At 55.7% G+C, this 267,768-nt stretch overlaps 83 protein-coding genes across 83 annotated transcripts in view; 42 read left to right on the forward strand and 41 right to left on the reverse strand.

Moving 5' to 3' along the window:
- Positions 1-5,511: 5,511 nt before the first annotated feature.
- E0L32_006798 (uncharacterized protein) lies at positions 5,512-10,238 on the reverse strand (the record flags this gene model as incomplete). Its single annotated transcript, XM_031141471.1, has 5 exons — positions 5,512-7,227; positions 7,285-8,161; positions 8,214-9,164; positions 9,220-9,387; positions 9,457-10,238. 5 exons carry the CDS (start codon positions 10,236-10,238, stop codon positions 5,512-5,514), a joined length of 4,494 nt encoding a protein of 1,497 aa, XP_030994097.1.
- A 987-nt stretch (positions 10,239-11,225) lies between these two features.
- E0L32_006799 (uncharacterized protein) lies at positions 11,226-12,927 on the reverse strand (the record flags this gene model as incomplete). Its single annotated transcript, XM_031141472.1, has 4 exons — positions 11,226-11,824; positions 11,880-12,430; positions 12,493-12,676; positions 12,735-12,927. 4 exons carry the CDS (start codon positions 12,925-12,927, stop codon positions 11,226-11,228), a joined length of 1,527 nt encoding a protein of 508 aa, XP_030994098.1.
- A 1,082-nt stretch (positions 12,928-14,009) lies between these two features.
- Positions 14,010-15,132, forward strand: E0L32_006800 (uncharacterized protein; the record flags this gene model as incomplete). Its single annotated transcript, XM_031141473.1, has 3 exons — positions 14,010-14,346; positions 14,408-14,485; positions 14,546-15,132. The coding sequence occupies 3 exons, from the start codon at positions 14,010-14,012 to the stop codon at positions 15,130-15,132; spliced, it is 1,002 nt and encodes a 333-aa protein (XP_030994099.1).
- A 196-nt stretch (positions 15,133-15,328) lies between these two features.
- Positions 15,329-16,012, reverse strand: E0L32_006801 (uncharacterized protein; the record flags this gene model as incomplete). The annotated part of the gene is made up of 1 exon (XM_031141474.1): positions 15,329-16,012. One exon carries the CDS (start codon positions 16,010-16,012, stop codon positions 15,329-15,331), a length of 684 nt encoding a protein of 227 aa, XP_030994100.1.
- Positions 16,013-16,482: 470 nt separating this feature from the next.
- E0L32_006802 (uncharacterized protein) lies at positions 16,483-18,394 on the reverse strand (the record flags this gene model as incomplete). The annotated part of the gene is made up of 2 exons (XM_031141475.1): positions 16,483-17,248; positions 17,301-18,394. 2 exons carry the CDS (start codon positions 18,392-18,394, stop codon positions 16,483-16,485), a joined length of 1,860 nt encoding a protein of 619 aa, XP_030994101.1.
- A 650-nt stretch (positions 18,395-19,044) lies between these two features.
- On the forward strand, positions 19,045-21,284 carry E0L32_006803 (uncharacterized protein; the record flags this gene model as incomplete). Its single annotated transcript, XM_031141476.1, has 4 exons — positions 19,045-19,234; positions 19,288-19,410; positions 19,476-19,825; positions 19,884-21,284. The coding sequence occupies 4 exons, from the start codon at positions 19,045-19,047 to the stop codon at positions 21,282-21,284; spliced, it is 2,064 nt and encodes a 687-aa protein (XP_030994102.1).
- A 544-nt stretch (positions 21,285-21,828) lies between these two features.
- On the forward strand, positions 21,829-22,320 carry E0L32_006804 (uncharacterized protein; the record flags this gene model as incomplete). The annotated part of the gene is made up of 1 exon (XM_031141477.1): positions 21,829-22,320. The coding sequence occupies one exon, from the start codon at positions 21,829-21,831 to the stop codon at positions 22,318-22,320; it is 492 nt and encodes a 163-aa protein (XP_030994103.1).
- Positions 22,321-23,251: 931 nt separating this feature from the next.
- Positions 23,252-24,142, forward strand: E0L32_006805 (uncharacterized protein; the record flags this gene model as incomplete). The annotated part of the gene is made up of 2 exons (XM_031141478.1): positions 23,252-23,580; positions 23,638-24,142. 2 exons carry the CDS (start codon positions 23,252-23,254, stop codon positions 24,140-24,142), a joined length of 834 nt encoding a protein of 277 aa, XP_030994104.1.
- A 1,260-nt stretch (positions 24,143-25,402) lies between these two features.
- Positions 25,403-26,548, reverse strand: E0L32_006806 (uncharacterized protein; the record flags this gene model as incomplete). The annotated part of the gene is made up of 2 exons (XM_031141480.1): positions 25,403-25,635; positions 25,729-26,548. 2 exons carry the CDS (start codon positions 26,546-26,548, stop codon positions 25,403-25,405), a joined length of 1,053 nt encoding a protein of 350 aa, XP_030994105.1.
- Positions 26,549-27,214: 666 nt separating this feature from the next.
- E0L32_006807 (uncharacterized protein) lies at positions 27,215-27,835 on the forward strand (the record flags this gene model as incomplete). Its single annotated transcript, XM_031141481.1, has 1 exon — positions 27,215-27,835. One exon carries the CDS (start codon positions 27,215-27,217, stop codon positions 27,833-27,835), a length of 621 nt encoding a protein of 206 aa, XP_030994106.1.
- Positions 27,836-28,358: 523 nt separating this feature from the next.
- On the reverse strand, positions 28,359-29,973 carry E0L32_006808 (uncharacterized protein; the record flags this gene model as incomplete). The annotated part of the gene is made up of 3 exons (XM_031141482.1): positions 28,359-28,583; positions 28,657-29,633; positions 29,700-29,973. The coding sequence occupies 3 exons, from the start codon at positions 29,971-29,973 to the stop codon at positions 28,359-28,361; spliced, it is 1,476 nt and encodes a 491-aa protein (XP_030994107.1).
- A 765-nt stretch (positions 29,974-30,738) lies between these two features.
- On the forward strand, positions 30,739-33,215 carry E0L32_006809 (uncharacterized protein; the record flags this gene model as incomplete). Its single annotated transcript, XM_031141483.1, has 2 exons — positions 30,739-30,825; positions 31,107-33,215. 2 exons carry the CDS (start codon positions 30,739-30,741, stop codon positions 33,213-33,215), a joined length of 2,196 nt encoding a protein of 731 aa, XP_030994108.1.
- A 224-nt stretch (positions 33,216-33,439) lies between these two features.
- E0L32_006810 (uncharacterized protein) lies at positions 33,440-34,509 on the reverse strand (the record flags this gene model as incomplete). Its single annotated transcript, XM_031141484.1, has 3 exons — positions 33,440-34,287; positions 34,355-34,436; positions 34,498-34,509. 3 exons carry the CDS (start codon positions 34,507-34,509, stop codon positions 33,440-33,442), a joined length of 942 nt encoding a protein of 313 aa, XP_030994109.1.
- A 1,228-nt stretch (positions 34,510-35,737) lies between these two features.
- Positions 35,738-36,292, forward strand: E0L32_006811 (uncharacterized protein; the record flags this gene model as incomplete). The annotated part of the gene is made up of 1 exon (XM_031141485.1): positions 35,738-36,292. One exon carries the CDS (start codon positions 35,738-35,740, stop codon positions 36,290-36,292), a length of 555 nt encoding a protein of 184 aa, XP_030994110.1.
- A 197-nt stretch (positions 36,293-36,489) lies between these two features.
- On the forward strand, positions 36,490-37,029 carry E0L32_006812 (uncharacterized protein; the record flags this gene model as incomplete). Its single annotated transcript, XM_031141486.1, has 1 exon — positions 36,490-37,029. One exon carries the CDS (start codon positions 36,490-36,492, stop codon positions 37,027-37,029), a length of 540 nt encoding a protein of 179 aa, XP_030994111.1.
- A 543-nt stretch (positions 37,030-37,572) lies between these two features.
- Positions 37,573-40,571, reverse strand: E0L32_006813 (uncharacterized protein; the record flags this gene model as incomplete). Its single annotated transcript, XM_031141487.1, has 2 exons — positions 37,573-38,133; positions 38,196-40,571. The coding sequence occupies 2 exons, from the start codon at positions 40,569-40,571 to the stop codon at positions 37,573-37,575; spliced, it is 2,937 nt and encodes a 978-aa protein (XP_030994112.1).
- A 1,580-nt stretch (positions 40,572-42,151) lies between these two features.
- On the reverse strand, positions 42,152-43,090 carry E0L32_006814 (uncharacterized protein; the record flags this gene model as incomplete). Its single annotated transcript, XM_031141488.1, has 1 exon — positions 42,152-43,090. One exon carries the CDS (start codon positions 43,088-43,090, stop codon positions 42,152-42,154), a length of 939 nt encoding a protein of 312 aa, XP_030994113.1.
- Positions 43,091-47,350: 4,260 nt separating this feature from the next.
- On the reverse strand, positions 47,351-47,887 carry E0L32_006815 (uncharacterized protein; the record flags this gene model as incomplete). The annotated part of the gene is made up of 1 exon (XM_031141489.1): positions 47,351-47,887. One exon carries the CDS (start codon positions 47,885-47,887, stop codon positions 47,351-47,353), a length of 537 nt encoding a protein of 178 aa, XP_030994114.1.
- An 855-nt stretch (positions 47,888-48,742) lies between these two features.
- E0L32_006816 (uncharacterized protein) lies at positions 48,743-49,546 on the reverse strand (the record flags this gene model as incomplete). Its single annotated transcript, XM_031141491.1, has 2 exons — positions 48,743-49,198; positions 49,364-49,546. 2 exons carry the CDS (start codon positions 49,544-49,546, stop codon positions 48,743-48,745), a joined length of 639 nt encoding a protein of 212 aa, XP_030994115.1.
- Positions 49,547-50,409: 863 nt separating this feature from the next.
- E0L32_006817 (uncharacterized protein) lies at positions 50,410-51,418 on the forward strand (the record flags this gene model as incomplete). The annotated part of the gene is made up of 2 exons (XM_031141492.1): positions 50,410-50,418; positions 50,474-51,418. The coding sequence occupies 2 exons, from the start codon at positions 50,410-50,412 to the stop codon at positions 51,416-51,418; spliced, it is 954 nt and encodes a 317-aa protein (XP_030994116.1).
- Positions 51,419-53,078: 1,660 nt separating this feature from the next.
- On the forward strand, positions 53,079-55,450 carry E0L32_006818 (uncharacterized protein; the record flags this gene model as incomplete). Its single annotated transcript, XM_031141493.1, has 5 exons — positions 53,079-53,248; positions 53,349-53,444; positions 53,504-53,571; positions 53,639-55,330; positions 55,392-55,450. The coding sequence occupies 5 exons, from the start codon at positions 53,079-53,081 to the stop codon at positions 55,448-55,450; spliced, it is 2,085 nt and encodes a 694-aa protein (XP_030994117.1).
- Positions 55,451-55,951: 501 nt separating this feature from the next.
- E0L32_006819 (uncharacterized protein) lies at positions 55,952-56,749 on the reverse strand (the record flags this gene model as incomplete). The annotated part of the gene is made up of 1 exon (XM_031141494.1): positions 55,952-56,749. One exon carries the CDS (start codon positions 56,747-56,749, stop codon positions 55,952-55,954), a length of 798 nt encoding a protein of 265 aa, XP_030994118.1.
- A 1,203-nt stretch (positions 56,750-57,952) lies between these two features.
- E0L32_006820 (uncharacterized protein) lies at positions 57,953-59,566 on the forward strand (the record flags this gene model as incomplete). Its single annotated transcript, XM_031141495.1, has 2 exons — positions 57,953-58,603; positions 58,967-59,566. The coding sequence occupies 2 exons, from the start codon at positions 57,953-57,955 to the stop codon at positions 59,564-59,566; spliced, it is 1,251 nt and encodes a 416-aa protein (XP_030994119.1).
- An 878-nt stretch (positions 59,567-60,444) lies between these two features.
- On the forward strand, positions 60,445-61,023 carry E0L32_006821 (uncharacterized protein; the record flags this gene model as incomplete). Its single annotated transcript, XM_031141496.1, has 1 exon — positions 60,445-61,023. One exon carries the CDS (start codon positions 60,445-60,447, stop codon positions 61,021-61,023), a length of 579 nt encoding a protein of 192 aa, XP_030994120.1.
- Positions 61,024-61,788: 765 nt separating this feature from the next.
- E0L32_006822 (uncharacterized protein) lies at positions 61,789-62,929 on the reverse strand (the record flags this gene model as incomplete). Its single annotated transcript, XM_031141497.1, has 5 exons — positions 61,789-62,079; positions 62,282-62,435; positions 62,486-62,529; positions 62,700-62,778; positions 62,892-62,929. 5 exons carry the CDS (start codon positions 62,927-62,929, stop codon positions 61,789-61,791), a joined length of 606 nt encoding a protein of 201 aa, XP_030994121.1.
- A 3,377-nt stretch (positions 62,930-66,306) lies between these two features.
- Positions 66,307-70,101, forward strand: E0L32_006823 (uncharacterized protein; the record flags this gene model as incomplete). The annotated part of the gene is made up of 2 exons (XM_031141498.1): positions 66,307-67,420; positions 67,514-70,101. 2 exons carry the CDS (start codon positions 66,307-66,309, stop codon positions 70,099-70,101), a joined length of 3,702 nt encoding a protein of 1,233 aa, XP_030994122.1.
- Positions 70,102-72,578: 2,477 nt separating this feature from the next.
- On the forward strand, positions 72,579-73,847 carry E0L32_006824 (uncharacterized protein; the record flags this gene model as incomplete). The annotated part of the gene is made up of 1 exon (XM_031141499.1): positions 72,579-73,847. One exon carries the CDS (start codon positions 72,579-72,581, stop codon positions 73,845-73,847), a length of 1,269 nt encoding a protein of 422 aa, XP_030994123.1.
- Positions 73,848-74,444: 597 nt separating this feature from the next.
- Positions 74,445-77,581, reverse strand: E0L32_006825 (uncharacterized protein; the record flags this gene model as incomplete). The annotated part of the gene is made up of 7 exons (XM_031141500.1): positions 74,445-74,715; positions 75,923-76,238; positions 76,298-76,564; positions 76,633-77,028; positions 77,081-77,137; positions 77,196-77,341; positions 77,427-77,581. 7 exons carry the CDS (start codon positions 77,579-77,581, stop codon positions 74,445-74,447), a joined length of 1,608 nt encoding a protein of 535 aa, XP_030994124.1.
- Positions 77,582-78,218: 637 nt separating this feature from the next.
- Positions 78,219-80,078, forward strand: E0L32_006826 (uncharacterized protein; the record flags this gene model as incomplete). The annotated part of the gene is made up of 1 exon (XM_031141502.1): positions 78,219-80,078. One exon carries the CDS (start codon positions 78,219-78,221, stop codon positions 80,076-80,078), a length of 1,860 nt encoding a protein of 619 aa, XP_030994125.1.
- A 458-nt stretch (positions 80,079-80,536) lies between these two features.
- Positions 80,537-80,885, forward strand: E0L32_006827 (uncharacterized protein; the record flags this gene model as incomplete). Its single annotated transcript, XM_031141503.1, has 2 exons — positions 80,537-80,736; positions 80,825-80,885. 2 exons carry the CDS (start codon positions 80,537-80,539, stop codon positions 80,883-80,885), a joined length of 261 nt encoding a protein of 86 aa, XP_030994126.1.
- A 1,806-nt stretch (positions 80,886-82,691) lies between these two features.
- E0L32_006828 (uncharacterized protein) lies at positions 82,692-83,276 on the reverse strand (the record flags this gene model as incomplete). The annotated part of the gene is made up of 1 exon (XM_031141504.1): positions 82,692-83,276. One exon carries the CDS (start codon positions 83,274-83,276, stop codon positions 82,692-82,694), a length of 585 nt encoding a protein of 194 aa, XP_030994127.1.
- Positions 83,277-84,641: 1,365 nt separating this feature from the next.
- E0L32_006829 (uncharacterized protein) lies at positions 84,642-86,327 on the forward strand (the record flags this gene model as incomplete). Its single annotated transcript, XM_031141505.1, has 2 exons — positions 84,642-85,300; positions 85,373-86,327. 2 exons carry the CDS (start codon positions 84,642-84,644, stop codon positions 86,325-86,327), a joined length of 1,614 nt encoding a protein of 537 aa, XP_030994128.1.
- A 300-nt stretch (positions 86,328-86,627) lies between these two features.
- E0L32_006830 (uncharacterized protein) lies at positions 86,628-88,289 on the reverse strand (the record flags this gene model as incomplete). The annotated part of the gene is made up of 1 exon (XM_031141506.1): positions 86,628-88,289. One exon carries the CDS (start codon positions 88,287-88,289, stop codon positions 86,628-86,630), a length of 1,662 nt encoding a protein of 553 aa, XP_030994129.1.
- A 654-nt stretch (positions 88,290-88,943) lies between these two features.
- E0L32_006831 (uncharacterized protein) lies at positions 88,944-91,846 on the forward strand (the record flags this gene model as incomplete). The annotated part of the gene is made up of 4 exons (XM_031141507.1): positions 88,944-88,946; positions 89,050-90,035; positions 90,879-91,358; positions 91,420-91,846. The coding sequence occupies 4 exons, from the start codon at positions 88,944-88,946 to the stop codon at positions 91,844-91,846; spliced, it is 1,896 nt and encodes a 631-aa protein (XP_030994130.1).
- Positions 91,847-93,266: 1,420 nt separating this feature from the next.
- E0L32_006832 (uncharacterized protein) lies at positions 93,267-94,722 on the reverse strand (the record flags this gene model as incomplete). Its single annotated transcript, XM_031141508.1, has 2 exons — positions 93,267-94,174; positions 94,242-94,722. 2 exons carry the CDS (start codon positions 94,720-94,722, stop codon positions 93,267-93,269), a joined length of 1,389 nt encoding a protein of 462 aa, XP_030994131.1.
- A 381-nt stretch (positions 94,723-95,103) lies between these two features.
- E0L32_006833 (uncharacterized protein) lies at positions 95,104-96,464 on the forward strand (the record flags this gene model as incomplete). The annotated part of the gene is made up of 4 exons (XM_031141509.1): positions 95,104-95,224; positions 95,280-95,331; positions 95,388-95,520; positions 95,580-96,464. 4 exons carry the CDS (start codon positions 95,104-95,106, stop codon positions 96,462-96,464), a joined length of 1,191 nt encoding a protein of 396 aa, XP_030994132.1.
- Positions 96,465-96,718: 254 nt separating this feature from the next.
- On the reverse strand, positions 96,719-97,368 carry E0L32_006834 (uncharacterized protein; the record flags this gene model as incomplete). The annotated part of the gene is made up of 2 exons (XM_031141510.1): positions 96,719-97,180; positions 97,288-97,368. 2 exons carry the CDS (start codon positions 97,366-97,368, stop codon positions 96,719-96,721), a joined length of 543 nt encoding a protein of 180 aa, XP_030994133.1.
- Positions 97,369-98,814: 1,446 nt separating this feature from the next.
- E0L32_006835 (uncharacterized protein) lies at positions 98,815-100,915 on the forward strand (the record flags this gene model as incomplete). Its single annotated transcript, XM_031141511.1, has 6 exons — positions 98,815-98,860; positions 98,926-99,026; positions 99,094-99,525; positions 99,598-100,528; positions 100,603-100,776; positions 100,830-100,915. The coding sequence occupies 6 exons, from the start codon at positions 98,815-98,817 to the stop codon at positions 100,913-100,915; spliced, it is 1,770 nt and encodes a 589-aa protein (XP_030994134.1).
- Positions 100,916-101,292: 377 nt separating this feature from the next.
- E0L32_006836 (uncharacterized protein) lies at positions 101,293-102,818 on the reverse strand (the record flags this gene model as incomplete). The annotated part of the gene is made up of 2 exons (XM_031141513.1): positions 101,293-102,122; positions 102,182-102,818. The coding sequence occupies 2 exons, from the start codon at positions 102,816-102,818 to the stop codon at positions 101,293-101,295; spliced, it is 1,467 nt and encodes a 488-aa protein (XP_030994135.1).
- Positions 102,819-104,022: 1,204 nt separating this feature from the next.
- On the reverse strand, positions 104,023-105,178 carry E0L32_006837 (uncharacterized protein; the record flags this gene model as incomplete). The annotated part of the gene is made up of 4 exons (XM_031141514.1): positions 104,023-104,662; positions 104,744-104,808; positions 104,871-105,064; positions 105,124-105,178. 4 exons carry the CDS (start codon positions 105,176-105,178, stop codon positions 104,023-104,025), a joined length of 954 nt encoding a protein of 317 aa, XP_030994136.1.
- Positions 105,179-105,991: 813 nt separating this feature from the next.
- Positions 105,992-107,637, forward strand: E0L32_006838 (uncharacterized protein; the record flags this gene model as incomplete). The annotated part of the gene is made up of 2 exons (XM_031141515.1): positions 105,992-106,356; positions 106,422-107,637. 2 exons carry the CDS (start codon positions 105,992-105,994, stop codon positions 107,635-107,637), a joined length of 1,581 nt encoding a protein of 526 aa, XP_030994137.1.
- Positions 107,638-107,970: 333 nt separating this feature from the next.
- Positions 107,971-108,887, reverse strand: E0L32_006839 (uncharacterized protein; the record flags this gene model as incomplete). The annotated part of the gene is made up of 3 exons (XM_031141516.1): positions 107,971-108,409; positions 108,493-108,751; positions 108,815-108,887. 3 exons carry the CDS (start codon positions 108,885-108,887, stop codon positions 107,971-107,973), a joined length of 771 nt encoding a protein of 256 aa, XP_030994138.1.
- A 620-nt stretch (positions 108,888-109,507) lies between these two features.
- On the forward strand, positions 109,508-111,944 carry E0L32_006840 (uncharacterized protein; the record flags this gene model as incomplete). Its single annotated transcript, XM_031141517.1, has 2 exons — positions 109,508-110,363; positions 110,428-111,944. The coding sequence occupies 2 exons, from the start codon at positions 109,508-109,510 to the stop codon at positions 111,942-111,944; spliced, it is 2,373 nt and encodes a 790-aa protein (XP_030994139.1).
- Positions 111,945-113,043: 1,099 nt separating this feature from the next.
- E0L32_006841 (uncharacterized protein) lies at positions 113,044-114,308 on the reverse strand (the record flags this gene model as incomplete). The annotated part of the gene is made up of 3 exons (XM_031141518.1): positions 113,044-113,742; positions 113,881-113,981; positions 114,290-114,308. The coding sequence occupies 3 exons, from the start codon at positions 114,306-114,308 to the stop codon at positions 113,044-113,046; spliced, it is 819 nt and encodes a 272-aa protein (XP_030994140.1).
- Positions 114,309-116,559: 2,251 nt separating this feature from the next.
- On the forward strand, positions 116,560-117,738 carry E0L32_006842 (uncharacterized protein; the record flags this gene model as incomplete). Its single annotated transcript, XM_031141519.1, has 2 exons — positions 116,560-116,927; positions 117,021-117,738. The coding sequence occupies 2 exons, from the start codon at positions 116,560-116,562 to the stop codon at positions 117,736-117,738; spliced, it is 1,086 nt and encodes a 361-aa protein (XP_030994141.1).
- A 3,996-nt stretch (positions 117,739-121,734) lies between these two features.
- E0L32_006843 (uncharacterized protein) lies at positions 121,735-123,927 on the forward strand (the record flags this gene model as incomplete). The annotated part of the gene is made up of 1 exon (XM_031141520.1): positions 121,735-123,927. The coding sequence occupies one exon, from the start codon at positions 121,735-121,737 to the stop codon at positions 123,925-123,927; it is 2,193 nt and encodes a 730-aa protein (XP_030994142.1).
- A 1,350-nt stretch (positions 123,928-125,277) lies between these two features.
- On the forward strand, positions 125,278-126,585 carry E0L32_006844 (uncharacterized protein; the record flags this gene model as incomplete). Its single annotated transcript, XM_031141521.1, has 1 exon — positions 125,278-126,585. One exon carries the CDS (start codon positions 125,278-125,280, stop codon positions 126,583-126,585), a length of 1,308 nt encoding a protein of 435 aa, XP_030994143.1.
- A 513-nt stretch (positions 126,586-127,098) lies between these two features.
- Positions 127,099-127,785, reverse strand: E0L32_006845 (uncharacterized protein; the record flags this gene model as incomplete). Its single annotated transcript, XM_031141522.1, has 1 exon — positions 127,099-127,785. The coding sequence occupies one exon, from the start codon at positions 127,783-127,785 to the stop codon at positions 127,099-127,101; it is 687 nt and encodes a 228-aa protein (XP_030994144.1).
- A 6,667-nt stretch (positions 127,786-134,452) lies between these two features.
- E0L32_006846 (uncharacterized protein) lies at positions 134,453-141,350 on the forward strand (the record flags this gene model as incomplete). Its single annotated transcript, XM_031141524.1, has 4 exons — positions 134,453-134,638; positions 134,897-140,048; positions 140,109-140,197; positions 140,256-141,350. 4 exons carry the CDS (start codon positions 134,453-134,455, stop codon positions 141,348-141,350), a joined length of 6,522 nt encoding a protein of 2,173 aa, XP_030994145.1.
- Positions 141,351-148,980: 7,630 nt separating this feature from the next.
- On the forward strand, positions 148,981-150,889 carry E0L32_006847 (uncharacterized protein; the record flags this gene model as incomplete). Its single annotated transcript, XM_031141525.1, has 3 exons — positions 148,981-149,277; positions 149,358-150,501; positions 150,576-150,889. 3 exons carry the CDS (start codon positions 148,981-148,983, stop codon positions 150,887-150,889), a joined length of 1,755 nt encoding a protein of 584 aa, XP_030994146.1.
- Positions 150,890-153,257: 2,368 nt separating this feature from the next.
- E0L32_006848 (uncharacterized protein) lies at positions 153,258-154,434 on the reverse strand (the record flags this gene model as incomplete). Its single annotated transcript, XM_031141526.1, has 2 exons — positions 153,258-153,866; positions 154,372-154,434. The coding sequence occupies 2 exons, from the start codon at positions 154,432-154,434 to the stop codon at positions 153,258-153,260; spliced, it is 672 nt and encodes a 223-aa protein (XP_030994147.1).
- Positions 154,435-155,492: 1,058 nt separating this feature from the next.
- On the forward strand, positions 155,493-156,942 carry E0L32_006849 (uncharacterized protein; the record flags this gene model as incomplete). Its single annotated transcript, XM_031141527.1, has 5 exons — positions 155,493-155,518; positions 155,761-155,879; positions 155,932-156,116; positions 156,173-156,243; positions 156,294-156,942. The coding sequence occupies 5 exons, from the start codon at positions 155,493-155,495 to the stop codon at positions 156,940-156,942; spliced, it is 1,050 nt and encodes a 349-aa protein (XP_030994148.1).
- Positions 156,943-158,000: 1,058 nt separating this feature from the next.
- On the reverse strand, positions 158,001-158,682 carry E0L32_006850 (uncharacterized protein; the record flags this gene model as incomplete). Its single annotated transcript, XM_031141528.1, has 2 exons — positions 158,001-158,583; positions 158,669-158,682. 2 exons carry the CDS (start codon positions 158,680-158,682, stop codon positions 158,001-158,003), a joined length of 597 nt encoding a protein of 198 aa, XP_030994149.1.
- Positions 158,683-159,325: 643 nt separating this feature from the next.
- Positions 159,326-159,631, forward strand: E0L32_006851 (uncharacterized protein; the record flags this gene model as incomplete). The annotated part of the gene is made up of 2 exons (XM_031141529.1): positions 159,326-159,433; positions 159,482-159,631. 2 exons carry the CDS (start codon positions 159,326-159,328, stop codon positions 159,629-159,631), a joined length of 258 nt encoding a protein of 85 aa, XP_030994150.1.
- A 234-nt stretch (positions 159,632-159,865) lies between these two features.
- Positions 159,866-161,289, reverse strand: E0L32_006852 (uncharacterized protein; the record flags this gene model as incomplete). Its single annotated transcript, XM_031141530.1, has 3 exons — positions 159,866-160,057; positions 160,122-161,154; positions 161,216-161,289. The coding sequence occupies 3 exons, from the start codon at positions 161,287-161,289 to the stop codon at positions 159,866-159,868; spliced, it is 1,299 nt and encodes a 432-aa protein (XP_030994151.1).
- A 1,477-nt stretch (positions 161,290-162,766) lies between these two features.
- E0L32_006853 (uncharacterized protein) lies at positions 162,767-164,483 on the forward strand (the record flags this gene model as incomplete). Its single annotated transcript, XM_031141531.1, has 3 exons — positions 162,767-163,011; positions 163,073-163,287; positions 163,357-164,483. The coding sequence occupies 3 exons, from the start codon at positions 162,767-162,769 to the stop codon at positions 164,481-164,483; spliced, it is 1,587 nt and encodes a 528-aa protein (XP_030994152.1).
- A 217-nt stretch (positions 164,484-164,700) lies between these two features.
- E0L32_006854 (uncharacterized protein) lies at positions 164,701-165,114 on the reverse strand (the record flags this gene model as incomplete). The annotated part of the gene is made up of 3 exons (XM_031141532.1): positions 164,701-164,897; positions 164,957-165,043; positions 165,096-165,114. The coding sequence occupies 3 exons, from the start codon at positions 165,112-165,114 to the stop codon at positions 164,701-164,703; spliced, it is 303 nt and encodes a 100-aa protein (XP_030994153.1).
- A 2,754-nt stretch (positions 165,115-167,868) lies between these two features.
- Positions 167,869-172,423, reverse strand: E0L32_006855 (uncharacterized protein; the record flags this gene model as incomplete). The annotated part of the gene is made up of 7 exons (XM_031141533.1): positions 167,869-169,327; positions 169,378-169,803; positions 169,864-170,029; positions 170,087-170,315; positions 170,786-171,856; positions 171,915-172,208; positions 172,280-172,423. The coding sequence occupies 7 exons, from the start codon at positions 172,421-172,423 to the stop codon at positions 167,869-167,871; spliced, it is 3,789 nt and encodes a 1,262-aa protein (XP_030994154.1).
- Positions 172,424-173,075: 652 nt separating this feature from the next.
- E0L32_006856 (uncharacterized protein) lies at positions 173,076-174,538 on the forward strand (the record flags this gene model as incomplete). The annotated part of the gene is made up of 2 exons (XM_031141535.1): positions 173,076-173,435; positions 173,495-174,538. The coding sequence occupies 2 exons, from the start codon at positions 173,076-173,078 to the stop codon at positions 174,536-174,538; spliced, it is 1,404 nt and encodes a 467-aa protein (XP_030994155.1).
- A 4,148-nt stretch (positions 174,539-178,686) lies between these two features.
- E0L32_006857 (uncharacterized protein) lies at positions 178,687-182,246 on the forward strand (the record flags this gene model as incomplete). Its single annotated transcript, XM_031141536.1, has 4 exons — positions 178,687-179,552; positions 179,764-179,841; positions 179,889-181,129; positions 181,186-182,246. The coding sequence occupies 4 exons, from the start codon at positions 178,687-178,689 to the stop codon at positions 182,244-182,246; spliced, it is 3,246 nt and encodes a 1,081-aa protein (XP_030994156.1).
- Positions 182,247-182,631: 385 nt separating this feature from the next.
- E0L32_006858 (uncharacterized protein) lies at positions 182,632-183,713 on the reverse strand (the record flags this gene model as incomplete). The annotated part of the gene is made up of 3 exons (XM_031141537.1): positions 182,632-182,790; positions 182,852-183,082; positions 183,141-183,713. The coding sequence occupies 3 exons, from the start codon at positions 183,711-183,713 to the stop codon at positions 182,632-182,634; spliced, it is 963 nt and encodes a 320-aa protein (XP_030994157.1).
- Positions 183,714-184,500: 787 nt separating this feature from the next.
- E0L32_006859 (uncharacterized protein) lies at positions 184,501-184,839 on the reverse strand (the record flags this gene model as incomplete). The annotated part of the gene is made up of 3 exons (XM_031141538.1): positions 184,501-184,595; positions 184,659-184,748; positions 184,818-184,839. 3 exons carry the CDS (start codon positions 184,837-184,839, stop codon positions 184,501-184,503), a joined length of 207 nt encoding a protein of 68 aa, XP_030994158.1.
- Positions 184,840-185,537: 698 nt separating this feature from the next.
- Positions 185,538-188,517, forward strand: E0L32_006860 (uncharacterized protein; the record flags this gene model as incomplete). Its single annotated transcript, XM_031141539.1, has 3 exons — positions 185,538-187,565; positions 187,620-187,988; positions 188,308-188,517. The coding sequence occupies 3 exons, from the start codon at positions 185,538-185,540 to the stop codon at positions 188,515-188,517; spliced, it is 2,607 nt and encodes an 868-aa protein (XP_030994159.1).
- Positions 188,518-199,646: 11,129 nt separating this feature from the next.
- Positions 199,647-201,298, forward strand: E0L32_006861 (uncharacterized protein; the record flags this gene model as incomplete). Its single annotated transcript, XM_031141540.1, has 2 exons — positions 199,647-200,340; positions 200,415-201,298. The coding sequence occupies 2 exons, from the start codon at positions 199,647-199,649 to the stop codon at positions 201,296-201,298; spliced, it is 1,578 nt and encodes a 525-aa protein (XP_030994160.1).
- Positions 201,299-209,565: 8,267 nt separating this feature from the next.
- E0L32_006862 (uncharacterized protein) lies at positions 209,566-211,644 on the reverse strand (the record flags this gene model as incomplete). The annotated part of the gene is made up of 1 exon (XM_031141541.1): positions 209,566-211,644. The coding sequence occupies one exon, from the start codon at positions 211,642-211,644 to the stop codon at positions 209,566-209,568; it is 2,079 nt and encodes a 692-aa protein (XP_030994161.1).
- A 2,188-nt stretch (positions 211,645-213,832) lies between these two features.
- On the reverse strand, positions 213,833-214,768 carry E0L32_006863 (uncharacterized protein; the record flags this gene model as incomplete). Its single annotated transcript, XM_031141542.1, has 2 exons — positions 213,833-214,610; positions 214,668-214,768. The coding sequence occupies 2 exons, from the start codon at positions 214,766-214,768 to the stop codon at positions 213,833-213,835; spliced, it is 879 nt and encodes a 292-aa protein (XP_030994162.1).
- Positions 214,769-215,490: 722 nt separating this feature from the next.
- E0L32_006864 (uncharacterized protein) lies at positions 215,491-216,431 on the forward strand (the record flags this gene model as incomplete). Its single annotated transcript, XM_031141543.1, has 2 exons — positions 215,491-215,838; positions 215,916-216,431. 2 exons carry the CDS (start codon positions 215,491-215,493, stop codon positions 216,429-216,431), a joined length of 864 nt encoding a protein of 287 aa, XP_030994163.1.
- A 324-nt stretch (positions 216,432-216,755) lies between these two features.
- On the reverse strand, positions 216,756-217,695 carry E0L32_006865 (uncharacterized protein; the record flags this gene model as incomplete). The annotated part of the gene is made up of 3 exons (XM_031141544.1): positions 216,756-217,204; positions 217,315-217,538; positions 217,589-217,695. 3 exons carry the CDS (start codon positions 217,693-217,695, stop codon positions 216,756-216,758), a joined length of 780 nt encoding a protein of 259 aa, XP_030994164.1.
- A 658-nt stretch (positions 217,696-218,353) lies between these two features.
- Positions 218,354-221,986, reverse strand: E0L32_006866 (uncharacterized protein; the record flags this gene model as incomplete). Its single annotated transcript, XM_031141546.1, has 4 exons — positions 218,354-220,688; positions 220,764-221,435; positions 221,500-221,699; positions 221,783-221,986. 4 exons carry the CDS (start codon positions 221,984-221,986, stop codon positions 218,354-218,356), a joined length of 3,411 nt encoding a protein of 1,136 aa, XP_030994165.1.
- Positions 221,987-224,988: 3,002 nt separating this feature from the next.
- On the forward strand, positions 224,989-226,403 carry E0L32_006867 (uncharacterized protein; the record flags this gene model as incomplete). The annotated part of the gene is made up of 2 exons (XM_031141547.1): positions 224,989-225,022; positions 225,295-226,403. The coding sequence occupies 2 exons, from the start codon at positions 224,989-224,991 to the stop codon at positions 226,401-226,403; spliced, it is 1,143 nt and encodes a 380-aa protein (XP_030994166.1).
- Positions 226,404-228,906: 2,503 nt separating this feature from the next.
- On the forward strand, positions 228,907-232,269 carry E0L32_006868 (uncharacterized protein; the record flags this gene model as incomplete). The annotated part of the gene is made up of 3 exons (XM_031141548.1): positions 228,907-229,029; positions 229,139-229,609; positions 229,738-232,269. The coding sequence occupies 3 exons, from the start codon at positions 228,907-228,909 to the stop codon at positions 232,267-232,269; spliced, it is 3,126 nt and encodes a 1,041-aa protein (XP_030994167.1).
- A 2,833-nt stretch (positions 232,270-235,102) lies between these two features.
- E0L32_006869 (uncharacterized protein) lies at positions 235,103-238,257 on the forward strand (the record flags this gene model as incomplete). The annotated part of the gene is made up of 4 exons (XM_031141549.1): positions 235,103-235,778; positions 235,832-235,924; positions 235,982-236,802; positions 236,881-238,257. 4 exons carry the CDS (start codon positions 235,103-235,105, stop codon positions 238,255-238,257), a joined length of 2,967 nt encoding a protein of 988 aa, XP_030994168.1.
- A 705-nt stretch (positions 238,258-238,962) lies between these two features.
- E0L32_006870 (uncharacterized protein) lies at positions 238,963-240,204 on the reverse strand (the record flags this gene model as incomplete). The annotated part of the gene is made up of 1 exon (XM_031141550.1): positions 238,963-240,204. The coding sequence occupies one exon, from the start codon at positions 240,202-240,204 to the stop codon at positions 238,963-238,965; it is 1,242 nt and encodes a 413-aa protein (XP_030994169.1).
- A 1,902-nt stretch (positions 240,205-242,106) lies between these two features.
- E0L32_006871 (uncharacterized protein) lies at positions 242,107-245,261 on the forward strand (the record flags this gene model as incomplete). The annotated part of the gene is made up of 3 exons (XM_031141551.1): positions 242,107-242,513; positions 242,562-243,895; positions 243,949-245,261. 3 exons carry the CDS (start codon positions 242,107-242,109, stop codon positions 245,259-245,261), a joined length of 3,054 nt encoding a protein of 1,017 aa, XP_030994170.1.
- A 989-nt stretch (positions 245,262-246,250) lies between these two features.
- E0L32_006872 (uncharacterized protein) lies at positions 246,251-247,958 on the reverse strand (the record flags this gene model as incomplete). The annotated part of the gene is made up of 3 exons (XM_031141552.1): positions 246,251-247,099; positions 247,192-247,523; positions 247,691-247,958. 3 exons carry the CDS (start codon positions 247,956-247,958, stop codon positions 246,251-246,253), a joined length of 1,449 nt encoding a protein of 482 aa, XP_030994171.1.
- A 1,990-nt stretch (positions 247,959-249,948) lies between these two features.
- On the reverse strand, positions 249,949-251,604 carry E0L32_006873 (uncharacterized protein; the record flags this gene model as incomplete). The annotated part of the gene is made up of 1 exon (XM_031141553.1): positions 249,949-251,604. One exon carries the CDS (start codon positions 251,602-251,604, stop codon positions 249,949-249,951), a length of 1,656 nt encoding a protein of 551 aa, XP_030994172.1.
- A 1,589-nt stretch (positions 251,605-253,193) lies between these two features.
- Positions 253,194-254,948, forward strand: E0L32_006874 (uncharacterized protein; the record flags this gene model as incomplete). Its single annotated transcript, XM_031141554.1, has 1 exon — positions 253,194-254,948. The coding sequence occupies one exon, from the start codon at positions 253,194-253,196 to the stop codon at positions 254,946-254,948; it is 1,755 nt and encodes a 584-aa protein (XP_030994173.1).
- A 174-nt stretch (positions 254,949-255,122) lies between these two features.
- E0L32_006875 (uncharacterized protein) lies at positions 255,123-255,800 on the reverse strand (the record flags this gene model as incomplete). The annotated part of the gene is made up of 1 exon (XM_031141555.1): positions 255,123-255,800. The coding sequence occupies one exon, from the start codon at positions 255,798-255,800 to the stop codon at positions 255,123-255,125; it is 678 nt and encodes a 225-aa protein (XP_030994174.1).
- Positions 255,801-256,559: 759 nt separating this feature from the next.
- On the reverse strand, positions 256,560-257,351 carry E0L32_006876 (uncharacterized protein; the record flags this gene model as incomplete). Its single annotated transcript, XM_031141557.1, has 1 exon — positions 256,560-257,351. The coding sequence occupies one exon, from the start codon at positions 257,349-257,351 to the stop codon at positions 256,560-256,562; it is 792 nt and encodes a 263-aa protein (XP_030994175.1).
- A 1,405-nt stretch (positions 257,352-258,756) lies between these two features.
- On the reverse strand, positions 258,757-259,854 carry E0L32_006877 (uncharacterized protein; the record flags this gene model as incomplete). The annotated part of the gene is made up of 1 exon (XM_031141558.1): positions 258,757-259,854. The coding sequence occupies one exon, from the start codon at positions 259,852-259,854 to the stop codon at positions 258,757-258,759; it is 1,098 nt and encodes a 365-aa protein (XP_030994176.1).
- A 1,121-nt stretch (positions 259,855-260,975) lies between these two features.
- On the forward strand, positions 260,976-264,348 carry E0L32_006878 (uncharacterized protein; the record flags this gene model as incomplete). Its single annotated transcript, XM_031141559.1, has 3 exons — positions 260,976-261,054; positions 261,160-261,651; positions 261,725-264,348. The coding sequence occupies 3 exons, from the start codon at positions 260,976-260,978 to the stop codon at positions 264,346-264,348; spliced, it is 3,195 nt and encodes a 1,064-aa protein (XP_030994177.1).
- An 805-nt stretch (positions 264,349-265,153) lies between these two features.
- Positions 265,154-267,005, forward strand: E0L32_006879 (uncharacterized protein; the record flags this gene model as incomplete). The annotated part of the gene is made up of 2 exons (XM_031141560.1): positions 265,154-265,531; positions 265,605-267,005. The coding sequence occupies 2 exons, from the start codon at positions 265,154-265,156 to the stop codon at positions 267,003-267,005; spliced, it is 1,779 nt and encodes a 592-aa protein (XP_030994178.1).
- Positions 267,006-267,599: 594 nt separating this feature from the next.
- The window catches only part of E0L32_006880 (uncharacterized protein), a gene marked incomplete at both ends in the record, with an annotated part of 1,194 nt that continues 1,025 nt past the window's right edge, over positions 267,600-267,768 (reverse strand). Inside the window, 2 exons of the mRNA XM_031141561.1 lie at positions 267,600-267,643; positions 267,714-267,768. The exon at positions 267,714-267,768 is cut by the window's right edge and continues 124 nt beyond it. Coding sequence (XP_030994179.1) covers positions 267,600-267,643; positions 267,714-267,768 — 99 coding nt within the window. The remainder of the gene's footprint in view (positions 267,644-267,713) is intronic.

The following is a 267,768-nucleotide window of genomic DNA, read 5'->3' on the forward strand; positions in this document are numbered from 1 at the left end:
ATCTTAGCTACGATCAAGTCAACCACCATTGCTCAGCAGCGCCCATCACTTACTGCTTACATAAACCCACACGCTTCCGATCCTACGAAGTAGTCTTGCCTCTTGGGATCAAGGATCGTCACATTAATAATATTTTAAGAGAAATAACTAATAATAATATATCTAGAGTTTAGGATAAGAAAGAACTTCTTTAATATAGAATTAAAGGAATAGAAGGTTTTAAATATAGTATATAAGAAGAAGAATAAAAAGCTAATTAAGATAAATAAGTTTATTTATTAAATAGTTAAGTAGTATATAGCTCTATTTAATAAGTTATTAAAAGAATAATAGTAAATAATTATATAGATCTCTAATAAAATAGAAGTAATTAGATAATTACTAAGAGTTAGATTAGTATAGATAAGGTTAATAATATTAAAGAAATATCTTAAACTATTAGGCTTTAAAGTAAGAGTATAAGCTTAAGCTTAATATTAATAAGCTAGATAACTACCTAAATCTACTAATCTATTAGCTTAGATTAAATAGTAGGAATAGGCTCTATAATATACTAAGAATATTAATATTAATAATATTTAAGATAATCAACTTATAAAGAACTTTCTTATTACTATTAATAGTATTAATAAAGTTAGTAGTATCTTTATTTAGATCTATATAAATACTCTTAACTAAAAAGAGTTGATTTTAAATAGCTATATACTTACTTACTAACTTTAATAATAGCTTATAATAATAATAATAATTAAGAGATTAACTAAGAGATTATTTAATATAATAATAAAGCTTACTTAAAGATTAATAAAGTAACTAATACTTTAAGATAAGGCTTCTAATAATAAGAGATCTACCTACTCTTATAGGATAAAGTATAATAAGAATTAGTATTAAATCCTCTATCTAGAGAAGAAGCCAGCCTATATACTACTCTTTATCTAAAGAAAGCTAGAAAGAGTGCTACAGAAGATTATAGAGATAGATTAGTTATAGAAGTAATATTAGAACTTAATTAGAATGATTAAAAAGTTGCTAGTAAAGCTACTACTAGCTAATTAGAGATCTAATAAGATTAGATAAATTAGAAGTGCCTATATCTAGATAATTTTAGTTAAGAAGGCCTCTTAGAGAGTCTTCTTAAATATTATAGTAAGCTTCTTTATTATTATAATATACTTATTAAAGAATAACTTTATCTATAATATTAATACTATCTATTATATTATTAACTTAAAGAAGAAGCTTATTAAGAATATATATTGACTAGTAACTAATATTATTAATATAGATAATATTATAATATTATACTATAGTATAGAAGAGATGATGATAGAGATTAATATCTCTATTAGTCTAGCCCTCTTTAAGCTAAAGAATATTATTATTACTAAAGGCTTCTATATTAATCTAGTCTTCTATAGAGTAATAAGAGAGGTAGAATACTAATAGAATAATAATAACTATAGTATTACTAAGAGCTCTATATTAAGACTAGTAGTCTTTTTAACTAAATAAATTAAGAGCTATATTATAATTAACTTCTATTAAAGTTAAGAATAGACTAATAAATAGTAATTAGATAAAGTTACTAATATAGCCTTATTATAAAAGCCTAGCCTAGAAAGTAAGATAAGATATAATACCTAGTATAGAAGAATAGAGCATCTTAATAATAAAGCTCTAAATTATTTATCTACTAATATTAAAGAAGTTATAATTACTAATAAGTCTAATCAGCCTTACTAAATATATATTAAAGCTAAGATAAAATAATAAGTCTTAAGAAGGCTAAGTAGTTGACTAGTAGAATATCTATTTAGTTAAATCTATCTAGACCTCTTTATAATACCAAACTGTCTTAATAGTTTAATAGTAGCTCTAATTATTAAAGATAAATTCTTAGACTTAAAAGTTATATACCCTCTATTAAATAAGAAGAAGTACACTCTTTTTAAAACTCTTTATAATTACTATAGCCTAATAGACTAGTAATAAGGTCTCTAGATTTAATAAGATTATAGTAATAATAAACCAGCTCTTAATACTAATACTATTAAGAAGTAGAAATAATATAAAGAAATTATATAGGAACTATTACTAATATATATATATTAATCTAATAGCTATACTAAGTAATCTAAGGAGGTGATATAGATAAAGACTAATATAATACTATTTAATACTAGTCTACTAATTAATCTAGCTAGTAAGGCCTATAAAGTAGTGACCTATCTTTATAATAGATCTTCTTATTAAGCTAATAGCTAGAAGTTACTAAAAGAGACTATTAAATAGTAGTGTTAGAAGAATAAGTACTAGATCTTAAATAGCTTAAACTAGCTAGATCTTAGCTATATTAAAGAGTATAGTTTAAAGGTATATTATCTTAAAGATAAATACTATAATACTATAATATTAACTAAGGTTAAATATCAATCCTATACTAAGATTAGATATCTTATTAGCTATAAAAACATAAATATTTAATAGATCTAGATCTCTAAGAAGAGAAAGGTTATTCTATTAAGAGATATAATCTTTAAAGAAGGGTTCTTCTTTAAAAAGAAGAATTATAATAGATCTAAAGAGAGATTAACTATATTTACACTACTAGTAAAGGTCTATAAGCTATTAAAATTAATAGAGAGAGAGCCTAAAGAGACTGATAATAAGATCACCAGCCTCTCTAGTCTAATAGATAGACTACTTAAAGCTACTAGGGAGGGAGATCAGTTTTAATAGGCTAAAGTAATTAAAAAGGCTGGTCTAGTATAAGAGAGGCTTAAAGAGATTATTATCACCTACCTAACTTCTTATTAAAGTAAAGAGCCAGTCTAAGAACTAGTTATAATAGGACTAATAGAGGGCTCTAAATCTACAACCCTTAGTCTAATAACTTTAGAAACTTTATTAAAGAGAGAGAATAGTATTCTAGAGGTATTAGAAAATTTTTAGAAAGATTTCTTAAGTTCTATACTAATTAGATGATTAGCTTAAAATTATAAGCTAATAAACTATATATAGTAGTTAAGAGAATAAGAGAAGCTCTTTAGAAGGTAATAGTAAGTAGTTAATAGAATAATTCTAGAGGACTATTATAGTATTAATATAGTCTATACTAGCTTTTAAGCTAAAGTAGTCCCTATTAAATAAGAGCCTTAATAGTCTCTTTAACTATATTAAAATAACCTATTATTAGAGCTAAGAAATATTAAGAAGGCTATTAATAGCCTCTATAGTTAATATTAGCTTAAGGCTATATAGAAGGAGGTTAAGAATATCTAAGATAATAAGATATTAAAGATAATAGATTATTATAAAGCTAAGAGCTAGATAGTTATATTATTAAAGTAGATATTTACCTATAAGTTTAATAGTAAAGAATATATTAAGAGATTTAAAACTAGGATCTATATTTAAGAAGACTAATAGCTACTAAATAATTAGAATATCTATATTACTATATTAGTAGGAAGATCTTTCTAAATTCTTATAGCTACTACTATAAGATTTAGGCTTAAGATAAAGTAATTAGATATAATTAATACCTTTATTAATACCTATCTTAATAAGAAGGTATTTATAGAACTCCTACTATACTTTAAATAGACTGGTAAGATTACTTATTTAATTAGAGTACTATATAGCCTATAGATATTACTACTATTATAATAGAAGCTTCTCTTAATAGTTCTTATTAAAATAGGATTTATCTAATTAATAGAAGAGCTATACCTCTTTTATAATAACTCTATTCTAATATTCTTCTATATTAATAATATTATCTACCTTTATTATAAGAAGGATAAAGCTAAAGAAGAGGCCTTTAAAGAGATCTTAACCTATTAATTTAAAATAAGAGATCTAGAGAATATTAAGTAGTTCTTAGAAATAAGAGTTATTTAAAGTGCTAATTAGAGCTAGATCTAAATCTTATAAGAAGATAAGATTACTAATCTTATTATTAGATATAAGCTTAATAATATAACTAAAGAGCTAGTCATCTCTATATTAGTTAAGAAGATTATAAAGTTAGATAAGTAAGTAATCTTATTAGAGATTTATATTTATTAATAAAAGATAGGATCTTTAATCTATCTTAATATTATTATAAGGCTAGATATTACTAAAGTAGTTATTATTCTTACCTATTTTCTTATAAACCCTCTATTTAAAGTAATAAAGAAGGTAGATAGAGTTATTTACTACCTCTTAAGAATAAAGAAGCTAGATATTCTATTTAATAGAAATAACTTAAATCTCTTACTTAAAGTCTATATTAATACTTTATTTAAAGATAATTTAAAGAACTAGAAGTCCTTTTAGGGATATCTTATAATATTATTTAAAAGTATTATTAATTAGAAAGTAGTTAAGTAAAATATTATTACTATCTTATCTACTAAAGTAGAGTTATTTACTCTTATAAGCTCTTTTTAAGAGACTATTACTACTATATAGTTCTTTAAGAAAATAATATTATAACTATTAGATTAATTTATTATTTATTATAATAACTATTAAATTATTTATCTAGTTAAAAATAAGAATCTATAGCTTAAAATAACTCTAAGATATATTAATATCTACTATTATTAAATTTAATAAGAGATTTAAAAAAAGATAGTAAAGATAGAATATCTAGTTATTAATTAAATATCTATTAATAGGCTAATTAAAATCCTTCTAATTAATAAGTACTAAAAGTTTATTAAGTAGTTAGATCTTTATATCTATTCTATTACTATCTTAAAAGATAATTAGAACTAATAAAAAGAATAGTAGTCTTTAATTATACTAAATAAAAAGAACTTCTTAGAATCTAAAGGTACTAAGAAGTTTAAAAATCTAACTAGAAATTAAATCTAGACCTTCTATTAAAAAAGATAGATATCCTATTACTAAATTACTAGAACTACTTATAGAAAGTACTATATTATTATTTTCTATATATCTCTTTCTATTATTATTTAAATAAGAGTTAATAATAAGAAGAGATAGTTCTTATAGGACCTTCTATCTAATATATATCTATACTAATATCTAATATATAGTTAAAAAGACTAGAAGTAACTAATTAGTCTTTAATATTAAGTAAAATTATTAATTTCCTATTTAAGATATAGAAATAGCTTTAGATCTTCTGAAATCCTAGATTCTAGAGATCTAAAGAGGTATATCAAAAAGGGCTGATCTACTAAGAACAACCCTAGGGTAAATTTAGTATGTAGAGCTGTCTCTACCTAACCACACCGTCCTTTAGGGCCACCTCTAAGGGCCAGCGGCCCCTCTGGCGGCCTTCCCCTTTTCTCCCTTAGAATTAGACACCTCAACGAATAGAATTCGATTGATCCGACCCTTAGTTGACACTTTTAAGCTTAAACCGACACAAAACTTAGTGTAATACAGCGTCTATTTGAGTGGTGATTGTACGATCTAGAGAAACAAACACAAAAAGAAAAGGGGAGAAATGATGACAGGAAATGAGAGAGAAGAAGTGCACGTATTTATTTACATCTTCTTGTTTCCCTTCTTGGGCATCCTTGCGACCCAGTACAGAAGCATCGCCCCAACAATATTGACACCAATGTACACCCACATCAACCCAAAGTTGCGCCAGCGATCGCCGTATTCCGACCCCATGCCAGCCAGGAACACGTTGGTGTCCTTCATCTTGCAATAGCTGCAGTCGCTCGTCGCCTCGGGGTCCTTCAAGTAGCCCCCAGCCCGCGAGACGTAGTCCGCCATGTACTCGCCGCAGCTCTTGCCATCAGGAGGGCTCACCATCGTCCATTCGTTGTCGGCGCAGGTCACCTCCACGTTGGCGATGCCGGTCGACATGACGGCTGAGATCCAGTACGACAGAGGCGAGACCCTGTACAGAAAGATCCAGAATCCCGGCATCACCTTCGCGGGGGCGAGCACGCCACAGAAGAAGAAGGCCATCATGAAGAGCATATTGGCGACGTTGGCGCCCGCATCGGCCGTGGCCGCGAAGGAGACGCACAGATGGGCAAAAGTAGACGTGTACAGCAGGAATTGCCAAAAGAGCAGCCACATGAGACCGCCTCGCTCCGCAGACTGGCCGGCGGCATCGGCATTCTTGAAGAAGCCAACAGGAAAATATATGACGACAAACATGAAAACCGAAGCAAAGGTATACCAGGGGATCTCTGAGATGATCTGACTGAGCATGAAGACTTTCCAAGAGTAGGTCTTGGCTGGGCGCTCGCGGACCTCGTACAAGTTGCGCTGGAGGATGAACTGCGGGAGTTGTTGATTCACCAATTGCCCGAAGATGGTAGCGAGCTCGAAGATCGCGATCATCTGGTTTCGAAGACCTTGGATGCTCAACGGTGCATTGAGGAAGACGAGACCGACGAAAAGAGCCGAGCCGATACTGACGCCAAGCTTTGAATAAATGTAGGAAGGGGTACGCCAGGACTGCTGGAAGACCCTTTGCGTGACAACGACGAACTGGTCCCAGAGCGGTGCTGCAAACTCGCGGTACGACCCGGGATCGTCCCTCTCGTCGATTGACGGCCGTCCAATGCCGTGGGACCTCAGCCGGGCCAACTCGTCTTGCACGGCATGATACTCTGGGCTAGACCGCCAGGTTTCGTGCCAATCCACTTCAGAGTGAGAACCCGGAGCAGCGCCGATGGCTTCGAGCATCCATTCGGCTGGATTAGCCCCGGTCGGGCAAGCGGGGGCTCCGTTCCGCTCAAAATAGCCGGTGAGGGTTTTGGAATTGTCTCCAATATCGCCTAAGATGAACATACCTTGTGAGCTAAAAGAACGAAGGAGGCGAGTGTGGAACAGACAAGGAGACATACCAAAGTAAACTGTACGACCTTCATCGGCAAGAAGCAGCAGGCGGTCGAACCGTTGAAACAGCATGGCAGATGGCTGATGGATGGTACACAAGATGGATTGACCAGCCTTGGAAAGCTTTTCCAAGAGATCCAGGATGGCCCAGCTTGATTGCGAGTCCAGGCCAGAGGTTGGTTCATCCACGAACAGCAGCAGGGGAGGCTTCGCAGCCAGCTCAACACCGATTGTGAGGCGTTTGCGCTGTTCGACATTCAGGCCCTCGCCCAGAATGCCAACAACAGCATCAGCAAACTCCTGCATGTCCAAGAGTCGAATTACCTCGTCGACGTAAGCCAACTTATCTGCTCTCGGCGTCTTGGCAGGCTGTCGAAGAAGCGCAGAGAAAATGAGAGCCTATAAGCTCGAGGGCATCAGCAAATCGAAGCATGCTGGGCACTGTTTGGTTCTTACCTCGCGGACAGTGCTAGTTTCGAGATGCAGATCTTGCTGCTGGGCGTATCCGGTCTTGCGCTGGAAGCTCTCATCTCGTATCTTACCATCGACAAGCATCTCGCCGGTGATCACGCCAACACCCCCACGACGATCCGCCAAACAGTCCAGAAGCGTGGTTTTGCCAGCACCAGACACGCCCATCAATGCCGTGAGGGTCCCGGGCTTCACCCATCCATCGACATTGTTCAGGATCCGCCTGGACTTTCCCTTGATCTTGAGATCATAGCAGACGTTGTTCCAGTGAAAGATGCTAGTGGAACCCTTGAAAGCACCTGAGCCGCTCGAGATAGAGCCCTCGCCTCGGTCGATGACAGCAACGGGTCCTGTCAGCGACTTTTCCACATCGCTTGCGCTCCTCGTAGAAACCCGTGGCACGAAGCCTTTACGAAAGACCAGCACCTCTCCTTTGGACTTCTTTGCCAAGATGTACTCGCTGGCGACAAAGTAGACAACGTGGTTGAAAATTGCCATTGCGATGATAATCCCGATGTTGCGCCACTTATGACTGTGGAAGTAGCTGTATGCTGAATTGATATAAGCCTCTCCAGAGACCTGAAGCTGTCCTGGAAGGGCCCCCACAACATCGCATGCTACACTCGGAGAGCCTGGAGTGGCATAGTCTGGGATGTAGGAGGAGCAAGTGAAGTTGCGACCATGAAATTCGTTGACCATGAGAGATTCGTACCCGTATCCAACTGGATTAAGGTAGTTGATCCACCGACACCAAGGCAACATGTAATCGACGGGAACAACAAACCCCGTGAAAATGATCAAGGCAAGAATCATAATTGAAGCTGGAACCATAGCTTGCTGCTCAGTTCGGGAGATTGAAGCACTGTTGTCGTCAGCATATGAAGGTATTCGTTATTTACCAAGACGTTACTTACACGGATCTGAAGACTCCGGACATGGCCAGGACAATTAGAAAAACAGTGAGAAGGTAGAAGAAGAACGGTCCAGGTGCACGGTGCAGGTTGGTCATAAAGTAGAACACCAAGTTGAAGGAGATGACGTTGAGCACCTTCAAGGGGAGGTCAACCAAAACGGAGGCGTAGCTCTCCGCAGAGGGATGATAGAAGCCATAGCGAGACTGTTTCTCAACGATTGGTCGATGGGCATAAAGTGTCATAATCTCGAGCATGGATGCAAAGGCGTTGAACAGGATCGCCATGAATAAGACGACGGTACGGCCGTAGAAGGACTCAGTATCCGACTTGAGATTGAAGAACAAGGATGACAAGATGAGAGCCATCACGGTGTTGGCGATCATCATTCCCACCGTCAGGCCCGGGTCCGCAACGAAGCGCCTGTAGCCTCGCCAAAAGCACAGCTGGACTTGCTGGTTATACGTGAGGGTGTATGGCGACTTCAGGCGCTGGCCCCGGGCTTGGTGAGACCTCTTCAGCGATCGAAACTGGATTGCATCCGGGCCATCGATAGGGTGTTGTTTCTTATACTCGTCAATCTCGATTTGTAGAGCCGTGAATTCGCGGCTCTCTTGCCAGGCCTTGGCGAAGTCTTCGGCAGTTCTGGGCGGATTGCAACCCTTACGCGGGATGCGCTCCGCGGGGAATGTCATGGAGGTGAGGAAGTCGGGAGTGGTTTGCCGCTCTGGGCATTCATATCCCAGATTGACAAAGTATTCCTTTGCTTTCGATGCAGGACCAAAGTAGATTTGATGGCCCTCATAGAGTACTAAGGTCTTGTCGAACTGATCAAAGGCGGTCTGAGGAGCCTGGTACATAGAAACAGCACAAGTCTGCCCGAACAGCTCTGACTGAAGTCTCAATGTCTTACAGAACTCAATAGCATTGGCAGAGTCCAAGCCACGGGTCGAGCTACGGACCGATGTCAGTCTGTGAAGGAGCAAGACACATCCCAATCGTTACTTACTTGTCCCAGCACTGGAACGGTGCGCCAGACAGCGTGGCTTCCGCAATGGTCACGCGCTTTCGTTCACCTCCTGAAACTCCTCTCTCAAACTCATTGCCGACTTTGGTGTTGATGGTGTGACTGATGCCATACATTGCCATGACGACGTCTCGGCGATGATCACAGTATCTTTAAGAAGAGGCAATCAGTATACACCTCAAAGCATATGAACTGTAAAGAAACGCAAATGGCTCTTACTCGTTACGATTGAGGTTCTCTGGTAGATCTCGCTGGCACCGCGCCCGGGAGGCGAAGGTCAGAGTCTCTCCAACTGTGAGATGCGGAAAGTGCACATCAACCTCTGCGGTATAAATGGCATCGCCTCGGTGGTGTGTGTGCATCTCCTGAGGCGAGAGCCCTTCGTAGTTGAAATAGGAACCGTCGTTGACGTATATGCCATTAGTCTCGCCCGAGATCGTCTTGAGGAATGTTGAACAACCAGACCCCGGTGGACCCAGCACGGCCAACATCTCCCCAGGGCGGAGTACCCCGTCGAAGCCTCTCAGGATATCTATGCGTGTCTGCCCGGCCTTGTGATTGATCAACCGTCGGGCCATGCCTGGCAAGGCTAGCCAGATGTTGCCAACATCCTTTTGAAAGTCCGTGGGAGTGCCATACCCAAACACATTCAGGTTCTGAAAACAGAGACCGAGTGTACGAGAACGCTGGCCCCGTCGATTGGCAACATTGGCGATGTTTTGAGCCCAGGCTCGTGCGTTGAACTTCTCGCTGAGTGGATTCAAGGGCGAGTTTGGATCACTACTTCCAAATATGGGCTCGGTCTGTCCGGAAAACCCAGCCTTGCTGGACTCACGTGTGTATTGACGAGCTAATTGTTGGACATTGGAGAGTCGCTTGTCCATTGCTTCGGTGTTCTCGGCGCCTTCATCCCCGATATTCGTGCGTGAATTTGTTGCAGATTGTCCTGGACCAAGCAGTGCAGCACCATTGACTTGGGTACTGTCTATTTGAGCTGACATGTTCGATAATTATTCTTGGAAGATCACCCGAAACAGGATGCTTCGTGGTGTAAACATAATGAGAACGAAAGATGTAGAAGAAGGAAACGAAGACATTGAAATACTCCTAGATAATGTAACCAATTTTAAATATTTCTCTTTTCTCCATATCTGATTGTCGGCCGAAGGTGTTGATCTCCTGAGCAGAGGTGTTATCACCGCCCCGGACCGCTCATCACCGCTTACAGCCGTTGTGGGTCTGACTCCATGCCAAGCCCGCCCTTCGGCCGGTTCTCATGCCAAACCCCAGAGATTAGGAGACAGCCAACAGCTTACAATTTCGAGACTTGGACTAACCCTCGAGGGATTTTGGTAACTCTTCTCCTCGTCTGCGGTTCTCGCATTCTTCACTTTGTTTGATCGATTGACGACAACATATGCGCTCAGAAGACGATTACACACAATTGCCTTGAACAATGACGTTATAGAATCTTGTGTTATCGTCGGTTCCAGCTCGGAGTTATCGATTTTCTTTACGCCATGGACCTAGAAGGAATAGAAGACATATTCGTGCTTGGTTTCTTAAGGTTCATACCTCCTGCGCGCACAGGCCATCGCACTGCCTGAACTCACTAGATTATCGCAACCATGTGTGTTCCCCTTTTCGCCACTTTTTCATTCTTCCAGACCCCTGGTTCAGCCGTAGAATGGTCTTCAGAGAGGAAAACGGAAGATGGAGCCCTCATATGGATTGTTGGACATGCCAGCTCTAAGGAGGTGAGTTCGTACATTGGCATTAGTTTCGTTGGAACTCGAGACCTTTGACACTGTGCCCTGTTGCTTAACGTGTTTTCTCGATTCATCCGGAACCTTATCCACCGCATGGCCCCGATGGCAGTTGTAAGAAAGGCGTAATTGGCCATGATGACTGGAGTGTGTCTGGTTGCACTACCCAGAGTGAAAATGTTGCTTGCGACAAGGCCGGCCGAGTTGATGAGCCCGATAGACCTAGATCTCACGCGACCGCTCGACCTGCTCATCCTTCCCATCGAAACCAGCACCCTTGGTCTGCTCCGCCAGCGCACTCTCGAGAGCATCAGACTCAAAGTGGCCCTTCTTTGCCCACTGTGTCCCCGCCACGATGGCGCCAGTCTTGTAGAAGATGGCGTCGATCTGCTCCAGCCTCCTGCCGGTGGTCTCCGGGTAGAAGAGGTAGATGAAGGGAATGAAGGCAAAGTTGAAGACGGTGAAGATCAGGTAGCCCTTCCACCCCTGGGACGACATGGTGCTGGGCGTCATCATGACAGTGGCGAAGTTCCAGAGCCAATTGGAGGATGTGGTCACGGCATTACCCTTACTACGTAAGTGTAGAGGCAAAATTTCGGCACAGTATAACCATGGCACGGCGAGATAACCGATGGCGAAGAAGGTGTAGTACAGGAAGAAGGCGATGACGACAACGATGGATGCGCCATAGGACCCGGAGCGGATCCCGAGAGCCATGGTCAGGAAGCAGACTCCCATGCCGAAAGCGCCAATCATGAGGCAGCCACGCTTACCAACACGGTGAATGATGAAAGGAGGAATAACTGCCGATGCCATGTACCCTTTTTAGGGTTAGCTTTTATCATTTTTGAGCTTCGAGGGAGGGGTTGTACTCACACAGTCCGTTGAAGCCGGACAGCAAGAGGGAGAGGTTGTGCGAGAGACCGACGGAAGTTTCGAACAGATAGGAAATGTAATAACCAATCGAACAAACACCACTTAACATAACCATTGCCATCAATGACCAACCTAGGGCAACGCGACGGAAGTTTTGTGTCTCCTTGTGGTTCTTGAAAATCTCAAACCAGCTCACAGAGTTGGCCACGGCCTCGAGCTCGATGGCCTGGTTGATCAGCTTGATCTCGGTCTGAACCTCAGCATCCTGCGGATCGGTGACGCCGTGCATCTTGAGAAGGTTATCGACAGCCTCGCTCGGATGATTGTGGGCCATGAGCCAGCGAGGAGACTCGGGCATGAAGGGGACGATGATCAGCAAGACGACGGCAAATATCATCTGCGCAGCAACCGCGAAGCGCCACTCGAACTGGCCTCCAACATAGGAAAAACCATAGTTCATCCAGTACGAGACACTGGCACCGAAGCAGACAAGCAGATATTGGAACGATCCAAACAACTCGCGAGTCTTGGCGGGTAGGGTCTCGGCTTGCCTACCCAAGCCAGTCAGCTCCCGGACCAAAGCATACATGCGGCAGAAAAGAAGATCGCGTACCAGATAGGGATGATAGACGTGTTGAGGCCAGTGCCGATGCCGCTAATTACACGGCCGACCATGAATTGGGGCTGCCCAAAGGCGGCGGTCTGAAGCACAGCGCCGATGATGATGAGAACTGTTCCGATCATGATGGGTTTCTTTCGGCCGATATATTCACTGAACACGAAGCTAACAAGACACCCTTGCGAGTTGTTAGTGCTTGTGTCCGATCAGATCGACTAGTGGACTTGGCTTCTTACCGCCAAGACAGCCAAGCTCGTAAATGCTTGTGATGAAACCTTGCATGAACGTCGAGGGATGATTCATCTGGACCAACCAGTCATCGGCGATGAGAACACCGCTCATAAAGCCTTGGTCGTAGCCATAGAGCAGGTAGGAGATACCACAGGTGAAGGTGAATGCCACCCGCAGGGAGAGGCCTGTGAGAGCCATGGTGATGGGACTGATAGTGATAGTTCCGAGAGAGTGCAGATACTGAATCACTGATGGCTGTCAGATCGTCGTCCTCGTGCCAATCTTTCAATGTGTTTGGAAGGACATTCCCTGTCTGGGTTCGATTCCACGTTTGCAGCTCAGGTTCTTAAATGTCGCGTCGCCAAGCATCGCGAGCCCCATGGGGAAAAGGTTCAAGTGACTACATGTCCAGGATGGTACCAGCGAATGGCTGTTGTGTTTGTGGAGATGTTCAACGCTTAGTGCACCCGATAGCCGATCGGTAGTGGTGATCTTGAGACTGTCACCAACGGCGCGCAATTCCCTCCCGGCTCAACCGCGAGACGAGGAACCAAAACGACGCTGTTGGGCTGACATGTCTGATCGCCAGCAAGCTACTATTCTGTGGATGGATCGAGCGCACCTCCCGGTAGCTAAAGACCGTCGCTTACGCTAAGCCGGAGGAAGCAAAGTTTGAGAAGGAAATACTCTCAAATTGCGAGAAGTATGTACTGCACAGCCACTGGTGGATCTCGAACTCGCGTTCCACTCTGCGCAAAATAGCTGCAAATCGCAGGATCACCAGACTGAGCCCGTCGGATCCTTGTGAGTGGAGTCCTCCGCCGACGGCAGTCTACATGAGAGCAACCATGGCATCTTATAATAACCAGAAAACGACTTTAAATTACGCTCTTTTTCCCGGTTGTTTTGCTAGCGCTCTCCCACATAAATCTGCAGGCACAGGGGCCATTTCCTTAACAGCCTGTTTAGAATCCTCTCGCTAAGCACCAAAAGAACCCTGTACACTAACATTGCAAGGTACATGGCTGTTAGTGCACAACCCAGTATGCCGAAGAAGGCTCTGAGCGCAGCGAAGGGCCTCTGAGGCGGAGACCCTGGAGCCCGAGAGGAACGAGGGCGGAACGGGTCCCATTTTACGAACGCGAGCCCTGCGAGCAGTGAGGGCTACTACAACCCCATTCCCTAAAGCCTGCGTTGCAGGCAGTCCCCTAGTTGCATTAACGCTGATGAACCAGACAGTATCTATTCAGATTCAAGGCTCTCATCGTGAATGGTTGACAATGGCATCTACCAAGAAAGCGGAAAGGCCTCCTTTTGACGAACTACCCCTCGATAAGGATGGTCCGCCGGGCAATGCCTGGGGTCTTTATGGGCCCAACGATGAGCTCGGAGCCTTGAACATGCTGACGCCAGAGACTGTTGTCGCGGCTGCGCAGGAGATCAAGACGGGCGAACGGGTATCGCTGGACTGGCATCTGAACAAGCCTTCACGGCCCAGTTTCGATAGGCCGCCTTTCGAAGTGAAGCTGCGGAACAACCCCGGACGAGCAATCAACGATGATGAGCTGCATTTCAACACCCAGTGTAGCACACAGTGGGATGGTTTCCGGCATTTTGGTAAGTTGAGAGAGCTTGGGATGCGTGGCCATGTTAAAAATAGCTAATCAACGTGAATAAGGCTTCCAAGGCGTGAAGCGGTTTTACGGAAATCGCACTCAGGATGACGTTGACAATACTGACGTTCTTGGAATTGATGGTAAGACTATGGAGATTGGAGCTCAAGATACATTGTGGCACTGACTCCCGGTCTATGCAGTTTGGGCGGAGAACGGCGGCGTTGTTGGTAGAGGTGCTCTGTTAGACTATGTATCGTTCTGCAACCGCCATTCCATTACCGTCGACCCCTTCAGCAGCAGTTCTATACCCCTAGAGCACATTAAACAGATGGTCTTGGAACAGGACATTACCTTCCAAGCAGGAGACATCCTCGTGCTACGGGTTGGATTCACTGCGGCATACAATGCACTCGACCCTATTAAGCAAGATGCCTTGGCACAGCGTCCAACGCCTGACTTCTTGGGAGTGGAGCCGACATCAGATATGCTGCGGTGGCTCTGGGACAGTGGCTTCGCAGCTGTTGTTAGCGACTCTCCGAGCTTTGAGCGGGCACCAGTGGAAGGTCTCTGGACCGGCGCGGAGATAGAGGATCACATCGACGGTGGTGGTCTGCTACACCAGGTGCTGATAGGTGGCTGGGGTATGCCCATCGGGGAGATGTTTGACTTGGAGAAACTAAGTGAGACTTGTCAGAGGCTCAACAGATGGCATTTCTTCATGTCAAGCGTGCCACTGAAGGTCCCAGGTGGTGTCGCGAGCCCTCCGAACGCGGTTGCAATCTTTTAGTGCATTGCCTTGTGGTCATGATGATCGTCTAGAGTTAATCTTGTCAAGAGTCAGCTAAGATTTTATCTAACTCTGGATCTGGTTCTGGGCGAGAACAAGCCGATCTCTTTCGTACTGTTTCTGACCCGACCTGATGTTGCCCATGCGCAATTGGCACATTCCTATAAGAACTTGCAAGATAACTGTGAGACTAGTTTCACGGTTCTTGAGGCACCCCGCTTGGTGCTGCAGGATCCTTCTTTCGTGCCATCACCCACATGAACTCCGCGTCAAAGTCTGGTTCGTCCTCCTCCAGCTTTCCATCTCCTGCCTGCAATATCTCCACCTGCAACAACTCGAATCCAACCTCTTTCAACAGCGCCTGATTTCCATCCACGTCGTAGCTGCTCCAGAACATGCCATACCCGAGGAACTCGCCATGGATCTCTTCCTCGTCGAGGGTCGCGAGATTGAACACGAAGACACCTCCGGGCTTTAGCCAGCCATGAATCTTGATGAGCATATCCTTGAGCTTCGCCCGCGGGAGGTGAAACAGGGCGTAGAAGCTAGTGACCCCATGGAAGCTCTCGGGCTCGAAGGTGAGCGTTGTCATGTCGCCCGCGATGAGCGTAGCCTCGGGGCAGCGGGCCTTGGCCATCTCGACCTGCCTGGCCGAGATGTCATTTGCGACCACGTGAGCGCCATGGTCGAGAAGCAACTTCAAGATAGGAATGCCCGGGCCGCAGCCGAGCTCTAGAATCGAAGGGGATGGTTCCAGCTGCTCAAGGAGCTTCTTGGTGTACCGCTCACGCGGTGACTTCTGACTCTCGACCCACTGCAGATACCATTCTGCAATGTTGTCGTAGGCGTACTCCACAATGCCCTCAGGTGCATCAGACATTGTTTGGTCTTATCGCTTCAACGGACGGTGGTCCTCGGGCGGCGATTGTTAAGTTGATTGTGAATCTTATGTAGGGGTGTTGGAAGTAAGTAGGTACTTAGAGGATGTGGATGCCTAGCCAGTAATTCGCGCTTATGCGAAGCATGAATTTGTCGCGCGACTCGTCCATAGCTCCGTTAAGCTACGCTAAGCCCGACTCACGCCGCGCCGATATTGCCAAATCTGGTGGCTTTCGCTGAGCTTACATGGCTACCTGCTAACATCATCATCGATGAGTGTTTATAGAATTGGGTGTACTGCATCGGACAGCACGGGCACTTGTCCTCTCGCTTTCACGTAAACGGTTTTCGTATTTCATCTCGTCTGCACATCTTGTCTGCACATGTATACTCGAACCCAGCCAGAGCCACATTCATCTTGTGAGCTGTTTTGCTTGTAGTAATTATGTTTTTTTTTCGTGGGTATCATATCTATATGTCTTTGAGAGCGCGCTTGGTGCCAACTGGGCAGTACTTCGCCGCCGCCTCTGTCGCTGCGTGGATGTGCTCTTCGTCATCAGGATATCCAACATGCAAAGCCATTGCGAGACCACTCCCCAGATGCACCCCCATGTGGCAGTGAAGCATCCAGAGTCCTGGGTTGTCCGCGCGAAACCGAATGACTACGTGGCCCCTTCTAGGCACCCTGACAGTGTCCTTTCGAAGAGGGGATGCCAGGTTCAAGCCAGCAGGAGGTGCGCCGCCAGTGAAAGGGTCATAACTGCCCCAGCCTCCTCGGCCGTCCGACATATACGAGGACAAGACGTAGAAGGAGTGGCCGTGCAGATGGAAAGGGTGTGATCCGTCGTCCAGGTTGTTGATGACCAGCTCGACCCATGGGGCTGTCTCGGGGCTGCTGGGCACAAATGGTACGAACTGGTTCTCATCCCAGGCCGACCTATTCATCGACGCGATGGGCGGTGTCTGGGGAGCCCAAGACGTGTGGTTGATGAAGCCCTTTGGCTCGTTCTCGAACTTGACCAGTATCTGGGACTTGGCATAGACCACGAATGTGTGTTGTGCTGCTGCTGGTACGGCGGAGCTTGCGCTTGTCTCGGAGGAAGTGAGAGTTGAAAGATCCACGATACGCCGCAAATCCGCTGACGGTGGAGAGTTATATTCCTCAGCTTTATACACCTTCTTCGTAACAGGGAATGACTGGTTTGCCGTCAGAGAAGGGTTAGTATAGCCGAAGTTTCTGGGAATCCTCATTAGTCAATCATACCAACCAAGAAGTTATTGAGACTTACTCAGGATCCAAAGCGATGAAGAGTCTTGTGGGCGCCCTTGAAACAGTATTCGAGACGACCACATCAACTCTCTCTCCGGGATATAGCACACCGATACCGTCTCCCTCAGCCAGAGCAACTGGATGGCCACCATCGATAGTAATTGGGCTCATGCTTGCATCCCCAACATGCAGGCTTACCCCTGCGAGAGAGCCGGTATTAACAATTCTCCATCGAGTTGGTTTGGAAATCTCATGCGAAGTCAGAGCCAAGTCGGAGTAGCTCGCTGTTGTGCACTCGATCGGATGCGCTGGCACAGCCAGACTGCAGTCAAAGCGACCTTTGCCATTGATGATCATTGAATCAGGGACTGGCTCCTGCCCAAAGTGCTCATACCCAGAGTACCATCTTTGAGTGTCGTTTGCGGACGCATGAAACCAGTCCCCGACCATGAGCAGCATCTCCCCCTCATACTCGATGGGTCGAGGCTCATTCCGAGACTGCGGCTTGTGTATGATCAAACCACCAAAAAGCCCGTCAGCTCGGTGGCCCATGGCATGGCCATGCCACCAGAAAGTTCCAGCTTCTTCATCGCCAATCTTCACTCGATATGTGAACCTTTCACCGGGAGGTATTGGGCACTGCGTGATGCCGACCGCGCCGTCCATCAGATTTTGACCGAGGAGTTTCAAGCCGTGCCAATGTAGCGAAATGGATTCATCCTCGAGACCATTGGACACATCCACCACGATCTCATCGCCGGATCTCGCCTCAATCGTGGGTCCAGGAAACTCGCCATTGACCAGATACACTCGCTTCTTCACTCCATCCGGGCTTCGAAAATCTGCGGTGATATTCCAATGAAGGGTTATGGTCTTTGTATCCCGGTGTATATGATCCTCCGGATGAAGTTCGATGCCCAGAGTCGACTCCTGATGGTGAAACTCCTTGAAGATGGAAGGGAGCGTGCTCCATTTGCTCTTGGCCCAGAACTCCCAGCTTTCTGGTGACGATACAATGAGAACAAGGCCTGAACCGATAAGAACCAATAGTATCGTGATGAAGAACACGATAGAGGTCCGCCCAAGGATTTTAGGCGCCATCGTGCGGCGCATGATGTTGTTGTACCTGGAGCATAGGTGTCCTGGCGACGTCGCCGGAGCTTAAGCCATGTAGCTGTTTCTTCTTCGCAATGCGCAGAACACACAACGATACTGCTTCACGCAGAAGGCCAATTGAGGGAACTTTTGCAAACCGTTTTCAGCTTCGTGGAGATGACCCGGGCACTCGGGATGGATGCGGGAAAAGTCCCGACAAGAATCACTTCAGAACTCAGGCTCCTCACTGACTAGCCACATCAAGCTACCCGTCAGCTGGCCCATGCTGCTGCGCCGCGGTATCTCTCGAACTCTTTGAGGGAATTGAGATTGCTGGTGTGGTGTTTTTGTCCCGAAGAGGCAGCTAACTAGGCAATGTCACGTCCACGCTGCCGTTTGCCAAGCACTGATTGGCTCCTGGCTTGGCGTCGAGCAAGGGTGTTCCCGACACAACGCCCTCGGCCCGCACACGAGCAACTGTCACTTTTTCTCATGACCCATGGGTCGCCGGCGAATGTTCTGTAATGTCTTCCTCCTGATAAGTCGGGCTGCGTCCTTAGCTGCTCGGAAATGATTCCACAGATCATGTCTCAGACCCCGCACGCCAGGGCATGGCATGAAACCACCCGACTGATTGGACCGTCCTTCTAGAACTTGAATAACTTCTAATGCAGGACACAGTCCCACGTGCTGTGAGCCTCAATATTGCGTCTGAAAGGACTGATGGAGCGGGGAACGTGGTGAGCCACCCACCCGGCGGCACAGCGATGTATGTAAGGAGCATGGCTGCCGCCGATCTCGTCCACTCTGCTCCAACAGCCAGACAGCCAGACAGACTTCTTCCCAAGCACCCAGACTGTACGAGAGTCGACATTGCTGCAGAAGTTCAATCATCTAATCCTGCACTGTAGTAGCTGCTATAATGGCTGTCCTCTCCAAGCTTGCGTCGGTCGCTTCCGTCGTCCCGGTCCTCATCGGACTGGTCCACGCCGGCTCCCTTGCCGACATCGACCATGTCGTCCTCTTCATGCAAGGTGTGCACGTCCTGCTTGTAACTCACGCAGCCTTTGAGACCTTGGCAACTAACACGGGGCCGCAGAGAACCGTGCTTTTGACCACTACTTTGGCACCATGGCCGGTGTCCGTGGCTTCTCGGACCCCAACGTCCAGGTCAACGGCAACCGGACGGTCTGGCAGCAGACGGTCGACGACACCAAGTACCTCAAGCCTTGGTACCTCAACTACCTGGGCGGCGACTGGCTCAATGCTACGCAGTGCATGAACGCCGGCAGCAACGGCTGGAACGCGAACCAGCTGGCCATGAACCACGGCGCCAACGACATGTGGGCCATCAAGAACACGCCGTGGAGCTGGGGTCACTTCCGCAGGAGTGACATTCCGGTACACTTTGACATCGCCGAGGGGTGGACCATCGGAGATATGTATCAGGTCAGCAATGATGCTCTCCGTATGAGGCTGTGGAAGACCACCTATTGACAGCAAGTAGGAATCCGTGATCGCATCCACCAACCCGAACCGCGTCACTTGGGTTTCGGGCAGCATCAATGCCCCCGGCTCTCCCCAGAACAAGTCCGAGGGTGGGTACCCGTACATCGACAACAACGAGACTCCCGGCTGCGACAAGGACGGTATCAACTGCTACCCGCTCAAGTGGAAGACCGCCGGCGACATCTACTCGGCGCAGAACGTCACCTGGCAGGTCTACCAGGACGCCGACAACTTCGACGACAACCCGTTCGCCTGGTTCGGCCAGTTCCAGACCGCGCCCCAGGGCTCCGACATGCACAGCCGCGGCATGCAAGGGCTCACCCTCAACACCTTCTACGAGCAGGCCGCCAACGGCACCCTGCCCGCGGTGTCGTACATCGTCGGCCCGGCCCAGCTGTCGGAGCACCCGCAGTACTCGCCCCGCGACGGCGTCTGGCTGCAGAAGAAGATCGTCGAGGCGGTCATGAGCTCGCCCGCCTACGCCCGCACGGCCCTCATCATCTCGTACGACGAGACCGGCGGCTTCGGCGACCACGTCACGCCCTACCACGCCCCCGACGGCACGCCCGGTGAGTGGATCCAGGACCCTTGGGCCGGCCTCGGCCGCGTCCCCACGGGGCCCGGCTTCCGCGTGCCCTTCTTCATCGTCTCGCCCTGGACGCGCGGCGGCAAGGTCTTCACCGAGCACGCCGACCACAACTCGCAGCTGCTCTTCGTCGAGAAGTGGCAGGCCGCCAAGGGCCGCGACGTGCGCACCGACGAGATGCCCGCCTGGCGCCGCGAGCACATGTCGGACCTCGTCGCCGCCTTCGACTTTGACAACCCGGACCTCAGCCTGCCGCAGATCTCGTACGCCATCCCGCCCCACCAGACCAACGGCCAGCTCGACGGCGCCGCCTACTGCACCTCCAAGTACCCCGTGCAGCGCCCGCCGGTCCCCTACTCCGGCCAGCCCGGCGCCGTCGAGGACGTGCCGGCCCTGTCGGAGGAGGGCTTCAAGGAGATGCGCGGCATGCTCACCGAGGGCCGCTACCTCGTCCTCGAGTCCGGCGCCGCCGCGCTGGCCAACCCGCGCAACGACTCCGCCCGCGCCGTCACCTCGGCCGCCACGCAGAAGCACGACGACAAGGCCCAGCGCTGGGTCGCGCACGCCGACGTGATCGGCGGCGACATGTTCCGCTTCAGCAGCGCCCTCGACGGCAGGTGGCTCGCGCCCAACGGCAAGATGATCTCGGACAAGAGCAAGGCCGGCAGCTTCCAGGTCGCCTACGCCCCTAGCAAGGGCTACTCGCTCAAGAGCAAGTGCGGTGTGTGGCTGTCAGCCGGCCAGGACGGTAAGATCGCGTGGGCTCACGAGGCGGCGTACTGGAAGGCGTACAGTGTCACGTACAAGAACTAGGCAGGATGCAAAGTAGACGATAAAGTGGACATGGAACACACGCTCTGAAGAAGTACGTCGAACACATCCAAATAGTGTCGCAACTTGCGGGAAGGGCCGCTTTCTTGGCCGCTTTCTTGGCCACCAATTTACTGGAGATCTAGTTCAAAAATGCACCGAGGCATGCGCGAGCATGCAAGCATGCTGTGCAGGGTCCATCAAGCAGCACCATGGTCCATCATGTCTCAATTGAGCCCCCAGAAGTTGATGCTAAAATTGAGTCCCTGCGTCACGTCCCTGTGTGGCGTTGGGCGATCACCCGGGACAGGCGAATTGAGATGTCACCGCCATCAGCATGATGTCATAAACCCGGAGCTCCAACGACATACCAAACCAGCAGTCTGACCACACTCCCCAAGCTGCACCGTATCGTAGCTAGACAGTAAAACCATTGCCTACGAAAAAGAAGCCTAATCGTCACTCATCATTGAAATCCGTACCAGAGAAACCATCGCAATCGCACACATACGCTTGCAAATATCGCCATATCAAGAAGCAATACGTCATGCAGCGCCTCTTCTGGAGCCTCCGGGCACTCCCGACAACGTTCGTCACTCCTCTACGATTCTCGCGACCAGCTCTCCAAACCATACCCGTCCGTGCCTTTGGCAGCGAGCGCTCCGCCCCCAAAGCAGCCGAGAAGGCCTCCGCGCAGTCAGGCGGCTCCCGCTCCAAGGACGCAGTCGAGGCCGAGACCGGCACGGGCCCGCAGGGCGGCACCGTCCCAGACGGCCTGGCGACGGGCGACGCGCGCGGTCGCACCGGCGGCGGCGAGCCCCTCAAGAGCTCCGAGCACGCGCCGCCGCAGCCCAAGATCTTCAACGCGCAGGTCTCGATCGACAGGAAGAACGACATGACGGACGAGCAGCAGGCCGAGGTGGAGGCGCACAATCGTGACTTTGAGAGCAAGCACGACAGGGCCGAGTCCGCGGCGGAGGATAAGGTGGACAAGAAGTTCTGGCAAGGAGGGGGCAACAGGTCAGAGGAGAAGATGTGATGCAAAGGTGGAGGTTTTCAGAAGATTTCCTGCTTCTCATTGGCAGGTGTTTCGATCTCAGCTGTTTCTGAACTAAAATCCTCGCTTGAAGATTATTAATTAAGCTTCTTTCATCTATCTGCTGATCTCATACTTCTCTGACCGCCTTAATAGGCGTGCTGTCTTACATTCTGAGTGGCTTAGGAAACTAGATATTTAGCTTTACATTGCAATTCAGGGGAGAATATAGATGCTTGATCATACTCAATCTATCTGTGTAGAGTTTCCTCTCTAAAATCTTGTTCACATGCAAGCTTTGGATGCCACGCCCTTCTACTTGATAACTTGTGCTGTTGGGATAACAGCTTTGGAATCTGCCAGACATGTATTTTCAACAGACAATGTAGACTTGATCTTAATAGCCTCTTTAACACACATTTCAGGTGCTAAAGAACCACGTGTTTGCCGCCTGAAGTAACGCACGAGCCTCTAAATCTATTGACGCAAGTGAATCACTGCTTTCTAGTTTGCACGCGTGACTGTCTCGAGTTGCAAACACTCTCCTGTTTGACGAGTGATTGGGCGCGTTACCCACATCAACCAGCCTAATTACCCTCGCTGTCTTTGATCTTCTGTCAATTCTTCTTCACTCTTACAACTTCTTCTGTTTGACTTCCTTTCCACATCTTCTGATTCCCCAGAATCAGCAGCACAACTGCCTGAGCTGAATTCAAGTTTGTGTGATTCTTTATTCTCACCTTCTTCCTTTTCACGTTCTTCCACATCGTCAACAAGGTCAGTTATCCCTCCCACTAACTCCCATTCTCAACAAGAGTGCTGGTGTTCCGGTGTATTCCTGATACGCTCTACTAACACAATATCTAGCGCCTATAGGTACCTTCTTTCCGAGTCCTTCCGTCCTGTTATAAACGGCTTCTGAAAGATCATAGAAATGGAAAATTCGCAATTCAGTGGCGGCAGTGCTGACAGCAAGTTGGCCGGTCCATTTCAAGATGGGATGAAAATTGTCATCCACAGAACTGCCACCGCCGTCGTCCTTTGTCCTGGCGGAAACAGCTTCACTGTCCCTGGTGGGAGTAGCATTGTTCTTTCAGGAGGGAGCGCCACCCTAAGCTGTGGTGCCGTTGTCTGCGATAACGGTGGCAATGGCACCACTGTCACCCTGGGTGGCGGTGTGTTTGTCCTCCGAGACCCCGGAACCCTTGCCGCACCCACCGGTGCCAATATCTCGGTACCCTCATACTTCTGGGGGCAGAGGGAGTAAGTTCACTGCATTGAGATTCCAGTCATCGATGTTGTTATTGACCTGTTCAAAAGGAGGAAGACGTTCCCCCTAAAAGCTGGCACGAGCATTTCGGTAGTTGGCGCGCCGTCTCCGCGCCTCGACGGTGTCCTTCGTTCCGCCTCTGTACTAGCTCAGCCGTGGACCGTGCCTGCTGGCGGCACCATCATCCTTGAAGAGATCGCGGTCCCATACGGCAACGGCAGCGTCATCATCGGCGAGGGCGGCTGTGCCGCCCCTGCCGGCAGCGTCGTCCTGGGTGGGCCCGTGATGGTCGCCAGTCCGGGCCTGGCCGCGGGAGCCATCATCCCCGAGAAAACCACGTTCGGCCAAGCCACCATATTCCCGCAGGACACGTCCCTCCCCGGCGGCACGACCTTCTCTGGCGGAATCCACTTCCCCGAGGGCACCATCTTCCCAGGTCTCACAGTATTCCCCGCTGGCACCCGCTTCTCGGCGGGTGTCACCCTGCCTGATGGGCAGGTCGTCGAGAAGGAAGAGAAGAAGGAGGAGCAGCGCATAATGCCCTGGCTTAGGTGACTCCGTTTCGCCTTTGTTGGCCCCTTCCTTTGCCACTGTTTAGACTGGCGTTTTGTTTCTACCAAATATGAAATATGAAAAGGATTGTTCTACACGGCTGTCACGGCTCTTCTAGCTAGCACGTAGTTGTTTTAGACATTGATGCTCTCTGCTATCTCCGTGACACATTAGGACCTGACGGAGGAGGTCTATGCAGTGATCTTCCGAGACAACAGATTTCCTCATTAGTTCTCGCTTGCGTCTTCTCCAACGAGTGGCTGAAGTTCAGTTCAGCGGAGCTTCTTGCCAGGCAGTTAACGTACCGACATGCTCCCACACCACCTCAGCCGGGTTCTGGAAACTGTCGATGTGGCCGTAGTGATCCCGCCAGATATACTTGCGGGTTATGTCTAGGCAGTGAAGTTGGTGAAAAATTTCGACCGTTGCATAATAATGGCCGTCGATGCCCTTGGTGGGCTTTATTGTCGAGTCGAACCTCTGCAGCGTTTCGTGGTCTGCCAAGATCATCGCGTCTATGGCGGTGTCGAAATGCTAAGTCACAGCATATCCGCACGACTCAAACGAGAACACACAAAAAAGAAATAGTCCCACATACGGTCTACCAACTTCTTCCACGCCTCATCCAGCTCTCTCCGAGGCGCACCTTTGTATACGGACTTTGAGCCCAGCTCGGCGTCGAATCGCAGCGGGGAGAATGTTGCTAACTGTTCTAGAGGATCTTTCATCCTCGGTCGCTCATTATCAGTCCATGACCTTGTCTCTTAGGCGAGACGACAAAGTTCGGTGGAGGAGAGTAAAGAAAAAGAGGATGCTCAAACTGACTGTATACATTCGCTCACCACAGTCAGGACCGGGCCGGAAGCATTGTCCCCTGAATGACAGTATGTCGAAAGCCTGTGCAACCACCCGAACAACACATATGCGAGGGTTTCTTTTTGGCTAAAGGTATCATTCTGCAGGTTTTGGAGACCAAGCTGCGCTTGAGCAAATCAATCGGCAGATAGCGCATCCCCTTGTATTGGACCGTCAAAAGCCCACATGTCCCAGCAACCCGACGAGCCGCGCCTCACCCAGTTGCCGAAAGTGCTTCGCAGCACCCTCGCCCTGCATCCGGAGGAAATCAGAGTTGCTGATATGCCAAGGAAGGATGGCACGAAGGACGGCATCGACGTCGGCCAACTTGTCGACCCCCTTTATCGTGCTCGGCCGCTTCACCTCCAATCTTGCCAGCTCGTCCTCCCACATCTTAGCTACGCTCCACTAGATCGCATCACTGTTGGCAGGGAGAGGAGAGGGGAAGCGACCCTCGAGCTTCGCCTGCCGAAGCGTTGCATCCTCGGAGCTCTCATCCCCCGACCAGCCCCGAAGCTGACCTCCTGCTCCATCAAAGGAGCGGAGAAACTCGTACGCGGGATGCAGGATGGCGGCGAAGTCATAATCAAGAAGCGCCGTGATGCGATGCGAGAACGCGTCATACAGGAGGTTGTTGGTAGCTAGATAGGGCGAATTAAATCAGCACTGAGGTTTGTCCAAAGCACACTGGGCAAGGGGCGGTGAAGGATAAAGATTATGCAGAGATGTCATACTAAAGTCGGCATGCACGATGACCCTGTCGGACTTGAAGGCGAGGGCAGCAAACTGGGCAGGCAAGCCGCGTTCGATAAAAGCGTCTAGGCGTTCTCGGACACCATTGGCGCGCCAGCCTTGAATGTATGGGTTCGCATCCGCCCGTTGGATTGCCGTGTGCAGGCGACCCCGGTAGGAGTCTTCGAAGGAGCCCCAAGGGCCGGAACCAACGCTAGGCATGCCAGCACTCACAATACGCCCTTGACCATCAAAAGTTGCACCACCCCAGCCGGTGATGCCCTCGGGGAGTTTGTAGTCCTGCAGGGCTTTGAGTATCTCAGCCATCTGCGTGACGATTCCAAGCTTCTGTTCCAGGCTCATGGCTCCGAAATCCTCGTTGACGGGTGCCCCGCGCATGCGCTCCTGGAGGATCCAGCCCAGAGAACCCGCAGTGCTTGCACTTCCCCAGGCAAACACACGAGGTACCACGGCCGGCTCGACGTGGCGGAGGGCAGCTGAGGCGAGGTTGAGGATGGCTACTTCATTCTCGACCCGCGTGGCCGAGTGCATGCCTTCGGCGTCCGGGTTGCTAATGCGCAGGATCAAGTCGCGTGTACCCACAGGGATACCAACAGAGCCTGGCTGCGGCTGCGGCTCCGGCTGTGGCTGCTGTTGCCGCAACTGCCCGTCGCTGTGCTCAGTCTTGACATCCTCCGGCGAGGTGAGAGGACGGGAGAGCGTGATGCTGTAGACGAAGTTGTTGTATTTGAAGGGGCATTCTGGATCGTACTGGATTGGCACATAGGTTGTCTTCTCCAGATCCTGTTTTCCCCAAGTCATTATCAGTCTTAAAGTGCTTCAGAGTAGCACGCCAACCAAGGGCGGAGGGGAGCGAAGGAGGCGCCTACCTCACCCGAAAGGCCCAGATGCTCAGCTAGGATCTTCTCTCGGATAAAGTCGAGACGCGCTTGATAGCTCTCATGGTTGTGGGAGACTGCCGCCAACTGCCGCCATCTTAACGGGTTAGTGTCTGGGTAAGGAGTTCGGAGACAGTTAAGCGGCGGTGGAGCAGGCAGATTTGGTGCATCAATGTGGTGCTTGTCTAGCGAGTAAATAGTGGGGCTGCCAGGCGGGAGTTCTGGGACCAGACTACTAAACTACCTTAGGTAGCAATCTCCATCCAAGCTATCTTGGCGAGGTCAGCAGGCCTTGCCTGTAACTACTTCAAGGCCAAAGAGCCGCATTGAGCGCCGGGCGATGCACAAACTCTAACATTTGATTGAACATCACCAAGCCGAGAGCTCCGTGTGTCCAAATGATATCTACACAACCACGGATATCTTCTGAAACAAGCCATATCAACAGTACACGGCAAGGTCCTCTAGTTGAGCATGTGGTCTTTGACTCCAAATGCTCTAGCAATTATCAGGAAGCGGAACGGCTGCTTTCATGGTTGGGCACTACTTGGGGTTTCACTACGCTCCAGCAGTCCAGCCAGTCACAGACATGGGCAAGAAACTGTGCCGTGTTGCACCTCTGTCGATCTCCTCACTGACGTTCTCCGCCTCTTGTGTCAAGATCAATGGCAATTCTCGAGGTATACACACCTCCTCTACCATGGCGAATGTCTTCGATTTTCCGAACGGCAATAGCCTACCTGTGGTTACCCTTTGCAATCGAGCCACGGAAACTTGTCGAGTACAGATTTGCCACTACGCCTTTCGTGCTCACAGATATCTCAACATCGCACCACCTGTAAAACGCAGGGAAAAGCAATCATGCCCCTTAACACTTTTATCGAAATACAAAGCAAAGGATGATTTACCAATACAACCAGTCCGCACCATCATCCCTGGTGGCACCAGGATCCCTGGCGGCACCATAATCCCCGAGGATGCGGTCCTCCCCGGCGGCACCATCTTTCCCGGCGGCACCAAGTTCCCCGGCGGCACTCTCCTCCCGGTGGGCACCGTCCTGCCCGTCGGCACCGGCTTCCGGGCAGGAGTCTACCTGCCCGGCAAGCAGGTGGCCGAGAAGGAGATGGAGAAGGACGAGGACGAGGAGGACGAGGACGAGGACGAGAAGAAGGTGAAGAAGGAGAAGGACATCAAGCCCGAGCCCGAGTAATTTTTCGTCTCTGTAGCTTCTTCTTTTCTCTTTTTTTCCTTTTCTTTTTTGTTCTCTCTTTTTTTCCTGTTTTTCCTTCTTCTTTCTCTCTCTCTTGCTTTTCTTTCCTTCGTTTTTGCTAAAATAATAAAATACTTTGACTCCCGCTTCTTTGGCAATATGCCTCTGTTCTTATGTGCCAATGTGTGTGACAAGATGGCCATAACTCATCGATTTTAGGCAGTGGGATAACCCAAACAGATGGTACTTGCATCTTGTTCAAATTTTATCTCAACGATCTGTTGTATCTATCAAGTCTTGCTGGTTTGGTCTTCTGAAGCTGAAGGGGCGTTGAGATGTGGCGGCCAAACCACACACGCTACATGCATGCCTGCCATGGCCGAGTTAGGTATTGCGGCGAGTTCATTATATGTTTGTCTAATAGAATAAAAGATTCCTCTATTTATGCATGGCTAGTTCTTTTCAAATTGGCACTGGGTAGAATTACCATAAGCTCTACCAGGGCCCATTCCCTCTTTCTAAACTACAAAGTGTAGCGGAAGTCGGGGTGGCGGTCACCCTTGGCTCCCTGCTGAATCAGCCTTTCCCTCTCTTCAATGCTCATGGCATCACGCTGCTTGTTGATACGGCGCAGGAGATACCACATCAAAGCATAGCCGCAGCCACCGACAAACATGGTGGACATCGAGACCGCACCACCGACCAGGTAACGGCCATCAGGAGCAACAAATCTGTAAATCTGACCAGCCTATTGTATGTTGTTAAAAATAATGCCCCTGTTCTTCTCTCTCAACCTTGTAAGACATTAGGTGAGCACTTACCATAATACCAGAGCTGTTGCCAATGGTCTGCTGGAGACCGATAGCCGTGGCACGCTTGAAATAACCAGCATTGCTGTTGCTAACCCAGGTGACATTGAGGCCGACAACAATGTAAATACCAGTAGCAGTGAAGAAAGTAGCAAGGTAGAGGGGGCCAGTTGACTTCATGTTCAGCCCCAGCATCATTGCATACCCAACAACCGTGATCAGGGCAGCTGGCACCATGAAGACAGCACGCCTATTGAGGCGGTCAGAGAAGTATGAAACCACCAGATAGATGAAAGAAGCCCAAAAATATATCGGCGCTGTCAGAGCCTGAGATTTAAGGCTGCTGTAACCAAAACCTTTGATAATGAGAGGCAGGAAAGTGCCGAAACCAAAGGAACAGGTGTTGGCGCAGAACTGGCAGATGGAGGAGAGCCAAACTTTGGGGTCCTTGAAGGCCAGCTTGACCTCGTGCTTGTCAAAGACCTCGGACTCTCCCGCGTAAATCTTGACCTGCTCGGCGCGGACACGCATCAGGGCCTTGTCGTCCTCCTTGAGCCACCAAGCGACCTCGAAGTTGTCGGGGAGGAGGAAGAGGGCCAGAATACCAACGACGATGGAGATGACACCCTCGACGAGGAAGAGCCAGCGCCAGCCAGCGAGACCCTTGGCGCCGTGGAGACTAGTCAGGCCATAGGCGAGCAGGCCGCCGAAGGCACCAGACAGAGCGGCGGCAACGAAGAGGTAGGAAACGCGGCGAGCCTGCTCTGAGGGCTTGTAGAAGGTGCTCAGGTAGAGAGTCAGGCATGGGAAGAGACCAGACTCAAAAGCACCGAGCAGGAGACGGGTGGCGAGCAGACCGGCATAGTTCTGCACAAAGGCGGAGCCAACAACAGTGGCGCTCCAGGCAAGGATGAAGAAGGGAATCAGGCGACTGGGGCGGGCCTTCTTGAGGACCAGAGAGGCAGGGATTTCGAAGGCGATGTAGGTGACTAAGCACAGACACAACATGTCAGTCGATATACAGGCTGGAATGGGTGTTGTGGCTTCAAACATACCATAGAAGACAGTGACGGCAACATTGAGCTTGCCCGAATCCAGATGCAGATCCTCGGTCATGCCAGCAATAGCAGCGTTACCGATGTTGCTTCGGTCGAGATAGGCGACCAGGAAGAACAGAACCATGAGCGGCGCAAGCCAGGTGTCGAGCTTGCGGACCAGCTTCTTCTCGGCCTGGTGGTCGATCTCGAGGTCAGACGCGGACATGTTGGCTCGCGGCGACTCAACGTCTGGCGTCTCTTTGATGTCGTGAACGTCCATCTTCTCGGCCATGACTAGTGCGATTGGGGGTTTTCCTGGATAGGAAGATCGAGAAAAGATTCTCTGACTTGGCAGATCCTGACAAAAGGAAATCGAGGATGCCTGCTTCCGGATGCAACCCAAAGAGTGAATATGGTCGATCTGCTCAACGTTTCCGCACGAGTTGCGATCCCCAGAATCGTCCAGGTTGCAACATTGGACAAGATCTTATATCACAGAATGGAGGTGACCCCATGGGCACTCTTGGTGATCAGTATTCACGCTAGTTTCGTTCTGACCCCTACTTGCCTATCTCTGCAATTCCCGACGGTCGGCAAATTTGCCCCTGGGTCCATCTAGTTAGTGCCGGGAATCCTTGCCCAGGTCGAATCGGCCGACGAGTGTGGCCGTTTTAGGACAGAAACCCCAAAATCGCTCCACCCGTATCATCGCTATCAAGCCGTGGATCCCTCGAGTCATGAAAAGAGGCACGGAAATAGCGGGGAGAAACGACCTAAGAACACTTGGCGTCGGCTTTTTGAACCGATGTGACCATCTTTAGCTTGCTAGGGGAGACGTGAGTCGGTCAAAAGACCATTCGGTCCAGTCTCCTCCACCACCTTGCCTCTGTCCGATCTCGAGATATCACCGTGTTCGACTTATTGATAGCTGTCACTCCCTTGTTCCAGTTTCTCCACAGAACTCTCATAAACCGTTGCCATCCCCGAATTACCGATCACGACCCCCAGAGTCCGCACTACACAGCAGACTATACAGCTCAGGCCATTGTAAGCAGAAATGAGTGGCTTGGTGCGGAGACGAGATGAAGGCGAGGAGGATCGCGAGGCTATTGCTCCCCGAAAGAAGAGAGGCCGACACGCCGCGGTATGTGCTGCATATCCCCAGCTCATTCCAATCTCGTAGCATGCTTCTAATCTTGAGCAGGCTTGTGATTCGTGCCATCGAAGAAAGCAAAAGGCAAGTATACATTTCCCTCTCGGCAATAGGCAATATCCTCACCTTGGTCCAGAGCCCGTTGCTTGCGGGGGTTGGTTCTCTATCTGATCTCATCTCATCCCTCATCCATTGGCTGTATTCTGGGGATCAACTCTGAGCCGCATTGTCTAATTGGCTACACTCCAAGATGTCGTACTAACTCCATGTAGTGCGATGGGAGCCGTCCTTGCTTCAACTGCAACCGTCGGGGAGTGGGAGCAAGCTGCGCTTATACCAATCTGAGCTCTTCACACACCCCGAGACTCTCTTCCGGTGCCGGCCATGACCAGAAAGTCGAGCCGCCCCCACCACCTCCGCCTATCAGGGGCCCTGCATCATCGCCGGCCAATGCAGTGATAACCCCCATCTCACTCAGCATCGAGGCAGATGCAGCAGAAGGTGGTGGCCGCGCCCAATCGATGAGCGACAAGGGTGTCACCCCCAAGACGAGCCGGCAGAACTCCGGCGATGGTCAGACCGTGTCCGACCCGCCTGAGTACGCCGTGGGAGATCTCTTCAAGAGTCGCGATGCCCCGTCCTTCTTCGGGTCGTCTTACTTTGGGCCGCAGGCCGCGGCCAAAATCATCCAAGCACCACCTCCCGAGTTGTCGATGGGTATATGCCCCAAAGCCCAAGCCAGCTTTGCCCACTCGTTTAGAGATGAAGGCGGCCCATTCTCTCAGATTTGGGACCTGCTGGGTATCTTGCCACGAAAGAAGTCGACAGTCGATCGGCTTACCGAGACCTTTCTGCGCGAGCTGAACTGGACCATTGATGCAGTCAATGCCGACGACTTTCGGAAAAAGTACGAGATCTTCTGGGGTCGCAAGTTTGGCTTCGATGAGCTCGCCACCACTGATCTACGATGGCTAGCGTTGCTCTTCATAGTCCTGGCTATGGGCGTGCTCCTTGACTGTCCTAAGCCCCGGAATAAGGAGGTCCAGCGAGAAGTGCTCGATACGTCGCAGCGCTTCTACTGGGCAGCTCGACGTGCCATCGTCATCGCGCCAACCTTCTACGGCGAGTCTACTGATCTCGTACGCGCTGGTGTTCTCACCACGCGCTACCTCATCTACACGCGCCGTGTCCCGGAGTCATGGCTCACGACCAGCTTTGCCATGCGCATGGCACAGGCTCAGGGCATGCACATCGATGGAGAGAGGTGGCGACTCCCTCGCAAGGAAACCGAGACCCGAAGGCGTCTCTGGAGTCATCTTTACAGGCTTGACAAGACCATTGCTCTCGCACTGGGCCGACCTTTTGCCATTGTCGACACACAATGCCTGGTCAAGCAGGCTTCGAATGTGTGGCTCGACGATATGGACGAGGAGGAAGCTGCCAATGTCCCGGAAGCTCCACTGAGCGAGCCCACGTTATCGGTCTGCAATCGGCTCGCGCACGATCTCGCCATCATCGTCGGCAAGATCCAGGAGCGCTGCTTCGGGCTGTTTACCGTTTCCTACGACACTGTATTGCAACTTGACCAAGAAATCGTGCACTGGGAGTCAGTCTTGCCGCCCTACTTCAGGCTCAACAACCCGGATCTCTCACTAGATGCCGAACGGCCGTTCCTCGTGTGGAACAGGCTGCACCTCCACAGCATGTATCACTTCGCCAGAGTGACGCTGCACCGGCCTTTCCTGCTGCGCCAGTCCATCACCAACCGTTACAAGCACAGCCAAGACATCTGCATTGCCTCTGCATGTGCAGATCTCGAGATGAGACTGAAGTACTTCAGCCAACCGCTGACAGATCGACTCAAGTGGACTCTTGGGTCTCATCATCTGTTCAACAGCGCTCTTGTGCTCGGCATCATTGCCGTTCGAGATCCAACTTCACGGCGTTCACTTGCGATCCTCGAAGATCTGGCTGCCTACTGTGAGATGCAGCGCAATGACGTCTGGGTGAACGAGTTTGCCCTCGCCGAGATCAAGATCGTGGAGCTCTGCCTCAAAAAAGCGAAGCAGCTGCGCACGTCGGGTCCATCAACGGGAGCTGCAGGGCCCGTCGCGCCACACAATCAGCAGCAGCCAATGTCTGGACCGTCAACACCGCACCCCAATCAAACTTTTGTGCCTGAGCCGGCGGAGCCAAGCATGGTCTCCGAAGGGCAAGTGTTGGATCCCCTGTCTGTGAACTTTGGGCTTCAGGGGGGCTACGGGATGCCAAATAATCCGATGATGTGGGACGATGCTGCTTTCTTCTTCCCCGAGTCGTCGGATATCTTGCAGTGGGAGCACGTATTGAACTCGATCACTCATGACCACATCCCTGCCTAGGACATGGGATGAACATCAACGACAAGTTAGTTAGTGTAGCAGTATATAACCTAGCGATGTCTTTATGATGCTCCCCTCGAAACGTTGGCCATCTCCCAGTCCAGCTGCAATGCTTTCAATCTGACTGCATCCCAGAGTTGCAGAGCTACCCAATGAAACTCATTGAAGATGGTCAAGAAGAAGTCAATATGTCTATAATAATGCTATCGATGCTATGCCAAAGTCTAAGCCGTCCCGTTGCTTCCGTTAACGCCGTTTGCATGCACTCCGTTGCCGTTCACCTTCTTCCCACTGCTCTCATAAACAACCTTGTTCACCAGGCTGCCCACACCGTGCGACACCACGATCCTCAGGTCGTCGTTGGGCTGTAGGAAGACGGGCGGCGTCCTGCTGACGCCGATGCCGTGAGGGGTGCCGGTCATGATGACGGTGCCGGGGGCCAGCGTCGTGCCCTGGGACAGGTACGAGACGATCTCGGCGATGCTGAAGATCATGTCGTCGCCGCGGCCCTCCTGCATGACCTCGCCGTTGAGCACGGTCTTGATCTCGATCACGCTCGGGTCCGGGATGCTCTTGGTCGAGACGATGCAGGGGCCGAGGGGCGCGAAGCCGTCGAAGCCCTTGCCGAACCCCCACTGCGCGCCGTGGAACTGGTGCTTGCGCGCCGTCACGTCGTTGGAGCTCGTGTAGCCGAGGACGTAAGACAGGGCGTCCGCGCGCGGCACGTTGCGCGCCTCGCGGCCGATGACGACGGCCAGCTCGGCCTCGTAGTCGGCCTGGCCGTCGGTGGCCTGCTCCGGGATGACGAGCGGGGCGTTGGGGTGGCCGAGGCAGGTCGCGGGCTTGAAGAAGAGCGTCGGGTGGTCGGGCAGCTCGAGGTTCATCTCGCGGGCGTGGTTGCGGTAGTTGAGGCCGATGCAGCGGATGGTGCCGACCTCGTCGGCCGTTAGGGGCGCGAGCAGCCGCCCGACGGTCAGGACCTTGTCCGTTGGCTCGGCGGAAAGGTCGAGGGCGGAGGAGCCGGTGAAGACGCGCACGGAGACCGGCTGGTCCAGGGCCAGGGCGGCGCCGACTGGTACGGAGTTTGTTAGTCCTAGGTTCTGATGCTACTAGGAGCAAGTTGTTGGTGTGACACTTACTGTCTAGAGCGTTATCCTCCGGCTCGCCGACATACTCGCGGTCATCCTCCTTTGCGACAAACCGAACCAGTCGATTCCAGCGCTGGGGATGAGTGTTAGCTTTGGATCGATAGACCGCTCTCGCAGCTATTTGGTTATCTTACTGTCGAAACCATGGTCTAAATAATGAACTGAAATGTGTTATACAGAAAGACAAGCGTGCTAGACAGCAAAATGCGACAACAGGTGACGGTCTACGGCGTTATCTCAGGACCATTTGGAATACACAAGTGATCGGACAGAGAGGCTTATCAGTCATAGAGAATATGTACGATTCTCTATTTCCCGTCAAGACTCAAAGACAAAATAATGCCCAAGGAGAGGCAAGGGAAATCCTCCATGTTTCGGGTTGAACTCTCCCGATGCCTTATTCCCGACACCTTCTCCTTTTCCCGACACGATCGGCGCTGGATTTGCCATCACTGCTGTCGGCTTTTGTCTCTGCCAAGCTAGCGATCCACCCAGCAAGGGGAAACACGCGACTCAAGTGGAGATCTTGATAAAGAAAAGGGTTTATTACCGGGCCTTGCCTTTGCATATTGCGGAGTGCCAGATCCCCGGGTTTTATCATCAAACTTTTAGGTAACAATAAAGGCTGAGGAACACTTTTGTCTGGTGGAACCTCAGCGCCAGGAACGGATCCGAAGCCTAGAACCCCCTTAATCATGGAGAAGAGGCCCGACGACTCCATAGCCACGGGGAGGAGGCGCTGGCAAAGATTGTCTAGTCTGGTCGGGAAATGTGACGCGTGATCTCGAGCCTCAGAGATAGCCCTGAAGACTACCAGATAGCCTAGCAGGGCTGGACTTTGCCACGCTCACGCCGCGTCCCAGCAGGACGGATCTCCTACTGAACACGAAAGATCTTTTAGCCAGACCCCAAAAGTCGGCGCGGCTTAAGAACATCGGCATTTTGGTCCATGACACTGATAAGCTTCACAAGAATCATCGGAGTCAAGTCTGCAATTAGTGGCTTTTATCGTACCATAGCACTACCCTACCTAGGTAGGTAATCAGCGCCACGATTATCAGAATATTGATTTATCACGATTCCAGTGGCATTTGCTCATGACATTCGCTCGAGATAGAGCTTGCAGTTTGTCAACTATGACTTCTAGGTGATGTAATGATCGACGGTGCGTGTGGCGGACCAGCCATGAACACGACGCATGACAGAAAGGACGGGTGCATTGCGACACTTAATCTTAGCCCGTACACTGCATGCAAGTAATTTCGAATCCTTCTAGAATCATGACATTTGTACCCGTGCGCACGCCTTAGCATCGGGGAAACACATGTACACCCATCTGAGCCCAGCATCCTCATCTCCAATACCAGACATACCATGCCTACTCCAGCCAAGCTCGTGCCCACAGCAGTCTCGGCCCTCCGCGTGAGCAGGCACCCGATCCCGGCCCACGCCCGCATCCCCAACACCAGCATCCAGAACAAGCCCGTGCTCATCTACCACGGCGCCTTCCCGGCCGGCGACGCCACCACGGCGTCGGGCATCGAGGCCCACCTCTCCGCCGTCGGCGTGGTGGCCCCGCAGTGGTGCTACACCATGTACAGCACGACGCACTTCCACTCCACCACCCACGAGGTCCTCTGTATCAGCCGGGGCCGGGCGCGCCTCTGCCTCGGGGGCGAGGACAACCCGGGCCGCGTGGAGCCCGTGGTCGGCCGCGGGGACGTCTTGGTGCTCCCCGCCGGCGTGGGCCACCGCCTGCTCGAGGACATGGGAGGGTTCGAGATGGTCGGCAGCTATCCCGTCGGGTGCAGCTGGGATATGTGCTACGGGAAGGAGGGCGAGGAGGGCAAGGTGCAGGGGATCAAGGACATCCCGTGGTTCAGTGCAGATCCTATCTATGGCGAGAAGGGACCTGCGATGGACCTCTGAATCTTCTTGTCTTGTCAATGGTTTCGATCGTCCGAAAAAGAGCATGAAGGAGTCGCTGTCGTCAGCGGACGATGCCCCACCTCTGGGCTTCCTTCAGGTTTCATCGCGGAAGCCTAGTCTTGTCCTCCCACTTTGAATTCTTCTAAAAAGACCCAACCACGACTTTCGACTTCAATACATCATCTGCTAGCCGAACCATGACACAGCCTCTCTACGTCTTAGTCTATCCCTCGCGTCTCTTCGCCGCGCACTGGTCCTTGTGGGCACCCCGCATCGAAGCGAGCGGTCAAGAGTCGGTCGTCGGTGACCGCATTCACGTCACAGGAGACCGGCTCAACGGTTTCCAGTATGAATACATACAGAACTATAATGTCGACAAAGATGAGAGGAACCCCAAGGCTTTCCCTATCGGTCGAATCAAGACCAGTCACTTAGAGCACGGTGAACAAAGCACTGCCAGCAGTGACGGCGAGACGCACGAACTTAAAGCTATCAACGCATTCGATAGAGCATGTCAGGAGGTTGAGGCTCCTGGGCCGAGTTTGAACAAGGTTTCAATTGGCGATAATGCTGAGATACCCGGCCCGCCCAGGAGAAGGAGCGAGGTCAAAGACTGTCAGTGGTGGATTAAGCAGGCCGTGGCAAATCTGGTCGAGGCCAACATACTCCTGCCTCTGAGCCCAGAGGAGGGGAAGGATGATCCTGTGAAGCGAGTGTCAGAATTGCCAAAACACTGAATGCTCACAAGAGGCGCAATTGCGGCAAATACAGATTCCAGAACTACATAGTCAACTCTCGCACCGGTTCTAAGTAACCTAAAGTTCGTTGAGCAAACGCCTCTATTTCCTCCTCACACCTCACAAGCTGACCCTCACCTGCGTTCAAACAACTGACTGGTAGCTGTTGTATAGCCTAGTGTTCAATATTGAAAGACGCAATGTCGTACCTAAACGCACGCAAGTTATTGGAATAACCTATGTGCTAGGAAGGACTTCTCAACTTGATTTAATCGTTGCCAGTCACAAGGTCTGGTGCCAAAGTTTCGGTGCCTAGGTAGCCCACATTGACATACATATGAGGGCGGATGCAACTTGGAGGACTTTTCTTCTTCAAGATACTACCTAATAACTAGATAATTAAATAAGTTGAGCTCGCCAAACATACCCAAACATAATCCCGCAGACCAAAACGTAAAATATCATACATCGTACATGGAAGAAACAAAACATCCCAACTTGATTGACAAAGGAAAAGGACATTGAATCATGCGAGTACTTCATTTAGCCGCCGAGGCCGAGAAGACCGCCGCCAGACTTCTTCTTCCCCCCCTTTCCGGTAAGAGAGTCAGTGACACTACCCAAGCCAAGTCCCTGAAGGATCTGCTTCACGCCGAGGCCGCCGAGAAGGTTGTCGACAAGACCACCAAGACCGAGACCGCTCAAGAGTCTTCCGACTAGGCCCAGCACACCGTTCAGCAGGAGACCGACGGCAGCAAGGATCTGGAACAGCGGCTCGCTAAGAAGGTTCCAGAGAGGATTGAGCTCCTTCTTGGCGTGAGGCATGCCCTCGATCTTCTTCTTGGCGTTCTCGATGGTCTTGGTGACGGTGCCAGTGAGTTCCTTGAGGAGGTCGGCGAGGTGGTATTCCTCGGGGCTGGCCTCGCGGGAAGCAGTCCTGGACTTGGCGTTGGCCTGGATGTGGCCATCGGGGTCGAGGCCACGGATCGAGCCGTTGGCCTCCTGGAGGATCTTGCCGCCCTCTTCGATCAAGGGGCGCACATCCTTGACGAGCTGTTCTTCATCAAGCTCCTCCTTGGGCTGACGCTCAGCAGCCTCGATTTTCTGCAATGGCGAGATGGTTAGCGGATATTCATGTAGTCATGTATCGAAAACTCAAAACATACCTGGGTGATCATGTCACAGACTGGCTTGACCTTGTCCAGGCAACCCTGAATGGCGTATGCCATTCTCTTGGCGAGCTCCTTGTCGTTCTCGGCCAGCTCGCGCTTCTTCTTCTCCTCTTCCGTCTCGGTCGGCTCCTCCTCCTTAATCTCAGACATGAGAGAGACGTGGCCGATGGTGTTGCCCTTCTGGTCGATGACGTCTCCATCATCGTCGATCTCCTTGCCGATGCAGATACTCAAGTCTCCGGTGGTCAACTTGCCGATGAGGTTACCGTCCTCGTCGACGACGTTGCCCTCATTGTTGACACGGCGGCCAGACATGGGGTTCTTCTTCTTCTCGACCTCGGGCTCCTCCCAACGCTCGGCCTTTCCAATAGAGTTGCCGTTCTTGTCGAGAATGTCGCCGTCGTCATCAACAGGGCGACCCTTCAGCGCCTTGGGGTCACCGCTGACAAGGCGGCCAACGACATCGCCGCCAGGCGTGACGACCTTGCCGTCCTGACCGACGGTGCAGCCCTCGAGCTCGGCGAAGGGGCCCTCCTTGAAGCCCTCGCGGTCGCCCTCGGGGATGACCTCGGCGCGACCGATGATGTCGCCGCTCTCGCTGAGGACGTTTCCGTCCTTGTTGCACATGCGGCCGGTCAGGCGCTTGATGTCGCCCTCGACGACGCGGCCAAAGATCTGGCCGTTGCTGTCGACGACGTTGCCGGCCTTGTTGACGCGCTTGCCGGCGAGGATCGAGTTGTCCTTCTCGGGCTCGGCCTCGGGCTCCTCCTCCTCCCAGCGCTCGGCCTTGCCGATGACGTTGCCGTTCTTGTCGAGGATGTCGCCGTCCGGGTCGACCTTGTTGCCGCGCAGCTTCTTGATGTCGCCCTCGACGACCTTGCCGATGACCTCGTCGTTGAAGACGACGTCGCCTTTGGCGTTGACGAGGGCGTCGGGGAAGGCGGCGAAGGGGCCGGCCTCCTTGTCCATGTCCTCGAGCTCGTCGGCGGGGATGGGCTCGGCGCGGCCGATGACCTTGCCGTTGTCGTTCCAGATGGCGCCCTCCTCGTCGACCTTCTTGTTGACGAGGTGGGCGAGGACGCCCTCCTTGACGCGGCCGACGACCTTGCCGTCGAGCATGACGTTGCCGCCCTTGTTGACGGTGCCGCCCTTGAGGACGGTGAAGTCGATAGGTTCTTCAGCCTCGGCGACCTCACCTTCAGCACCCTCGACTCCCTCCTTGGCGGCTTCCTCTCCTTCTTTGGCAACATCCTCGCCCTCTTTAGCGGCTTCCTCACCTTCCTTGGTGACTTCTTCACCTTCTTCCTTGGCAGTCTCCTCGCCCTCCTTGGCGGTCTCCTCACCTTGCTCCTTGGCTTCCTCGCCAGCATCCTCGATGCCAGACTTGGCAGAGTCAACCTTGGTCAGAGCCTCGCCCGTGGCCTCGTCGGCTTTCGAGCCGGCATCCTCCTGGGCCTCATCGGCCTTGGAGCCAGCTTCTTCCTGGGTCTCCTCGACCTTGGAACCGGCCTGCTCCTGCGTCTCGTCGACCTTGGACCCGGCCTCCTCCTGCACCTCGTCGGCCTTGGAGGTCGCGTCCTGAGCCTCCTCGGGGATCTCGTCCTCGGGCACCTGCTCGTTGATGCGGGACACCGAGTCCTCGGGCTGGATGTCGTCAGGCATCTCGAGGCCGCCGCTCTCGCCCTCCTGGCCCTGCCGGAGACCCTCCTGGAGCTCCGCGAGCGCGGCTTGGCCCTGCTCGTCGGCATCGTCGTCGGCGCCCTCGTCGGCGCCCTCCTCGAACTCCTCCTCGACGTCCTCGCCGGCCTCCTGGCCCGTCATGGGCGTGGGCTCGTTCAGGGCCTCCGAGGTCGTCTCGCCGGACGCCTCCTGGACGTCGCTCATGGCGCCCTTGGCCTTGGAGCCGGTCTCGCTCGCCGCACCCTTGGCCTTGGAACCGGTCTCGCTCGCCGCGCCCTTGGCCTTGGAGCCGGCGGTGCTGGCGGTGCCCTTGGCCTTGGAGCCGGCGTCGCTCGGCGCGGCGCCCTTGGCTTTGCTCTTGGCCTGGCCGGCGGCGCCCGTGGCGGTCGACTTTGCGCCGCCGCCCGCGGCGCTCTTGGCCGCCTTGCTCGGGGCGTTGGTCGTCGTCGCCTTGCTCTGGGCGTCGTTGTCCTTCATCTTGATGGGCTGCTGCTTGGAGGAGGAGCTGGTGGTCGACTTCTGGGTCTGGCTCTTGTTGGTGTCGCTGCCGCCGCCGCCGCCGCCGCCGCCACCCTCCTTGGACTTCTTGCCGTTTTTGTCGTCGCCGTCGTCAAAGTACTCCTGGCGCGTCTCCTTGCCCTTGCTCCAGGGCCAGGCGCCGGCAGGGGGGGTCTTCTGGACGTCGGTCATGGCGGGAGGTGAAGCTATTGGAGGATGATTGGCGTATAGGTGGCTATACTACGTGTCTGTCTGTGTGTGTGTGTTTGCGTGTGATATTTGTTCTGGGTGGTGATCGTAACAGCTCGGGTTTCAGGTATCTTGTAGGTATAGGTCCGTGATGTTATGATAATATAGTATACAATGGTTTGGGGTTTTGTTGTTTCAAGAGAAGGGGTATCGTTGGGTGAAGATGTGTGGCTGGTGAGATGACTATGCCCAAAAAGACGTGGTATTGGAGGTGACCAACCGCCTTTTATCACAAACGCCCATGATTTACGATCCCCCCGTCGCGTCGCGAACGAACAAGTGGGAAGGGAGGGCAGCTTCGACAAGGCAGCAGAGCTGTAGCAAAACAGCTATGATGGAGACACTCGCACACTTGAACGTCATCAAGGCCTAGATCGACGTCACGTATGTGCCATTCATCTCGATGGACAGAGCTTCTATTACGCAGGTCAGGAAAGCTTATTAGATGGGTAAGCTGGGCAAATCAGGCTGGAAGTGGCTGGTGTCTGCCTGTTGGCCTGCTTTTCCCGCGCCTTCGAAGCTCGATAGGGCTGGGCGTATCCCGGCTGGGATGACTTCATCACTGTGGTCCCGTCTCCTCAGTTTGTGCCACACCAAGTCTAGGCGTTCGTTTACGAGAGAACGGGGAAGAGGAGGAGAATGAAAGGGTTCTGATATTAACAAAGTGCAAGTGGTGCCGTGCTTGCATAGTTACCCCACGAGGGGGCGTTAGATAATAGGCGGTGGTGGTCCGGGATGACGAGCCACAGTTCTCCCATTGGCTCGGCCTGCTCCAGCCAACCTTGTCCGAGAGACGGTCGAGGTCATGGAGCAGAGCCATCGGAGGATAAAAACCGGTTCTGGATGGCCTCTGTGGCTTGTTTGGCCCGTTGGCCTGTGAGCTTGTCTCCATCACCCCCGTTTCCACTCCCCTCCACCACCCCGGTCCTTGATGTGTGGCGAATGACTTACACCACATTGCACTAAGTGGCTGCAGGTGTACACTCCTTGGCCCCCGGCAACCCTTTCGTAATGATCTACTGTAGGCCGTTTCACACAGTCCTCCTCCCTCCTCCCTCCCTTCCTTTCGTGATATTGCTCGTACTGTGGTTTAGTTCTTTGATGCTGTTTTTACGTCATCTCGCTCCTATTCTTGCCTTTCTACACATCAGCTAGAGCGAGGTCAAGAGGCGGGCCAAAAAAAACCGGTTTACTATATTCCTGCCCGCCTTAGCTTTGGACTACCCTCCCTTTCAACCACCGATCACTGCGTCTTCTTTGCATCGTGCACAGATCGGGAGCGTCTTGACAGCTCTCCCCTGATGATTGCTCTCTTTTCTCTCATTTCTACTGCAATCGTGGTATCTCTTGAGATGTACACTAATTTGAACCGTCCCCCTTTTACGAGGAGACTACCGTCGCCCGCCAGAGCAAAAACGCCGTCTGACCTGCCATATGCGGATATCACTCGTGTTTCACCAGTAATCCCCCCCAACTCCACCCGATAAAAAAAACAACGCCGTGGCCGATTATGATGATGCTAATCATGAGAATGAGACCCGGGGCTGGGTCCCGCCGGCGAACACCGTCGGGATCCGGATCGTCAGCTGGATGCCTTCCGTGGTCGACTTGACGTCGAGGAAGATATCGGACGGGCTGTCCTCCTTCCTGTGGCTCTGGGCATTCTCCCTCTGCTGTCCAGAGGAGGGAGGCCCCTGGGACGAGCCCGACGGCTTGTTCTGCCCGTCGCCGGACGATGAATTCTTCCCGGGTTCCTCCTTCTTCTCCTTGGGCGGCATCCGCAGGTTGTCGTGGAAGCTACCGACTATATTCCCGCTGTCATCGAGTATGTTCCCGTCTCCGTCGACCCGGAACGCGCCTTTCTGCCGGCCCATGAACTCGTCCATGCTCTCCGTCTCGGACGCATCTTTGCCCGCTCCCACCTTGTACCCTTCCACCTCTGCGACATACCCCAGGAGCTCGCCGTCCTCGTCGTGCACGTCGCCGCGCTCATTAGCGACCGTTCTCCCGACCATCGAGGGTAGATCACCCTCGACCCGGCCGAGGACTGTTCCGTCCTCGTCCGTGTCCACCACATCGCCGTACTCGTCAATCTTCTTGCCCACGAGCTTGGTCATGACATCTTTAGGTATAAAAGGCCGCCCGGCGGACGAGATGGTCGGGTCGTGCGGAGAAGGCTTCTCTACGGGTGGGATCTTGCCAATCTTGGGGATGGGCGCGACGTACGCCGGGCTCTTCTCTCTCTCCTGCGAGTTTCCCGGCGCATCTTTCCTGCCATTATTGCTGCTCTTGTTGGTGTGGTTCTTCTGTCGTGAACGTGAACTGTCCGCCTCGTCGTCTATAATCTCCTCCTCAGGAGGGTCGTCGTAGATGATACTGTCCGGCCGAGATTCCTTGGTCTGGTCGTTGTGCGTCGCGTTGGGAGTGCTGGACACGTCCTTTGCGCCATCTGCCTCGGACATCGTAGGCCGCGGCACCACGCGCTCGAGCGTCTTCTGGATGTTCTTGGGCGCCGCCAGCGCTGCAGGTCCAACGCCAAGTAAGCCTTATGACAGTGACTGCGCCTCTCTAGATCGTAGGAGCTCTGGCGAGAGCACTCAAACTGAGGGACAGCGTCTTTCTCGCAAAAGTCCGCACAGAGCAGTGAGGCACGGAAGCCCACTACGTCAGGTTCTGCAAGGCAAGCGAGGTGCGATGTGGGCAGAAGAGGGTGGGCAGCCCAGGCTCCGCTGTGGCTAGGTCAATCTCTCCTCGGCAGAATGCTGATCTGTGCAGGTCTCTCTTGCCAGAAAGCTGAGACAGGCGTGCGCGTTCTAGACCTCTAACGGCAACCGGTAAAGGGTAGCGAGAGATGGGGCAAGCAATATGGGGTGCGTGTATCAGGAAGTTTCGAATGCAGGCCGGGCAAGGAGCCATGCAGCAGCCGGTGTTTGCTTGTTGCGTGCGTGCGCGTGTGTGCGGTACAGAAATGACAGGTTTGGGAGAAGGATGGCATGAGGCAATTAGGGATGGGATCTGCCTCCTCAGCGGCTGGGCAAGGAAGCTGTCTGGGCAGAGGAGACAGCTCCAGCCACACAGAGGCGGTCAGAGCCTGGACCGTGAGCGAATCCATGACATCACGTCGTCTGTGGCATGAAGCAGAGGAGCCCCCTTGTCAGTATTACGAGCATCTCATTCGGCAGAATGTCGACAAAAAACCTGTCCAGGCTGCAGAAATAGGACCGGGGTTGTAGAGGTGGCCGCAACGTGTGGCTGACGTGTAGCTTTCTCCGCAAATGTCCACCGTTGACACCATTGTGGCTCTCTCCTCTGGCCTCCACCGCCGATCGATCGAGAGCTGCTCGATGTGATGTGATGGAAAGTAGCAGCAATGGAATGCGGTACCATGCCTGAACACCTAGTTATGTAGAGAAAGAAATCTTGGAAACCTCCAGGTCCAAGAGGGCAGTCTGGCCGGGCGATTCTTGCTCTTGTGTACCAACCTGTATACTCTAGCTTCGGCATTCCGCGAAGCATACGCCCACCAGCAGTGAAAAGAGGGAAGATACCTGTTCCAACGGCTCCCAGTAGCATCGGAGCTAAGAGGGAGTCGAAACACTCATGCCTGCGCTAAATACGGCGCACTCAACCGAACTGGGGGCCAAGTTTAGCTCGTCCGTCGGATGGGTTGGATGGAGAAAGTGAGCTGGAGAAGGACGGGCCACATGGACCGGGCCCAAACCGTTAGCGGCAGGTCGTTCTGGGCGAGGGAAACGGCTGCTCCCTTTGTGGTTAGCCGTGCGAGATGGTTGTGGCTAATGCGGCTAATAAGAGAAGCTGGTGCAGTTGGGGAGGAGGGTGAAACGGAGCAATTCCGAAGAGCTCCACCCAGCGTATCAACAGGTGAGGAATGCCCGACGGTTCTGCAACGAAGATGGCGTTGGATGCCTTGTGAAGACAGATGGATGGAAGTTCAGCAGCCTGGAGCCCCTTGTTTCTCGAGTCCGCTCCCTTCGGACGTGTGTGTGCTTTGTGCGCTGGAGCATCGGTGGTCGTCAGGCCCCCAGCCAGTCAGCACGGCCTGCTGCATGTTGACAGCGGCTGCAGCAACGCCACTGATTCACGTCGTGCTTGTAGGACTAGGTACGGAGTACATGCGACAGTCCTCGTCCCCCTCCCCTGGTGTACGATTGGATCGCTGGGTTGCACCCGTTAATCCCGCCCGCGCAGATCACACTCCAGGACATAAAAAAAACGCAATCGACGTAACACTGGCGATACTGCACACCGTTTTCTGCGGGGGTGAATTGAAATTAAAACCAGTAAAGGAGGGTGTGGCTTGAGCTGGCTTCGTTCACAGAGTTTGCGCCTAAAAGATACGGGGTAAAACGCGAGGAGAACCGAGAAGACGGTTTTGAAATGCTCGCTCGGGCGACCCGCGCGCAACTCTCCATTCTGCCTGTAACCATGGCCAGGACCAGGGCAGAGGGTGAGCATGTGGCCCTCCCGAAGAGTCGCATCGTTTCCGGTGGCACCAGGCGGGTAGCCGCACTATCGGGCAAGCTTAATTCTCTTGCGCCTCGACTCGCGCAGCATTGCATCGGTTCCCGCGATGGCAATAGCGGGGCTCACGAGTATACTTCGTATGCTTTGCTTCTTTTCTCGTCAAAGCACCCAAGGGCTCTCTGTGTAGCCCAACTCAACCTGTTCCTTTGGGCCTTGGATACCGTAGCTTGCCTTTTTTTTTTCCTTCTTCTTGTTTTGCTCCCAGCCAGACCAAATGATCATGCACATGATGCATTTCGGCCGCTGGAGGAGAAGGCAAGGGATTTCCATCGGAAGCTCTTGGGGTCGTAGACCTCTGCTGGCGCCAAGTTGATTCCTGGTACCCTAATGCAACACCGCTCGGGTCGGACGACTTTTTACATTTCTCCTGGGAAAGGGTAAGCATGCGAAGCTTGACTCGCCTGCCTAACTTTCCAAAAACCAAGGCAGTCGAGCCGGAGCACATACACGCGCGAGCATGCCACGTTTCTTCCCAACTCCAGCCTTCTGCTCATGATTTCCCCACGTCAGTAAGGTGCTACTTCTGGCACACTGTCACGCTCGAACTGTGCCGAGGAACCTGCGCCAACTGAGACATTGACCCTCTCGCTTGGTAAGTTTGGGGCCCAACGGAGGCCACATGGATGGCCCGTGGCGCACCCTCCAGCGCCCAGAAAATACCGGGGGATGGTAGGCAACCCCAGTACCGACCACAGGATCACTCACAGTGGTAGCACAGCGTCCTGCAGTGCTTCCCCCGCGCTGCTGGGAATAAAACGTACTCTAGCTGTCATGAAAAAGAAAGAAAAAAAAACGGCGCGTGTCGCACAAGAATCAACGGCAAATCGGCGAATACCTGTCAAAGGGGGCACTTCGGACTTTTGAAGAGGGGAGGGAACTCGAACGCTTGCGACTAAGATCACCGAGTATGTCCACAGGGCGTAGACAATGCAATTGGAGCGTGTGATGTACCCGGGTCGCTCGGCAGTTGTGTGTGTTGGGCTGCTGAGATGTGACGAGACAAGGAATGCAAGCCAATGGCCGCCAGAGGTGCGCTGGAGTTCGGTGATCACACTGACGCATGCAGAGGGAGTCACTCTGACGCCAACATCCAACTTTTTCCCTTGCCTTTCCCATGATATCCCAAAGTGTGGCTGGTGACCCTGTCCTCCCACCCGCGGAAATTGCAATTCCATCATAGCTTTTCTAAACAGAATCCTTAGCCCCTGTGTGTGAGTGGGGAGGGGGGGAGGAAAGGTGAAGTACGCCGCTAAGAAGGAAAGAAGGGCCGTCACGGACGGCGCCTGCGGGGACCACCCTCTCCTTCCTAGCGTCGACATGAAACCGGATGTCAGATGGACTTGGTTTGCCTAACGACATGTCTACTAGCTACCTACCTAGGTACTGAGTATCTGGGCTTACGAATGTATACGCAGTCTCTGTGGGTTTTCGACCTCTGCTGCCTTGGCGCCCTGGAGCGTTCGTCCTCCAGACTTGGTCTCGTTGACGATGGCTTGCATTCCAAACCGCACACAGCTACCAAGGACATCATACACACACGAGACAACAGCAGGATATTCAGTAAATGGTTCACAAAGGAAACCCATTGTTTAGATTCTTTGCTAGTCATACAAAGTAATTGTAGTCAGACTCAAACATACATGATCGCAATCGCTTCCTTCTAGGTTGGAGGTATGAAATAATAACAGGACTAAACCAAATTCCAAAGTTTCATCATCGTGATTCCAAGAGCAAAAAGCTCCCGAGAAGGAAATCCCCATCCGTCCAGTCACGATAAAACGCGGGTTTCCATAATCGCCGAAGCCCCAAGACCAAAATGCGGAAGACAATAAAAGCCACGAAAGCTTACCGGCAGCAAGCCAGAAACAGATCCTTTTTGAAGGGTGATATTATGTTGTGGGAAATGAAGAAGAAGCCCCGTGATTAAGGGAGAATGGAGGGGGGGGGGAAGAATCAGTTCCTAGAGAGCTTCCGGTTAGCCTGTGTTCCGCAGAGTCTGTGGTGCAGCTGCGCTTGTGTGCTCCTCGCTGGCGTGACGGAAAAAGGAAAGCTCTTTTTCCAATTGCATCTCCTGCGTCACACAAGAGTGACAGCGGGAAGGAAAGCAAAAGAAAAAAAGAGGGCCCTTTTTGGTCTTGCTTAAGTTTCTCTGCAGGCCTGGTTAACGACTAACCGGCTTATTCAAGGCACACACACATGACGAGGTTGGAGGGGGGTGGGAGCAGACAAATACGAGAGGACATGGAGGGGGCCAGGGGCCACGGTGTACGAGGCGGAAGAATGGGGGGAGGGGGATGAGAAAGAATGTATACGTACAGGAGCGCCAGCTCAAGATCGCCGTGGATCTTGGCCTTGAGCGTGATCTCGACGTCGAGGTTGAGGTCGAGGCGCAGGCGGAGGGTGTCGCTCTTGCCCTTGCCGCCGCCCTCGGACGCCTGGTTGCCCGCGACGCCGCCGAGGGCGCCCGTCGCGCCCTTGACCAGCCCGCCGGCCGTGTCGGTCACGCCGCCGAGGCCCACGCCGTCGAGGGGCCCGCCGCCGCTCTGCTGCTGCTGCTGCTGCGTCTGCTGCGTCTGCTGGCGCGGCCGCCGGCGCTGCATCTGGCGGTTCTGCTGGGGCTGGGGCTGGTACTGCTCGTCCGAGGACGCGTCCTCGGCGTCAGACTCGTAGGTCTGCGCTGGCCTCTTCTCCTGGGAGCTGTTGCGGGAAGACATTTTTGGACAGCGGCGTGTTTCCTGTGGTGGTAGACTGGTTCGATGGAAACGGGAACAGACGAGTTGTGCTGGATATGTGTGTGTGTGTGTCTTTTGGTCTAGACTCTTGTTGAGAGTTATGATTGAATATCTTTTTGCACAAAGACTTCTCTCGATGAAGGAAGTTCGCAAAGGAAACCCCTTTTCTATATCAATCGACTCGACTCCGATCCCATCTCGGCACTAGCGTCCAAAACAGGATTCCGCTTCGTGATCATCAAAGGGGTCCTGCGCGAGCGAAGAGCTATGATGTCGATGAAATCATACCTACCCTCCCTGTGATGAAAGTGATGAAATCGTCCAAGCCTTCGAGTCTAGACCTTCGGTCATAACCAGGGTTACATTCCGCCTCCAGTACTTGTAAGGCACCCCCCGGTCCGACGAGCAGGGGTGTGGTCAGAAGACAGCGGGAGCGCGATGTGATGTCGATGAGAGAGCCACAGAGCCAAGAGCGAGAGGTAGTGGGTACTTGATACATTCTCCAATATTAGACGGATACGACTCGACTAACAAACCCACGGACCCATCCTTCGCCGCCCCTCTTGTCTCCGTGCAGATCGATCCAATTGTTTGACGCCCTCGGCATGCAGAGCGAAAGGCAAGCCACAACACCAAAGGAACGCCAATGGGGAGTGGCACTCCTTCCGCCCCGCCCATTAACAGCCATCTTATCCACAGAATTTCCCTGTTTTCCTTGACCATTTCTGCTCCGTAAACGCCGTCCTGGTGACTCGACCGTCACCCCCTACTACCACCCCCCGTTTCACCCATTCACCCTCATTTCCTTTCGTGTGCCAGATAGAGAGCAGGCGAGCGTCATCTCTTCTCGTCCGGCCGGACGTATCTGCTCTCCATCCCCAGCGCCATCTTGCGCCGTAATTTGATCGGTATCCTCAGCCCACGTCCACCACCCTCCCCGTCGTCTGTGACGCGTCGCTGCCCTCCGTTATGTTGATCTCGATCGAGGAAGACGCACCACTTCCCTGTTTCCTCGTCCTCGGCCGCCACAAACCCGCCGTCCCTCCCCTCGAGCGTCAGCCACGTCTCGTCATCGCTCCAGCCCCAGGGCCCAATGAGGTGCTCCAGCGTATCCTTGCGCCCGCCGTGCCGTAACGCGCCCGTCTCCCTGTCGACGAAGAGCCAGTTGAGCATGGGCGGGTCGTCCGCGATCGTGCTCACCAGCCCCAGGTGCTTCTCCTCGCTCGGGTACGTGAAGTAGTACCCCGCGAATCTGTGGCCCGGCGCCGGAGCGTCTGGGTGATCTACCCACAACTACCGTTTTGATTGTCAGCCCACTTTCTCACTCTCTTCTCTTCATTTCATGCCTTATTCCGTAACGTCATGCTCCCATAACACATCTCCCCCAAACGGTCAAGATGTGGCTGGTATGACGTTTTGGAACGTAAACAAAAAACCAGGGGGCCGGGTCTCCCTTACCTTCCCGTCTGCCAGAACGCAGAAGCACTCCACTGCTGGGCCGCCGTCGAGTGAGAGATCCGTGGTCATGGAGAATTTGGCTTTCTCCTTAGCTGCCGCGTTCTGCTTCTTCTGCGCACTGAGTGCCTCGCATACCCCAATCGTCGTGGGGATCCCCGCGATGACCAGGAGACCCAGTACCATCTTGTGTGCGTATTTGTAGCTTCGCGTAGGTCGAGCCAGTATATTCGATGATGTTCAGACTTGCTGTCCCAGGAGAGTCTGCGTGAGCTCGATGGTTCTAATAGGATGCAGTCGTCGGTTCTTCTGCGCACTACTCGCGTGCTTCTGCTGTGCGCCGTCGTTGGATAAGGTTTGTGCTGCGTCTGGAACTTTGGCAAACCCCACGATGCCCCAATAATTTTCATATATGGCCCTTGTCCGATCTTTCCACCGCGCATCTCGATATGCACTTTTCGGTGTCCCATTAACTGGTACCGTTATTACCATCCATGCCTCCATGACATAACTCATGATGGGACTGCAGGGGCATGCTAATGCACCACTACGGGGGCGGATCACCACACCCACCCTCAGCTCCACTCCTTGCAGGGGGTCAAAGTCCCAGGTACATCCAGCCCTCTGAGCTGTGGCTGATGTATCAACATCATTCGTAGGGATCACGACGTCATCCAGCCCTTACCCATCCACAACACTTGTGCGTAGAGGAAGAGATGTTCGCGTGTTGTGTGATCGAATGCGTCAGGCCAATAACTGGGTCTCTGTGGCTTCATGCGACCCTGCAGCTTGTGTCGGTCGGTGACGTCGAAGCCTTTCCCCAGCCCAGGGTTGCAAAATCATGTTTCCGTCCCAATTGCGTAAGGGTTGAGGTCTGTAACAGAGTCCACAAAACAAGACGAACCCCTTCGAGAGAAAGGACTTAAACGGTCAAGTCGTATCATCCCCTTTTGGCGCAGCACATCCCACATCCAAACTTTGATGATCAAGTAATCCTTTCCCACACCAGACCAGACCAGTCTCAGACAACGACATAGACACTCAACAACATGGCACCTGTAAGTCCCAAATGTGTTGAGCTGCCCGGACAAGATACTGATGTATTCACAACAGCAGGATAAGGCCAAGCAGCCCAAGGAGGCTGCCCAGAAGGAAGAGACCTCCCAAGAGCAGCAGCCTCAGCAGCAAGAAGTGCAACAAGACACGGCCAAGCAGTCCAAGGAGGCACCTCAGAAGAAACAAGAACAAGCCAACGAGCCCGAGCCCCAACAGACAGCTGAGGCGGACAACCAGCCAGAAGCCGAGGCCGAGGATGCTCAGGCTGAAGACCAGACCGAGGAGCATGCCGAAGCACACGAGCCCGAGGCGGAAGAAGCCGAAGAGGAAGAACCTCCACAGGAGGGCGAAGAAGCTCAGGAGTACGAGCAAGAGCCCGAGGGTGAGGGGGAAGAGCAGTACGAGGACGACGACGGTAAACAACAAGCTGAGGCTGAGGAAGTCGATGACCAAGAACAGCCCGCCGAGGACCAAGAGGAGCAGTATGACGACGAGGGGCAAGAGCAGCAGGAAGAGTATGCCGATGACGATCAGCAAGAGGAAGGTGTGGAAGGTGAGGAAGAAGCAGTCCAAGACGAGCCCGAACAAGACCAAGAAGAACAGTACGAGCCTGAGGGAGAGCAAGAGGAGGAGTACGAGCCTGAGCCGGAGATGCAGCGAGAGGAGCAGCCTCAACAGGACGAGGCCTCGACGCCCGCATCCTCGCAACCTCCCACTCCCAAGGACGAGGAGCAGCCGTACTACATGAAGGACCAGGAGCAAGAGACCAAGAACCGCCAAATGCAGAAGCGCCAACCCCGGCGCCAGAGGGATATGCAGATGCAGCAGCAAAGCCAGCAGCAGATGCAACAGTACCAGCAGCAGCAGATGCAGCCACAGCCTCAGGGGGGCGGCGGCGGCGGCGGCAAGAACCCGCTCAGGCTGCGGCTAGATCTGAACCTCGAGGTGGAGATTGAGCTGAAGGCGCGGATCCATGGTGATCTGACTCTCGCTTTGCTGTAAGTGACGTGGCCCTGTTTCTTTTAATCACCCCAGCCTCGTACCCTACCTGCTCCCGGTCTCCTTGAGTGTTACTGGCACCCAAGCAACGGCTGACATTCTGCCAAGGGAAACTTAACTAACGCGTTGACCTTTTTCGAAGGGAGGGCTTGTGATTCTGCGATATCAACACTTGTTGAGTATGCTTTTGGAATGTCGAATCGTCAGATATGGTTATCGAAACAGCGTTTGCTTTCATGCTTGTCGTACAGCTCCATCGTGCGAGCGTGCCGGGTATATTTCCTTTGTTTCGGTCCTTGACTTTTTCCCTCTTGAGTCGTTGGCTGCGCGGGACAACCTGCGTGGACGCGCAAAAACGATGTATGACTATTATTTAATCCACGATCAACATAGACTGCGTGTAATACCAGATTGTATGATTACGCTTCGATGCTCGTGACATGATGGCTCATGGATTGTGTGTGTTGTAGCGTTGGCATGCTTGGCGGAGACGAGGTCACCAGCTGCTCGAGAATCGTGCATTACCGTCCGTGTCAGACTCCCAGAGACATCGTGTGAAGAATCCCTATGGAGACTTCATGTATCGTCTTGGTTGGTAGGATGCTAGAGAGGATGCTAGAGAGGAAGGCTATCCCGAAGAGCTTCGACGTCTGGTGTGGGATTTTTTTGGGTGTTTCTGTCCCAGTCCAATCGATGACATGGTTGACAGGCTACAGCACAGAACCTCTTTTATCGCCTCTCCCATTGGCTGTTCGGGAGGTTTCAACCCCGCAGTTTCAGTGGTCAACACTGCGTAAAACAGGGGAAGCTCTGGAGGCGCATCCACGTGCAGCCGGTCCTCGGCGGACCCTGGGATTTTCTCAATGACCAGCAACCGGCGTGCATTGATGCTTAATTCCAAACCCCAGATCGAGAAAAGCGGCAGAACACACACACCGCAGACCGTGACTCACGTTTATTCCCGGGCAGGTCAGAGCTGAGGAACATCAAATCGGAAAATTGATCCGCCCTCTCGCTACAATTGAGTTCATTGTCTCTCCGCACTGCTGCTTGTGTTGCCTCCTCTACTCCCAAATTCCCCGACCTGAAAAGGTTAAATCAAGTCGTCATCTCTCTAGACTGTAATTGATCGAGGCCTCGGCCATTAAAGAGGCGCGTTCCAGCCAGAGATCTGAGAAGCGGTCGGACGAAGGCGAGGCCCTCAATTGGCCAGCCCCAAGCCGATATCGCCACGCATCTGCAGGAGGAATATCGATTTTGTGGGCTTTGGTCTCTGGGGGCCGCTGTGATTCGCCGCAAGTGCCTGGCGTGCCCACTAAACAGACCGCTAAGTGCACCGTGCGTGGGCGGGTGCCACCCTCCTGGCAACCCCACAATCGCCCAAAAAAATTGAGAGAGCGAAGACTCATCCGACACCAGACCACAGCTCGTGTGCAGGCATTGTACCTCGCCCAATTCGGCCAGCATTTTCTCTTGGTGTTGGAAAACACTCCATCTTACATCCTCCAGGATCACCACATCGCCAGCCTCAAACACTCCAGGCACGAACTCGAGGCGATTGTCTGTCTGTACTGCGGCTCGAGAGCCCTGCAAGGCGGTGTTACACTGCCATTGTCAACCCAATTTCTTTCCGCTTTGTTGCTTCCCTCCCCGCTCCTCCAAGATGCTCCGATCCGCTCAGGCCAGCAGGGCCGTCAAGAAGGCCCTGTCCCAGGTCCAATCGACTTCACCCCGAACTCTCAACTCCTACACTGGCGTTTCCGTCATCTCAGCCTCAAGGAAAGCCGTCTACGGCTCAAGGAATCAGACAACTTCGGCCAAGACCCAGACCGCGTATGTTCCGCCACCTCGAGTTCTGTCGACTTCCCGTTCTTGTGACTCACGTCTGGATTGGTGATATTGGCTTGCTAACATCGACATGCCTTCATGATAGGGACGCGCGCGCAACCCCGAGCCCCAGCTTCAATGCAAAGGAGCGCAGCCATGTCCAGCCTCTCGTCAACCCCCGCCAGGCCGAGATGGACGAGTCGTATGTGTCACCGCCTGCCCTGCTGTCAGACCGCCCGATTGACCAATTCTTGGATACAGTTTCATTGGCAAGACTGGAGGCGAGATCTTCCACGAGATGATGCTGAGGCATAACGTCAAGCACGTCTGTATGTTACCGCGTCCTCTTGTACAAACTCCTGCAAACGAACAGTGTTGCTAATGCGTGACTCACAGTCGGCTACCCTGGCGGTGCCATTCTTCCCGTGTTCGATGCCATCTACAACTCGCCACACTTCGACTTCATCCTGCCTCGCCACGAACAAGGCGCCGGACACATGGCTGAGGGCTATGCCCGTGCATCTGGCAAGCCTGGTGTCGTCCTTGTCACTTCCGGTCCCGGCGCGACCAATGTCATCACCCCTATGGCCGACGCCCTTGCCGATGGTACGCCCATGGTCGTCTTCACTGGTCAGGTCGTGACGAGTGCCATCGGTAGCGACGCCTTCCAGGAGGCTGATGTTGTCGGCATCTCCCGCCCTTGCACCAAGTGGAATGTTCTCGTCAAGAGCGTCGCCGAGCTGCCCCGGAGAATCAACGAGGCCTTCGCTATCGCCACCAGCGGCCGCCCCGGCCCCGTCCTTGTCGACCTTCCCAAGGATATCACCGCTGGCGTCCTTCGCCGAGCTATTCCCACCGAGTCGGCCATCCCTAACATGCCTAGTGCCGCTTCTCGTGCTGCCCAGGAGCTCGGAAGGAGGCAGATGGACCAGTGCCTGCGCCGTGTTGCCGACCTGATCAACGTCGCCAAGAAGCCTGTCATCTACGCCGGCCAGGGTGTCATCCAATCCGAGGGCGGCGTTGCCTTGCTCAAGGAGTTTGCTGACAAGGCCTCGATCCCCGTCACCACCACCCTGCAGGGCCTCGGAGCCTTCGACGAGCTGGACGAGAAGTCCCTGCACATGTTGGGCATGCACGGTTCGGCCTATGCCAACATGACGATGCAGGAGGCTGATCTGATCGTTGCTCTTGGTGCTCGCTTTGACGACCGTGTCACCCTCAACATTCCCAAGTTTGCTCCCGCTGCCAAGCAGGCGGCTGCCGAGGGTCGTGGCGGTATCGTCCACTTTGAGGTTATGCCCAAGAACATTAACAAGGTTGTGCAGGCCACCGAGGCCGTCGAGGGTGATGTTGCCACCAACCTGCGAAACGTCCTCCCCATGGTCAACTCCAAGACCATGGCTGAGCGCAAGGAGTGGTTCGACCAGATCAACGGCTGGAAGGCCAAGTGGCCCCTGAACGCTTACGAGAAGGCCGAAAGGAGCGGCAAGATCAAGCCCCAGTCCCTGATTGAGGAGCTTAGCAACCTGACCGCCAACCGCAAGACTGAGACTCTCATCACGACGGGTGTTGGCCAGCACCAGATGTGGACTGCCCAGCACTTCCGCTGGCGCCACCCCCGGACCATGATCACCTCTGGTGGCCTCGGAACCATGGGCTACGGTCTGCCCGCCGCCATCGGAGCCAAGGTTGCTCGGCCTGACGCTCTCGTCGTCGATATCGATGGCGATGCTTCCTTCAACATGACCCTGACCGAGCTTTCGACCGCCGCGCAGTTCAACATCGGCGTCAAGGTGATCGTGCTCAACAACGAGGAGCAGGGTATGGTCACCCAGTGGCAAAACCTGTTCTACGAAGATCGATACTGCCATACCCACCAGACCAACCCCGACTTCCTGAAGCTTGCGGACGCCATGCACATTCAGAACCGCCGCGTGTCCAAGCCGGAGGAGGTTACTGATGCCCTGAAGTGGCTTATCGACACCGAAGGCCCTGCCCTTCTCGAGGTCATCACGGACAAGAAGGTGCCCGTGTTGCCTATGGTGCCGACTGGATCAGGACTGCACGAGTTCATCACTTGGGATGCTGGTACGTGCTCTTTTACCAATTTATCTATGCATCAAATCTCAGGAGCTAACAATCACTTTAGAAAAGGACAAGGCGCGCAGGGAGCTCATGCGTGAGCGCACCTCTGGTCTCCACGGTTAAGCTTGATGGTGTTTCCGCTTGCTAGTCTTTACCAGGGTGCCTTGTGTTACTATTTTCTCGGCGAAACAAAAGTCGACCCATCGTTTCGTTCGCCATTTATCATTGGATTGGCACTCCTACAATGCCTTCGAATCCTTGATGATCTGTTCCTGCTTACCTGGGGAAAGGGTCTCAAATAGTAGTCGGATGCCTACCCATTTGCATCCGTCAGAGCCTGGATTGTGTCTCATGGGTATGGGACCTTTCCATAGCTGCGTCAAGTCATGGGATGGCTTGTCGTTTGGGAGGGATTTCAGTCCCTCTTGAAACATGGAGTGGACTTGCTTTTTTTTTATTTTTTTAGCATTTTGCCGTGATGCATCTGGCAAATTCATAGTCTTGTTTGAACTTTGGAATCAAAAAGCAAAGGATTTGCACGCTACACAATACCAGTTTATTTTGGATTACTATCAGTTTTGACAATGGCGTGATGTCCACCGTGAGCCTCCTCCTTACCAGGACCTAAGATTCGAAGAGATGACCAGCCGCAGCCTTCAAAGCTTCTGCCGCCGCGAAATACAGCTGCGGTCCCACGCTCACCCTAGCGATGCCTATCTCCGCCAGGTCCTTGGCTGACAACTCTGGCGCCGGCTTGCCGGGACCGGGAAGCGCCAGCGAGACGTTGACCCTCCCCTCCAGGCCCCTGACCATCGCCTCCACCTCCTCTCGCGTGCACGGCCGGGCCTGGGGCCCGAAGATGAAGACGGTCGTGGCGCCGGCCTCGAGGTACGCCCTGCCCCGGCGGATCGCCTCCTCCAGCGTCCCGCCCTCCATGAAGGTGTCGGAGCGCGCGTTGATGACGAAGTCGGGCAGGCCGGCCTCGCGCGCGGCCCGCGCGGCGGTCCTGATCCTGTCCACGGCCGTCGCCTCGTCGGCCACGGCGGCCGAGTCACCGCCGGGCTCGCGCAGCGTGTCCTCGAGGTTGATGCCCACGGCGCCGAGGTCGATGACCGCGCGCACGGCGGACGCGAGCTGCGCGCCGTACCCGTCCTGCAGGTCGACGGTCAGGGGCTTGCCCAGCGCGGCGGCGACGGGCGCCACGGCGCGCACGGCGGCGAGCTGCGTCGGCAGGTCGAGCTCGTCGTCGGTCGCGCCGGCGGCCAGGGCGACGGAGTAGCTCGCCGTCGCGAGGGCGGCGCACCGCGGCAGCGCGCCGACGACGCGCGCCGACGTGGCGTCGTGGATGTTGGCTAGCAGGAGGGGCCTGCCTGGGACGTGGAGGGCCTTGAAGGATTGGGCCTGGGCGTTGGAGGCTTTCATTGTGGCGGCGAGGGGTTTGCTGGGATGGGGATTGTTTTGTTTGTGCTAGGGTCGTTGAGGATGGGGAGTTGGTGACGATCGTGTGCTTGATGAGAGATGGCCAACCTTATGAGTCAAAGGATGGGGCGCCGAGGCAAGCCTTTGTCACCCGTTGTAAGCCGCTTGTCCGTGGACATGGAGCGTGCAGGTTTGCTATCAGGCGAAACGGCTGTTTTCAAGTATTCTGGGGATGATAACAGGGACTTTTGTTAAAATTGATCGGTCATGTGGCATGCGATGCGATGTACAAGGGTTGCTTGTTCGTACTTCTGATGATAGTCGTTGGCGATGCTTTACATGCGTATAAGTGGAGGTGGTCGACGAGGAACTTGCATCCACGGAAATCAACCAAGATGCCTTATATACCAGGCTTCACAACATTTCCATCAATATGGCCTCCATAATAGCTAAAGATCGAATTGTGAAAGACTTAATGGATGAGCTGCTACTTCATGCGGGCTGTACGCAACCGATCCCTAGAAAGATGCCCCTTTCTCGTGCCTGTTGGGCAGTACTACTTCATCCCACCAAATTGGGTCTGCTCGAGCGCTAAATTTTGTGAAAAATTATATCCTTGGAACTTTGCAACGTGTCTATTCGAATAAGTTAGTTCTCGATCTACATATTAGGTACGAGTCGAGCTACGCCGTAAACTTGGCGCAGTCAAAGAGATACAATCAACACAATGCCCGTGTTCCAGACACACTATAACCGTTCCCAGGATATGGATGCAATTACTATTGTGAATAGACCAACCACTCCCATGATCGCAAGGACCTTCAAGCCTGGAATCGGTTCCGGACTCTTGACCTCTCGGCCATAGTTCAGCCAGTCCCCGATGAGTCGCTCATCCAGACATCTGTGTGCGCGAGTTTGCAAAGGCTGGATGCGCGAGATATCTACTCTACACCAGACACAATCTGTAAAGCCAGCTTGACGGGAAGATTCATGCTCAGGGCCAGCAAACATATGCCTGTTTTTCCAGTCACTGATGTGACGCAGTCGTGTTTGGTAAAGAGTCAAAATTCACTTCTAATGACTCTTCGGCAGCCATATTGCGCAATTCTTTACCTCTTATCAAGCAATATTTATTCCCTTCAACTTCTTCTCCTCTTCCAGCACACTTGCAACATTCGACGCGCTAGTCACACTCAACCTACCACCATGACGCAAACTCCCAGAGCATGGGATCCCAAAGTGGTGCTTGAAGGAGACTCCATCAAGATTGATGACTTGAAGGTTTCATTTCATCGTACTATCCGTGACCACAAGGATTATTACGATAATGCAATCCCAAAATCAATGCCGGGTGCAAACCAGGAGACAGAGATGTCTGAATCGTCAGCCTGCTCACTCCCAGCATCAATGGGCCGCTTCCCGTTGGCAAGATGCGATGACTATCGTCAGGGTCTGCCTGACGGCATGGAAAACGAGGGAGGCATCTTTTTCCCAATGTATCGTAAGTCTGTTCCCATGCTCTTCTTCGAGTCGCCTACACTCATCAATCTCCTGGACTCAGAACGCGAAGCTATGTGGATTAGTTTCGTATCAGATAACACCTACGCCATAAAAGTCTTTGCGGGCAACGTCAATGCCATTTCTGGCAAGCCAGATACCGCAAGTCACGAAGAGAATCAGGCGACAAGGAAGGACTTAACCCTTCAAGACTTTGTCGTCACTCCTCATCAACATTGGCTGGATGGCGTCGCTACCGAGGCCGGCAGAGTACAGTTCGTGGCGATGCCAATGGGCTCGGGTCATTCCACCGGGGCACCAGTGACCGGGCAGGACTCCGTTGGTAGACTGAGCTTCGAGGTGACTCGACTTGACCGGATGCCTTGGGAGGCCTGCCGAATGGACAACATTGACATCGTTGTCAGGCAGAACCCCAGAGTGAATATTTCTTGTTGCCTTCCTCGAGATTCGTTTGTCATGCAGTTGAAGGAGATGATTGAAGCGAAGGGGGGGGGAGTGTATTATATTTATTTTCGGGGCAAATTCCTGGATGGTAAATGATTTGTTGCCTTCTGGTAGGATCAGGCCTACGATACCGATACGGTCGCTTACACTCCATCCTCCAGACCACCGCAGACTCCACGAGTATGGCATTAAGGAGGTAATGAGATTTGCTTGCTTCCAGCTTTTAGAGGGATATTTCTGACATGTCTCTAACCCTAGGGATCGCAGGTTTGCTTGAATGTTCGACGCTACCCAGCGCCCTGGGCGCACGTCGCTTACTACAAAGCGCCTGCTGTGACCAGAGGTTACATCAGGCAGAAGATCGCGAGGATTCCCTTCCACAATTACCGAAAGACAACCTCCGTCGCCTTTAGCGTACGGATTCTCGACAGCCGTCTTTACGAGCAAGCCACTGGTCGGGCCCCTCCTGCCAGTCCCATCACTCCGGAGCTGTACGCCGAGCAAAGACTTCCTTTCCTCGAGCTCTACGAAGAACTGCCGGCTGCCCCCACCGATGGAATTGTTGGCGTCAAGGCCGTTGCAACCATCGAAGGAACCCTGGACGAGTCTCTCCCCAATGACATACTCAAACGCGATGCGGTTACTGGTGCCGCTCTGCCCGGCTGGCACTGCAAGGGCTGTGGACAGCATATCCACCCTGCTTACACGCGGTGCCACACTTGTCAGAAGGCACAAGTTGCTGAGAGCAGTGACGGGTTCAAAGGTGTGAGTCCAGTCGGTATCCTCAACCCGACGAGACCCAAGACACTTCTGCGGCTCCCTTGGGAGGTTGATGAGGGTACTCATGGGGATATCTAGTACGAGTCCGGGAGACTGGAGCTGGAAGCAACTTCTTTGGACTTCGCGGACCTGTTGGGCTCGAAGAGCTCTGAGAATTCAATCTTTCTTGGAGCTCTCTTTTTCACTTCTGATATCATCAAGATGGACTGAGCTCAGTTGGACGGATTTTGCACTTTGAACACAATTGCTTTGCTGGGCTTTGAAATGCGGGTTGTGTTTTGTATTCTAGATAGTTCAACTAAAATGAAGATGAAGTTCTGTCAAAACTCCAATTTTAGGATAAAGGGTGATTTGATGAATATGACTTACCAGATGTTGATCACTTGACACTCGCACGATCAATACGAGATATCAGACCGGGGAATGAACGTAAAGAACTGTTTCTCAACTTGCTTAACTCAGATGTATGCAATTGAACATTGAAGCTGATCCTTGAGACGGAAGGTGTACCCGAGATTCGTCCAGTGGGGCAATGGCCGTTCCAGCTTTATCGCCGGTGCGTGGCCACATGCAGCACTTGAGGCCCACCAAAGAAATCGGAATACGGAGCAGCTTTCCTCCCTAGTCTGAAATTCTTCTGACAGTTCAATTGATTGACACTCCATCAACCCATCGTTAATTGCTGCAATTGGGAACTACCGGAGCTTCCCACCCCTCGGTCGATACGCAAGGGCCTGTCTCAGTACTCCTCGAGTGGCTCTGACCAGACATCACTGCCGCCGCACGCACACAGTGCTGCTTCACCGCACCACTCGCCCCTTACGCACCTACTGAGAAGGGTCCAGCAACCGACAATCGCACGCGACTCCCAAGCCTCACACCGGGAGGAGCACGGTCGACATCGACGAGGATTCCAACCCCTCTCGCTGAATCGACAGTCTCGAACAACCTTCATCATGGCCTCCCTCCCCGCCCTCCGCGGCCTGGCGGCCAGGTCCTCCTCGCAAGCCTCCTCCATCCTCCAGACCTGCATCAGGCCACTCGCCTCAACGACATCCCCCCCGACCGCCGCCGCACAAACGACCTCGCCGCCCGCGTCGGCGGCCCGACCCCTGCACACCACCGCGCCTCTGCAGGCCCGCAAGCCCAGCTCCTCGCACCACCAGCAGGCCGACCCCAAGATCGTCAACCTGTCCAAGGGCCTGCGCCTGACGAGCTACATGCCGCCGCCCCTGCGCATGGCGCGCAACCGGCACCTGCGCCACTGGACCATCCACCGCGCCTGGCTGCTCTTCCGCCGCCGGCAGCGCGAGGCCCGCGAGCGCGACCTCATGCGGCAGTACCAGAGCATGCACAACGCCTGCGAGGAGCTGCGCCGCACGGCCGGCCCGGGCACCCGGGAGACGGGGTACCTGTACCGCGTGGCCATGGAGAAGAAGGGCGTGTTCGGCCACCACGGCGTGCCGATCGAGTACGCGCGCCCGCAGACCGAGACGCCGGCCCGGGAGCCCTGGAACCACGACTGGAAGCGGTAGATAGGGGGGGCGTGTGAGGACAGCAGGAAAGGAGGAGCGGTGGGCCTGGTGGGAGAGAAACGGGTGCTGTGTGGTGTAAAAACTTTATGTCTTGATAAAAATGACGTCTTCACTATGTCCCTTTTTTTTTTTGAAAGACCACTTTTGTACAATATTACTGTAGTATGCATATGACATAGGCATCGCGTCTTCAATGGAGACAGTCGAGGAGCGGGCTGAATAAGAAGCAAAAAAGATACGCTTGTATTAGCCATTTGGTCAAGATTTCTTGTGGTGGTGCATTATATGCCATCTCTCCCCTTCCCCATATTTTGCAAGACTTCGAGACATGAGACAGTCTGCCTATGCGTTCCATGTCCCCCTGAGATCACGGGCTGGTGTCTCCATGCTTTGTGCTCTCAGAATGACCCATTCGCTTCTTCTGGGCCAGTTGCAGCCTGCTTTCGATTCGGAAGCCCAACCGCGTCCTCCAGAGGAGACTCTATAGCGTTATTAATACAATTCGTATGTCGTCAAGTGTGTGTGTGTGTGTGTGTGTGTATGTGTGTATCTGCCGGCCAGCCTTTCCTCTGTCGTTCTGCTGACGCTATAGGACTGCTCCCAGATCCTCCGTCTCGGTGCGGCCCTTTTGTTCCACTTCATCTCCCAATATAACGAGCGGTCCCGTGTGCGATTTTCGGTCATCTTTCGTGTATCGTTGCTTGGTATCGCTTGCAACGCATTCGTCAAAAAGTTTTCTCGGGGCTGAGCTTTGGCGGTTGTTGCTCATAATATGACGCAGCAACCACCGCCTTCACCCCTCTCGAAAGTAAGCAGCGCCGCTCTCGTGGCTGCCTCAAACACGTCGTCGACGCCCTCGCCCGAGAGACTGGAGCACTCGAGGTATTTCCGTGCGCCAATTTCCCGCGCGGCCACCTCGCCGTCGTGCTGTGTGACGAAGCGGAGACTCTTCTTGCGCATCTCCTCAATCGCAACCGGGTCTTCGCGGAGATCCTTCTTCAAGCCGACCAGGATGATTGGTACGCCGGGGCATCGTTCGGTCGCTTCCTCGATCCACTAATGACGCACCTTCGGTCAGTCCATGTACGACGTTGGCAAGATGGCGAGTGGCTCCTGGCTGTCTTGGAAGCAAGATATGGGAGATTGCCAAGTCGTACGGAGAGCAAGCACCGCAACGACGGCGTGGGGGCGAATTCTCAGTCCACATAAGGACGGAATCAGGGGGTTGGAAACTGAGCCGACAAAGAGAGAGGCTCACCTTGTGCTTAACGTTGTCGAGTGAGTCGGGGGTGTCGACCGAGAAGCCTATCAGCAAGACATGCGCCTTGGAATATGCCAACGGTCGTAGTCGTTCGTAGTCCTCCTGTCCTGCCGTATCCCATAGTGCTAGTTGCACGGACTTGCCGTCCACTCTGCAGTCGGTCACATAGTTCTCAAACACCGTGGGAACCTGTCGTCGTACGTCTTCGCATTAGCCAACGTCTGAGACCGGTGGGACGAAGCAAGCTAGACATTGCGGTGGTCCAGATGGATAGAAGCGGTGAAGAGCTCGGGTCGCACGAGAGAGAAAATGCCATGACCGACTTACATAGTGCTGTTGAGAGAAGAGAGAAGAAGAATGGTTAGCTGTCTGGCGAGGCACGCGGGGGAGAGCGGCAGCGGGAATCCCAACTTACTGTGGGGAAGTAGCCCAATGTGAAGACACTGAGCAAACTTGTCTTGCCGCAAGCTCCGTCTCCTATGATGACGAGCTTCCTGGAGAGACGGGAGCAATATGTCAGCTACCAATTGACAGGGAATCAATTGAAGGGAGCTAGGAGACTCTGGTCGGCCCATGGGCTGGGGGTTTGCGGTCGGGCGCGCCGTACCTTCGGATAACGTTCTGAGCGTTGCCTGCAGCTGCCATCGCGGGCGACCGAGTCGACTCTGATCGGGGGGGTGGTCCTTGACCTCGGCTTGCCAGATACGCCCAGAACAGTTCGCGGGATGGGACGGTCGAGAATGTCGGGTCGGTTGGATCGCAGGGCAATTGCCGGACTGGAGGGAGGCGCGGGAGCGACGGGGGCGTTTATGAATGATTTCCAAAGGGGAAAAAATAGGGGATGAGGCAGATCAACAGACAGCGGCGGGCAGCTTGACGGCGGAGCGTCGTAATTATGGAGACAAGCACAGCACAGCACCGCACCGTACACAGACAGGCAGGTTGAGTGACTCTCCCGGCATTCGCCTGTGACAGGGGAGGGGGGGGGGGGGTCCAGTTCAAGATTTTCGGCAAGGAGCCCTGGAACATTACTGCGCTGTGCGTGGGTCGACTTTGTTACAGCGCTTACCTAACAGTGCCAATAGCCGCGCCCAAGATGCGTAGGCGATCTACAGTTGAGCTGGAGCCTTGGAAATGGATCCCGACAGGCAGCCCTGGAGGTCCTGGAGCGTCGGTCCAAGGCGTCGGTCAACAAATGACAGGGAATTGGCAATTCTTTTCGATTCAAAGTCGAGATCACTTCCCCTGGATTGACATGGGAACTGACCACTGCTCCACCTCTGAAGTTTTGGGTGAGTGCCTGCGAGGTGAAGAAGTCCTACGAAGTCCTGCCGGCTACATGTACGGAGTACCTAAGGTAGGTAGTTAAGGTAGGTTCATGTAGGTAATGCAGGAGGGAGTAACTCCGATCAGTTCAGTTGTACCGATTGTCAGGTTGAAGCAGGACCAGATCGAGCTTCAGACCTGCGTTCCAACATATTTTCGCTCAGCTCCCCCCCTTACACAGCTTCTTCTCTTTATGTCTACATACGTCTGTTGGCCCTTCACGACTGGCTGGTAAACGATTTGTGCTGGCAGCACAGGGGGTGTTTTGCTCTTGGCTGACAGCGGCCCCAGCCTACAACTTGTGAAGTAAAGTAACGTTCAGCATCCGTACGTGAAAGAAGCGGCCTCCACACATCCAACGTCGCTGACAATTAGCCAGAAGAAGCAATTGGGGACTATGAATAGCTACACTAGCCCCCTTGAGGCGTCCCATAGCGTGGGAGGCAGCCCCAGCTGAACGCCGTAGTACGTGTAGGTCCGTCTTGTAAGGGTCTATTTGACGCCCGTACAGAGAAGCCAGAAAAGTGTCAAGAGAGAGAGGCAGCCCCGACGGCGCGCATTAGCATGTCAGACCTCAACTTCTGCATTTTCTGGTCTGCAACGTTTCAGAGAAAGACTCAGCCCGCTGCAGACCGCTTGTCATTACCCAGTACGATCGATGTGATTGACATCATGAACACAATGATGGAATATGGAGTTCCGCCCCGCAGCAGAGCCACATCGCCTGTGTTGGCACTGGTTGGTCAGCTTTTTGTAGTATTTATGCTCACCACCACTGGTACCCGACAGGGAGATTATGGGACCCTGTCAATTGTCAATGGTGCGAAGGCAATACCGGGGGTAAGGCCTGGGGTCTTTCTCCAGGCGAGACTTCACGGGCCCTAGTAGAGATGCAATGCAACATTGTCTATGCGACTAGTCGAGCGACACGCACATCATCCAGCGCCTACAAAGGAGGCAACATCTCCCGACGACCTGTCAGATGTCCGGGGAAGACGGTTGGCCTGGCCGTTTTGTCCACGGCTGTATGTGTGTACCGCCCTCCGCAGAGCCCGTGCGCGACACCGCGCGAGCCGGAGATCAACTCGTTTTCGGAGCTGCCGCCTGTGGACAAGGGGGAGAGATACGGTGTGGGCGCATGCGGTTAGTAACTTGGGATCCATCAGGACCGTCAAACGGTCAGCGAGCCGTCTGGAGCACACAGACTTTCCTAAATAGAACTCTATCAACTTGGATTGATGTCATAGATTTGTTGAATACGAAGAACACAATGGAATAGAGTTGTGCCTTTGAAATATAGGAAGCGAAGAGCGCGGAGCTCTGGGGCTGATCCTGGGCAGCTGCATCTTGTTCTGGAGAGACTGGGCTTCAGACTCATTCAGTGGGCGCTAGACGGGCCAGGCGGATGGAAACCCGTGATTGCATTGTTGCAAGAGAGAGCTACCTTATGACACGGCCCTTCAGCGTTCGTTGGGTTTGGGTCTTCCACCTCTCGCCCAAATCCCATGGGCTGTTGCTATGGCTGCTTTGTGGATGAGTCTGAATTCTGAAAACTGTAAACTGAAAGCGGGTGCTTGTTAACTGGAAACAGAATCTACGCAAATCCGATGGGGGTGTTGGGCACGGTATATGAATGCAAAGTCTGCACCCTCCAGACAGTCTTCTCAATTGATTCTCTGTACTCAATACCTAGGCACGCTTTATGAGAAATGCTGCTTGAAGAACTGAAGCATACCTATCTTACCTAGGTAGGTAGTATCAAAGATCTTTTGAAGCCCACCTGCAGGCTTGAAAAGGACGACGCAGCTACAAACCCTGCTGGGAGCTTCCAGTAAAACACCCTAAGTAAGGTACCTCCTACCTTCTCCAAGTCCGTCCTAGGACTGAGCTAGGCAGGGCTGACAAAATCGAAACAAGCTGCTCCCCGCTAGGGTCGACATTTCGATCGCCTATTCGTTGCCTCAACAAGGCTGCCCATGATCTGGCCGCAGGTCATGTGACCCCGCACCCGTCTGAATCCACCAAGGTCTTTGGCTGGTACACGCAGCACTGCCACGTGCGCAGGCAGGTACCCGCAAGGAACTTATCGGGCTCGCATCGTCCCAGCACCCAGCATCGGGGAAAGCCTGAACATCGCCCGCCGCTTTTCCAGTCCTGACTTTTGGTCTTGTCGTGCAAAGGGATTGGCACCTGCAAAAGACCACACCCCCACAACCTTCGATATCGAGTTCGCCAAACGACGCTTCCCTCGACCGCCCCGCGCAGCACCGAGAGATCTTGCTGCCTCACCCTGCTCTCACCCTGCGCTCACCCTGCCCTCATCCCGCCCGGTCCCCTCGGTTCACCATCTCTTTACCTCTGAGCTGTGAGTCCCAAGCCCTGCCCCACCTCTGCCAATCTCTCGTCACCCTGTGACAGCCCGTTTGCCTACCCGGGCCTTCCAGACACACACGAGCGACCACCTTTTCGCCTCTCTCGACTCCCAGCTCCCCCACCGCCTCCCTGCCTCTCACGCGCCACAGCTTTATCTTCGCATGCTGGCTGCGAGCCGGGGACACATTGCTTACAGCAGTCTAGATTCGAAAGCGGCAATCGAACCATCTGTATCCAGGGCCTGGAGAGCCGAGACCTCATTCATGACCTGGAGATTTGCCCGCCTTTGAGGACCGAGTTGAAGCGACCAGGACCGACGCACAATGAAGGGGAACCGACGCGGTCAGCCCCCAGCGGCGTCGCAACCACCCCCAGCATCGCCGACCACCAAGGGTACCGCTAAGTACACCAATAAGGATGGTTCCAAATTCATTACCGTACCCAAGATCGCGCCTACCCCCGAGCCCCAGCCTTCTCCGACAGTCGCCTCTGCCAGCGCGGGTGGTGCGAAGTCCTCGAATGGGTCACAGGAGAGCGCAGCGGGCGCGAATCCTGCCCCTGTGAATCGCAAGAAAGCCAAGCGACGGGCAAAGGCCGCAGCCAAGGCGGCCGCCGAGCAGGCCGCCCAGGGCCACACTAACGGTGTCCCTGGCTCTCACACCTCACACGAGCACGCATCTGCAGAAGTGGACGATAGCGACGACGACGGCGCGGAGGAGAGCTCGGCGCGAAATACGTCCGAAACTGCTGGCGGCGAAGGGCAGACGGCCGGTGCCAAGTCCAAGAAGTCCAAGAAAAAGAAGAAAAAGGCAAACGAGGAATCTCAACTTGCCAGCCAACAACAGGATTCCCCGTCTCTGGCACAGGCGCAGACTCGCACTGGAGGGCTTTCTAGGGAGAAGATATGGAATACGAGCTCCCAGGAGGAGCGCGAGCGCATCAAAGAGTTCTGGCTTGGCCTCGGCGAGGACGAGCGCAAGTCTCTGGTCAAGGTGGAGAAAGACGCGGTCCTTAAGAAGATGAAGGAGCAGCAGAAGCATACATGCAGCTGCACCGTCTGCGGCCGCAAGCGCACTGCCATTGAGGAGGAACTGGAAGGGCTGTATGACGCCTATTACCACGAGCTCGAACAATATGCGCACGATCCCCATCGCTCCGAACAAGGTCCTCCACTGCTGGGTTCTTCACGACGACAATACGCTTCTGTGAGGGGCAACTCGCACTCCCAGCCCTCTCAAGGCTACACGCAACATGGCTCCGAAGGCGAGGACGACCTCGAGGGAGAAGAGGAATACAGCGATGAAGACGATCTTGACGATGAAGCCGTGTATAGCGAGGTCGAAGAGGAGGAAGAGGAGGAACTGTCCTCCGAAGAGCTCCACCACCAAGATTATGCGACCGACTTCTTCAATTTTGGAAAGTCTCTCACCGTCCAGGGTAAGGCATTTTGCTTGACAAGTAGAAAGCTCTTTCATTCGCATTTGGCATCCCTCGTCTGCGAGTCTTCCCGCCAATGCTAATTCTATCTAGGAGGCATCCTGACGGTAGCGGACGACTTGCTGAAGAACGACGGCAAGAAGTTCATCGAGATGATGGAACAATTGGCCGAGCGACGTATGGCCCGCGAGGAGGATGCGAAAGACCAGTATCGAAGCCCTGAGTATGGCCACGGCACGAACGGAAACTATCCTGATCCCCACGACCACCCTCCCACCGAAGAAGACGACTATGAGGTCGACGACGAAGAGGAGGATGAAGAGTACGACAGCCAAGAGGAATATGAGGACGAGGTACCACCCTCTTTTCTACCGTCAAAGTGCCCAATCCACCACCCACATCATGATTATGCATTATTAGAAAAACACAACCTTGCAGACACTGTCAAAGACGTTGAGGAAGCTAAAACCCAGGCTCCACAGCAGGACACAATGACGGATGCCCAACGTATGGAGGAAGGCCGAAGGATGTTCCAGATCTTCGCCGCCCGCATGTTTGAGCAGAGGGTGCTCACTGCCTACCGTGAGAAGGTCGCTAAGGAACGCCAAGACAAACTGCTCGAAGAGCTCGACGAAGAGAGTCGCCAAGACTCTCAACGGAAGGCCAAGAAGGCAAAGGATGCGCAGAGGAAGAAGGAGAAGGCGCAGCAGAAGAAGCAGGCCCTGGCGGAGGAGAAAGCTCGTAAGGAGGCCGAGAAAGCTGCCGACGAAGAGCGCCGCTTGGCAGAAGAGGCGCGCAGGGCGGAAGAGCAGCGACTCAGAGCCGAAGAGAAACGTAAGAAGAAGGAGGCCCAGCGCAAAGCCGACGAGGAGGAACGCCTTCGCAAGGAAGCCGAGCGCCAGCGTCGCATCCACGAGCAAAAGGAGCGTCAGGCGGAGCAAGAACGTAAGGCGCGAGAGGCGAAGGATCGAGAGAAGAAGGCCCGCGAAGAGGCAAAGCTGAAGGAACAGGAGGCTCGTGAGCGCAGAGAGCGGGAAGCCCGGGAGCGCAAGGATAACGCAGCGAAGGCCAAGGCGACGAATGAGGCGGCACAGAAGCCCAGGCCTCAGCCCAAGGCGGCCCCAAAGCCGGCCGGGCTGCCAAACCCAGCTGCTTCAATTGTTTTGCCCAAGCGACCCTCGCAGCAGGCAAATACTGTTCCGGCACTACCGCAACAGCCTCCAGCAACCGCGTTCGCCTCGCCTCAAATTCCTGTAGCTACGCCCGCCATCCCGAAGGCGCCGACACCAATCCGGCCGCGGCAGTCATCGCAACAAGATGTAAGCACCGCCGGATCAACGGTAGCGTCTCAATCCGGATCGGGCCCTAGTCAGAACCCCTCACCGAACCCGACGACACCAGCTCAGAGCAGCCCTGGTCCGGCTGGTCTCCTACCTCATCTAGCCCCGGGTGGCCTAGCTTCTCTGTCTCATATCTCAACAGCGTCTCCGACGCAGGCGCAGAGCAATCCCGCCAATCACCCATCGGGGCCTTATCAGCAACTGCCACCGATGGCCGGACTGCCCTTCCCGATGCACTTGCCAACGGTGCAGCCGCCGCCCGGCTTTTTCAACCCGATCGGCGGTGGTGGGTACAGGGCACCTGGGCCGCCGACTATGGGAATGGCGATGCCTCCAGGTATCCATTCGCCGGCGGGGCGAACTTTCTCTCCTCATATGCAAGGACCCCCGCCTGGATTCTCACAACCGCAGCATGGTGATCTCCATGGCATGAATCCGTTCGCGCCTTCGCCGAAGGATTCGCTCAGCGGTGTGCCTTCACCACAGTCGCGGAAACAGTCCACCAGCTTCGATACGGTGCATTCTCAATCCCGACCGACGCCGATTGGCCGCCCCGGAAGTGTCGTCCACGGATTCCGACAAGCGTCCACGCCGCCCTCGAGTATGGCCATGCCAGACGACTTGCAAGACCCTAACAGTGTCCACCTTGGTTCCAAGGCGTTGCTCGATGACAGCGTCGATGAGCCTACCGATAGGTACATGACGCAGGGAATCCGCCCTGCCTACCCAACAGGCCCGGGCAGCTTCAATGACCAGTCTCCGTTTGTGCAAGCCGCGCCCATCTGGGGTCACTCGCCGTCTCAACAGGGCGGACCGGGAGGCCCCTTTGGTCACTCATCGAACATGGGCTTTAATAGTGCCGTTGCGCCACCGTCGTGGGGTCCAGTTAATAGCGTGGCTGCTCCCTTTGGTGGTGTGCAAGTTGGTCTGGGACGAAACAGCTCCTCGCGCACTACACGGGTGAGGCAGATGCTCTGCCAGGTTTGCAAGGAGCTGTCGCCAGCAGAGAACGGCGCCGAAGACGGCGATGGTTTTGTACCCCTGGACCGGATCAAGAACCGCATGGACCTGATGTTTGTAGCCACGGGCGAGAACTTTGTGGTGTCCGAGGACGAGCTGCTGGATATGTGCGATACCGAGGGCAATGCTATGAACGGGGGAGGCAACTTTGACGTGCGCCACTCGGCATACCCCAAACTGGTCCGCTGGAATCCGGCGATGTCGTTGGACATGCACCCGCCGCCGCGAAGCCGAGCGCCGGGAGAGATCGGCAGCCCGCTCGTGGGCAGCGTGGGTGAACACAGCAGCATCTGGGGTGGTTCTTCGGCTGCTCATCGCTAGGCGCCACCAACAACGCCCGGGACACTGCTTCCACGCGACCAAGCAGGGACGAGGTCCTCCGCGTCGTCATCCAGCGACTACAAGAGCTCCAAAAAGGGGTGGATCTACCACCTTCACCGCCCCTGGTGAACAACATGGGCGTGCATTTTCTGTCGCAGCGTCTTTCTATCTCTCATCATAAGCGAATTGTATCTTTATGGTTCTGCCCCCTTGCCCCTCCCCATCCGCAAGATGAGAGGGAATGCAGAGCAGAGCAGATGAGCCCGTGGGGTGTGGATGGATGGATAGTGGGAACGGATCGGTCGACAGTGCTTGCACCAGCGACAAGCAGATAGCTTTGTGCCTGCTTTTTTCTCCGCAGCGAAGAAGCAGCAATTGAACATGAGAGAATTACTGTATCATTAAAACCATGATGGCTCCCTGGTGTATCGTGCATGTACCCTCCTGATCTGTGTCTCCCCCTAACGTGAGCCGAGCTAGCCTTTTGCGTCATGGAACTTGCAGCCCTATAGTCGATCGGGTCATCCCTCTAGATTTTTTGCTATAACTAGTTTAAGAAGTGTGGTGTCACACACAGACAGTGATCGGGCCATCATCTGCACGTCGTCGGTTCGTGCAGGGCTGAAGTGTGTCCCAATGGGCTGCCCTGTTGATGATGACAGCTCAACGGTGCCGTTTTCTTTGCACTCACTTGGCCTTGACAGGGCACTGCGCCACCACTCTGCCTACATCTCACTCATGAGGGAGATGATGTGTCTACCTCAAGCTGGGTAGAAGCGTGCAATGTATGCCGCTGCTGCTGGGTTCCAAGACGCTGGAGAAGAATGCATGCATCAAGGATACCTATCACGCCGCAAGGGCCTGCAGCAATACCGACAAGGATTCACGGGATTTAAGCATGCCTTAGTGCAAATACTAGAGCACCAGGGCGTTGAAGGATCTCGATATGCCCGGCATGTAGTCAGGCGCATGAATGTTTACACAAGATTTCACCTAAATAGGAAAGACTTGGAGCCTCCTGCTACCGTGACATCGTGATGACGGCGGAGAGAGATCCCAAGCCAACGGTACCACTGCGTCCAACATTTTAAACATTTTGCTCCCACCAGAGTGCTAATTTAAGTAACAAGGACAGGGGATCCTTTGCGTGATTCGTCTGATCAATAAGAAAGCAAGCTCTCCCCTCTCCTCCCCCCACCAGGATGGCGGTTCAAAGGCCAGGCTCAAAAGCTAAGCCTCTCCAGCTGGTCCAGCTAATCCCCCCCCCCCCCCTGAAACACAGGCGACCGGAGGGTTCGGGCAGAGGCGCAGCCGCAGTTTAGGTTTAGTGCAGGGTCCATCAGTGGGGTTTCCAAGACTTTTTAGAGGGGAAAAAATGGCAGTGGAGGTTTGCTTGCACACAGACGGACGGAAAGCCATTTGCTCTCTCTCTCAGGGTGTTGCTTGTCGCTGGGATACTCGAGCTCGATGAGGAGAACTGGGGCTCAGGCAGATACATTCATTGTCTAGGTAGCTACCTGCATGAAGCTTTGTCTGGGAGGCCAGGCCAACGGTCACTGACATGCATTGCATCCAATGCATGCCGTTTGTGACCAAGAACCTACCGCCGCTGGTGACCAAAGCGCTAAGCGTCCTGATAAAGCTGTTGACAGGCGGTCCTTGCGTTACCTCGTGCGTCCCACGTCCAAGGGAGATCAAGGGTCAGTGAGGATATGTTGGTATGCGGTTGGCAAGTGAAGCGGGAGAGACAAGGAAGAAGGGATGGAGAGTGGAAGGATCGCGACAAACACCACCTCCGATCCCATCACATCACATCCCATCCCCATGCCATTGCCATCCGCGGATGGCCCCAGCTCTGTCGCGGCACAGCCCAGAAGTTCAGAACATCCCATCCCATGTGGTCCCCCCGTTTGGTCCAACAGCGAGGAACCACCAGCCCATCACTCGCCCGTCAGGCTCAAAAGCGTCTAGCTTGTGCAGTTCAGCCCCAGTCCGGTCCTTTGATGGCGCCCGCCCGGCTTGGTCCCAACTTGACCCTGTGCAATTTCTTTTCTGAGCTCAGCAAGCAGGCTGCAAGTCCTAGCTACAAGTAGGTAGCTAGGCCTTCTCAGCTGGAGTGGGGAGTTTCGTTTGTCGTTTTTATTGTTGGCCATTTCCTTCTTATCCGTTCTCCCTCCCCTTCCCTGCCGAGCTTTCCTTTCCTCGTTGTCTGGAGATGGTAACTCTCGCCCAAGGGATTGCACGTCTCTAAGCTGTACGACGCAGTATTGGACGCGATCGATCTGTCTAGTACGCCTGCCTCTGGCGCGCGTCTCGTATCGCCTGTTGATCATTCTGGCAGGGCAGATCCCCCACACCATCCGTCTCGCGGTGTTTCCAGGGTTCAGGTTCGAGGTCCACCTACTTGGGCGCCAGTGAATACGAGCTTCTGGCACACTACAATGCGGTCGTCTTATACACGGCCCTCGGGCCTCTCCATGAGGACTACCGCCGCCGCCGCCCTCTTCGGCACGTGGTTTTTAGCCGCCTCGGTCTCCGGAACGAGCACGTCTGAGTGCCTACAGAGGGATGCCGGCCGGCTCGCTGCCGCTGCCGCATGCGGTGATGCCGGCAGCATCAAGTACTGCCTCTCGGAACTGGCGGGGCTCCTGGAAGGCACCACACCGACGGCATGCTACCAAAATGCGGGCTGCACGGCCGAGGAGGCCGCCATCGAGGCCGACTGGGCCATGAGGCACTGCGAGGTGGCTGTGACACCGTCTACGGAACCGAGCGACCTCCGCCGGAGGCAAAAGAACAGCGACGATGATGACGACAACAGCAACGACGACGACAACAAGAAGAAGACGACGTCGGAAAAGCCCACCAGCACCAAGAAGGAGACCAAGACGACCGGCAAGTCGAGCTCGGAGCAGAAGCCCACCAAGGAGAGCACGACCAAGCAAGACAAGACATCGTCGACCAAGAAGGAGAGCTCCACGGCCACCAAGACGACGGCATCCACCTCTGACTCTACCACCACGACGAGCAGCACCACAGACTCCGCCTCCTCGACCACGACGTCCTCCTCCAGCACCGGCACCTCCCTCCAGTGCTACGTCACCTCGGACGTGTCGACCAGCCACTGCCCGACCCAGTCCACGGGCAAGGCCGCGGGCAAGACCCTCTCGTGCTTCCCGACCTCGTACCCGACCGCCTCGTGCGCGCCGGGCCTCGTGTGCGGCGGCTCCCCGGACAGCAGCAACCCGACCTGCTTCCGGCGCCAGGACGGCCTGACGCCCGGCGGCGTCGTCGTGGCCGTCGCCTTCTCGGCCGCCATCGCCGTGTCGGCCGTCACCGTGTGCTTCTTCTGCCTGCGCGAGCGGCGCGAGCACCGCCGCCTGCGCCGAGCGGCCGAGGCGGCGGCCCTGGCCAAGGGCGGCGCTGCTGCCGACAGTAACGGCAAGAAGAGGCCGAGCGTCGGCGTGAGGAGCGTCGGCGGCGCGTCGGCGGCGGCGGACGAGCAGCCGCTCATGGGCGCGCAGTACCCGCAGCAGGTGCAGGGCGGAGGGTACTACCAGCCCCCTCCTCTCCCGGGGCCAGCTGGCGTCCCTGCTGAGCCGGTGCCGCCGGTGCCGCAGATCGATGTCGCGTATTACCAGGGCGGGTACGAGGGTGGCGGCGGTGTCGTCCAGCAGCAGCAGCAGCAGCCGCAGGTGTACAGCCAGCAACCGGATCCGTTCTCGGACCGGCACCAGATGAGGTAGTTCGCGGAGGGGGTTTGGCTTGCTTGGCAGGAGGGCACTTGTTCAAGACGATGGAGGAAGAAGAGGGGAAGCGGGATTCAGGAGAGGAAAATGGACGAAGATATCATGATACCTCTTTTGTGTTTTCATTACTTGTGACAGATATTCCAGGCGTTTTTGGAGAACGCTCAATGAGCATTGGCGTACCAAGTTACAACCGATACAAGCCCCGAGTCTCTTGTTCCCGTCCCTTTATTACGAGATGTGCTCTCCAATCTTTTTCCAGAATCCGCCCTCAAGCCAACATGATGTCTCATGGCTGAGCCCATAATCCTATCCGACTGCCCCGGGCCCAGGGTCTTCAATCCAGACAACGCAGTAGCAAACAGACGAAACAGCAAAACAATAGCGAATGCAGAGGAAGAGAAATGCAGTATGCCATGTGAAGAAGTAGAATGATACACTCAACAATCGAGTGACCTTCAAAGAATAATCGCAAACCAGTGATGATCCATCTCAAAAAATACCCGCAACGCCCATTGATCCCATCCATGCTCCCCTACATGATACAATCTCCAAGCTTAGGAAAGCTCTTCCTCGATGGTCCTAGGAGCCCATTCATCCCCTAGCTCTCCGGCTCTTCCGTCCCTTGCGGCGATTGTTGCGGTTGTTGTTGTTGTTGTTGTTGGCCGGAGGAGTGTTCTCGTCATTGACACTCTCGCCGCTGCCGCTCTCGCTCTGGCGACGCTCCTCCCGGAGCGCCCGCTCAGTGCTGTCCTTGCACTGGGCGCACTCCGAGCGGATGGAGTGGTAGCAGTCATGCACCTTGCAGTGGATAAGGTGCTCAAGAGTAGCGCAGCGCGGGCCGGCAATCTTCTTGCAGACAGGGCTGTGGATGTGATATCAACGTTAGCTAGGTTGCCCTGGGTGATGTATGAATGGGATGGATGTGCTTGAGGTTTGGGGTTGAAGGCGGCCTGGCCGGCAGAGACAGAGGACGGGATCGTGAAAAGAAGGCTCCGAGGTGAGGCTTACCAGTGATGTTGCTTTCTTTTGATAGCCATCTTGCCGAGGCGAAGGACTTCTGGAGACGCTTCAAGTAGTAGTAGGGACAGTCGTGAGTTGCAAATGCTTGAGCAAGAAAAGACGCGATCGACAAGATGATGTACAGTAAGGGGAGATGTCAGACGATGTTGGACTTTTGATCTCCTTGAAGATGATGTGGGGGAGAAAAGGGGAGAATTTTGGAGGTTCAGGAGAAGACAGGACCCCCTTTTGTAGTCGAAGGGATTCTGATAAACAGCCTAGTGTGCCATTCACTTCTTCGTCAAGCTGAAAATTTCACTGTGAGGTGACGTTCAACGCCAGGGCACGTTATCAGTCTGTCATGCAGCAACCCGCAGCCCTAATCTCTGTGTTTGCAAACCCTTCTGGTGGATGAAGTGGCTACCTCAGGCTGCCCAGGCGCGTCAGGAGAAGATTTGTTTGCTATTCTGAGCCAGAGATGATGAGACGCCCTCGCCTGGGCGAATCTTGGCGTTGAAATACTGCTTGAAACGGAGGTCCAAGTGAGAGCGTTCTGGCAGGCTCGCGTAGGCTGCCGGCACGGCTATGTGAACAAAGTATGACTGCACCGAGTTGACTCATTTCTTTTGAATCCAGGCTCAAATTTCACTTGGAGTGCTATTCAATGTCTAATGTAGAGGCTTCTTCCAAGTCTATGATACGGCTCTGGTGTCATACAGGGCACGCCGCTTTGGCTTCAGTGATATTCTTCACCAGTGGACATGTGCATTCATTGAGATCTTATATCCAAGAAAGGAGACACAAAGATTCAAAGACTAGAATAGAATTTAGAGCCCAATGGAGAGTGTCTCCTTTATAAGACGGAAGATGGGCCCGTATATGGCCCATATATGGCAATAATCTGTGACGTAGCAGTATGTGGCACAACATGGATAGCAACTCTCACACATAGCCACGACGATCACATATCAAAACATTGACTCATCCAGACAGAAATAATTGCACATATATGAATCGATATCCTTGTGTTCTGTTGAAACTTTATCCTGCGAATGAGCACCTGGTCTTACCAAGCATTGTTGGGGAACCCGCCTAGCGACGATCCTACGCCCTGCTTCATATACGCATACGAGCTCCTCCGCGCCGCTGTGTGATCGGAGCTATTCGCGATGATAATCCCCTGCTGCGGGTTCGACGAGTTCGTGCGCGAGATGGAGAAGTCCTTGAGGGCGTATTTCGACTGCCCGGTGAGTGCCATATCGGCCAGGGCCTTGCCCAAGAGCGGCACAAACTTCATGGCCCAGCCGGCCGTGAAGACGGCAATGCTATCCTTGGGGCCGCCCTTCAGATATGCCTCTGGTATGAAATCTAGTACAAACATGTTGTCTATCGCCTTGTCAGTCAAGGTTCCCGTCCGTCGTCACTAGCGACTCGTGTAGACATACCAAAGACGTTGGTCTGCAGGCAGGAAACGGTCGACGCCGGCACGGTGAAGTCGACACCGACTACATTGTCTCGCACAAAGTCCTGAGTATCTTGAATGTCGTCGGGGCTGAATATGTTTGTCGCCCGCTCATTTGGGTCCTTGATCCTGCGGCTCGCCGCGTCGACAGCGATGCGCACGACGTTGGGCGGTCCCCAAGGGACGGTGGGGAAGCCGTAAAACAGCTGCGATCTCCCGTTCTTGTCTGGTGCGAATTGGAACCACATACCTAGGTACAGAGTCAGTCAATATTGCGATCTGTCGGTGTGGGAGATATCGGCATGAGGGAGAGCTTACTCGGAAACAGGGTGCCGTTTGGCCCAGCGTTTGCGTTGAAGTAGGTCGCTACCATCTCCCAGATGTCGAGGTCGAGGCTGATTCCAAAGCTGGGGTTGAGCACGTGGTTGACATAGGCTCCAGACGCAATGATGATCTTCTTGGTCGCGAACGTCACAGCGCCTTTCTCCCGATCGACAGCATGGACGATCCACGTGTCGTTGCTGTCCTTTGAAGGCGTGATAGACTTGACCTCTGTGTGTTGCTTTGCCTGCGCTCCGTACTCTCGTGCTAGCCTCATCAAGGTCCGAAGGAGGAGCTGCACGTTGATGACACCGTTGTCTGGCGCGAAGAGCCCGACCCAGTCGGACGGCAGGTTTTTGAATGGATATCGTTGTTCGATCTCTTGCGCGGTCACTGCTTGTGGGATCAGACGAGAGCGGATTCACTTGATCCTGACAATACTTACGCTCCTTATAGGTCATGTTGAGCCTCTTGAGGTTGGGAATTGGGCCGAGTAGCGTTCCTTCAAGCGCGGTTAGTCTCGGTGACTCGTCTCATTGCGTTTGCAGACTTCACTATACCTTCTGGGGTCCCGCCTCCCAGATCCTTGTCACCGAAATTCAGAAGACCACTCATCCACCGGAGGGAGGTCCCGGCATCATGTTCCAAATAGTCCCAATACTCCAACGCGTCCTTGGCAAGGTCGGCCATGAAGTCTTCGGTATACCTGTGGAATACAATTATAAGCAACACCGGCCTCTCTGTCTACCAAACCCCGCGGCGGCATCGGCTCAACTTGCATAGTCCTAAACATCCTGGCCAGGTCGCCAGAACTCCCCGCCTGGTTGAAAAAGTTGTTCTGCTCGAGCACGACGACATTGGCGCCGGCCTTGGCCGATTGGTACGTAGCAGCCAGGCCGACGGGCCCGCCGCCGATCACGACAACGTCGTACAATGCGAGGGACATGGTCTCTGGGGTTAGGGCTGGAAAATACGGCGCGTGCGCTCGACTCGGGATACGGATATTTCTGTCATGACACTTTATCCTTCTCTACGGGCAGGCCTGTTGGTATTTATCGACCGAGACACTGTCAAAACCTTCTTTGGGGAGCTACCCGGACCGTGGAATGCTTCCTCCGCTTAGCCCAAAATGGATCGAGTCAGGCAGTCCCATTTCGAGTCCTCGTGCCGTCCGGATTTGAGGCTTGCGTCCAGGAATGCAGCTGGTCATTAACGGTAGCTTGGGCTTGGTTCTCGAGTGGTATTGACAAGCTGAGGAAGAAGGACAGCCAGCCACGATACCTGGGGTATTGGGAACCGACCAATCACCAAGTGCGGCTCCATGTTGTATTACCACAAGCGGGCACTCCGAGGTTGAGCTGACACTTTTCATCCACGCTGTGTTGCAGTAGCAGTCAGATGTGGACTGTCTTACCTCAGAAGTCGGCAAATGCGAGGGGCAACATGAAGTCACATAATTCAGTTTCAAAGATGCTGTACAGCATAAATAGGGCGGATGTTGGAGGATTCCGGCAGAGCAACTACTGAGTCCAGACACTACTCCTCTTCTCAACTGAGTAAGATATCGCGCGCGAATCATCATCATGACTACAAGATACACCTGCAAGGCCCACTGGGCTCGCCATCTCGTCCGCGAGAAGCTCTACCAAGAGATCAACGCTCTCAGATCCAGACATGTGGGCTACGCACCTGGACTGCCCATGCCGGTCCTTGGGGGTCCGCCTTGCACCCACGACGACCTGCCTCCTGATGACCAGCTCCCGGGTGATGGACAAGAAGCCATGACGCTCCAGTCCGCAGAGGCAAAGACTCGGGCAATCCCAGAGCGCCGTGTCTGCATCGTCGGCGCCGGCATTGCCGGGCTCTACATCTCCATGATTCTCGACGACCTCAACATACCCGGTCTCACCTACGACATTCTCGAAGCAAACTCCCGGGTTGGCGGCCGCGTCTACACGCACCACTTCAGCAAGATGCCGCACGATTACTACGACATTGGAGCCATGCGATACCCCGACATCCCGTCCATGCACCGCACGTTCGATCTGTTCAAGAGGACGAAGATGCCTCTGATCCCCTATTACCTCGATGGTGGGGATGCGTGCCCTAGCCTGTTCAACGACAGGCTCCTTGTCCGCGGAGTCAAGGATCCCTACCACGTCAGCGTACAGAACGGCGGATCAGTGCCCGACGATGTTGTCGACAATGTCACCGAGCTTCTCGAAGGGGCCTTTGGGCCGTACAAGAAAGCTCTCGCGGCAAACTTCGAAAAGGGCTTTCGCATGCTCGAGACTGTGGACGACTTCAGCACTCGGGAGTACCTGAAGCGAGGAGGCCCGGATGGAAAAGAGCCGCACTATGACTTCTTCAGCATCCAGTGGATGGAGACTCAGAACACCTCGAGCGGGCTGTTCGACCAGGCCTTCTCCGAGAGCGTCATCGACTCGTTTGACTTTGACAATCCCGTCGGGGACGTGAACTGGTTCTGCATCGAAGGCGGCACTTCGCTGCTGGTAGGTGCCATCCTGAAGCAGATGAAGGGAAAGGTGCAGATCAACAAGCGCGTCGAGGCCATCACGATCGACAAGCACGCACAAACCGAGGGCAACGTGGCCGTCAAGTGTGCCGGCGAGCCGTCCCCTCGCGGCGGGTACAGCACCGTCTTCAGCACCACCTCGCTGGGCTGCCTCGCGCGCGTGGACCTGCGCTCGCTGGAGCTCCACCCGTCCCAGAAGGACGCCATCCGCAGCCTTCACTACGACGACTCGGCCAAGGTGGCGCTCAAGTTCAAGTACCCGTGGTGGATCGTCGACAGCAAGATCACGCAGGGCGGCGTGGCGTCGACCGACCTGCCGATCCGCACCTGCGTCTACCCGTCGTACAACCTCCACGACGGCAGGGACAAGGAGGCCGTCCTCCTCGCCTCGTACACCTGGGCACAGGACGCGACGCGCATCGGCTCTCTGGTCGGCGGCGCCCAGAACGCCCCTTCCGAGGCTGAGCTCGTGGAACTCATCCTGCAGGACCTCGCCCGTCTGCACGCCGGCTCCGGCATGACGTACGACAAGATCAAGAGCGCGTACACCGGGGTGCACCACGCCTTCTCGTGGACGCACGACCCCTTCACCTCGGGCGCCTTCGCGCTCTTCGGACCGGGCCAGTTCAGCAACCTGTACCCTTACCTGTCTCGGCCGGCCGCGCAGGCCAAGTTCCACATCGTGGGCGAGGCGTCGAGCGCGCACCACGCGTGGATCGTGGGGTCGCTGGACAGCGCGTGCGCGGCGGTCTACCGGTTCCTCCGGCGGTTCGAGCTCTGGGAGTACATGGCCCTGCTCGAGGAGAGATGGGGCCTACCCGGTGAGGTGGAGAAGGGCAGAAACGGGACGGTCCATCTGCAGAATGCGCTGGGCATGCTCCAGAAGGGCGAGCATGTCCAGGTCTGAGCACTGTGACTTGCGAACGGGTGTAGAGCTCAGTTAGCTTAGGTGCAAGTACAATCGAGATGAATTTGTTAGCCAGTCCATTACGTATCATCAAGCGCAAGCTCGAGCAGAAAATCTCTTGCAAAGGCCAGAGAGATGGCGACGATTGTGGTTGTAGTGAAGTATTAATAGTACGAAGTAATACCACCAGCACCCGTGCACGGGCCACATTTGCTGCCTAGTCACTCTGTCGTCCTGTGGTGGGGCAGCAGAGCTCTGTCGGCCAGGGCTAGTCAAGCAAAGTCGGTCAGTGACGGCAAATTTTCCAGATCCTCGCCCAAAGCTAACCTGGAGGCACGCGCAACGGAATTCATCCACCGAGAGGACACAACGCCGACGACGAAAACCCAAATTACACGCATCTCTCTCCCCGGCTCGCCATTCTCTCTTCCTCACAACCGATCGCCGGTCCAGACGCCATGAGTTTCGTCCCTGTCAACCCGCGGCCCATGCTGCAGGACCTCGTCAACAAGCCCGTCTCGGTGCGCCTCAAGTGGAACGACACCGACTACCGGGGCCGCCTCGTCTCCGTCGACAGCTACATGAACCTGCAGCTCGCGGGCGCCGAGGAGTACATCGACAACAAGCAGACCGGCTCCCTGGGCTCCATCCTGATCAGGTGCGTCGTCGATTCCTGCTCGCGCGGGCGCCGTTCCCTCCCCCACCGAGTACAGAAGATGATGGTGATTGCTGACTCGATGAGGTAGATGTAACAATGTCCTCTGGATCCGGGGTATAGACGAAGACAAGGAGATGAAAATGGAGTAACAGGGCACGGAAGGGAGAGGTCAAGATGCGACACGTTTGCGGAAGCACATCAGGATAGGACGGCTGCTGTAACGCGATGATACCAAACTCGAGGGCTGCACAGGCAGCACGGATCGATACCAACGGACGAAGTTATGCAGTGGTCGCCATTCGATCTGGTTTACGACGAAGTGGAAGGGAATCGTCACTGTCATGATTTGACTGGGATTACAGGAGTCGGCTAGGAGCCCGGCAAGACAGCGAGCACCGGGATGGGCTCCCAGTTTGGAGTTCTGGCAATGCTATAGAGGGCACAATGCTATCACATCAATCGCAATCAATTTTCAACAGGTCACGGGCGGCCATTCTTTTCTCGACGGACTGTCATTCTTTTGAGTCCGAGATTCATTAGGCATCGGACGCCAGAAGCGCTGTACTAACACAGGCTAACTAGGCCGATGGGTCTCACGGGTTGCGCGCAGCTCATACAGGTTGGAGGAACATATCATTCGCGAAACGACACACAGCTTCTTTATGTAACCTTTACAATTGCCTTGACCATCGCACCCTGTGTATTGCCACACATTCCTCCATTCCGTCTAAGCCGCCTTAGGACAGAATCCTGTCGAAGAGAGCGATGCGTTTGACGCTCGCGGCGTCGTCGGTGACCGCCTTGCTGTGAGGGACGGTCATCGGTCTGTGCTAGGAAAGCCAGTTCAGTGAAACCGTTCGACCAAGCCACATCTTCATCAGATCACACACAGCCCAACTTACTCGGAACTTAGGAGCCGCATGTGCAGTTGCTTCCGCACTTGCAGTCGGATCCGCACTGGCATCCACCCATGTTGATAGGATTTGTTTGTTGGGTTTGTGGGAGAGAGGTAGAATTGAGAGAATTGTTCTTGTAAACCTGGAAGTCCTTGAGCTTAATGGACAAATTGTCTTGTGTGTGTTTTCCGGAACTTTGAAGAGTCAAACTCGAGGCGGCGGGGAAGGGTAGATGGAGGGGTCCTTTATAGGCAGGCAGGCACCTTACTTGGCTGCAGTGTGGGCGAGCCAATCCACAGCTTGGTAAAGCGCTCGAAGCGAACAATTTATTCGCCCGACAAGTGTGTGTGTGTGTGCGTGTATGTGTGTGTACATACATATGATCCATGCATGTACGTACATGCGTGCGTGCGTGCATAACGCTTACGGGACTCTGAGGGTTACCTGGGTGCGGGTCTCAAGTCCTACTGGCGGATCCGTGGCCTGCAGCAAGCTGGGCACCCAATGGCCATCCCCAGCGACGACATTCGGGTGAGCAAGTTTCTGCCTCTGTTGAAGCGAAGTTGGCAAAGGCATCCGGCCGAGACGCGAGGGTGGTAGAGAGTGGGCTGGAGGGTGGCATGACAGCACTCGGGGATCCGGCATCTCCTCTCCTCGCCTTGTGCTTGGTTCTCCCTCCCCGGAGATACGTGTGCTTGGATGGGTATCCAGTCCGGGTCCCCACTCGAGACTCTTGGATCGGGGATCTGGGAAGATGTACCTGCTCGCGGAGTAGGTAGAATGGAGTTACAAGGAGGACTGAAACAAATAGCTTGTTACGCAACCCAGTTAGTCTGACATGTCGCGTGTGTGGCAGGGAACAAGTTGAAGTCAATATCGCACAACGCACACCGGGATCGCGGCACTCAAGTTGATTAATAATAACCTGTCTCGTTACATGGAGATCTTACTCCTCTCTTGCGAGGCTGCGATCTCAGTGTGTCTTCTCTGTCATCATCTCTGACGTGGACACCAAATTTTCCCTCCAAAAAGAAAAAAAGGCCAAATCTGCCTCCAGTCTCATCCTCGTCGACGACGAGTCAACTCCCATAATTCCACTACAGGGCGGGGCTTCAGCTCCCTCAGAGCCTCGTCGACAAGCGTCTTGGCCCAGTCTCGAGTAGCTCGTTGCAAGGTTGGGACGGGCAGCTCGAGGACTGCCGTCGAGAAGTTGTTCTGGAACTGGTCGTGTCTGAAGTAGATGCTGAGGAACTCTCTGAGCGCCCAATGACTTGTAGTATACTTTGTGTACGAGGTGGGTACCTTCTTCCACCGTAGGACTTTGTCGAGAGACTCGACATTCTGAGGGTGCGGGCCGGGCAACCGGGCGAGCTCGACGAGGCCGAGCAGGTGTGTGAGGTTCGTGACGTTCTGGAGGCTCGGCAGGACGTCGATCCTCCACGTGCCGGGCCTATCCTCGTGCAGAGAGTATCTTGTTCCACTGTTGCCGCTGTGGTGGACGTAAAGATCGCAGATGAGGAGCTCGTCAACGTAGTCATTGTTGAGCAGAGCGTCTCGGTTGGTACTGCCGAAGGATGCGCTCGGGAGGCTGATCATCAGGTAGACTGCGCCATCTCGGAGCGCTGTACTGCCTTGTTGAGCCATGGTGTCCTGCTGAGTGATTTGTCTTTGACTGTGTATATCGACCTGGGTCAAGGCCCCGATTTGAAGAAGAAGCAGCAAAAGACAGGCTTCTTATAGTCGTGGACAAACTTGGCCAAGCTCGTGGCTGTATCACAGCCGTGTGCGACGATGGTGACTTCAACATTTGATAGATAGCCCACATCGTTGTGAGTTGCCTACCTGATCGTGAAAGAGAATGAGGGATGTTTTTGTATATTGCTGCCCACGTAGACCTCAGATGGGTGTCGTATCCAGCGTCACATCTTAGCCTTTGCGCTTCACGGCTCTTCAGCCTTCGCACAGCCTTTGGTGACTCGCCTGATCGCGAGGAAGACGTCACTTACGTCGTGGTGAATGGCATGAACTCTTCAAGTTGACCTCTGTCATTCAATAAAAAATTAAATACCATCTTAACTATGCTATGCTCAAACATGCGTTTGAGGTATGGTAGTGAAGTTTGCAGTATTACTTAAGTGCAATGGCCATGAGCAGACTGACTGATATCTAGGCCTTTGAGAAGAAGCGCCTAGAGTCTTTACAACATTCAACACATTAAATTTAAAGACAGGTCTTGTGTTTGCGCCGCTTCATTTCGTTGACTTGAGTCCCGTCAACTTACCAGAAATATACGCATGCTCTACCTAGGTAGTGATTACAGGTCTAGACTAGTCAAAGCTGTCCAGCGAGGCTCTGCCAACTCTGAGCGATCTGATAGTAGATGCGGAAGTCGCTAGCTAAATTAGAGCTGGTCGCTAAGCATTCTTGTTCGTTGAGACGTCGTTCGCTTGTCGCTCCAAAGACCAGCCGAGTCGGAGCATACCGAGTCGCAAAAGATGATGTCGGGCGCCCCACCAGACAGCCAAGCGGGACCGCCGCAGAATCACCAGCTCTCGAGTCCCTCCGACGGATACACCGAGACAGGAAGGTCGGATGTGCCCGCCAAGCTGTGGCAACCTTGTGCCTTTATGTCTCCTGATCCAAGTCTTGAAGAGAACAGAGGTCCGCTGCTTCGCTCCCTCCAGCTCCCAGACGGAATCTAGACAGAAGACATATTCCTTCTCGAACTGACGTACGGGTATCTTCTTTGTAACGTTTCGGGCAGTGCGGGGCAGCAGGGTCCAGGGAAGAACGAACACCACTGCGGGGCATCACCAAAGCTTGTGAGAGACAGCTCGTGTGCACGCGCACGAATAACAGCCCAGGACATTTTGTGGCTCTGTTCGATCGAGGTCGCTCATACCCTCCCCTCGTGAGGGCCTGACCAGCCCTCCTCCTCCTGTTCCTGTGCCCACGGCCTTCCCCCAATTCCGATAATTACTCCCTCTTCACTTACAACCAGCCGCAGCCATGTCCGGCACCGTCCCCTTCGCGACGTCCCTCAGGGACATCTACCCGGACGCCGCCGTCGACGCCCAGACGACCCGATGGCGCAGCCTGCTGTCCAAGTTTGAGCAGCGCTACGGCCACGCCGCCGACTTTGTCGCGCGCTCTCCGGGCCGCGTCAACATCATCGGCGAGCACATCGACTACTCACTCTACTCGGTCCTGCCCATGGCCATCACGGCCGACTGCCTCATCGCCGTGTCCACCGATCACGACGGCGACGACGACGAGAACAGTGCCACCGCCGGCAACAACACCTACAAGATCCAGATCGCCAACGTCCAGGACGACAAGTTCCCGGCGCACGAGTTCGACATCCCCTACGACGCCGTCGAGATCGACGCCACCGTGCACGAGTGGACGAACTACTTCAAGAGCGGCCTGCGCGGCGCCCTCGAGCTGCTGCGCAGGAAGCGCGGCGCCGACGGCGTCAGGCCCCGGAGCATGCGCGTGCTCATGGACGGCACCGTGCCCTCGGGCGGCGGCCTCAGCTCCTCGGCCGCCTTTACCAGCACGAGCGCCCTGGCCGTCATGATCGCCAACGGCGAGAAGGAGGTCAGCAAGATGGAGCTGACCGAGCTGGCCATTGTCAGCGAGCGCGCCGTCGGCGTCAACTCTGGAGGGTGAGTTCTCCAACCCCCAAACCCCAAGTAGCCTCCTCATCTTGGCTGACTGCTTCCCTCAAAAAAAAACAGCATGGACCAGTCCGCCTCGGTCTTCTCCGAGCGCGGCTCCGCCCTCTTCGTCTCCTTCTCCCCCAAGCTCTCCGCCCGCCCCGTCTCCTTCCCCGCCACCAACCCGGAGCTCTGCTTCCTCATCGCCCAGTCCTTCGTCGCCGCCGACAAGCAGGTCACGGGCCCCATCCACTACAACCTGCGCGTCGTCGAGTGCACCCTGGCGGCGTGCTACCTCAACGCCGTGCTCAACCCGCCCGGCACGCAGCTCCCCGGCGACGCGGGACCCCTGGGCGTGTCCCTGCACGGCTTCCACGAGACCTTCTACGCCTGCCTGCAGCACCAGGGCCACCCCTTGCCGCGCTCGACGCAGGAGGAGCTCGCGCAGCTCCTCGAGCTCGCGGGCCTGACCCTGACCAAAGAGGAGGGCTACACGCGCGCCGAGATCGCCGCCGTGCTCGACGTGCCGGTCGCCGAGCTCGACGCGCGCTACACGAGCGCCTTCCCCGTGCGCGCCGAGCGCTTCAAGCTGCGCCAGCGCGCCATGCACGTCTTCGCCGAGGCCCTGCGCGTCCTGCGCTTCATGGAGCTGCTCGAGGCCGGGCCCGGGCCGGAGACCGCGGGCGACGCGGGAGGCGGCGACACGACGGCCTACAACACAGCGCTCGGCGAGCTGCTCAACGAGACGCAGGCCTCGTGCCGCGACGTCTACGAGTGCTCGTGCCCCGAGATCGACGAGCTGTGCGCCATCGCCCGCCGCGCCGGCAGCTACGGCAGCCGCGTCACGGGCGCCGGGTGGGGCGGGTGCAGCGTCCACCTCGTCCCCGCCGACCGGGTCGCCGCCGTGCAGGAGGCCTGGGACCGCGAGTACTACAGCAAGCTGCAGCTGACGCCCGAGCAGCGCGAGGCCGCCTACGTGCTCAGCCGGCCCGGCAGCGGGAGCGCCGTCTTCACCGTCGAGGGCGGGAGCTTGTAGTGAGAATCGGAGTCGAGCGAAGAACGAATAGGCCAATGGGAAGGAAAGATGAATGTTTTTTTTTTTTGGTGTGTGGCATCATAAAAAGTCGCTTTCTGCTCTTGTCACGTAGTTAATGTACAGCTGGAGGTCCATAGGCGACCTCCCATAAACAATGTCTCTAATGGTATCATCGTCTCGTAACCTGAGATCTAGACACATGCCCACGCCGGAAACCCAATCCATTAATGACCAAGCGCTCAGGGACCAGACCATGTACGTAATCAAGCGCCTCTCCACCAGAATCCCTCTGATCGCACCTCAAGCCGTTGCGCCACGAGTACCATTATCTCTCCGTCTAGTGACGTTCTTGATCTTGCGGTGTGTGCGGACCTGGACTCTCCTGTACTTGGTATACAGGTTGACCAGGTCCTTCACCACAACAAACAGACATCCGCCCACAAGGCTCCGTCCCCACCGCTGCTGGAGCAGGCCCGTCGGCCTCCGGTTCCAAGGGCTCGTCGTCCAGCTATAAGGCAAGGCGTACCGCAGCACCTGGCCGATCCCGGCCGAGACGACGGGGAATAGGAGAGCGGAGGCAGACGCGTTGAACAGATCGGCAAAGGTGGAGCGGTTCTCGTCGCCGGGTTGGAGCTCGCCGGCGACCGCGGCGGGATCGTTAAGCTCCTGGTTCTCGGCACCAGCCGCCTGTGGGACATCGGGAGCCGGAGCCGCATCACCCTGTCGAGCGGCCGGGAGCTCACGTTGCCCTGCTTGAGGATCATCTTCGTCGACTGCAATCTGCAGCTGGTTAGCCGCGGCTTCCAGCTCATCGGCAACGGCCTCAAGCTGGCCGGCAGCAGCCTGGAGTCCCGCAGCATCAATCGCCGCCTGGTTAGGGGCGGGAGCGGGAGCTGGAGCGGGAGCGGCGTCATCACCACCGCCGATTCTAGCGTCAACCTCAATCACAAGCTCCTCCTCTCCAAACAGACCGAGGACAGCATTACCGAGCCTCCAAACGGCTCCAAAGACGCCAACGTCAGCGTCATCATCGTCAGGAGCAGGGACAGCGTTGGCATTGCCGCCTTCAGCTGCATCGCCGGGCTGAGCTGCTTCTTCATGCGCAGGACGGCCGCGCAGGACCCGGTTCAGCCTCCTATTAAGGGGCCCGAATATCTCATACCAAAGGTTATTGTAGGTGAGGCTGACAAAGGGCATCAGAATAATCACCCACTGGGGGGATGGAGGCCATTCCGGCATTCTATTCTGCATGACCAGATATCCCCCGTAGAGGGTGGTGTTGGGGATCATCAGCATGCTGGCCAAGCTTGGGAGAGCACGGTTGATAAGCAGACCCGGCGCGATCAGGTTGAGGAGGAATATCTTTGACGCCATGAGGGTCCGGCGCGCCAAGGTGAAGGACCCATCGGAGGGGATATCGGGGACGAGCCACCGGACGGTGCGGTGCTGTCCCGCAAACACGGACATGACCCAGAAGCCATACGACGCCGAGCCCACAACGCTAGCAGCGCTGACAATGGATGCGAGGGCGGTAGGCGAGAACCTGCTGTAGGCCCTATGCAGGCGGTCGCGGAACTTGAGGAACGCGTCAGAAGGTTCGATAACCTGGATGCGGCCGTTGCAGGCCGGGCATCGCAGCTTCTTCTTGCCCTGGGAGGCTTCGCTCTCGGCCGCCCATCGCAGCAGGCAATCCTCGTGTGCTTCGAGGGTGCAGGGGCAAGGGTTGACCCATATTGAGTCCGGCGTCTCCTTCGAGTTCAAGAGGCAGATGAAGCACGTGTGCACGCTGGGGTCGTTGATGGTGAGCTGTCGTTCGAGCGAAGGGGGCGAGAAGCTCTTGTCGCCAGGCCGTTCTCCATTTGCGGACGAGGGCTCGACCTTCGTCTCGGGGGCTTGAGGGGTGGTGGTGGTCTGCTCGTCGTTGGCAGCGCCAGCTGGAGCTGGGCTGGGTGAGTCGGCCATGACAGCCTCGCGCGGGCGCAAAGGACCAGATCGCAGACGCTTGGATAACTAGGTATGGTTATGACCCAACGTAACGAGTACAAGTGCACCGAATAGATGAGCAGATGAGATATTGAGAGAGCGGTCGGCCTGAGCAAGTATCAAGCTCGAGAGCGGCCCCAAAGATGAGGGAAGGGGTGGTAAGCGACGTTGGATCAACGGAAAACCAAAGGTCAATCAGATCAGCTCGGGCGCCGGGGAGAGAGTCTGGATGACGATTGAAGATCCATCTGGTCCGCTAACAAATTGCCTAGAGCTACGCCCCCAGCTAGGCGCAAATGCCTGGGCATCAGACGCTGGGCTTTCTCGAGCTTTGCGTTTTTGGCAGGACAAACCGTCCAATTAGCGGAGGGGCATGCCTGTAGTTGCTGCTTCCCTCGGGCCCCACTCGCACTGCCAACGGCACCTGGGCAGGGCAAGCAGGGCTACTCGACCTTCTAGACCCCTCTATCGGATTCTGCCCAAACTGGCCGCTAATCGCCCCCAATCGGACTCGAGAATCAACATCGTCGCCTCCAGCTTGTTCTCCTGCACCCTCTTTGACAAGCCAGATTTCCCCCTTGCAACTGCATTTGCTCGTTTGTAGACTTTCACGCACAAGTCAGCCCTACCAAGATGGTAAGCATCCTGTCCCTCCAAATTACTCTGCCGTGCATCCCACGTCTGCTTCAGTGTCCATGTTCCCCGCCTTGTCAATTCCGGCACCTCTGACCGTATATAGGCTACAAGCTCCAAGCAGCGCCTCGCGCTGGCTATCTGCGACTTCCTGAACGCCTCTGTCAAGGACGGCACCCTTTCTGCCGACGATGCCGACTCGATCGATGTCGCCGTCAACTGCATCAGCGAGTCCTTCAAGGTGGACCCCTCGGACAAGGCCGCTGTCGCCGACGCCGTCGGGGACCAGAACCTGCTCAAAATCTATGGCGTCTACGAGAAGATGAAGGGCGCCTCCAAGCCCGCCGCCGCCCCGAGCGCCGCCAAGCCTGCGGGTCCCGTGTCCGAGGAGAAGAAGAAGGAGGCCGAGGCCCTCAAGTCCAAGGGCAACGCCGCCATGGCGCAAAAGGACTACCCCACCGCCATCGACCTGTACACGCAGGCGCTCGCCCTGCACCCGGGCAACGCCATCTTCCTGTCCAACCGGGCCGCCGCCTACAGCGCGGCCAAGGACCACGAGAGCGCGCGCGCCGACGCCGAGGCCGCGGTCGAGGTCGACCCCAAGTACACCAAGGCCTGGAGCCGGCTGGGCCTCGCCCGGTTCGCGCTCGGCGACGCCAAGGGCTCCATGGAGGCGTACAAGAAGGGCATCGAGTACGAGGGCAACGGCGGCAGCGACGCCATGAAGAAGGGCTACGAGACGGCCAAAAGGCGCGCCGAGGAGCTGGCCGCCGACGAGGCGCAGGCCACCGCCGCCGCGCGCGACGCCGGCGTCAGCGGCACGCCCAGCCTGAGCGATCTCGCGGGCATGTTTGGCGGCGGCGGTGCTGGCGGCGGCGGCGGCGCTGGCGGTGCCGGCGGCATGCCCGACTTTGGCTCCATCATGAGCAACCCCATGTTTGCGTCCATGGCCCAGAACCTGATGAACAACCCGGACCTCATGTCCAACCTCATGAGCAACCCCCGGCTCCGCGAGATGGCGAACCAGTTTGGCAGCGGCGGCGGCATGCCCGACATGTCGGCTCTGATGTCGGATCCCAACATCGCTGAGATGTGAGTAGTGCTATCCACACCTTTGCCTATCCTGTCCTGTACCAGGGCCTCAAACAAGTCTGCGATACTGACATTCACTCTTTTCAAGGGCACGGAACATGATGGGAGGCGGCGGCGGCGCGGGTCGAGGCAGCGGGCAGGGTGGTCAGGGCGGCGCGGGCCAGTAGATTAAGATTGATCATTTGAGCCGCGTGTCGCGCGATGCATATGGTCTAGGTGTCACCTTTGAATTTATTCGTTGAGTTAGACTACAAGTAGAGCATGATATGGAACGAGGACCAGGGTTTGGTCATAGGGCAGAATAAGCATATGTACCTAGCGAAGGGGCTTTTGTGGTGGAATAAAACAAAATGATTGACGACACGTCACTGTCTCCGTTGTCGCAAATGGTGTCAAAGCTCGTTTCAACATTCTCGAGGAGCGCATAGATCGCCTGCCAAGCCCGAGATAAGTCATCGCTGGGGCTCGGTGTGTGTCAGCCATGAACGGGTTGGAGGGCTCGTATATAGAGCATATGGAAGTTCACATTCTTCCTGGCCCTCAGCATTGCATCTCGAGAAAAATGCCCGGGAATTTCAAACTTTGAGTTGACAATCTTGGTGGCTGACGGCAGTGCTTATCGGGGATAAAGTAGCAATGCCATTACTCAGGAAGCTGGCGACCTCGAGATAAGTACTCGAGCGAATCCGGAAGCGCTTGACTTGTTTCATCCCGGCCAAGACTCCTTCATTTTTTGCCTTTTCTCCCCACCCTCACCGTTCTCCAACTCACTCATTGCCCCGCCCCGTCCCGTTTACTGGTTACCGTTTACAATTTGGAGCAGCACCACACCACTGTCAACAGGATATCGCCTCCGCTGGTCAAAGCAATGCCTCTGTCGTTCTCGGAGCGCCTCAGGCGGCTTCAGCAGAAAGGCCAGAAAGGCGATCGGTATCCGGATATCGGATCGTTCAAGTCCGGCGCCCATAGCCAGGCGCAATCTCCCTTCTTCCGCCTGCCTCGCGAGGTTCGCGATGTCGTCTACTTGGAATTGTGGAGATCCAAAGGCCTTGAACAGCACGTGTTCTCCGAAAACGGCCGGTACAGACACACGCCCTGCATCACAAGTTACAGCAACCTGGGCCAGTGTGAGGTCAAGCTCGACCAGCTTTCCGACCAGGATTGGCAGTTGCCAGCAAGCGATCCCTCCATAGACATGGAATGGGTCAATCGTCATGTGTCCAAGTTCAATGGGCACTGGCGATGCGAGGACAGGTACAATGAGACTATGGCCGGCGTAGAACCATGTCTGTTCATGTCATGTCTTCTGACGTGCAAGACGCTGTAAGTCACTTCATCACCCCCCGTCTTTGCTGTGCTGCCCGAGCTGAACAAGTCGAACTAGCTACCTCGAATGCCGCGAGTCGATATATGGGAACGTGGACTTCATCTTCACCTCAATAGGGGAAGCCCACAACTTCCTTCTTGTCCGCAAGAGTCCCATAGTGAAGGAACTCGAGATGCTCAGCTTTTCTCTCCGGCTCAGTCGCCTACATTCCGAGGACAGTGATTCCGAGCCGAGCACCCGCCGGTGGATGGAGGACGGCGCACAATGGCAGCGGGTGCGGAAATCTCTGGCCGATCTGCCCAAGCTTCGTAAAATCACCATCTGGCTAGAAGTCGCCGGGGCTTTACGAAGTGTCGACACTCGGGTCAACCTGGACCCCCTGACGTTTGAGCCAGAGGTCGCTTCGCTGGTCACACTTGACACGGTGTTTCTGAAAAGCATAGACTGGAAGGATATATTTGGGGTCGACTATGACAGCCGGTAGACTGTATCACGAAGTCTGGTTTGATTCTGGAACAGAATGAGTAAGTTTACCCTCCTTGGGTCCCCTGCGGTAGGATAACCTTGATGAACCACTGCTGATATTCCTGATGCACCAGCATGACAATTCAACTTCCAGTGAACGCCGCTCGACAGATAGATTGCTCTATATTCCCCCCATTTTTGACCAAAGAGCAGTCGCTTTGGATCAAAGCGTTGGACTGTGCTTGTTGGAGCAAGGATGCGGACTGCTATTGGCTAGTGTGGGATTACATAAATCCACAACCTGGAAGATGGAAGAATACATTTCAAACGTGCGCCTTTCATCCATCAAAGGGACCAACGGAACGCACCCTCTTCCATGTACCAGCACACCATCGCAGAAGGGAGGGCATTACGACGTATATGTCGGCTGGCTTAGCTCGGTGCGAAGCAGCCATGCCCAAGACCAACCAATCGTGGAATGCTCCATCAAGCACCGCGATCGATGAAGAGATTAACGAGAAGATACCACGGTCAGCAGCGGGCTGGGATGGGCAGCACTGCTTTGAATAGCGCTGAGCAGCCTAAAAAGAAGGAGACCTAGACCTATTTTGATTTCGTGCCAGAGTCCGATGTGGATGTCGAACGTATCGCAAAGCACATGACGTGTAGCAAATTTCGCGACTCAATGGCGTTGTGTGGTGAAACCCATCCCTTCAAAATTTCCTTTGATGAGGATTGTATAAGAAGTGGACTGAAGCAGAAGAAACGTTGGCGATATCTGCTCCAAGTCCATGAGCTACGAGAAACAACAGGTGGTCAAGTTGCTCTGCAAGAGCTGGGAGTCGCCTTACCCAGTCAAGCAACAAGACTGCAAAGGACCGGAGCCCTTTCACAACGGTGCAATCCAGTATGACGAGGATATTGTGGGTTGGATGTACATGCCGCTGGGCAACTATTTGTACAAGTACGCGATGTTGACGAGGTGCGATTGGTATGAGCAGCATGTAATATAGAACTCGGACAGCCCCAGCCCAGAATTGCGACATTAGCATCACTGTCCCATTCCCGTCATGATTACGTCTCCGTTTGGCGTGTCCGAAACTCCGGCAGGTGTGGATCGAATCCAGGTGACGGCATTCATCCCCGCCCGGCGTTGCTGTGCTCGAAGGTGTCGGCAGCAGTTTCGACGAGACTTGGTATTTGTCTGTTGCACTGGCATGTGCGACGTTGGCTGGGAGCTTGCTCACGGAGTGGCGCTCTGGGAAGACGAAGAATGCCTAGATGTCGACTAGCAAGTTCTCAGTAGGGAGTTCTGTGGAATCTTGATGCATCAGCTGCTTCAGTAGAATTTCTAAAGTGGAAGCTACTATCAAATCAGACAGGTTCTATGGCACTAAGTGACAATGGTGTCATTAATCTTTATAAAGAGTCTACAAGAATCAGGTCAAGCGTCCAGCGAGCTTCGCCCGGGCCTGCTTTACTTCGAGATCGAGGTCATAATGCCAAATCTTATGAAATAGCCGGGTGATCTCCCTTGCAAACCTGTCGTGGTCAGCCCCTCTGTCATCTTTCTGCCATTGAAAAAGTGCTACAGCGTCTCGAGTTGCTCCGATAAGCCATTGCGTGCGCTCATACCGCACATCGCTGTATACTCGCAGCGCCTCTGAGGCCAACTCGTTCTTCCTTGTTCCCAGCTCTCCTTTCCCTTCGGGTCCATCCGCCTTCACGCCATCCGCAGCCTGTGCGATCAACGTTGCCAAGAACACGGCATCCTCGATGCCGAAGCCTGCCCCGGCACCCAGGTGAGGCCCCGCCGCGTGGGCCGCATCTCCCGCAAGGCATGTAGTTCCTCGGGCGTACGACCCCGCCGGATGGTCGAGCATGTCAAAGACCGCCCATTTCTCAATGTCGCCCGTCGGCAAGAGTCCAGCGATAGCCCTTGCTGTCGGATGCCAGCCCTCGAGAGCGGACAGTGCTCCTTCGCGGGAGCCTTTGCCGGTGTGCGTGACGTTGCGACCGCCGGTACTAATAGTGGTGATGTTGTTTCCGCTATTCTCGGCATTACTTTCGCCCTCGGAATTAGGATGCCAAGGGTTCGTGTCGGTGACAAAGACCACAATGTTGAGCACGGAACCCTCGGCCACAGGATACGTGATGATGTGGGCGTCGGGGCCGTTGTACATGAAGCGCGTGCTGGCGCGGTACGGACCGATGGCCTTGAGCGCCTCGTCCATGGGCGCCAAGGAACGGAAGCAGTACTTGTGTGTATAGCCGGCGTGCGAGGCGGGATCCTGCTCGCCGAGCAGCAGCTGCCGGACGCGGGACCGGATGCCATCGCAGCCGACGACTATCTGGAGCTTAGCAATACAGTCACACGGACGAGAACTCAAATTCATAGCTATAAACGTCCTTACCAATATCTGCCCGGGCATCAGTCCCGTCCTTGAAGACCAATGTAGTCCGCCCATCCGGGGAGTCTTCCTCTATCGACCTGAGCTCCTTTCCCCACTTCACTGTGCCCTCTGGCAGCACCTTAATGAGCTCCTCGAGGAAGTCTGAGCGCCGGCAGCCACGGAACCCGTTGTCTCCTACGTGAAGCCTGAAGATGAGCCTGTCGGTGTTGAAGCCGTCGACCCACTGGAAGTAGTCCTCGCCGTTGGGCATCGCGACCTTCTCGAACGCCTCGCGGACGGACGGGGCCACGGCCGTCATGGCGCGCTCGGCGTTCTCGCTGAGGCCGATGCCCGCGCCCACCTCCCGGAAGCTCCTGGCTCGCTCGTAGACCGCGAAGGGGACGTTCCGTGCCTGCAGGCCGATTGCGAGTGATATCCCGGTGATGCCCGCCCCGACAATTGCCACCTTGAAAGGCGCTTCTCCTTCCGGGTCGATCGTCATTTCAAGACTTCTCTCTAGCCAGAATAGCTTTGGTATCAGCAGAAAAAGTGACGTTGATGTTTTTTCACGGAGGATCTACCGGACGTCGCGTCGTGGACAAGATGTGCAACCACATTTCCCCGCACGGGTCCTGAGTGTATATCTGACCGAGGAGGGATGTGCTTATTCAAGAGCCAATCGGGCTATTGTCGCGGGTCGTTAGAAGAGACGGTTACCCAGTTGTGCAACGAACTTTTCGGTCCCCTTTGGGGGTAACCCGTGGTTCGCCACGGACTCCCGACAAAGACACTGCATATGCACTACCCGCTTCAGAGGCTGTCCGGGAAAATCCCGAAACTGTACATGTGGGTATTCTTTCTTATAATATAAGTCAGCTCAGACATGGAAATCCCCGACTGGAGAGAGGTCGACGGCTTGTCCAGCGACTTAGCAATTCTCGACTTTAAGATCTTCGAAATGGGTAGCCAGATTCCATCTCAAGGCGGTAAAGTGCTTTTGACTGGTCAGCATGGACACTTTCTCATAGCCTGGTTGATTGATTCACTGACATGACCCAGGTGGAAGTGGCTTCATCGCCTCTCATGTTCTGGATACTCTTCTTGACCACGGGTGAGACCAAGCCAAAAGTTTTTCGTCGACGGCCGGCCTGACGTTTTTGGATCCAGATTTAAGGTCGTGGTGACTGTAAGATCCGAGGAAAAGGGCCGTAAGCTCCTGGAGTCTCTCGAGGGTCCCCTCAAACAGGCCGTCTCGTTCGCCGTTGTTCCAGACATAGCGGTGGAGCATGCGTTTGACCAGGTAGGTTCACTACCTATGCCAAGAGACTGAGTACTCTGGACTGAGGGTGTGTGATGGAGGCCATACAATCGGACCCTCCCTTCGACTTCGTCGTCCATACGGCCTCGCCCTGCCACAACAACGTCCAGGATCCGTACCGGGACATGCTAGATCCCGCAATCAGAGGCACGTCCGGCATGCTCATGTCCATCAAAGAGTACTCCCCGACGGTGAAGCGGGTGGTCATCACCTCTTCCGCAGCGGCCATCCTGAACCCGCCGAACCACGCCAAGCTGTACGACGAGACGATGTGGCCAGACATCGATCTGAACCGGCCGAATCCGGCCCCGGACATGTTTTACAAAGCTAGCAAGGTCGGTCAATGCCAAAACTTCCCAAATATCGCGGGAAGAAGCTTACTTGCGAGACCACAGGTTCTCGCGGAACGCGCGGCGTGGGATTTCGTGCAGAACGAGAAGCCCAACTTCGACCTGGTCACCATCAACGGCACCTTCACGTTTGGCCCGGTGCAGAGGCAGCTTCGCAGCTCGGCCGGGATCAACCTCTCGAACCGGCCCATCGTCGATATGGTCCTGGGCCGCATGAAGGACAAGATTGCACCAACAGCCCCGGTCTACACATACGTGGATGTTGAAGACGTGGCCCTGGCGCATGTGCGGTCTCTTATCGTCCCCGAAGCTGGCAACAACCGCTTCTATATCGTCGGCGGGCACTGGTCGACAAAGAGAGTGGCGGACATCATCCGGGAGTCTCACCCGGAGCTGAAGGAGATGCTGCCACCGGATGACTCTGCGGATGATCTCCCTGACGATGTCTACCAGTTCGACAACACCAAATCTCGTAAGATTCTTGGACTAGAATACAAGGGTCTCAAGGAGAGTGTAGTTCCCACTGTGGAGTCGATTCTCAGGTTGCAAAAGCTGGAGGCATCCGAGGCAGCTTAGTCTGCGGTCGCGACGGGGAGGGAGGAGTGAAAAGTTGGGTGTCGAGAAATTAGAAAGATAGGCATGAGAGAGTGTGTTGTTCACGTATTGAATTGTGCTATGTACCGCTCATTATGTGCTTCAGACACACTGCTTGTCACATCCTTATAATTACAAAATCGCTTGGCTTGGCTTTACCGCCGCACCATATCCTAATCCCGTCACAATTAATATCCTTTCTCCGAAGAACAGGGTTATCCAATCCAAGAGCACGCCTAGAGCATGGCGGCAACAGCGAGGGCACCACCCAGAAGACCACCGGCAGCGGCGGTGTTCTTGGGCGCCCAGGCCTTGGAGCTCGAGGAGGAAGGGTTGTTGGCGCCCGAGGCGGCAGTGTTGCTGGTGCTGGCGCCCGTCTGCTGGGCGCCGCCGGAGCTGGTGCGCGAGGTGGTGCCGGCCGAGTTGGTGGCCGGGGTGCCGGTGGTCTTGCCGGACGAGGAGGAGCCGCCGGACTGGGAGGCGGTGCAGCTCACGGCGGTGGGGACGGTGACGCCCTGGGCGTCACAGATGGTCGAGGCGAAGGCGACGGCCGAGGACTGATCCTTCTCGTTGCAGCCGCCGGGCTTGGCGAGGCAGCAGGCGATGTCGCCGAGGAAGCTCTTGTTGGAGCAGATACACTTTGCGTCGGAGCCGCAGTTGCCGATGCCGCCCGAGAAGAACTGACTGGCGCAGTCTTGCTGTGGAAAGGGCAAAGAAGCGAAAGTCAGTGCCACAGGATCGCAATGGCGGTACTTGAAGAACGCGGGAGAGTGGGAGAAGGAGGTCACGGCAGGCGCAAACTCACAGCACACTGAGGCAGGCCCTGGAACTGCGCGGCGGAGAGGCCGGCAAGGGCGAGAGAAGACAGAACAGCAATGGACTTCATCTTGACGCGGAAGAAGCGAGAGAAATGCGCAACAAATTGCTTGGAGGTGAATAGTTGGGGGTTTTGGAGAAAATTGAACTTTTAAAGGCCAAGTTTTGTATGCGACGGGGCGGAGAAAGCAGGTACAAAGGGAGGTCTGGGAGAGTGACGACGGGTGAGGTCAAGTCATTCAGGTACTTGGATCATTCCCCAGAATTAGGTATGCTCGGGGGCCCAATAGGCGATGGTCCCCGCTGCGATTTGCGCTAAGGAGTGCCCACCTGGCAACCCACGCGCTATCGGTGCTACCCATACCCACTGTAAGCCACAATTGTGTCTTGGTAGGGCTGCCATTTCAGGCAAGGTGCCCCCCTTCGGAGCTCTCTGCTTCCAGTCATCCCACCCTTTTCGATCGCGGCAGTACGAGTACGTACTAGGTAGGGAGACACTGGGACGGACTAACTTCTGGTAGGATTGGCATCCACCACCACGCTTGCGACGACTCTGGTGGACCACTGGTGCGCGAGAAGAGCACCAGTGGGCGAGAGTCGAGCTCCGCGAACGCTGATATGCTGGAACATGCCGTTGAGAGACACATCTATGGATGGATAGAAGTAGCACTCGGCGCTGACGGGTAGGACTGGGTCCTCGAGATGCTGGGTCAACAGCCCTATCCGAGCATCCTGGATGGCTCCTCCGACCAGCTTGAATGATCGTCCCGCTGAAACGACACTGGTCGAGTTTCTTGTTCACGGTCGGGTAGTTTCCTAGCCCATCTCAGCTGGGAGAGTCGATATCCCGTGCCTCCCAAACATCCGTGAGCTTGATGATCTTGGCGATCGGTTGGATTGGAAGAAGCACGAACGACTGACTGCTGGTTCGTAGCTATGGCATCGCATGAAGGGTCCAGGTCCTAGGTAGAACTATCGTCGACAAACAGACAAGGGGCCAGGGAGGATCCTCACTTGTGAAATTGCTCAACTGCCGACTGGCACCCTATCCTAGCGCTGGGCGAAAGTTAAACAGCAGATCATCCCCTTCAATGCGACCAAGATCCCGGAGTGCGAGCTTGCGAGACGAGGACTCAACAGAAAGAGACTCAGAAAGTCGAATGGTCATGGTGGATCTCCAAGGATGTTTGACATTGCAATTGTGTAAATGACGGGGGCCGCTAAGAACCCGACCCTGAGCAAATCGGGACCCTCCAGGGCTGCCGTAGCTGCCCTTTTGCGGCCGTTCTGCTCTCCAGTGGTGAGCGGCGCCACCTGGGGCTCTTGGAATGCGCCCGTACCAAGAGAGTGGAGGGCCATCTCTCGCATTTCTTCCACGCTCCTCGCACGCACACACATCCCGACCTCGCAGATCAAACCCGTGGTAGATGCCGCGCCGTTTGGCGACAATGTTTCAGTAATTCGACACTTCAGACAACAGCAAGCTACTCAGTCGAGACACATCTAAATCTGCATCATGGGCCTCGGTATCCTGGAGGATCGGGTCATGGACCATGTGCCTGGTAAGCCGTCCGCCCCTCCAGAGCCGCAAGACGTTCAACGGCTGACAAACGATCTCTGTCCCAAGGCACAACCCGGTACTTTGACGATCCCGAGAGACCTCAGTACAGCCGTGATGGAGTTACGGGACTCAAATGCGACACCAGCGGTCCGCAACCCATCGTCCTGGTACGCTCAGGGATTCCCGAGATCTTGCCATGGGAGGACACGGGACTAACATGGGCCGCTCATCCAGGTGCCGCAACCCTCCGACGACCCTAACGACCCTCTGAACTGGCCGCTCTGGAGACGCGATCTCATCACCTTCGTCTTGTCCGTCACGGCCATCTTCGCGACGGCCCTCGGCCCCATCCTCGCTGCCAACACCCTCTCGCTCTCCCTCTTCTTCCGGGTCGACATTGGACGGGTTGCGCTGCTGACAGGCTACTTCCTGCTCGGCGTCGGCTTTGCCGGATGCTTCTTCGTCCCCTCGAGTCGCATCTGGGGCAAGCGGCATGCTTTCGTCATCGGCGTCTTGATACTCGTCGCGAGCAGTGCTTGGGGTGGCGCCTGCGCGCACCCCAAGAACTACACCAGCTTCCTCTGGTCCCGCATCATCCAGGGCGTTGGCACTGCGCCCTACGAGGCGCTCGTCAATGCCGCTGTGGGCGATCTCTACTTTGTCCATGTATGTCGGCGTCTCGTCCCCCCCGCACATCTCCATCAACCTCATGTGGCTGACTCTGACACCGTGCAATAGGAACGTGGTAAGCGCATGGCCTTCACCAATCTCGCCGTCTTCGGTGGTGCCTTCTTCACCCCTATTGTCGTCGGCAAGATCACCGAAGAGCTTGGGTGGTGGTGGTCGTTCAACTTTGTCGCCATCTTCTGCGCCGCCTGTGTTCCCGCTGTCATCCTTTTCTGTCCCGAGACCGCGTACAGACGTGATGCTTCCCTCAACACCGATATGCTGGCTACAGAGGGGAACGTAGCCTCTGACAAGACTCCTTCATACTCGGTCACGGCAGGACCGTCAGACGGCACCGAGCTCAGGGACCAGAGCGGTTCAGACACCGTCGCTCCAGTAACCCCTGAAGGCGCTAACGGAACTCAAGCCGGTGATCCTCAACGCGTTGACGGCCAGAAAGTCCACGTACCTGGCAAGACATCGTGGGTCAAATCATTGAGCCTATTCAATGGGCGAAAGACGGATGAGAACTTTTTCAAGCTGTTCCTGCGGCCCTTCCCCCTGTTCTTGCAGCCCGCCTTCCTCTGGGCAGCACTGATCCAGGGTACCATGATCGGGTGGACCGTCTTTATCGGTGTGATTCTGGGGACCAGCTTCCAGACATATCCCCTGTGGTGGAACGAGGCCAAGGCTGGGTATACGTACACCGGTGCCTTCCTCGGCGCCATTTTGGGATTCCTCATCAGCGGTCTGCTCTCCGATTGGAGCGCTCGCAAGTTGACAAGGATGAACAAGGGTATCTACGAGCCAGAGTTCCGCATCTGGCTCGTCATCCCCCAGTTCATCTTTGGTGTCATGGGTCTGTTCGGCTGGGGCATCACCGTCGATGGCATGTTGAAGAAGGAGTACCACTGGTCCGTGCCCTTGGTCTTCTTCGGCTTCGAGGTCTGCGGCATGGTCGTGGGAGCGGTGGCTAGTAGTCTGTACATCGTTGACGCATACCGTAAGTCTTGACCAACCACCGACTTCTGACACTTGGTCTCTTTGTTGAGATATGTGCTGACATCTGTCGACCAGGTGATCTCGCTATCGAAGGCTTCACGTGCCTCATCATCTTCAAGAACTTCTTCAGCTTTGCCCTGACCTGGCGGGCGTACGCCTGGCTCATCGAGAACCACACTCACTCGAAGCCTCTTTTCAACGCAATAGGCAGCGTTCAGATTGCCGTTTGCCTGCTGAGCGTACCCATGTGTAAGTCGCCTCGGGCGCGTTAGTTTATATGGCCGAGCTGATGCGGAATCTAGACATCTTTGGCAAGCGGAATCGCAGCTTCTTTTATCGACACGATCTCCTCAAGATGTTTGGTCTTGGACATGAGAATCCGCACTAAGTCCTCCCTCCATCAAAGGGAACACCGCCCCGCAATAACATACTTTTTGAGAATGCGAACATGGAATCATACCACAGCACGGTTCTGGATCGACGCATGATGCTATTTGCCTTGGTTAGTCATGGTTGGCATTTGCCTGATAGATCATTCAGCGGGTTTGATATCGCGATACTAGGGAAAGCAATGTTTGAGCATAGCATTACTAATAATAATAATGGCCCTTTTCGTCTTGGAGAAATCTTCGGTGGCATACTGTGATTACAACTTGATTGATAGTATTTTGACTAGCTTCGTTAAACTCGTGGTATCCAACTCGCCGGTCCCAAGCCTCATCGCTGGACTAGCATCTCAAGCCTTTCTTTCATCCTTCTCACCCTTTAGGCATGGCCAGCCTCGGCGGCCTTGCCCCGAGCAGCAACGCTCTTCTTGACGAGCCGCAGCCCGCCGACGAGCATCACAAGCGCCTCGATACCCAGAATCACGGCCAGCGTCACGAGCGCGCCGATGACACCCGCAACAGGGCGCGACATACCTTCGCCGTCACTGCCCGAGGCCGAGGCCGAGCCCGCGCCGCTGCCGCTGCCACCCGCGGCAGCAGCCGCCGCGCACACGCCCGTGGTGTTGCCGCAGGCCTTGCACCAGTCGAGCGTGTCGCCGACGGCGAACTTGGACATCTCGTCGGCAAAGGTCTTCCACGGCAGCAGGGTCTCGCGCCGGCCGAAGAGCGGGTAGGCGACGGGCTCGTGGCCGGCGGAGGCGGAGCCGTTGCTGAAGAGGAAGCGCACGGAGACGTCGGCCGGGTCGACGGGAGAGGCAGCATCGGTGGTGGCGGTCGTGGCGTTGGTGACGAGCTCAAAGACCATGGACGAGGCGTAGCCGCAGACGCCCGTGAAGTCGTCGCTGACGGCGGGGAGCTGCGCGAGGCCGAAGAAGGCCATGAAGGTGCCGTAGGCGCCGAACTGGATGCCCATGCGCGTCGTCGCGGCCCTGGTGGCCGGGGCCTGCAGGGTCGCGTTGAGGGTCTGGAGGACCTGCGCCGCGAGGACGGAGCCCGCGATGGCGCGGACGGGCTCGGACGCGTTGAAGGCCAGCCCCCACTCGTGCTGGTCGGCGCGGGTGGCGAGCTGGTGGAAGACGTCGTCGGTCACGAGGTCGGCCGACTGGATCGTGCTGTTGTGGATGCGGGCGACGTTGATCAGGTCGAAGACTGTGGGATTCAGGGTTAGACGATCAGATAAGGGTGCTGTCACAGGGTAGCGCTCTCACTGGTATAGCCGTTCTTGAAGCTGAGCTGGCTCTCGGAGAAGGTCCGGTTGACGACGGGCAGGAGGCGCCTGTAGAAGTCGGCCGTGCCGGCCAGGGTGTCGAGATACTGCCGGCTGGCGAAGTAGGCGTTGGAGCTCACGACGGCGTTGCCGCACCCCGACCCGCCCTGCAGCCACTCCGAGTCCTCCGAGGAGGCCGAGCTGGCGGCCGTCGCGATGCCGTTGACGGGCACGTACTGGTACCCGCCGAGCGGCGCCTCGGCGACGGTGCCGTCGGCCAGCGTCTGGCGCGCGGCGTCGCCGGCGGGCGGGTAGAGCCCCTGCGCGAAGACCGAGGCCGAGTTCTGCAGCACGCTGTCGACGGGCGCCGTGACGGCCAGCTGCGAGAGGACGGCGACGTCGGGGCTCAGGGCCTGGATGCGCGAGGTCGCGTTGGCGGCGACGTACCGGCCCCGGTAGTAGGCGCCCGAGGCGTGGACCTGCTCGGCGCCGAGGGCGGTCAGGTAGGTGGGCGGGGTCGACTTGGCGGTGCGGTCGCCGTGGCGGTGGAAGATGTAGACGCCCAGCACCGTCTCGGCCGAGGCGGCGAGCGGCAGGGCCGCGAGGGCGAGCGCGAGGGCGGCGGCGGCGGCGACCATTGTTTCTTTCTTCTTTCCGTGTGGGAGGGAGCACGAGCACGAGCACGAGCACGAGTCTGATTGCTCAACCAACACTGGATGTTGAAGCTTGCAGGTCAAGAAAGCTTCGTCCGTTCAAGCTCCGGGGATAGCTAGGCAGCTTGCTCCGGCCTCGGAAGCAGGTCACTCGCCTTGGAACGAGTCACACGCAGACAAAGTACAGTGGAGTTGGGGGGAAAGCAGGTGAAGCTTTTCCTTTGGACATTTGGCGATGGAGACATGGCATGGGCTATCTAATCCATTATATAATAGCACCGATAGGAAGTGCAGCTTCCCAACGGATCGTCCATGGGAGGAGAGATAGCTAACCCCACGACCACGACCAATTGACCCCGCCGCCGCCAAAAGGCCTCTTTTTCTACCTGATAGGGTTCGCGAGGGTGGAGTGTCTATCCGGTCGTGCTCTAGCTCGACGACAGCGGGAATGGTCCGACTGCAGGTCCCCAGTCAGGTCGCCGTTGCTGCTGGGTTTGCACATCTCCGTGGAGCCTGTCGCCCAACCACGACCGATTATCGCTTGGATCGGATAGCTTCCCTGCTGTATCTCGGGTGGGCTTCTGAGCCCTTCCGTGGGCTGACACTTAACAAGCTAAGACATCCGGGAGGGTGCCATCGTGCCCTGGTACTAACGTCGACCGGGCATCTATCTACCTATAAAACCTTTCGGTTTCCCTCTGCTTCTGATCAGTAAGCGCAGTGGTTTCTGCTGCTTGACGTGCAGATATGTATCATCTCCATCACCCCGGCCAGTGCCACTGTCACTGCCAAGCAGCCAGTGTTTGTCGGGGAATGGCTGCTCTTTACCCTTGCCGGCCCAGAAAAGCCCGCGCAATCACGGAGGTTCAGGGTGGGGGGTTTGCTGTGGAGATTTTCTCGGGCTTGGGGTTCTCGGGGTTGTATCCCGACCATGTAAATGCATTCGTCTAGGCAAGTTTTGTCGAGAGCTGATGCAGCTTGTCTCCGTACATCCAAGCATAGGAAGTATACCAGAAGCTCACAGGACAATTTTTGAGTGTCTCAATGTTCATAACTTCTTCCTGCTGAAGGATGAAAGACTCATCACCAATGGCTGTTCAACATGTGAAGAGAATCCCATGGAATGGGTGAAACTAAAAGTGAACGCTGTATGGCTACTAATGACAAGACATCTCGTTCCGCTGCGTCTCTACAGCTTGCCCTTCTCCTTCCTGCCGCTCTTCACGTTGGCAGAGAACACGCCGTCGATGAGGAAGTTTGGGTATTCCATGCCGGGATCCAAACCGACAGAGTTCCCGCCCTGCCGCCGCCACGCCGCCCCATCCACGATCAAGGCATGGCCGTTGACGTAGCTGCCAGCGTCGCTGAAGAGGTAGACCGTCGCATCGGCAATGTCCCTCACACGGCCCATACGGCCGCTGGGGAAGCTCTTGGCCAGCAGCTTGGAGTCGACCGCCTTGCTTCCGAGGCGCTCCATGCCCTCGGTGCCCTCGATGGCGCCGGGCGCGATGACGTTGGAGCTGATCCCGAGGGGGCCGTACTCGAGGGCGACAGAGGCCATGATGGCGTCTACGCCGGCCTTTGCCGCGGCGACGTGGGCCTGCAGCGGCAGGCCCGTGTAGTGGAAGGTGGCTGAGACGTAGAGGATGCGGCCGCCGGTCAGCCCCGTCTCGGCAGAGTCCTTGTTGCGGCTCGCTGACTGGACGAGGTGGTCGATCGTAGCCTTGACCGTGTTGTACGTGCCGATGGTGTCGATGTCGATGACTGTCTTGAAGCCGTTGGGGGTCAGCGCCGATAGGGGCGCGATGAAGTTGCCGGCCGCGCCGGCACTGGGACTTGTCAGCATGGACGAGACCGGTATGTCTCGATGTGGATGTTGACCACCACCCCGTAGGCTGGTTGCAACTTACATGACGAAATCAATCGCACCCAGCTCGGCAACACAGCGGTCGGCCGCGGCCTTGAGGCTCTCAAACTAGCCCAGGAGATTAGCGACGGGGCCCTACAGTCCTTGTTTGCTCTAGAATCGCGACCAACCTTTCTGACATCGACGTTGCCGATGCCAATGACCTTGGCGCCACTTCGAACCTTGGCGATCTCTTTGGCAGCAGCCTCGGTCTTTGTAGGGTTGCGGCCGATGATGCAGGCGTTGGCACCGAGATGGACGAGCGCCCGGGTCTGAGCACTGCAGATATCGCCAGCACCGCCAGTGACAAAGACAACTCGGTCGGCTTCCAGAGAGTCAGCATCTGTCCCCTCTCGAAAAAATTTGTCTATGGGGGTCACCTACCAAAGATGCCGTCCTTCCAGACTGGACTGAGGTATTTTGACTTGGGCATAGCCATCTTTGTGATTCAAGTCTTTTGAGTGTTGATGGGGGTCTCACTTCAGCGTGAGGGCGACGTTGGAGATGATGCAATGACGTTGCGCACGCAATGAACAGATACTCAGACAACCAACCGTGTATGCGCTAGGAAACACAAATATTCCTTGAGTGAGATGCAACATGCACGGTTATATAGTACAGAGGCTCGTTGTTCTGTCTTGGATCAAATGTAATATGCTCCCAGATGCTGATGTGGGTGTGAGCTTCGTGTTCATTAATCGTTATGTCTCTGCCTCGGCACGAATCCTCTTTACCCCATTTCTTCCCCATGCTCTCCAAGGAACAGCACTGGATCCGAGTGCGAGGTCCAGGTGGTGGAGGCTGCTGAAGTCAGCCTTCAGCGTTATCGATAGCGACCGCCCCCCGCTGGAAACACCCGCTAACTCCGCCTGAAGAAGGACAGGCTCGCCAGCCGAGGCCCTAAGAACTCCAGTAGGCTACTGGTACAAGTACATGTACAAGTACTTATCAATAAAGTGCCTGGCCAATCACAGTCCTGTCGCATTCCTTTTGTCGATCCTGGGATCCTGGCTGCCAAAAGTACCCCACCATGAATTATTTCTACGGCAACATCGCGTGAACTCATACCTAGCCCTGTCGCGCGCAATTCGGCCACCACGCGTAAAGTGCAAGATTGTGCATCACCGGCTTTGAACCTCCACAACTCAGAATGCTTGAATAGCGACAGCAAAGGCTGCCCTCAATCGCCTCTTCCTCCACCTGCAAGACAATCACCTGTGACACGGCCCTTCAAGGTGGCTACATTTGCACCATGGGCGATCTCAGCCCACCGTCAGATCCGGCTCAGACAGCCTCCCCGCCAAAGAAGAGAAAACCGCTTCTCTTCAAACGCCAGGCTGTCCATCGTAGTCGTCCCGCCAATCTGGTTCAAGATCTCACTTCACAAGACACTGAAGACCAAGACGATACGAGCAACGCCCTGGCTTTGTTCCAGAGATCCAAGGACTTCTTCCCGATCGCATCTGCGGAAGAGGAGGCTGGACAGGCAGGAGCTCAATCCAAGAACCCCACAGAATCGCACTCGGCCAAGCGCAGAAAGGTCTCGGAAATGGATGAAGAGGACATCTATGACGTGTCTGATCGGGAGATGAGGCGAAGGGCGTCCCTGCGTGCTTCGTATGTCCATCCCCCCAGGCGTCCGCCTTCCACAAAACTCTAGTCACTCACATCTTCTGAAGCAGGTCTAGCAAGTCTAGCGAGCCTGCTACGCCGCCAGCGAGCCGTCATTCCGATCATGCTACGCCTTCGTCTGGCCTCTCTCACCGAAAGAACAAGGTGGCCAAGGGCAAAGGCTTGGCTTCCCCGTATAGTCTAGCAACTCCCATCAAGCAGCAACCTCAGTCCTCCCCCTTCGCACCCCCTGCCTCTATCACTATATCGGACGATGATGAGGACAATGTGGGTATCCATCCCGCATACCGCACCCGCTCCACCCCAAGGAGACCCCGAGCCGAACAGCGGACACCTCCCACCACCGTGGTTGCCGATTTGGACGAGGTGCCCGATGATGACCAGCTGATGGACGAGGATGATCTACAAGAGACCGTCAACCCCGAGTTCGCCGAGTACATTATCCGTGCCCAAGCCCGCAATGCAGCGGCACAAGCGCAGGAGACGGTCGAGCGCAGCGCTCACCACTACCACGGCCCGCCAGACCCATCGTCGCCCACCGGCGGCGGCACACCGGAGAACGACGCGATCATCCAGATCTTTGTCACGTCGCGGCTCCCCGACGGCGAGGACATTCCCCCGCTCATCATGAAGCGCAGGCTGTCGCAGAACATGAAGCTCGTCAAGACCTGCTACGCGCACCACCTGCGCGCCAAGGGCTACCCCCTGCCGGAGGCGGGCGAGGACGGCGGCATCTTTTTGACGTGGAAGGGCAACAAGATCTACAGCACGACGTCGGGCCGCTCGCTCGGGCTCGCCGCTGACGAGCGCGGCCGGGTGAAGAAGGCCAGCGGCGCGTCGATCGGGCCCCTCGAGCCCGGCTTCCGCAACGGCAAGCTGCACTTCGAGGCGTGGAACGAGGCCTCGTACCAGGCCTACCTGGACGACCGGGAGAAGGAGAAGGCCAAGAGCCTGGCCCGTCTGAACGAGGACAATGAAGACGAGGACGACGATGTGTACAATGGTGCCGGCGAGCTGGACAATGTCGAGGAGACAAAGGTCAAGGTCCGCCTGACACTCAAGTCCAAGGACTACGAGCCGGTCAAGCTGACGGCGCACCACGACACCTCGGTCGAGATCATGCTCGGCATCTTCAGGATGCAGAACCGGATCCCCCACGACCGAGACGTGTCGCTCTGGTGGGACGGCGAGAAGCTCGATGCCAAGATGACTGTGGAGGAGTCGGAGATGGAGGACATGGACACTGTAGAGGTGCATGTCAACTAATGGTTCTGGGACGTGATTTACAGGTACTACAAGGACGGGGCAAGTGTAGCGATGGACTTGGTGGGCGCATCTGTTCGGGATGGACAGATGGATGAACTCTTTTGATACCCAGGTGGATGTTTCGTCCACAACTCTAGTTTTATGAATCGGTAATGGTAGAGAAAAATAGGTGATGACCCTTCGAAAGTGAATTTGTTCATTCATGCTTTTTGAGTGACATTGGTGGTATACCGAGAGAAAGACACGTCCTTGATGAAAGAAAAACCGAAATGGTCTAGAAACGCCAATACGCCATGATCCATGCCATTCAACCCAACCGACATCCCCCGCTTTTTAGAACCTCTCCTTCATCCTCGCGCTGATGGTCCGCAGGTTGTCGTACACGCGGCCGGGGGTCTTGCCGAGGATCAGGCTGACGACGCTCTCCCTGGCCATGCCGATGTTCTTGAAGCCGCCGAGGATGTGGACCTTGCTGTCGGCCAGGACTATCCTCGTGCGCGTCGTGTTCTCGATGGCGAACTTTGTGCGGCCGTCCTTGCCGGCGATGCGGCCGATGGCGCGGGCGAGGTGGTCGCCCTCGAGGGTCTTGACGTCCTTGATCTCGAAGCTCTGGATGTAGAGGTCGTCGAGGCGCAGCAGGGCGATGGCGTCGTCGACGTCGAAGCCGAGGGAGAAGGCGCGGATGAAGTCCTCGCCCTTTTGCAGCGCGCCCGGGTCGGTCGTGTGCCTCGACGTGCGCAGCTCGACGGCCTTGGACTTGACGTTCATTCGCCTGGAATAGAAATGTCAGAATCTCTTTGAGTTTCCCTAATCCTATTCATTTGGTGTAGGCGTGACGTGTTGTCAAAGACTTACACTTGCAGCTTCAGGTGGGTGACCAGGGGGTCGCAGATCTTCATCCACGAGGTCCGCAGGGGGCTCATGCGGTGCGGAGGGATGGGGACCTTGCGCTGCTCGCGGCGGGTGGCCGTCTCGACGTCCTTGGAGGCCGGGAACTTGGGGCGGGCCTCCTCGTCGAGGACCATCTCGGTGTCGGCGTCCGCGGCAGGCTCGAGGGCGGCGGGTTGTGAGAAGTCGGCGTCGGTGGCGTCCAGAAGGACCTCTTCGACCCGGTCTATAGGAGAGAGTGATTGTTGGTCAGTGCATCTCGACGGGAAGAGGGTCTGCCATGACATACCAGCTTCGGGGAGGGGGATGTCCTGCGCCAGGGCAGGCTCCTCCTTCTTGAGGAGCGCAGTGGGAGCAGGCATGTTTGCTGTGTGGCTGGTCTGTGATTGTATCGACTCGCTTTGTCGTTCTTCCAAGGAAGAAGTACCGGTTGATGACCAGACTGGGAACCTATGGGAGTTGCGTTGGGTTGGTCGTATCGTGTCTTGTCCAGTCCTTTCTCTTTCTCTCACCGTCCTGGCGGGCAAAGCGGCAGAATCGACAGCATACACCCACCCACATCAACTTTTTTTCTTGGTGGGACGCAACCCGCGCCCGCAAAAATTTGTGGCACCCCGCTTGTATGGCCGACAATCAGCGGCAGCTTATCGATAAAGCAGTGAGAAGAGATCATTAAACTCGAGCGAAAAAAAGGGGGATCCACTTACATCCGTCCAGGCCCAGCCATTCGATCAATCCTTGCTCGCATGGTTGGCGCGTCATTGAAAACCGAGAGGAGGTTTCAAGCATCCAAGCATCTGGGATCATCACCCCAGCCAGCTGCTCCTACCGCCAGCCCAAAGGTTTATTAGATCAGGGATCGCAGTCACACCACGCTTTCCCCTCCCTGCTCGTAACTATCTCAAGGGCCAGCTCAATCATGTCTCATTGACCATTTGTCCCCCAAGCAAAGCTCTTCTCTTCAACAGAATGAGCTGCGGTCATGCCATCTAGCACTGCACAGACCCAGCTGGGTCGCCAGTTCTGGGCCTCGATCCGGGAAACAGTCGACGCCGCCCTATGGAACCTGCCCTCGAGCCGCAAGCGCCTGAACCACATCGGCTTCGGCCAAGCCAGGTTCTGGGCCTCGAGGCCTAGCGCCGGGAGGTTCTTTACCTCGTCGAGGCACCTGCCGTCGCCGCAGTCGGCAAAGTTTTCATCAACCAGTGTCCGGCGGAGCTGCACCTCGGGCGGCCTGCTGCTCCTGGGCCTTGGGAACCCGACCAGCTCGACGCAGAATGTCGTGACGACATGCGCCGCCGCCGCCGATTCCGCCATCGTAGCCGGCGCGGCGTCCAAGACAAACGTCAGCCGCCTGGCCAGGCAAGCATGGCAGCGCGGCCAGCATACGGGTGCGCTGGGCAAGGGGAGGACACCGGCCCGTAGGTACAAGAGCTCCAAGGCCGGCGAGGAGGAAGTCAAGAAGTCTGCCGTGCCACCAAAGGCGGAAAATGCCCAAAAGCCGACGACGACACCCCCGAAGGGCCAGCCCGAACACCACGACCCCGAGTCCATTACCGAATCCATGTCCAAGTACCTCTCCGATCACCTGCCACACCTCCCAAAGATGCCTCATAGGCCGACGAAAGAAGAACTGTTGGCTGCCGCGACTGGATTCTGGCAGAGGATGAAGGTCCGGTTCAAGTGGTTCTCCATCAGGAGCATGCGGCCCTGGAATGCGGATGAATGGGGGGCGTTTGTCTCCTGGTTTGTGTTCGGACATATCGTTTGGATTCTGCTTGGGACCACGACATTCTTTTCCTTGGTCATCCTGACGGTCAACACTGTATTTGCGCAAGGTGCGTGCCTTCTTCTCCTGGATCGTCCGTGGGGATTCGGTTTGCTGACATGTCTTGAATGCAGAGGAGCTTGCGAAGTGGGTAGGCGACTACCTAACCCAGTCGGCTGGTGTGACTGTCGTCTTCGAGTCTGCTATTGTCCCCAGATGGAAGGACGGCGTTATCACGTTCCGAAATGTGTTCGTGTCGCGGAGACCCGGCCAGCTGAAATCGTCGGTCAAGAAGGGCTCTTCGACGAGCGCTGCCGCCATGGCAGCTGCCAAAGCGGGCCACTCCGAATCGGCAACCGAAGCAGACGACGGCAACTATACCCAGTTCGACGTCACTATCAACACCGTCAATGTGACGCTCTCCTTTATCAAGTGGTGGAACGGCAAGGGGTTCTTGAAAGACGTCGAGGTCAAGGGTGTCAGAGGCGTGGTTGACAGGACGCACGTCGTCTGGCCCGACGAGCCTGCCGACCCCTTGTCATACCGACACGAACACCAGCCCGGCGACTTCGAGATTGAGCACTTCAAGCTCGAAGACCTGCTCGTGACCATCCACCAGCCTGACAATTTCAGGCCGTTCTCCATGAGCATCTACTCGTGCGAGCTGCCCCAGCTGCGAAAACAGTGGCTGTTCTACGACTTCCTGTCTGCGACGCACATGTCTGGCTCGTTTGATGGCTCTCTGTTCACGATCCACCCACGCCAGATTCATGGAGTCCCGGCCGGAGACGACCACGGCATCATAGCAGTGGACCAAGTTGGCGATGCATCTGCGTGGAAGAAGTTCTCACGACTCAGAATCGATGGCCTCAAGATCGACCATCTGAACAGGGGAGTCGAAGGCCCCTTTGGGTGGATCTACGAGGGGAACCTCGACATAGTCGCCGACATCATGTTCCCAGCTGACGTCGATGAAGGCATCGGCAAGGTCGTCAGCGACTTTTACGACAAGATGGAAGAGGCCGTGACATCCAACCGATACCTGAGAATCCTGGACAATCAGGACCAGGAGGGGCCCGCCAACGACGCACAGTACGCCCTTGACAGCGGTCCAGAGCAGCAGGGCCACCTCTCCAGGGACACAGCCTCCATACTGCACAGCGAACCCCAAGACACCTCCACCATCACCACAACCCGAGAACAAACCGCCGAAGCCTCCCTCTCGACCGTCCCAGAAGCGGCGCCGCACGCGAGCCCCATCGACGAGATCCCGCGGTACCTCGTCATGGACCTGCGGCTGCACCTCAACGACGTGCGCGCCCAGGTGCCCTACTTCTCGGCGTCCAAGGACCTGGGCCACAGCTACATCAACGCGGCGCTCATCCGGCCCATCGTCGCCTACATCAACTCGAAGCGCACCTACATCCCCATCAACTGCCGCGTCGTCAAGCGCGCGCCCGATTTCGACGGCTCGTGGTCCATCTTCGACTGCGGCCTCATGGACGACATGTCGGCCGAGGTCTACTCGGCTTTCGCGCGCGACGTCGAGGACCAGCAGTCGCGCGTGCGCCGGCTCAAGAAGGTCGGCTTCTGGACGCTCAGCATGGTCGTGCACGCGCTGCTGGCGGGCGTGGCGGGGGATTACATGTGAGAATGAGGCAAACAGGGTGGTAGGTGGCTGGAGAGGGTGTGTGTTGTAGATGCCAATATTTATACAGGCAGGCAGACAGACAGACAGACCCATTTCGTGTAGTATACGTAGAGGGATGTAGGTCCAGGTGTGTGTTCTTTCTTGTTTTTTTTTGGCATCCAGTGGCGGGATTTGCTGTCCTGTACACATCATACATGTAGCGACATTTGGCGTTGATCTTGTATTTCAGCACGAAGAATAGGGGGAGGGGGGAAGGGACACTCACAACTGCTTCGATTTACACGGCGATACTAGGCGTTGGGGGTTAGGCCTGCTTGCTTGTAATGTACCCAAGTCAAGGACGACTGAATAGAAACATCTACGTCAACACTGAATCTGCCGTGGCATGAGGTAAAAACAGCCTGTTGTCTGTAATTGCATCGAAAGCACAGCTCTCTCTAACAGAATCTAATGCATTCAACTCCACGTCTTCTTCCCCCCAGTCCGCTCGATCAGCTCAATGCCATGCAACGCTATCTTATCTCTATGTATGCATGTAAATGCATCGCTGATGGGAAAAGGCGAAGTAGTACCAGCAATCATGGAAAACAAAAGGTGACGACTTTTTATCCCACTGACCACACGTTCTCCGTACATCATCTCCCAAACTCATCACACCTTCGTCATTAAATGGCCATCCTCGTCCTTGTTGTATGTATAAAAAATGCTGCAAAGACTCCTGCCGACGTTCTCTCCCATCTCTCTCTCTCTCCCCTCCTCCACAACCAGCCCCGGGCCTCGGAAGGTCGGGACGGCTCGACTGAGGACATTTGCCGCCATGATCCCAGCGGCAATAGTGTGCATCGAATTTGCCAGTGTCGGGCACACGCAGGAGCCCTCCCATTTCCCCCTTCTTCGGTCGAGGGCGACGCGATCCATCCACTTGTTGCAGCGCAAAGGACGGACCAAGCGTGGCGTCGTACGAAACGACGGTTGGAAGATCGTAGAGAAAGCCTTTCACATAAAATCATCACTGTTTTGCCGAATCTTGTCAGTGAACTGATGCCATCACAGGCAGACATAGACCCAAAGGGCTTAGCATAGGAGGCTTGATGAGAACTTACTCTCCGAACGCGTCGTCGTCGTACGCAGAGGTGTCGGCGACGTTGGGGCGGCCGACGGCAAGAGAGGTCTTGGTCTTGGCGGCCTTGGTCTTCTTGCCGCCCTTGTCGGCGGCCTTCTCCTCCTTCATCTTCTCGTTGCTCAGGGTGGTCAGGGTGCTGGCGACCTTCTTGATCTGGTCGCTGGGCAGCTCCTTGGCCAGCTGCTTGGCGAACTCCTGGAGGAAGAGGGTGTAGTGCGGCTTCTTGGCGTTGGCGATGAGCAGGGGCGCCAGGACCTGGCGCAGCTGCTCGAACTGGGTCTTGGTGGTCGGGCTGAAGATGGGCAGGGTGGCGATGTCGACGGTGCTGGTCGGGTCGCTGGGGTCGACGGTGATGACGGTGGCGCCGGCGACGGCCTTGCGGCCCGAGGGCACGCCGATGTCGCCGAACAGGTCCTCGGCGTGGCGGAGGTCGGCCTCCTTCTCGGTGCGGCGCAGGCGCTCGCGCTTCTGCTCCTCGGTCTCGTCGTCGTCGCTGAAGTCGCCAGCCTCGGCCAGCTGGCGGGCGCGCTCGGCCTGGTGCTCGGCGATGCGCTGCTTCTTGGACTTCTTGTTGGCGGCCTCCTCGGCGGCGGCCTTGGCCTTGGCCTCCTCAGCCTTCTTGGCCTTCTCGCGCTCGACCTCCGAGTCCTCGGCGGCGTCCCACGAGTCTAGGACCTGGCGACGGGATCATGGTTAGGACCGGGTGTTTCGGAAGGAGTTGGCGGAGTGAAGGTCGAGGGCGAGGGGGGGGCGTGGTGATGACGGCACCCCCCCGGCAGTGGAAGAACGTGTCGATCGAGCGAGCAAACTTACATCACTGTCTCCGGCCTCCTCATCGTCAAACTTGTTGTTGCGGCGCACGGCCCCGAACTGAGGCGAGGCTGCGGACTCGGCGGAGCTGGACTCCTCATCGTCTGCAGGGCAAAGAGCGGTCAGCCGGATTCAGTAAGAACAGAGGCCACAAAGCGACAGGGTATAGACGGTCGGTCGCCGTAGGGCGCGGAAGGACGTGTGACAGCCCATCCTGCCCCACAGAGGTCGATATCCATCTGCATGGAAACGAGTCCTTGACGTCTTCCAAATGAATTCCTTCATTTCGGGGTTGTGCGCCATGGTGCTGCCGCTTGTAGGGCCGTCCTCTCTCTGCGCGGTTGCTGAGCCCGAAATACGTGGCATTTTCGCGTAGCGATGAGGGGGGGTAAAATAAATCATCGTCACTCACCCCACTGCTTTCCAGGCATGATGTCGAATTTCTTGCGAGGTCTGTTGATTCTACGTTTTGTCTGGCGATCGGTCGGCGTGAAGTCTGCTTGTGAGGCTCTTTTGTGAATCCTGGGATTTTACGGTGGAAAAGGAAGTTGGATGGCGGTTTGGTCAGAGGGAGAGAGGGAGGAAATAAAGGAGGTAGGCTACGACTGGGTCCAGCTTCGGTTGGGCAGAAAAAGCGCAGGGCGCAATAATGAATTTGAGGGCTGATGGAACTTGTTTGGGACAATCTTCCCTTTTTTTTTTTTTTTTTTTTTTCTCCTTCTGCCCTGGCTAACAGTTCAGATAAGATCCTCAAGTATTTCCCCCAAAAATCGAATTCCAGGCGGCCCTAGCAGCCGCCCCGCGCCTTGTTTCTAGGGGTCTGGAATTCAATTTGTGTGCGTCACTGACTCTGAGTCGCTGGTGGTTTTTTTTTTCCCCTGGAAAAAACCGGCTCAGTGGTTGTTTGCACGCCTCTCCTCTCCTCTTTGTGCCCAACCATGCAAAGTTGGGGCCGTCCACGACAGGAACGGGTTTAGCCGCAGCCAGTCCGGCGTCTGCACTGTACATGTATGTGGTGGTCCCTATCATTTTCACACCATACTTCCCAGTCGCTGCAATCTTGGCCGTGAATCCATGTGTCGCTTGCATTGATCCTTGCGACGACGATACCGGAGGCTGAAAGAGTCATATGGCTGATCTTGGCTTGAAGCCAGCTCTGCCAAGCCCCTGCATGCTCTACAAGCGACACGAGTAGGATCTGCCCAAGGGTCAGGTCAGACTGCCCCTACCCACTGATTCGTCACGGCACATCCAGAATGTCTACAAAGTACATGCCATGATACCAGTTGGGAAGTCGTCGACCATGTGAGGCCAGCCCCGCATATGTGCTGTCTGATATCGATTTAACCTTTGGGAGGTATCCCCCCCTGCAAACATCTACCACCTGTGACCGCAGAAGTACATGATTGTCACTATGACATGTGTAGAGATCATTCAGGTGTGGCTGGAGAGGAGGGCAAGCCATACCGTCTAGGTTCTCGGGCGTGTATGTCACCAAAAGTAGTTTCCAGTTTTGTTTATCAGACATCTGACATGATGAGCAGTATTGCTTGGCCTCAATCCTCTGACCTTATTCGGTCCCTTTCCACTTCTTCTACAGCCGGATCTGCCCGGGTGGGTAGCTGTCAGACCAGACCAGAGGAGCGAGCAAACACCGAGAGCCTCTGCAGACCAGCAACAGGCTCCAGAATACTTGCGCAGAGGAACCCTGGAGTCGTGAAGCTACGTGAAGCTAAGGCAGGCATTTTCTGCCTCAAAGGCTGTGGGAATGTCGAGCTTGCCTGCTGATCGCAGCCACCTTACCCTACTGGCAAGATCAACCATCGATCGAATCCAGCTTTGATCTCAGCTATCAATACCTAGTTGCACGCCGAACAACAAGATCTCTCAAATACAATTTCAACCTTCGTTTTCCGAAAACGGAAATGCGACGCTCGCCCCAGATGACTAACCAGCGAAAATGCTACGGATGGCGCTGGAGAGGGCCACCAAAGCCCACCCCGGAAGGACCCGACGGCCACTCAGGGCAAGCCAAATGCCAATTTCCACCTGGCCACCTGACACGCCCGCCCCGACCGTCGCCCCGGCTTTCTCCTGCAACACTGACAGCTTCACCTCCATCAAGTCGCCGAAGGGCCCCGGCCATTCGGAGAACCCGCCACACCCGATGCCACGGCGAGCAGGCGGGACGCCAAGCCTATTCCACTGCGAGGCCCTTCGGGGAACACTTTGGATTTCAGATCCCACGCGCCTCATACGAGACGAGACAGGTACCGACAAATTCGCTAGTCTTGCCATAGTTTCGCGGCGTAGCCATCGGAGCGCCTCCTCCACAGCCTTTGTGTAAATCAAGACCCCGATAGGCAGTTCGTATTTGCCCTGCTTTTTCCTATTCGGTTTGACTTGGCCCCCTCAACTTGCTCATGATCTGATTAGTTTGTGGCCCATTTGCTCCCAAAGAGGTTGCTATGTCTCAGTGGTGCCAAGTAAGCACTATGACTCGCCCGTCATATAAATATCATGAGGCTCCCAGGCCACCCTCCCGCCCACGCCCCTCGACTCCTTCTGATAGCCCCAGACCTTGTCAATAAACAAACAGTACCAACATCAGATCCCCCCCCCAAGAGTTGGATCCCATCCCTCTTCTCCAAGTCGTTGTGACCACCGAACCTCCTCTTCACAATGCTGTCCACCCGAGTGAGCCCCAAGCTGTGCTCTCCCCAGCACGTTGCCAAGCTCGGCCGCTCCGTCGCGCCTCTTGCTCACGGCCAGTGCCTGCTCGTCTACCCGGCGAGCGGCCGCCTGTCGTGCACTGCCCAGTGGCAGGCACACCACCGGCAGGCACAGACCCCGCGGTCGTTCTCGACCACGAGCGCCAACCAGCTCCGGGACTTCTTCCCGATCAAGGAGACCAAGCATATCCGAGAGACCCCCCCGGCATGGCCTCACCACGGCTACACCGAGGAGGAGATGCTGGCCGTCGTCCCCGGCCACCGCCCGCCTGAGACGCTAGGAGACCAGTTCGTCTGGAAGTTCATGCGGTTCTGCAGGTCAGTTTTTTTGCGTCCCCAAGACAGGGGTATTGCATCTTCGCGGCCGAAAACTAGGTTTTGCTGACTGCGCACCACGAAAAAAAAAAACAGATGGGGCATGGACCTGGCCACGGGCCTGTCGAGCGAGCAAAAGTCGGACAAGAAGAACCCGACGACGGCGGTGGCGGCCGTCAAGCCGCTGACCGAGGCGCAGTGGCTCACGCGCTTCATCTTCCTCGAGTCGATCGCGGGCGTGCCCGGCATGGTGGCCGGCATGCTGCGGCACCTGCACTCGCTGCGGCGGCTGCGGCGCGACAACGGCTGGATCGAGAGCCTGCTCGAGGAGTCGTTCAACGAGCGCATGCACCTGCTCACCTTCCTCAAGATGTGCGAGCCGGGCTGGTTCATGAAGGTCATGCTGCTGGGCGCCCAGGGCGTCTACTTCAACCTGCTCTTCGTCACCTACCTCATCTCGCCCAAGCTCACGCACCGCTTCGTCGGCTACCTCGAGGAGGAGGCCGTGCACACGTACACGCGCTGCATCAAGGAGATCGAGCAGGGCTGCACGCCCAAGTGGTCCGACCCCGACTTCCAGATCCCCGACATCGCCGTCAAGTACTGGCGCATGCCCGAGGGCAAGCGCACGATGCGCGACCTCATCCTCTACATCCGCGCCGACGAGGCCGGCCACCGCGGCGTCAACCACACGCTCAGCAACCTGAACCAGAAGGAGGACCCGAACCCCTTTGTCAGCGCCTACAAGTCCGGCGCGCACCCGCCCAACGCCATGGCCAAGCCCGCCGGCTATGAGCGCGAGGAGGTCATGTAGTGAAGACGAAAGGGTGTGCTCTTTCCCGCAACAAGGGGCTTTCGCGGCTTCGTGAACCCCGTCTCTGTTTTTTCAACACCTCAAGACTTGGGGGAGTTTCCCTATGTTCAACATCATGGCTTCACGGCCTCACCGGCGTTTTTCGGTTTTTTTATTATTATTATTCGGCAAAAAGTTTGTGTATAGATATACCCCCCGAGACCACTCATCTCCATGGCTTTGGCGTTTTTAGTTTCCCTTTTTTTTTTTTTTTGTTCTACATTCTTGCGTCTGTACACTCGGGGGCATGTTCATCGAGCGGCTATTCAGATTAGAGGCTGCGGTATCATTAGATAATTACATACCTAGACGCTATAAGCTCACATCCGTCCACGACAACGGCTGTTCTCTTGCACCAACGTCAAGCCTGAAATAAATCCAGTGCATGTCACGCGATAATGAATGGTCGTCGCTGTACGACCACACGAGAAATCCTTCCACTGCAAAGAGGCATGTTCCAAGAAAGGTCACCAACAAGCGGGATGATCAAGCCAAGCCACCCGTGGGCGCCACAACCGGCTCTTCCCTTCGCGCTAGAACGAGCCAAACACACATACACTCTCTCTCTCTCGATGAAGGGGCCCGGCAGTGTACGCAGAGGAGCATGGCGGCGCTTAGCAGTTCTTCGGGCTTGATTGGCCCTCTCTGTGCCCTTTGGAAAAGTTGATGCGCAGCAGTTCTGAACCGGGTGATCCAGGCACAGGAAACGGAGTCAGCTTATTAGCTAAAAGTCGGCGATCTCAGGACGGCGATGATGGTCAGGGATAAAAGGGGGCGCGGTCCGCCCTTTTTTCGTGTGTCACGGGCCGGTGAGAAATTAGAGAGAGAAAGCAAAGCGCTGTGGTTACCTGACACGACAGACACATGGCTGGTGAGCATGAGAAGAGCCCGCTGCGGGCAGCATAGCATGACGCTGTCCCCCTGCGGAGAGAGATAACAGGAATCTGCCCAGAATGCTGGGTTATGCTCGTTCTGAAAAGCAACGGTCATGTTGGGTTGGCCAACAAGCGGGCTTGCATGGCATGTGCCGGCCCGTCTACATACCTAGTTACAACGGATGATGGGTGCACTGCTTAAATCCTTCCCAGGCAAGGGACATGCTGGCTGTCCGACTCTAAAAATAGAGGGAGCTTTTCCCGCTTGGTGGAAGACGGCCGGCCGGCCGTCCGGTTGCTGGCGCAGGCGGATGTCGGGTCTGTCGCCCAGTTTCTTCAATTCCAGCGGGACGAGGTAGCAGGGAGCAATTTCGGGGAGCGACAAAGAGCGGAGCGATCTCTGGAGCAAATGGAAAACCTCATGATTTGAATTTAGCGAGCATGGGGATGCTGATCTCCCTCTCCAACACACAGAATGCATGGATGGCACAGGCACGTTTACGACGAGCAATTCCGTTTCCCGCGCCGTCGGGTGGGGAGACGGGACGTGCCAGAGGGGACAGGGAAATTGCATGAGGGATCCCCCGCTAGATGTGCCTTGTATCAAACTGAATGTTACACAAGATGTGATCCCTCGAGTAAAGTGCGGTACCTACTTTACATGTAGGTAGCTGTGGCGAACCATAATGGAACGTCTGGCGGTGGGAGAGCGGAAGTGAGCAGAGAGCACCTGCGCATGACTCTATTCCTTCATCGATGCCAGGACAATTGATTCATCGCGAACCAGGCCGAGGTATCCTTGGGTCAACGAGACGGCATGCAGTACTGCACAGGAGTGCGACACATAATACTAGGTAGAGACTGATAATATGCAATCAGTAACTTCATGGCCTGCCTGGATGGACAAGACGTCAATCAAAGGCCCTTCTTCATCAAAGACAAGCCTGCCAAGGCGATGGATTTGGAATTGGGGGTTTCCAGTGCTCCAGATAATCTAATCTCGCCGTCAGACAAGCATACAAGCATGTCAACTTTCATCTTGATCGTTTCATTCTTGTGAACGGGTCGTAAAACGGACCACTGACACGACTACACCTGCCACTCCGTCCCAATTGAAACGTCCCAGGAGCCTGCGTCCGATTCGTTGGCACGCGCCAGCGGCTAGTGTCAGGACACTGTCAGGTTTTAGCGGGCAAAATACAGTGCCACTACAACGACAACTCACTGTCTTCCCTAGAGCAATGCGAGCACCTCCACTTGGCTCAACTCGCACTCGCAAAGCTCACCAGTCAATAGTGGAGTGTCGGAGCCGACAACACTGCAAGCCCGACATGTGAATGCTGTACTGCTCCGGGCGACAACGCTAGAGGCGAGTACCTGTAAGGCGATCGCCCTATGGACACAGTGCGAGGGCCCTAAGGTCAGTGGTCGCCTTGGGGCCGGCCTTACTCTGACCTGCCAAGAGCTTCCGTCACCAGCGCCAAAGTCATGAAGCGGGGACCGTTCATTTGCGACCAGCCAAAGTTGGCCGCCCACGCCTCGAGCGTCGCCCAGGTCATGTCAGGTCAAGCAAGCTTCTGACCGACTCCAACAAGCACCGTGGATCACCCTGCCTGGCTGCTGGTCCCTCTGTGTGTCTTGTGTCTTGTGTGTCTCCATCCCCTCCCCCCAATCTCCAATCTCGCTGCCTTTTGCGACACATCAGACCCGACCTTTTGTCACCTTTCCCAAACCCCTCGACCTGAGATCGCGACGAAACCTACAGCATCGGTGTCGCCGTCGGATCTAGAGCGACTTTATCGAGCGTACCACGATCGCCGCTCATTTCTACGGCGCCCCTATCCCCGAGCGCGCATTTGAGGCCCGACGCCCGCCCATCGCAAACCCGCTCGTCGCTCGCCCGCCCGCCCGCAAGCTTGCTCCTGCCCAAATTCTTAAGGTGCTGACGCCAAAAACTCGCTCTCAACTCTCTGCCCTGGTCAGCACCAACGCCCGCCCTAATCAACCCTGCCACCCGAGAAAAAAGTCATCGCGACCGCAAATCCTCTTTACAAAATTCGCTGGTTGGATCATTGGAAGATTTCTGGCTGTCGCGCGCGCAGTCTCGCAACTCGGCACCTTTGCGACTGGGGGGAAGCTTATTCGATAGGCTAGAGGCCCACGCACGCTACACGCCTCGGGCAACCACACTGCTTGCTGCAAGCGCAGCGCCAGAAAAGAGAAGACAGGAGTCGGTCATCCTGGGACAGCCCCGACGAGAATACCCAGAAGATCATCTTCAGAGCGCTGAGCCCCAATCTCAAAAAGAGTTGCGGCTCTCCTCTCGCTCCCGGTCCCGTCACACGACTTGCTTAAGAGTGCACACCCGATTCAGGGTCGACCGCGGTGGCCATCACTCCCGTCGTCAGACCAGTCAAGGAGGGGAACGAAAAGGGCGGCTGCCATTTGATCGCAGGGGAGGACTCAAAGCCAGAGAGCCCCACTCACAGCGACAAACCACCCAGCAGACACACGCCAGACGGGATCTCAGTAGTCTTCGGGACCACGGCACTGCGCACTGCGTGACGCCAACATCAGCATTCCGGGGGAGCTACGACAGGGAGACAGATTGACGATTCTCAAATCCCCCAGCACCCAGCACCCCTGCTGGCGCATTTCTTACAATTCCCATTTTAAGCGGCCCGATCGAGCAGTGTCTCATCTTGTGTGCCGTCGCGGCTCCTGATAGGCGGCTCTTGCGCTGGAGCATTGTAAGCTCGCTAGTGCACAGCCCCGACAGGTACTCGGCACTGCCACCCTCGAGGAAGGCTGACTTAGCTGCTTTCTGCCTCGTCTTGATCTAAAGACAGCAACACACGTATCATAACACGCAGCGCTGGACTGCCCTACCAGAGCAGCGAGCGTCCGGTCTTGCCCTGTCTTGTCTATCCTACCTTATCCAGCACGCACAGGATAGCACAGCACTTACGCACGCGCATACGACATAGAGAGAGAGAGAGAGAGAGAGAGAGAGAGAGAGGTACAGGGTTGCCCCGACCCAGTCCCCAACCCACCACACCCACCACACAACCCTTCCACCGCCATGGATCAACACCAGCGCGGCAGGTCGCCGTCTGGCGCTGCCGACTCGCAGCATCATATAAATCAAAGTCACTCGCCATCTCCGGCCCGCCCCTTCGACCCCAACAATGTAGCCGCATCTAGCATGGGACTGGGATTAGGAATCGACCCATCCTCCCAGCAACAGCAATTCTCTGGCACTTCACAGCCCGACTTCTCCACATATAACAACGGCTTCCTGACCCCATCCGCCCTCGGCCAGGATCCAGCATTTGACATCAATCAGTCCTTTGGAGACCAGCTCAAGGCCGACTCATCATCCCAGTTCGGCCAGAACTTCCTGACGCCACAAGCCAACTTCACTGACGACTTCACCATCTTCCCGACATCGTCGGCAGACCAGTCCAACGCGCCGCTCTTTGTCGACAACCAGCAGCTCGGCACTCCCGACATGAACGCCATGGCCGCCTCCCAGGCGCACCACAGCCCTACCCCTCCGCATCTCCTCAGGCCGGAGCCGCACCAGCCCGGCTCTGCCCACCAGTCGCCTTCCTTCAACCAGCACCAGTTCTCTTCCCCGCCCGGCAGCCACTCCCGGAACGTCTCGCTAGGACCCGAGGCTGCCCTCCTCCCTCAGTTCCAGGGCCACAGGAGAACGCCCTCGGCCTCTGAGTACTCGGACGTCTCGTCCGTGACCCATTCTCCCAACCTGGTCGGCCAGGACAGCTTCGATGGCCTCGAGCACTCTCCCATGCAGCGACCGCAGGATGGCGCGCTCTACTCTGAACTGCACGGCATTGGTACGTTTAGTATCTCGGACCACTCCAGCCCCAACCAGGGCCTGGGTCGCAGTCCGTCACACAGCCCGGCCATCTCGCCTCGGATATTGCCTCAATCGATGCCCGAGCTCGGCCAAGCCGGTCTCATGCTGCAAGGCCAGAACGGCATGGGCCAGGGCTACGGCATGCCGATGGGAGAGGCCTTCCCTGCTCTGCCTCAGATGAGCGTCACAGATATGGCCCAGGATCCGTCGCAGCAGATGCCCCAGATGGCTGCGCCGACCATCGAGATTGACTACGCCCCGACGGCTCAGCGAAGCGTTTTTGACGGCAACAAGCCCTCACTCGACACAGATGCGTTGACTCCCCCCGAGCGAGGTAGGTTCCAGTCTCGTCGCATTGGGTCAATGTGGACCAATGATGCTAACTTTACGATGACAGGTCGGCCCAGGTCGCGTCCCCGAGCGCATACTGACCCGTTCAACAATGGCGGTGCAGTCATGGGACGCCCATCCCCAAGCAGCAGCTTGTCGCCCAATCCGGGATCTGAGTCTTCTCGGTCTCTGTCACCCTTTGACCGCACAGGCACCTCGCCCAACAGGAGGAGGCAGTCGACGTCGGCCGTGCCGAATAACGTCATGGCGCTCCGCCTCGCGGACCCAGAATTCGCGGCCACTGTAGCTGGGGATGCGGGTGGGTCCGCGGCCGGTGGGCCCAAGCGCGTCCAGAAGCACCCTGCCACCTTCCAGTGCACATTGTGCCCCAAGCGGTTCACTCGGGCGTACAACTTGCGGTCACACCTGCGCACGCACACGGACGAGAGGCCATTTGTCTGCACGGTCTGCGGCAAGGCTTTCGCGCGGCAGCACGACCGAAAGAGGCACGAGGGCCTGCACTCGGGAGAGAAGAAGTTTGTCTGCAAGGGCGACCTCAAGGCAGGCGGCCAATGGGGGTGCGGCAGGAGGTTCGCCCGCGCCGACGCCTTGGGCAGGCATTTCCGCTCCGAGGCGGGCCGCATCTGCATCAAGCCGCTGCTCGACGAGGAGATGATGGAGAGGCAGCGGGCCTGGCACGAGCAGAACATGCAGGCGCAGGCGCAGCAGAACATGATGATGGCGCCGCAGATCGACCCCAGCACCGGGTTCGCGATCGACGCGTCGGGCCAGTATGCACTGCCCGCAGCCTTGCTGGCGCAGTACCCCGCCCTCGCGCAGATGAACTGGGCTGCGGCCGACATGTCGGGCGGGGGCGGGGGCGGAGGCGGCGGCTCGGGATTGGAGGACGACCTCAGCGGCCGGAGCAGCTTCGACGCCAGCGACTACGACGAGAACGACGACGGCGGCTACGTCTCTGGGCCCGGCACCGGCTTTGGGCAGGGCGGCATGGGCGAAGGGTTCGGCGAGATGGGCTATGCTTCTGACTATGGCGGTCGCTAGGTGAGGCTTGAGCAACACTCTTTTCGCTCGCCTGCCCGCCATTGGCTTTGATAATCAATCGAAGCCAACCAAGATCTTTTTGTTCATTTTGGCTGGATTGCAAATGGAGCAGCGGCTGTCCCCGACCTATTGTGGTAGATATGCAATCTCGGAACGGTGTCTTGGTTGACTGTTTTTATCTGGGGATGTTTTTTGACAGTGCTTCTTCTGTTCTTTCGACTACACTTTGTTGGGGTTTATCGTTTTCTGAGGCTATTTTTCGGATGGCTGCCTGTGTTTTGTTCTCTTTTGCTTCTGATACACACTCTTTGGTTGGGCTTCAAAGGTTGGCGAGGCGGTCGCTTCTGCCCAACGAAAGGTGGTTTGTTAAAGCGCGCCTTTTTTTTATTTATTGTTTACCGGGTTGGGTATGTCATGTGTTCGATTTTCTTCTGCTGTTATAGATACCACCATCTTGAGACTGGAGTTTGGTGCTGTTCAATAGACACAATCCATGAGCCTTTTCATTGCAACTGGGCCTTGTAGGCATGGGAAGATGTGTGTGCATATCTCGGTGGTAGAGGCGTTGCCGCATGTAGAGAACACGAAGACTGCCCTTTGGTGGAACACTCTTCCGAGAACAGTCATTTCGAAGATTGCACCCTGATGCTTCTTGCAAGTTGTTTGCAATCTTCTGTACTCGTTTATTTTTCCCTTGACAGAACCTACATAAACAAGTCCACTTCTACACAGGATATTCTTTTGGCAGTGGAGTCTCCACCACGGAATGCCGTGGGACTAACATTTGTCAGCACGTTGAGCAACTCTACTTTGGATATCAGGCCGGTTCTTGCATGCCTCTGACACAGATCGAGTCTGCCGCTCTTTTCACCAATTAGCTGCCGCTAAACATCGGCCGCCGCCGTAGCAGCCGCGGCGGAGAAGATGAGGGTGGTGGTAGATTTACAAGTACAGATTAGTGATTGTCGAAAGCTCAAGAGCCGTGAAATGGATCACGCCAACTTCCTCTTTGGTCCGTGGAGCCCGCTTCTCAAGACAAGATAGGGTCATCGAGGGATCGAAGGAAGAAAAACGCATGCTGTTGCAAGGGTTGCTGCTCCAACACATGCTCCGCCGATGAGACTTTGCCAGCGGGCATTGGCTTTTTCGGCGGCTCGAGTCGCAACAAAATCTTTGTCCCATTTGTCATCCAAGACGATGTCTGATCCCTTCCTTGAAAGCCAAGCACGCAAGTACAACGGCGGCGACTAACTCCACGAGCTAGAGAGCTTGTGGAGCTTAACGCCGATGATGGACGTGCCACGACTCGGGTTGGCATCGACGAACCTCGGTATGCTGAAGTGATGATAAATGCTCGACGGCCTGGCTCTTGCTGTCATTGAAAAGCGAAGCCCCCCCCCTTCCTGGCAGAGCAGCTTCAGTCCTCCCCGCCCAAGACACACCCGCACACAGACATCACCACCCTCTCCCCCCTTACACCTCCAGACACCACACACACACACACACACAGCAGCACCAGCGGACAGCGCCAAGATGACCGTCCCGCCCACCACAAAGGCCATCGTCATCAAGAGCCCCGGCCACGCCGCCATCGAGGAGGTGCCCACGCCCAGGCCGCGCGAGGGGTACATGCTCGTGCGCACGCTCGCCGTGGCCGTCAACCCGACCGACTGGAAGCACGTGGACCTCGACCTGCCGGGCGTCAGCTTCGCGGGCGCCCACTCGGGCTGCGACTACGTCGGCATCGTCGAGGAGGTGGGGCCCGACGCGGACGGGGACCTGCGGCCGGGCGACCGGGTCGCCGGGTTCGCGCACGGCGGCAACGCGAGCTGCCACGAGGACGGCGCGTTCGCGCACTACATCGTCGCCAAGGCCGGGTGCGCCACGCGCTTGCCCGACGGCGTGAGCACGCCCGAGGCCGCGACGCTGGGCGTCGGCGTCGTGACCGTCGGCCAGGGCCTGTTCCAGGCCATCGGCCTGCCGCTGCCGGACCCGGCGACGGCCGAGATCCGGCCCGCGCGGCCCGCCGAGGACCCGACGATCCTCATCTGGGGCGGGTCGACGGCCACGGGCATCCTGGGCGTGCAGTTCGCCAAGCTGGCCGGCTACCGCGTCCTCGCGACCTGCAGCCCGCGCAACTTTGACTACGTGCGGTCCCTCGGCGCCGACGCCGTGTTCGACTACGGCAGCCCGGACGTGGCGCGGGAGATCCGCGAGGCGGCCGCCGCCGACGGGGGCAGCCGGGTGAGCGCGGCGTGGGACACGGTCGTCAGCGCCGACAGCCCGCGCCTGTGCGCCGAGATCCTGGGCGCCGAGGGCGGCAGCTACGGGTGCCTGCTGCCCGTGCCGGACGCGGGCAAGGTGTTCGCCGTCGAGGGCGCCCGGCAGCCCATCAAGGTGACGCACACGCTGGGCTACACGGGCATCGGGGAGCACTTTGTCAAGTGGGCCGACTTCCCCGCCAGCAAGGAGGACTACGACTTTGCGCGCCGCTTCTGGGCCCTGGCGCGGGAGCTGCTGGCGGCGGGCAAGGTCAAGGCGGCGAGGCCGATCGTCGACCGCGACGGCAAGTCCGGGCTCGAGGGCGTGATGGCGGGCATGCAGGAGCTCAAGGCCGGGAGGGTGAGCGGGGGCAAGCTGGTGTACACCATGGCTTGATTCGTGTTCTCGAGAAGAAGGGAACGACTTTTCGTAAGCAAGGGGAAAAGGAAGAGAAAAAAAAAAAGAATACAGAGTTACGATTTATGAGAGAAAGAGAAAAATCAAGATGGACGTCGTTGTTGCCTGTGGAGTAGGCTTTTGCCGAGAGACCGGGACGTGTAAGCGCTTACATGTGCTGCCCTGCCAATCCTTTGAAGAATTCTGGCACTACATAAATGCACAGATCATTGTCCGTGGCAAAGCAAGGCATGAACAAAACATGTTGTATTGAACCAGACTCAGACGTTGGCAAGGGGTGGAAACCCGTATAAAAATGTACATGTCTAAATGGTAGAGAACCGCTCGCGGACTCGGGGGGTATCGTGTATCTTCTTTTCTGACTTGCAACCAACTCCGGGAACTCGTTTGTTTGCAACAAACGCATGCACGATCGCCATAACATGCACCCCGGCCGGGACCAAAAAAAAAGTCATGACCATCCTCCAACCACACACAAGTATCATATCGTCGTCATGAGGACACTATGGGGTTGCTGTGAAACGCCCTGTCCTCCTGGAAGCTCTGGCTCAGCCTGCGCTGCCGCAGCAGCTCGGCCTGGCTCTCGGCGCTCCGCTGCGCCACGCCCTCGATGACCTTGCGCAGGATCTCCCTGTGCCCGGCCTCGAAGCTCTTGGTGACAAACGGCTTCACGAGCGGGCTGCACTCGACCCTGGCCTCCTCGACCAGCTCCCAGCCGGCGGCCATGCCGACCGCCGTGGTCTTGGCCGGCCCCACCGAGTCGCTGTCGGACCCCGTGCCGGCGGCGTCCCTGTCCCTGCGGTCGCGCGAGGGCCGCTGCTCCTGCAGGCGCAGGGTCCAGGTGCTCCAGACCTTGACGCCGGCCTGGGCGAGGCTGCGGCAGCGCACGCCGCCGTCGAAGCTCTGCATGACGCAGGGGATGGTGACGGACTTGTGGGCGAGGCCGGGCACGAGGGGCACGCGGTCGCGCACCTCGTAGGCGACCAGCTGGCGGCCGTCGTCGCGGAAGAAGGGGTCGCTGACGATCTCGTCGATCTGGACGGGCCGCCGCGCGAAGGAGACGAGGTACGGGTTGGGCGTGATGAGGGGCTCGTACGAGTGCAGGGCCGCGAGGACGTCGTCCGGCGAGACCCACGGCGGCAGGGGGTGGGCGATCTGGAAGGTGAGCTTGGAAGGCATGGTGTGTGTGTGTGTGTGTGTGTGGTATGGTTGTATCCCGTGGAGGCAAGGTAGCGGTCGCCGACAATGTGTATCGTTCGCGATCCCGATGCTGTGGCTCGCTTATGCCGGGTAGTGCAGAGACACACACCGCACAACCGGTACACACGCCCAACACGGCGGAGGAACTCTCCGATATTCGAGAAAGTATGTATTGGTCAACTCTGCGCCGAAGGATGGCTGGCTGATCCTGAATGGCTTCGCTTTCCCTGCAGGCGATCGCGTGGTCCCCGTGTCGCGCAATGACGCAATTCTGTGTGTCCAGATGAAATGCCGTTGGTGGTGAAGCACAAACGCACGCTGCATGCAAGATCGTCCAAAAGAAAAGGAATCAGACTGAAAGAACAAATCCCGAAAGTAAGTAGACAAAGACAAACAGAGACTACTCTCTCTGTGCAGGATTGGGGAGGACAAACAGGCCTCTCTATACTAATTCTTTACGCGAGCTCCAGCCCAGCAATAGAAGGCAAGAAAAGGCGGGAACGGTGGCAGTGAGACCAGATTCGGCGTGGACGAAGAAAGCCATGACCAGACCACTGAGTTGGGCCTAAAAAGAAGCGCCGGGAGGTGGGCAAGCCGAGGGAAGGTCGAGAATAGCCAATCCAAACCCTCCACAGCCCTACCCGCGCCATCCAAAAAAGCTTACTCGTCTCCTGCGTGTGTCGGGAATTTCCCGTCTCATCGTGGATCGCCGGTTCCTCCTTTGGGGTGTCGAGTCTCAGGGGGTGACCAAGCGATCCGTCGATCGTCGTCACCTTGCCTGTCGCTGGCCACGACGAAAAGGGGTGATGACTTGGATGGACACGCCCATGGTTTCAGACAAGGCGTCGGAGCAGTACGAGAGCGCGTTCCTGCGTGGTGATTCCTTCGAGAAGAGAGTTCACAGGGAGAGGTTGAAACATTGAGTGCTTCTAAATTTGGGTCTGGGCGCTGAGCGGCGGCATCTTAGGCGGCCCCCGACTGCGCCCCGTGGCTGATGCTCCACAAATTTAGTTTCTGCAATGGAGGTAAGATGGCAGACGGGCAGGGCATCGTGAATGCTTCAACCTCAACACCATCCGTTCATTCCCTTGCTTCCCACTATGATGGGACATCGAGGTGCATGCCTGGCGCGGAACCACAGGTTTGTTGTGAGACTCTACCTGAGAATTTCTAGAGAATTTCCAGAGCCTGCTCATGCTTGCTTGCGCATGAATTGCTGCTCTCTAACAGGGGATGCCGTCTTCACCTTGGAGGGTCACTGACTCTTCTTGACCTCTCCAAACATGTGAAGCCTGTATGATCTGGGTCCAAGCACATCAGAAAAGTCTCCACGAGCCCCAGATTATTGTTCCACCCTCCTATGTCAAAGAGAGATCGCGAGAGGGAGACTGCAACTTAATCTCCAAATACAGAAATCTGGTGGTTTCTTCAGGGTTGTACTTTACTGAGCAGCTGAGAATGCGAACACCAGCTACGGCAGAAAATCTCAGAGGGAGCCGTAGATCTCTTCGAGGAGGCCATAGCAGGCCTCGTCAACAGGACTCTCCGTGCCTTGCCTCTTTTCGTCCAACATCTTGTTGACCCGAGACCTAGCACTCCTCATGAGTTACCAGATTCAAACGTTCCATAAATCCATGGACCTTCTTCTCTTTCAGTGATACATGTCTGGAAGCAAATGAAAGACCAGTCAACTTGTGGCCTTCTAGACATAGCGCGATCGTGTTCAGAGCAGCCGAGGCCAAATTCGTCTTGGTATGGCATATGAGATGCCGGTGGACGTTTGGAGGGAGTTTCTACGGGAAGCTCGTCACTTGTTCTTCCAAGTCCTCTGTCCAAAGGCCGAGAACAGGACGTAAGGTCTGGTATGGCTTAGCAGGCATACGCTTCGCCTCCTCGAAACGGTAGGAGACATCAGTGCTTCAAGAATATTGAGGACCTGGTGGCATTCAATTGGGGGACCAGCGGCGTTTGTAGAGCTGTCGGAACAACTCAGACTGAGCCGAGGTGCTATTGGATTGATTCCATCTCCTATGGACTTTCAACCCTGTTACTGACTTCAGCTTCTCAGCGCCGCCAATCGTCACACAGTGGGAGCACTGGGTCGTGTTCAGGCGCACAAATAACTTTGCTGTCTCTCACCAACAAACCTCGGCACAGTCCCAGGAGCAAAGTGGCAGGGTTCTCAACACTGGAACGATCTATCCGCAATGATTTCTCAGCTATGAGCTACGCTTGTTACCAATATGTTGTTCTTGGTGCGACTGGTCTTGTGTCTCCGTGGCTTCACAGGTCAACAAGATACGCACAACGGGCTAGTCGAGGAAAGGACTCGGCGTCCAAGCCACCGGGGTCAAGAACCATTTGGCCTTCAGCTCGATTCCAAGCTTGCAGATGGCTTCTGATATCGTGGCTACGACCAAAAGGTTGGCTGGTAGCATGCGGGCCGGCGTTGGTTTCCTGCGTCATGTTTGCACAGAGCTCGACTCGGAGGCCAGCTTCTGCCAAGTAGCCAATGTACCACGATATGAGCATGACAGGTTTCGGCAGCTTACCTTATAGCTACAAGGCTTGACAGGGTTCAACTTCACTAGGGAAATTATGAAGTGTGTGTGAAGAGCAGAGCCTCAGAGCATGGCGCATCCAGATGCCCGGACATCTTGACTTGACTGCGTCCTGCCCGGAGTTTACCCTGTAATAAAATTATAATAAAAAGACTACAATTGACACTTGAACCAAGATAGCTATGGTATTTACTGCATTCCTAAGCAACTCGAAGAAAAGGCAATTACGCAGCAAGAAGAAGCCACCGCGTTTGGGGCCGGATGTCACCAATCTGTCAAAGAATGATACAGACTTACCTCGAGGACGGCCATCATGCTCGACCAGAGCAATTAACAGAGTGATGACTCCTCCGGGATTGACCGCTTGCAATGAACCGACGAACCAGAGGCAAAGCTTTATTAAAACCTCTCAGCCGAAATACGGCCCTCGGCGACGCGCCCGACAACTCGGCGGGTCAAAAGGGAGTCGTCATCCCTCAGCTCCCTCCACAGATGGATGCCCTATGGGCGGAGATATCATCACGGGCAGTGTTTACGCATCACGTCAGACATTGCTCCTTTCCTCCTCCCTTGCTGGCCCCGTCCAGCAAGTTGCATACGCGCCCCCATCTCTTGCGGGCCATCAGGCACCCATCCAGATCGGATGGAAGTAAACAGAAGCTCAGAGTTTTCGCGCAAGAGACAGCGGGACCCCGTCGAGCTGCCGACGCCGATGCGACTGTCCACTTTTTGCCTGCGACGGGATGCTTCGCATGAAGGGGCCAGCACGCAAATAGGTCTGTCGTTGGAAGTTGGAAGAAGTCGAAGCAGCGGTGAGCGATGGAGCCATTCCTGTTTGGGGAGCCAGCCAGGATGAAAACTGGGCTGGAGGGCGTGAATGGGATGGTGCAGTCGATCCCGCTACCCGCATTGGTGACAGCGCTGCTCCACTGTCTTCATGCTTAAGAGACCATGGTTAGGCAGTAGATCCCGAGGCCAGCCGGTAAGGCTTCCAATTGCGTTGATCGCATCGGGAGGGAAACAGAAGAAAGAGGAGTCGATTGGAGGCTGAGCAGGCGAGAGGACGAAGATCAGATTTTGAGCGGTGAGTCCCAAGGGAGAGGGACCGAGATATCTCGAAACTCGAGGTCCAGGGAGAACCCAGAGCCGGGATCCAAGATGCTGGCCTTCGCCCGGCTACACCCGCAATGGCAGGATGTCTCAAACTTACCGTTCCCATCAACTTCCAGGCTAAAACACGCGACGGCGCGGACCCTAGCATGCCTGGTAACTGGAGGAGAGGGAGAGAAAAAGGGAGACTTACGGAGTAGCTAGCGGCCAAGCAAGCAGGCCAGCCGGCGGGCTGCAGCAAGAGGTGCATCTCGCAGCGCGCACATGGGGTCGTCCAGCGCGTTCTCGAACCCAGTCCGGGTCCATCGCGTGTACCTTGGACCTGGACTAGAGGCGCATGGCTGCCCAGCGCAGTGTGTATTGTTACAGGCCGTGTTACCTCGAGTGTTGCTCCGGGCTGCCATTCGCCAGACACTCGCCAAACGCTTAGTTACTTGTCGACACGGTCGGACAGATCCATGTCCTTTGTACAAGTAGACAGAACAGTCTGCAGGCGTGCATGCATCTGTGAGCTAATGTATGACGGCCTGGAAGTGGGTAGATGGAGAAGAGATTTTGCCATGATGGCTAGATTCGCGGCGTTACAGAGCATGTCGGTGCTTGCTCGTCATCGTCGCGTGCCTGGTCCCGCGTCCCCTTCGGCCCGCCGCACTTTCTTGGACGCTGGACCAGAGAGGCCACGAAGATTCAGACCCAATTGGGACGCTTTCTCCCTCTGACTGTTCCGTGGACGCAAATGACATTTAATCAGAAGCACGGACAGTGTCGGATAAGGGCAGGTATGCAGGGGTGCATGATACACAGAAGCCACAGACACATACTTGTAAAAAAAGTTACCAGTTGATGGTGACAGGGGTTTCAGAGAGAGGGGGAGCCAGAAAAAAAAAAAAGGGAGGGGCAACGATTACCGTTTCAGATGATGCGTGCTTGCAAGTAGGCAGCCAAAATCAGACAGGAGATATGGTCTCATACCACAGCAAGTCAGTGGGACTTGGGTGACTGGAATAGCCTTTCGATAGTGCAACAAGCCAGGAATGTCAAATCGAGGCGAGGGATGGGATGGATAGGTGCAGCTCGGGAAATGCGGGACTCAGGCATGGACAAAGGACATTGTCAATGATGGATGATGTGTGAAGGGTCCGCGAGCTCGGGAACTATCCCATCTCGGTCGGTCCTTGTTTGGCTCTGGAGTCTGCCGTGGGTGGGCGTGTGTGCATGCATGATGGATTGGAAAAAGGATCCACCTGCCACATTTCCTTGCTGCATTGTGTTGCCCTCGGTACATGTAACCTGAAGCTGAGGAAATGAGCCGAGCGGAGGAGAGTCGAGGAGGCACTGGAGGCAAAGAGGAGGAGGCGAGGGCGGCGATACGCAATGCGGCGCAGCGAGAGGAGCGATACGCAGGCCAGATCGTTAATGGTGCGCATCACATACTGGTAGTCTACCGCGTGCGATGGTGGTGTAGCGAATCTTGTTCACGCGGTCTGGGCATCATGGGATGTTTGGATGTGGAGGGCGACTCAGAAGACGACTCAGAAGATGGTGGGCGGGCAGCACAAGCCGTCTGCCTGTGTGTCGCTTCCTATTTCGTCTGTCACATTGCTTTCTCCCCCGTGGCCCCATATCGCCTTCGTCGCAGTGTCTTGAGTAAGTAATGTACTTGTACCTTCCCTCGCTTCCCTCCCAGTCTCCACGAAAAGAACCGCAAGGGAGGAAGGAAGGGCCCGTCCGTCCTGTCGCTGTCGCTGGCCCAATCGGTGGGCCATTTGGAGCTGCTGGCCCGTGGTGGGTTGGTGTTGACAGGGGTCCGGCTATAGCGACCCTTTTAGCACGTCCATCACCCTCCCGCCGGGCCAATGACGCTGTTCCCCAGCCATCCTCCAAAGAAATTTGTACCTCGACCGCGCGACCTATCACTCGCCTTTTTCCCACTGCGCTTCACCGTCTTGGCCAGTTCTAGGATTTCTCTCTCCCTTCTCTTACTTTCCGAAGCAAAATAATCCCTTCGACTACGACATCTTCCCTCTGTCGCGGCGAGGAGGCTGACCGACCGACCGAACGAACAAGCGCGAGCGAGTGCACCCTGTCGATCGACGTTGCTGGGGTAGGGAAGCGTTGCGCCTCGAATTTCGGGTGCGTCCGCCTCACTGTACAACTGCTGTAGATTGATCCGCTCGCCGAAGAACCACTTTCGTAACGACCGACCACGAAGACTCTTGTGTTTTTGCTCTTTCTTGACTCGTCTGCAGCGATCCTCTCTGTACCAACCGTGTTTCTGGCAGTTCTTTGAGGTAAGTTATTGGTTGTCTAATTCAATTCGACTTCATGCAGCGCATTGTGTTGTCTTACATCTCTCCCTGTGTACTTCTCTCCATCGTCTTCCAATGCCTGCCCGTTCCAGAGCTCTGGAGTGCTCGCTGAATTTCCTATTTGCTCCTTGTCTGGCCTATGGTCTTCTACATTGTGTCCCGATTTGGTCATTTCGCTTCTCTCCTTGTGCCTATGGGGAGCATGCTTGCAGTGTGCAGCAGGAGGAGCGTGTGTCGCACTGCAGCTGATCACACCAATCCGGTCGTCCGCATTGTCTTTGCTCGAGATCTCCCAGCATAATTGGTCCCTATATTCAGCCATTCTCACACCTACTTTTTTCTAGATAGGAGGACTCGCGCGCACAAGTAATTTTGCACGGAAAAGAAAGGGGCAGTCGGGGGCGATTTCCATTCCATATAACCGTCACAAATCTGCCCGGACAGATTGTTTGCGCGCTTCGACCTGATCCAAGTCGACGGACACAAGACTTTCGCACCAAGGCAGTTTCACGATTGATATTGCCGGTCTTGTTTTCTCCTCTCTCTTTTTCTACGACCACATTCGACATCTTCTCGAACTTCGCGACAACCTCCCGCGCAGAGCAGTAGCGTCCATGATTCTGACTCCCGCTTGCACGTACACCACCGCCTTCCCACAAAGACAGGATGGCTGCAGCCGATGTTCTATCAAGCCCTTCCGGAAGCTCGGGCGCAAACGCTACATATGGCTGGTCAACGGCCCAGCTTGGGACGAGGACGACTGGATTGGATGAGATCGCGTGGAGCCAGGAGGACGTGAGACTGAGGCTGGGCCTCATTTCGCAAGCGTGGATTGAATACCGATCACAACAGGTATGTGATTGCTGCCACACTTTCATTTTGAGACCACGAGGGCTGCCACGCTCGTCATTTGGCAACCCTGTCTGGCACACGCGGCATACTCGTTTTGCCGGCCTCGGACCCGGACTGTTTGACTTGCGGGTTTTGTGGGACCAAGGGACGGTCCCGTCCGGATGGCTCAAGCAACCGGTCGTTGTTCCTAGCCAGGCGCGCGCTAGATCCCGAAACTTTAATTACTTGGACAGACATGACTGATTCGGGTCTCTCTAGTTGCAGAAATTGTCCTGCCTCACCCATGTCGCAGGTACCATCATATCCGGGCGGCTCCTTGTCCCTGAATTGATACCCCGATGGAGCCGCAAGTTCCCAGTGTGCCCGTCATATGATGACGAGGAATTCCAAGCTGCTGCTTCATGCCCAGCAGTTGCAGACGAACGTGCACGCCGGCGTAGCCCCCAGCAGTCTGAGCTGGACAGCTCATCGACCTTGAATGCTCGGGGTTCTGAGCGGAGACGCCAGACGGATGACATCCTGCACGCTCCCAGCAGGGAACAGCCCATCGATTTCACATCGGAGGAAGGGTTCATTCAAGCCGCCAAGAAGAAGAAGAAGGCGACGCAGACTTTCAACTGGGACGACAACGAGAAGAAGGACGACAACGCTGGCGAGGAGAAGAAAGAAGGCGACGGCGATCTCGGAGGTGGTGGTGGTGATGCGGGCAACGGCAACGGTGGGGATGACAACAAGGACAACAACGCCGAGCCCAATCCAGACGACGAATGGGGTGACTTCACCTCCGTCTCCAAGAAGAAGAAGGGCAAGAAAGGTGCCGCTGCCGCTGTAGAAGAGAAGAAAGACGATCCTCCAGCAGGCACTGGTTCTGGTTTTGATGCCTTTCACGAGATCAAGTTAGACGACACGGGACCTTCTCTAGAACTCAATTTTGGATCCACGCCAGCTGCAGACACCAAAACGACATCCTTCGGCGCCTGGGGGACCTCTTGGAGTACAGGCTCGGGCTGGGACTTTTCGGCAACCAAGGACGCGGACAAGACTGAAGAGAAGCCCAAGGAAGAAGAGTCGAATCCTTGGAGCATCAACCGTCCCAAGCCAAAGAAGAAGAACAAGACTACCTTCTCCTTTGGCGCCTTCGACGAGGCTGAGGAGAATCCTGAGGAGCCCTCGATGGGTGATGTTGCCGCCAAGAAGGACGAAGACGACGGTTTCGGCTTCACTGTCTCCAGCAAAAAGGACAAGAAGAAAAAGAAGACCAACCTCTGGGATCCTGAGCCCGAAGAAGAAAAGAAGGAGGAGCCCGTCGAGGACACCTGGGGCGGTTGGGGCACGGCGACCAGCAAGAAGAAGAAGGGCAAGGTCGCCGAGCCCGAGCCCGAGCCCGAGCCCGAGCCTGAGAAGGCAGCCGACCCTCCGCCAGAGGATGACTGGTTTACCCCTGCCACCAAGAAGGACAAGAAGAAGAAGAAAGGTGCCATCGAGGAGCCAGTGGTCGAGGAACCTCCGCCGAAAGAGCCGGAGCCCGCGGCCGACGATTTTTGGGGCACCGTCAGCACCAAGAAGAAGAAGAAGGGCAAGAACGCCGTCCTCGAACCGGATCCGCCCAAGGAGCCCGAACCCGAGCCAGAACCCGAGCCAGAACCTGAACCCGAAAAGAAAGAGGAAGAGGATCTCTGGGGAGGCTGGGGCACTACGACCAAGAAGAAGAAGAAGAAGGGCGCGGTCGTAGAAGAGCCCAAGGTCGAAGAGCCTCCACCTCCGCCCAAGGAACCCGAACCGGAACCCGTCGATGACTTCTGGGGCACGGTCTCCAAGAAAGACAAGAAGAAGAAAGGTAAGAACGCCATCGTAGAGGAACCGCCCAAGGAACCCGATCCGATACCAGAGCCCGAGCCCGAGCCGGAACCAGAACCGGAAAGGAAAGCCGAAGACGACTGGTGGGCTCCGGTTTCGAAGAAGGACAAGAAGAAGAAGAAGGGAGCCGCAGCCGAGCCCGAACCCCCTCCACCTCCGCCAGTCGAGGAGAAGCCCGCTGTCGATGACGACTGGGGCGTCTTCGGTACTAAGAAGGACAAGAAGAAGAAAAAGGGCGCTATTGAAGAGGTTGTCGAACCCCCTCCTGTCGAGGAGAAGCACGAGGAGAAGGCCGACGATTTCGACTTTGGCTGGGGCACTACCACTTCGAAGAAGAAAAAGAAGGGAAAGAATGCCGAACCCGAACCTCCTCCCCCGGAGCCCGAGCCTGAACCTGAGCCAGTCAAAGAAGAGAAGGCAGAGGACGACTGGCTCGGTTGGGGTACGAGCAAGAAGGACAAGAAGAAAAAGGGCAAAGCAGCCGACCCCGAGCCAATTCCCGAACCGGAGCCGGAGCCGGAGCCCATCAAGGAAGACAACAGCTGGGATGTCTGGGGAAGTGCTTCTAAGAAGGACAAGAAGAAGAAAGGCAAGAACGCCATCCCTGAACCAGAACCCGAGCCTGTCAAGGAGCCTGAACCCGAGCCGGAACCGGAACCAGTCAAGGAAGACAATTCCTGGGATGTCTGGGGCACGTCGACTTCTAAGAAAGATAAGAAGAAGAAAGGCAAGAACGCCGTCCCTGAACCAGAACCCGAGCCCATTAAGGAGCCTGAGCCCGAGCCCGAACCCGAGAAGAAAGAAGACGACGACTTCTGGGGCAGTTTCGGCACGAAAAAGGACAAGAAAAAGAAGAAGGGCAAGGATGTCGAACCCGAACCCGTTAAGGAGCCTGAACCTGAGCCTGAGCCCGAGAAGAAAGAGGAAGACGACCTCTGGGGCTTTTCTACTTCCAAGAAAGACAAGAAGAAGAAAAAGGGTAAGGACCCTGAGCCCGAACCCGTCAAGGAGCCTGAACCGGAACCCGAGCCTGAGAAGAAGGATGACGACGACTTCTGGGGCAGCTTTGGCACTAAGAAGGACAAGAAAAAGAAGGGCAAGAACGCCGAGCTGGAGCCTGTGGTCGAGGAGCCTCCCAAGGAACCCGAGCCGGAACCCGTAGACGACTTCTGGGCATCCGCCACGTCCAAAAAGGACAAGAAAAAGAAGAAGGGCGTCATCGAGGAGATCAAGGAAGAGCCCGTGCCAGACCCACCCGTCGTGGAAGAGTCCAACCCATGGGATGCATGGGGCAGCACCAAGAAGGACAAAAAGAAAAAGGGCAAGGATGATGCTTCTACCAATGGCGACACCAAGATTTCTACCGAGGCTGCGGATGACGACTGGGCAAACTGGGGTCAAGCTTCCAGCAAGAAGAAGAAGGGCAAGAAAGACGTCGAGCCTGAGCCCGAACCCGAACCGGAGCCGGAACCTGAGAAGAAGGCTGATGAGGACGACTTCTGGAGCACCTTTGGAACAGGTAAGAAGGACAAGAAGAAGAAGAACGAGGAAGTGGTGCCTGTCGTTGAAGAACCGCCACCCGCCGATGACATCTGGGGCGTTTCCACGTCGAAAAAGAAGAAGAAGAAGGGTGCTATTGCGGAGCCTGAGCCGCCTCCGCCACCTCCCGTTGAAGAGAAGGCTGCCGAGGAAGACGACTGGGGCATTTGGGGCACATCCTCGAAAAAGAAGAAGAAGGGCAAGGATGCCATCCCCGACCCCGAGCCGGAACCCGTGAAGGAGCCGGAGCCTGAGCATGAGCCTGAGACCAACGTATGGGGCGAGCCCGAGAAATCCAAAGACGACAAGAAGAAGAAAGAGAAGGAGCCCAAGCTGAGCAAGAAGGAGCTTGAGAAGCTCGAGAAGGAGAAGAAGAAGGCTGAAAAGGAGAAGGCCAAGAAGGAGGCTCAGGAAGCCAAGGAGGCAGAAGAGAAGGCTGCGCGCGAAGCAGAGGAGCAAGCTGCTCGCGAAGCTGAAGAGGCCGCTCAGCGCGAGGCCGAAGAAGCTGCAGCCAAGGAGGCCGAAGAAGCCGCCGCAAAGGAGGCCGAGGCAGCCAAGGTCGTCGAAGAAGAGGAGCAACTTGCTGCGCTTCAGGCAAAGAAGGATCGAGGCCGCAAACTCACCAAGAAAGAGCAGCGCGAGTTCGACACGCTTACCGAGAATGCAGACCTGCGCGCCGCAGAGACTGCTGCTCGTGAAGCTGAGGAGCAAGCCGCTCGCGAGGCCGAGGAGCAGGCTGCGCGCGAGGCTGAGGAGGCTGCGGAGCGGGAGCGGGAAGAAGCCGAGGCCAAGAAGAAGGGCAAGTCCTCGTCGAAAGACAAGGACAAGTCATCCAAGTCCTCCAAGTCTAAGGACAAGAAAGACAAGGATAAGAGCAAGGATGACGATAAGGATGGCGACCTGCTCGACCTTACCAACGAAGATGTGGAGGATATCTTATCGCCGAAATCCACCACGGACGCTTTCAGTTTCTGGGGTGCAGCTAAGAAACCCGCCAAGGCTAAATCGGGTGCAGCCGAGATTAGGTCGGCTGAGTCATCCAGGGTTCTCGAAGCTACGATCAGTAGCGCCGACGCCGACGCGTGGAAGGACACGCCATCCTCATTCAGAGATGCGACGGCCTCCATGAAGACCAAGAAGGCTGTCGGAGGCAAGATTGCTGACAGGCTCAAGGCCTTTGAGTCAATCCACGACGCCCCGGAGCCTCCCGCAGACCCCATCCCGCCACCGCCTCCTCCTCCTGCACCTAGCGATAAGAAGAAGAGCTCCAAGTCCAAGAAGGACAGATCCTACGACTTTGTCGACATTGTTGAGGAGCCGCCGATCGCCGAGTCGACCAAGAGAAGCAAGAAATCCACCTTCCCCGGCAGCTTCCCCATCGACGAGGATGACGACGAGATAGTCGAAATCGTCGACATGGCCCCTGAAAAGAAGTCCAAGAAGAGCAAGTCCAAGTCCAAGGGCAGCGATGCGATCCCTATACCTCCGGCCGTGCCCATGGCGCCGCCCGCGGTTCCCGACGCGCCCCTGACCTCGCCTCCCGAACCCAAGTCGAGCAAGAAGGACAGGCCCAAGATCAACCGCGAAGGCTCCTCGTGGGGCATGTGGACAGCCGGCGGCAGCAGCGCGCCAAAGGACAAAGACAAGGAGCGCAAATCGTCCAAGTCCAAGTCGGACGACAGGAAGGAGAGCAGCCACAGGAAGCGATCGGGCGACAAGGAGGAGAAGTCGTCGTCCAAGGGCTCGTCGTCGGACAAAGCCGAGCGCGTTAAGGAGACGCCTGCCGCCAAATCGGCCGCGCGCATGACGAGCATCTTCGCGAGCACCCCTCCTCTGTCGCGATCCATGTCGTCCCGCGAGAAGCGCGGCAGCGTGAGCAAGAGCTCGCGACGGCACTCTGTTGACATGGCGCACGGCATCGCGTCACCTCCACCGGAGGAGGTGCCCGAGATGTCTGCCAAGGCGGCCAAGATCCTGGGCGTCGGGAAGTCTAGCAGCAAGAAGAGCAAGCGAGGTGAGTTTGACCCCTGCCCGGGCACGAGCGTGGTGTTGTGCGATGCTAATAGTATGCCAGCTCCTGTCGACACGGACGATGACATCGTCATGGTCGGTGCCGGAGATGCCCAGTCCAGTCCGGACAAGACTGGGCGCCGTCGATCGAAGGTATGAATGACATTTTTGAAATGCGATAGAAGGAAGACCTAACAGTTTGTCGCAACAGCACCACAAGCAGGACGAGGACATCATCATGGTCGAAACCCCCGAACCAGTCCGACCACAACTCAAACGATCCGACTCGAGCGCTAGGAAATCTGGCCTCGGCGGTCTCTTCAGCAGCCTGCGCACACCAAAGACCGAGCCGCGACCGGAACCTCCTCGACGGCGCAGCACCTTTGCCACAACTGATGACGAAGCAAGGAGGACGTCTGATGCGGCCGCCACAGATGTGGAACAAGAAGCTCGGCGGGCCGCAAGGCGCGCCCGCCGCGCGGAGAAGGAGGCTGCCGAGAAGGCTGCCGATGAGGCAAGGCGTCACAAGGACGAAGCCCGCCGCGAACGACGCAAGAAACACGAAGAAGAGTCCGAGGCTCGTCGGCAGGAGGAGAAGGATGCTCGGCGAGCGGAGAGGCGCGCCGCGCGTGCCCGCGAAGAAGCCGATCGGAGAGCCGTGGAAGAGAAGGAGGCCGAGCGTGTAGAGCGCCGCCGCCAGCGCAAAGAGCACGAGCGCGAGGCGGGCAACGATGCTGATGCCGAGGCCCGTCGAGCCGCAAGACACGAACGCCGTCGCTCTCACCAGCCCGACAGCGAGCGCGAGGACGACGAGGAGCGTCGCCAAAGACATGAGGCCAGGCGTGCTGCGCGCGAGGCGGAGGGCAAGACTTCGCGCCGCCACTCGACGCAAGACGGGTACGTCTACCCGCATAGCGGCAGGAGACACGATGACCGCAAGAAGCCCACGTGGCCGCATTCGGGCACGTCATCGTGGGTAAAGGAGCACTCGGATGCGCCGCCGCCGCCCGATGATGGTGGCTACACTACCGGCGCGGCCGATGCGGAGGACGGCCGGCGCGAGGAGCGCAGGCGACGTAGGAGAAGCAAGTACGAGGATGCCGGGGCGGCGACGGGAACCGACGCCGATGACGAGCAGCGCCGGCGCCGTGCGCGGAGAGAAGAGAGGGAGCGCGAGCGGGGGCAGAGGGACTCGCGCAAGGCCGAGTCGGAGGGGAGCGACGAGCGGAGGGGCAGCCAGCGCAACTCGGTATTTATGGACACCACGCCGCGCAGCAGCTGGTGGAAGAAGATTACTGGCAACTGATATGTACGAGACGGACGGGGGAACGGATGAAATCACCTCTGTACTGGTCGACGTTGGGTTTTTTTTTTTTTTTTTTGGGATTCAGCAAGCAAGCGAAACATCATGTCTGGCCCTGTTATTTGTTTAGCATATCACGAAACACAGATACCCCCCCTTGGCTTTCGGTTCTTGCTTGTTGTTCCGGTTGGTTGCTGTTCATCATCATCGCCATCACCACCTGGACTGTTATTTAAGGCGCTTCCTCTGCTTGGATTTTAATGTCAAGAGAAGGCTTTCTCGTCAAATCATATGAGCACATTTTGATAGCGGGAATAGCGAGCGAGCGAACTGGTTTCTTGATAGTCATACTGGGCTTGTTTCCCGTGTTCTGCTGCCTAAGTGGTTACGTTCGGCGCAGCTGAGCTGGTCTGCGTTCCCTGGAAATAGGAATTGGCACATTTCTTGCAGCGCTCTCCGACCTTGGCCATTCGCCCATTCGTGCATGTCGTTCCCGATCTCGATCGTCATCATGCTGACTGGGCGCCAGGCCCGAGGCCTACGAGCGGATGCCACGAACCCCCTGAAGGCCCCGTAATGGCTGATGCAGGACGGTTCCAAATGAGCACTTCAGTGCATGCGTGGCTGGGCTTCTTTGGTGGACCGGTTGGGCGTCAATGGTTCAGGGGCTTCCAAGAGCGAGTCAAAAGCACGACTTGCACCCAGCTGAGTGTCTCTTCTGATGTTCGAACCTACTCTTCCACTCCCTGCACTACCTGGCCACTGCATTACCGTTGCATCCTGCTCGCCTGGGGCAAACAGATATCAGAATACGTCCCGGCGTCGCGTGCTCTTAGGACCTCGCCATCTCTTTTTCCCACCATTACGACGGAACAACTCGAGCAAGATCAAAATCACCACTCCACTTCCCACTCAGTCCTCCAAGATGGGCCTCTTTAGCAGTCTGCGGGTGTTTGCCTTTATCCACTGCGCCGTGCTGCTGGTCGTGGTTCTCGAGATGGCCGATCGCATGGTGGCTTACTGACTGGGGGGCATGCATGTGTGAGAAAGCGGAGGAGTTGGGTTTCAGTTCATGTTTTCTATCCTTGCCATCTTTTGCAAGATCAAAAGTTTTGTTTGTTTTTGTGTTTCCCTGTTTCTCTCCGGCCTTTTTTTTTCTTCCTTTCCCCCTTTCACATCTGAGATTGTTTTGCTTGTCATCAACGCTTGCCACTTCCAGGAAAGCCGACAAGAGAGATGGACAACTGCTGGCAAGCTCTCGAACCACTACAACTGGCTGGAAATTGCGGTGCGTGTTGGCTGTAAAATGCCCATGCACTGCTGCTAGAAAGTGGACTTGATTGGTCTGAGAGCAGGAAGATGGGGTCGCTCTGAAGGGACGACGGCATGGTGGGGTGTAATCCAGATTGAAGAGATTCAGACTCTGGAATGAGCTTCACTGGAAGCCTGAGAATCCCTGCCTGACTGTGGAAAGTCGGCAGCTGGTATGGTCGTTCGTGTATCTTAAGAGTTCTCTGCTTTTGTTTGGTTCAGGGACTTCACCATTGGAAGATATGGTGGATGGAAGTGGCTGTTGGATGGCATGATTCGAATTAGGATGTGCTCAATAACAATACAGTCTGTTGTGGCAAAAGATATCTTTCTCTGATGCAAAGGATTACGTTTTGTGAATTGTTCACCTTGAAAGGCGCTTCAAGCGGCTCAGAATGGTAGAGATGCAGCCTAACGCAGCATTCACGCGGATTGTCATACGGGTGAGGAAGACATGCGGCACATTTTTTGAAAACACTGATGCCTCTGAATATCAAGAGGTGGCATTTCAGCTTTCTGCACCTGTGGACAGGCCCTCGTTGGCTGCTGCTGCAGGTATCCGTAATTCAGGGTTAAAGCCTCACTACACAACAATGTGAATCACAATCAGGTAGCACAGACCCACCTATGCAGTCAGTAAGGGATGATGGCAAACACTTGCTGGATTGGAGCAAAATAAGACAAACTTGTCAGGGCTCCAGACGGGAAACTCCCTCAGACTGGTGCTCGGTTGTCAGACCGAGACCGATCAATGTCTTGATCGGATACTGCCAAGGACAAACTAGTACAACCTCTGATGAGCACAGTTTTATGGAGCGCGGTGCTGATCTTCCTCTCTACTGTTTAAATATACACATGGAGTTCAAGGTGCACCAAGCCTGTGGTGATTATGCACAACCAGCCTTACGGGACCCAACTTTGGGATTGGATAGTCTGCTCAGAGTATCCCATATCAGATATTCAAATTAGATATTAGCAGAGGAATCAACTTACATTCCTCCTAGTCGTGGTTCATGACGCAGGTCAGCCATTAGGAAGGCTGTTGTCGGTACCCAGTATGATATCCAGAAAGGGATATATGAGACTGGATATACTCAAGATAGCATCTGGGATTGCTCGGGCCGGGGATACTGCCCTCATCATCGTCTATGGATAATGGTTTTGGAATCCGGGATGTGATAAACGCGAAACTGAGGCCTGTGAGTTTGCTTCTTTTGAAGACGCGTCCAATGTGACGTGTCGGGAGCAAACTTGCCTGGCAACCGCAGACTCTCTCAGCCAGGGCTGCACTAGCAAGGGGAAGATGGCCCTTGCGGTGTTTGAAAGGAAGCAGGCCATAATGCAAATAGCCACCGACGTAATTCAACAATCAGAGAGATGGTTCAGCGGCGTTGTTAGAGAAGTGGTTTAACTCGCTGCCCTCCCATTAACGATCCCATTCGGGGACAGGCAGAGACGTAAGTGATAGCTCACCACACCCTCATCCTGGCCCGATTCGGTATACTGACAAGCAGATAGACGGGTTCGAACCCCGTGCAGCGCAACTTCCTTCTTTCGCAATTCTTTTTTTGCTTTCCTTTTTGCGCCTCCCGGCTGCCCACGTCGCATATAGGGAAGCCATCACAAGACTGTTCAAGGCAAGGCACTCTGTAGCACAAAAGAATCTAAAAATAGCTCTTCCTTCATTTTTCCCCTTTTCACGGATGGACAAATTGCGCCAATCTTTCTGCTGCCCATCCTCTCTTCGGTTCCTATCTGCGCACGCGTTTGCTTCGCGTCCACCAAGACTGCAAACACACATCGACACCCGTGATGATTCGCTTTATGACTGCAGATTTGTCAGTGGCTAGCGGATATGGATACACATCATGAATTAAAGCTCTAACTGTGCACGTTTTAGTGATGTGTTTTTTGGTTGAGCTATTGACACCGATTTCCTCACTCAGTATATTCATGTCTTCATCTGCCACAAACACTGTCTCAGATGAACCAAGTTTTGGAGAATCTCCGTAGGCAACCCCCACCTAGACCTCACTTTAACTCAAATAGACAAGTATAGTGATTTATGGCTATGAAATCTATGTCCAGGGTTGGTGCGCAAAGCCACACCAATTCAAAGCATCAGTCCAGGGCCATTATACTCTTGTCTCAGTTCACAACATTTTTGTTAGGCAAAACCCGCTCAGTGATAGTTATTGTAGCTGCTAGTGTCTGACACAGGGTTTTGCTTCTTGTTGCTGATATTATATACATGGAATTTAACATGCAGCGCGCACCGACTGATCACTCAGTTGTTTTTTTGTGTACCGTCACTGAATCTGTCTCGCTGCAACGGGAACTCGTCATTCTCTGTAGAGTATAACTGTTGATGCACCAGCTTCATCTGGACCACAGAACTTACACGTGCTAGTAGGGGAATTCGGTTAGGTTCTCTTTGCAAGCTGTCTTAATCCATCCGTTTACACTCTAGCTGCATTTATGAGATAGCACTTGATACCACACATACCCTCCGGCTTGATAAAAGCTTTGCAATTATCCGGATCGGCCCAGGAAGTCATCCATAGAGAGAAAAGCACCAGGGACCATTGTTCAAATATTAGTATTCCGTTCTCATGACAAGAACTCATCAGCATTGGTTATGCCCTTCCAACACCTAACACCGCTTCTCTGGTAATTCAGCAACAGCTTGTCGCATCGCGACTTTGACACGGTGTAGGTATCGCATGCCATTACCTCTGCGACTGCCTCCGCTTCTATCTCTGTTTTGTGAGCACCATTCACTGGGCCGCCAAGTCTTGTGAAGATCATCCTAGTTTGGTAGATTTGTCAGCTAGGATGGCTGCCATTGATCTCGGCGACAATTATGTGACCCACTTTCGTCGCCAGGAGTTCAGATGACGGAAGCTAGCCTCAAGAGTCCGCCTCGGCGAGTTTACTAAATCGTTACTATACCTGTGTACTAGATCCTCGATTCAGGGTGCTTTACAGAGGCCAGAAAGAGCAGGCTCACTAATGGATATGGAAGGATCCTGATCCTTAGCAACTAGCGAAGGCTTGAACGTAATGGAGTTCAGGAGTAGACACAGCGGCAGTTAGTGTTAGTATACAGCTGGGCCTAATTTGCTTAGAAGAGAGAAAACCTAGACATTTCACTTGATATACACTTGTCTCCTGTACTGTTCTTGAATCTCATTGACTCCGATCGACAGGAAGAGTAGCTGCTGCATGGCACGCTGTACTTTTCTCAAGGCGCCATACGCAAAGATCTCACCGCCGGCCTGCCAGGAGTCAAGAATCCTACTGGGGAGGAAGGTGGCACTTGTTCCTCGTGGTCCTGGAGGGGTCAGCGAGACGATCGGGCAACGTTTCCTCCGGTACCGCTACTGAAGTCCCCACTGGCGCCCTCCGTGTCGACAGTTTGACAACGGCAGCGGAGATGTTGTCGAAGCAAGCGGCCGAGAAACAGCACCCGGCAAAGCTCAGTGATTCCGATTCCCGATGGGCTGTGACAAGCGACTCGAATGTCATTACCCTCTTGGCCAAGCTTGTCACATTTAGCTTCATTACCGACATGCTTATCACTTGTACAGTCAAGTTTACCGAGTCCGAACCTCGATTCTAGCTGGGAGCACCGTACAGACCAAGTGTGGTCTTTCTTCGAAGTCGACACTAGATGCCCTGTTCTTCCGCTCGGGTGTTGAGCAAGCAGACACACGAAGCCCACAATATGATTCAAGAGGACCTTGGACCGTGTCAGCACTCTGTTGGCCAGCTAATAGTTAGCTCTTAGTCAAGGTGACAAGACAAGCTGTTTAGTAGCATCAGCACTCGGTCGTATTGGCCCACCCGGTGTACGCTCTCTCCAAGGTAGAGGAGCCGGAACACCGGGTTTGCGTCTCATTGGTAACACGACTACTCTGAATCATATGAAGATCATGTTTCTTTTGTTCATCTTGGGTTCATCCGTGGAGAGGGTTGGAATCGTGCTTGCGTAACGAGAGACATCTACCCCTATTGACACAGCTACGCTTCACCAAGAGTGTGGCTTGTTGCGTGGTACTGGCGGATTGCGTCCAAGAATATTTTATTCTCGTCAGAGAGCTTTCTGCGTCTCAAGCAGCGGGGTTTCCATTATATCGGCGGACTTAAGTGACTTGGGACGGGGAGGGCTGGCATCGGAGGAAGAACCGAACAGTTGGGACGAAAAAAAGTCCCAGTAGCTTGGAGTCAGGGTGGTCTATTTGCACGAGATGCCAAGAATCAAAAGAGACTGAGACCACATTTTATTGCCTTTCTGAGCGCTGACAGTTGACCGTAAAATCTCACCCCCATATAATGAACTGTCTAGGAGCCTATCCACCAAGAAAAAAAAAAGAACCACGTTATGGGCTATTACAGGGGTTATCTGGACAAACGCTGGGTCGGTTTCTTGGGTCAAGGTTCCCTGGAGTGAGATTTTACGGTATTGAGTTTTCATTCTAGCTAACAAGGTTTTCGTCCGATATCCTCGAGCGACCTCGATAGTCTGGAGAGAGGTGGGTATTAGTAGAAGCCAAACTACGAAGCAAGTGTTGCTCCGGTCCGACTCTAGAGCTAGAACGTGGACTCGAGATTGGGAGCTCGTCTTAGATTAGTCCTGACTGCTCGGTACACCGGACACCACATCAGCACGGTGCCAGAGCGTTACGTCGCGGGTGGCTTGGCTGTGCAACACTGGCGACACGTTTCATGCATGCCGGATGAGCCAGGGGCGGTTCTGCATCGCCATGGATGTACATGAGTGAGTGAGAGAGAGGGTGTCTGCACCCAGATGAGCTGCTCAGGCTCTACCGACCGCACACGCAGGACATTGGTTCACACGGACGATCGGGGCTGCTCGTACAGCGCGCAGTCGGGGCACGGCGTAATGCCACCGAGTGAAGCAGTCGAGTTATGTGCAAAAAAAACATGCTTCTTAGCGTCGAAATAGGCGGAAAATGATGAGTCAAGGGCGCGGCGGATTTCAAATGACGGAGCAACTTCACTGCGATAAAACCGGGGCGCAGCGCAGGTGCCAGAGCACAGCGCGCCAATCTACTCCGCCGTGGTCTCGGCGGAGGACCCGATCTGACAAAGATTCCAGTTTTGATCTGCCTGGTGTCTGGGTGTCCAGGGGGAGGAGGAGGAGCAGTGAGCGAGGCGTAGGGCTGACTGCTTCACACACTTGGTAACTAAACGACTTGCTGTTATGTCCCCCGATTAGTCCCCTTACGCCATACGAAGCCGTGGCCCCCACTGTACAAGATATTATAGCACGTAAGGTAACTAACTAGTAGGATTCCCATCCACCACCACCCACTCACTCCCTTGTGTGGCCCCCCATTCCCATGCATTCCCATTCCCATTCTCCTGCCCAGTCTGATTCATCATGATAACGCGCCAGGTTGAGCCGCTAGTGTGTGTCCGGCCGGCAGAGAGAGAGAGAAAAAATAAGTTTACCGTGTCCCACAATCCCACACCAGAGAGACTTCAAGCCCTGCTTACGGAGCTAAGCCTAACGTCCATGCCCTACTGCCGGCTTCCCTTGTCTCGACTCAGACTCAGACACGTAAACTTCGAAATGTCTCCGATTGGCCCTGGCCATCACTGCGCTGCCTCTTTTTGGCAGTTTCTGCGGTCTCCACACACTCCAGGCATCCCGGCCGGGTCGATTGCACACCCCTTCTCTGACTGTTTGACCGAGAGATGGCTGGCCCCAAGGCCCCGGGCGGCCGGGCTTGTCACCTCTCTTACCCCCGGCCTGCCCATCTCCTCCACCGCGTCAAGCATGGGCTATCCGTGTCACTGGTGACGCTTAGAATGTTAGTCTGCCTCGATGAGCACACTCTGATCCCTTCCATCGTGCCCTGGCTTGGTCATCTTGTCATCCAAGCATGCGTGTTAGCGCGTCCACTCCGACAGCCTACGGAGTTAAAGGGACTTTTGGATTACAAACGGAGGTAGCTAAGGTAGGTATTGACGTGCTTGACGGGCAGCCTTGCGGACACTTTCTCTCTCTTGCCTGGCCCCCCGCCCATGGAGATGGTTATCTCTAAATCTCATCTCATCTCGGTTATCTATATAATGACCCTTGCCTTCCAAGGGTCCGCATCTTCCCTTGCTGTTTTGTTCTCCATCAAGTATAGCATTTATACCAGGGGCTCAAAGAAGCCTTGGAGTATTCCTTTGAGGGTCTCATCGCTTTGACTTGTCCCTCTATCCATCTCCCTGGTCTTACCTTATCTTCAGTTGAATGTTACAGGCTCAGCAGACAGTTAGCTTGACCCACGATACCCCCAGCACCATGACTTCCACCCGAAGTAGCGTCGTCTTCAGCGGCGACGAGACTACTCGTGCACCGACCCCCAACACGCTCGACGAGGCTCGCCTGGAAAAGCTCGAGTCTCCTCGAGCTTCGCCTCGCGCCTCATCTCCCGTGGGACCAGCTGCCGACCTGAAGAAGGAATCCGACGGCAACAGCAGCGATGGCGAGGGCGACACGGCCCGCCAGCAGACCGAGGAGGAGTATCCTCAGGGCATCCGCCTGGCATTCATCATCGTGGCCCTCGTTCTCAGCATCTTCCTCATCGCTCTGGATATGGTAAGTTTCTCTGTCCATCCAAGACGCGCCTTCGCGCGCGCCGATGAGGCCATCCACTAACACACGAGTCAAAACGCTAGACCATCGTCGCGACCGCCATCCCCAAGATCACCGACGAGTTCCACGGCCTGGACCTGGTCTCGTGGTACGGCTCCGCCTTCTTCATGTGCGTCGGCGGCTTCCAGTCCACCTGGGGCAAGGCGTACAAGTACTTCAACCTCAAGGCCTCCTTCCTGCTGGCCATCGCCATCTTCGAGCTCGGCTCCCTGATCTGCGCCGTGGCGCCCAACTCGACCGCCTTCATCGTCGGCCGCGCCATCGCCGGCGTCGGCGCCGCCGGCGTCGGCTCCGGGTGCTACACCATCATCGGCTTCGCCGCCACGCCGCAGAAGCGGCCCATGTTCACGGGCATCGTGGGCGCCGCCTACGGCATCGCCGCCGTCATCGGCCCGCTCGTCGGCGGCGCCTTCACCGACAAGGTCTCGTGGCGCTGGTGCTTCTACATCAACCTGCCCATCGGCGGCGTCTCCATCGCCATCCTCGTCTTCTTCTTCTCGTCCCCGCCCGCGGCCCGGCCCGTCGAGGCGCCCCTCGCCGAGAAGATCCTGCAGATGGACCTCGTCGGCACCGCCCTCGTCATGGGCGCCATCATCTCCTACCTCCTGGCCCTGCAGTGGGGCGGCCAGACCAAGCCCTGGGGCAGCGCCGAGGTCGTCGGCACCCTCGTCGGCTTCGTCGCCATCCTCGCCGCCTTCGCCGCCTGGGAGTGGTGGCAGGGCGAGCGCGCCATGATGGCGCCCCGCCTCGTCCGCCAGCGCACCGTCATCGTCTCGTCGCTGTTCGCCATGCTCTTCGCGGGCTCCTACTTCGCCGTCATCTACTACCTGCCCATCTACTTCCAGAGCATCGACGACGTGAGCCCCATCATGTCCGGCGTCCGCAACCTGCCCCTGATCCTGGCCGTCTCCGTCGCTACCGTCTCCTCGGGCGCGCTCATCTCCAAGACGGGTCTCGCCGTGCCCTTCCTCGCCGGAGGCAGCGCCCTGGCCACCATCGGCACCGGCCTCATCTACACCCTCGACATCGGCACGGGCACCGGCAAGTGGATCGGCTACCAGATCCTCGCGGGCTTCGGCTTCGGCTTCGCCTTCCAGATCCCCATCATCATCATCCAGGCTACTACTACCCCTGTCGACATGGCCGAGGTGACGGCTATCCTGCTGTGTAAGTTCTTGTCTCCCCAAACAGAATCTTAACCCAGACCAATGACTAACATTCATTCCTCCCCCTCCCCACAGTCTTCCAAACCGTCGGCGGTGCCTTCTTCGTGTCGGCCGCCCAGTCCGCCTTCCTCAACACCCTCCTCAAGAGCGTCGTCAAGTACGCCCCCGAGGTCGACCCCTCGACCGTCGTGCTGACCGGCGCCACCGAGATCCGCCACGTCTTCCCCGCCTCCTCCCTGCAGGGCATCCTGCTGGCCTACATGGACGGCCTCAAGGTCACCTTTGCCCTCGTCCTCGCCGGCACCGGCCTGGCCTTCGTCATCGGCCTCGCCTCCCGCTGGAAGCGGCTCAACACCGAGGCCCTCCAGGGTGCCGGTGGCGCTGCCTAAATGGTGGTGGTGGTCTATTTTCTTTTTCTCTCTTTAAAAGATTTCCCTTTTACTACTACTTTCCCAGTAGAGAACTGTCTTTGGTGGTGATAGAAAGGAAAGGGGGGTTTCATGATTGTACGAGATGGGAATCGCATTAGAAGGAATGTTAGAAAGTGGGATGAGATCTTCATATGATCATGGGAAAGGAAACATTGGGCGGTGTTTAGGAGTTTTGTCTTTTCTCTCTTGCACTCTTTTATCATCAGAGCTTAAAGCGCATCAACTTGGTCACAGGAGACCGTAAATAATAAAAGTAATACCAAGATCACTTCTCTTGAGAGCTTGACCAGACGAAACTCGAAGTGAAAATGATACGGCTTGGTACCACTGGCTCTGGATGAGAGAGGCCCTGTATTTCAGCAAGACTCTCGCTCAGCCTGACTGCCTGGTACAAAATATTCAGCCCGGCCATCTCACCCGATTGACTCTTTCCCAACAAAGGCCTTCCGGGTAAACCATACAGCACACCTTTTGGCCAGTATGGGATCGATGCCAGAATCCCCCGATACAGCAACTCAACGCTCAAACCAACCGACGCTCCATCCTATAAGAGCCTCTTGCCAACAGCATGCAAATGAGCGCCTACTCCGATTCAGTCACCACCAGATTATACCCGCCAGCTACCGTTTGCGGTGGACGAACGCGAGATACACGCAACGAGACAAGATTTCAGATCTCGATTGTCACTGGAGAAGGGTGAGTATTCAGCTCAACTACCATAACAGGGAACCCAGCTTACATGTCGTAGACTACAGCTTCGTCGAGGGCAGCGCACAGATTGCAGACCTTGAGTACGACTTAAAGCCATCAATACACACACACACATCCAAGCAGGCCGTAATTATAGTTCAACACACTTGCAGTTCTGTGATCCGCACCCTCCCGGCCTGCCCTCGCCAACAATCCTTCATTCACGACCACGAGCCAAACAGACCAGGTCTGTTGGACGAGAGTCGATCTGAGCTGGATTCTCCCTATCCTATGTTCGAGATAACCATATCGACGACAAAGCTAGGATCCTTTTGCTAGCTTCGACCACCAACGTCTGGAGAAGTCGTTGCTTCTGACTGGTATCCCGAGTGCGAAACTGGCTTAGATGAAGACACAACCCTCACAGCTCGACTAGAGCGTCGCCGAGAAGTCCCACGGGCAGTTATCAGAGACTATACACAGCACGCCATGGATCCGACTTCACAAACCCACGCACTATTCGGTATCGATTCCTTTTGGGTGCTGACTTGACCGTTTCGAGGCCAGACTAGTCGACCAAACCCTTCATGTCGCCTTCTGCCATCCACGAACCGAGGAGAAAAGAGGCAACGATGCTTTTCGAGACACCTAAACCATTCAAGACGAAATCTGATATTGTTAGATAGTATTTGGCTAAATGGATGGGCCAAACTGCTTGTTTCTACGATAGATCCAGTTCAGAAAGCCATCTTACATCATAAAGCTGCTTCAAGGGATTTCTTTTTGATACAGTCAGGACTCTAACGCCTTCGTGACTCACTGTCACCCTCTGGTCAACCATCGAGATCAACCCGGGTATCGTCTGCGCCTGCATGAGGGCCCTCCGCAGCATCCTGACCTACTTCTTCCTCGGCCTCACGGGCGCCTCGGCGCTGGCGAGGCACCGCAACATTGGGGGCCGCTGTGCCAGAGCTCCGACTCGTCGAGGTCGTCGAAGGCAAGGAGTAAGGACGGCAGCGGGAAAGCGCAAGAAGAGTGCCTTCCAGCATAGTGTTTCGACGCCACAACAAGAGCAAGTAGAGGGAGCAACAACAGAGCAAAGGAAAGAAGAAGGATAGGATAATTCATTGGCACAACTTTACCCCGAAGGAACAGCACTGGGTCAAGAACCCGCCTCTTGCCAACGACACGGTTATCGAATACAACGACGAGTCTCAACGCGCACGTCTGCGATCACTGCAGTCTGTAGATGAGATGGTGGGACAGCACCCCAGAGTGTTCGCCTTGCAAGATCCATCTGGTCATGCATGGATACACTATAGAGCCGCAAGAGAAGTAGTCGTTATCTACGAGAAGGTCATGATCTAGTACAACCACCGGAGCAAGAAGTGGTGTATTCCCGTGTATTCATTTTCAGCTATGGACCGATGTGAGAACGAAAGGCAATATGGAGTGGATGTTTCTCGAATATCAACTCATGCTAGCTCTGGCGCCGTGGAACTCCGAATGGTCAAATCTTCCCTCTGACAGTTTCCGTCTTGGTAAAAGCAGGGACTGTAGCAAAGCCCAACTTGCGTGCACTTGTCAACAGACACACAGTGGACTCTTCTCCAGTGAAAAGGCGCGTATGTATAGATCAAGCGATGACGAAGGTCTCGCTCTGGAAGACCCGGACGGCACCGTCACCCCAGATGCCCACAACAGCCATCAAGAAACCGAGACCGGTCATGGCAGTCTGCACGACCTGCCTCTTCAAGAAGCCCTCCACCTCGCCGCGCACATCCTCGCCGTTCATGCGGACCTCCTCTTCCACCTCGTTGGTGTCCTCGGAGCCCGCACCCTCGCTGTGCGAGTCTCCGAGGACCTCGTAGCTGGCCTCCATGCGGGCCGCGCGCGCGGCCGCCCGGTCCTGCCTGGCCTGTTGTCTCCTAGCAGCAGCGGCCGAGGGCGACGAGTGCGTCTCGGGGGTTCTCGGCGCGAGGAAGAGGTAGGGCGCGACGAAGTCGCTGGTCACGAGCCGGGAGCCGATGACGAGCAGGGAGGTGTAGAGGAGGTACGGGTGGCGGTAGGCGCGGGGCGACCGGATGTAGGCCAGCATGAAGGCGCCGGCCGAGACGGAGGCCAGGGCCCGGAGATGCCTCTTGGCGGTATCGGCGAGGTTGCGGAAGGCGCGGGATGCCGTATCGGCGGAAGGCAGGGTGAGGAGGGTCGGGACGGTGAGGGTCGAGAGGGTGTAGGAGAGGCCCTGGGAGATGGGATGGGGGTGATCAGTTCTCTTTCTTTCCCAAAACACTCCTGTCAAAGCAACTCCTTCCACATCGCCGCCTTTGAATCCCCCAAGCCCACGAGCTGCCCCTGCAACTCCTTGAGCCTAGACCACGCCACCTACCCTCCCAGACCCAGCCTGGGACTTCCTTAGTTGGGTGTTTGTTTCTCACGATGCCACCACGGCAGGCACGGCCGGCGTGTCTCTTGTTTCGCCCTCAAGCTTCAAGCCTGACCACCACACAGCTTCATCAACAAAACAAGCCGCTGCAAAGAGCACGCAAGCCCTATCGTGGAACGCTGCATCGTCGGCGGGCGACACTGGCCGCCGCGGCCCACATGACATGAGGTCATCCAGGCTGGGCCGCGTTTGCGGGGAACCGGCCTTTTACCAGCTCAGCTCCCCCCACCAGAGTTCCCTCTCCAGGCGCAAGCAACGCCCGGCGCACGCAAGGTGAAAGCAACAGGAAAAGGAGGCAACTTACCGTCAGCAGCCCAAGAGACACGGTGCCGACCAGCTTGAGCACGGAGATCTTACGCGACGCCATCGTGAGAGCTGATGGAAGCGGGATGCGCAAAGATGCGTGACGTGGTGCGAGGGTGGTGTGGGAAAGAGCAGGAGGGATGGCACCGCACAACAGAGAGAGAGCGGCTTACCTCTCTGTTGGTCCAGTCTTTATGGGCCCCGTGGTTGGCTAGCAGCATGCGTGCGCTTGTCCGGGCCAAGCAGGGGCAATCACGCAGTTCACTCGACCCGCATTCGGACAGCACAGCGGACGGAACGACAGGGCCCTACCTAGCACACCCTTGCAGGTACCGGCGTGGACCTGGGGCGGCTGCAACCAATCATACCGGCTCTGAACATCATCGTCACTCATTGTACTTGCACTCAAGACTACCTAGGTACTCCGTACATTGACTCTTTACACCACATTTCACGGCAACTACAAGATGATCCAGTCAGCTCTCCAAGCGAGGAGATGGAACAACCCTCAGCAGCATGGCAGACTTTGGCTGGTGTGCCACATCAATGTGTCTTGGCGCGACCACTTTCAACCTCGAAGCTTCAGTCATCGGACTTAAGGGACTCAACAACTAAATGAGCCCACGGAGCCGTCGTGCACCGTGCACTTACTTGGTCCGCCCCGGCTCTCACGCTTCCGAGCCGAGCCGGAGGGTTCTATACGGCAACCTCAATGAGGTAGGTTCTATGACCTTGACGAGTACATTATTATTCTTCTCTTGCTATTTTTCCTCTCTCTGTTCCTTCTGTGCCCTTTGCCTAGTGCCAAAGTCAATTTATTACCACAATGAGCCCAAGTGGGCAATGCCAAAGCGCAACAATAGCCTTGCCCCCTATTCAGACCAAACCCCCCCGCTAGTGGCAAGTCGTGCACAGCACAATAGCCTCAAGCTATTCAGTCTTCACACTGCACAATCTGCATCTGATAATTGCATTATCCTTATTACTTGATATTCGTGTTTTGAAGATGTTTGCTCGGTGTGCCTGCCGACACCATTATAGCCAATCCCGCCGCTGCATTCGACAAGAGCAATGGGAGAATAGGGGCGCACGCATTCTATTTACAACTATCCCATACACAAAATGCCAGCTATTGGCCCTGTGTCATTGTAGGCCATTGGAATCTAGACCTCTAATCGAGTACAGCCTCGCGACAATGCGGACTGTCCCATACTACATTCTACAATTGCACCTGGCGGCATTCAGGTTGCCTTCGAGACTCAGATCCTCTTGCCCAGAAGTCTATAAAAGGGTCCTTTCCTTCCCACATCTTCAAGACTTTTTCTCTTCTTCTTTTCTTCAACAACATCCTTCTCATCTTTGAGGTCTTCGATCTTTTCAAACTTCAAAGTTCTCTCGTATCACACACATCCTTTAAGCTTGTAGCTTCAACCACAACCTCCACGGCCAAGCGATCTTCAACTGCCAAGGCATCTGGAGTCGACATCATGTCTGCCAAAGACATCAACGGTATGAAGCCTTCTACACTTCTTCTCCATTGGCACAAGCTAACTCAGGAAAGACCTCGCCCTTATACAGGGCGACCATGACGCTCAGTCCTCCGTTGCGACCGATGCCATTCAGCACACCGTCTGCAACGGTACCGGCGTTGACAACCCGGGTGATGGCGGCGCCGCCGCCGGAACTCCACCTGACACTAACCATAGCACGGACACCCACGTCCCTATGCTGGATGTCAAGGGCGTTGTAAGTCTTCAGCCCGACCTTGCTATGCAAGGATTCGTCTCTAACAAATGACTTAGCCCGTTACTGCGGACACCCCTCGCGAGGACTTCGTGAGCCCGGCTGCCTACCTTGCTTATTGTCTGCAGAGGTAAGTTTCTCAACCAGATCCCCAACCTGGACCTCACTGGCCTTCATCAGCTCACCTTTCTTCGCCAGCCCCACCGTCCAGGTCCGCGTTGGCAAGTCCACCGCGGGCGACCTGGTTGGCCCGGTCAACATCGAGGTGCCCAAGAAGCTTCTCACGGATGCTTCTCTGCCCTTCAAGTCCATGCTGACCAGCCCCGTTTGGACGGAGGAGCGTACTGACGGCGTTGACATTGCTGAGGAATTCGACTTGAAGTCGGTCCTTTGTCTCATCTCCACCCTGCAGGATGGAGATGCAGACGCCTCTTTTTGCACGCTTATCGGTGCGTACGCCATGGCTCATACGTACGCATTCGACGAGAGCGTGCAGTCCATCTCGGACAAAATCAAGCAGGCTCATGACCTGCTCCAGTTGCGCTGGCTTGCCGACGCTCGCGCTGTTGCGATGCACGCAGAGCGCACCGGCACGCTGCCTTCGGCGGACTACAACGCCCGTCAGAAGCGCCGTATCGTCGACATTTCCGAGGCTTGGGTTCGTGTCTCCGAGATGGAGTATGGCATTCGCCCTGTTAAGGGTGATGTCTTCGTCCAGCTCACCCTGGACCACTGCCCTCGCCCGGTCTTGCGCGAGGCGTTCCCAGACCTCGACAGCGACTTCAAGGATGCCCTATGCCTTGCCGCCCTTCATCGCCTTCCTCAGTAAGCCGATGAACAAAAACCAATCTCCCTCTCGACTTCCCCCCTGCTGCTAACCGTGGACCGCGCCTCGACCACCGGAAACCCGGACGACTTGATGCGCAGTCTGCTTGCCTGTTTGTCTTTTTCTTCTCTTGATGCTAACCTGGAGGACTCCTAGTGATTTTACGTCTGCTGTTCTTTGGCTTGTTGTTCTTTCTTGCAAGGGTATCCAGTTCATTCTCGGCATGCTCGGCATTCAGTTCAACCCCCACAGCTGTCTTTTGCGTCTTCTGGATCGCCTGCCGTTGAAGGTGGACTGATCATCACGCACGACCTGATTCCCGTTGCTTGACCTTGACTGTTTGCCTTTTCTCGATTCCCATGGTTGCTTGTTCTTTCGCGAGGAGGAAACAGGATGGACTCGGATGAGATTGTGGCTTACGGTCGGCCGCTTCGGTCGATGACGACTCGGGCTTTTGTTTTGTTTTTGTTCTGTTCTGTTCTGTTCTGTTCTGTTTTGCCTGCTGCTTGGTATGCCTTGTTTGAACTTTTTTGACGCGGAAGGGAAGTACGGAGGACAGGGACCGGTCTCATGTCCCTGAGAAGGGAAGGGCTTGGGTGGAGGAACAAAGGGGGATAGGTATCATCGGTCTTGCGGAGGGGATTTGCATTTTTGTTGCGCGGAATAAAACTGTTTGCATTTACTGATGTTGACCCCAAATGTGCCATGTGAATGCTATTGTGACTGTGCGTTGCCCTGAAGCGGCATAGAGCGTACATGTAGTTTGGTCGTGGTATTCTACGCAACTGGCTTGCCCATGTTGCAGCTATGCGACCCAAGTATGTACAGTAGTGGCTATGATCTGATCTCGAGGTTTCCTAGGCGCCACAGGGAAACCGTATACCGGGAGTGTATCAGGGAAGATGGTATGGTGCCCGGACCATACGAGAGCGAATGTCCCTCTCCCACGGACAGACTTCACGGCTGGTCTGCCTGACAGGTCCATCACCCTGCTACAACCACATACAACCCCCCCCTCAGTATTAGACCTTGGTTTCATCAATACAACAAGACCTCCCCCTTTAATCAATCGGCAGCTTCCACAACCCATCGCCCAGGTAATGCGCCTCCTCGATGACGGGCCCCTTGCCCTTCTCCTTGACCTCCTTGGTCCCCTCCACCAGCAGGCCGACGGCGCAGGCCTCCTCCTTGCCCTCGGCCATGACGACCACCGGCTCCCCCTTCTGCAGCTCCCTGCTCCAGTGGCCCTCCTCGTCGGCGGCCTGCTCGCCGTCGGGCATCTCCCGGGGCCGGGGCAGCCTGCCGCCGGGGCTCGTCAGCCCGGGGGCCATGAGCGTCGCGCCCGAGAGCACGAAGCGGATGGCGCCGCGGTCGATGCGGACCGTGGGGAACCCCCGCGGGAAGCGGTGGACGAGGCGCAGGTGCGGGATCAGGGGCTCGTCGCGGTGGATCTCGACGAAGAGGGGCTCGCCGTCGGCGACGTAGAGCGTCTGCCGGTCGGGCAGCTTGACCGACTCGAGCGACGACTTCTTGGGGAAGATCTCGTCGGCGTGCGGCGCGAGGAGGGGGTAGGTCGTCAGCAGGGACTGGCGCAGGGAGCGCTGGATGGACGACTTGAGCTTCTGCTTCGGCGCGGCTTGGATGCTGTTTTTTGTTGGACAGAGGAGGTGGTTAGTTTTCTTTGGCTATTTCGAGGATTCGGACTCGGATGGTCAAGGGCAATACTTACTCTTTTTTGAACATTTTGGGCGGATTCGATGCGGATAGACAGTGAGAGATTGGGTATCCAACTTCCAGGGACAGAATTGGGGCAATTGTGATCAATGATGTGTCAACATTGAAGTGTCTGGAGAGATCGTTTCGTCGGCACGGTTTATCGCGACGTTGACATCCAACGGGGAAAATATGCTGCCCCTCCAAAGTTGACCCTTTGGTTCGATAACGGGCATTTGGCGGGGTAAATTCTAGAACTCAGCGCTGAGCTTGCGCCAAGATCGACTGGCGGGAGGCTGGATCTTATCGCGACTAGCGCATCGATAGCAGTGATGTCAGCGCATATCACGCGGCACGCCGGCGGTAACCGGTTTGTTTTGCTGTTTCAGCAGGAATGATAGCTGGTTTCCGAGCAGGTTTAGCGGGCCAGGTGTTGGCGGAACCCTCCAGCTTCCACCTGAGAGTTCACTTGTGGTGGGGGATACGTCATCATCTACTCGGAGCACTTTAGGATAGAAGCAAAGCATCAAAAGTCTGCCTCTTCTCTCCCTCGAACACCATCGTCTTTTGAGATTTTGAATTCTTACACAACTCAGCAGCGATAGAACCTGCACTCGCATTGCTCTTGTGGAAACCTCGCCAAAAAACCAAGACCTACAAACACCCCTTCACCATGCCTCTCGTCGTCCCAGGTGTGACCACCAAATCCGGTGACAAGACCGAGGAGTGGTCCAACAAGCTGGTCGGAAAGAAGCTGTCCGACGGGGCGTCTGATGAGATCGTAAGCTATTCTGCCCCATTTGCAGCTTTTGAACAATTGCTGATGTAGTATCCGCCGCAGAACTTCTCCAAGCGAGACCTGCCCCAGCAAACCCGCGTCATCGAGCCGGGCCAGATGGTCACCAAGGACTTCCACCCCGACCGCCTCAACATCCACCTCAAGGAGGACGGCACCGTCTCGCATGTCAACCACGGCTGAGGAGATAAGAAGGTCGATGGGGGGACAGTAGCCGTGTGCAATGAATAGGACGAATGTGTAGGAATAGACTTGGGTTATGCTTTTACTCGGAGTGTGATGACCACTGTGTCTCTCAAGATGCTGAGCTCGCTCTGCCCCCGTTGAGCGACGTTACATTTGCCCCTTGGCCGTTGAACGCCCCCGGAAGCTTGCTAGATGTCCACGCAGACTACTCATCGGCATAGATACATCTTTTCATAGCTTGAAATCCGCATTGGTCTTCTCCCAACCCTTGTTCGTAGGCTCCATGTCGGCAAGCTTCTGAGCGAGGTCCATCTTGAGGGTCTTCGGGCGATCCGTGCAGAGCTCGTACACTGTCGTCAGATTGAACAGGAGCGTATGTGACGAGTACCCTGCCGCCACCAGCTCCTCGAGGACCTTCCTTCCCTGGACGCATTTGTCAGCCTGATGATGCCTCCCCATCCGCCAGCGATGGACGCCGGGGCCTTACCTCTTCTAGTCTCCCTACGTAGAGGAGACACACAGCCATGTTCACCCCGACCATCTCGTCGTCCACCTCCTCCTTGACTTCCTTCCACCCTTCGAGCGCGCTGGCATACTCGCCGTCGGCCATGTCGCAGAGGGCCGCGACTATCTTGCCATGCGCAGCCTCTCCTTCTCCCCCGGGCACGCACCGCCGCGCGGCCGCGACGTCGCCGAGGTGCAGCCACAGCAGCGCCCGCGCCATGGCCATGCGCCCGTCGCCGGCGTCCCGCAGCGACGCGAGGTGCGCCGCCGCGCCCGCCAGGTCGTCCATCTCCACGAGCGCGCCGGCGACCCGCACGCCGAGCTCGCCCAGGCGGCCGCGCCACAGCTCGCGGGCCGAGTTGTCGTGCCGCGCCGCGGCGGCGGCCAGCGACGCGCGCGCCTCGCGCGCGAGGTCGTAGTAGCCCATGACGGAGCGGCGCGGGTCCCCGAAGCCGATCGACTGCAGCCGCACGTGCAGCACGCGCAGCTCCCAGGGCGCCAGGTGCGCGCCCGTCACCTCGTCCGTGTAGTAGGCCGAGCCGAGGTCCTCGAGCGCGCGCGCCTCCTGCGCCGCCAGGGCCGTGGCGTCGACGAGCGTCAGGCACGCCAGCCGCGTGTAGAGCAGGCCCAAGATGCGGCCGTGGTCCGACGGGTCCGGCGGCGAGGCCGCCGCCGTGCCCGTGCCCGTGCCCGTGAGAGCGTGGGTCGCGGCGATGGCGGCGGCGCGGAAGTGGCCCCTCGCCAGGAGGTCCTCTATGGACGCATCGGGGCTCGGCTGGTGGGGGGAGTTGTGGAAGGCGGCGGGGACGGTCAGAGAGGTGAGCGGGTGGTAGACCTCCGGCCGCAACAGATAGGAGAAGTCCTTGGGCGGAGCGACGGCCGCACGTGGAGGGGCCGGCGATGCTGCCTGGGAACGCGGTAGCGGAGATGCCGGGCCGCGTCCTGCGCGGCTTGGTGATTGGGAAGGCGTCAGGCGTGCTGCTGACGAAGCAGACACCGGGGACATCAAGGGGTTGCTACAGTCGTGTGAGACAAGACGCAAAGGGCGAGAAGATAGGCAAGAGGTGTGCCACTCACTCGTCAACATCGAGAGGTCCTTTAGTAGAGGACCGTGGTCGTGTTGCTGTCTTGACGTCAGCACGTGCTGCCATGGTTCAGAATGGGTATATAATGCACTGCAGCATCGGGGTGTGAAAGCCAAATGGCCATCTAGGTACTCCGTAGGCATGAAACCAACGGATTGATGGAGGCGGTCAAACTGACCTTTTGTGGCGGATTTGTTCCGGCTATGGCCGCGTACCGGCAAGCCCTGCGACTGTTCCATAGTACGCACTATTATGCCAGCATTGTCTGAAGCATCCACGGAGAGAATCTGCTGATTCGAGATGACTAGCAGTCAAGGAGATGACCTGTCGAGCCCTGAGATGTTCAGAGGCCCACAAACAATAGCTCATGTGGAGCAAAGCGCATATATGGAAAGCTTGCCTGGCAGCTGAACACAGCTGGCGAGTGCTACATCACACCAATGTTATAGAAACAAACCCAACTCGAAATTTACACCTGTAAGTATGGTATGGCATGGCTAGAGACAGTAAAGCCGTTGCATCAAATGCTTGAATTGGATCTAGCTAGGATTTGGGAAGGTGTTATTGGTGGTATCGTGTTGTCACGGGGAAGCATCTCCGACCTAATGCAGGATGTCATGTTAGTCTCCTTCTCCTCAAGGCTTGATCGCCGAACATAACAGCTTCTCCATGTATATGGCGATAACTTCATTTCTTCCTCTCCATTCGCTCAAGATCCAATGGGTGAATCTAGAGCCGCACAGAAGTAGCCTGCCTTGCTGGTTCGCGAGTTGCGTCTCGAGAATACCCCGTAGCTGGCACACGAAGTTGATGGAAATAATAACGGTTTCCTCTGTTCGATACGAGGATACTCTCCTGCATAATCACAACCAAGAAAACGTGTTAACCAACAAGATGAGAAATCGAAAGAAGGCGATGCAGCTACAGAGAAACCCTGAAAGGATCCCAATTTTCAATGAGAGCACATAATCTACGGCCGTCAGCATCACTGCTGGCCACATCTCACAATTTCATACCCACATGCCCTGATTTAGCCTCGCCAACTGCGTTCGATCGCAAACGAAGCTAGAGAGGAGGAGATGGCGCGCACCCTAGAGCACTGGAAGTGTCGTGTTAGCTGCTGGCTGAATTAGCTCCCATGCTTTGAGGTGATCGGCGACATTGATGCCGGCATGCCAGGGCCGGACTCTTTCCCCGTGCACTGACGCGCTTCTTGTGCGGAGGGCAGGGAAAACGGCGGGTAACCTCTTCCTTGCTCCCGCACCCAAGCTTACCAGATTCGCCGCCCCACTACCCGCAACAACTTCCCCAGACCTGCCAGTCGCCTCTTCCGAGTCTGCGGGGATGGCATCCGACTTCCTCGTGCCTCTAAGAAGGCTGACTAAACGGGAATTAAGATGGCTCCCCTCGCCATGACTACGACAGAGACTGGTTATTTCCCCCGTTGAGGGCACCGACACGTCTCATCCGACCCCTCGTCACTCATCAACGAATCGACTGCTACCTGTGAATATTGAAAACTGCTCCAAACATTGCTCCCAGTATGACCCTGTCCGAGGCTGGCGATCCTCCACTGTCGCCGCCGACCTCAGATCCTATCTCTCAGGTCACATCCCGTGAGACAGAGATGGAGTCGCTGAGTCAGGAGAAGCCATCGTTGCCATCAAGACCTCGTAAATCATTCTCCAAGAACATCAACCCCGAGTCTAGCAGATCGGTGTTGTTCATGGCTGCCGACAAACTGGAGCGGAAGCGGAAGTTAGACAGGCACAATCAGCGGACAAGCAGGTAAGTCGTTCACGATATACCCAAAGCCGAACACGATGGGGATGGCTACTGATTTGAAGAGATCAAGGGCCAAGACGAGAGCTCGCGTCGAAGAACTGGAAAAGGAAAATGAGCATCTCAAATGCCAGCTTGATGCTGCTGAGCGGTCCAAAACCCGGATGCAGTCAACCCTGGAGCGCATGAAGAATTGCATCCGCTCATCCTATGCTGCCATGATGGACATGGACGAGCTCGGCGAAGTTCACTCATCTATAGAAAGCCCTGCCAGCTCTACAGGTACGAACTACCTCGCCCCTTATGGTCCTCTCAGATAGCACCGCTTACTCTCGCTGACTGAATCCACAGGGGCAGCCCGCTCGAGGAGCTTGACAAATCCTCAGGCTTTAGTATGGCCTAGCCACCAGACCAGTAAAAGACGGCACAGCAGCTCTGTGAGGCCACGCTATGTGCACGGAAGCCACGCAGACGGGCGTGGGCAGTCAAGTAGTGACGAAAACACGACAATGCAGTATCCGCTCGACGTTTTGAACAGCGGCCACGCAAACTCTAGCGACGCGCTGCCTCCCACCTGGTCCTTCACTGATGCGCTGGCGGGCTTCAAGTACGATGTGCCAGCAAGGCCGTCACCGCAGAACCAGCCGGTCTTAGATCTCGGCGCCCTGGACTTCACTTTTGGAGCCATCAACCAGGACATTGAGCCGAACCCCGATCCGTCTGTCGACGAGCCATGGTCCGGGAGCCTCGAGCAGGCCCTGCATCATGTACGACGGTCAAGCCGCTATTCTATCTCACCCCCCGACCTACCCATCTGGTCGATCCCAATCAAGCATCTACCGCCACAGAATCAGCTGGACCGCTTGATGCAGAGCATGGCGGACACCCTGGCAGCAAACTCACGTGGCATGTCCTCGTCCGGCATCCACACGCCGACCTTTCCCTCTGTCCAGTCACTGCTCAACCTCGACATCGAGGAAGGGGATGAAGACCAATCTCTTCCCGTGTCGACAGCATTATTCGAGCATGGCTCCTCCTGGACGGCCTTTCGAGGGTTCCCCGAGAAGATCGCCATCCTCCACTGCATCGGACGTCTTGTGCGCTGGCAGGTCCAGCCTAACCGTGCCAACTGGGACGCCCTGATGCCGGGCCTTCGTCCCACCGATGCGCAGCGCAGCGTCCCCCATCCCTGGTGGGTAGACACCCTCCAATGGGGCCGCGGGCGCGACCACATCATAGAGCAGAAGAACTGGGCCATATTCCACCAGCTCCGTGGGGTCTTCAATGCCAACTTCTCGATCAACTGGCCCCACAGCCCCCACGACATCCTGGTGCCCGGGGCCCAAGGCGAGATGGTGCCGAGCCCTGCCTTTCTGGAGCACATACGGGACACTCGCAACTGGACCATCGACGCCGAGTGGCCGGAAGAGCTTGCCTTTATGCGAGAGATTGCGCCAAAGCAGGTTGCGGAGTTGTGAACGGGGATGGGTTGGTTGGTGGGTGGCGAACTGAAGAGTGAGCTGAGGAAGTCTGAATTCATCTAGGGTTGTAAGACTGTTGGGTTTTAGCCGCACTGAGAATTGTATTGTATTGTAACAAGACGTTGATTTTGGGCGACACTGGTCCTGACAGGCTGACGTTCTACGAGGTTGAATGCTTGTCGCCCACCCAGCCAGAAACTTCCTTAATGGTTTTCTATAGCACCATATCGTACACAATCGTGTCAGTGCATAATGCTTCCCGGATGCCGTGGACTTTTTGATGCGCAGGGTGCGGCGCATAGGCCAGGACGTCCGCCTCTGTCTCCATGACGGTCATGAGACCCATATCAAAGCCTTGAGCCCGATGGGCGGTAGACGCCAACACGCCGCCCATCTGAAACGACCGCAATCCTATGTTTGGGCTTGGTCAGCTTTTGTAACATTCGCATATTATGGTAAGAAAATCTCACCTGGAATCTGCCCTACCATCTCCTGACCAGCTGTGCGTAGCTCAGCCAGTTGAGCCTCCGTGACACCCGGCTTGAGCTTGAAGAGTACTGCAGCCACAGGTAAGTATATTCTCAGGGGAGGTCGCTCGGAAGGACCTACCAATGTGATAGATGGGCATGTTGGCGGCCTTGGTTGTACGGATTGTTGAAACAAAAGAAACCAAGCTGCTGATGGAAACACGACTTTGGCTGTTTAAAGCTCGGTTCAGGTTGCCGAGTTTGATCCAGTGTTCAAGAGTCCTGGCGGATCAATGATCTTCTATGGGGAATGATAGGAAGGTGATTCCCCAATAAACCCCTCACTGGAATCGGCCCCAAATACCGAGTCGAATGGCATGCGGAGAACTTCGGTGACGAGTCCGACCTCGCGTTGAGTTAGTCTAAAGTCTTAATTAAGTACGGAGAGGTTGTGGGGTTGTGGGGAATAGTCTTGATTGAGGACCGATCTTTCATTGACAACCAACAATTATCGGCTGCCGTATCAGTCAGTGACTCGGAGAGACGTGCAAGACGAAGCCCCATCCTTACCGCAGCTATTCTTCCCCTCGCCGCGCTCTACGATTTGTAGTCAGAAAGTACCTACCATATTGGCAATACAATCTCGATTTACAAGTTTGACCGCCGCATCAGTCGGGCCAATCCGATGAGCAGAAGGCCGTGGCGCTGGGCAACTTGTCCGCGATTTACATTCATTACCTGTGGCAGAAGTTGGATGATCCTCGATTCTTGATCCCCATGACTTCTTCGGTAGCTTTTCCCGTCAGAATCATAGCAAGCGCATAGGTGCTCAAGGTAATGCTTACCAGGACGAGCCAAAAGCTGAGATAAGAGAGTCCGGAAACAGTCAATTCTTAGGTTGATTTTGGGAAGGGGCTGGGACGAAGGGCTTTATTTCCGGTTCCAATACTCATTTTGATGATTGGAATTCAGGAGAAGCAGATGCACAAACTCATTTATAAAAATGTATTTGGCTAATTTTTAGCATCAATAGAACCGCAGATGCAGATAGATGGGTCCATCAGATCATATTCCCTTGAACATAATGGAAAGACTGCCTGTCAAAGAAGCACCCGTGTATCGGAGAAATGCTGGCAACTTGTCATGATGTCAGTCTAGCCCAAGATCTAGGCAATTGGCTTGTCGTACCATTCCCTTAGCAGAGGCAAGTACGGCATCTTCCAGAGCAAGGATTGCACAAGCAGCAGCAAACAGCTCCTGCTTCAAGACCGAACTCTGCCTGCTCCGCCGGAGTGGCAGGCGAGAAAAGCGCTCTGGGGAGAGCAAACTTGGGAGGCTCGTCCAGGGCTGTGACCGCCACAGCAGCAGTGAAGAGGAAGGCGAGAGACAGCTTCATAGTGATGGAAGAGAAGGAGAATTCGATTCAGGCGCTTGCAGAGTATGAGACAATCGGTCGATATGATGAGGCAATCGTTGGCCAGACGGCAAAGTCACTAAGGGAAAGAATTGGCTTTAAATAGACTTCTGAAATCATCACCCTGTCACACACAACACTACCTGCGTGCGGATTAGACGTTCGGACTCTGCTTTGCGAGCTTGGCGCGGATGCAGGTGTTTAGACCAGCTTCCGCATTCGTATAAGTCGGTAGTAGACAAAGCTTGTATAAGATACTGAATTCGAATTTTGATGAGGCAAGCCAAGATATTGGTGCCCTAAGTCCTGCTCTGTGCCTCTTTCAAATGAGTTCCACCTGGCTCGAAAGGGTAGGTCGACGATGGATGTATGTGAAGGATCTCTGCCGTGTGTCCTTCCCCGCAGTTATTATGGAGGAGCATGCATTTAGGCATCTCTGGGAGGCATATAGGAGAGATGTCACACGGGGGTTGCAGGATCGAGATGCCCAATGTTGCTAGAGTGACATGGACTTGTCGCTAGTAGTGTGAGCAACCTGAAAGATAGCGTTCATCTGTTGCCAAAAGCGTCTGAGCGCTTTGACATCAAAGGCATATATCACTTCCCATTGGTCTCGCCTGTCCATCAATCACTGCCTGACTAGCGTTGAATGACATTGGATATGCCTACCCAACATGCAGTCGGCCCGCTATCGTTATTGAGCAGCATGCACAACATACACAGGAGGAATCATGAGGCTTATAAAAGCGATGAAGCATCCTCTAAAAATAAAAACTCCATCGTTGGGGAGTATGGAATTTGAAAATACCAGAGGGCAGGCTACAGCTAACAGGTGTCTATGATACCTAAATGGAGCGTGTAGCTCGCTGGATAAATCTAGATCGAGTAACATAGTATCTGCATTAATCTGGCCATCTTCGTTCCATACACTGCAATAAAATGAGTAGCATCCCAGGATCTCATATCTACCTTCCCCGATAGGTAGCATTTCGCCGAGATAGCGCTGACGACGCACGCTGTACGGCGGGTCAGCCGACATGCCTCATGTATCATCGTGGCGGCCGCCAAGCCCAGGGTCTCGAAGGAAATGAGAGGCAAACCCTCACAGAAGAAGACCCAGCGCCCCAGCAAAAGGCTTTGCGCAGTTCAAAAACAGAACCTCCACCATGTCACAGGAATTTGGCAGGATGAAGCGGCATGTTGAGAGAAAAGAGATGGACTACACCAAAATTGTACCCCTGAGAGAGTCTCAGTTATCAAGGATTTGAGGCGGCCAGCTTAAGATGAAGCCTCTGCTGTAAACTTGCCTCTCACGTTAAGACAGTGGTACAATTCCTCTGGAGGACTTGGGTCTATCTATCAAGGGGTCCAGGTTCCTATACTGCAACCTTTGTGGGTTTGTTGAATAGTATCTTCAAGGTTGAGCAACGCGGTAGACTTTTCCTATTAGGTCCTGGTAATTATCTCTCCACTTCAATATACGCAGTAAAGCTTTCAAAAACTAATACGAAAACTGACTTGTAAGCAAATTGTACACATCGTTTGCTGACTCGGTTCCAAAGGCCTCGTAGATCATGTTATCATTCATAATCGGCACGTCAGCGAACACATCCTGGGCAGGAAGTGCGACAGTGAGGGATTCCCATCCTGGCGAGTGGGCAAATGTCCTGCCAATGTCGTGGCCTGCTCCGGCCATTGGCTGCTGAATCAAAGGATCCGTACTGCTTCCTATTACGAAATCACCTCCGTGATAGTTGGCCGACACCTCGAGATGGTATTCCTCTCCGCTGGTCTTGCTTGCGGCCGAGGATGTGGTACTTGACATGACCGGCATCCTAGCGAGCATCTTCTCCAGCCCCTCCGCAATATGATGCAGGAGATGCCGATCAGAGGTGATGGAGCTCTTTAGCAAGATAATCATCCTCTTCAGAAGGTGGGACACATAGCCAATCTCTATGTTCAGCCCAATGATACGATTCCACTTTGTCGCCAGCTTCATCAAGAATACCGACGCAAATGCGATCATGGTGTGAACGTACAAGGGCGTGCCCACGAGTGCGCGCCGCAGGTCGGCTTCTTCCAACACAAAGGTCAAGATGCTCGCCGCAGCAGATATTGCCATGTTCGCAAACTCTTTACGTTCCGTCGAGAGTCGTCCATGGGATAAGCTGACACCCCTGACTGCCAGCGAGTTGAGCTGTAGTTTGGCAAAGTAGCTGTAGAGTATGATTCCTTTGGGTGGGAATGTGCCAATATATTTGTTACTGGCCTGGCGTGCGTGCCACTTCATCCGCCACTGGTCGATCTCTAGGTTGAAGTTCCGCAACTCGACAAAATCCTCCTCCGCGAGCATACCCATGCCCGCCCCATCTGCATGGGAAGAAAGCTTTCGCTCCGAGAAGCGGTCGTAGATACGGGTGAGGATCTGCATCAAGTTCACTTGAGAACATATCCTTTGATCGAGAGCATCGGCGAAGGGAGACGCTAGAAATGTCTCGTGCTCTCGAATTTGTTGCGACTCTGCGATCATAGGGGGTCGACCATAAGCAATGCTGAAGTGGTGGTCGCATACGTAAAGCATGTACCACAATCGCGCACGCAGGAAATGTTCTCGGTCACCTTCCAGGGCGCGGGCGAACGATTGGTGAATGTTTAGCTCTGCTGCAATCCGGATGGCATGGCCGGAGAGCTTCCAAGACACTTCAGACAACCAGAATGCAGCGATGCACAGCGCTCGGACATCGTCGATGGAATGATACCGTGAGAACATGGATGAAGAGATGAGCGTCAGAAATTCTTTGTAACATTTGTCGAACGTCTCCGCGCTTGTTGGTATGTGAAGTGCAGTGACGGTCAGAATTGTAGCCGTGAGTAATTCTGAAGACTTTCTAACAGACTCAAAACTTGGGTGTGTCTGCTCCAGTCCAACCCAGAGATAGTGATTGAGCGATGAGTGGAATCTAGAAGTATCAGAAAGGGAATATGAACATACATACGGACGTCAACTCACATCTTGTAGAGTTCTTCTGCTTCCATTTCGGATATGACTCCCCGTGAGATGAAGTCATCTAGCCCATCAACCATCTCTCGAGGTGGCCGGATCACCTTTGCTTTATTGCTGCGGATGTTTCGTAATCTCGTCACTTCGTACAGGCTTCCCATGGGTTCTTCGACGGTGACAGGACCATGGGTTGAGTCACCATTGTGCACGGGATCTAAAGAGTTTTCTCTCGTCATAGCCATGCGTGTATTGTCTTCTCGAGATGAGAGAGTTGTGGTCGCGGGACTCGTCGTGTTCTGTGGAGTCTCAATTCTTACACCATGGCGAGTGTTCAACCCTGGGGTCGTGCCATGTGGCGTGTAACCTTGCCTTACCAACAGCTCAATACTCTGCCTCATCTCCTGTATCTCGTGTTGCATTACATCCAGCTTTTTCCTGGTCCAAAACAGTAAGCTGGAGCTCTTTGGATTGGGTAGAAAAGGAGACACAACCTACTCGTAGGCCTCTTGAACATGTGGTAATTGTTCTGGGTCATCTCGTGAACCCTCAAAGGAAACTCCACGCTGGATCACGCAGATAATCTTGCGACGGAGGCAGTTGCGGCATTGATGATCGCCAGGCAACACCTCGCATTTCATCTTCTGTTTCTTGCATTCCGCGCCTTCGATGCGAGTCAGCACCCTGCCTCGTACTGAATTAGAGAGACATAATCACTTACAGGCTCGTGGCTTCCTCCCAGGGCCCGTCCTCCTGACTCCACCGGCTTGCAAGCGGCTCTTCGGGACATTAATATCCTTGGGGCTATGTTTGCTGCGAGAAGAGCTTCTGGAGATGACATCTCCAGCATCATGTCTGGCAACGTCGTCAGCCTCAACATCACCATCTGCAGCATCAAGATTGTGCTGCCGGGCATCGGCCGTAGGCGGGCTCTGTGTGGCTTCCATGTTCTATCTCCCAGTCAATTCAGCGACCTTACAAGAGGAGTCGACGCGGACGGAAATTCGGATATGGCACCCGATTTTGAGGCACACGAAGGTCCCGGGAAATGGGGTCAAAGGCCGAAATCCCGCCGCTTCGTCTCATCCGAATAGCGGGGAAAGGAAGGTAGTGCACCACTAGTGTTCATATGAGTCTGGGGCAAGCGGAGATCCTGTGGAGATTCAGACCAGGCCTCGTTGTGATAGCTTTATTTGTAAAGAGCTCTGCCACCAGTCGGGTCTTCCTGACTGTACACCCAGAACCGCAGAGCAAGTCAGTTGATCAGCCCAACCCGAGCCGGGAGATGTATCTTGGTGTTTTGCATTTTATGTTTGAAAGGCATCGGGATTCCAGAGTTAATTCAGCTATCTAGGTCAAACATGAGACGCATTCTAGCTGGTGGAATAGTTAGGATTACCGCCATAAAGCACTTTCAGACGTCATACCGCGCCTTGGCACCAGCATTAACACCTCCAAGTGGCCTACCGGCAGTAGGATGCTCATGGTGGATCTCGATTCCCTGGGCCTTGAGGCCTACTCCATCCTCCAGATTGTAGCCAGCACCCGCAATCTCATCTAGCTTTCTGTTGTCCTTACGCAAACTGATACTAAGGAAAAGTGAGCTTCCGATGGTTACTACAGTGAGTGCCAAATTCACAGACCACGCCGTCATGTACCGAGGTCCGTCTGAAGCCGGGTAAAGATAGGGGGTCCAGACGAGAGCCACATTGCCAATGGAGTTGTTCAAGGCGAGGGAGATAGCACGCTTTTTCTGCGGCCGGGCAGCGATGTTGGCCATCCATGCGTTAGAGATCTGAAAGCATCCGTAGGTCCCTGGAAGCATCAAGAACAATGCAAAGTAGCGAGCCGCAGTGTTGGTGGTAGACATGGTGATGATGATGCCGATGAGAGCCACGATGCTGGGGAAAATCATAGAGGGAGACCGTTTGCTGGTCCGGTCAGAGTACCACGTGTTGAAGAGACAGAAAGCTGCCGTGACAAGGTATGGAGGCGCTGTGAGGAGAAGAGTGTTGATGGTGCTGAATCCGAAGTTCTTGACCAGCGTGGGCAGGAAATTGGTTAGAGACGCAACGGCTTGAACACAAATCTGACCAATGATGCAAAGCCAGACACGGTAGTCCCTGGTGGCCATCTTCAGAGCATCAGTCACCTTGATCTCTTCCTCTTCCTCGCCAGCATCTTCAATGAGACGGACTACGCCGAGCGCCTTCTCCTCCTCGGACAGCCACTTTGTGGTTGCTGGCCAGTCGGGGAGAACGAATGCTGTGACCATCGCGAAGACGACCGTTGCGGCACCTTCGATGATGAAGAGCCACCTCCAGCTTGCAATTTTGTTGTTCTTAAAGGCAGCGGCGATTCCTGCAGCGAATAGACCACCGAAGGCCCCCGACAGCATGGCGGCGCAGAAGAAAATACCCAGTCGGAGCCCTAGTTCCTTTCGTGTGTACCATCCGGAGAACAAGAACGCGCATCCAGCAAAGAATGGAGCCTGTGTGTTGTGTTAGTTTGAGTTTGAAGTAGTGACTGCAGAGCATGGTTTGTCTTACTTCTGTGACGCCGAGGAAGAATCGGCAGGCTGCGAGACCCCCAAAGTTGTGAACAGCTCCCGAAGCGCCACTCACGACACCCCATGCAATCATGCAGGCTGCTAGATACCAACTTGGGCGTACCAGAGTGAGAATCATATTGCTGGGAACCTGCATCAAGATGTACCCGACGAAGGTGATACTCAACACCACGTTGTATTCGACACCCTGCAAGCCTAGATCCCCTTCTAATCCTTGGATGCGAGCCTGAGGGACGGCGCCACGGTCAATGTAGTTCATGATGTACATGATAATCTATGGAATCGAGCAGTCTGTGAGTCTGGTTGTGTCATTGGTGGATGATAGGGTGATGGGGAAGAACTTACGAGAATAGGGAGCAGTCGAAAGTCAACCTTCCTAAGGAACTTCTTCTCCTTGGCTGCTCGTTCTTCAGGTGTCCATGAAGAAACTATAGCAACATAGTCCACGGGAGTGGCATCCTGGGATGCGCCATGCTGTGTGACAGTCATCGCGAAGATCTGGATGCGAGACGGGTCGAGGAGGGAATTGAAGTGTCTGCAACAGACTGGTTGAGTTGATCTGAGGCTTGTCGGACGAGCAATCAAGAGAATTTGAAGATGCTCCACTGGGTTTACTGCATCATGTTAATCATCAAACTCTTATACACCCTTTTTCATGGCAGCCCTTCAGGAAGATCCGGTAAACCGGCTATCAGGATCCCGGGGCCCAGGCCGAAGTCTCTTGGGGTTTGGAAGACCCCCAAGACTTTCACAGAAGTGGAGTACTAGCCTAAGCGTAGTCGCCTACGTTTTGCGATAGTCATTTCCCGAATCCTTACTTTGGTATTCCGAGTCCGGGCCCCGCAAGACAGGCGGATTCCCTTGGCGAAACACCGGCTTTTCGCTTTTTGCTCCGATGGAGGCCGAGCAATACGCCAACAAGCCGGGTCACATACACGATGAGGAGTAAATACGGGTTCATCTTTCCATGTTCGAAAACGTATAAGGGAACTCAGCACTGGCCTCCAAAACCTAACATCCTCCACTGAATCAGTAGACCACCTTCCATCTTCACAGCTTCTTGCAGGTTCAGGACACCCTGGTCCCATTCTACTGCAATCGCTTCCATCCTCTCAACCGACGTGCTGATCCACCAACTACCATGACTAGTCTCTCTACCAAGCTCGCTGAGCTCGAAGCGGCAGGCAAGCCCATCCAGGTGGGCATCATCGGTGCTGGCAAGTTCGGCTCCATGTTCATCGCCCAATCACATAGGACAGTCGGCATGAGGTTAGCAGGCATAGCAGATCTATCTGCTGACCGCGCCCTTGCTTCTCTGAAGCGCACTGGCTTCCCCGAGGAGAAGTACGACGCCACGGCGTCGCTAACGATCGAGGAGGGCATCAAGGCAGGCAAGACCGCAATCACGACAGATTCTGCGAAGCTGATTGCGACCCCTGGTATTGACGTGATCCTCGAGGTTACTGGCAACCCCGCTGCTGGCGTCCGCCATGCTCTTCTGGTAAGCTCTACCAGATCTCAAGACTACCAGACAGGACTCAGCTGACTGTCAATATCCAGTGCTGCGAGCACAAGAAACACATCGTCATGATCAATGTAGAGGCAGATGTCCTAGCAGGACCCTTGTTGGCTCGGAAAGCTAACGAAGCCGGTATCATTTACTCCATGGCGTACGGTGACCAGCCTGCTCTAATCGCCGAGATGGTCGACTGGGCTAGAACGGCCGGGTTCGATGTGGTCTGCGCCGGCAAGGGCACCAAGCACCTGCCGCAGTACCACTACTCCACGCCAGACACGGTCTGGAACTACTATGGATTCACCAAGGAGCAGCTCGCCACGGGCGACTTCAACCCGCAGATGTTCAACTCCTTCCTGGACGGCACCAAGTCTGCGCTGGAGATGGCGGCTGTGTCAAATGGCTGCGACCTGTCTCCGCCCAGTGATGGTCTCCGCTTTCCCCCTTGCGGTGTCTGGGACCTGCCCGCCGTTCTCAAGCCCGAGTCAGAGGGCGGTCAGTGCGAGAAGAAGGGCACGGTCGAGGTTGTGTCTTGCATGGAGAAGGATGGACGCTGGGTCTTCAACGACCTGAGGTGGGGTGTGTACGTTGTCATCGAGGCCCCCGGCGAGTATCAGCGCGAATGCTTCAAGCAATACGGCTTAAAGACCGATCCATCTGGCCGCTACGCTGCGCAGTACAAACCCTATCACCTGATCGGTCTCGAGCTTGGTGTATCCATCGCAACTATCATGTGCCGTGGCGAGCCTACGGGTCAGACCAAGACCTGGGCAGGCGATGTCGTCGCCACGGCAAAGCGTGATCTGAAGGCCGGCGAAAAGCTGGACGGCGAGGGTGGTTTCATGGTCTACGGCAAATTGATGCCGGCAGAAGACTCCATTGCCATCGAGGGCCTTCCCATCGGCCTGGCACACGGCATCGTACTGAAACACGATGTCAAGAAGGATCAGCGGCTCAGCTGGGCTGATGTCGAGTACAGTGACAAGGCCCAGGCTGTAAGCGTACGAAAGGAGATGGAGGTCCTTTTCAGGAAAGAGTTCGTATCCAAGAAGGTCAATGGAGCCGATGGCGCAAACAGCACTCGTTAATTCGAGAATTAACCTGACCTGAGTCGGTGCAAGTCCGAGTCCATGCCAGATGACAACCAGTACACTTATTCCGACTCAGCTTATCAATCCGTGGGAGTGTTCCTGCGAGGGTGGGCATAGGCATGGTGAAGGGAAAGCAGTAATCATGGGTCATATCACATCAGAAACCTAATGCCGATGGGCATTTCAAGTACTGGAGTACATGTGAATCCGAAATCTCGCCTCCAATATTCTGTAGTCCTGCATCTTCCTGTGTTCCAAGGCCCTCTAGTCCATGTCCGCAAAGCCAACAGGACATAGCAATCCCTCGGTGAATCAAAGTGAATGATCCAACCAGCAGCTCATGAACGCCTGAATGAGGATATAGGCTTCTGTTCCTTTCCAGTGATATTATTCTCCGTATTGGAGTACATATCGTATTGTTGTCTTACTTTCTTTCGATTGTGATACCATTTTCGTTCCCAAGTGCTTTTCTCTATACCCTATACCCTTGAACATGACATTGTAAATAATTTTCGAGTTAAACAGTCTTAACGGCTTGAAAGCTACCTGGGCGGCTTTGTACCCGTTAATCCTGACAACTTAGAACTTCCAGATGAAAAAGGCGAGAACTCCGCCTATTGCAATCCATTGAGAACGCGACCACCTCATTACGGCTTGAAATGCAACGAAAGAGGCAACCAGATCGTAAAAGAGAGTGATTGCAAGCATTACAACGCATAGAAGACTGAAAAATGCCGACTCTTTAGAGACGGCGAAAACCTCTGCCCACTGCAACATGTTCAAAGCTCTTCTCCGTTCTTGCCTGCATCTAGCATAAAGCGAGGTGTCACAATTGACCAGGCAATCGTCACAGTAAAGTCCCCGAGCTGAAACAGGCGATATCTCGCTGATGACAGACAGAGCGTAAGTGCATACGCTCTGGAGGTAATACAGAATTGCCGAAAGAAAGGCGAGTAGTCTAGGCTGTGTTTGATCGGCATCCTTGCTGAGTTCGTTGATCCGTGTGGGTTGATATCCGGACTCGAGTACTCGACCATTCGCAGATCGGAGGATGAGAAGTGTTTCCTCGTCTGCCGAAGCAGTTACCGTGTCGTATCCCTTTTGTGCTATCCAGTGTAATCCTTGAATCACGGATGGTCGTGGATGGTGCGTCATGGAATAAGACTGAGCAATCTGTAATGCTGTTCTACCTGCGCCGTCTGCGTGATGAATCGCGATCCTGATCTTCAGCGTGGGATATTATCAGTTGAACACACTGCATCCGCCCAAGCTCAACAGCCAAGGTAAGCCATGTGTAGTTCTTTATTGTCTGGAAATGGTCTCTGTCCGTAGCGAACATTTCGTCAATCGTTGACAGCAAAGGCGGATTCCTGTCCAGTAAAGCCCTCAATACCCCAAACCGGTTGTAAGAAATAGCCCAGAAGATATAGCTTTGACATGGATATAGGTCATTGGAGCCATGGATCCTTGATGCAAGAAACAGTCTGCTGTTGATCAATATCTCTGGAGTGTTGGGTCGAATCTCTAGCGCTCTATAACATTCGAGAGTCGCAGTAAGTGGATCGGGAACATCGCAATCTCGAATTTGGCCTCCTTTAGTTTCCAATTGATCAACGAGCTTCGGGAAGAACGTTTTGAATGCCCTATCGTTCAATTTGGCCCACTTGCAAAGCCTTGGAATAGCTCTTGCAGTGCTCGCTCCAGCCTGAAGTAGCATATCAAAGACTTTCGGATCCGAATTCATCATGGCGGCGGTCGCCAAGTAGTTTTGGGGTCCGCCCCCTAGTTCCAGGTCTATACCAGCTTGCAGAAAAGGCGCAAGCATTTGTGGGGTGCCTTTGGCGGCCAGAGTCTGCATGAATATGCATTCTTCCTGTGAGTTTGCGGCTCGTACGTCGTTGATAATGTTGTCAAAGCAAAAATATGAGCATATCAAGGAGTCGAGAGAGCCAGGGGAGGTTGATCGGAACCGATGCACGTACGACAGCACAGCCTGGTGGAATGCTGGGTCTGTATGAAACAGTACTGCCATATACCAACGACATCTTCCTGAGATATCCTGCAGGGTCCAGAGTTGAGAGTGATGGAATAGACAATGGCTCAGTCCGTCGAATCCTAAGGGACCCTCCACGACGGCAGCAATGAGGGAACGACCAACGGGAGCGTCTGGCCACCCCAGCATGTCCAAATGGCCTGATGAGCACCAGGTAGTTAACAAAGAAGCATCGCACTCAAGGAGTGTCTGTAGATAAGAGTTTGCCAGCTGAGGGAGCTTTTGTGGTCGGTCGTAACTCCAAGACGAATTCATCTCCAAGAACAAAGCGACTACGCTCTCTGGTCTGTGAAAGGTGGTCTCAATATGCAAATCAGAGTTAACGGAGAACTGCACATAAACATACGACATTGTGACTCTTTGGCTTGCCATGAACGCAAGTATCTCAAGATGTTTTAATATAAAGTGACTGCAAGGTGTTATGTGCGGAAGGAAGTTTAAAAGTGCCTAGCTAGACGTTCAACATAGGAAATGGCTAAGGTTTAAGAGCTGGGATGGCTTACATCAAGGAGACTGAGTGGTTCATTTGTTGCGAAGTCCATAACCATGTCTGTTGGCCGAGCTTTGTTTTCCTTAAAGACTTGTATCAGTTTCGACGTATCCAAGCAGTGAAGTGCTTCTAGAAGCTCAGGGTTCTGGTTGACAACCATTGGCCGTAGACTGAGCATCGGTTCTAGTCGAGAAATGGCTGGTTGGCTGGCTAGGTGTATTTTGGCTAGTAAAGCTGTTTGCGACAACCAAAACGGAGCCAGGAAGGATATCCTCAGTTTTGTGTATTGTCTCCTCTGGGCTACAGAGTGTTCTCCTGGCAACTCTACTGTGGATAGCTGGTAAGAGAAACGGCCGAAACCGAAGTCGAATGCCCTCTTCTTCTGAAACTCCTCAACCGCAGCAAATGTCGAGAGTTTGCCATGTCTAGCTGTATAATTGTCTAGATAGTCAGGCATACCAAGTGTCCGAGAAAGATGACCCGAAGACTCAAAGAGTCTCCTCTGGTTGAACACCAGCTCGAACAGTGCTTTCGTCTGATCAAGTACTTGAGCTGTATCTTGACGTAGAGAATCGATCTTATCACTAAACTTGCCATATTAGAAGGTGAGCTTCGACGGCCAGACACCATGACTAACCCATATATGAGAGCCTGTACCATCCCCAAGTATCCAATGTGTGTCGCGATCCTGCCATGGAAGTCGGCAATTGTACTTTCGGCAAGGACTTGGCGGGCTTGTGCCTTGAATCTTTTCGCAGTCAGCGGACCTGGTTCGGTTGCCAGTTTTTCAACAATTTGTTGAAGCTCCAGTAAGTCCTTTTTCAGTTGTTCGACGAAGCTTTCGCATAGGGTACGCAGGGTTGGAGGATGGCCCGTGGCGTCCTGCTCGCAGAGTCGAGGCTGGATGGCTTCCATCAAAGAACGGAGATTCTGCAGATCATGCTGTAACTGTATGATCTTGCTCGATGCCTGCTTGAGTCTGTTCTGTAGTTGAACAAGCTTCTTCGAGATATGAATTGTGGCATCTATCAGCGTAATCAGGCTGGCGGTGAGACCAGTAAAGGCCAGGACGGCAGAAAGCGGATCCATCTGGCTCCTGAATGTCAAGAAATAATATCGTATGCTTGTGTGGGTTATTAAAGCAGCGAGCTTTAAGTTTAGACACTCTGCGAAGATCTAAGTGGCAAGGAGCGCGATGAAGAAAGAGCTCATGGAGAGCTCATGCAAGATAGTTAACATCAAGGGACATTGGAAAATCTGCCTTGCCGGTCTTCTTGAGCCATTCTGCTGAACCTATCTGCTGTCGTGGCATTGAACCAGCCAATAGGTAGGACTCAGGCCCTGGTGCCATTCTCCCCATTGGTCACTACATGCAGGGACATGCATCAAGCTCCCAAGTAGGGTGAACGTGGTCTGTGAAAGATAGAGGTAGGAGAGTAAGCCAATGATGTATCTTGCCCTGTTGTGCAGAAATGCGAAGGTCTTGTGATGCTCCATGCTCGACCATCTGGATGATTTTTAAGATTGCGACAGCTCAGTGGCAAGCCAGAGTCTAGCAATTCGTGAATTGACATTCTCGATTTGTCTCCTCTGACGAGTAGCATGGCCACTCGATTTTATCTCAAAGAGCATCCCCCAGGAGAGAAAACCAATGCTGGCGATGATTTCCCGGATGCCGAGAATATCTGGTCTGATCTGCAGCTCGCGTCGGCGGAGGGCAACATAGAGCGGGTTGTAGACCTGTTGTCGCGAGGTCACGACCCGAATGAACCACCAGTCGGATGGTATGGCAAGACAGCGCTTCAAGCGGCATCGTCGGCTGGCCACTTGGCCATTGTCGAGCACTTGCTAGCTGCCGGTGCGACCGTTGATGCGCCTGGCGGCAACAATGGTGGCCGAACTGCCCTAGCCCTGGCTGCAGAGAGTGGTCATCTAGGCATCGTTCTGCGGTTGATCGCCAACGGTGCGCAAGTGAATCGTCCTCCCCATCGATACATGGGCCGGACTGCCTTGCAGGGAGCTGCACAAGGGGGCCACATGGCTGTGGTTGAAGCTCTTCTGGAACGAGGTGCGGACATCAACGCGCCTCCTGCCCACAACAGCGGCAGGACAGCTTTGCAAGCCGCTGTTGAAGGCCAGCATATGGAGGTGACACGATTCCTTTTATCCAAGGGGGCTCTGGTCAACACGCCGTTGATGAAGTACAAGGGGTTGACGGCACTGCAGGCGGCCTCACTGAACGGAAACAGCCAAATAGTTGGCATTCTGCTGGAGGTTGGAGCTGACGTCAATGCTGCTGGGAGTTATTACAACGGCTACACGGCTTTGTATGCAGCCTCGGAGTCTGGTCATCTCGATATCGTGAAGACACTCCTGGCTGCTGGCGCGAATGCGAATCAACCTGCTGGGAACAAACATTGGACGCCGCTTCAGATTGCTTACTCAAGAGGACATACAGAGATCACGGAGTATTTGAAAGAGAATGGATAGACTCGAGAGAATATTAACATTTTGGCAAGGCATAGTCTCGATGCACATATTGTGCATTTGTGTGCGAACTTGGGCTGTTTACAGATTTAGTTCAGTGAGGTTTTCAGGTGTCCTCTCCAGTCATTCACACCATTTGGAGGTTGGCCCAGGCCACTCTAAGCAGTAACAATAGCGCTAATATTCCCACAGTCCACTAAAGAATCAGTACCGGTTTTCTAAACCCAAGATTGTCTGCGTCTCATTCTCCCCATCAGAATTCTATCAAGGGTTTGTGCGTGAAAAGCACATTCCAACACCAAACTGCTCCGCGTCAGCGTCAGCGTCAACACCAATGAAAGAAGCATCACCAATATGTCTCTCAGGCGGTCAATTAGACCAAGGCGTGCCCCAGCACGCGATCAGGGTATCGAGTTTGTAGTGTCAGACCTGCCGCAGCCTGGCGACGAAGACTCTGAAGATGCAGATTTTGAGGCTCCAAACGAAGCCGCGAAAGATCAAGACGATGAGGCAGGGGCTGCCTATGAGGGTTCTGGTAACCCTGATGATGACGCTCAGAAATCCAAGCCGTCTCGGGGGTCGCGCAAGCCGAAAACGGTCCCCAAAGCACCAGCAAAGCCTCCACGGCGGAAGAAGCGACTCGCAGCCACCCGCCCAGAAAACTTTCATACCATCCCTCCATATCCTATCGATGTGCGGGGGACCCGTATCTACGCCGGCCACCTGAAGCGCTGGGATAGGTTCAGGGTGCTCATCGATATCATGTACGGCCCTTCGATTCAAGGCATCGACCTCATGAACGCGATGCGCAACCGCTGGCTCAATCATCCGATCTTGCCCGCCAAGTCCAATGTAAGCGAAGGCGGTGTTCTGCCTTCGCCGTGGCTCCCAAATGGGTTTGAATCAGAGCAGGAAGCCAGGCTTCGCACTTGGTTTGAGAGGTATAGGTCAACGGGCCCTGGCGTGCAGACCTCAAGATCGCTCTCGTCGCAAGAAGCAGTCCACTATGTGCCACAGTCGCAACAGGGACTGGCTGTGTTCTCTGGACCGGCCGCTGCTCAGGAGGAGTTCCATCTTGCTCAAGGCAAAGGGCCTGTTTCCCTCGGTTCTTCTGGCATATCGTTGGGCCAATCAGATTCGCCAGGTGAGCATCCGGAGGTCTGGATGTTCGACATCGGCGGGCTGGTCATTTCCATGGAATGGGCTCCTTTGTCCGGACACACTGAACAACTCCTTGCTTTCGCCGTGATCCCCCACGCCGATCAAGCTGAGTCGAGTGGCCCTCGAAACATCCCCAAGGAGAAGAAGAAAAAAACAGCTGGAAGCATCCAGTTCTGGAAGGTCAAGTTCGAGCAAGACGCGGAAGGTGTCGCGCGCCTCGCACGACAGCCTCCAGAGTTCAGCCTCGCATTGTGTTTCGACTGGGGACGGCCTCGGCGTCTAGCGTGGTGTCCTATTGTCCTTCACTCCAGTTCTCTACATGGTCTTCTTGCAACCCTACACACGGATGGTAAAGTGAGGATTATTGAAGTGCCAAAGGTTGAGTCAGCTCGTTCTGGTAATGAACCTCTCAATCTGTATGATCTCCGAATTCAGTCCTATTCACTAACACAGATCTACATCCAGACTATCTCGAATCCCCAATTGCAACAATCGGAATCACTGACGAATACAATGTCGACGCCACCTGCATGAGCTGGTGTGGTGTCAATCGCATTGTCCTCGGTCACAGCGACGGCAGCATCAGTCTCTGGTCTATCCAGCCCACCATGATGCTCAACAGACTTCCTGTGCATCACAACACCATTCTGGACATTGCTTCCGCTTACCCGTCAAAGCCCTATATGATCTCCTCTAACCCTGTCGGCGGCAATTGCAAGATTATCGACCTCTCGCGTCCCAGCAGCGAACAGTCGTACATCACTGTGGCTATCACTCATTTCCAAACACACTTGCATACATGGAGCGACCATCTTCAGGGCTTCATTGCTGCATATCCTTCGGGTAACCCGGGGAACACGGCGCTAGCGTGCCTCCACGCAAGGTACTATCCGTCTCCCCGGACCGTCTTCACAGGCTACTCGCAACCGATCTGCTGTTCTATCGGCGCCAGTCACCCATACTTGCTCGTGGGTCATCCGGATGGATCCTTGTGGTCAAGCAATGCCATCCGGAAACTCCTCTACGATAGGGGCGAGCCAGTCTCCAAGGTGAAGCTCTTTGAGCACGAATTCAGTCCTGTACCACCTGGGACGGTGCAGGAGCCTGGGATCAATGGTGTCCGGGGGGCTGTTCGATTCCTTCAAGGATTCGAGCCGGAAGCCAATGAACACCCCCGCGCGGAGCGTATGCGCCAGATGATGAAGAACAAGCGCGCAAAGGAGACAAAACAGAAGAAGAAGCGGGCCAAGGGTGACGAGGACGAAGACGAAGACGAAGACTTGGATGATCTTGCGGCGGAGGAGGACGAGGGTCTGCAGGAAAAGACGCCGCGCAAAGCAGCGGAGGAACCTGACAAGAAGACGATCGCCGACCGATCCAAATACGTCATCCACGAGCCGTTGACGCGCGTCACGGATGTCTGCTGGAATCCGAACCTCGAATTTGGCTGGTGGGCCGCGGCCGCGATGGGGTCTGGCATCGTCCGGATCATGGATCTGGGAGTGGACACATGAGAGCCGAAACTGGATCTGTGCTTTGGTTCCGGCTCCGCCGTGTCGGCGATCTGCTCCGCAGTACCTACGGTTTGAAAGAGCTCTCGATAGGTCAGACCAAGTCGGTCTGATCAGATCGAACACCAGTCATACCGGTGTAGTGTCGTCTAGCTACATCTGAGGCTCGGCATTATATCTGTGAACATCGATTCATCCGGCCATGCCGTCCGCGCACTTACAGCCTACCATCAGATCGATGGTGCTTGCCAAGAGACAGTATTCATCTGACGGTGAGGGAGCGTGTGCTTGAGGTCAAGCGTGAAAGTCACGGAACGAGAAGGTCATGAGATGGTGGTCTGGAAAATCGACTTTGGCTCTCGTCATGTATTCTATTCAGTCGCCTAATTCAACACTTGGCCCCCATAGAGCTGTGATGGTAATCGAAGGCTTTGGCCTGGCCATACAGATGCGCAGCCGCAGCAAGGAGGACAAAGATGTGGAAGATCTGGTGCGAGCTGCCCCAGATATCGAATCGGCCTGGTGCGAGCTTTTCTGGCCACCGGATCTGAGGGACAATTAGCCATCAATTCTCTCGTGTAGAAGAATCACATCAAGAGAGTACTCACAGCATAGATGAAGGCTCCCAGAATATAAAGTGCCCCTTGAAGCAATACCCAACCCAGACCCATCCTCCTGTGCAGGACTTCGAAGCTTTCCACGAGGAGAGCTTGAACCACAGGTACCACCCCTGAGGTCCCTAAGGCTACAAACATCATTGCCCGGTAAGGCCGCCACTCGGGTGTTCTGAAGTGCTCAAACCAAGAGACGACAAGACATCCCGCACCGAGGGTACAGATCTATTCATCAGGTCAGCCACCTCCGCAAGTGATCAGCAGAGCCAAGGTGTCAACGAACCATGTAGAGATACAATGTCATCAGGGCCGGGTGGCAGAAGAACCCGTAGTACAACGTCGGGACATAGCTGCCCACGATCAGGAAGACGATGCCGGAGTAGTCGAGCTTGTTCCCCCACTTGGCCACGTCGGGCGAGTGGTTGGAGATGGCGTGGTACGTGGCGCTCATGCCCAGGCACAGGAACGCGCCGGCGAAGAAGCAGCTGAAGACGAGGACGTCGGCCCCCGACGCCGACTCGTACCGCGGCGCGACGAGGCCGTGCAGCAGGGCGCCTCCGACGGTGAAGGCGACGGCGCCGAGCAGGTGGGACCATATGTTGACCGTCTCGTTGTGGATGGAGGCCACGCTGGCGAGGGAGGCGCGGTAGCTGTTGCTCGTCGGGCGGTAGCCGCCGCGGATGTAGGCATTGTCGCGGCGCCAGTCCTCCAGCTCGTCCCAGACGAGGAGGAGGGCTCGCTCGACCTTGGCCTCGACCTCCTTGGCCGCGCCGACGAGCGTCTCCACCGCCGCAGCGGCGTTCGACTGTCGCCGCTGGCGCAGGCCTTGGCCGCTGGCACCGTGCTGGTCAGACATGGCGGTTGCGCTAAGTTGGTTGCGTCTCATACACGGGAGATATAATAGTTGTTGTAGAGTTGTTTCAGAGATACCTTACGATATGGATGTGGTTCGGTTGCTAGCCTTTGCAAGTCGAGGAAACCAGCCAAGTCAACAACAGCGAGTCCAGTCACTAACTAGATAACATCTCGTCCTTTAATACAAAACGTCTCACGCTTGCTTGCGTTTCGGTGGAGTCCTTCGCGATTTGCCCAACGATTAATATTTTCAAAATCGCCCTCGTCCAACACCTTGGTCTGCCGATTTTGTTGAGTGCACATGCTAAGCGCGCAGGCGTTCCGAGGCAGTGGAGTTTAGCGGGCCGCTGTGGATGCTGTCATCCGATGGCATATCAGACGGGGGCTTCGCCAGTAACGCTTCTCTTCTGGATCACAATGGCATGCTATCAACAGAAGATCCGATCAACTTCGGTCTATGGCAGTCTCTAAAGCATGTGAAGGTATAAGCGTGCAAGAGACATTCAGAAGTTCGTCTCAGTGCCGCTTCCTCCACATATCGGCCCTCCTCCAGTAACCCGTGAAGCCCGACGGCTCTTATATTGACGTGGGCACATCTACCGAGTCTTCCTTAGGAAGCCCCCCCGAGTACTCTGGGGTATGTGTTTATTCGTGGTCTATCATGCAGTGCGTGCTACCGGATCCCCGCGCCATACACCAAGACCATACGTGTCACTCTGTGTGTGGCATTTGATCGGATAGGATGGGTAATCGCCGTGCTCCTCCAGCTCCCAAATCGAGGACGCCGTTTATTTCTTGCCGCTCTTCTTGATGCCTTGCGCGCCGGTGTTCAGGGGGCCTTTTCCTCCAGCCTTGGAGGCCATCTCCTTGCGTGCCTTCTCATCTGTTGGAGGGAACGACGTCAGTACAAGAGTAGGTGCTCATAAAGGCGCGCACTGGGGCATACCGGCTTTCTTCCGCTCGAGGAAGGCCTTGTCATCGTCATCAAGCTCCTTCTTGTCCTTCTTGGCGGCCTTGAGAGGCTTGACCTTGCCACCTGCGAAAAGTGCGTGTCAGCCTGCGTGTGTTATTGGAGGCGGAGAGGGAGGGGCATTGGACAACTAACCTTCACGGTTTTGACCACCCATATTGCCAAAAGTCTGAGAATGGGAATTCTTTTGCTCTTTGTGTCCTTTGGCGCAAGCGAAGGTTTCTTGCAGAACTTGCGATCAAGATCAAGGGCGGCGCGTGAGAAGAATTTCCAGCAGGAAGAAAGATAAAGGGTCCAGGCTGATTTGCCCCGCCATTCAAAGGCCAGGGCTGTGGATACTGCCAAATGCGCCCTCCAATTAAAACTGTAGGCGGTGAGTGTCGCTCTGCTAGCCTTCCAAAGATTGCTAGCGCCAGGCAGATCTTCCGAACTTGACGCCTCGTGTCTGGTCTGGTGGGACCATTGTTCACTCAACCAGACCTCGCGTCATCCTGAAGCCTTTCCCTTTGCTAGATTTGTCTTCCATGACTTTGATTCTATCATCGGCACCGAAAACCATCGCAACAGATTATCCTCTTCTCATCCCACAGTCAGATACTCCGCTCAGACACCCAACAACCGACGTGTACCGAGTTCCGCTCTGTCGTTGTTTTACAAACCTGGGCTATGTCCTGAGCGCCGCGCAAGTTTGAGAGGATTGATCCGGTTGGCCTCTGCTCTTCCTAGACACCCTCCCCTTGCATTCAAGGCTGACACGGCATCTTCACACGGCCTTTCAAGTCAGGGATCTTCCTTGAGAAGCTAGCTACCATTGTTAGAAGCGGAGGGTTGGATCAGAATTGTGCTTCCATAGCTATGGCTTCTCCGACCAGCTCTGATGAAGGGGAGATCATCGAGAATGGTCGCGGGGACTTGAAGGCAACTACACTGCCAGATTTTGAAGGAAACGGTGTTGACCGTCGCGACAGAAACCGAGCTAGAACCCCCCGATCACCAGACTCGCACGATTCGCGCTCTCACCGAAGCCCTCGCCGAGACCTCTCGCCGAGAGGCTACAAACGCTCCCGCGATGATCCCGACTCTCGCCACCGTGGTGGCAGGGGGTTCGACGGTCGACAGTTCCGGGTGCATTATGAGGACTCATCGCGAGGGGACTCACGCCGGGCTCGGCCCTACGATGATCAAGATCGCCCCCCATCGAGAGGCGTCTCTGGTCGCTACGACGATCTAGATCGATCTACGTCCTATGGCGCAAATCGCCATCGTGACCATCGGTCTCAGCGCCCAAATGACACGGATCGTGACCGTGACCGCTACCCACAAAAGCGCCATCGAACTCGAAGCCGGTCCCCATACGCAGCAGACAGCCGCAACGGTGGACGACGGGATCGCGAGAGACGAGACTTTGACCGTTTCGACAGGCGTCCAAACGAGGAGCACCCTCGCCCCACCCAGTACAGTGCCCGTCACGAAAGCAACACACGAGATGGTCACTCGTCCAAGCGGACTGCGGTGACTAACATGGGCCTTAATGATGTTGCTAGGTCCAAAGGAGATGTTGCAGCTAAAGCGAAACCCGCAGCTCCGTCTCAAAAGCCACAAGAGTCAGTGTTGTCCGACCTCAATGCCATACCGCCCGTCCTAACCTCAAGCCTTAGGTCTTCGGCCGAGCACGCTTCACAACAGCCAGAGTTCGAACCTCAGCAGGATTGGGAAGAGGATAGACCCATCGATGTTGACGCCGAGATAGAGCGGCGTCGGCGCCGGCGGGAAGAGATCCTGAGAAAGTCTCGTGCTTCAACCCCCGTGCCTCATCTTTCGCTCCAAGGTGATAATGCGGCGGTATCGACACCTGGCGGATCAACTCAGGTCGGAACACCTGCAAGAAGCGAGGTCGATACGCCACGTTCTGGTATGTCTTTCATCCAAACGACTCAGCAAGCTCGCGCTCACCAAGATTTAGGCGGAACACCAGGCATGTCGCCTGTAGCAAACCAGACTGCTCCTTCTCCTGAACCTATCGATCTAGCTAATGACCAGGATCTGATCAATGTTCACGGACACGAGGAGAACGGAGCAGATGCTGATGACGACGGCCCCTCGGCCGCCAACTACGACCCAACTGCCGACATGCAGGAGGATGAACGCCGAGACGAGAGGCGGCAAACAGGTGTGGGTCTTCACGGCCAGGAACGCCGTGGTTCAATCATAGCAAGCGACGCCGACAAGCCAACTGAGGAGCAGCCACCTGTTTCGGAATCCAAGGATGAAGATGACGGTGATGACTTCGACATGTTCGCCGATGATTTTGACGAGTCGAAATACGCCGCGCCGAAAGCTACTACTCAGGCCAATGGCGATCTGGATAAGCAGGGTCTCCCGGCCCAGATTGCCCAAGGCAATGCCGGTGGAATTCTGGAAGGTGATGATAAGGATGGTTACTACAAGATTCGACCTGGCGAGATCCTCGATGGCCGCTATCAGATCCAGACAACGCTCGGAAAGGGTATGTTCTCTGGCGTTGCCCGCGCTGTCGACGTCACCACAAAGAACCTCGTCGCCATCAAAATGATGCGCAACAACGACGCTCTCAGAAAAGGTGGTTTCACTGAGATTGCCATCCTTGAGAAACTCAATGAAGCGGATCCCGAGAACAAAAGGCACATTGTCAAATTCGAACGCTGGTTCGAGTACAAGGGTCATCTCTGCATGGCTTTCGAGAACCTGTCGTTGAACTTGAGGGAGGTGCTGAAGAAGTTTGGCAACAATGTCGGAATCAATCTCAAGGGCGTGAGGGTCTACGCTTACCAGATCTTTGTTGCTCTGGCACACATGCGTAAATGCAGCATCGTCCACGCTGATCTGAAGCCCGACAACATTCTCGTAAGTCATTCACGCCCATCTGGTCGTCCCTCGTCGATGCTAACAAGCGAACAGGTCAACGAAGCCCGAAACGTTCTCAAGATTTGTGATCTAGGTACGGCCATCGATCGATCCGATGCTGCGACGGCGCACAACGAGATCACCCCGTATCTCGTTAGTCGATTTTACCGAGCGCCCGAGATTATTCTGGGCATGTCCTACGACTACGCAGTCGATATGTGGTCTATCGGATGCACACTGTACGAGCTGTACACCGGCAAGATCCTTTTCACAGGTGATAGCAACAACCAGATGCTCCGGGCCATCATGGAGATACGGGGTAAAATCAGTGCCAAGATGTACCGGCGCGGCCAGCTATGGCATTTACACTTCGATGATCTCGGCAACTTCGTTAGCCAAGAGCGAGACAAGGTCCTCGGCAAGGTACGTGAAAGCTCTGCTTATCTATCACCTGTAACCCACAATGTTTCAACGTCTCTGCATTACCAGCGGCCCACCTTCGAGTGTTGGAGGTTTGGGCTGCTTTTTATAGAATCACTGCGGCTGGTAAGCGCGCGGCGTGGTGCCGTCCCGCCCCTCCCCCAGTCCATGCATCCCGCAGATTCATCCGGAACTGCGGCCTGGTGATGCGACCAGTCAATCTTCTTGCGTTTGCGATTGTTTCATCTCGATTCTTTTTTTTTTCTCGAGATAAAGATATTCCTAGTCCGAGACTTATTGCTAACAACTATTTTTATTGTAGCCTGTCATGAAGATCTTGCCCCTTGTCAAGCCGACCCGGGATCTTCGTACGCGTCTGTTGGCCGCGTCGAGCGGAATGAGTGAGATGGAGCTGAAGGAGCTCAACCTGTTTCATGACCTGCTGCAGGCCTGCCTCACCCTTAACCCCGAAAAGAGGATCACTCCGATGGATGCTCTCAAGCATCCCTTCTTCACCTCTCGCATGCATTAGTCGAGGGAAAGCGAGCAGCTATTTATGGTAGTGCAGATCAGAATCCGAGGGATTAGTGGTCACATTGTGACCCATGATTACATGCATAATAAGCGTTGTGGGGGCGAAACGGCGTTTGCGAACTATAGTTCATCATGTAGGAGTTAGGGTTTGAAGACTTGAAACGGGCAACAGATGTTGGCCTCGTCAAGAATAGAAGAATGTGGTTAGATACATCCGGTATCATTCGTGGTACTACGCCAGACAGACATGAAGATGATTTGAGGTTAACCCAGTGCATACACCCCTGGGGTTGCGTGCTTCGCTGCATCCCAAAACAATCAGATCATGGTGATGATATTTCTCTTTTTGGTGAGCTGGAAACTTCGGCCAAGCAGGCAGCCTTGTCATTGACGGGCCGCATTCATGATGATGCGGTGGCTTTCACACAAGCTGTTAGCTAGCATCCCCAGTTAACCCCATTCTGTGACCAGACTTTGGTATCAAACTTATTGCTTCCGAGCACTCTGGTCACGATGGGCAAACGTGTGCTGATCACAACATACACAATCTCAGCCGCACGGCGACGTACCGGCACACAGAGAGGGCAAACTTGTGAAGCGCCGCCATCGTCCTCTCCTATCGGGAAGCCCTTACTCTCAGCTTGCAGTCACAGACTGGAGGTCTAGCCCCTCGGCCATCGACAGAGTCCATCGGTCGCCACTCGTCTCACGAGAGGCAAGACAGCTCATGCTGCAACCCCCCCCCTTCCCCCTTTCCGTTTCTAGCTTACTCATGACTTTTGAGCGACGTATAACTCTTACGAAAATGATATGTCGGAAAATCATACCGCATGATGATGTTGTGCCGCACACACACACACACACACATATGCACGCACGCACACCCGTTCGGCGTATGTCGGTAGCCGCCCTGCTGTAACGCGCTACGATCATGATGATGATGGTGATGGTGACGATGGGGCCAGCCGGCGTGGTGCCCGTCCTGTGATGCACTTCGCCGCCGCTCTACAGTGACCTCGCAGTAACAGGGGGTGGTTGGGAGTGAAGAACTCAGCTCGGGTGTCCGGTTGTACGCGGCAGTCGTGCGGGAATTTGGTTAGTCTGGGCGATACGATATCGGGAGAATCGGTCGACATCGCTGGTGTCATACTGGCACAGCATGGTAACGCGTGTGTGACGGTCTCGAGTGTTCATATGTGTAATGTCGAAAATCTAGAACATGCTGTGGAACTGAGCGGCCGGGAAAAACACCTCATTCTGAGATCAGGTTTTCATTCACGGCTGAGTATACCGTGGGTCGGGCTTGAGATGTGTGAACATGAGGTGGTCTATCGGTATTGTTGAGTTTCAGGGTTTGCTTCGGGAGATGTGTGCAGTTTCCCAAGGGAAAACGTCTCATCTGGATTGGATCTTGTATCTCAAGGGTAGCTGGGTGTTGCACCGAGAGGATACACATTGGCGTGTCTGGTGCATCGGAGCCGTGAAACCTCAGGTATACAAGAGTTGACATTAGATGATACATCTTCTTGCAGGCGCCAGCTTGGTTGGCAGGCGTGCCGACTATACACTTCCTTCATCGATGAACAGCAGGCTGTGTTCCTAGAATAAAGAGAGAAGTATTGGTCCTGATACAAGGTTTCCATAGCTAGCTAAACACTTCTCTTGGTCTTCACTCACTGAACCAAATATCGGCATGCGTGGGGCTCGTTTCACAATGGTAGTCCATTTGAAAGTCACACTCAAGGGACTTTTGTCAGACGTGATGCATGTTGGCCAGCCAAGTCTCGATGTCAAGCAATTTACAGCAAGGTGAGAATCACAAGTTCACTGCCAAGGCTGGGTAAACAAGACTGGTTACGAGTGTAAAGGTGACAAAACAACAGTCCATGCCACCACTGTGCTATTGTACTATACTCTAGCAAGTCAAGGCCATGTCACGAGAGAACCTGCAAACGAAGTGTATCCCCGGAAATGTGCTCCCCTGAAGTTGAAAGTTACAGCGTACTTGTATTCTCCATATTATGTCCCGCTGAGCAGTTGCCCCTGTGATCTTGTTTGTTTGAATACACTGAAACTGGAGAGCCGCTGTGCATACAATCCCTTGCCAACCTTGACGGCTGGTATTGGGTGTGAAGACGAGATTTCTGCCTTGTAACATGAACAAAGACGGACCGCGCCTATTCAATGCACTCCAGATCCCGAAGAGGCCTGGTGCTAGGCTTAATGTGGCTTCTATCTGTCGAGACTGACGCGTAACCAGATAGTTCAAGGAACTCGCACTTTCAGGGTCCTCGGTAAGACCGAAAGGTGTGCCCGGCAGCCAATCGAGAAGGCCCCCAAGCCACCGAAGACGAAGCCTCGTGCCGCAAGTGGGCGGGCGTTCAGAAACGTTCTCAAGTCTCCCCTGGGAAGGGGCAGATGCGGATTGGGTCCAATGCTTGGCCCGGTGGTGGTGGGTTTCTGGTCTGGAGCGTTCAAGCAACAAAAATGGGTGGTCCCGCTACTAGGGGCGCAGTTGTGGGTTGACATCATCCTGGCGGCTGTGCGTGGCATCTGCGTGCCTCAGCTAAAGGGCTACCATGAACGATGATTACTAAACTGTGCCCTTCGTGGTTCGGTAGAGGATTGAGGGATCCTCGGTGTGGTGTGTAAGGGAGTTACGCATTTAGATTGGACCAGGTATCGTGTAAGCTGGAATGAGTCTTTGGTTCGCCCGTAGGAAGGCGTGGGATCCGCGAGGCAATTTACATCATTGATGTCTAGGTACGTAAGAAGGGACTTTGGCCTTGCGATGATCACGAGAAACATATTTGATTGCCCGTCCATGACGACTGTGTGATATTGGTGTGACCCAATCCCAGGCGAGATCTTCGCTCGCATAACGAAGGGATTAACGAGGCTGCACAAGGACGTCAGCCCTGAGGGATGCGACAGGGCTGTCAATCCCTTACGGCAGTGATGGAGGGCTCGGTCATTGGTCGCAGACGGAGGGACGGCGTCCGAGCCTGGAGGGTGTTGGCCTGGCCACCTCTGACTTACGCGACCCGGGTCACTCGATCGCACCTGTGCTGTATTGTGCTTCGCCCGGCGACGATCTCTCTCGCCAATTGGAGGGCTTCATATCAAAGGTTGGGGGGGGGGGGTCTCTGAACACACGACGCCCACCTATCTATGCCCCCTGCAATACACGAGGTTGGAAGCTCGGCTCGGTGACTTGGGGCCAACTGAGAAAAGAAAGGGGGAGGCCCCGCGCAGGCATTGATCGCCGGTACGCAATGACGTTTGTCTCGGAGCGGTTGGCACGGGCGCTAACGGACGGGGCGGGCGGGCGACTTGACGGCATGCCAGGGGGGGCGGTTTGGCGGTCTCACAGTCCCTTCTCGGGACGCAGCAAATTCCGAGCTGCTGCTTGTGTTCCTTCTCCTCGGGTTGTGCTTCGCGTTCCTTTTGCTTTCTCGCCTCCCGTGGCGGTGACTATGACTATGCCAGGGGCGCACGAGCCCGTGTCGCGTTGGCCAGCTGCGTGAAAGGGCAAAGACTATTGTTTACAGTTGGTGGAGTTTATTACAGTGAATGCGAGGCGAAACCAAGGCGGACGCGGACGCCGTTGGGGCTGATGGGCTTCCTGACGTATTGACCGCAAGCAAGGGGGCGGCTAGCACGGCGTAGAGCATGAAAGAGGCGAAGAAAATCAAAATCCAGGGACCTTGAGTGGATCTACCTGGGTCTGGTCCAGCGACTCCAGGGCTGGGGAATCACAGTTGAAAGAAGAAAGTGTAAGTGTGGTCATGTGGGCATTCGCAACGTGCAGGAGACGCAAGGGATAGACAGACAAGCAGCCTTTTGACGCACGCACGACGCAAGGGATGGCGGATTTCACATGGCCCTCCCCACGCCAGTTAGGCTACCGCTTCGTGCTAAGAACAACAACAACAACAACAAAAGTGGGCGAAGCAACGAGCGCAGGGAGGAATCTCTCTGATGGAAGAATTCTTTTTTGTTCCTCCGCTGTGGGATCGGCAGGACGATCTGGCATCCTCCCATAGAACGCCGGCGTCATATGGCTAAAAAGGGCGCGGGCTCGTTTCGTCATAACAGGTGCCGGTATGAGACATGGCCTTACGAGATGCTCAGGGTCCTTTGCAGGCCGCTCCCGCCAGGTTTCGGGTCATCCCTCGCGTACTGCGTAGTTCAGGTCGGCCGGCGGTGATCCAGACCAGCGCCATGCCCGTCGGTCATCGTTGTTGTTTGTATTCGCGCATATACACAACGAAGCAATTCATTTCTTTTTTATTCTGTCGTATCACCAGCGCGTGAGTGGGGGACCTGTGATGCGGCTCCATTGAATTGCCTTGAAACACGATCCCCCCTTCGCCTGACACGGGCCCAAATTCTCGGCGGCTTCCCACTCTAATGTCGGTGCCGAGGCGATATGGGTTTGGGGACGGCGGCCCTGTGTGATTCGCTACGGTCACCGAGTTTCATAAGTGCTATATTGGCTTGCATACAGGTGCTTACGTTGATACCGTGCCGCCTGGTGGCATGCACAGCCGTCGACGAACCGCCGGCTGACGATGATCGCAAGGGTCTCTGAGCACGTCGCATCAATTTCTGGAATGCAAGGATTTGCATAAACAATTCGGTGCCTTGGATATCAAAGATATGCTGTATTGAGCGAAGATCGTTTGCCGTCATGGGCCTTTCGAAGAAAAAAGGCTTGGAAGTGTTTTGAATGTTGTTGCGGGAGTGGGCAGAGCGGTGACGGGAGATGGGACCACCTGGTAGTCCATGCTCGCCGCCGTCTCAGTGAAGCATCGCCCAGCCTTGGTGCCTGGCTGCCGAATACAAGGGCCAGTCGCACCAAAGATGTCTTTGAACATCATGCTCCAGGGGTTCTGTTTGGAAAAGCTTGTGATAAGAGCGCATTGATGATACCAAGGCACGACTGTGGGATGCAGGATCAGCCCATGCCGGGAGCTAGATGAGGATGCTATCTCCAAATGATTGCATCCCGGCTTGAAGAGTTCATCTGGCAAGGTCGTTGATCCTCGTGAGATTGACATAACTAACGCCTCAGTTCTGTTCGGTATGACACCACAGGGGGTGTGAGATGCTGGGTTTAGGCATCGTGATACGTCTTGAGCCGTTCCCTTGCGGGATAGTGTCATGGGAACGAGATCATCCAGCCATTGTCGTCAAAGGCTTCAAGATCCCAACCCGCTGGTCAGATCTGCGGGCGCTCAAGCTGCACCACCTAGCCGACGGGCCGTGCATGGACATGGTAGCTTCCCAAGTGATCTTCTGGTCAGGGCCCTCCTGAATGAGTTGAAGCCAGCCATGGCCATAGGTTGTTTGACCGGCACTACCGGCTCTGGACCACTTGGTCAATCCCAATAGACTTGCAAATGGTGCGTCTGACCATCGACGAGGGCCGTCGACCAAACTTCGGCTGCCACTCAATCTGAGGCACAGACACCGCTGAGCCCACTTGGACCGTTGTGTAAGAACAGCCACGACAGGCTAAAAACCAGGAAGACAGGGAAGCAAGGACCAGAGTTAGAGAAAAAGCAAGGACCCTGTTCAAAAAAGCATGGACCTCACAACTCTTTCTGTCGGATGGAAGCAATAGCTTTGAAATAGCGTGGGTGGGGTTTCAAAGCCCAGCACCAACTTGTACAAGTACGTAGCGCCAACATGAAGGGTCTCGTCTACCTCGTGATGGATGGTGTTGTCGATCGTGAGTTCAGCACGCTTTCGTCAAAACAGAACTGGCCAAGGAACCTTGTAGGTACGCGGCAAGGGGGCGCCATCTGGAGTCATCAATGCTGGAGCCATCGCGGATAGGACGGTTGATGCTGGCTGTTGACGTTACGGAGTAGGTATTCTTACTGGATTGCAATGTGGGCCTTTCTTTGATGGTACGAAGTAGGTATCGCGATATTGACTGCGGCTGGGGGAGTTGTACCGACCTACCTGGGAGACAGTGTACATCGGTGCTGTTCCGTACTCCGTGTGGCATGTGCAGGAGCATGCGCCTTGAGACACGGCATTCTCAGGACTTTTGAGATTGACAGTGGGAAATCCCGAGAGAGGCATGGCTCCAATTCCAGACGGCCCAGTTCTCCAAGACAAAACAGTGCCTACTCCATATTGCTCGATTGGGCCTCCTGCGTGCTTGCGAAGCCCTTTCATTCCAGAGGAACATGGGGAACGTTCTGTACTCCGTAGGTATGCTCGTACAAGCATGCCCAACTGGAAAACTCCAGCTTGGCTAGCGGGAGATCCCTGACTGCGGTAACCGTGCACTGGGCTTTGCTAGTACAGCTGAGGAAGCCGTGATTTGGTAATGCACATTTCTCATGACTGTGACATTTCAGCAGATGGCACTGTGCACTCTCGTGCAGTGCCTCGAGTGCTAGAGAAGAAGACAGTGCCGATAAGAACAAGCACGCGACATAGCTGCAGAGCGGTGAGAGGAGGGAAATTGGATGTGACTGCAGGAGCGGGTGGGCGATTATTGCCCTCCAAGCCCTGGTTGCCTTCCAAGGTTCCTTGCCTTCCCTGCCATGCAGGAACTCGACTGTTTCATTCCTGCCATCTCGGTTCCGGTTCGACATTTCGGAGGAAAGAAGAAAGGAAAAGAAACAGTGAAGGAAGGCTGGAAGGGGGCGCATCTCTCTGCGCAGTCACGCAACTTCGACTTCACAGGGCATAGCTTCCACCGGTAGACTTTTGATATCGAGCCATCCCAACATCAGTGATCCATCACCATCACCATCATCATCATCATCATCCTCCTCCTCATCTCATCACTGTGTGCGCATCGATGCCTCTGCTGCCACCGACTGCAAGGCATCTGGAGATCTGAGATTACCCATCATCAGGAAGCCTCGCACGAACTTCTCCAACAGCCCACAACGAGCACGGATATCGACCCACAGCCTCCGAGATTGACACCTGATGAACTCTCCCAAAGCCATCTAGCGTCTCCTCCGTGGTACCCAGCTCTCTCCACTGGCTGGCTCCGATCCATCGAATTGTGGACGGTCTCTCCCGTACTTCGATTTGTCGAACTCTCGGCTTTCTGTGGGCCGCGAAGCGTCAACTTTGGCACCTTTTGCCCATGGCTTTATTGCTTGCTTTCTTCTTCCCAGAGACGGTGTGCCAGACCAGAACCAGCGTCACATCGGCCGGCTTGCCCGGGCGTGCCCATTGGGTGGCACCACTTAGATCAGCCTCGTTCATAACGCCTCCCCAGTACGAAGTAACGATTTTCTTGTCCTGCTCCGGTCATGCTGCCAACAAGAGAAGGGCAGATCCCTGCTAGCGGGCCAGTGCCCATGCAAGTCAACCAGGACGTCCCCCATGATCCACAGGCTCGTGCACTACCTACCCTGCGCTGCCCTGTTCTGGAACATCAGGATCGTCCAGTCTTCAGGGATCCCACGCCTTCGACAGCCTCACTTTCGCACTCGCCGCCCTGTGGTTCGTCCGGCAGCCCGCGCGACTCCACTCCAGTGCGAGGCTGCTCATGTTGCAATCCTTGCCTCCGCCCGTCCTGCGCAAGGAATGACCCCTGTCTCCGACGAATGAGCAACACGTTTCGACTTCTTCCAAGATGAGCACTGGCCAGCATTCTTGGCCCGCAGAACCAATCTCCATCTGCCATCGTCTCGCCCGCCCACCCCGGCAATCGACGGTGATCATCAAATAAACTGCACAACTAGTGGGAATGGTCGGGGTGCGAAGTGGAATGGATGTTTGTTACTCCCGACTCGAACCTGTACTTTTCGTGACGAGCAATGTGTGCCACACATCCTGGTCTCTTTTATGGGTTGCCCTAACATGCCACGTTCGACCTTTGCTCGTCGCCTCAAATTTTAGGCAGCATGGCATCTTGTCGGAGATCTCTGGCGTAATGAGTGGGACGGGACACCGGGCAGCATCAGGTATCCAGACAGACTGTGCTTGGTCATTGGTCATCACGAGCGGATCAGCGTCACGACCTCTGAAATGCTGAGTTACATTCACTGGATCCCACAACAGGACCTGCCCATCGACGCCCCAAGGAGCGCCAGAATAGCAGACCTGCCAGGAACATCACCTGGAACGAGGGCTTTTCAGAGGCCTGGCCTGGCTCATACGCAATGATCAGCCAGATTTCCAAGCAAGGCCAGGCGGCAGCCACGGGCGTTGTTCGGCGCACTCGGCGCTGCTCTGGCCAATTCCTCCTCGGCGCCCCATCATGCTGGAGCAGCCGCCTGGCGAAATCTCGTTGCTGACCCTCGAGAGAAAAAAAAAAATCAAATCTCTCCCGTGATCAACATCCACCCAGGAAATTTTTCTTTTACGACGCACCCCATCGTCTGCTCAGTCACACTGTCACACATTGGTCTTTGTGGAGTCACAGTTTCCAGACTCATCAGCTTCCGCCTATGGAGCCTGGGACGGTTGGGACAGCCAACAGGCTTTGTCGCCCGGGGGTGGTTGTCAGATGCGCTCCTAAATTTGTGGCTTGATGCCTGAGTTCGCATACTCTCGGTGCCGCCACCGCCCAGTCAGACTTGCAGACGCACGCGGGCCTTGCCAAGCACTCTGCAATGCACCTGCAGCCTTTCCCTGTGGGTGTCTTCTCGTGCTCGGCAATAGGCGCTTGCCTAGGCCGCCGTCAGCGACGGCCTTGTGGCGCGAGTGCATGCCACTTGCGATGCTGGTCTCCCCAAGAATTGCAGGATGGGGATATATCTCTTTGCATGATTTGCCAGCCAATGAACACCACCTCTCGCGATGTTGGTCAACAACTTTCGGCCTGCTGCATCATAATCCTGCACAGACTCGCAACCGGTTACCGGACCACGGATTCCTACTGGATGACCCGTTGATGAACACACCAACCAAGCACGTTATCACCCATGCCCAGCCCCAGGTTATCCACAATGCTCAATCCGTCTCTCATGACGGCCTGCAGCTAGGCGTTCATAGTTCTCTAGCTCTTATTGTTTAGCTGGAGACAATCTGGGAGTCTGCCTGCGAGAAACGGTTCTTTTGCCGATGGAGGAGGATTCCTGAGATATCCTCCAAATGTGAAATCTGAACGACGTCGGCACCTTGGCAGAGTGTTGAACGGACACGGCAGCAACCTGTCCGCGAGAGTCGGACGACGGATGCGTGGGGTAGGGTGGTCTCAGAATTTGCCTGTTGTCCCCAGCACCTAAGAGGTATGTTATGCAAGCCTCGCAGGTGTGTTCTTGACAAGCATTGGCCACGGGCTGTCCGCACAAATGCAATTCCAGCGCTTCATTCTCACAAGACATGTCGAAAGCGAATCAAATCTAGGTATGGCTCACGTACATACAAAAGAGCCAACTGTCTGGACGACTCGCGGTACACTGCGGAAAAGAGAGATGATTTTGGCTGCTTCTCCGCAGCGCATTCTGGCGACGAGACAAGAGTGACAGCGCTTGATACAGCGGATCAAAACTCTGTTTGTACGGGGCGGATGAAACTGAGTCGTGCACTCGTTTCCTCGTTTCTATCTGCCCACAGAGCATACCAAGTCGTACCTTTTGCCTCAAGGTTCAACCAATTGCTGGTCTAATCAAACGCGGCGGTCAGTTGCTGAAACAAGGACTCAGGCGTTGTTCGGCCCCACTCTTCCCAGCAGTCAGTCGAAGAACGAGCACGACGAAGCTGAAGGTGAAAAGGAAAGATGTGCAGGTCACGGGTCCTCAGAGTTCCATGACGGCCATTGCCCCCAGAGTGTGGGAACGGTGGTGTCAGCGAGCAGTCAAGGTGGCCACACCTCGCTTTCGAGCTGGTGCTGTCGTCGGGATGGGAGGCAATGGAGGGTACTCGCAAGCACGGAACGGAGCACACACACCCTTGCCTTCTCGTTGCTCATCCATCGTCATGCCGGGCTTTGTGTTGCCTTCGCACCTCTGCACTTTCACACACACAACCTTCGCAGGAGGAAGGGGGGCGGGAGCGAGTGACCGCTTGAACCGCCCTGTTCCAGAGGGAGGGTGTGTGTGGTGTCCAGGATGAGCTGGTTAGCGTCGTGAGTGGCAGTGAGACCAAACGCCTGAGTGGGCCAGTCATTTGCTGTGTTAGATTACCCTTGTCCTCGTAATTGCCCATCGTCACATATCCCTGCGCGTTAGTCGTCGCCCCACACCGCGCACCAGCGCCATTCCTCGCACGCCCCTCTGTGGATATGAACCTTATTCGAGCATAGCGCTGGGAGGTCTTGCAAGAATAGACAGACTTGCAGGGACTGTTGCGACTACTAGGGTGGCGCTGGGTGCTAGGGGTGCTGGGAGAAGTACGGAGTACGTACTCGGCCCACACTCAGTCATGGCAGGCGAACGCTATTGCGCGGTTTGTGTGGCTCGACGAGAGGGTGGTGGGCCGCCCTGGTCGACTGTTGCAATACCACCCTCCTCGAGGACCAGGATGGACGGCCGAGGAGGACCAGGAGGAAGCCAAGCCAGGGTGGAGACGCTCTGTCTTCACAGTCAGGTACCTACGTACCGCCGTCGACGTCCTAGTCCTGGCCTTCTCTCTTGGACGGGGCCACTGGGTCTCCTCCCGGCCAGCGAGATCGATGTTATCTTGAACGTCTCTCCCACACCTTGCAGCTCGGCCCTCCTACTTGACCAGCACCATCCTTCACGACACTCCTTTTAAACCCATTTCTCTCCTCACCTCTCTCCGACCCAAGGACGAAGGACATCCACTGTCCACTCCGCTCCAACGACCTTTATCCTCATACTTCCTCAAGTGTCTTGGACGACCTCTCTCCCACGTTGCTCGCCTTGTCCCCTAATACCACGACCCGCGACGACAGGCTTTACCCACGTTTGTTGACGTTCCCATCGCGACAACAAACCGTTTTGTGCTCTTCGACCCAAGGACATTTCCATTAGAGGCCACAGGATCTTGAGCCCGGATTTGTTCTCTTTTGGTTTTGCAAAGAGGATCCCACTGCCGGATTTCTTCTGTTTCCTAGCTGCCGTTTTACTCTTCCCTCATATTTGGACTTCCATAAGCCACCCGGCTCTTTGAGAAACCGACCCTTGGGAAAAGAAAAGACGACCCTTTTGAAAGGATCCAGGAGAATCTCATATCATGCAGCATGTATCGGGCCCCTATGGACTCCCCACTCCCCCGGCGTCACCGCTCTCCTTCGAACATCAGCAGAAGTGTACGATACAACACCACATCCCCACACAGCCTCATCACCAGGCACGATACGTTCCAGTGACTCCGGAGGAGCGGTTAGGGAAGTTTCTCGGTGGCACTCTCCAGCTGACAGGTATCCTCGGGACCGGCGCCTATGGAGTCGTCTACTCGGCTGTCGACATCAAGACGAATGTTCGCTATGCCGTGAAGACGTTGAGCAAGTTCAACGCCGATGGAACTCCTTTGGATAGCCGACAAGTCCAGTTTCAGACCAGGGAAATCCGACTTCACTACCTAGCATCGGCCCACCGCAATGTGGTCTCCATCCTGAAGATCATTGACGACCCAGATTGCATCTATGTAATTTTGGAGTACTGCCCTGAAGGTGACCTGTTCTTCAACATCACCGAGTGCGGACAATACGTGGGTAAGGATGAACTTGCCAAGAAGGTTTTCCTGCAAATCCTGGATGCCGTGGAGCACTGCCATACCCTTGGGATCTATCACCGGGACCTCAAGCCTGAAAACATCCTGGTTTCGGACCAAGGACAGACCGTCAAGCTAGCAGACTTTGGCCTGGCTACTGCCTCAGACCGATCCGAAGACTACGGCTGTGGATCGACATTCTACATGTCACCAGGTAAGTTTGTGACTCCGGAGACCTGACTTTTTCCTTCGTCTTTTTTTTTTTGCTTTGGCAGCTGCCTTTTCCAGTCCAGTCGAAATCCAGCCAAATCCCCGAACCCCAACTGACATTTTTCTGTTTCTCCCCCGCAGAATGCCTGGACCACTCATCCCGGAGGCCATTCTACTACTGCGCACCCAATGATGTCTGGAGCCTGGGAGTTATTCTCGTCAACCTCACCTGTGGTCGCAACCCATGGAAGCAGGCCTCTGTTGATGATTCTACATACCGGGCGTACACCAGGAGCCCTGGCTTCTTGAAGACTATTCTGCCCATCTCGGACGAGCTTAACGACATCCTGGCCCGCATCTTCACCCACAACCCGGAGCAGCGCATCACCATCTCGGAGCTCAAGGCCAGAATCAGTGCATGCTCTCGCTTCACCGAGCAGCCTTGCACCATTCCCCAGGCCCTGCCCACTGCCCCTATCTCTCCGGAGCACCACTTTGGTGACTACGAGGACGCTATCATTGATGAGCCTGACTTCGACGCCCCGCTGTCTCCCATTTCCTCGGATGGATCTCTTTCCGATGGAAGTTCGACATGCTCCTCTGACGAGGGCTCGCTGGCTTCCAGCTGCAGCTCCGTTGATGATGCCGAGGATGACGAGCTCTGCCGTGAGCGTCCTGAGGTGACAACCCCGCCACCCATGGCTGAGGGTCCACTGGCCATCCTCGAACCCGAGGACCCAAGGATGTTGAGCTTCCAACAGGAGTTTGTCCCATACCCCGGGATGATGCTACACGACCCAATGCACGCAGGACTTCCTTTGCAGCCGCCATGTGCACCCAAGCCGCACTATCACAACGTGATGGAATGGATGGGCAAGTACGCACAACCGGCGCCAATGCAGCACTACCCAGTGCCGTTTCACCATCAGGTCCCTGTGTTCATCCCTCAGGGATGCTACTAGCTTCGTCATTGCAAGGAAACACCGATGCGACCGCTCTCAGTCTCTGAGGGGCGGCTCGGTCATCGTGCAGGTTTGCTCCTGGTATCGTTGCCTCTACCAACGATGGATGTCCAGCAAGGCCCAGCGCTCCGTGCCCTCGCACTTTTGGCTCTATCATTCCACGACCCCTTGGACCATGAGCCCACATTCCAGTAGCTGGCACTAACACAAGCTACCGGAAACCTTTCTACTACAAACTTTCATCACGCCATTAGGATTTGATACCCATTGGATGGATTTCTGATATTCCGGACGGACCCCCTAAAGGACCAACAAAAAAAAGAACCAAACTCGGAAATTGTTTTGCACATACAAGCTTCATACTCCTGTATCTAGTCTTTTCTTACTCTTCTCTCTACTTACCGGTCTTGGAATTTCTTATGTGTTTACAAGCGCGGAGTTGGCGGATGTTTGCAGAAGCGATCTTTTTGTCATATCAAAAGGGGGCACATTTACCAAACCCTCTCTCTTCATTATTTTTTCCTTGGGAGCTGTCACTCGGGGCGAAGCATCTTCTGTTTGGCGCTTGGGAATTATAAAGAATCGGACACGGAGTTGTCAGTGTCATTTCGGGCGAGGAAAAAAAATCCGATGTTCAACGTTCGGAGAAGCCTCTCTTTTCATTTCTTCTGGTTCTCCATCACACCGGCTGGACGGGTTTGATCACGCGTGCGCTGCTCGCTATTCTTGCATCTCTTCCCACCTGGTCTCTCGGAAAACCATTCCTATGGCTGCCCTGGAAGACCCAAGGGGGAAACAAGAACATTCCACTCTGGTCGCCTGGAGAACTGGTTGTTTGAAGAGGACTTCTCAGGATCTATTTGGCCGGTCATTCTACTCTTCTGCTTGTTGGATTCACTACGGCCTGGGAAAGATTTCTTGTTTCGGCTTGTTTTAGGGGAACGCTTACGGGACACGAGAATTTTACTAGAAGATATCCCGGGTCAACAGCCCATCTGCCTCGGAGGGAGGTCAGAAAAAAAGGAAGGAAAATTCTTATACGTTAGGAGTTCGCTCCCGAGAGTCTAGAAAACCTGGCCTCGACAGGACGGACACAACGGGGGATTGGGGAGAGACAACATTGTTCTAGAGCAAGACAGTCACACATCCCACGAATACACATGACGTTCTTGGGGAGTCCAAAGATGACTCTCCATGTCACAACAAATATCTTTGTCCCTTCTATTCCAACGTGACCCTCGTTCTCCCTTTGCAAACAAACACCGAGATCATCTCACTGACGTTGGGAGGAGTGTTGGGGACCGATGTTCTTTGATGCCAAGTTCCACGTGAGTGACGCTGTAAGCACCTTGCCTCCTGGCCCGAAGGCAACAACCCCAGTAAGCCGTGGAAGCCATGGTACTCGCAGATTGCCTTTGCCCACCCACAAAGGACACCGTCGGTCGGTGTCAAAGCGGAAGGCCTACGCTAAGACAACCCACAGCAATGGTTACTGGCGCCGGCTCTGTCCCCGCCCCCCTTTGATCTGGCTTTACGAAGTAGCAACTCGAGCCATCTAACCTACACTACACTGGCCCAAGCTCCTCTCTCTGTCGTTTGGAAGATCTCTCGAAGTAGTTTTGTCGTCCGGAGATGGCTAGGATAGAGGATCGATCACGACGCCCACATGCTAGCTCCCAAGAAGGGGGGGAAAAGCCTCGCACGAGTCTCTGATTGGGCTGCTGCACCCATGCGCCACCAGCCTCACTTTTTCGCCCCAGATTGGGGATGGTGGGAAGGGTGCTGGTTGTCGACATGCAAGGATGTTGCACATTCATTAATTGCGCTTTGTGGTTGTTGGCCGCTCTTCTCTGCATCTGACCACTGGGATCGTCCGCCGACCGCCCATCACCATGCCATGGCTTGAGGGCCTGGCCCGTCGAGAGAGAGACGGAAGACGGACGGTTGCCAAAATTGGTGATACGTAGTCACAAGTCATCCGCACCCTGGCTTTGCAGGGCTTCTCTCGGGAGAGATCGTCGTTGCGCACATTGGACTTTGCTTTTTTCTTCTCTTTGACGTACCCATCTTCACGCAGAGCTACCTATCACGCTGCCCACCCTCTCTCCCCTGTCAGCCTGCATTAGCGTTTGTCCTTTCTACTTGTATTGAACAGGACGGGGCTGGGGTTGCGTTAGTGAGGTCTTCTCCAATTTCCTAACAACTAGCCCGTTGGACTGGAAAGACAAGCTGCGACTGGGAGAAGGTTACTCTGGCTGGAGCCGGCTGTGGAATGGTACTTTCGCCTTGGTTCTTCTCAGTCACTTTGCTTTTTCTCTTCTCGCTCTCGTACCTCCTCACCAACTGTTTCAATGCGTGTTCTAAAAACCCATAGTTCCAACACCTTTACATCATCGCTCGGGGTTGACAGGCCCTCCCTTCCCAACGTTGGTCTCTTTTGCTTCTTCCCATATTGTTCTAGCCGTTGGATGATCCCGCGTAAGCCGGTCCCAGGATGCAATGCCCACTGGCCTGCCCTGCCCGGCGCGCCCGTGGTGCTGCCCATCTTTTCTTGAACCCACATGTTTTCGTTGTTCTTCCTTGCTCAGATTTCTTATTTGGCGAGGACTCTACGCCCGGTCTCTTAGGAGACCGCAACGAGCTTGCTGACACCCTTCCCGCTTTGGTCCTCGTGATTGGGGAGCGATATGTCAATACAAAACTGCACGAACGGCAATGCATTCTTTTCTCTTGCTTCTTCGGCCGTCCAATCTGGTTGCCCGATGTCCCGCATTGTGCAGAAATGGCTGTGGATGCTGTGCATGGCACTAGTTGCCCTGCATGATTTATACAACAGCTTCAGCTGCGTCTGTTCGCCCGCGAAAGGATGCCGTGCCAACTACCCCGGCCGCCCGGTGTTGTGATATCTCCGGGACGGACCAGTAGGCAGGCAGAGAAGCACTTCTCGTCTCTGAACTTGAGTGTTTCTGCCTCAGGTTCGAGGCCAGCATCATCCAATCCAACATGTTTCCTTAGAGACATGATGCACACCCTCACGCTTGTCCCCTTCACCAGCGCAACCGGCAACCTGCACTTTGCCAATGATAGATGGCGCTACCGGGCCTCTTCTCCTCCCTAAAGTGCTTGCATGCATTAGCGCTACACACCTCTTTACACATGGCGGTGAATAACTGGGCACCGAGCCAAGGTCGCCCCCCCTCCTCCTCCAGCTGCCTCTGTGGTTGGGCGAACCTGGCCAACTACGCATCCGTGCCATCCTACGTACGTGAAGGTTGTGTGCAGAACAGGGGCGGCGGCGTCGGCGGCGGGGGAGACCAAGAGGAGCACCAGAGATGCAGGATGAGGTGTTGGTGGGTTGGGTTTCCTCTCCGCTGCTGGGAGTCTCTCTCGATGGCTGCGCCCGCCGCTCGATCGAGAGCCCGTCTCTATTGCGGGCAGCTGGCTCCCCCCCCTCTTCATCCCTTTCGTGGGACGGGGATGCCCTCCCATCCATCCATCAGGGCATCTCTTGACGGAGGGCCAACCTTTCCCACCAACCCGCCGCCAGCACAAAGGGCGATCGACTGAGTCTAGTGATGAAGGAGGGGAGGGGACGGAGAGGGGAAGCCATGGTTTTCGCTTACCAAGACCCTACCCTTCTCCTCTTGGTACGACCTGGGCAAACCATGTGCAAGCGTTGGCTGTTCCCTCCCACCCACCCCATTGAAGCCATCACGGTAGTTGCGCCGTCGCACACTGGCGGCTGTGTCGGGCGTTGTGGCAAATCTGCATCTCGATTTCCCCTTCCCCTCCTTCTCCTAGCCCTTTGGCACCTTTGTTCTCTCGCGGGACTGCTGACGGCCTTCCTCGGCTTGCTGTACCACCGTCCCTTGATCGTTGGGTCCTGGCTTCCTCCCTTCCCTTGACAGCACCCGCTGCCCCCCCTCCCCTTTTTGTTTTCTGGATGCTGTGACGTGAATGTCTGGTCACTCTGAGCACAAGACCACTCCATCATGCAGGCCATCGCGGATTCAACGAAGAGCTAGTGGGCAATGCGCCTATCGTATGATCCAGCCGTTCGTGTCCCATCATCTTTGTGTGAATCAAGGATCGTCGCTCTTGCTTTTGGAGCTTAGGGACGTGATAGTGTCTCGTTCCTCTGAGGACATCCCATCCGTCGCTCGTGGCACCACCGGCATCTGCTGGACGCTTGTCTACACACTTTCCTTCTGGTGTCTGGGCTTGCCAGATCGGTCTTGCAGTCAAAGATCTTGATCAAGGGAGGGTTTTAGAGCGAGAGTCTGAAGAGGTGCAAGTGCTCCTAGGACTTCTCCCAAAATACGTGTCCCGCCGTCAGAGCCGATTAAGCCGGCTATCACCGTGCCGCAACTCTGTTTGGGGGGAGGGGGGGTTGCAAGTTCTGTGTATCTCGATACAGCAATTGTCCATCTGTAACTTTCCAAGTTCGCCCTTCCGAGGATCAAGGCTAAACGCCTCGTCTCCTAGTGCTCGCTCTCTCCTTCGGCCGTCTCATATGGCAATGGCAAGCGTACCAGCGTACGCCCAAAGTCTATCTTGGCAGCCAACGTGGCCAACGACGTAACTGTGAGTCGTTGGATCTGGCGGCGGGAGGAGAGAGATAACCTCAGAAAAGCGCACGCCCGGGACAAGGTGCCTCGCTTACAGAGAAGGGCAGAACCTTGCCAGGACGCCAACACCCCCCAAGTGGCGGACCTATTCCTTCCAGATGGCGCCGGCGAGGAGATCACCGATGAGTAGTCGAGCTGTGACGGCCGTCCCGGTCGGACAGACATCCCCTGAGGGACCGCGTCCGGGAGTCCATTGGCCTCTCGAGGCCAGCCTCCGCCTTCTGACCTACGCAGCTATTCCTCGGGCGGAAAGGCGAGGCACCATCTTTGACCTCTGAGCTGGCTAACACAATCTTTCGCCTCCGCACGCAGCTTACATGGCTTGGACCTAGGCCCTCAGAGGCTTCAACCCGCCAGCTTCCTTGCCATCCATCACCAACACCACACCAGGCAGACAAGACAAGAACGGGGTATCTAGCGCACCTCTTAGGCATTCAGTGCAAGGCAGGAGGAACCAACGGCGCCGCCCCTCCCCCTCCCTATTCCCTCTAAGAGCGGTCCCATGACGAATGCACCCATCTGGTCCGCCGCACCGAACAGAAGGCACGTACCTAGGTCAAAGACGGCCGCTTGCTGGCGCCCGGCTAGGCAACCCTGATTACCTTAGCCAACAAATTACGCAACGCCACCGCCATCACTCTACGTCAGCCCGGCGTGGTTGGCTCGTGCGCCGGGTCGCAATGGAACAGGCGAGGTTCTGGAACTCCTCTAGAGGAAAGCTACCTCGAGGTGCCAAGGCTTGGGTCCCGCACACACAACACCCTCCGAGCTACCTTCCACGCCGGTCGGAGGGCCGGTCTTTTCTTTGGTCTCAGGGAGCACCGCGCGGCGGGGGCTTGTTCCCCTCCGCCCTCCGTCATGGTGGCTTGACACTAAAGTTTGCGTCCAAAAGGAAAGGGGCACTGTCCGACGGCGGCAGCGCGTAGCACAACAACAACAAGAACAACAAGCGCGGCGGGGGGGCTCAAGCAAACAAATGTTTGTTTCACAGATGGTGTGAGCCATACTTTTTTGACCAGATGTTGGTTGACGCTTACGTTTTCTTATTCTTGGGTGGAGAAGGGATCTCCTCTTGTCGTTCCTCGTGATGGCGAGGACGATCTCTCACGGAAGGATCTCCGGAGTGTGCCAGTGGTCGAAAGACAAGATGAGCATGTTTGCTTGCCTAGAGAGATCTCTGGGACGGAGACTTGCCATGGCAGGGAAGTCAGCGTCGGCGATTCAGACAGGCAGTTGAGAGTTCTTGAACCCGTGTCAGATTGGATGCCCATCCCACTCTTTCTGTGGTCTCGAGAGCCTCACTCGAGACTAATTCTGATGCATGGCCTGATCACAATGTCCTCATCATGACAGTTTCCTCCGATGTTTGGACCAACCGAAGGCTTCGGAGCGGGCACCGGGTCCTTGATAGACTTCCATACCGGGTGGGCAGGAATGGAAAGACATGTCTCGTTCCTTCACACGTTCCAGTCCAAGACAACAAGAGATCGCCTTCAACAACAATCCCATGTCAACATGTGTTCGTATCTGCCCATACCGTGACACGGCCCCCAAATCTAATCAGCTGGCCCTCTTCGACGCCGTCAAGAGGCCGGCTGAACAAGAGGGAAGCTTAAGGTTGAGCTCGCCTCCGAGGTTAAGCCAGACAAGGCAAGGTCCGGGATTTAATGTTTAGTAATGTCTCACATGGCCACCCTCAGCTCTTACGGCGCTTATTCATAGCTACCCGCAAGGGCCATAGGACAGCCTGTGCTTTGAGGCTCAAGCAGTGACCTGATGACAGAAGGGCCATGACTCGCCCAACTCTTTCCATGCGCCGAGCAGACCCAGCGCCAGCCGGCTCCGAATCAAACCTCGCGGCAAGAGGGCCCCGGGGCCAACCACGACAAAGGGACTCCTGGTGCGGGGCCACGGCCGCCGTCAAGTGCAAGCCATGTCTCACTGGATCGCGACTCGCGATTACTGATACAGCTTCGGGGCTCCGAGGCTTTTGTCAGAACAAGCCCCAGGTGGTTCGTCTCGAGGGAATTGGTTCCGCGCCGTGGGGTAGGTAGAGCCATGACATCGCGGGCGCTAAACAAAGAAACGACGGGGCCCTCTTCCAAGTTCTGGCAGTCCTGACTAGCCGGCCGTCTTGTGATGCTTTTTTGATTAGATATTACCTAGGTAGTTATTCAAGCGGGCAGAAGGTCATTTGAGAAAATATGGGGGCGTCCTTCTCTGCTTTGAGGTTCCGCGTCCGCGTCCGCGTCGACGTCCGATCTGTCCAAGAGGTTGAATGTCTCTCGACACCGTCGTCCGCGGGGAGTCCGTCTTCCGACCCTGCATAGTTCGGGCGCCGCCAGACCCGCCACGGAGGAAATGAATGACTCCGGCCTCCTTACTTTTTTGCCTTTTTGCTTCTGGACGCCAGGCCGGAGAAAAAAGCAAGGCGGCTTTGAGCCTTCCGCTGGATACCTGAACCCTGAAGGGAGTTGTCGAGAGGTGCTGAAAACCTCGCATTCCGGCATTTGCCAGCTTGTTGACAGCGGCTCCGCGCGCTCTGGGGATATTGGCACCATTCATCCCTGGCATGCTGGCGGGCATCTCGAGCTTGCGTAGGGCTGTTAGTCAGTCAGGAAGGGGAAAATGAGCAGATGTGGCTTGTCCAGGGACGACTCCAAGGACCGGATTTTTCAAGGGAACTTTGGTGGCCCCCAGTTCACTACTGCCTGCAGGGTCCTGTGGCGTTCGTTAGAGCTGTCAGGGGAAATGACGCTGGGTACTGTATTTGCGGTGCGAAGAATGACGGCGTTTGTTCTGGACCCTGAATCCGTCACGATGCCCATTCTTCACGCAAGGGATAACAATTCCCAGGGTCTAGATGCTGTTGTGTAAAATAGCCATGGGCTGATCATGCCAATCCTGGCATGCAGCACTGAGCTTGCGGCTTTTGCATCAGCTGCGAAGCGGTCTAGACATGGGACTTTCGCAGTCAATTGAATCCTCCATCTCAAAATTCGATGTCCTCTTGCCTCCCTTGTGTCCCCTCGTGTCGCGTCCTTTGTTTTGATCAACATGGCTGGGCGGTGAGCTATGGCCGTGCCAGGGATATCGCCTCTGCCTGGCACAGGGAAGTCCGCGTGTGCCTCTTGCCGGGTAGACGCTGCTCTCATTTGGACCTTGCCTCAAGGAACAGAGAATGGTAGTTGTCCCTTCTAGCATAGGATGAGGTAGGTCGCCTCAGCCCCTGAATGTTGCGATCTCACCAAGTCAAAAGCATGTCGGATTCACGAGCAAGGACAACAGAAGGTCGTAAGTCAATCAAGCCTTTTGAACGCTATGGAGACAGAGGAATAGAAAGAGTATCTGTTGAAAACGTAAAAGAATATAATAAAGTTGTTTGTATGATGGAACTTTTTTGTTGCTTCCATCGTGCCAGACCGTCATCTTGTCGTGGGATATCATCGTCCGGCCTGTTCTCGCAGCGAGCCCCCTCAGAAGTCATCTGCCTTGCAGAGATTGCCTCATCCTGCTCTTGATACATGCCTACACAATTCTTTCTCGACGTCCAACCCCTCCTGTCCGCATCCTCCTGTTAGACTGTACCTTTTTCTCCATCTCATTACCCCCTAACGTCGAGAATCACCACCCATATCTCTAGTTGGACGGGCCGATGATGACGGACCCCTTGCCCAGGACCGGCCAGCCGGGAACCTCGATGCCCGAGTCCTGCAGGACAAAGACCATGTTCTGCATGATGAGGAAGATGGGGCCGGGGATGGTGCCGCTGCCGTACGCGCCGTACTTGCTCTCGAGCTCGTGCAGCGCCGCCAGCAGCGCCGCCGGGTCGCCGATGACGATGGTCTGCCGCCGCCGCCTGTCCGAGGGCTTGACCTCGCCGCCGCCCGGGGTGGTCGGGTCCGGGATCATGGGCCCGCCCGGCTGGTAGGGGTCGGGCCGGATGGGCCCGCCGGGGACGGGGTTGCCGGGCGTGATGGTGGTCCAGCCGGGCACGTCGTGGCCGCAGGCCTGCAGCGCCGTGACGAGGAACTGCTCGATGAGGTAGATCTCGCGCGCGACCTCGCGCGGGTCGCCGTAGGCCAGCTCGAGCGCCGCGAGCGCCGCCTTCATGCCCATGACGTTGGCGAGCTCGCAGGCCTTGCCGCCGATGGTGAAGACCTGGCGCGCCTTGTTGCTCGGGACGAGCGTCGTCGTCGTGCCGGGGGGCGACTGCTCGATCTTGACGCCCCAGACGGAGAGCAGGTCGGCGAGCTGGGCCATGGCCATCCAGGTCGTGAAATCCGGGCTCGGGTCCTGCATCAGCTGCTCGTAGGCTTTCTCGAGGCCCGCGAGGTCGTAGGCGGGCTTGCCGAAGGCGGGCAGGGGCACGACGGCGTCGCGCTTCCGGGCGGACGGGTAGATGACGGTCGAGGTGCCGTCGGGCGAGCTGATGATCTTGACGCCGCAGGCGCCGAGGAAGCGCTCGAGCTTCTTCATGATGACGAACTCGGACACGGTCGGCTTGCGGTCGCCGGTGGCGTGCAGGAGGCGCTCAAAGGCTCGCTCGGCGCCCTCGAGGCCGCCGGGGCAGGCGCTGGCGTAGTCGCCGTCGGGGAGGACCAGGGTCTGGCGCCTGGCCTTGCCGCCGTGGAAGGAGGTCTCGGTGCCGGGGGGCGCCGAGATGCCCGAGATGCCCTCGGTGTAGGCGATCATGGCCTTGAGGGCGGCGATGCGGGCCAGGTCCTCGTCCGTCTTGTCGGGCTTGTTCTGCAGGGCCACGAGCTGCTTCTCGAGCTCGACGATGGCGGCCGTCTTGTCGGAGCCGCTGCCGACGAGGGTCTGCCGGCGGCCGGGAGTGAAGGTGCTGCCGGTGCCTGGGGGCGCCGAGATCTCCGTCACGCCTGCCAGGTACTTGATGGCAGCCTTCAGGGCCTCGATCTCGTCGTAGTCATCGTCAGTCTTGTGGCGCTTGTTCTGGAGCTCGATCAGCTGAAGCTCGAGCTCCTCAATGGCATGCTTCTTCTCCGGGTTGGCTCCAGGAGGGAGCGTGAAGATCTGCCTCTTGCCCGGAGTAAACGTCGAGCCAGTGCCGGGGGGAGCCGAGATATCGGTCACGCCCGCCAGATACTTGATCGCCGCCTTGAGATCGTCAATCTCTTTGTAATCGCGGTGGGTCTTGTGCCTCTTGTTCTGGAGCTGTATGAGCTGGAGCTGGAGCTGCTCGATGGCGTGCTTCTTGTCCCGTTCAGCCCCGGGAGGCAGGACGAACGTCTGCCTCTTGGCCTTGCGACCAGGGGTGAATGATGATCCCGTCCCTGGAGGAGCAGAGATCTCTGTGACGCCCGCCAGGTACTTGATGGCAGCCTTGAGGTCCTCGATCTCCTCATAGTCGTCATGGGTCTTGTGCCTCTTGTTCTGGAGCTCGATCAGCTGCTGCTCGAGGACCTCGATCGCGTGCTTCTTGTCCGAATGGGCGCCGGGAGGCAGGGTGAAGACCTGGCGCTTGCCGGGCTTGAACGAGGACCCGCCGCCGACGCGGATGCACTCGCCCCAGTAGGCCCACAGGAAGGGGTTGCAGCCGACGGGCGGCTTCTGGTCGCCGGGCCACATGGTGGTCGAGGGGTCGCCGATGCCCCAGACGCCGCCGCCCTGCCGCGGCTCATTCGTGGTCTTTGTCGGAGCCGCCTGCACGGCGCCGAGGCCGAGGAGGACGAGGGAAAGGCTCGACCCCAACATGATGTGCTGTGTTCTAGGTGACTTTCTGCCAGGAGGCTGGGCAGGCCCGTCCGAGGATTTGTCAGGAGGATGCGAGTATGTTATAAAGAGCAGACTTGAGTGTTATTCGGCAACCTCGAAGTGATACGGTCGTCTCTCGCATGCCTGTCCTTCCGGCTCCCAGGAAACCCGTCGGCGAGCGATCGACACATGTCGAGCATATTTATAGAACCTCTCGTGATTGAATATCGCCTCTTCTCCTGCGATGGCGTGAAGGCCTGCAATCTGGTGATAGCGGCCTGGGTCGCTCATTTACGTTTAATATCAGATAGATTGGTGATCCAAGTTTTTTCGGAGGCTAGAAGTGATATATCCGGGCGAGATTTATCCGGGGAGTCCAGTAGAGCTCGCTGAGGGCTCAACCCGTTTTTTGTCGAGACTTCTGGGACTGGAATTCTAGGCCAAGTCCCCAAATAAGGTTGTATTCTTAATTGAGGCTATATAGCAGCTGGACCTGGCCGTGTTGGGAGAGGTTCCGGCCAAACAACCCTCTACCAGTTATCGTGGGCGCCACGAGATGCGGGACGGCAAATACGCTTGTTTGTCCTATTTTTGGGTGCAAAAAGGAGTGCTTGGCCAGACGCACGCACCGCGACAGAGGGCGGACCTGCTCATTTTCAGGGGTGTGCCATTGAGGTGAGCATGCCATTCAAACCTGGGGAAGCATCCCAGTTGGCTCAAGGTGACATGCGTCAATGCAAGGGGACGATCGACAAGAGCTTCTGTCTGGAGAACCAAAGGCGATGCCGATGGAACGCCCAGGGACACCTAACCAATGAGACATCGAGACAGAGATAGCAGGAAGGAAGGCTGGCCCTTCGGCCCCTCTCCGTCAAACCCTACCCCGATCACCTACAACGATCAGGCAGAGTGGACATGGATAGTGGTTCCGAGTAAGGTCGTCCGTCACCTTTGAACCCTCCGGATGATCACTTGGGCTAGACCTGGTCAGACCTGGAGTCGATTTTGTCCGGGCAACAGAAGAGAGCCTCCAGCCTTTAAAGTCCGGTCACATCGCAGAAGAGACTCTAATAATAGACTCGGAGAACCCATCTCCCCGGCTCAAAGCTCAAAGCTAAGCTACTGGGGCCAGACGACGCGATCACACTCCATAAATGCCATTGTAAACACATGCTTGCTCTGTCGGGGTAGAAAGAACCGGGCTTGTCCCCGAGCTGGCCGAATCTGGTACCTCGCATGAGGGTGCGTGCGATCATGCGAATAGGGGCGTCAAGTCCGGTGAGGCAAACAACGCACAGATAATAGACGGTAGCAGGCGCAGGTATCGGTTATCATCGGAACGAAAACCTTGCCCCCTGAAGGGGCACGGCTTGAGCGATGTTTTGGACACGAGCGTGGTGGTGGTATCATGGTCCAGTGGAGGAGGTTGGGTTGCGGATTCAGGGGGCCCGGTATATGCATGCAATCAAGTCTCTGGTTTCTCAGAAGGGTACACGCTTAACTCTAATCAACCGCTATCGAGGTGACAATAGGCGTCATGTCTCTTCAGTACTAGGTGACACTGCAACGACCGCGACTCGAGATAACGGACCGATATCGAATTAGGGATGTCGAGGGTTTAGGCAATTCTTCAGTGTTGTGGCGGAAATCCGATTTGTAGGTCAAGGAGCACCTTGCCAGACAGAGAGTGTTGGCATCTTGAAAACCCGCAGAGTATGAATTCAGCTTGTCTGGTCACATGCCATGAGAGACAGTGCCACTCCGGACTCTGACCATGGCCAACATCCTGTTCCGATCGAGCTCGTACATGACCCAGTGGAGTGACTCTTGAATTGACGAATGAAGGCCGACACCTGGCTGCAAAGGGGTGTCAAGCCAGGACGGGTGACCGGACTTTATCCGACACGAAGTCGCCTCCCTGACCTCATTCAGCTCGAGCTAATCAAACGCACCGCAAGCCACCGACGATCCCATTTGCACAGCGTTTCGCGATGGGTTGAGCGACGGCTATCGGCACCCCGCTTGCATACTGCAGAGATTAAGTCGGGGCTGCCCGTCTTCATAAAGCATGATGCGGTGCATTCCGCGACCTCGCCGACGATGGCATCGCAATTTACAGGCTCGCAAGCGACGGCCGCTGGGCGGGATGCCCGAGCAATGGCGTGCAGGCATTGTTGTCGGCGTTACATCATGATTTGGCCTGAATCTTGCGAATGACGACTTTCTGGCCGTCACGCTCCCATCCGACGCGGTTCTTGCTCTGGAGTTCGGCCCACGCGCGGCCTGTCGATCGCTCTAGGTAGTCAAGATCGGCATGCAGATAGGTCCGGCCGAATGCCTTGAGGGTGTGTGTTCTCAGGTCGTCTTCGGCAAATTCCAGCAATTTCGCCTTGTGGCCGTCGACGCTCCCCTTGATCCTCCTGAAGGCTACCCAGTTGTCTCGGGCCAGGGCGTGCAAGACGGCGTCGACCTTGGGGTCGTGCAGATCGTACTGCTGCTTCAGAATGTACGCGTCCGAGAGATCACTCTGGCGACAGGCCATATCAAGTACCAGATAGCTCACTACTTCGCGTAGTTCCACGTTGGTCAGGGGGTGCCGGCGGTGTATGAAGCGCAAGAGGTGGAGTATGGCCGGATGGTAGGCCTCGGGCTGTTTGACCAGCACGGCGAGCCGGATGCAGAAGAGGTAGGCCTGGATGGCGAAGTCGTCTAGTCTTTTGGACGCCACTATCCCTTCGCGTAGCTTCCTCAACGCCATGAGGACATCAGACAGATCCTTGGTGCTGTTGTTGCCGAGCGAAGTACTGGTGGGAGTGGGGAAGACGGGCTGCTCATTCTTCTCGACGATGCTCAACGACGCAAATCGCTCCAGCAGAACATCGCGGTTGCCGGCGTCCGAACAGAAGGTGAGATATCTCTCAACAATCTTGGTGTAGTAACGCTCCTGGGTCTTGGCATCAAGCAATCTGGTGAGGTTGTTTAGTTTGGAGCGCAAGAAAATCTCAGGTCCACAGAGAGCTCACCTGTTGTCACCCTTGGATGGTAAGCCATATGCGTCTAACGGGTCCAGATGCACAGGCTTCAAGCGACTCCGGCCCTCGCCAAAGCCTCGATTGGGAGCCATGGGGTGCGGCAAGGCTGTGCTTGTCGCCTTCACACGCAGGCTTGAGGGAAGGGAGACAGCACGGCGCGGTGGTGGTGATGTTTTGGCCCCGCTGGCCTGGACGGGCTTATCTTATCATGCCAGCCATATTGTTATCGTTATCGCCCATCTAACATTACAAGTAGAATAAATGCTACATGAACCTAACACTAAACTATAGGTACCTTACCTAGTATCCCCCGATCTAGCCCGTTGAAGAAATTACGTTCAAATATCGAGTATCGAGTGAGAAACGGCATCAATTGCCTCGTTTCGTGTTCTGCGCTGCTATGCAGTCTGTCCGGAAGCTCGGGTTGTCGCGCGATCCGGACACTCCAGCCGCCTGAACCCCCGATGCAAACCGTGGCTTGGACTGGGGGTGACCTGCAGCGTATTCCCACTCCAAGCGCGGCCTCAATTGCGGGGAAGCCGGGGCAGTTTGTACCTCGGCCTCCCGGTAAGTGCATTGCTGCCGAAGCTGTCTCCAGTTCTCTCCAGTTACCTCGTCTGAATAAGGTGCCGGACCCCCAACTCATAAAGAACCGATAGATATAGTTATGTATTGTTTCAATTGAATTGGGGAAAAAAAGTTCACACTCAAGAGACTTGTCTGATCCTCCAACCATCCGTCCGACTTGGCATCCAGCGCAACTCACCTCACCTCGCTCACCCTCTCCTCTCTCCCATCCATCCTAGCAGACACAATGGCGCAGAGAGCAGCTCAGATCGCAGGCCACCTCAAGAAGCAGGGCCTGCTCCAGGGCCAGGTCGCCATCATCACCGGCGCCGCCCAGGGCATCGGCGCCGAGGCCGCCCGCCTCTTCGCCGAGGAGGGCGCCCGCGTCGTCATCTCCGACATCGACGCCAAGAAGTCGCAGGAGACGGCCGACGGCATCAACGCCGCCGGCGGCGCCGCCCTCGCCGTCCCCGGCGACCTGCTCAGCGAGGACTACATCAAGGAGCTCGTGCGCAGGGCCGCCGAGTTTGGCAACGGCAAGATCCACATCATCGTCAACAACGCCGGCTTCACCTGGGACGGCGTCATCCACAAGGTCCGTCTTCTCTTCGCTCTTGGCCGAGGACTTGCTTGCCCTCTCTTCTTCTTGTACTGACCTAAAGCACATCCTAGATCACCGACAAGCAATGGGACACCATGCTCAACCTGCACGCCAAGGCCCCCTTCCAGCTCCTCCGCGCCGCGGCCCCCTACTTCCGCGTCGCCGACGGCGAGCCCCGCAACATCGTCAACATCTCGTCGACCTCGGGCGTGCACGGCAACGCGGGCCAGGCCAACTACGCCGTCGCCAAGGCCGGCGTCGTGGGCCTGACCAAGACGGTGGCCAAGGAGTGGGGGCCCAAGTACGGCGTGCGCGCCAACACCATCGCCTTCGGCCACATCCTGACGCGCCTGACCCAGGCCAAGGAGAAGGGCGCCTTCGTCCAGGGGCCCGACGGCCAGAAGATCGCCCTCGGCATCCCCGGCATGACCGAGGCCGCCGCCGGCGCCGACGTCTACAACGACGTCCCCCTGCGGAGGGCCGGCACCGCCACCGAGGCCGCCAGCGCCATCCTCGCCCTCGCCAGCCCGCTGTCCAGCTACATCACGGGCCAGACCATCATGGTCACTGGCGGACGCAACATGTAAAAATGTAAACTAGATTTTCTTTCTCTCCGTCGCAACATAGATATCATCAAACCTTGTATAAATTAGAGCGTCACTCTTGAAAAGTACATGTAGTATCATCTTCGCCTCCTGTAGTGACCGTATATCAGTGACAGCACTTTTGCACACAAAAAAATGCATCTCTTGCAGCTTGCTGTACCGTCTCTTCTTTTTTTACAAAATTATGCCACAAATGCAATTGAAAGAAAAGCCTTTACCAAACGCCCGAGGTATTTCTGTCCACTAGAACCCATCCGTCGCATCCCGACGCTCCCGCCCCCCTTCTCAAGCCAACCACGTCTTCCCTCAAGTCCTCGCCCAGAGCTGGAACACGCCCTTGGCATATTCTACAACCTCCTCGCCGCCGAGCTTGGAGTCGCCAAACACCCGGTCGACGAAGCTGATGGGCACCTCGGCGATGGTGTAGCCGAGGGCCTTGGCCGTGACGGCCAGGGCCATCTGCATGGAGAAGCCGCGGACGTCGGTGCTCTCGAAGAGCTTCTCGAGGACGGCGCGCTTGTAGAGCCGGAAGGAGCCCGTCAGGTCGCTGACGCCGGGCCGCAGGACCGTGTCGGCGAAGATGTTGGCGCCCTTGGAGGTCATGCGGCGCTTGAGGTCCCAGCCGTAGACGCCGCCGCCGGGGGCGTAGCGCGTGCCGGTCACGATGTCGTAGTCGGCCGACTTTTGCTTGGCGATCATCTGCGGGATGAACTTGGGGTGGTGGGAGAAGTCGGCTGTTGTAGAGAGAAGTTTGGCTTTTATCAGCAGCTGTAGTGGGTAGGGGAGGGATGTTCCTTTCGATTGTCTGAAGATAGCGGTGTAAGGGTTTTGGGGGTGGTGGTGGTGGTGGTACATAAAGACATACCGTCCATGATGATGATAAAGTTGCCCTTGGCGAACTGCAGGCCGTGGACATAGGCGGTGCCGAGGCCGAGCTTGCCCGTCCGGGTCTGCAGGACGACGTGCGGGCTGTAGACCTTGACGAGCTGCTTGGCGACCTCCTGCGTGCCGTCGGGGGAGCCGTCGTCGACGATGATAAGTTCCCAGTCGATATTGCTGCGCGGAACCGAGGGGTCAGCAACACGTCTTCTACCTTAGACAGCCACCAGAGACATCTTCGAAAGGGCGGGCCGCATTACTTCTCGGTAAAGGTCCTGTTCAGCAGCCAGGTGATGATGGGCAGGTTCTGACGCTCGTTGAAGGTCGGCAGGATGACCGAGTACTTGTCCTTCTTGACGGGAGCCATTGTGGCGGTGGGTATCTCGAAACAGAAACGAAAGAAAGAAAGGGTGTTGATCAAGGAAAGACACAAGCTGGCAAGGTCGGTCTTGGGGTTGATGCAATGGGTGTAGTAAAGGAGCGCGCGGTGGGAGCTTCAATTCGCGTGTTGTCTGCCAATCAGGGTGACGTTTCCTTTCGCGTCTGGCCGGTCGCTACCCCAAAAGGTTTATCGTTATCGCAACCACATGACAGCGCTAATTACCCCCGAAATTGTGTACAACACGCTGAGATGCTAGGCAAAGACTCTCTCTCAGCTGGGGATCACATACTTTCACGCAATTTCTCACAATAGGACACATGCACAAGGTCTTTTCTCTCTGTTTGATAAATAGAAGAAAAAAAAAGCCATATTGTTAAATGTGATCACCTCTATCAGAGAACCACATTACTACGTCTATCTGTCATCTTCATGTCATGCAAATGCGAACTATCCCTTCATAGATCTCCCTCTTTTGCTTCCCGTCCCCCCGTTCAAGCCCGTCCTCTATGCAAAAAAAAAAAAAAAAAAAACGTGAAATGTCAACTCTCGTATCTACATATCCTCTCAAGAGAGAGAGAGAGAGAGAGAGAAAGAGAAGGTAAGGACTCCTCCCGCTCCCGGTCCTCCACCGCGTGCAGCGCAATTACACCGCATTCTCGGCCTCGGACCGGTTGTCGATCGACTTCTCGGTCTTGGCCTTGCTGCGCGTCCGGCCGAAGCTGCCCCAGCTCTTGAGGCTGGCCATGGAGAAGGTCTTGCCGAGGCGGCCCGGCCCGTCCTCGCTGCCCTGGGCAAAGGGCCCGCGCACGACGGCGCTGTCGAGGAAGAGGCCGAAGGAGCGCTTGGCCCACTTCCACGCCTCGACGCCGAGGATGAAGATGACGAGCCCGCCAAAGACGAGCCCCCACTCCCACGAGATGGGCGAGTGGCGGAAGACGACCTTGTTGAGCTTGGGGATGTAGATGGACAGGAAGACGGAGGCGCCGCCGATGACGACGGAGAAGAAGAGGAACCGGTTCTCGTACATGTCCCGGAAGAAGGGGAAGCGGCTCTGGGAGTCCGGGTCGAGCCGGAACATGGACCGGCGCAGGCTCTTGAACTCCCAGGCCGAGATGAGGATGAGCCAGGTCAGCTCGGCGAAGACGGCGGCGCGGGCGCGGAAGACGGGCTCGCAGGCGGGCGACCACTCGCGGTTGCACTCCTGGCCCAGCTGGCCGCCGTAGCGGCCGTAGACGACGATGATGAAGGTCACGAGCGTGCAGGCGCCCATGATGGTGCCGTAGATGAGCATGTCGGCCATGATCTGCATCGTGAAGACGCCCCGCTTGTGCGGCGGCTTCTTCATGACCTCGGGGCTCGCCTTCTCGCGGCCGAGGCCAAAGGCCGGGAACGAGCTGGTCAGCATGTTGATCCAGATGATCTGCAGCGGGCTGATGGGGAAGACGGACAGGCCGTCCTGGTCCTTGAAGCCGAGGCCGCAGATCAGCAGGATGACCTCGCCGACGTTGGAGGTCAGCAGGTGCAGGATGAACTTTTGGATGTTGTCAAACATGCGCCGGCCCTGGCGGATGGCGGCCACGATCGAGTTGAACTTGTCGTCGGTGAGCACGATCTTGGCCGCCGACTTGGCGACGTCGGACCCGGAGCCCATGGCGATGCCGACGTCGGCCCTGCTGAGGCTGGGCGCGTCGTTGACGCCGTCGCCCGTCATGGCCATGTAGGCGCTGCGGCGGCGCAGGGCCTCGATCATGCGCGTCTTGGTGTCCGGGGCGCAGCGGGCGATGACGAGCGGCAGCTCGGGCAGGGCGTCGATCTCGGCCTCGGACAGCTTGTCAAAGTCGGTGGCCTTGAGGACGACCGTGTTGGCGACGTCGGCGGGCAGCGACGACAGCTTGCGCGGGATGATGCCGACCTCCTTGGCGATGGCCTCGGCGGTGGCCGGGTGGTCGCCCGTGAGCATGTGCACGCGGATGCCGGCGTTGGAGCACTCGGCGATCGACGGCGTCGTCTCCTTGCGCGGCGGGTCGTAGATGCCGAGCAGGCCCACGAGCACGAGGCCGCTCTCGACCTCGCGCCGCAGCTCCTCCTCGGCGGCGTTGCGGCGCTGCTGCTCGTCCAGCGCGCGCTGGTGGTCCACGTCCTCGTCGCCCGTGTGCTCGGGCTTGTGCGCGTCGGCCTTGCGGTACTTGCCCTCCCACGGCTTGTAGGCGATGGCGAGCACGCGCTGGCCGAGCGAGGCGAACGCGTTCATCTGGTCGAGGATCTCGTCCTTGAGCGCGTCGGTCATGGCCCGCTGGGCGGCGCCGGTGCCGACCTGCGTGCACAGGTCGAGGATGCGCTCGACGGCGCCCTTGGTGAAGACCAGGCTGTTCTCGGGCGGGAACTCGCTCTTCTCGTCCAGGTCCTCGGGCGCGTCGTAGATGACGCTCATGCGCTTGATGGAGCTGTCAAAGGGGAACTCGGCGAGCTGCCTCCAGCCCTGGCCCTCGAGGATCTTCTTGCCGATCTCGAAGCGGCGGGCAAAGACCTGCAGCGCGATCTCGGTGGGCTCGCCGGTGGTCTGCCAGGCGTCGCTCTCCTTGTCCTTGCGCACGGTGGCGAGGTTGCACAGCGCGGAGGAGACGAGCAGGGTCTGGAGCTCCGGGGTGAGCTCGGCCGCGGGCTCCTCGGGCTTCTTCTCGTTCTGCTTGAGCTTCTCCTCGGGCACGTCGAACTTGAGCGCGTTGACCGTGCGCTCCTGGTCGTAGTCGCGCACGGCGGCCGGCTCCTCGGGGGCCTCCTCCACCTTCTCGACCTTGTCGGCACAGGTCACCCGTCCGACGGTTGGGTTGGCGGGGTCCATCGAGTCATGCACGGTCAGGATCTTGGAGCTGGGGAGCCAGGCCTTCTTGACGATCATGGCGCCCTGGGTGAGGGTGCCGGTCTTGTCGGAGCAGATGTTGGTGACACCGCCAAGAGCCTCGAGAGCAGAGAGATCACTGCAGACTCATATTAGTCTCAAAAAAAAAAAAGCACGTAATCAGGTTTAGGAAATTGTTGGGAGGGCTGCGTACCGAACGACGACATTGGCCTTGCGCATGACTCGAGTCGCCTGGACCATGGTGATGGTCAAGACAGCAACAAGAGACTCGGGGATGATGGCGATACCCGTGGAGATGGCGTAGACGATGACCTCGTTGGGGATGTCGAAGCGATGGACGCCAAAGACGATGACGGCGAGGATCAGGGCGCAGCCGAAGAGGTAGTAGGCGAGCTGCGCCAGCTTGCGCTGCAAGGGCGTGCCCTCGGTCAGGCCAAGGAACTTGCCGACGGCGTCAAAGGTGCGCTTGAAGGCGCCGATGAAGATCTGCTTGTAGCCGTACTTCTTGGCGTTCATGGAACGGCCGGGCTTGCGCTTCTTCTTGGTGGTGGAAGCGGCGATCTCGCCGACGGCGGTGGCCATGGCGGTGGCGTAGACGATGCCGCGACCGCGGCCCTTCCGGACAATGGTCGAGGCGTAGGCACAGTTGATGCGGTCACCCAGGCTGACGTGCTCGGCACTCTCGGCCAGCTGGCCGGTGGTGTGATCGATGATGTTGTTCTCGGTGATCTTCTCGACGGGGAGGGACTCGCCCGTCATGTTCTGCTCGTCGCACGTCAAGTTCATGACCTCAAACATGCGCAGGTCGGCCGGGACGGTATCGCCCATTTTCAGGATAACGATGTCACCGGGGACGACTTCGGGGCTGGCAAACCAACGTCAGTTATCGAACGCACCCTGCGCTCTTCGTCAGACGGCAGCAAACTTACTTGGGGATGACCTGGGCCTTGCCGTCGCGGACAACAGTAGCACTGGGCGAGGAGAGCGAACGCAGGGCGTCCATCTTCTTCTCTGCCTTGAACTCCTGGAAGAAACCGATAGATACGTTGAGAACGATGACGCCTGCGAGGACACCGCCTTCGACCCAGTCTTGAATGCCAAAGGAGACGGCCGTAGCGAACAACAACACCTTGGATGGAGGGAATCAGTCAGTATGGAGAGTTCCTTTTTTTTTTTAAAGAAAAAAAAGTCGCAAATGCAAATGGAGCTTACCAAGATCATGGCATTGAAGAACTGCCTGGCCAGGATGGTGTACCAGGCGACGGCGCCGCCGACATCGAGTTCATTTTTGGGGTACTGCTGCGACAACTCGGCGACCTGAGCCGAGCTCAGGCCCTTGTCGATATCTGTGTTCAGGTGTTTGGCGACATCTTCGACAGTCAGCAGGAAAGGGTGGCGTTCGAAATTGGCAGACATCACAGCAAACGAATGACTTTAGGTGATATCCATTCACGTTGGAGCACTCAGCGAGAGGATTGGGAGATTGGATCCTCGGTGTTGGGGGCTCTCTTGTGGGTTTGTCTGGTTGTTATTGTTTACCGGACAGCGGAATCTGCTGGTTGGGACAAGCATCGAGAAGTTTTCTTTTTCCCCGGAGGAACACATGGTCGGGGGGGGAGACGTGCGCATCTTAAATGTTCTCGGCGTCGCAATGCCCAGAGCTAGGTAGTACCTACATGCAAGGAAGAGAGTGTCATGACACGCTGCAAAGTCTCGTCATTCTCGCAAAACCGGCACGGCGGAGGGGACGGCGGGCCAAGAGAACCAAGAGGTTTGCCCAAGTGATAAGAGGGAATCAGCGTGGGCAGGATGCACGGCACGGGGCATGATTGGCGCAGCAGAGGGCAACCAAGGCTCTAGCAAAGCCAAATGTCTTGGGAGGGTGTCTTGGCCGACTTCTTGGCCGACGTTCACCGGGTCCGCGAAGTCTTGAGTCGGACTTGGCAGCCTTGGCGGGGCCGGCGACGCGCGAGGACCATACACAGCCTTTCCACGGCGGCGGGGGGGGACCGTGTGTGTATGTGTGTGTGTGTGTTCTTTCGACCAGTGCCGCTGAGCTTCGATCCCACGGATTCCCCTACGGTTCCCTACCACACCCACCCAACACAGCACGCCATTTGTTGTGCTTCCCAGGGCGAGGCGACCCAAGAGACGACCAAGGCGACCAAGACGACCAACTCTTGGGCCGCTGCACCGCCTCGAGCCCGGCGCCAGACCCAAGGTCTTGGTCAGCTTGGGGAATGCCATTCTCTAGCAATCGTCTAGCCTCGTCTGATCCCGCTAGCGGCAGCGTAGCAACACCATCACCATCTGCGAGCTGACCAACAAAAGGCAAAAGTCTTGGCAATGCTGGCTGGCTGTTGAGGCGTCGAAGGGGGGGCACGTGGCGAATCACTTGACTCGACTCAGCACGAGATGTGCGGTCTTGGCAAAAATCGATCCGAGTAAAAAAGCATCCCACACCCCGGACGGGCCGTGATCAGCCACAATGAACCGTACGATGGGCCGGTGTTGGTGACGTAGAAGAAGGGCCGGAGCCGGAGAGGTGTGAGGAGAGTTGGGTTGGGTGGCTGGCTGCGGCTGCGGCTGTGGAGAGATCAAAGAAAAGAGATTGACATTTGACAGAAAAGTCTGATCTGAGCACATTGGATAGGCAGTTTCCAGCAACTTGCCATCATCACACTCGACACGGGTCGATCAATCAATCAATCAATCAATCTGCCTGTATGTTTCCCCGCAAAAATCTCACGGCACTCAAGGCATACGGAGTACGGAGTAGGTACGGAGTATTGTAGGGAGGGGCAATGGGGGGGCCAAAAAAGAACCAGACCATTTGCAAGCGCTGCCAATGCAATCCCTCCAGATTCCAGCCAGAGAGCTCGAGCCCTTGATTCGTCTTCTTCCACTTCCACTTGTTGACATGCCTGCCGGCCGCCCACTCGCACTCCCTTCTCCCTCCCCATGGCCCATGGGCTTACCGATAGGTACCTCATGGGCCCTGCTGCAATGCGGCGATCCATCGCTCACGCCATGCATGAGATGAGCTCACAGCACAGAGTTCGCCGCAAGGGCGCAGGAACATGCGCTATTTCGACGTCTTGGTTGGTGGTGGCTGACTGGTCGACAATTCGATTTGATTAGCATACCTATCATTTGTTGGCGACGGTGTGTGTCTGTGTGTCGTCGAGATTGAATTCCAGGTCTGGTCAACGTGGTCGATTGACATTTGTTGAAGAAGAGAGAAAAGCTCCACGCACTGTGCACACAGTACGCATGGAATGAGATGGAATGGGCTGTGGAGTGCCATGGCCATGGCCATGTCACAATGAATGTGTCGACTCGGTCGAGGGCAGACAGACACACGGTGCTATTTATCCACCTGCAGAGAAGAAGCCGCCGGAAAACAACACGCCGCAATGGCCCGTCGAGGAAAAGGAATGCCTACGAAGTAGCTGCCTACCTAGGTGCCTCGCATCGCTTCCGTTTGATCGCGCCGTTGCTGCACAGTTGGCCAGGTAAGCCGGATGCATCACTGCAGTAGATGTTGGCCGGTCCCTGAGGAAGAAGCCGAAGCGGAAGAAGCACAGATGGAGGAGGAACTGGCACTGTGGGCAATGGGAACCCGGCCGGTGGGAAGAGGTGAGCTGACTGATGCAATGCCTACGAAGTGCCTACGAAGTACTAACTACACCTTGTTAGTTCGCGTGTCTTGTGTGTCTCCATCTCGCACTCTAAATCCCAGATCTGACGCACGTCACTCCGCAGGGCTGGCTCTATGTCGTGATACTTGGCCACCATCGCCGGCTCGATTTGGCAATGCCTCGATGGCCCGGTCGATTCGCCCGGGCCCCATGGATCCATCCCCTCCAGTCTTCCTCTCCTCCATCCTCCCTCCAGGCACACAGTCTCACTCGCTTCTCCGCACTACTGGCCTCGCCCGTTCCTGTTCTAGCCCTGCTCACCAACGCTTGTTTCTCCTCTCGCCCTCCTCTTCCCTTCCCTGTGCTTCCCCTGTGCTGTGTCCTGTTGTACCTACCGTCCGCCCTTTGCCGACCCGCTCCCATCCGGCTGCAAGCTTTCATGTTCTTGCACCCCTTCTGCCGGCTCTGATTCGCCTGCTGCTCACTGGTGCTACCCAGCCCCGGCGAATTGATGATGCCAGTCTAGCTGATGCCCTCTCGTGCCCTGTCTACCTAGGTAGCCAACCTCACCTCTTCCCCGATCCCTCCTCTCCAGACCCTCCTCTCCCCCCTTCTGCCATCAACAAACCACCCTCTCAGCAGCCCGGATCCATCGTCTGCATCTCTCAACGGCGTCCCTCTCGCTCTCCTGACTGTCGCGACTCGCCGTGATCTCGTTTTGACCCCGTAACTGCCCCGAGCTGCGCTCCCGCACGAGCTCCCGATTACGTCATCGCCATGGCCAACGCCCCAGCTCCCGCGGTCGACCCAGGTGAGTTGCCCGGCAGAACCAGCAGTACCAGGTCCAGATCCATCCCAATGGCGTCGAGAACGGGCACAGGGCCGTCCGTTGCGCGGCCCTGCCTTCAATTGGATGTTTTGACTGCCTTTGCGACGTTGAGAAGTTGCTATTTTTGATGAAAAAGAAGAAACCAGTGCCCTCTTGCGCCGCAACACTACATCCCGCCTCCAAAAACAAATCCTACTGCTGCTGCTGCTGCTGCTGCTCCGCCCCTGTTTGTGTTGTGTGTTTTCTTGGACCAGCCAGCGCTGACCTCAGATTCCCCCTCTTGCCATCGAGCACAGTCGCCAACCCCATCAAGCCGGCCGATCCTCCCGCCGTCTCTGCCCATGCGCCGCCGCCCGCGCCGCCCAGCGATGCGCCGCCCAAGGACCCCCAGGAGAGCCTGGGCCTCAAGCCCTCGGAGCCGGCCCAGCCGGCCGCCGCCAAGACCGACGCCGAGCCCACCAAGCTCTCTGAGCCCGCGGCCGTGAGCGCGCCTGTCGCCGCTCCCGTCGGCGCTACCAACGGCACTGCTGCGCCTGCGGCCCCGGCCGCCGAGGACAAGAAGGACGAGGCGGCGCCCTTGATGGCCGGGGCGCTGCAGAGCGCCGACAAGCCCGCCGAGTCTGTCCCCGAGCCCGGCGCCGACGCCGCGGCGCCTGCGCCTGCGCCCGCGCCTGCATCCTCCCAGGCCCCGCCGGCCAAGGTCGAGGATGCCAAGGACGAGCAGGCGCCGGCCAAGCCTGCCGCCGTCGAGCAGCCCTCTGCACCCGCCGCCGAGAAGCCCGCCGAGCCCCCCGTCGAGAAGAAGCAGCCCGTCGAGACTGCTGCTGCTGCTGCTCCTGCCCCGGCCTTTGCCGAGCCGGCCAAGATGGACGGGCCCGGCAACGCGCCCGAGGAGCCCGCCGAGCGGATCAAGCCCACCGAGTCCGTCCCCGCCCCCGTGCCCAGCGCCCTCAACGGCGTCACTGCGGCGGCGACGGCCCCCAGCGCCAGCGCCGGGCCCACGGCCGGCGACAAGATGGACCTCGACAGCCCGGCCGTAAGCGTCGCCGCGCCCGTCGCCGGCAACAAGCGCAAGTTCGAGGAGGACGCCGACGACGACGGCGGCGTCAACGGCAACGGCAACGGCAACGGCCCTTCCCTCGAGACGAGCGCGTCGGCCGTCGAGGGCTCCGTGGCCAAGAAGATCAAGCCCGACAGCGCTGCTACCGACACCACCCTCGAGACCTCGACGGCGGCGCCCAAGGCCAACGGGAACGGCGCCGGGGTCAAGAAGAGCAACGGCCGGTCAAAGAGGGAGAAGGCGCCCGCGCCCGTGGGCCGCACCGCGAGGAAAACGCGAAGCCAGGGCCCGGTCGATGCTTGAAGCGTCGTTTTTGTCCTCCCTCTCGTCAACGACATCCATCTACAGTTGACCCGACACTCCTTTTTTTTTCTTTTGGTAGTTTTGGTACGCTCAAAGCAAGGGGATAAAAGCTTCCAGGCCAAAAAAAAAAAAAAACGTAGGTAAGGCAACAAAAACGATGGTCTTTCCCCTTCCTTGGGGGTTATGCGGGAATTGCCTTTTTTGTTTTCCTCTTTTTGCTGTGCTTGCTGGTTGAGGGGATTGGCATTAAGGGGGTTCTGTACGGCTCGGCTTTCATGAGGCCGCCTCTCACCCCTTTTGGACACAACTTTGCGTGGGCAAAAAGGGAAGGTGTTTCTTCCCGGGCTGGTGGTTTGTTTATCTACGGTTGTGATTTCTGGGATGTGCGGTTTCAATGTAATGTACATAAAAGGAAGGCTGAATGTGATTTCGCTATTGTTGTTTAGAGTCTGTTGTATGATGGATTTTGATTAATGCATCCCATTCGTGATACTCCAAAGTTTACCTCCTCGCTGTAAGCTTGCTCCCTCGAGCCTGGTGTAAGCTTGGTTATATATAGATAGCATTGATGAGGCTCTACAAAATATGAATTGTGTTCAATCAATGCTACCTGGTTCGTCGCTCGCTCTTTGTAAGCCCACACAGGTCACAACGTATTGCTTTGAAAGTCAATGAAGACGACGACGACGACGACGACGACGACGACATAAGAATGTTGTGATGAGCCAGGACCCTGCAGGCGCAGATCCATGCAAGCAATGCACCAACAAGGGCCAAAGCGGCTGAGCAGATCATTCGTCCGGGCGAGCTGCTGCCGACCATGCGGATTTCCCTGAAAGGGCACTGCCCAACGAACATGTCGATCCGCCCAGGGGAGCACCGGATCACCGCCGGGGAGTTGAGATCAACTGGGTGAGAATGTATGCCAGCTGACGCAGCAGACTGTTTCATCCCTCGTCCCGAGTACCAAAATGAAAAATTTAAGCTTGTTGGCCGTGGAACCTCTTTTTGTCGATCGATGCTTTTGGCCCTCGCACACAAGACTCAATTGACTGGAAGTGAAGAAAGAGAAAAGACACGGCCTTCAATATCAATCTCGAGGTCTCTACGCACCGGCCGTGGTGCCGGATCCGACGGGCCATGCTGCTCAATGCTGCCCAGTTCAACGGGTCTTGTCTGGGGGATCTGGGATCCGACTTGGACCCCTAATAAATGCGCATTAACGACAGCGCCGATCTCGACGATTGCGGGCCGTTGTTTTCCAGTTCTTCGTAGCCCACCTCCTCAGCTGCCTCACCTGAAAGGGGCACGCATCCCGTATCCGGGGTCGAGGCTACGTACTAAGGTTAGGTACAGGTAGTTACCAGCTCCTCTTCATGTTCCAGTAGGTACCTACCTGTAGTTAAGCATATCCGGGAGGCAACCCGCTGTTTCGAGTTCAACGCCGCCTCTGGAGCTTGCTCGACGCGCGCGGGAAAAACAAGCTTGAAGCTTCTCTACTGTACTTGTACAAGTGCTTCGCTAGGTAGTTCAGGACTCTGTCGTCCCGTGTCTGCCGTAGCCAGCCCAGTTTTGCTCGTGTGGAGCCGGCAGAGGTGCACAGCAAGCATGGAAGGGAAAAAAAAAAAAAAAAGCTCGTATTCCAGCGATGCGAGACCCCCTGAGATCTTCGCGATCCATGCCAAGGGGGAGGAAGGGAGGAGCCCGTACGGCGGGTCCGTTTAGGTACCTCCTTATTTAGCATTAGCATTAGCTGACAGCGATGCATGTACATTTCTGCAGTGTAGTGGCGTGGGAGATACATGGTCGTTCTCTCATTGTTCTCGCTCCTCCCATGTGATGACATGTTCTGCTCTCCTTCTGCTCTCCTACTCTCCCTCCCCAACAATCCTTGCACACACCTTTTCCACGCCCGATCCTCAGCACCATACCTTATCTAGCCTATCATCCATCCTGACCTACCTCCTCACAGTCCTCCTTGCCTGCTCCGTTGCCGATTTGCACTTCAGTCTCTTTTCTTTGTTTGCCCTCCACGACCACGCAGCATCCTTTCTTCCCTTTGCCTATCTCGGGGCAATACAGCTTCATGCCTTTAATGTTGACGACGAACGACTGATCTCCTTCGCTCCTCCCTTTCCTGCCTTGGTCCCGATAGCGGCGACCCTTCCGACCACACTCGCTCCAGGCCAAAAGTCACTCGCTCCTACATCTTGACCAATTCTCCGCCCTGACCTGAGACGAAACGAAACGAAACGACATCTTTCCCTGCTGTCATTCACGAGAATCCCGACCGTAGACAGAGCCCTCTGAGTAGGGCGGCAAACAAGACCCTCCCCCCCCGGAGTTGGCGGTGCCGTTCCCACATCACACGACACTGGATCTGGCGCCCTCTGCTCGTCTCCCAAGGGTTTAGACCCTGCCATCACCCCTCGGCCTCTCGTGTGGTCCTCGACAGCCGTACAAAACCCGGCGGGTAGCCCATTGTGGGCATTAGCAAGACAGCATGGAATCAATCGTCAGGGCCATCCTGACGCTGGTCCCCCGTGATGGAAACCCGCCACCAGAAACGAGCGACGATCCGGGGAAGCAGTTGCTGTCGCTCTTGTCAAATCCCTTTGGTGGTCAGGTGAGTTCTTTCGCGGGCCGTCGCTAGTCAGGGGCACTTCCACGACGTTGTCCCGTCCCCTGAGCAGTTTATCAGTTTGGTGCGCGGATCTAACGTTGACCCTACATAGCTCCAAATCGGTTCCATCTGGGCCTCGATCGGCACGTCCTTCGGTATCACAGCCGGCATTGCGCTGCTCTTCTCCCTCGTCCGACCCTACAACACGATCGTATACGCCCCGAAGCTCAAGCATGCTGACGAGTTGCACGCGCCGCCCGCCCTGGGCAAGGGCATGTTCGCCTGGATCGGCCCCCTGTGGAAGACGAATGAAAAGGACATCGTGCGCCTCGTCGGCATGGACGCCGCCATTTTTCTCCGTTTCACAAAGATGTATCGCAACATGTTCGTCATCATGGCCATCCTCGGCTGCGCCGTCCTCATCCCCGTCAACTACACCAAGGCCTTCCGCTACGGCGACCCGGTCTGGCTGCTCCTCCTCACGCCCATGAACGTCCTGGGCCAGCCGAACTGGGTCCAGGTCGTGCTCATCTGGCTCTACACCATCATCGTTGCCGGCTTCCTGTGGTGGAACTACCGCAAGGTCCTCCACCTGCGCAGGGAGTACTTCCAGAGCCCCGAGTATCAGAACAGTCTCCATGCGCGTACCTTGATGGCAAGTGGCTTCTCCCGGGATGCTTTCCCAATGTACACTCGGCTGACCTGTTGCAGTTGTTCGATATCCCCAAGAAGCTGTCTTCCGACGAGGGCATTGCTAGGATCATCGACGAGGTCGCTCCCAATTCCTCGTTCTCGAGAACCGCGGTCGCTCGAAATGTCAAGATCCTGCCCGAACTCATCAGCGAACACGAGAAGGCGGTCCGCAAGCTCGAAAAGGTCCTCGCCAAGTACCTCAAAGATCCCCATAATCTGCCCGCCTCCCGTCCGGTCTGCGCGCCTTCCAAGAAGGATCGCTCATACGGGACCTACCCCAAGGGCCAAAAGGTCGATGCCATCGATTACCTCACGCAGCGCATCAAGGAGCTCGAGATCGAGATCAAGGAGGTGCGCGCCAGTGTGGACAAGCGGAACACCATGCCCTATGGGTTCGCGTCCTACTCTGATATCAGCGAAGCACATGCCATCGCGTACGCGGCGAGGAAGAAGAAGCCGCACAATGCCACCATCCGCCTGGCGCCGCGGCCCAACGACATCATCTGGGACAACATGCCTCTGAGCGCCCCGACACGGAGCCGCAGGAGGTTCATCAACAACACGTGGATCGCGCTGCTGACGGTCCTCTGGGTGGCGCCCAACGCCATGATTGCCATCTTCCTCGTCAACTTGAGCAATCTGGGACTGCTGTGGCCGGCGTTCCAGAGGTCGCTGGCCGGCAACACCAGCTTCTGGCAGATTGTGCAGGGTGTCTTGTCTCCGGCCATCACTTCGACCATCTATCTCGTGCTCCCCATCATCTTCCGCCGCCTCTCCATCCAGGCAGGTGACCAGACCAAGACTGGCCGCGAGAGACACGTCATGGCCAAGCTCTACTCCTTCTTCGTCTTCAACAACCTGGTGGTGTTTTCGCTCTTCAACTCCGTCTTCACCTTTGTGTCCAACGTGGTCAAGTCGACCGAGGGCGGCACCGATGCTTGGCAGGCCATGCTTAAGGCGCAGCCCGGCAAGCTTCTGATCGGCTCGCTGTGCACCATGTCGCCCTTCTGGATCACCTGGCTCATGCAGCGACAGATGGGTGTGGCTATCGACCTCGCCCAGCTCTGGCCGCTTTTCTGGGGCTTCCTGATGCGCAAGTTCTCCAGTCCCACCCCGCGCGAGCTGATCGAGTTGACCGCGCCCCCTCCCTTCGACTACGCCAGCTACTACAACTATTTTGTATACTATGCCACGGTCGCCCTGTGCTACTCCGGCGTGCAGCCGCTTGTGCTCCCCGCCGTGGCCATCTACTTTGCCATCGACGTCGTCCTCCGCAAGTACATGTTGCTCTACGTCTTTGTCACCAAGACCGAGTCCGGCGGCATGTTCTGGCGTGTGCTCTTCAACCGGATGATTTTCGCGTCCATGCTCGCTCACGTGGTCGTCTTCCTCATCGTGTTTGTGCAGGGCACGGAGGACCATCTCCAGGCGTACTGCGTGGCTCCTCTGCCGTTCTTGATGGTTGGGTTCAAGCTGTACTGCTCCAAGGCGTTCGACGACAAGATCCACTACTATGCCACCCAGAACCTCCACCAGCCGCATGCCGAGGGCAAGGAGCAGAGCCTGCGCAGCGACCGCCTCGCCGCGCGCTTCGGACACCCCGCCCTGTACAAGCCGCTCACGACCCCCATGGTGCACGCCAAGGCGCAGAACATCCTGGCGTCTGTCTACTCGGGGCGCCTGACGCACGGGCGCGAGGCCGGCTCGGGCGACACCATGTCGGTCTCGGGCTACTCGGACACGTACGTGCTGGACCCGATGAACGCCGGCAAGCCCGGCAAGCGGGTGGCGCCGTCGGGCGCGTCGATGCCCGGCTTCGAGGTCGTGCCCGAGTCCAGGCTCGACTTTGAGTACTACAAGAACCGCGACGAGTTTGGCGAGGACCACGGCGGCGGCGACATCTTTGGCACGCCGCGGGACCTGATCCGGCCCGGCACGCCCGGCAGCCTCTTTGGCGGCGCCGGCAGCGACTCGCGGCCCGGCACGCCCGTCGGCGGCATGACGGGCCGCAGGCAGTACTCGGTGCAGATGCTCAACTCGGCGGGCGGCACGACGTACAACCCCGGCTACCACAACCCGAGCAGCCCGAGCCCGCCGCCCGGCGTCGGCGTCGGCGGCGGGTTCCCGGCGCACTCGCCCTACTCGCACGAGGGGGGGGCCACGCCGCGGGCCGGCTCGCCGAGCTACGGCCTCGGGGACGTGCCGACGCGCACGCGCAGCCCCTTTTACGGCGTGGCGGGCGGCAACGAGAGCGGCAGCAACCTGGTGCACAACGCGGCGGGGATGCCCATGTCGCCGGCGGCGCAGCCGACGATCCCGGCGCTGGCGTCGCCGCGGTCGCGCGAGGCGAGCCTCGACCGGGGCGTGGGCGTGGGCGGTAGCGGCGGCGGCAACCCGCGCGCGCCAGGCATGCTGGGCGGCGGGCCGTACGGGTACGGCAACTTGCCCCAGGAGGAGGAGGACCCGGACCCGATGTCGTACGACTACTTCCGCGGGGCGAGGCCTAGTCGACGGAGGGATACGAGTGAGCAGCATCGGTGGGGGGGTTGAGCTGAGCGATGAGAGAGGGGCGTGGGGGAGAGGGCAGGGGGAGAGGGGAGGGGGATGAAGGGGAGAGAGGAGGAGGAAGAACGAGAAAGGCTGGGAGAGAGAGAGAGAGAGAGAGAGAGAGAGCGTGATGTAGCTCGCGGGGGTTGTTGATGCGCCCTCCGGTGGTTATCTTCACATAAGGGCAGAGAAGACAGAAGAGGGCCTTTTGGGGGTGAAGACTACATATCCTTGTAATCTGTGCATTGGGTTTGGCGTTTTTCTCTCTCTTTTTTATCTGTACAGAACAGAAGACTTGCAAAAAGGATCTGCGAGGACAAAAATTATGGGGGGCCGGGGGGGGGGACAGAATGGATAGCTCGGATCAGATAGAGGGGGTTCTTCGTTGTTGCAGAAGCCCCCGGATCTTGAGGCTTTTTGCCTGTTTGTTTTGAAAATTGCAGGCCGATTCATGGAGACTTGGATCTCTCGGTGCTGTCTGTCAGTGTGTGTGGATTTATTGGCCTGTCAACTGATAGATATGGTTTGTTTATTGCATAATAGACCGTCATGGGTATGTTGTGATGACAAGATCAGAGACTGCCTTTAATATTATTATGGTGAATGACAGGGAACATGTGCAAATGTTGAGCCTTTGGGCTCTTCATCGGAAAGGTTTATCATATCTTTGATGGACTTCTAATTGCAAAATGATATTACAGAGTAATCTTCGTCTCTTCACCCACCTTGATAATGGGACAGACGGGAAGTTTGGTAAGGTCCTTAACCGTATACCATGCTTTATGGGGTGCCAAGTTTTACACCCATTTGATAGAGCAGCCTGCACATGTAAGATTCCATGTGACACTGCAAAGCAGTAGAAAATGCCTGTGAATCACTCAAGAGCCTCTCTATCTTCCCATTTTCAATGCTCAATACTACTTTGTTGCCATAGACCGGATTGCACTCTTAATAGATGACTACTCACTCATTATCCCATTCATCTTTATAATTCGACTACAGGAACCATCTGGTGCACAATGCCCTCCCACCGGGTCATATGTCCGATATTTCATTGGTTTCAAATTGTGGTGAAGAACAAGAAGGGCAAATGCTCTGTGGTTCGTGTCATTGCTACTACGCTGCCCTACCTATGCCCCGGGGGGTAATGCCAGTGTCTATTATCTGCAGATGCCAGTTATATACATACGACCTTTAGCAATAAACTCGAATTGTACACAGCATCGAGTTGATTTCCATCAGTACACAAGAGACAATAGGCCACATAGTTAGATGACGATAGTGAGCCTGGACGACGTTTGGTTAGGCGCCACACGCACTAGCCACACTGTTTTGGGGGGGTTTTAGGGGTTCTCAGGTGGAGGCTGTGGTGGAGTTGGCAGGAGCTTTTCGTCCGTTGACTGCCGCGAACAGCAGCCCGAATCCCTCCCCAAAGCCAAATCGAGTTGGAACCGCCGGCTGTTTCGAGACTTGACACCTTGCTGACCTCATTCTCCGACAAGCGAGGCAAGGAGCCCTTCTGGAAGGCCCGCCCGAGGACTTGTCGCCCGGCCCGGGAGCTGGAAACGGGAAAGGTGGGCGAAAAACAAGTTCCTGGCGGTTGGCGACAGGGCCGTCGAAAGTAAGGTTACTTGTCACTATGGGGACTGGTGAGGTCATCGCCCAGACACACCTCCCCCCCGTAATCCCTGCACTCAACCACACCTGAGAGCAGCCTCTGGCCCAACCCGCAACGACAACTCTCTCCGTCCAACTTTTACCCCCAAGATTGATTTCGAGGGACGGACATTGGCCGGCTTCGGGTTGTTGGTGCCTCTGCATCCAATTCGGGAAGTGACTTGCCCTCCCACCCGCCTTTTGTCATTTCCCGCACGTCGCAGCTCTGGCAAATGGTCACTCGGCCAGTCGGCCACCAGGGACCAAGCACCGAGATACTTGTCTCCCCTGAACCAATCTCACGTCTCAGAGGATCAAGGGTCCAAGGTATGACGACGTTCTCAACATGTCCTTCTTCCCTATCGGAAGGGAAGCGGTCTGGGGTTCTGTTCAAAGACAGCAAAGCAACCGCCCACCAGATCGAGATGATTCTGGAGAAGTCTCCATTCCCCAGTATTTCGCTGCCATTAACATGCCTCCTCCCATACGGCTGTTCCTCCGAGCAGTTGGCAGGCTACATTGTCCATGATGTAAGTAGGGTCGTCTCTTGGCACGCACATCAGTGGCCCCCTCTGTCTCTTCTTCGCTTGCTTGGGACAGCTCTCCCCGGCCCTGGCCTGTCCTCTTCTTAAGTGTCTCTCGACACGGCTCGGAGCTTTCTGTTGCAAGATTGCAAGAGGCCAGAGAGGAGGCCGACCTGGGACAGGGGCCCGACGATCACCGTGACCGCGTCAAGCCAACTTTTTGGGAACCCGTCACTGAGAGCCTTGATAGCTGCGACATGGCCAGGTCCAAGTCGCGTCAACAAGAAATAAATGTTCATGTCCATCTCTCACCAGCCTACACATCTATTCTCTCCTTTCGAAAGTTTGGTCATCGTTGAAGCTTTTCCTTCGGCATCTGCAATCTGCAAATAACCTCTTGGTTCCATTGTGAACTCTTGCCCTTCCATCTCCCTTGTCGTTCGTATCCTATTTCTGTGGCAGTGACCTCATACCGGCCAGGGTCCTCTCGGTTGGCTCTCCGCCCGCATGTCCACACCACCAACCGCGTAGCCTCAACTCTGCAGCGCCCGGTGGCGAACACCCTATATCGCATTGGTGATCGCTGGTAGTTCCTGTGCCGTTCTTTTAAGTCAATTCTCGCCTGTACGGCCTGGCTGTCTCCTCTCCTGCTCGCCATGTCATCCAAAATCCCCCACTGCTCCTCCGACACCGCATTAGTAGGAACTTTCATACCGCCGACGAGACCGCAGTTCAACTCGCACAACACTTCTGACCGACTCCGCGTGGGCTCCGGTACGCTTCCCAGCTTCTCAATGGTGAAGAAGGACCGCAAGTCCATGTTCAGAGAGGTCGGATTGGAGGATCACGACAGTAGTGTTACCGCACATCACAACGGCAGGGGCCCCTCGGAACGGGACCTGTTCGGCGAGCCCGCTGCGTTGGCTTCACAAGGCTCGTATCGAAAGCGCTCCGACACGACAGGGCATGGGGCGGAAAACAACATGAGCCCCCACGAAGATGCGCAGGACGGCGGTGCGAACTCGCCGCGGTCGCGTTCGGGCAAACAGTCGTGGTACTCGAGGCTTGCTGCGGCCAAGCGACCGCGGATTAAATCGGTGTCGAGCGCCCCTCCTCCCACCGTCGCGAGCCTGTCGCGCTTCACCATGATCGCTCTGTTCATCGCCGTTATCCTGCCGGCGTTTAGCTATCACAGCGGCGGCGGCGGCGAAAAGGTCAGCATGAGCGGCGCCGACGCCGGTGTCATCAGGGATCCCCGGCTTAGACGAGGACCGGTTCTGGACACTCGAGCGAATTCCCCGACGGATGTCTGCACCAGATGGAGTCATCAGGGTATGTGACTTGGTGCCGTGCTCTTTGAAAGTTCTCAACCAAGATGCTGACAGTACAATCGGCGACAGCTGCGCAGCTCAATGGCACTCTGTACATATACGGGGGCCAAGCGAAGACGTCTGGAGATCAGGAACAGAATACGTGGAGTACGTCGGACATCCTTTTCTGACTGAAGATCCAACATTTTTGGAGTGGACTAATAGAGGCCACAGACAATAACTTTGTAACACTGGATCTCACAAAGTCTTGGGATATCAGTTCACCGGCCTTGAAGGGCCTGCCGCAGCCTTCGGGCCCGCCCGCGGTAGCTAACGGCTACCTGTGGAACGACTACGAGAACCTCTTCCTCTACGGCGGCGAGTTTGCCGACAACCCCTTTGTCGAGCCGGAGCCCATGTCCACGTGGAAGTACTCTATCAAAGACCGGTCCTGGAAGCAGTTTGAGAAACCGCAGACCTCGGCCGGAAATTTCTCGGACCCTGGAGGCGTTCCAGTGCAGAGATCGGCCGAGGGAGCCGGGGTGTCGGTCCCCGAACTGGGCCTGAGCTGGTACTTTGGAGGACATCTGGATCTGTCTACCACGCAGGGCTGGTCCAACCAGATCAAACGCGTCTACCTGAAGAGCCTGCTCGAGTTCACGCACCCTGGATATGCCAACAACGGCGTGCAGTCGATCGCAGCCAAGGCGGCTGGCGAGGGCGGTGTGTACCGCAACATCACTCAGGGTGGCCTGCAGGAGAATGACGCCGCCTTCTTTGAAAGGGCCGACGGCGTGCTCGTCTTTGTCCCCGGTTGGGGGACGAGTGGAGTTCTCGTCGGTCTGGGCGGTGGTACGGACACCCAATTTGCCGACGACTTCTCCAGGCTCGATGTCTACGACATTGCCAATTCGACCTGGTACCACCAGGAAACACGGGGCGAGGCCCCCTCGGTTCGGGTCAACCCTTGCGCTGTGGTCGCATCGGCGCCCGATGCGTCAAGCTTTCAGATCTACCTGTTTGGAGGACAAAATCTGCAACCTTATGTGAGTCATCACCGCTACGCCACCGTGCTCTCTGTACGGATGTTTGAGAGCTAATCACGAAATCTTCCGTTTCCATAGAAAGACCAGATCCAATACAACGACATGTACATCCTCAGCATCCCGTCCTTCACCTGGGTCCGCGTCGACCAGGGAGGGTCGAACAAGCCCAGCCCGAGGGCGGGCCACACGTGCAACCTCCGCGACGGCCAGATGGTCGTCGTGGGCGGGTACGTGGGCAAGGACATCCCCTGCGACCGGCCGGGCATCTACGTCTTCAACACCAGCTCGCTCGAGTGGCAGGGCCGGTTCACCGCCCTGGCGCACGAGCCCGGCCTGAACGCGGAGAACACGGTGCTGGCCGCCAGCTACGGCTACAAGGTGCCCGACCGGGTGGCCGCCGTCATCGGGGGCAGCACGGACGGCGGCGCCACGGCGACGACGCCCGCCGCCGGGCCCGCGAGGGACGGGCCGTTTGCGACGGGACACCCGCCCGTGTACACCGTCACGCAGGCCGGCGCCACCGCGACCGTCACGCAGGTAGGCCCGTCTGGAGTCGTAGGCGGCGGCGGCAGCAACGGCAACGGCAACGGCAGCCCGTCCTCTGCTCCTCCCGCGGCAGGGGACGACGGCGGCAGCAACAAGCACGCCGTCAGCCCGGGCCTCGTCGCCGCCGCCGCCGTCGCGGGCCTCGCGGGCCTGCTCGCGGGCTACCTCGGCTTCTGCGCGTGGCTGTACCGCCGGCAGGTGCGCGCCTACAAGACGCACCTGGCCGTCGCGAACCGGTACTCGGGCGCCGTGCGCGCGGGGTCCTCGCGCTCGGCGTTTGGCGGCATCGCCGCGCTCTTTGGCCGCAAGGGGTCCAAGGAGAGCCGCGGCGGCACCAGGAAGAAGGCTGCTGGGGCGCACAAGCGGACCACGCTGACGGACGACCCGGCCTCGTACGCGGAGAAGCCGGCCCTCTTGGGCAGCGCCGGCGCGGCCGCGGGGTTCTACGGCGCCGGCGCCGGCCACGGCCACGGCAGGGACGACTCGACCTCGACGGCCGACAGCTTCGGCTGGGTGGTGGCGCCCGACGGCGGCCAGCAGCAGCAGCCCAAGGCGGCGTGGATGAGCGACGAGCCCTCGCCCATGAGCGGCACGACGGTCGGCGCGGCGACGGCGAGCAGCGCCAGCGGCGGCGGCGGCGGGGGCGGCCTAAGGCGGGGCGACAGCGGCAGCCCCTTTTTCGACGAGGCGGCCGGGCCGCCCGTGCGCCGGCCGCCGCCGTCCGGAATGTATGGCGGCGGGACGGGCCACGATGACGGCTACGGCGGCGGCGGCAGGCGGGGCAGCGACTCTGGCGGCAGCACGACGAGCTCGACCGAGGGCCTGCTCGAGGGGCGGGAGCCGAGCTTCTTTAGCGTCGTGCTGGGGCCGAGGAGGGCGCTGCGGGTGGTGAATGGGCTGGAGGAGTGATGACGAGGAGGGATGTTTGGTGTTGGTAGAATGATTTTTTTTTTTTTGTGGTGGTGGTGATGTCTTGATCTGATGAGATACCCTTTCCTTTCTGTATTGTTTTGGTCTGTGTCTACTACGTTGTGTGTCAGCGTCGAGATCTGGCGAGGATGCAAATGATTGTAAACGATGTCGATGTTGGGATATATGTCTAAACGCGACTACGAAATATTGTCTTGGGGGGTGGTTGACTGGACAGGATGTACATGTACATAACAGGTGAAAATTGCAGCCACTTTCGTGTATTCAACACTTTTGTGTGACGGTGTCTCGTTGTAGAATTTCCTACAGAAGCTATTCATACATAGGACGGCGCTGGCTTCCAGCACCTGGGTATCATCTCATTCGTCTGCTTCTTGTGGGAAGCATTGGCATCTCGACTGGCGAGTCCTTGCTGAAAGGGTGCTAAAAAAAAAAAGAGGGAAAACCCTGTTCTCTTCCGACAGGTGAAGTGTCAATGCAGGCCGGATTTCGGCACGCCTTGTTCCCTTGGGGGATAATATGCCACCGCGGCAGCCCATTCCTGGGGGGAATTTGAAGGCCGCTTGTGACGTGTGCGCAATCTTGCATGGGGTAACTGTCTCTATGGAAGCGGGCGGTGTCTCCAGGGAAACAGATGACAGAATGTCATACGCATTCGCATCAACGGGCCACTTGACATTTCGTTCATCCCGTGGCCAGGATGCGAGAAAACTCCGGCGGGTCCTTTCCAAAGAATCCCGAGAGGTTCGTGCGCAGCAAGTCGAGGACATGCTGTGCCTCTTCCGTCTGCCCCGACTGCGTCAAGTACTGGACGGTGTCGAGACCGATAGACATGATCCGCGTAGCGAGGCCGGACGCGCGCTTGGAGGGCTCCCCGGCCTCGCTGGTAGGCAGCTTGAAGAGGTTCTGCCAGATGCTCTGGTTCTCCAGAAGCTGTATCGCGAGGGCGGGGTTGGGCTTCGTGGGGTGGTGGAGGTTCAGGTGGGCCTTGTCGATGCGAAGGTTCTTGCGCATGCGGTCGCTGATGGCAACGAAGGACTCGTACAGCTTGACGGACGGGTTGGCGCGCTTCCACGCCTCGACCGTCGATATCCAGGACAGGTGGCGCCAGGGGCCGACAAAGCTGAGTTCGAACTTGGGGTTCGACCTGAACATCTCCTGCCCTTGGAGGATCAAGGCGTATGCCTCGTTGAGGTTCGTGGCGTCGAGCGTCTTTGCAGTGACCAGCTGGTCGAGGACAAAGGAGGCCGCCGGTTGGTGGTTCTTGCCCACATCAGCCGGCCCCTCTCCCCGCATTAGCCGGTCCAGCCACCCCCAGGCGATGTCCTCGAGGCCCTCTGCGACCATGAACTTCAAGAGCAGGCTAGTCAAGCCGGTATGCGAGACAAAAGAGAGGTCTCTCTCCATGCCGGACGACCTCAGCCACTGCACGACCTTGAGGCCGGCGCCGGGCGTGGCCATGGCATCCTTGACCGATAGGCAGGGCGACTGGAGGATCTCGCGGCGTTTGGCCTGGAGACACCCGGCGGCCCGCCTGGGGTCCATAAGACCTTTGGAGACGGCCTCTACAAAGATGTCCATGGGGTCCCGCTCTGCGCTGCCGAGCTGCCCCAGGGCGAAGCCCTGCTGGACTGTCCGATCATAGCTGAAGAGGGGATTTGAGAGGATGGCGCGCAGATGCCGGTCTGTCGGTCGGCGGTGCGCGTCTTTCGAAGAGGTAGAGACGATGAGTCCGGTGGGGGGTCGGCTGGGGACGGGCTGAGCGGGGTCGTCGGTGAGCCACCCGTGCTCTTTATCGAGGTGTTTGCGGAAGGAGGCGGTCAGGGAGTTGAGCAGCTGCTGGGCTTCTCTCTGGTTCAGCGGGAGAGGGTGGTGGATGGAGGGCAGGATGCCCTTGAAGGATCCGAGTGACCTCGTAGAAAGCATGTCGACTGAGATGGGGGCACACGCACGCATCAACCTCGAAGGTGGGAGGAAATCACCACGGCATGGAGGAGGGTGCCTTCCAGGCTGACTTGTTGTTGCACCGTGATCTGGTAGTTCCGGATACCTAATACACGTCCGGCCGTGATAATGTGCCTCGATGACATGACACTCGGCGATCCAACCCGCATCCCATTTAGTGGTCACGTGATGAGAATGGGGTCCAGCTTGAGAGGAGAGCAGCGGCCTGAGGCTCCCAAGCAGCCAACTAAGGTTTACACGCTTGTCCATTTCCGGGTAAGGGCCTCCGAGGTGTGCTTGTGTACTCGTACTTGTACGAATTGAAGTTCCTTGGATCCCCACACTTTGCTAGGGCTCAAAGTCGAGAACAGACACCGAGCAGAGCTCCTCTCCCGATCTGTGATGCTAGTCTGGCTAGATAGTGTCATATTGGTACACTATGAGTAGGCTACCTAGATGTTAGGAACCGTTAGAGCGGAATGCAGTCGTGAGGAGAGGTGTCAAGACCGAGCATCAGAGCATCTGCCCTCCAATTGGCAACATGGTTCAGGCTTCCAGTTGGCAAAGGCAACAAACAATAGCAGCCCGACCCCGGCCTGACTGACTTTTGTTTGCCTTGGAGCCGTTGGACCAGAAGAGTCAACCCGTAGGTTCGCGAAGAGAGGGCTTTGCTCTCGGCACCGAATCCGGACAAGCACGCCGCCAAGGCATGACATGACAGACTTGATTGCGGTGCTACCGAATGTGAGCAAACATGACACTCTGATATTTCCCCGCCCTTGTCAGATCCATCAATGCGTTTTGATGTGCGTTTTGACAAGGCCTCGGGTGCTCTCTGACATCAGACTTGACATTCGAGGCCCGAGCAGTCCACTGCTCACATGAAATGCAAGCTTGCAGGGGCCCGGCTGCAAGGAGCTCCCAATACATAAAACCGGGGCTTATTGAGTGCTATTCAGAGAGCCACCAGACGCAAGGTTAGGTACCAAGTACGAAGTAGTTAACCACCGCACTAAGCGCCTTCCAGCTGGGTGACAGCTGACCCCCAGAGCCAAATTCCATCATTGTCCTTTTCCATCCATTGGTTTGCTTCCGTGGGAGGCGCACCAATCCAATCGTGAGTCGTCGGGGTCGTGGAGGGAAGAGAGTATGGGAGGGAGGGAGGGTAAGAAAGCAAGCAACAAACAAACAAACCTCCCAACTCTTCTTCGTGATCCTGGGCATCAATCATGGATGCCTTGTACCAAGGTTATATACCTCTAAGCCTGCCGGGCTTCGACTGAAAGCGGATTGATTCTCCCCAGCAGCGCAGGTACCTGGCACTAGCCCAGACCTTGCTCGAGGTACACGTACCCAAAAAGCTAAAAAGTGGGCTCCCCCAGTGGCCCTTGCAGCGCCAGAGTAACCGAGTACAGAGCACACGACGCCCTACCTATGGACCTACCTTAGGTAGGTCTGCCCTGGGCCTGGCCTCACACCCACCCCGAAAAAAGCCCCCCCAAAAGCCCCCCGGCCCAGCCTGCTGCTGCTCCTGCTGCCTCTTGCCTGCGAGCCTGCGAGCCTGCTTGCTTTTTATGGGTCCCAAATTCTGAATCGCCAAAACCTCCTGGCAAAAACATCACCTGCACTTCCTCCACTTCTTCTCACCTGCCTCGCATCATCCGCAGTTCTGTCCAACACTCCCCCCAACCAACGTCTCTTCTTTTTTCCTTTTCCATCTTGCCTGCCTACACCTCGCCATTCTCCTCAGTTTTGTCTCCCTCGTCGAGCTTCCTGACTCACTGTCCGCAGCTGTGGCAAACCCCAAGTCCACACATCCTCACCCACACTCACCACCACACCACGAGGGCTCTCTGACAGCCTTCTCACAGACCATCTCAGACCATGTCATCTGAGGTGCAAGCAAGACCAGCTGCCTCGCGCGGCCGAGGCGCTGGTCGCGGCGGCAGAGGAGGTTTCTCGAGCCGAGGAGGAGCGCGCATTCAAAACAGATCCGCCACCAACGGCGACGATTCTCTTGCCGCTCTCAACGAGGACGAGGGCGAAATTGGCCAGCTCAAGAAGCTACACGGCGACAAGATTGGTCTGATCAAGGAAATGTTCCCCGACTGGTCAGACGTCGATATTCTTTTCGCTCTCCAAGAGACTGATGGCGATGTGAGCATCGCAGTCACTCGCATTGCCGAAGGTAAGCAGAGCTCCGAATTCCTCCACTTCACTCGCACTGGGCCTTTGTCAATTGCCAAAAGCTCAATCGCATCGCCCAATTGCACTCTCGCCGCGTATATGCTGTACGAGGGCGCATGCCATTGTGCTGCGATGCAATGATCCGAGTCCAGGTCTCGTTGTGGATTGAAGCTGACTGACTTGTTTCCGTCTCGTTCAGGCACCATCTCCCAGTGGGGCGAAGTCTCGAAGCCCAAGAAGGACCGCACCCGGCCCAAGCCCAAGGAGAACACTTTCACCACAACTACGGGCGATTCTGCGCCGGCCAGAAATGCTCGAGGCGGACGCGGTGGCGTCGAGGGCGGCCGAGGCCGTGGCAGGGCCACTGAACGCGGCGGCCGCGCCGCTCGCGGCAAATCTGCCCACGCTACCACCAATGGTGCCCGACCCGAGAAGCCTCTCTCCGTTCCTACCGACGAGTCGTCCGCCTGGGACGCCCACAAGGCCAGCGATGAGACTGGTGCCTGGGGTTCCTCCGATGCGACTGCCGCTGCCCCCTCCGAATCCGCAACCAAGAACACCTCCACCACTGCTGCCCCGGCGGCTGCCAAGTCCAACCCCGATACTGCTCCCGCCGCTCCTGCTCAGAAGACCTGGGCAAGCATGCTCCGACAGTCGACCGTCCCCAAGGCTGCTCCCAAGCCCAAGCCTGCCCCTGCGCCCAAGCCCGAGGAGACCATCGAGCCGTTGCCGCCCGTCGCCGAGCCTGAGGCTCCCGAACCCGAAGCGCCCGCCGAGGATGTTGCCGAGCCCAAGAAGGAAGCTGCCCCTGCACAAGAAATTCCAACGGTAGTCGTACCCGAAGTTGCTTTACCGCCTTCCAAGGATCAACTTACCGAGACAAACCTCGAACAGATTGTCGATTCGTCGCACCCGCCTGACACGGAGACGGCGCGCAGCGAGGCTGCCGACTCTTGGGACCCCAGGCTTGCCGCAGCTAGCGCAACCGCCACTCCTCTGTCTGCTTCCCAGCAGCAGCACCAGAACGCTCGTGCCGCCGCGAGTGGCTACGCTGCCACCGCCCTCAAGGCCACCGAACGCACTGCTACCCGCACCCCGAGCCACTCCCGCCGGGTTCTTGATCAGGAGGAGGCTGTCCGCATGCCTGGCAACCGCGATGTTGACCGGACAACTGTGCAGTTTGGCGCGCTGAGCTTTAGTGGTGCGGATGAGGACATCGACGGCGACAGGGAGGACCCCGAGACACGAGGCCAGCCCCCGGTCGAGTCTCCTGTCAGCCACCCGCGGGCCTCGCTTCCTCCGGTGCCTCAGCCTGCATCGGTTCCCGAGGCATTCCCCGCCCAGAAGCCCGTCACTTCCCTCCCAACTCCTCAGGGACCGACCGGTACACTTCGGCCCGAAGCCCCGATCTCACAGCCTGTTGTCGCTGACGTATCTGTAGCCGCTCCCGTAGCTGCCCCACAGCAGCCCGCTGTCGCTTCGCAAGGTAAGACCACTTTCCTGAGCATTCTCTGCCCGTATCGCTAATCATTGAGGTAGCCCCGCAAGCCCCAGCTCAGCAATATGGTCGCTTTGGCCCGGCCAGCTCGCAGGAGCCGAGCTCTTACTCTCAGGAGCCGTTCGATTCGTTCAACCAGCCCACGAACACCTCATCGACTCAATCTCAGTACGACGGCTTCCAGAACCAGCAGCAGGCGCAGGCCCAGAGCCAACAGCCCGGTGGTGCTTTCAGCTCTGCCCCTAGCGATTACTCGTCCTATTACACCGCTGATGCCCAGAACCGCGGCCCCTACAACTACTATAACCATAGCCAGAATTATGGCCAGCAGCAGAGCGGTCAGGGACAGCAGGAGGGTGTTTCTCAGCAACAGCGCGCATACGGCGGATATGGCGGCCCGCAGGCTGATAACCTCAGCCAGTACCCCCAGAGCGCTGCCTCGCGATACGGCTCGGGCTCGGCTGCCGACACGCAGAACAGCGGCAATACTACTCCCAACCCTGCCGCTCAGGCTCAGCAGCAGGCTGGCCCCGGTGCCGGCCAGTCTCAGTCGCACGCGCAGCAGCAGCAGCAGCCGCATGGCAGCCAGTACCCTTACAACCACCCCTACTACCAGAGCCCTTACTATGCGGCTTATATGAATCAGTATCCCGGCTACGGCCAGGGCGCTTTCGGAGGACCCTACGGCGGCAAGGGTGGCTATGGCCAGCAGCACCCGTACATGTCGCCCCAGGGCCCTCATGACCACTCGTCCTCCCAGGGATCTGGATTTGGCCAGTCGTCGCTCAACAGGGGCGATAGCGGTCTGGGCTCGGGACTCGGCGACTATGGACGCGTCGGCTCCTCGCAGTCTGGAACCCAGTCTGGTTTCGGAGGCAGCGGCTTCGGCGGATCCCACGACTCTTTCAGCCGTGGTGCTTCCTCTTACCAGTCACAGTCCGGACAGGGCTACAATGCTCAGTCCTCTCAGCCTGGCAGCGGTCCCGCTGGCAGCGACGACCTCAAGCCCTTTGGCGAGTCCAAGGCCACGGGCGGCCCGAGCCCCTCGCTCGGCGGCGCGCGTCCCGGTTCGGCTACCAACACGACGCCTTCTCAGTCTGGACTGCCCGCAACGCAGTCCAACCAGCAGGGTGGCATGGGCATGGGAGGCTACGGTGGCAACTACCCTGCCCACCTGCAGCAGGGCGGCCACGGTCTCCACGGAGGGCAGTCTGGCAGCGCCGGTTACGGCATGAGCGGCGGCGCCGGCCAGGGCCATGCCAGCAACCCGTACGGCGGGGCCTATGGCGGCCAGGGCTTCGGCGGCAGCTTCTACGGCAACCAGCCTCGCGGCTGGGGCGGTAACTACCATTAGAAAGGTAGTGTCCAAGGCTATCCAGGCCTGGATGGAGCCGCATGCTTTACATAAGTGGCGCTTGAAATTGGGTGCCATCACCTCTCTCACTCTGTGATATTGTATGTGTGTACGATTTTGGGCCTTGCTTTGATATTGGCAGGGAGGGAAAACAAACGAAAGAAAAAAGAATTTTATTCGTTCTTTCGAGGCGGGGGGCTGTGGTTATTTTCGTCTTGCACAAAATGGTCAGGCAGGTCAAACAAACTAGCAAACAGGTTGTCATTAGGATGGGGGGAGCAGGAGGTTATGACCAAGGTCATTCTTAGGCGAGAGTACGAGAAACAAATTCAAAGAGACAGATTTTCGTCGGTGCCTCGCCATCTACTTGGTCAAGACCCTCCTCCTATATTTCTTTTATGTGTTTTGTTTCTTTCTTGTTCTTTTGTGGCTGGCTTGCTTGTCTCCCATTTGCTGGGCGCCATGTGGTCTGTATGAAACTCGCTTCTCGTGGGAAAGGAGAATATGGAGTCTCTCTGTGCAACTTCTTGACATCGTTGGGAAAGGGAAAGGCTGCATGATTTTTGCCATGTAAAATAGATTGACAATCGAAAAAGATGAGACTTATTGTTGCTGCGGTTTGCGGATGACCTTGAAGTGATACGAATGTCCTCGAGACGCGCGTGCAGTGAGCTGGGAAAGGGAGGGAGAGACGATTTGTCTGACTGATTGGTTGCTTGGACGCGAGATGTCATGGATTAATATTAGGTCTTGAAATCTACGACATGTAGCTAGCCGATGATTCCTATTGCATTTGGGAAGGAATACTTCTCCAGTCTAAAACAGCGGAAAGACGTATGACGCTTCTGAATGATCATGAGTACACTGCACGCACAGGGCTCAGAGCAAAAGATCCGTGTTGCCTCCCCCCTTTCTACTTCTCAAGATTTCCATCTAGTACAGCTCCTCCCCCGCCCTCTCTTTTCCTTTTCCAAACCCTCTTCGTCACCTCAGCCCTTCTTGGGCCTCACGCTCTGCAGGTTGTGGAACACGTCGGCGGGGTCCCACTTGGCCTTGACCTCCTGCAGGGCCGGGTAGTTGGCGCCCCAGTACACGGGCTGGGCGTCGGGCCCGAGGGCCGGGTCGACGTAGCCGGCGTACGTGGTCCACGCGCGGCCCCTCCCGACGCCGTCGAGGATGGCGTCGTGCAGGCCCGTCAGGTAGTCGCGCGTCGCCTGGCCGACCTGGGGCACCGCGATGCCGTAGCTCTGGTAGAACATGAGCTTGTCGCGGTGCGGGTAGGCCGTGGCGTTGAGGGCCACGTCGTTGACGGCGCCGCCCTCGAGGTCGAAGATGACGGCCCACAGCGGGGTGCCCGCGTCGTGCGAGGCGAGGAAGTCGAACATGGCCTCTACGGCCCGGTCGGGCAGCAGGTCCTCGCGCCGGAAGCCGAGCGACTTGGAGTAGAAGGGCGCCTGCAGGTTGGACAGGTAGAGCGCCTCCGTCTCGGCGTCGTGGGCGAGCGCGCCGAGCCAGTCGGGGACCGTGATGGTGCCCGCGGAGCGGCCCGTGCTGGGCAGGCGGTCGGCGATGCCGGACGCCTTCCACTCGGCCTCGGTGCCGTAGAAGGTGCCCTCGATGATGGCGCCCAGGGGCGTGATGATGATCTCGCTGCCGAAGCGGCGGTCGAGCTGCGGGTCCGCGACGAGGTCCTGCCACTGCTTGAAGACGGGGGCCATGTCGCGCAGGCTGCCGAGGGTGAACGAGTACGAGTACTGCACGATGTCGCCGGGCTCCGGGTGCGTCTTCATGACGAACTCGGTGATGACGCCGAAGCTGGCGCCGGCGCCCTTGAGGGCCTGTGTGTGTGTGTGGCCGTTGGATGTCAGAAAGGGGTTGAGGTGAAGAAGGGGTAAGATTGTACTGCGAAGGGCAGGAAGGCTAAGCTCACGAAGAAGAGGTCCGAGTTCTGCGCCTCGCTGGCGCGCTGGACCTTGCCGTCGGCCGTGACGACCTCGACCTCGAGGACGTGGTCGAGGCAGGACCCCCACATGCGCGACATGGCGCCCAGCCCGCCGATGGTGGCGTGGCCGCCGAGCCCGACACCCGGGCAGACGCCGTGGGCCATGGCGCGGCCGCCGGCGTCGTGGAGCTTCTTGGTCACGTCGCCGAGCAGGTTGCCGGCGCCGAGGGTGACCTGCCAGGTGGACTCGTCCATGCGGAAGCCCTGGAAGTTGGCCATGTCGATGGCGACGACGTTGTCGGCGCCCGGCCCGCCGAGGCCTGGTGCATGTGTGAACGTGGTGTGGTCAGTAAATGCTTGGAGACTGGAACTGGAACTGGAACTGGAACTGGAACTGGAACTGGAACTGGGACTGGACTGGACAATCCCATATTTTTGTGTTTCTCTTTTTTTTCCCCCCTCTCCTCTCTCTTGTCTAACTACTCACCATAGTTGCCGTACGAGTGGCCGCCCGACTTGGCCTGCACCTTGAGCTTGTTGTCGGCGGCGCACTTGACCACGCCGGCGACGTCGTCGGCGGTGGAGGGCCGGACGACGGCGACGGGGCTGACGGCGGCGGCCTTGTCGAGGTTGTAGGGCTTGACCCAGTTGATCTGGTAGAGCGGGTCGCTGGGGAAGCCGACGCAGCTGGACCGGCCGGCGCAGACGGTGCTGAGGCACGTCTCGATGGCCGTGGCCGAGTGCGAGTTACCCATTCTCTCTTTCTTTCTTTTTTTTTTCCCCCTTTGGCAAGTTCGACTGGCTCTCTCTCTCTCTCGCTATTGTTGGCGTTGTTGCAGTACGGCAACGAGAACAGGAAAAGTTGTGATATGTTTTCCCAGCTGGCAACTCGAGTTTCTGCCGCGACAGACAGACGAACAGCAACAACGTCAACAGTGAGAGGAGCGGCGGGCAGCGACTCAACAAAAGGGACAAAGGGTTTTAACAGCAGGGGTTCACGTCGGTCATGACGATTTGCCCGTGTGCCCCTGCTCGGGTCTTTTTGCGGTGAGTGACAGGGGTTCTCCAATATCGTAAGGTGGGTGGTAGTGACGGCAAGGGGGTCAGTCGCTCAGGCACAGAACAGCAGCAGGCCAGCAGACCATCGACGTAAGTGGAATCGAAATGAACAGGGACACAGGTGAGGCGAAGACCCAATCGGCTGGCAGCGACATAGCACGCAGGGCCTTCCAGGGAACGCAAACGCAAAACGCACAGCAAATCACGAGGCCGGCTCGGACTCCTGCTCAAAGTCCATGTCGCTTTCCTCCGGATTGCTACCTCTTTGGGGGGGGAGGAGGAGTGGGGGGGGGGGGGGGGTGCTGCTCCTAGGTACATAACTCAGAGCAGGGAAGAACGTTGTCCGATCTCTGAGATTGGGCAGGGCTAAAATGATGCCAAGGGCAGGGTGCCACTGAAACGGACAAACCGGGGAGTCAAAGAGGCACAGTCATTGTCCACAGAGGCGAAAACAATGCCGAGTGGACTGGACAAAGGGACCTGGCTGAGTGACTGAGTGACTGGCCGACTGGACATTTGCTTGTTGCGACACCACAGACAGCATCGCACGAGGCACAGCGGAAGCGGGAAGCCTGCTCGCATGGCTAGCAAACGCAACACGGTGGCCAGCGTGCCAACATGACAACGGAGACAAACTTGGACGGCAGCGCATGATAGCTGTGACGTCGGGGGTGCCCATCTGTCGATACGTACATCAAGAGCGTTGACGTTGAGGTCCGGGGGAGGGGCCCGCTAACGCCAGGTCTAAGTCATAGGTGGCCCTGGAGCGTTTAGCGGGCGAGGCGGGTTCTCTGATACCTGTTTTTCTGCTGTACAAGTACACACCACCCAATCCATGGCATCGCATCCTTGCATCCATGCTGGACTCTCGCATCGCAGCTGTCCTCTCAGGCAGTCGATTGGTCGCCTCCATCATTAAGCATAGCCCATGCCGATCCCTCTACTGGCCGAGGTGGTGGGCGCCACCACGCTACGGCCCCAGCGGCGTGTTTCACCGCACCACCACACCACTCCTTCGTGGCGACCTGAGTGGCTTGACTGATGACTGACATGGACACACACACGCCATACCTACCTCGCTTGCGGGAGTTGCAGCCGCAGTGAGACAGCGAGCCACTCGACGACACGTCAATCTAGCCAGTGTACGAAGTACCAGTCGAGGAGAGGGCCTTAAATGGGCTGTTATATAATATGCCCTTTACGCGCGCTCTCCTTCTCTCCGTGCGGCTTGTGTGGCAACACCAATGCTTGCCTGCCGTACCGTACTCCGTACATCTATCTCCCTCGACAAATTACATGCAGGGATGGGTCACAGGCATCATCCAGCAGATCGGTTATGCAGGGCTTGAGACAAAACATTAAGTGTAGTATTGAATATGTATCTATCTCTCTCGGAGGCAGGATCATTACGTTGATGCTATCCTCATCATTATGAGGATCCTGTAGGACCTTTCGTCTCGAGAGACACCATGTGCGCACCAGCACACCGTATCTCAAGACAGAGAGAGTCTCGTGTTATTCTGGTTAGCTATCCAAGTCATAACGTCGTTTCCCTATCGTGACATCCCTATCGTGACACGCTTCCTCTCCCCTTCCCCCCGTGATCCATCCTCTCCTTACCAGATGTCTCGGAAGGAACCATATACTCACACGTACCACTCCTCAGTTCTCCGCAAAGCCCACGCCTTACTTGCGAGGAACGGGTCTGGGCAGCAGGCTCCGGCACCTCTTGACCGGGCCGCGGCGCTGACCGCCCAGATCGGCAGACGGTCCCGGGCCTTCCTCGCCCTCGTCACCGTCCTGCGTCGGGGAATGTTCGAAAAACTTGATCTCGGCAACTTTTGAGAAATCGATGTCTGATGGCCCCACGGCGCCTCGGGAACCCGACCGCGACGATGGCGACGGCGACGAGGAGGGCACCACTCCAGGGCCCCGGGGAGAGGAGGTAGGAGTCAGCTCGAGAAACTGTGTCTCAGAGCTGCTGCGTGGCGGCGCCTGTGCGGATCTGCACTTCGGCATCGGCATGGGGGATATCGCCGACTGAGTGTCGACGGAGGGGGGCGAGTCGTCGGTCTGCTGCGACTCGGAGAGGGAAGGCGGGGTCTCTGGGGACTGGGCGGTCTTGGTAGTCACCGTACCCGAAGATCGGATGGAGCTATTGGGCGCGTTTCCCTTCGCGGGGGGCGTCCTGAGCGCGTCAGGGACAAGCTTGCTCAGTGCGAGCGCCTGGTGCTGGCTGGTCGGAGCCTTCTTCTGCCCCAGGGCAAGCAGGGTCTCGTCGTTGGACTCGAAGACGGTGATGACCGAGCTGAAAGAAAGGGCTGGCTCGGCGGGGACAGGGACCTTCTCGATCACCTCGTAGACAACGGTCACTTTGCTCATCGAGAGCACCTCCCCGCGAGGAACAGGCACTTCGTCGTTGCGGGCGTAGACCGTGTATATCGGGCTCAGAGCAAGATTCGGGTCACCACCAGAGGCCGGGCGACGACGAAGAGCCGGGTGACCCGCCATGGCGGTGATGTCCCGGATCTGCTCCACGTCGACCGGGTCGGGAGGACCCATGTTGGCGCCCGAGTAGATATCGGGAAACTTTGTACGGTTCCCGCTGACAATGGTAGTGGTAAGCTCTGCCTCGTAGTCCGAGGTAGAGTAGTCCGACTCGGAGTAATCGTCCGGCTGGGGGACGGCGGCAGGGAGGGGGTGGTGGATGACGGTGCGGAGGGAGTAGGGAGAGCTGTCACTCAGGGCTTCGGGTATCGTGGACAGTCGCTCCGGGTGGAAGTCGTCGAGGCTCCGCGACGACAGCCGCTGCTGGATGGACGGGATACCGGGCTCGCCAAAGTGCTCAATGACAAAGTCTTCGTCCTCAACGCCCGGAGAGTTGCGTGCTTCCTCGAGACTGCTGGTGAAGATGTTGTCCCAGGCGTCATTATGGTCGAGGGACAGTTCCGGGAGGATTGTCATGATTCGACCCTCTCGCTTGGGGTTCTTGATGCTGACCCGTAGGGCACTATCGGCGGCGGTGTCCGCAACGTTTTTGGCTTTCCAGGCCTTGGTCGTCTGGTCTTGAAGTCGCTTCTTGCGGAGTTTGTTCTTGACATGCAAGCCGGCCTTGGCCTTGGCGATGGTGGCCTTGACCTTCGGTCGGAGACCAGCATGTTGCCGAGTCTTTGACTCAGCAGTGTCGGGGATGCTGGGCATCACTCGCGAGGATGGAATGTTGCTGGCCAGGTCCTTAACCTCGATCAGGTCCTTCTCGTCTCCAGCCTTCGTGATCTTGGTCAAGATCGGCTTGGCAGTATTCTTGAAGAAACCCTTGACCGAGTTTTTAACACCAGCCATTGTGGAATTGATGGATGAGGATAGAGAAAGGGGGGGTATCGGAACCGGTCGCGGAGGATAACGGTGTGGAAGAGTGCGGCAATCGTTGTAGAAAGCTCGTTGTCCCATGAGTGACGGTCAAGGAGATGACGCTTCTTGAAAAGTCGAGGTTGATAACAAGAAGAAGGATGTCAGAAGATATCGAGGTAAAGAGTGCACTTGAAGACTGGTGCTGAAAGTGATGGTGGATCAAGCAAGGGGGGACGTTGCAAAAGTTGGGAGATATGCGTCCTTAAAAAGAGAAGACTCTGCAAGTTGAGGCCGCTTGGCTGTTGTTTGTCACATATCGTGCAAAGTGAATCTGCTGAGGTAGAACCGTGGTGAATGGCGAAGTGCTTCGAAATTGGAGGCTGCAAGATCCCCCACCCGCATCTATTCAACACTCACCCTGGAGATGGGATAGGGTCGAAAGAGCACAACTTGCGCTGTTCACTTTAATATCCGTCACTTTAGTGAGTGTTGCTTTGTATCGAGAAGAAGGCGAAAAACTTCAGAACTGGCCTCGGCTACCAAAGTAGAGCTAGGATGAAGGCTGTCTGAGGGAGGAATACATTTACCAAATTTCCTTGATGATGGATCGTCCTTTATTGAACCCCAGTCAGCTTGGTTACCTAGGAAGCTTTCCAGTGTCGAATCACTCAGTCTCGAGTTATATCTAGGTGTTCTTGATCCTTGAGAGACAACTGCTTCTCTGAGCGCAAAGATAGCCTCTTGAGACGCAGAACCAGGGAATCTCAGGTTATCAGAAGGAATATGCTGCTAGTGCATAAATCTGCTCTGAGTGAAGCCAATGCAACCGGATGAAATCAAGAGTCTAGTTAACTTTGTGTTGGGTGGTAATCCTTGCTGGCAGCAAATCGTAACTTGATTCACTTCGGAAGCAACTGGATCCGTACTTTCAAATCTGGGGACTTTTTCGAGATCTGCAAATTTGAAAATGCGTTTCTGGTGAAGGCTGTTCAAGGCATTTCAAACAAGACTTTCTTTGATACCTTCTCTCAAGGGAATTAATTAGGAAGCTCTTAGTCAATTGACTAGAGTTACGAAGCCCTTCGACTCTGTGAACGGGATCAATGATTATGACCAGCTCTCTAGGAGAGTGAAGAGTCTTTGAGACTCAGCCACGAGTGAAAGGCTCTTTGACATGCTATACACATTGAAACAAAGCGTCCGGAGCTAGGGGGATGCTCAAAGAATTGAGATTCCAAGGTTCCCAAGTCATGAACAATAGAGGGTGTGGGGCAGCCAGCCTTGGGACCTAAACCTCGACCCACCAATCAAGAACCGGCAGAGGCTGCTTCAGGGGCCGTCGCGCGGCAATTTATGCCTGAAAATATAGTGTGGGGTACCAGATCTAGTCAATTTTGAGCGCTGTGTGAAATATTGTCACTTCCATGGTTTTGGTCACATCTCTCTGGGCGATCGAAATCTGGCCCCAAGATAATCCCAAGACCGGACATAAATTACGCAATACGCGTGGCAAAGGTGTATTATTGCCACCAACTCTCATTTAATCCGGAAAAGCACCACCACTGGTGACGGTGGTACGGATGGAGGAGGCACCTGATGGGCCGTATGGCGACATCGAGGCGAAAATTGCACGTGCCGAGCGAGTTCTCGAGCAGCGACGCTTGCTCGTCGAAGAACTCGAGAACCTGGGAGCAGAGTCCCGGAGAATCCTCGGCGACTTGGTACCGGGGTTGCGGACTTGGATCAGATCGCTGCAACCAAGCAGCAAAGGCCCGGGTTCCCGACTCGGCTGGCGGGATGCCTTGAACAAGGACCACGAGGACTGGCAAGCTGACCCGGACATGGCCCAGCTACTGGCCAAGGTCATCGACCAAGAGTCCCAGATTGTGTACGAGAGAGCAAAATGGGAGATAATGAAGCGGTGTCAAGCCCTGATCGCCGTCGGCACCAGCGCCGCTTTCCCAAGGTCACCGCCCGAGGTGCTCCCCATGGGAGATGATAAAGTGGTGAGGCTTAGAAAGCCGCCAAAGGGGAGATGGATCTCGGTTGAAGCGGTGGTGGACAGCGGTAATGAGTGGATCAAGATGATCTCTCTCACCGAGAAGACCCTGCTCTATCAGATGGCCGAAGCCGGTTGCTGGGATGACAGCGATGACGAAGATGAAGACGAAGAAGAAGCTAACGAGGGAGACACTCCCACGGGTGGCGAGACTCCGCCAAGACTGAGTGCTTCCGAGGAAGAGATCGCGCTGGTCAAAACGATCAAGGACCTGGTTTTCGCAGCTCGCCTCAACCACACACGGAGGCTGCGCATAATATTCACCAAGATCGAGCACGGCCGGACAAAGGAAGTCGACAAGCTCTTGGAGAGGATACGCTCGTCCTGTGACCACGAAAACATGCTCATTTTCGACTTTTCCAACGGTGATTTTCTGGCGCAGACGCCACCGCCTCTCGACACTGCCATCGAAAACCTGCTCAAACGGGACCCATTCGTCGATATCACAGAAACCGCAAATTTGGATCCTAGCGCGATGCTAGGGCTTATCTCAGACGTCAACCATGGGGAAGTTGAGAAACAAGGTCCGGAGCAGAAAATGATACTGAACCGGGCCCTTCAGTTTCTCGAAGACTCTGCCTCCCTACCACGGGACGAGGTCCTGGTCAAGAACATCTATCCTGCATTACAGGGGCGCAAATTAGTCTGCACACGTTCTGCAGCCCAGTATTTCCGAAGGGTCGTGAATCTTCTGTCGACCGACACGGAAATGGAGCGGACCTCACTGGTATTGCAGGCTGATATCGCTGAGGGCGAGCAACAAAAGCCAGCAGACCAGCTCCTGCGCGAGTTCCAGGCCCTCACAAACTACCCTGTTCCTAGCGATCTGCGGCTCCCGATCGAGATTGTCGACGACTTCACTGCAGCGGACGTGCAGCCCGCAATAGACAAGGGGATCCTGCCCAAGATGGCTCTCGCTGTGTCAAAGGAGATCTCGGACATGAACCGTTCTATCTACTTCCACGGCTGGGCGAAGGGCATCACTACGGTCTCCTCGCATCGCGGTGTTGTCAGACAGGTTGAGCTTCTCGTAGCCAAGAACTGGGAGAAGCCCGGCGACTACGGCCCGCACACGTGGCAGCGCTGGATGGCTGGGTTCTTGCTGTACCGAGATAAGCCCAAGGACTGGCTGGAGATTGTGGGAGGCACGGCTCCGCCGGAGCTGCGGCGGTGGCCGGATGGCAAGACGACATGGGGTCGTGGCATCAACATATTTGGCATCACGGATAGTCCGACATGGGAGGGCGTGGGAACGTGGGTAGAAGAGAAGGATTGAGTGACTTGTTCTAGTAATCTAGCATAGGATGGAAGGAACGCTAAGCTAGTCGATTAGAGAGTTGGAAAAGGCACCCCCAATTCGATCGAATTCCCGCAAGCTCTTACTCCTATACATTCCTGTGTCCCGAACCCCTTGTTGATGAGCGCTTATTTGTCCGAAATCGTCGTGACCTCACCGGTGTACTTGCCCCGAGTGCGGGTGATAGCCGAGAGGCAACACGGGAACAGCGGTGACCTCCGGCTGCAGTGCAGTGGACTCGGCCGTCTCGGCCGAGGCAGCAAAGGTTTCGCGAGGGCCGAGGGGGATTTTGCGGATTCCAGTCGCGATCTGGGTGTTTGGGATCCAAAGCGTGGTATGAGTGCCGATGCCGATCCATTGGGGCTTGTGCGTGGACTCAGGCTTGTGCGAGGACTTAGGTTCGGACTTGGGCTCCGGATTATGTCTGAAATTATCCGTGATCTTGTCGAGCAGAGGGATTCTGTGGCGGCCATCGAAGGAGCGCTCGCCGATGTTCATGAGGTTGAGATCTGAGAGAGGGTCGGATGGACCCTTCTCGAGGGGCCCGATGCTGGGTTCTCCCAAGGGGTCGTCGGCGTTGTCCGCTGTGACGTGGAAGACGGAGGTGCGGATGGCCTCTTCTTTGTCTTCATCGTCCTTTTTCTCGGGCCCGATTCCCCTGGTCGCGACGGGCTCGAGGGCGCCGGGGGTGGGGATGACGATGTTGTTGACGGCGTACTTGCTGACTCTGGTGAAGTGGCCGACGATCTTGTTGGCGACGGGGATGAAGTTGATCTGGGCCGTGACAACGGCAGCGCCGGTGAGGGCGGTGAGGAGAGTGTTGAACTTCATGGTTGGTGCACTGTGCACTGTATTTGACAAGATGCGGGAAGTTGAGAGGTGATGAAAGATGGGAGAAAGAGAGAAACGAAGGAGTGGGAAATTGCTTGCCAGAGAAGGATGTTTATATCTGCCTCCGGGAGCACATTCTGATCACGTATGGGGAAAAGGCCTTAGCTTCTCCTAAGAGTTTACATAGCAATGCTCGCATTCCCAGTCGTTGAGCGCTACTTCCATTACCATGTACGTGGCATGGAATAACCACGGTCGGTTATAGCTCAGTTTCCTACTACCGTTATACAGGAGTTCTGGATGCAGTGAGGGATTTCGACTGTTCATGGCGGCAGATTCAATGTTCTCAACCGTGAAAATGTTTTCTTGAAATCCCCGCAACCCACCATTCTTCTCGGAGCTTGGCTCATCGGCGGTATGGATGAACTTAGGGCTTTGCAAGCCTATGATAAACCATCGAATCATAATCGACAAGAAATGGTTGGCGTATAGTAAGATGGTATTTTGCATCTTACGTTCCCTGGGTTTCATGGTGCATTATGGAGGCTATGGATTGGTATTGTTGCTTTGAAGGAAATAGGATAAGTGCAGTTGGAAATATTTCAATACAAATGAAAAAAACAACCGCGACCAAGCCAGCCACACGCTGTACCCTGGCTCAAAATCCAGAACAACAATCGATGACTTTTCCTGCTGCCATCCAACGGCCGAGCCGAGAAAGGCCCTGATCCACAACGAACCAGACTATCAAATCCTGATTTAGTCATCGACAATGGTGCTATCGTCGGTGGAACTGTCCGTGTCACTGTAGTAGTCGTTCTTCTTGCGGAAGCACCACAGGCTCTTCACCCATCCGAACCCAAATGCCCTACGCCACTTGCCGCCGCGGCCGCCACGACGCTTGAACCAGCTCGTAGCCTTCTTCTCTTTGTGGCAGTGGCAACTGCAGCAGCCGCAGCACGCCTTCCTGGGGCCCATAACGGCGACCGGAGGCATCCCCCGCGGCGGCGGCCGGATCCCGGGGTGGAGGCCGGGCGGCATCCTGTGGGCCGGGAAGTTGCGGCTCTCGGACTCGATCATGAGCTCCACGGCGAACGAGTAGAGGCCGACGACGTCGAGGTCGTACGACTGCGGCTTGTACCCGTACTTGCCGGCGAGGTGGCAGAGCTGCTGGGCGATGGCGCGCACGAGCACGGCCTTGTCCTTGCCCTCGGGCCAGGTGGCCGAGGCCTCCGGGCGGGCCTTGGAGGCCATGCTCTTGAGCTGCGCGAGGGCCAGGCCCTCGTCCTCGGGCAGGAAGTCGCCGTGCGCGCGCTTCTCCATGGCGATCCGGGGCCCGTTGCGGCGCTGCAGGCGGCCAAGGCGGTACGTGATGGAGGCCCAGGTCTCGTCGAGCATGGGCGCCGGCGACTGGATGCTGAACGACTGCTCCAGCCGCCGCACGCGGATGTCGATGCTCTCGAGCGTCACCGAGGCATAGTCGGGCGGCAGGGCGAAGGACCGCCACCCCTCGAGGGAGGCTATCTGGAGCGCGCACCGAACGTCCGCCATGGCGACAGAGGGATGGGGTTTGTTGCCTTGAGTCTTGTCTTTTGGTAGATGGGCTGATTTCTCAAGGAGAACCTTGCAGCCAGGGAGGTGGATGAGAAGATGCTCAGTGGAGGACAGGGGTGAAGAGAGAGAAGAGACGGGGAGAGAAGAGGAGAAGAGGGGAGGAGGGCGTCGCCTTGGGTTTTGGTACGGCCTCCCTGCCAGCGTGCCCTCCATAGGCAGTATGCACACCACTCCTCGTATCTGGCGAACCAGCGACATGTTATCTAGCTTGTGTGCATATCGCGATGCATGTTGGTGCTATTTCATGCAGGCGTCCGCACCAAAGGCCTGGACACGACCGACCCTCTACGGGGCATCCTGGTCACGGCGGGATATCCATAAGATGCCACAAGGACATGGCATGACTAGCTGCACAGAAGTGCAGGAAGGCGTCCGACTAGACGTGCCACCAGCGATATTCTCCTTGGTGGATGTCGATGGGTGCTGGGAGGTACGGAGGTGTCATTGGACAAGGCCTGCATTTCCGTGGCCCCCATGCAAATGCTTCGAGCAGGTAGCCCCGTATGGGGTGTAAGCTTTGCATCGTTGGCTTGGGATGACCGAAGGCGGTGCTGACCGGGCTGCAAGACTGATTGGACGAAGGGCGCCTCTGGCTGCCTAGCTGCAGCTGCCCGCCTACACGGACTGTAATCGAATTGCCGAACCAGCTGTCCAGACGGAATCCATATTGACGTATCACGAAGGGATTACCCGTCCTGGTGCAGCTGCTGAATGGAGCTTCGGTGACGTCTGAGCAGCGGCAGTCTTGCTGTCTGTCGGTTTCATTATCACCCCCCGAAAACTTGTCCTGCCGTAGGAAATGCAGTATCCTGCAGAGACCGAGCTGAGTATGTGTCATAGCCCATAGTCTACTTTGTGCCATTTGTGCCAACGAGCCTGAGATAACGGACCTGGGCACCTCGGAAGGAAGTGGAGACAAGTCAGGTAATGATAGCAAAAGATGATCACATACTTCAACACATGTACCGAGAATTGCTTAGTACCGCGAAATGATTTGGTGGGATAGAGACTGCTCCTGAGTCTGAAGCTCTTTCTCACGGTGCATGTTCTTGCCAGCGACTGTCTGCACACCAATATAATGTGGTATGCAGTTTACATGTCATAGGACTGTCTGGGACCTCAGTCTGAGTCGAGAGTCAATTTGATCTGGTGATTCTCTATACCAGAGCAGGAAATGCGTCTGCGATATGGCATTGGCGATGCGAGACAAGATGTCTTGCTGGGATTTGGATTCTATTCTGAACGATCAATGCCAGCATCAGAAAGTTTGAGATATCTGGAATGAATCAACGGCGGCGGGCTCGGTCTGTGGATTAAAAGAGGAACCACTTTTTACTGTATGCTAACCAGATCCCTCCTTCGCTGCTTTAGCTATCAAAGCCTTTGGCGTCCTCTTTCCTATCCATCCATCCAGGAAGAGAAGAACAAAAACGCCTGTCACTCCACTCAACAATCCCAAGCACCATGTCGTTGTCTGCCACCCCGCTGCGTTCCGGATTAGACCGGCGAACAAGGGACCGATTAGGCAACCAGCTGCGTATGCAGCGTTGACAAGACTCCATCCAGTAGCAACAACCCCCCCTTTCACAGCTTGCGGATCTTCTTTCTCCTGATCCTCGACCGCCGTTCCAATCTCCGCGATGATAGCCGGCATAGATATCGCCATGGCCAGGCCGATAATGACGAGCAAGACACAAAGGAGGACCTTTTGGCCTATCGAGTCGTGAGTCACGAGACGCAAGAGAACATAGAACGGCGTGGCGAGCAGGCAACCTCCCGCGCCGAGGAGGCGGCGACCTTGCTGGTACTTGTCGGTGATCCGGCCGAAGACGGGCTGAAGCAGGGAAGGGATGAGAATAGTGATAAAGATGAGACCCTGGCCAGTCTGGTTCCAGCCAAAGATGTCCTCGACGACAAGGGGCAGGGTGCTGTCGAACGCTACGTTGAGTGCGGACTGGAGAAGGCCGCCGATGATGCCGACAGTGATCCTCGGATTGAGCAGGAGGCGGAAGACGGCAGGCAGCCGGCGGCTAGTTTTCGAATTCTGGGAGCTTGGAGCCTGGGTACCATCGTTGTCGACCCGCGGTACGGTGGGAGTCTCGCACGTATCGACCGACTCAGGCACAGGGCTCACAGCTTCGTCCTTGTTGTCGGCCGAGGGAACCGCCGCTTCTGGCTGGGTGTTCTGTCCGCTTTCGAGCCACTTGCGAGCGACCTTCTTTTCGACGAGGAGGAGCCGCAGCACGGCATCTATGGCGAGAAGACCGAACATCAAGCCAAAGACGGCAAAGTAGCCGCCGTATGCATAAATAACGCCACCCAGCAGAGGTCCAATGATGGGGCCGACACTCATGGGGATGCCAATGATGCCCACGGCCTGGCCGATCCCATTTTGTCCCACGGTGTCGCTGAGGAGAGCGAGACAGACAACCCAAAGCATGCCGGCCGACACGCCGTGCAGGATACGGCCGGCGATCCAAAGGCCGATGTTGGTTCCGACGGCCAGCAAGGCCGTCGACGCGGCTAGACATACCAGACACAGGAGATAGGGGAGACGCCGCGTCCCGAGCCGGTCAGTGAGCCAACCGGCAATGGCTATCAAGACGGGCAACGCCGCCGAATAAGTAATGGGGCGAGAGAAGAGTCAGAGACTGGTCATACTCACGGGACACAATGAGGGTAAAAGCGCCGTACACGGCCTGCAATACCGAGTTCCATTTCTGTACTGCCCATCAAGTGACAGATGTTAGTGCATGGATGCTTGCGCGTGTGCATGCGATGGCTTACAGTCTTCCCTCGGGACACCGGCTCGTTCGACCAGCGCCGTCGGTGTCACAGGCACAAGCTTTACCTATTAGCTTGGAGCTATTGCGATTTAACGCCTTGAGAGACATGGATTGCTCACCAAGCCATAGAAAAACACATGCTGAGAAGCCGGGAGTTCATTAGCATATGAGACGCGAAAATGGATATGCCGGAACCTGCGGTGAGGGGCTCATACTGTGAAGATGCCAAAGCAAGAGACAAAGATGATGAAGCGTGTCGACGAGCGGAGGCGGAGTAAAGGCGGCGGTCTGACGGAGGACGAGGACAAGCCCAAGATGTCAATCGAGGCCAAGTTGGGGACCATTTCAAGCAACGCGCTCCGCCTTTAAACCTCGTGGCCAAGCCCGCTGTGGAGGAAGAAGAGGAGGAGAGGGAAAAGAGCACGGTCAGCGTTTTTGGAGGCTCACGAATGAGTGGCCGCAGATCAATTGGCGAATCGACAAGGACTGCAGGCCTCTTCCGGCTTCATTCTCGGATTGCACCCTCCACGCCTCGGGTCGGTGGCAACATCACATCGGCCGGCGTCTGTACATGGGGAGCAGATGTCACCTCTGTTTATTCATGCATCCAGCGCTGCCTCTCGACCTCCAACATTCGTTCTTATTCTTCCACGTTTTCCATGAATGGTCTGGGATTTCTTTGTTCACCCCAAAACGGACAGCAGTGATCGAAAACGTCGGCTTTAGGCTGGGAACGCTGGCCAACTCCACTGAACTCCACTGAACTAACCCCGCCATGACAACGTTGAAGACAAGGGCCGATGCGTGGTGTCTCCGCCCTTGCCGCCTCTCCGCCCCTCTCCCTCTCGGCCTCAGTGAGTGACCAAGTGATCGGAACGAAGGCTTCGAACGGCCCCCAAATGCCTACGTAACTAAACGCGAGCGGTGGGAGAGAGAGAGCCAGGAGTACAGCCTGTCAGCCCTGGCTCTCACTGATCTGCCTGGCTCCAAGGCTCGGAAACTCCCTGGCAAGCCTGGGCTCCGGTGGCTTGATGCAGTAGAAATACAGCCATGGAGGGGGGCTCTCACCCTCGAAGCCCTTCTCGACTTTGCGATTTGCAGACCATCGCATTCATTGCATCCTGCTCATGTTGTCGGAGACGAGTCGCGCGTCATGGCTGCTGCCGCGCTGGCCTTCCCTAATTTCCCTGTAGGCCCAACGCTCGCAGATCTTGGGTTTGAAACTCTGGATTTGTTCCAGCAAGTGCAGGCGACAGACTATCCCGGTTCTGCGGAAGATGGATCCGCCGAGTCCTTCGCGGACGAGGCCGAGCGGTTCGAGCTCTGGGCTGTGAATCTCGGGCTCTTCGTTGGAGGTCACGGATCTCTCGACTACCGTGTTCGGGAGGCAGACAAACTGGCCCAGACAATTAGACGATTTATGAGAGAGCTCAACGAGTCGCTTGCAGAAGGTACACCCAGCCGGTTCCAATGCTCGAGGCGCATCGCCATACCGAGCCGCATGTTGACTCTGTTCTTTTACAGTAATCGAGATCCTCACGGGGAGCAATCATAAGGATGCGCTAGACGAGGACGAAGCCGAAGGGCCTGACGAAGACCAGGACGCGGACACCTTGGATCAAGCTGAGAATGGCGCAACTAAGGACGTACAAGATGCGGCAGACGATGAGGACGAGGACGAGGGTGACGCCGACGAGTCTGACCTCGATATCTTGGTGGATGATGTGCGCGACTCCATTGACCGTCTTTACAAAGTCTCCACCAAGATCCGGTCACCGTCTTCCAGACTTGGGTCGTCGAGAGCAGCCAAGCATCAACAGGTTGACGAGGACACCGGCGTTGATTTCCTGAAGGTCGTCGAGCAGGTTGACTGCGATCACATCCGAGCGCTGTTCTTTCAGTACCAGGTTTCGAGAGTTCTCCAAGAACACGAACCGAGCGAACCCAAAGACAGTGCTTTTGGAACAGAGGAAGATGACGGTGTATGGGAACCCATCCGGACCGTTCTGACTGAGAGCCGAACCTACAACTCCTTCCTGATCAAGCGGTTGGGTCATGCGAACACGCGCCGCCGACAGCAATTTGCTTACTGGAAGAAGCACCGCGACAAGCTTCTCCATCATGCGCGAGCCTCCATTTCCTCCCAGAGCGCCATGACGCCCCGCGACGAGACCCCTTCCCGCCCATCGGTTGGCAGGCACTTGTCCAGCGACATGACACCCCCCGTCATGAGTGAGCTGGCTCCTCCAGTTCTGGCAGCTCCATCGGTGACGACAGCCACCAACCTGAATGCTGCCAAGTTTGAGACCATGGACGCGCGCTCTGTCATCTCGGTTTCTGAATACGCAGTGTCGACGTGGCAGCCGGCAAGAGATGCTGTTGCCTTTCCCCCGGCGCCCAAGGACCAGTCAGGGGACAAGTTCTTCGAGTGTCCGTACTGCTTCACATTCTGCCCCAGGGGCACCTTGGCCGACAAGGCATGGAAGGCGCACATGATCCATGATCTCCGCCCTTACATATGCACGTATGAGGACTGCAAGAACCCGGACCAGCTGTATGACAATCGCCAGGACTGGGAGCAGCACGAGAACTCTTGTCACAGAAGGGTGTGGAGGTGTCCAGAACACAGCGACCTTGCTTACACCGAGCTGCATGCCTATCAAGACCACCTTCGAAATCAACACGGCGAGGTCGGTGACGACGCTTCGATAAGCCGGATCGTCCGAGCCAGCGAGTCGACCTTGAGCGCGACCGACCGCCCGTGTCCCATATGCTCGATCGTGCTTGAGACCCCCAGGGCCATGCAAAGCCATATCGCGCTCCATCTAGAACGCTTCTCGCTGTTTTCACTTCCGCGCTCTGTAGTCTGCGCGGATGACGAGATGTCAGATTCTGGATCTGATGTGGCCAACGGCACTCTCGAGGCTTCGAGAGATGAGGATTTTGAGGGTGATCTGGACAATCTTGGAAGTGAAACAGACGATGAAGCTGGAGAGAGGAAGAATGAGACGGCGGAGACCTCTCAGACCGAGCACGCGGAAGCAACAGCCCAACAACCAAGTGACGCCCCGAAGCTTCAGTTGACGGAGGGCGCGATTCACAAACTTAATACGCAAGCTGCTATTTCTGAGCCGGATAAAGAGGCAGCGCCTACAGCTAGTCTTGCTGTTACTGCGTCGACAGCCAAGGTCTTTGAGGAACACGATTCCCCGGTTTACATGATGGTGTTCTCCCCTGACGATAAACGGATCGTCTCCGTCTCGGATGACAGAGTTGTACGATTTTGGGACCTGGAAGACGGTAGGCCTCTCCCGTCTTTCGAAGGTCACAAAAAGGGCTTTAGATCTGTCGCATGGTCGCCAGACGGAAGGATCATTGCATCTGGCTCTTATGACAAAACGATCAAGCTCTGGGACGTAGACACAGGAGCATGCTTGCACACATTGACTGGACACAACGGAGCTGTGGCAGGCCTCGGGTTTACTTCCGACAGCAAGGTGTTGGCATCCGCATCCCACGATAAACTGGTGAAAGTATGGGACGTGACAACAGGAGCTGAGAAGTTCACCCTTCACGGTCACACAGTAGGTAATTTCTCACTCGGCATGTCACCAGACGACAAGTACATCGTCTCCGGCTCCAACGACAAGACGGCAAAGATCTGGAATCAGGCTACGGGCAAGCTTGTTAGGACCATCAAGGGCCACCGACGCGTTGTCTACGCCGTCGGATTCGGCAAGAACGGCATTCTTGCCACGGGGTCCAATGACTGGTCGATCAAGCTCTGGGACTTGGAGACTGGGGAACTGCTTCGTACGCTCAAAGGACACGAGCAAGGCGTGACCTCGCTGGCTTTCTCCCCAGACCGGTCGCTCATGGCTTCTGGCGCTTACGACGACAAGGTGAGGATCTGGGACACCAATACGTGGGAAACGGTATGCGTCCTGGAAGGTCACACCGGGCATGTCTACGGAGTAGCGTTCTCGCGAGATGGGAAACGCCTGGCTTCGGGCTCTCGCGACAGGACTGTGCGGCTCTGGGATCTGACCATCGAGACGAAAGGTTCTGCGGGGAAACCTTCTGCGGCGCAGTGGTCAGCCGGCGTGCCATTGATCGTCACCGAGGAGCCAGATAGATTAGGGGGCTAATGCGAGGTGTTTTCAACGAGCCATACATTGTTCAAGTTGCTCGCAAGGGTGTCTGCAGCAGCTTGATAAGCATAACATCAACCACCGGCGAATGCCCGTTCAAATTGTTCCGCTTTGGCCCCCAATAAAACAAGCCAGAATGTGGTGCGAAAGACTTGCTTTTCTCGGGCAAGGGGCGTGGAGCAGGCTTGTCTGGGACGCTACTGCAACTGTCTCGATGTAGATCAACAGTTCGAGAACGCCTACCATTTCGTCGTGTCCATCTACACGCGGACTCGTCCCCATTCTTCGCTTAGAAAGCCCCGATGTGAGCCTCGCTGCATCGAGATGATGCTTGACGGACACGACGGGTAATGATGAACAGGCGCGAATGAGATGAAGCGCGGCAACAGAGCTCGACCTGCTGCCGCCCGCCGATGACCAGCCCATGAAGTTTGGTTTCGGCCCCCACGACATCAATACCAATCGTCGATGCTCTCGGTTAGACATGCGCAGACGAACCACATGGGCCGCTGCAGGAGCGGGGATGTCAGAACGGCGGTCCAAGGCACACCACACAGCCCTCTCAACCATGCCGCTGGGCTGAATGCAGGACTCCCCCGCAAGCACCGTAGGATTGCGCTCGCCACAAGGCTCTCGCCCACCCCTCCGGGAACGCATGAGATCCGGTCGTACGCGAGACATTGCTCTCTTTTCCCATGATGGACTGAATGCTGCATCTTCCCTATCTGAACCGCCACGCGCCAAACGTCTTTTTCCCAGGGCGTGTTCGTGACATGATAGGAAACCCCAGAGCGCAGAAGAGATGGAGGTCGCGGGTATCGCGCTCGGGGTCCTCCCCATCCTCCTGCGCTCGGTAGACGTCTACAAGGAGAGCATCCGGCGCGTGGGCACGACGATCCGCAAGCGCAAGCACATCGAGAAGCTCGCGCGCGCGCTGCTCCTGCAGCAGCAGATCCTCGAGGAGACGGTCAAGTCGATCATCCTCGCGAGCGGCTGCGACAACGTGCAGGAGCTCGACGAGGACCCCTTTGCCTTCTTCAGCGACGACGACGTGCGGGAGCAGGTCGAGGAGTACCTGGGCTCCAAGAACAGCATCGCCTTCGTGGGCTTGCTCACGGCCAACAATGAGTCGGTCAAGAAGGTGGCCAGGAATATCTCGGGCCTTGTGCCGTCGGAACTGGTAAGTCTGTCTTGACGCCCTGAAATTGGGTCCTTGTCTTCCAATAAACAGCCCGCTGAGACCTAGATGGCAGGGTGTCACGGAGGATCTGGTCGACATCATCGACGCCAATCAACAAAAGCCAAATCTACTGGCAGATCTAGGTCCCAGGGTCAAACTCATGCTAGGGATCACCGACATGAAGGATATCATCGAGGAGATTGACGAGGGGACCGCCGCACTCGAGCGCTTCTCTCGCCTCGCCCTCAGCAACCGCCAGACTGTCCAGAGCTCGTCGTCCAGGAAAGCCGTGAAGCTGGCAAAGGCCCTCCGGCACATCCGGACCTTCGCCAACAGCTTGTACCTAGGCATCCTCGAGGCCTTCCGAGAGGACTGCCACGACGCGCACGCCACGAGGCTATACCTCGACGACCGGATCGACATCGCACCCGACATCCTCAGTCGCGTGGGCAAGTCGGACCACACGGCGCCCCTCATGAAGTTCGACCTCGTCTTCACCGGCGTCGGGCAGAAGGACAAGGTGTTTTACGAGACGGCAGTGCAGGTGTTTGGCGAGGATGACCGCGACGACGGCTTCAGCATCGTTATTGATGACGACAAGCTCGCGCACCAGCAGGACGACCGCCGCCTCGCCTCGCAGGTGACGCTGCTCGTCTCGCGCAGTCCGTCGCCCGGGCCTAAGCCCGAGATCGCCTCCATCGCCGACCTCTGCGCCACCATCAGAGAGGCCAACGGCTCAAAGCGACGGATCTCCTTCGCCCTCTTGGGCAACCAGGGCATAGGCACCCTCTTTGACGAGGGCCAGCTGCGGCACCACCAGCAGCCTCTGCTCCCAGACGTGGCCGGCGCAGACCCGATCCCGCTCTCGGAGATCCTACGAACGGACAGCATCAACCTTTCGTGGAAGTTCCGCATGCTGCTCGCCCTCAGGCTGGCGTCCAGCCTCCTGCAGCTCCTCCAGACCAACTGGCTCGAGCGCGCGTGGTCAAAGGACAACGTCTTCTTCCTCAAGCGGCCGACGGCGGCGCCCGCCAGCGGCGACAAGCCCGCGCAGGTCGCCGTCGACCTCAACCGCCCCTTCGTAGCATGCTCCTTCGACGCCCACGGTCCCACCCCTACCCCAACATCTGTTGTCCCCGGGGGCGGCGGCGTCGAGCCCAAGGTCGCGCTGCTGGAGCTCGGCATCCTGCTGCTCGAGATCTGGCACCGCACGACGCTCGAGCGGCGCTTCGGGCTCGACGAGTCGCGCCCGCCCGCGGGCTACTACGAGCGCATGGCGCGGGCGGTCGAGTGGCTCGACGACGTCGACGAGCCGCTGCCGGACCTGTACGACCGGGCCGTGTCACACTGCCTGCGCGCCAACATTGGCGGCGACGCGCGGTTCGCCGACTGGGAGGATAAGAAGCTGTGGCACGTCGTCTGCGGCGACATCATCGAGCCGCTGGCCAAGATCTGTCGGCAGTGGAGCGGGTGATGTGGTGGCGTGTGCTGAGGGGAGAGGAGGATACTTGCGGTTCGGCTGGAGGGAAAGGTGCGCTGGGAGATACCCTTGTGTTTTCGTGGTCCGGGTCTGGGGTGGTACATTGCCATGGAAACAAGCAATACAACACAGTTGCATTTCGAGTTTAGAGTTGAGTTTCTGGTGTTGAGTTTCTCCAACCCAGACTATTATGGCTATGCTTTCATGCTAAGGATACAGCGATTATATGTTTCACTCAGGACTTCCAAGGCATTCATTGAACTACCAGACCATACGTAGATAACTTGTTTCAATTGGTGACACAGAAGAATTACAAGGCCATATTAAGAACCTCGCCAAGGGGTGTGTGAGTCAGAGAATCGAAAAGGCACACTGTCGCGAGACTATCTGAAGGGGGCTCTGCATTCACTTCGGGCGATAGAATGCTTAGAGACATCCCACACAGACGCGACGTGTCTGGCAATTTCTTTCCCCTTGCGACGAGTATTCAACCTAACACCCATGCTACCAGGAAAGCAGGATACAATATCACAAGTGACTGCCGACTGTTGGTACTTGGCCGCAGGCGAGGATGGTCCAGGCTCTCTATTATGCTTTGACGACCATCTCACCCATAGGAAGAGCCTTGAGCCCTGTAGAAAGAAGATTCAGATTAGCTGGGCGCCTCAAAATGCAGATTGACAATCGGACTGTGTAACTTACAGCCATCAACCTCCTCAGGGGCTTGCTGAGGCTTGGTGCAGGCGTTGTAGACGGC

Source organism: Thyridium curvatum (assembly GCF_004353045.1).
Source record: "Thyridium curvatum strain D216 chromosome Unknown NODE_40_length_362384_cov_81.811220, whole genome shotgun sequence".
Taxonomy (NCBI): domain Eukaryota; kingdom Fungi; phylum Ascomycota; class Sordariomycetes; order Thyridiales; family Thyridiaceae; genus Thyridium; species Thyridium curvatum.